The sequence below is a fragment of the Peromyscus leucopus genome, chromosome 5 (assembly GCF_004664715.2).
Source record: "Peromyscus leucopus breed LL Stock chromosome 5, UCI_PerLeu_2.1, whole genome shotgun sequence".
Taxonomy (NCBI): Eukaryota; Metazoa; Chordata; class Mammalia; order Rodentia; family Cricetidae; genus Peromyscus; species Peromyscus leucopus.
In genome coordinates this window covers 43,791,329-44,079,686 of record NC_051067.1, presented here as the reverse complement: position 1 = coordinate 44,079,686, position 288,358 = coordinate 43,791,329, and the positions used below count along the sequence as shown (strand labels likewise).

At 39.3% G+C, this 288,358-nt stretch overlaps 1 protein-coding gene, 1 non-coding gene and 1 pseudogene across 2 annotated transcripts; all 3 read right to left on the bottom strand.

The window, feature by feature from the left end:
• Nucleotides 1-11,774: 11,774 nt before the first annotated feature.
• Nucleotides 11,775-11,882, bottom strand: LOC114685942. Its single transcript, XR_003733511.1, has one exon. It is a non-coding gene; the product is annotated as a U6 spliceosomal RNA (small nuclear RNA).
• A 103,047-nt stretch (nt 11,883-114,929) lies between these two features.
• LOC119088042 (POU domain, class 6, transcription factor 2-like) lies at nt 114,930-242,198 on the bottom strand. The gene is made up of 3 exons (XM_037205922.1): nt 241,773-242,198; nt 120,384-120,475; nt 114,930-117,426 (listed from the first exon to the last, which is right to left on the bottom strand). Exons 1-3 carry the CDS (start codon nt 241,936-241,938, stop codon nt 117,109-117,111), a joined length of 576 nt encoding a protein of 191 aa, XP_037061817.1. The 5' UTR covers nt 241,939-242,198; the 3' UTR covers nt 114,930-117,108.
• Nucleotides 242,199-275,297: 33,099 nt separating this feature from the next.
• Nucleotides 275,298-275,403, bottom strand: LOC114685927 (annotated as a pseudogene).
• Between the last annotated feature and the right edge of the window lie 12,955 nt (nt 275,404-288,358).

Sequence of the window (288,358 nt, the reverse complement as noted above, 5' to 3'; positions counted from 1 at the left end):
CCCCACTCTCATACTTACGAAAACAGGACTTTGAAACACTTTCAATTTGTTGATAGTTCTGAGCATCCAAAATACATGCACTATCTATTTTTGTTTAAAACCACCCAGAAGGTATGGCAGCCTAGCTTTGTGGGGGACTGAAGCTGAGTGGCAACTGTCATCTTGGGTAAATGCTCCTCTTTAACTTTCATAAGAGGACACCAAGTGTATCTTGATTATAATAATTTGTGATTCTCTTATTGCTTGCAGCCTTCTCTGCTCCACCATCTTAATATAGTATATATTCACTAAATAACAGGATACGGTCATTGTTGAAAGCTGCAATGTGATTGGCCACTTGTAAGGTTTAGTTTGTTCTTCTTGCCTAATGTGGATCACATGCTCTCTCTTGTTTTGTTCACAAAAGAGCGATATCATGGGAATGGATTGAAGAGACCCACACTAAAGTTTATAGGAGACCAACATGCCTATCATGCAGAGTGACTACTGACTCTAGAGAATGTTGTAGTCTTGTTTTTACACACAAAGTCAAGTCCTGCATCCATTCTTGAATAACTATGTAGACTAAGGCAGTGACCACTACACATCTGAGGCCATGTCCTACAGGTTCTATAGGAAAATTTTGTTTTTAAGCAGCAATTTATTCAAGGAAGTTTATGGGGATCTAAGGATTTAGGATTTGAAAAACTGGTAAGTTGATTATACTTCAGTGGAAAGCCACACATCCAAGAATATTTGGGCAGTCCTGGTGGGGGTGTGGAAGACATGAAGTTGGGTGGGAAGGAAAGGGAGTTGATCTAGGAGAAGTTGGGGGGAGGAGTGTGATGCTGATTAAAGCATGTTGTGTGAAATTTTCAAAGAACCAGTACAAATATTTTTTAAAGTACATTCAAAGAGGGAATAAAAAACTTAGGAAGTCCTTAAATGTTACCTGGTTAGACTGAAAAGTGTTTCAGATGAATAGAACAAATCACAACTGTATAGAAAAATGAAAATACTACTCTAGCCATCATTACCTAAATTCTACCTAGTCTAGTCTAAGGAGGCATATAATAGAGCATATAGAATAAAGATGTCTGTTTTGAAGGTCAAGTTTTTAGTATGTCCAGGCTTCCAGAATGTGGATGTAAACCAGGCATAACAAACGTGTTGCCCTGGTTTGGGGACAGAGTTACTTGTGGGTGTGCTGTCCCACAGGTCAGTTTCTTCTCCCATTCATAGCCATGTTCTACTCCTTACCATTACCCATGTGTGTTCTGTTCATAAGTGAAACTGGGTGGAGGCATTAGGCAGATAGGTACATATTCACAGACAGTGCTGGTAAAATTACAGAGCTTCTCTTTGTATAAAGAATTAAATCATCAAATAGTAACCCCAAGCTGGTGACTGAACGTTGTTTGGAGGAGGTAAGGACCCGAGTTACTCTATGAAATGTCTCATCCTTGGTTGCCTGGAATGAGGTAATAGCTCCTTGGTTTTTTTTCCTCTCCCACTCTTCACTCCTCACCTCCCTTTCCATTTCTTTTCTTTCTCCACCTCTCCTCCAATGGCATCACTTCTTCCCCTTAAGCCCATATTCACTTCTTGCTATAAAAATAAGTTAGTGCAGCTCTCACCTTGAGTCACAGAAGCGTCCTTTTATAATAGCTGGTGGTAGTTAATAGACTTACATCAGATCAAAGTGTGGTTGGTGAATGGTTGACCATGGAGTACTCAGTTCCAGGAATGAAACATCTGTGTCATTCCCTGTTAAGGCTCAAGGAACACAGTGGAAGAGAGAGTGGGAACAATGTGAGAGACAGAGTTTGGGGAGGAATGCTTTGAAGCGGTGTCTTCTGGGTAGCATACTCATGAATTCGCATTGAAGCGGTGCCTTCTGGGTATCATACTCATGAGTTCGCTTTGAAGTGGTGCCTTCTGGGTAGCATACTCATGAGTTCGCTTTGAAGCGGTGCCTTCTGGGTAGCATACTCATGAATTCGCTGCAACTGTGCCTATCATGCATGGTGGAGGGGCTGATGAGGCTCCCCTCCTCACAGAGGGCTTATGGTTAAGAAGAGAAAAAGACAACAAAGTAGGAGGGGGATGGTTGGGAAGAAAAAGGCTTTCTGTGGAAGAGGGGATGAAAAAAAATGTGATGAAGGGTGAAAAATGCTCCAAACTCAATACGTACATGTATGAAAATGTCAAGTAACACAAGAAATGAATTAGGCCACTTGCTAGGTTTGTAGTGGGTAGCCATTCCAGCTTTGGTCTGGAAGTTCCAACCCCCACGGAGGCTTCGGTAACTGTCACGCCTACAAGGCGGGACCAACTGAGATCCAGATGCGCCTGCTCTCTTGGTTTCTGGACCCTGGTCGCTGGAGGTAGACCAAGCAGAGTTCTCCAGAGAACACCGCTGGACTGCGCTCCTCTGTCTTTCCCAGACCCTGCAACCTACCTATCCCTTCATTTGTAAGTTACACCACTAAATAAACCTCCCCTTTAACTACGTGGAGTGGCCTTAATAATTTAACCAATACAGGTTAAAGTTTGATTCTGCTCTTATGTATTGTGTTCACATTCTACCTGGGAAAACAGACACAAATGGCAGTTATAATACCTTGTGATGCTCTCTTCCTATTTCTTCTTTATAAATGTGTATTTCTAGTCTTCACATTAAAATCCTTCAAAACTCACTCCAATTTCACCTTTCAGTTGAACTACCTGAAATGTAGTTGAACATTTTGAAATGGCTTCATGTTCACATTTTGAAACGGTGTCTTGTTAAGCTCAAGTTAGCCTCCAATTCTGTGCCCTCCTGTCTCTGCCTCCTAAATTTAGGGATTATGGAAATGTACCACCGTGCCTGGATCATGCTTGCCTTGTTCTCGATTCACTTCAGTTTCTGAAATGGTCTCCTGATAGAATAAAGGGTAAATTTATAAATCTACTCTAAAAAGAAAAAAGAGAGGATAGAGATATGATATGATATAGATAAAAAAATTATTGAATCTACTTTTACAGAACAACAACTTGTGTAAAATGTTTTAAATTGCTATAGATTTTAGTTTATTACAAATTTAAGGTTAATTTTGCTACACTGTATGTATACTTCTACTCTTGTTTAAGGTATTATGTTTGTGCAACTCATTTAAAATTATAATGTATAATTAAGAAATACAGATTAGTCATCCATGTTAATCAAACTTGAAGTCATGTTAGTTAAGTTTTCTCGGTATACATAGATATAATTAGGTGGTTAATCTTCAAACACTTCAAAGACCTTGAGAATATGGCATTTAAAATGTTTTAAAAATTTAGACTTTCTAGACAGTGAGACATGTTTGTTCCTGGCAGCATGGATTTACTTCAAAGAGAAAGATGGACATTGAAGACACTGTATATGGAGTTTATCTTCTTCTTGGCAAAAATAGCCATTTGGGCAAGAGACTGCTCTTGCCTTGACTGCTGATAATATGTTGTATAAACTGGACATGCGGGACCCAAAGAAAAGTGACTACTGAACTTCGTAAGGCAAGATGGTCCTTCATGTTCCTGCTTCACAGAAGAAACTGCCAGACATTCTACAGGACACAGAGAGAAGTGATTGAGAGACTCTAGTCCTATGGGCTGAAGATGGATGCCCAAACGTTGCAGAGGAACTCTGGATGACAGTCCAGGCAGTTCTCTCTGTCATTCTAAATTTTTGGATGTTACTTACAATGCACTTTGTATTTACTTAGGTAATATTATATCCTTCTGGAGTCTTTGATATGGTTGAAGACTAAATAGTTATAATTTTCCTTGGTTATGATAAAACATAAATTAGATGTGAAACTTTAGACTCACAAATATAAGATAGATGATAGTATATTTTCTTTAATTTTGCCAAATACAAATAGACTCGATATTGTAACTGTAATTCTTGGTTGATAACTGTTTTTTATATATAATTTTACTATGTTAAAGTTAAAATCTTCCTTTTTGATTAGCCAGAAAAGGGAATGTTATTCTGTATGCTGTGAATATGTGTTGCTCCGATTTGTTGATAAATAAAATGCTGATTGGCCAGTAGTCAGGCAGAAAGTGTAGGTGGGATAAGGAGAGAGACAAGGAGAATTCTGGGAAGAGGAAGCTGAGTTAAAAGTTGCCAGCCAGACACAGAGGAAGCAAGATGACAAGGCAGAACTGAGAAAAGGTACCAAGCCACATGGCTAAATAGAAATAAGAATTATGGGTTAATTTAAGTGTAAGAGCTAGTCACTAATAAGCCTGAGCTACTGGCCAAGCAGTTATAATTAATATAAGCCTCTGTGTGTTTACTTGGGGGATGCAAGTGGGAGAGATTTGTTCCAACTGCCAGCTGGCCGGGACACAGGAAAACTTCCAACTACAGTCTTCACCCAACTCATTCACTCCCCCACTCCCCACTGGTGTCTTCCTCTATTATAACCCTATATAGACACTACTAGATTTATAATGAGGTTCCCAATAAGCCCATTGGAAGTTGAAAGCACCTTGTCAAAAATATATCTGATATACCTAACCTATCTGTTCTACCTTAAATATTCTTAGGACACTTATATGGGCCAATTCTAAGGATCTCATGTAATGGGCTGAAACATTGTTTCTGCTATTATCAGAAGTGTGGCTCCATCTGCCCAGCATGTGAAGGATTGCATTGTATTTTGCTAGCCCAGGACAAAGATTCAAATTCAGAACTTGAAGAATGGTTCCATTGAGTATATATTGCTTCCACATCATTGTCACATTGGAAAATTAAAATGAAGGCAAGTTGGGCCCATCTCTAAGTCTTACAACTAATCTAATGTTTTTATGTAGCTGCTTCTATTCCTCCCACTGAGCACACAGTAAATGCAAGACATGGTTATTGGAACATTGAAGTTTTCGATTTCTACCAGGCCAGGCATGGGCCATGGAGGTGAAACAGCAATAGTGTGGACCATCTCAGAACTTGCACTAGAGAGTTCCATGGAGACAGGAGTGATCTTAGAGGAAGTGTACCAATGGCACCAGGAGATATCCAAGAGGTCATGATTAACAGGTTTCAAAATGTTCCCACAAGAGTATCTTCCAGAAAAAAAAAAAAAGAAGCAAGCAACTATTACATCCTCAAGGCCAGTGAGCATGCAGGCAGCCCACAGTAGTACCACTCAGTTTTCTCTTTCCTCAAAAGGCTGGGTATGATTGATGAGAGAGGAAGAACTGAAATTTAGGTGGGGATCAAGGAAGGGAAGTTGGCAGAATCTTTCCCCTATGGCAGGAGGAAATGGGAGAAGTGGGGTGTGGGATGTAAAGAGAACTGAAACTCTGCATCAAGGTGGAGTATTGATGACTGCATGCGTGCATATGTACATTCCACCTACCCACATGGGATGAGTTTTCCCTTCATTATAAACATCTGTTCAGCATCCAACATGTATTTATTGACTATATATCTCAGTCTATCAAGCCTTTAGGGGCAGAACAATCACCTAGGGTATTTACAAAGAACCTGGTTAAAGGGCTGTCCTCACATAGGCTTTATTACCTAGCTATGCAGTGGAGTGATAAAAGGATTCCTTTAAGCAATATTTTGGTGCAGGGGCCATCAATTCATGCTTAAAGTAGTATCTTAGAGTTCTAGGCACTGGGCTTGGTGCCTAGAATGCCACAAGGAACGGTGCATGCTTCTTACCTTAAAAATACAATTTATGCATGTAGTAAATAAATCACTGACAGATGTGAGCACACATTTCTTTATTTGGTAGTTTTACAAACATAGGGCAGTAATAGAGCTAGTGTGAGGAGGCGGGGTTGGGGAAAAAGGAAGGAAGGGAGAGGCAGAGAACAGTATGCCTAGAAAGAAGAGTTTTTTGAGAAAGATGATCTCTAAAATGCACCCGCCTCCGGCTCAAAGAAGGAGGGTGTCTTTGCTCACATTCTGTGAACCATGTAAGAACCAGACTTGGCACAGTCCTTGGAATGCATCAAACCCCAACCTCACCCTTAGTAAGTAAAGGAAATGAGAACCAGAGACCTTAAATGCTTTGTTCAAAGGGAAAGGTAGGATTGTTTACCTCTATCGTTTAGATATGTCTCAAACCAATAAACTCTTTTTTTTTTTTTTTTTTTTTTTTTGGTTTTTCGAGACAGGGTTTCTCTGTGTAGCTTTGCGCCTTTCCTGGAACTCACTTGGTAGCCCAGGCTGGCCTCGAACTCACAAAGATCCGCCTGCCTCTGCCTCCCGAGTGCTGGGATTAAAGGCGTGCGCCACCACCGCCCGGCCACCAATAAACTCTTATCCCAAGAGGAGGCTCTTATTGGCTTAAAATTCTAGAGACAGTTCTACATCTAATGTTAAAATCCTTGTAAATACAATATATGTTTAAATGAGTAAAATAATTTAAAAGGCTTGTGGAAATTTCTTTCTGAAGAACTAGTTTATTGAACATAATGCACACAAGCAATCCCTATGGTAATTTATTATGTCATAACATTTCACTACAAATTATTAAAACTGAAAAATGTCATTGGTATAGTAATTAAGTTGTATATATATCTTCATTTGTTCAGACAGCATGTATTAGCATGTTATGTTTCAAGCACAGTGATTGTATCCTGAGAATTTGTAGATTCAAAGAGAAGATATTCCCATCTGGAAGGGCTGCTTGTCTCTCTGGTGGGCACAGCTCTTTACAGGTCACCAATAGGCACTAGTCATAGGGACAGCCATTTCTAGTCCTGCCCATTGGGAATCAGTTTCCATGTTGTTGACTCAGGGAGTCCACTAGGAAGTTTTCCTCCCTCCAATGTATTTAAGGCCTGGCAAAATAACTTTTAGCATCTATTTCCTTCTAGGATGAAAGATGACTTGCTTCAGAGGAAGTAGGATATGAGAGAGAGATTTCTGTTCTGGATTAAAGCATGTTGCTTATCTCAAGGAAAGGAAGGAGAGCTCCTGAGCCTCTTCTGGGAAGGGGATCCTCCCTTTCATAGGGAATATTGGGAAGCTTGTGCAGTTTTGAGCCATGCTTGTGCATTGTCTTCTGGTTCATTGCTCACTTTCAAGTGCAAAGATTTAAATAGAATAAGTAGTTTAGAAGACACATGTCCACATCACTCATTTTTTTTCCTCATGTGCTATTAGACAGTTAATAAAATCAAGTTCTATCTAAAGGCATAATTTCAGCAATAGCTCATCTTCCTCCAGCCTCAGCAGTGGCTTATATGTAGTAATGTATTGTATAATGACATTTGGGACAACAATGAACTGAATGCCTGAATGCATGATGGTAGTAGGCTTATAGAACTGTATTGTGGTGGTAGTCGTGTAAGTCTGGACAAGAACACTCTGTTTGCATGACAATGAAGCCTTAAGGATGCATCTTTTAGAATGTATTCTTGTTAAGTGATATGGACTGTACTTTGAGAGTCTGCAGGTCTAAATTTAGGTAACCAGTAAACTTAGTTTTTCATATGAGACAGTATACAGAGAACTGTTGTAGATCAACTAAGGTGTTTCTAAGTCTCAAGTCTTACATGAAAAAGAACACAAGGAATTTCCAAATATATGAAATTCTATGTGTCTCCAGGTACAATTCACCCCACACCTGTGGCTCCTCATTCACCTTTAACAAGTGCTACATGGGAGCTAAAGCTTGTTTATGTTTCTCAGCCATATTGCCTAGATCCTAGCTTTATTGTCCTCTGTCCCTCCTCATTCTAGTGGGGATGTCAAGTGCATGTGTGAGTGAGACCACAGTTATGTTTTATTAGCATTTGCAGCTAAAAAAGAAAAGATATCAAATGCTAAGTCTGTACCAGTGTTCATAGGATCACCAGCAGCTTTATATACTCAAACTTATAAGCACAGTAATGTGAGTGATACTAAGCAGGTATTTGATACAGGAAGATTGAAAGTAAGAAGAATACAGACTGTATAGTGGAACAAAGCATGCTATTTCTAAAATTATTGCCTTGGCCATTCTAAATGCTGTTACTTCTGTTGTTTACATTATCAGGGTAGAATGTAACTGAAGTCTTCCTGGTCCTGCCTGGCCCAAGGTCAGGACAAATCTCTCTCACCCACCAGTCCTGCAGCTCCTCAGACCCAAGTAAACACACAGAGACTTATATTACTTATAAACTGTATGGCCATGGCAGGCTTCTTGCTGTCTAGTTCTTATATCTTAAATTAATCCATTTCTATTAATCTATACCATGCCATGTGGCTCATGGCTTAGTGGTATCTTTACATGTTGCTTCTCATGACAGCTAGCAATGTCTCCTAACTCAGCCTTCCACTTCTCAGAATTCTCCTCTCTCCTTAGCCCACCTATACTATACTTCCTGCCTGGCTACTGGCCAACCAGCATTTTATTTATTAATCAATCAGAGCAACAGTAGAATATTGCATAGAACTTGAATTCTTGGCTCTTGACTCTATCTCAGCCAGCTACTATCACTTTGACTGGAAGGAATTTTCACAAGATATCAAAAGGTTGAAATAAGACTGTCTAAATTATTTTGTCAAATTGCTTATGTTTTGTCTATAACATTAGAAAGATTAATGGCTGCACATGGGTGTTACAGAGTTAATGAGAGCAAGAGTATGTGAACCCTTAGGTCACTCAAACTTGAGTGAGGCACACTAGAAGGTTTTCCTTTTCTCCCTTTGGTTCTCCTAACCTGTCACTATTCTTGCTGCTTGACTGGGCTGGTGGGGCATGTGTGGGACAGGTTTAAGAGGAAGGAAGGAAGGAGAACGGCAAGAGAAATAAAGGAGGCAGTCCTTTGGATCACCCAGCTTCGGAGTCATGATGCGTGACCTTGAGCACAGCCACAAACTGCCAATAAACACTGTCCCAAACTCCCTAGCTCAGATTCCAGACTACTGTCTGTGATGAATTGCAGTGTTTCAACTCTATACTTGATTCTTCCTGCTCTTATAGACTGCCTGGGTTACACAGTGGATTAAAGGCCAGTGTGAGGGAAACTGAGGAAGATTCTATGTCTTCTGTATTCTAGAGGACTTATGTTTAATCCCTGGAATCTCAAAGCCAATCCAAGACAAAAACAAGCAACCAAAACCCCCACCAATTGCTAGTAGTCTTTCTTATAAGTTACAAGAAAAACTGTAACCTCCCACCAAAATGTACAGGGCAAAACAACTTTAGAAACTTTGCTCATTCTCAAAGGTTTTCAAACTTTCCTCTGAGGAAAGACGACATCTTGCTTCAACCAGGGACTGTGTATAGATGGGAGAAATTCCATGGTGAACATGTTAATAATTAATATGATTTTCAAAAGACATAGAGATGATATGCTTGGTCACTTATAGTCAGTGGATGACTCCTGTTGGGATTGCTGTAAAACTCTTCAAACCCTGTCAACCAGCTGTGCAGGTTCCTGTCACTAAGAATGCTGCCATTCATAAACTGAGTAAAGTAGCTAGGTACCTGTTGGCAAGGGCTTAGTTCAACCCTCAAGCGGAAATGTCCAAAGCTCTCATGTTGCAGATATGAATAGCATTGTGGAATATCTTATCTGGCGATCATCTAGTGTAGACTCTCACAAACGGTGAGAATTTCTTCTGTAGGGTTTCTGTCAGAAAACATCCAGTATCTTTTCAGTTCCTATAGGCAGGGACCCTGGCCCTCTGTTCTTGAGGATGCTGATTTCAACATTGACTCTGAATGTGAGATTATTTTCTTGGAAAACTATTCTCTATAAATACCCCAGTTCTGTGTCTACCACACCACTGGAGAAGCCCTTTATTTTCTTTTTAATAAAAGTTAGGGTCAGTTCACATAAAGGCAGAGGATACATCAGCTTGTCATAATGAGATCTGGTGTTCAGACTCATGATGAAACAGCCCTTCATCTGGGCTTCATTCCCAGTCAACGGTGTCAAAGAGCTGACTGGAAGGGACAGTGATGAACTCTAACTTATTTATCCACTCAGTAAATGTTCCAATGCTAGCTATGTTCCTGCTACTGTTACAGGAATAAAAAAAAAATTAAACTGAGACAACATAGATAGCAATTTGTATCCTTAAGAGCCTTACAGTCTAAATGATGAGGACAGATGAAAAAAACAAACAAAAAAAAAAAAACAAAAAAAAAAGACACATGAAGATAGAATAGATTAGATGGTGACAATTGTCAAGAGAAATCAGGTAGAGAGGCGGGAGTGGAGGAGGAGCCCTTGGGAGATTGTGGAATTGTAGGTAGGGCAGCAAAGGACTGAACTGTCAAACAGGTGAGAGGTCAGGGTATTCAGATGTGGGGAAAGAATCCTAGAGGCCGAAGCATCATACTAGGTCAACGATATGGTGGAGATGTCGGTATCAAGCACCAGGTAGCCAGGTTGGAGAACCTGGGACAGAAGGAAGGCAGTGTATGGAATGGGAGGAAAGAGTGGGGAAAACGGAGGGTGCAGGGTCTTAGCTGTTGTAGCCCAATAGGTTCCTAGTGACTGTACCCACCAGAACTGCATAAGAGGTCAATTGGACCAAAGGCCTGAGTATCAAGTGTTTGTAAGGGTCTACACTTGACTGTAACTAGCAAGGGGGAGGTCTTTTGCCCCACCGCTTGGCATTGTTATAAATAGACCCTTGGAATAAAGTTCTGGGCTGGTGGATAAGGATCCAGGCCCACCCAAGTCTATTCTGTGTTTTCTCTCTCCTCTATTTCTAACTAAGTCTCTTATTCCTCATTCCTCAAGAGTCCTTGGGGTAAATAATGGTGGGGGCTGGTGCCCCACACTTAGACATCATTGAAAGAGGACTGGGTTTCCTCTGTGTAAGGTGCATTCTTTGCCTATCATGCGGTTGACTTTTCCCTAGTGATAGGTTCTCTGGATTTTTACGTAGTGGTGACTTAAGTGCCTGAGTGACAGCTTAGCTAGTGTAGAATCTAGTGCTCTATCGTTCAGAACCTGGTTGAGTTCTGGAACTGTTTCTGTGGAGAAGCTAGAGACAAACTCATCATCTGTCCTTTCTAAATGACTTGTTTCTGATGCCTATCTGCCTGGATAGATAACACTCAAGTTCAAGGAACTGCCTTGTAGCAAGCATTCAGCATTTCCCCCCAGAACATAAGTTTTAAAGCTGATTCAGTCCTCTCTTCACTGCCAGACATTTTTATACATCTTCTTCTGAAAATCAATTATATTTATGCAGGATCTGTACATTCCAAGTTGTTTTCTAGTTCTTGGGATCTATGGGGTTTGCTCTGCTCTCCTTGCAGTGAGATATGTGGTGGTATTAATTCTGTTTCTGGCAGTGTGTATTCTGTTATTGATGCTTGTAATTCATTAATTATTTATTTTTTCCTGTTAATCTCTTCTTTAATGTTATCATAATTACTTATAATGTATTTTTGTAGGTCCTAGAGTATTTTAAAAATGCCATTTAGGGCTCTTCTTCTAGATATTTTTTACTGATTTCATGTCCTCTTTCTTTTTTTTCTTTTTTTGGTTTTTGAGACAGGGTTTCTCTGTGTAGCTTTGTGCCTTTCCTGGAACTCACTTGGTAGCCCAGGCTGGCCTCGAACTCACAGAGATCCGCCTGCCTCTGCCTCCCGAGTGCTGGGATTAAAGGCGTGCGCCGCCACCACCCGGCTTCATGTCCTCTTTCAATTCCCTTTATAAAGGAAATTTCTTCCTTAGATTTTCTTTGTCTCAGAATAGATTTTTTTTTTTAAAATCAACACATTGCTTTTATTACTAAGCTACAAAAAAACAAAGTATGCTTGAACCCTTAAATTTTTGTGGCTTGTCCATCATTCAAAAATATGGAATGCTTCATGAATTTGCATGCCTTCCTATCACAGGGGCCATGCTAATCTTCTCTATATCATTTCAATTTTTAGGATATGTGCTGCTGAAGTGAGCACTAGAATAGATTCTTTTTTTTTTTTTTTTTTTTTTTTGGTTTTTCGACACAGGGTTTCTCTTTGTAGCTTTGCGTCTTTCCTGGAACTCACTTGGTAGCCCAGGCTGGCCTCGAACTCACAGAGATCTGCCTGCCTCTGCCTCCCGAGTGCTGGGATTAAAGGCATGCGCCACCACCGCCCGGCTTAGAATAGATTCTTAATTGTACTTTTCATCCTTTGTTCCTTCATTTGATGACTAGACCTATACAGCTTTACTTATCCTTACTGTGATTGTATCTGTATGTATATATGATTGCTATACTTACAGATACAGATATGTGACTGTATCTGTAAGTATAGCAATTTTGTCTCTGTCCTCACCTTTAACTACACAGGTGTAGACATGTCACTGTATTACCTCTAATGCTCTAGTAGTAGTCATCCATCATTAATCATCAAAATAGTTCAACAGCTAGTTATTAGACATCAAGTAAGTACAAGATACTATTTTGTATACTCAGGGTAAAACAGGTTAAAATCTTTGTCACTGTGGAGTTTCCACTGTAATGGAGGGAGACAAAAAATAAATGATAAGCCTATGTAGACTCACTATGTAAGATGGCAAAATACGTGGTAAGGCCAGGTTACCATTGGGCATTTTGAGAAGGTGATGGGGGGGTTGTTTTTTCTTTTCTTTCTTTTTTTTTTTTTGTATAGGAGAACCATGACTACTTTTCACATCTATAACACATGTTAGGTCGCCACTCTTCTCTGTCAGTTCTCCAGGACTCTTTTCTTTCCTTATCAAGATTATGTGGCCCTCAGAGGTTCAGATTAAGGCTGGGGTACTTTGTAGATTGAGTAGGGAGACAGAGAAAGGGGTCAGCTGTGACCTTGGGCAGGCAAGCCTTTATTGCTCTGCATTTCTTCACCCTACCTGTTATGCTTTAGATATGGTTTGAGTAGGTCTTCCCAAACTTCATGTGTGATAAGCTTGGTCCTTAGTGTCACTGCGTTGATAGACAGTAGAATTTGGAGGGAATGTGTAGGGCTTAGTGTGAGGTGCTTATATCTTCAGGTGCTACCTTGAAAGGGATTGAATTTTTGTGAGATCTTAGCAAGTTCCCTTTGAGAAAGAGTTATTACAAACTCCTTTGTATCTTACCTGCCTTACATGCAATTTCTACCATACACCTAGCTATCATTGTAGCATCATCTTCATGAAGCCTTCATCAGAGGCCAAACTGATCAGGCCACTGGATATTGTCTTTTTACCCTACAACAATGTGAATTAAATCATCTTTCCTTTTATAGGTATTTTCTTGTGGCAACAACAACAAAGAAAATGGATTAGATTAGTTTGCAAGGAGGTCTGCACACTCTTAGCAGGATGCTGGCAGAAGAGTCTGTTCTGAGGGAAAGGGGTTTCTGATATGGCTGTCTCCTTTGGTCACTCCAGACTCATGTTTGAATTTGTTTGGCTTTGTGGGATGGCAACAGTCCTGCCTTCCTTCTGAGTGGGAGGGCAGAACTCAGATGCTATGCACATGGCATTTAGCATTGCACTTCATAAAGAACAAACTGATAGACAATAGTTTCCTCATTTTGAAAACAGTCCAGTTCAAGAGGGCTGATCTTCATTTTGGTGTGTAAGGAAATGAAATATGAGTCTTATTATTAAGTTTGTGCTTATGGGTGACCTTCATGCCTTTTACACAGTAGGTACTTTCCTGAGTGTGTGCAATGTTTAAAAATTTATTCTGACTACTTTTCAACCTTAGAACATGGGATTTTTTTCTTCATATTTTGACCCAATGCACAGATCTGAAAGGCTTTCCATCCATTACAAATGTTTTTCTTTTTCTTTTTCTGCTCACAGTAGAACACTGTGAAGTATTGCATGGTGGGGCTACAGACTCTGGATTGCCCTAGATTCTGCCAATTCAGAATGAAGGTGCAACAGCAACCTTAATTTTGCCTTCTCGAAGGGTTACAGCAGTCTTTTGTTATGTGATCATTCACCCCAAAGAGCTAAATTCTGCACCGCTTGGCTCTCACTCCATCTGCAAAACCCTCTTTGAAATCAATGGGACTCCGGGCACCATGAGGCTAGACATAACGTGGGAGAATTAGGCTCCATGCATTCACAACTACAAAATCACACAGATATATGCATTTCTTACCTGCTAAGAAAGGCTTAAAAGGGCACAGCTTAGCTACCTGATGGTGTCTTCTGAAGGAGCTATACAGAAGAAAAGAGTGTGGGCTCTCCCATTTATGTAAGTCACATCCTGTGTCATGTCACTAACTCATATATAGTTGTTGGATAAAAGCCTACATTGTACAGGAAAGGTAACCTTGTGAAAATGACAAGCGTAGGCTTTCTCTGTGTTTTATGCAATTAAAATGTTAACCTTGACATTATACTAGCCCTTCAGTTTTCTTTATACGTCCTTCAGTTTGCAAACCTGAGGAACTTTTTTTTTTTTCCTGGTGTGTGTGAAGTATCTACAACGAGGCACTATTTTTTCCTGTCTGTGACATCTTTATGAGTAGTCATGGGAGTGGCTGTCCCAGGTGAGAGCACTGACTTTTATTTGAGATTTCCTTCAGTGTCTCTATTCCTCCCTCGTTCCATAAACTTTTCCCCAATCCTAGCCCATCTCCCATGCTACTGAGTGATTTTTTTTGGTGAAGAGGAGAATGATAGTGAAGACTGGCCCTTCTAGCACCAAACTGGCAAGTGGGATCTCTCGTGATATCTCTTCATTCATGGAGGGTTCCCTATTTCTCCTTGGAGAAAATTGATTGCACTACCTGAGACTCCCAATTTTCCTCAAATGTAGCAGAGTCTTCTTATTCCTTTCCATACTCTGTGCCCCGATGTTTCTCCTTTGCTCTTATCTTTAAACAGGACTTCCTTATTCTTGTCTACACAAGAGAAACACCCAACAGGAGGGTAGGTGATGTAGAAAGCACCTTTTAATGAGTGGTGGTGATCAATAATATCCCTCAGAATGCATCCTCCAACAGCTAGACGCAGAGCCCTTCAATGCCCATGTGAGATGTGCCCCCCATCCCAATATCCATCTGATGGCATGTTTACTGAGATTCTGTAAGTACAGTTGTCTGGATCTGTTCCGGTTCATATTTCTGTCTCTACCTCCAACTCTTCTCTTTGGTAAGGCAATAGTGACATTGGCTATGGGCATTTGTGAGGACACTTGTTGGAGATGTATTTGGTACTGGTTTAGTGGTAAGTTAGTGCTGGATATCTTGGTAAAGGAAAGCATTGAGCACTATTCCCACCACACATCTTTATGATGTAGACAGGCATTCCTAAGGTGGCACCTGTCACTGGAGGATGGTGGGTAGTGGAGACAGCACGTGAAATGTGCAAACCCAGAAACTCATGTGTAAAAAATTATTCCATCTATTATAACTCTGTCAGTGCCTATGATAGTAGGGATTAAAAAGAAGATTAATCACTATAGAATGATGCTTCAGAAATTTCTATAAACACTGATATTACATAATTTTTGTTACCTGAAGAGACATTTGAAAGGTAGCAACCAAAATACAGGCAATGTTGAAGAGTATGAATGATTGTGTTGGTGGATTTTGTGATGTTGCTTTTTCAACTTTTAAATTTCTGTTTTGCTAAAATCTTCCTTAGCTCAACAAATACCTAGTACCTGATCTTGACAGATCTCCAAATTATATAAACTTTCATTTCTATAACTCTAACCTGCCCATACAGAAAGAATATTATTTACTTAAATAAATAAATAATATCTTTTTATATATAAACTAGTAACAGGCAAGGCTTACCCACTTAATTCTCCTTGAGTACCCCCACCATACAGTCAATGTGGCCAATGGTCTTGCTGTGTTAGCCTTAGCACAAGGGCCATGGAGATGGCAAACCCAATTTGGACTCTAGTCTTCTTCAGTTATTCCAGGTCTTCATGGAGCTTGTTGTTCAGATAATTATTCCAGAACTTGATTTTATTTTCCATCATTTTAATCCTTCTGTTTTTCTCAGAAAATGATGTGGGATCTTGTACCAGCATGGATTCACCATAATGGCAATCACATGTTCCACTTTGTCCTCAATGAGCTTTCCAGCCCTTTTAGTGAGGTCAGTGTTCCCTTCTCTTGACACCACACAAGTGCACCTTTTGCCCATCCCCACAATGGCACCAATGACAATGGCTACTGTACGCTGCCTATGGATGTTGCTGCTATTCTCAGGGATCACTAGTGACATGGTGGCAGCATCATGGTGACACACAGTCCTCCTGCAGAAGAGCTTTCAATTACCTTAAGTGCATTTTAAAAATTGCAGAAGTTAATTCTTCTGAGACCATTTTGGAACTCAGATCCGTATCTGTGAAGCCATCTTATGATGGATCTGTTGGACATCTGAATATCCTCACATAACACATTAATGAATTATTCTTGCTAAATTACTTCTAACAGATCCCTTCAAAATGCCTCAAAACAATAACCAAAATGCTATAAGACAACTGAAAGCAATAAAGGAACAAGCTTAATTCAACTTGAATGGAAATAGCAAATAAAAAAGGACCTTGTGGCATGGTGACTGGAAGCCATTAACTCCAGTTTGACACAAGTTCCCCTGTTCCAGGATCAACATGAAAATGAAACTGCATACATGCTAATAGCATGAACAAATAGTATCCCTTTCTGTTGTGATTTAAGATGTGAGCTCTCAGCTGTTCCTGTTGCTCTGTCTGTTATCTGTGGTCACAACTCCTTGCTGTGATAGACTCTTAGCTCTCTGTAAATATAATGCCAAATGAACTTTTTATTTTGTAAGATGCCATGGTCATGGTGTTTTATCACAGCTGTAGAAAAGTAACTAATACAAAAGTTTGTACCAGGGAGTGATCTATTGCTGTGGTGGTATTATGTTCCCTGAAATATTGTGCACCCTAATAAAACTTATCTGGGGTCAGAGACAGAACAGCCACAATATTAAACATAGAGGATAGGCAGTGGTAGCACAAGCCTTTAATCCTAGCATTCCAGAGGCAGAAATCCATATGTTCAAGATACAGCCAAGCATGGTGACTCACACCTTTAATCCCAGAAAGCGAGCCTTTAATACCAGGGTGATAGCAGATAGCAGAAAGGTATATAAGGCGTGAAGACCAGGAACTAGAAGCATTCTGACTGGTTAAGCTTTTAGGCTTCTAGTAGCAGTTCAGCTGAGATCCATTCGATATGAGGACTCAGAGGTTTCCAGTCTGAGGAAACAGGATCAGCTGAAGAACTGGTGAGGTGAGGTAGCTGTGGCTTGTTCTGGCTCTCTGATCTTCCAGCATTCACCTCAATAACTAGCCTCAGGTTTGATTTTATTAATAAGAACTTTTAAGATTGCTGCTACATATTGCTGTGACAGACATGACCATGCTGTTGTTTGGAGGAATGTGGAAGACTTTGGGAGTTTGGACTAGAAATGCAATTGAATACTGTACCTTAACAATTCCTTTTAGTAGGATCCAGGAAGACAATGCTGAGAGCAATTTGTACTGTGGGGCCTCAGTTCAAGAGATTTCAGATAGTAGCAGCTGGGCTAGGGACCTTTCTTGTGATATTTTGGCAAAGAATGTGGCAGCTTTCTTTCTTTGTCCTAAGAACTTGCCTGAGCCTAATTTAAAGTAATTAGACTAATTTCTATGGTAGAGAAGATTGCAAGACAACATAATATTGACTCTGTTGTATGATTATTAGCAATCACTCTTATACAGGTCTAAAATGAAAAAAAAAAGCAAATGAAACAGAAAGAAATACAAAATGTACAGTTTGAAAAGAAAAAGAATACCAGGACATTTAATGTTACAGCCAAGACTTATGCTTACAGAGATGAGATTCAGGAGAAGCTTAATATGCATTGAAACAAAGGAAAGAATACCCTCAGAGAAAGACCTCACTCAGCTAAGCTTCCAAATTGTGAAAGAGAGCCTAAGGGTTAATCTGTTCCTGTAAAGCAAAAAAAAAAAAAAAAAAAAAAAAAGCTGATGCTATTGTAACGTAGTTGAAGGGGGCCGAGGTCAACCCTATGCTGGCACCTTGGCAATATTGTCCATGTGATAAAGATTCAAAAGTAAAGGGGTCATGAAATCTTCTTCCACTGTTTCAGAAAGCCTCTTGGAATCAGACATCATATATAGGGGAATGCCGGCATCAAGGTTCTGAGAAGCTATTGTGTGAAGCTGTGGGTGTGAAGCCTGGGTTGTGATGGAGAATTTAAGATGTTGGAGATTCCAAATCCATGGGATATCTGTTGAGGAGAGCTGGATATAGGGAGTGGAACCATTAGGAATTATGTTTTGAGCCAGAAAAGTACGTTATGGCCAGCAAAGACGGAAGGAGTGAGCCTTCTAAACCCATGGATATCAGACATGGAACTACAGGATTTGGTGTTTTCCCTGCTGTGTTGAAGCCTTGTGTTGGTCCAGTGTTTCTTTACTATGTCCCCCATTCCTTTTTTTTGGAATGATAATGTGTATTCTGTATTATTGTATGTTGGAGGTATAAAACTTTCTTTCTTTCTTTCTTTCTTTCTTTCTTTCTTTCTTTCTTTCTTTCTTTCTTTCTTTCTTTCTTTCTTTCTTTCTTTCCTTCCTTCCTTCCTTCCTTCCTTCCTTCCTTCCTTCCTTCCTTCCTTCTCTCTCTCTCTCTCTCTCTCTCTCTCTCTCTCTCTCTCTCTTTCTTTCTTTCTTGCCTTTTTGGTTGTAAGCCTAGCCTTTAATGGCTGAACCCGCTCTCCAGCCTGTAATTTGATTTTTGATTTCACAGTGGGCTGCCATTAAGAAATTGCCTTGAGTCTCAGAAGACTTTTTGATTTTAAATAGTGTTAAGACTGAAAGACTATGGAGACTTTTGGAATTGGACTAAATTTTGCATAATTATGTGGCCACAAGTCCACAGGGTTTGGGCTAGGGAATGGAAATGTGGTAATTCAAATAAGATGTCCCCTACAGGCTCACATGTTTAAATATTTGGTCTCCAGTTGGTGGCACTGTTTGGGTGGGTTTAAAAAATGTGGCCTTGTGATTGAATTATGCTACTTGGGGAAGGCTTTAAGATTTCAAAGCTTGGGGTGTTTCCAGTTCACTTTCTCTGTGCCTGTGGTTCAACATGTGGGCTTTTAACTGTTCCTGTCACCATGCCTGTTAGCCAAAAACATGAGTAGAGTAAAAAAGCCAAGGACATTTGTTATAGCATTCACCCAAATATAATGATGAATTCCAGAAAGTAGAATCAGAGACTTTCCACTAATACCTTAATAGTGTTGATAATAGTGGTAGGATGATATAGGGGGAGGGAATGTGGGTTTTGAAGACCTGGGCTTAAGTCTTTTGATAACTACTAAGTATGGAGTTTCCTTATTCATAAACAAGTTTAATGGCATCTAGCTGTAAAGATATTAGGAAGAATAGGCATGAGGCTCTGGGGAAAGTTGTTAAATAGTGGTAGATTCTCAAGGAATGATAGTTGTCATCTCTTTTATGGGCCTATGCTACTACTGCTGTTCTAAGCATTGCCTTAGACTCATCAGTAACAGGTGTTTTTATAAGCAGGCATAACTGGTTACTTACAGGCTGGCAGTTTTGGTTGACTTAATGCGTTTGGTCCTCTTGATTTGTGAACCTGGTTTCTATTTGTTAGAAGCCTGGGGATTTCAAATATCCTTCACATACATAAGATTTCATGGACTGAATTTACAAGTATAACATTTTTACTCTGATATTAAGTAGCTATTGAGAAAAAAGAAAAAAGTGAAAAATAGCAATGACGGTTATTTGCTATAGAAAGGAAATTGAGTCCTTCTATGGTGGTTAAAGAATTGACTCTTCTATTCCAATAAGGAAAAGTATCCTTTGAAGATTTCTAAGAGAAAGCTTAGCTCATTTCTCTTTTCTTTTATAAATATTCAGTGGAAATCATGTACACGAGAGCTTTAGGCATCAGGCTTCAAGTGTTCTTAGCATACTGGAGAATGTTAGTGAAGACCTGTTTACAACTGCACATCTTCAGAGAAGTGTCACACCGACAGTTTAAGTCGTCCATTTCCCTCCATATTGCACTTGTGTGTCCTCACGGCAATTGCACAGCAAGGAGAGGGCTATCATTGGTATCTCCACATGTAAATATGACACTTGAAAATCTCAAAAATTCAATCTTGAGCACTGTAGCTATTGATAGAAATGCAAAGCATCAAGACATACCCAGACACTTGCTGTCCAGCAGTCAAAGCACCACAGCTGTGGCACAGACACTTTTGAGCAAACTGATTTGTCCTGGCCTCATGTTAATTAAGCCCAGTACAGAGTGCTGTTCTGACTTTCTTCTCAGACATTCTGAGCTACACATAACAAAATCACTTTTTAATTAAATGCATTTTGATTTAGACAGCATCTTTAAAACAGTAATATAGGAATTCTCAATGATTAAAGTATAAGAAGTGACTTTTTGGAATTTTATCATTATTAACTACAGACCCTTCAACAAGCTTGTCTTCTCCAAGAATAAAATGAGAAAGAATTTTTTCTCAATAAAGTTACTATGAAGATTAAGTGAAATAACCTACCTAATGAGAATATCTCAGCTCTAAGTGTGCAACAACAGTAATTATTATATTCTGGTATGTAGACACAATTGGTGTTTTACATCAAGCATATTAACATGTGAATTTATGTATCTACACAGTTAAGAAAAAGGTTCCTTTGTAAAATTGCAAACATAGATTATGAATTTGGCTGGGTAAGGATTAATCTGTGTGATTCCACTTTGTAGAATTTATTATTATATTCTAGAGCCCTATAATCATTTCCATGGAGATTTTTAGCCTCAAGTTCACTTTTTTTGGGGGGTCACTATCAAACCTAAGTGTCTGACTGAATTCCCTATGACTTCCTAGTAAGTTGGAAATGCTTGTAGAATATCAAAACTAGGGTCATCTTTTCTAAATACAGTGGTGTGTTAACTGTGTATTCCTGTTTTACACAGCGTCGCTTTTATGCTTCTCTTTGCATGAGGGTTTTCTGTCTACACCAAGGATGATGATTTTTACTCACTATGCCCAAGGCCCTGTTTCCAATCCAAGTTGGTTGAAGATTGTTTCTTGGTTTCTTTTCTCTTGTTTTTAATTCACTTTGTTTTGAAAAACTTCTAGTTCTGAACCTTGGAGAGATCCTTGGATGCGCACATTTAAGATGCAGGTCCTTCTAGTGTGCCAAAGCTTGGAGGGAATGGGTCCTGTGAAGCAGCTGAGGATTCTTGATGGTTCAGATGTCCAAGACACTCAACAAATGTTAACTCAAAAGATGTTGGTTTAAGTAAGCTCTCAGAAGACTGTTCCTGTGGGTTGGATTTTTGTTGTTGTTGCTGCTGCTATTTATTTTTTGAGGCAGAAACTTATGTGGCCCTGGCTGGCCTTGAACTCACTATGTAACTAAGGTTGGCCTTGAACTCCTTTCTTTTTCTGCCTCACCACCCACATGCTGGGATTACAGGCATATGCCAATATACCCAGCCCTATTTCTGTAGTTGTAAGTTCTTCTTTTTCCTGTGAGCTGATCTCTTTTATTACTGATTTGTAAGATTTATCTGTATGTTAAAGGTATATCCTAGTCTGTCATGTATGTTAAAACTATTTTCCTCTATTATTTATTCTTTTATTTTTTTGGATATGAAGATATTTTTATGTTCCATCTCTTTGAAGATTTTGGGTTTGGGCTCATTTACATTTGAGATGAGATAAATATCACTGGAGTGATTTGTGTAGGGATGTGGCATCCAGAGCAAGTTATACAAATAGCTGGGATCTGTTCAAATGAAGACAAAAATCCTCTTCAGCTTTAAAGGGTTGCTGACAGGGGACAGATTTCCATACAGACATCTTGTGGGGAGCTGGGTCTGCCAGAGGGAACAATTTTCTGGAATTTAACAATACCTTGCAAGGTCAGAGAAACACTCAGGGAACCAGCTTGCCTTTCTACCTAGACACCCCAGTGGACTTAACAAAATATATGCCTGTTTTAATTTCCATCAGTTTCCAACCTTTGTCCTGTGTCAATCCCACTCACCCTCCAAGCTGCTGCTGCCTGCACCCAACTGTGATAAATGCCCAGCCACCTTGTGGGCAGAATGCTCCTTCAGCCTGCAGGTGAACATACGCTTTCCTGATTTGCAGATACATTTTGTACCTGAGTAAAACTGCTTTTGCTTTTACCTCAGCCTTGTTTATGATTTTCTTGGTTCACAGAAATAACAAAGACCTAAACCAGGTGCTATGTGAATTACATTTCTTAACTTCTTTTTTTTTTTTTTTCTGGGAAGTATTGGAGAGGCACTTCCTTAGGATTTATTTGGCTTTTCTCTTCCTCTCCTACAAATGTATAGATCACATGCCAATTCCTAGACCTATAGTGTGAAGAGACCAAGTCATGCTATATGTGTTTTATGACATCATGCACGTCACAGGGGATTTGCTTACATGCTGACTGAGGAAGGAGAGTCAACCTAACCTCCAAGGCATCATTCCTCATTATCTCAACCCATAAGACCAATTCCCTTTGCACCTTCCAACAGCTGCAGGAATGGAGTGTTGTGAAAAGATAGGGGACAAGAACAATAGCAATCTGAGAATGATGGGTGTTTCTATGAACCCTCACACAATAGCTAGGTAGAGGAATGGCAATGGAAAGCTGATTGTTGGAGCCATGTCACTGTGCCAACCACTACCCTTTCGAGCAGGGATGCAAGAGCAGTGGTTCTATAATGCGACCAACCCAGCAACCACAGCTTCATTTAGGAACTTGTTAGACAGGCTTCATCTTGGACCAGCTGCTAGACAACTCTAAATGGGCCTCAGAAATCCACACAGCTAGACAGAGCACATAGCCAGATAGAACTCACATCTACTTCTCCAAGTTTCAGTTATTCATTACCTAGTAGTGATTGCATGCTTCCTAGGTATTCAGTTCTGCAATTACTTAAGGCACTCTGGATGAAAAGGCTCTGACAAATGCTTAAGCTACAAAAGGAGAAAGAACACAGGAACTCATGTCTTTTATAAGAAATGTGATTCTGATTTTACTCTAGGATCTTGATCCTGATTATTTCTTTCACATTAAGACAGTTGATACTTATGGGAAGTCTATGTGTCTTGCACCATACCAATCACTTTTGTACTTCCAAAGAGTGATACGACATACTCATTATTGCCACGGAGCTTAAAATTTCACTGAGAATCAGAAAAAATCATAGAAGAAGCAGTGTCAACATGAGATACATACAGATATAGATAGATGATAGGTAGATAGATAGATAGACAGACAGACAGATGGATAGATAGACTGACCAACAGATATGGAGCTAAGTGAAGATACCAGTTATTATGAAGTTACACTTGGATAAACCCTCTGTTAAATAGAAAAGGCTACAAACCCAACCTACTGAACAGTACAACTCAGCCCAGTCTAGCTCACACAATCTCTGAAGATATACATTAACTTATCATTGGCAAGAACACTGAACACACAACCTATTTACTAATGAGTCATTGAGTAGCTCAGATAATTTATTGAAAACCCTCCATCCTCCATGATCTCTGGCTGGCTGGTGTTGCAACTTCCTGCTGCTACCCAGCACTGAGAGAGGGTATGATATTATTGATATTGTGAGGAAAATGTTAAGATTCAAAATCTGAAGCCTGGCTTCTGGACATGTGCTACTTTTACACCATTATAACATCAAATGTCCTAAGTCAAACCATTGTAAATCAGAGATGGCATGTATTAAATTCAATGAACAAATATGGGTTACTCAGAGTGTCTTCTTTCTAGTCTTCTAATATTCCAATGACAGTTTGCCCAAGCATTTTGGCATTGGGACAAAATCCACGAAGACACAAAGGTGGGGAAAATAAATGTCATCCCAAGAGCCTATATTCTAGTATTGGGTCTACCTGTTTTGGTCTTTGCTGTTGGCCCTGGAAATACCTATGCTGTGGGCCTCTACCCACTTTTGTGACAGTCTTTGGGTTACTCCAGAGTGTCATAACTTTTGAATTTGCACAGGGGAATGGAGTCTATAATTAAGAAAATGCGAATTTTTTTTTTTTTTTGAGCAGAGAAGAAGATAGTTTCTAAAAATTCTGGGGAAATTACCTTCACTCTCATGTAAAATTTATAGTTTATATATAAAACAAGTGGTTCTAAGTGCTTAGAAATGGATAAAGGTTGTGACCTTGTTCAGTAGGAACAAATCCATAGAATGAATTCCTTAATTTCTTCCATGAGGACTTTAATTAGCTTTGTAAGTTTAGGGAAAGATAAAAACAAATTACAATTCTTCTTTGGATTTGAGGAGAATCACTGACAACATCTCTCACATATCTCTTTGGATGGGGTTGAAAAATGTGGGCTCTGGTGACCTCATAAAATCCTGAAATCTGGGGAACAAATCCAGAGGACATCTAATCCAGAGGAGCAGCTGTGTGGAGAGCAGAGTGAACTTTCCTGGGCACTGCCTCAAAGGTCTGTCCTTGTCCCTTTCTTATTTAATATTTTCATTGGTGACTGGAGGAAGGGCAGCGAGGGAGGGAATGATGACCAGGACAATGATGGACAGATTGAGGGTTCCACAAGTTCATGAGGAGCTACGAGTGGAGAAATAAGCCTGACAAGATAAGATATAATGAAGACTAGTTAGCAATCTGTTTTAAAACACACACACATGCACCCACACTCAGAGGCACAAGCACACACACACATTTACACATGCCTCTGTGGAACTCTTAGAGTAAGGATCCATGGGTAACAGCAGGACACACAGTACAGTGTCTTATAGATTCTGATGACAGAGACCAACACTGGACTCCACAAAGTTAATGGGGTTAGCATAACTTGATGCAATCAGTAAAAGAATAGAACCTCACACAAAGGTAGTAGGAATCCCTGGATGCAGGGCAAGCAGATCCTATGGGGAATATTGTATTCAGTTCTGGATGGCATGATTTACTAGAGAAAGTGCACAGAATTCCATCATTTCTTCATGATGCCAGACAACCCTGAAATGACTGAAACTAAAATCTCTACAACTGTGTCAATCCTAATTTCACAGGATAGCTAGAGAATGAGTTCTCAAATTATTAAATGGACACTGAAAATCTCATTGAACATTGGGCTGGGATGACTGCCATCACAGAAGAGAAAATTGTGAAGCCCAGGAATAAGAAAAGCAAAACTGTTCTCTGCAGTATTTTGTCAAAATACAAATGGGGCACAATTTTCCCTGTGAAATTAAAAGCAGGACTCCAGATGGGTGTGGTACTGAACACCTTCAATTTCAGCACTTGGGAGGCAGAGGTAGGTGTATCTCTGGTAGTTCAAGGCCAGCCTGGTTCATGTATCCAGTTCCAGAACAATGAGGGCTACATAGTGAGATTTTTGTCTCAAACAAAACAAAACAAAACAAGAACAACAGCAAACCAATAAGACAGCAAACCTCCAACAAACACCCCCCCTCCCGAGAACAAAACAAAATAAAACAAAAAACCTCAAACCAAACCAAAATATAAGACAATCAACTAATCATACAGAAACAGTACAAGAAAAATGACCTTTCAAAGGTGGCATAAGCCTTCTAATAAAAATTTTTGTCATTATGACTTTCCCCACATATACTGATGCTGTTGGAGGTGGGGTCGTTAAGGAAGACAGTGAATAAATATGAAGTCATTAGGTGGCCTCAATCCAACAAGCCTGATGGTCTCATAAGAAGGTAAAATTTGGGCAGACACAGACAGAAAGTGGCTGCCCAGAACTTGGAGAGAGGTCCAGGACACATTCTTCCCTTACAGTCCCTCAGAACCAACTCTGCTGACACCCAACTCTTGGACTGCCTTCCACTGTGGGAAGATAAATTTTGTAGTGTTGGACACCGGGTCTGTAGTACTTCCGTACAGCTGTCCTAGCAAACTAATACAGAAGTGAGGTAAAGGCTGGGGATGATGGCTGTCCCCAGCCCTAGCATTCTGCCATGGGTACAGGGCCTTGGTCATTAGTCTCTCTTCCAACATAGCAATTTCTTTATGAGACTCAACATTTGGAAAGACCTATCAAGTGTCTGGTTCTCCTCTTCAGCATTCCATTACCTCCCCAATCCTCAGGCATCTTGGTACATCCCTTATTAGTGTTTCCTCTGCACATTTAACTGAATTCTGGTCTCTGCTTTATTTGTAGACTCACTATTCACTTGAGCCACAGAGACATTTTAAAGTTTTATAGTTTATGTTTCTGTGACATTTTGATGAAGGATAGCATTCTACACTGGCCTTGAAGAATATTATTAGTGGCTGAACCCCTCACTCCTGAGCAGTCACAGGTCTGGTTCTCACCAGTGTTGCTGGCCTTTGGGAGAGGATGCTAGACTTGGCTACCTAGTCAGAATGAGGACAGCTTTGAAGGACTGCTGCAAAGCCAGGCCATGAATGCTGGGGAGGCTTTGTCTCCTGGCTGGCAGGATAAAAGGCCCCAGATGTCTGGCAGGGAAAAGCATGCCCGGAAGAAAGCTGCCTCCAGCAAGTGCAATCCCACTAAGTTAATCAAGCTGTGCTGCCCTATCTCCCTTGCTGAGAATTTTCTAAGCCTTTCCTGCCACAGTGGCCTGGAGAAGAGTGGAGGAGCTGAGTGAGGACTTGCAGACAGGTATTGCGCAAACCCGAGGACAATACAACCCCTGTAGCATGGTTTGGCTTTATGCAGCTGCCCACTTGTATAGTCAATTCCCAGGACTTTCAGAGTTCATCTTTCAATGATGCATGAAGCCCATACTGAATTTGAAAAATTCCAGCCTCTCATTATCTATTTAGTGCTCATTCTCTGCTCGGCTCCAGCTGGGAAACTTACATATCACTCCTACTTTTTGTTGTGTATATTTCAGAATCTTCATGTGGTATCAACTGCTGTGGGCACAAATGAGGGATTGGTGTTTATTAATTTTTTTTTTATTTCTCTCTTGGTGGATCCAATGGATCTTTATTAGGTGGATGAAGCATGAAGCAGAAGTCAAAGGATTCGTTGATAAGGTAGACTAGTTATGTAAGAAGATGGAGAAATATGTGAGATAAATGATGAAAATAAAAGCACAAACTCTCGTTCAGCCCAGGAAAGTGGGTGAGGAGACCCTGCTGGATCTCACCCACACAGCTAAAATGATTCACAGGCAGGCCTGCTTCAGACCTGAAGTGCTTACTAGAAATCTCTGTTAGGGTGTACACTTTTATGTAGGGTTGGACTTAACAAGGGAGACATGAATGCCATCCTGGCCTTCTAGATTAGTCTGTGACTATGTGTTTCCAAGCAATGACTTCCTACTTTCTGATTTGAGTAGTGGTGGGATTAGTAGAACAGTTTAAAGCAAAGCCGTCCAGGTATTTCTTGACTACATAGGGTCAGTCCCCCAAATCCACTGTGCATTGAAAACAATTAAAAACTCCATTTCATCTACTTAACTTACTCAACATCACAACTTGGTTATGCAGTAGCTACAAAGAGTGGGATGGTCATTGTTGTGAGCGCATAGCAACCAGGGGGATGCAGCTACCTCCACCTGCCTAGTATGTCTGGAGATGATTAAATTGCCCATTACTAACTAGGGTCATATCCAAACTTGGAAGTCAAAGTATTAGTTCTAGTTAGTGATTTCACCTGAATAGCTTTGAAAACCACTGTGGGTCAAGCAACACTTGAATGTAGTTAAAATAAAATTGTATATTATAGATATGTGGCTTATAGCATCATTTACTGAAGGTAATTTTCAAGTCATTTTTGTCTGATGACAGTGAAATGCAAAAGGAAACTAGTAATGGTCATGTTTCACCAATGGTGGCTGTGGTTTCATCTACTGATGGCTGTGGTCTTATCTAGTAATGGCTATGGTTCCACTGGTGATGGTTGTGGTCTCATCTAGTGATGACTGTGGTCTCACTGGTGATGGCTATGGTCTTACTTGACAAAGTGCCTGCCTTCCTTCAAGTAGGCTACAGTCTGACTGAAAAATGTTTTTTATGTCTTTGAGTGTGTGTGTGTGTGTGTGTGTGTGTGTGTGTGTGTGTGAGAGAGAGCAAGAGAGAGAGAGAGAGAGAGAGAGAGAGAGAGAGAGAGAGAGAGAGGATCCACTATGAAAATAATTTAGCACCAATACTGAATAATACAGTTTTAATATGATTTCTATTATAGATTTTATGCTAATTACTAAATCTTCTTAATTTATACCCAAATTTAACTCTTTCATAGGCAAAACCAGAGCTAGGCTTTCTTTCAAATATATTTTAGAATCAAAGCTTCTCAGGTTGTAATTATTGTTCTGATACTCTTAGACTTCAGAACATGTTAGAGTTAAATTCCCTGTGGCCTTCAATAAGGTCAATCAAGTGAGCTTTTATTAAGTGGTTAAGTTAATTAATTCAGTAGTTTGTTGATTCAGTCAGTTATTAATTAACCCATTCATTCTTTGGCAGAGATAGAGCAGACTCTGAAGAAATAACAGTGAACAAAACAGGCATAGAACATCTTAGCCTAGAGCTTGGAGTGGAGTGGGAGGAAAAAAAATATGAGCTTCATATTCACACATGTAGACATGAAGTATCTGCAGTGCTCTTCTGGAGTGGCCCAGGCACTGCAGTGAGACTCTGGGACGAGGAGGATGTAGGCTCCAGACAGGAGGAACAGGGTTTGCAAACATCCTGCAGTGGGGAATTCTGGGAAGCTGGAAAGGAGCTCTAGAGGCTGTTTATGGACTTGAGGTTTTATCCAAAGAGCTAGAGGGATAGAACATTCATTTTGAGATAATAACTATGTTTGTATTTTAGAGACTAGATTGGATTGGGGGAAGGAAAGAGGAGTGAGGATGGTGGCTTATTTAAATGCTACACATGGAAAATATGTGCATTATGAATACATTTATGACTAAGACATGGTATCCTGCTCTCAAGAGAGAGGCAAACATTACACTTCAAAAACTATTTGTTAGGGAAAACAAAGGAGACGTTGATTAGCTTTAGAGTTCTCATAATTAAGGAAGATCAAAGAACTCAAATGTTTTCTTGTGCTCCATGAATATTAAAGATGAAATGAACAGCCTCAATTTATGTGATAAAGCTGATCTCCATTCTGAAATTACTAAACTGAAAATCATAAGCTTAATTTTCAACTTTCTTAAACCTAGGTTGTCTTGTTTTCATTAAGCTGTATCAGTAAACATTTGTATAAGAAATGAACTTACACTGAAATATGAAAGGCTACCAGTGTTGCCAACTAGTTAATTCCCAATAAAATGTGAAAGGCTAATGACAGTAAGATGCAGTTCTACAGAGACAGGGACCAGTGTACCTTTTTATTCCCTTCAATCTATTCTAGTACCTGAAACATACTGTTGATATGGAGTGAAATTTGGTTAAATCACACTGGTTTCTTTGTTCTGGAAAAATATGCTCTATAATGTGTTAAGAAGAAATACTGAGTGGATAGATTTTAGATAACCTAGCATGAAGGTTTTAGAGACTATTGTAAGTACAACTCAGTTTTTCTCATACAAGTCATGAGACAAGGGAGTTTCATTCAGTAATACAGAAAAAAGAAATAATGCTACTTGCAGTAAAATGGATGGAACCAGAAATCATACTGTTAAGTGAAACAAGCCAGACTCACAAAACTCCGCATTTCCACCCTGTTTTATTGCAAGTGGCTCACAAAGACATGGAGGCCTAATTTTCTCCCATATGTGGAATGAGTCTATGTGGAGAGAGTGAAAAGCAGTGTAGTTTCACTTTCCTTTGCTTATTTGAATTAATTCTTCTCAATTTTATTTTTAATGTGATTTCTTTTTGTTTCAGGTTTGCAAAGTACATTTATCCCTCATATCCACGGACTTGGCATTTGGAGATTCAACGGAGCTGAAGCACACATTTCTTCATGTATCTGTCCTGTTCCCAGATTCTTTTCTCTTGTCACTGTTCCTTAAATAACACAGTGCAGTAACTTCTCACACGAGTTAGACAGCAGCAGTCACCCAGAGATAGCTTAAATTTGTGTGTGTGTGTGTGTGTGTGTGTGTGTATGAAGAAATGTGCAAATATTAATCATTTTACATGGAGGCATCAAGGACCCATGGGTTTTGCTTGTCAGTAAGGGATGATTGTACTATTATTGGGAGAAATTATATTTGATGAGTCTTGTTAACATTTTGGATTGGAAAGTCTACTTTTAATTCATCAATTTGACCAGCAATATTGGTTCAGGATAAAAACTGAGTTAGCTTTTGCCATTGAGATTGCGGCTTTCTGAAGGGACATTTGGTTCTTCTAACATGATCCCTGGTTCCTATCTAACCACACGCACCATTTTAGTTCCTGTTACCCATCCACTTAGCCTGTGCTAGATTTCAGATCCAATAGATGATTTTAGCAAATGCTTCCTAGTTCTAACATCCATATTTAGCTTATCATTTTCCATTTATTTCTCCCCTTTTTCTTTTCAAATCCTCTGCTCCATTCGTGTGTAGGCCAAGCTGTCCATTCCTATCACATTATTCCTTACTACCCAGGCCACAGTGCCTTCCTGCTTCTCAGTTTTCCCAGGGGCAGTGTATCTCCTCCTATTTCATAGAACTGTGGTGAAAGGGTCATCGCCATTCGTTATGGTGAAAAGGAATCAAGATTTAAGAAGAAACTGTAGCAAATTTCTGGCTTTCAGTTGGAAATTTTAATTTGTTCTTGAGATGCTGCAGACATAACATCACATTCTGATATTATAAATAATTAACCTAAGAACTTAGTCTATTCAACTCTCCCTTGTTACCATGGTCCACACCTACTGGGCCTTAAAAGGAAGAGGGCCCATTTACCTCACTTAAGGGAAGTGGGCAGGATCCTGAAACCCAGAAACAGAAGCAGAGGAAAGAGCGGAAGCTGAAGAAAGTGCTGGGTAACAAAAAGAGTGAAGAAAGAAAAACAAATTCAAGAGACGTAACCAACGGGCCCCAGGTGGCCTTATTATATGAATAGGCTGCAGATAACTACATCTTTGTACCCCAGTGCTTCATAAATTCCGTCATCTTGTTAGGCTTGTCAGAAGCACGCTGACCTCACTTCCTCCATTAACAAGCTTGCCCTGTTTGGAGGGGACATCCTTTATGGACACAGGGCCCAGGAACGTAAACAGCTTGCCAGCCTGGTGATTCTGGAAGGAATGAACTTCATGCCAGGCAGAGGGAGGGCAACATCTTAGAAGCTGGTTGACCAATGAAGGCTGAGCCAGAGAGGCCCTGGCACAGTAACTAGTGGGCAGAGGCAGTCACAACTCCTGGGCTTCTGAAATTGTTCAAGGCAAAGTGTAAGAAAGGCATCAGAGGGAGATTGCTTTGCCTATGATGGTCAGGGTTCTGTTTATTTGTCTGGTTGCTTTTTGCCATAGGAAGACAGAGGCCACCAGATATATGACCAAGTTGGCAAATATTCTACAAAAACGGTTAATTTGTGTAGATTCCACTTTGAGGTTTTGCTTTTATTTTATATTTTATATATATATATATTTTTGAGAGCTACTGCAAAATTCCATAATCTTGCTCTTTGAACCCACCTCTCTTAGTTCAGGATAGATGAAGAAAATGGCTTTACAGTCCCAGTGTTCTGGGGTGGATTGAATGGTCAGAAATTGCCTTCCATTTCTACGACACTGAGTTTTTGCTGCAGTCTCCAGTATAGCCGTGAAAAGGAATCTTGACTCTATAAAGCAGAGAAAAACTCCCCACGGTCAACTTATGCACAAGGCGAGCTCCATAAAGCTGCTCTTGCTGACTAGCTTGGGTTTTAGTGTCTCAAGACAAACTGCATCAAATTACATATGGAAACAAAGCATCCAGAATGCCAACAAGACCTTATCTCTTATTCCTAAGGTGTTTCCCCTTGCTCCCGAGACGACTGCTTTTCGCTCCTGCTGATTTACGCTTTCTCAGTGGACACAAAGGTGGACCAAGCACGAGCTGTTTAGTGCATTCCTTGGTGCCTTGAACAGATAATGAAAACGGCTCATGGCCTGCACTCCCTTTCTCGTTGTAATGATGGCCTGGATACCTTTTCACGGTGCACGCTGTAATCAGAGCTCATGGACAGGCAATGGATTCATCAAAATTCATTGGATGCGTTTTGGGGTATGTGGAGGTGGGGAGCAGAGAGGAAGACAGGAAGGTGGGCTCAGCCCTCACCTTCGCTCTTCTGGGTTTCACTGAGCCCAGCGCCAGTAGAAAGTGTGTAGAGGGTCATCAGTTATTTCCAGTTGCTATTTTGGTCGGCCACATAAAAAATATCCCTGACAATCCTGAATTGCATGTATAAACCATTTTATGACTGCTGGTCCTCTTGTTGCTCTTTCCACTTTCAGCTTTTTTCCCCTTCTGAGTACCCCATATTTCCTCCTCTCTGCTATATCCAACATAAACATTTATCTTCTTGGACCATGTATTCAAAAAAAAAAAAAAAGTATAGGGAATAGTAAAAATACAGAGTCAAATGTGAGTGGCAGCCCCATAATTCTTTATGAAGTAGCAGGTAAGATTGATTGTCAAGGGTCAAAAGGCTAGGTCAAACTCCGCTCATTCGTCAGCTGAATGTCATTTTTGTTTTCCCTGTCACCAGATAGCTTTAAAAAAATTGCAACTCCTTCCTCATTATCTGGGACTTGGCTCCTTTTCTGCCATCCAGTATTAATGAAACCGTGCTTCAAGCCTGGCCCTCATCTTCTGAGGTTCTCCTTCATGTACTGCCTTTTTTCCTGAACACCACAGAGAAAGCACCATTTCAAAGGCCATTTTCTCTCACAGCCACACTGGAAAATTGCCACCAGAGTGAGAATGATTTGAAAACGCACGAGAGGTATAAACGTTTGGATGAACAAAAATGCAATTAAATCACAGCAGGTGTAAAGCTCGCTTCCCAGTGTAATTGGATAGTGGCAATGTCTTTGCATCTCATAAAGGGGAAACAAAACGAGGTATGTAATAATATCTGGGAGCCATCAACAATAGTGTGTCATAAAGAAAAAAATTCCCCTCTGTAATTACACAGGATCTCAACGACATAAAGCAAAACTTAATGTGTTGGTCTTGTTGGGTATCTAACATGACACTCATGGCAGGTCATATGTAGGTCAACACTATCAAATAATTTCACCTCCAAAAGCATCACTTAATTAGCTCATTCTTCATTATTTTAACCTTGTTTTTTTTTTCTTATTTGCTTGTTTGTTTATTTGAGATGGAGATCTCTTTATGTAGCTTTGGGTTTCTTGAATCTCACTATGTAGACCAGGTTGACCTCAAACTCATAGGGATCTGCTTGCTTCTGCATCTTGAACACTGCAATTAAAGACATACACCACTAGGCCTGACTTATGTTTAATTATTATATGGTGAAAGATAATGATTATTAGCTATGTGCTAATTAATTTGTGACTTTTTAGAGCATAGGTCTTCCACATGTTCTAAGTTAACAGGACAACACATAAAATAAAGATTTGTGTCTTCAGCTAGAAAATACCAAGATTTTAAATAAGAACAATGAGTTTCTTATTTTATAAACCCTGTGCTGTTTTTTCCTCTAGCTTATTTCTTTTTTAAACATTTATTTTATTTTATTTTTATTTTATGTGCATTAGTGTTTTGCCATGGGTGTTAGGTCCCCTAGAATTAGAATTACAAACAGTTGTGACCTGTCATGTGGGTGCTGGAAATTGAACCTGGGTCCTCTGGAAGAGCGATTGGTGCTTTTAACCTCTGAGCCATCTCTCTAGCCCCTCTATTCTATTTCTTTAAATATTGTTAGTACAGAGACATGGCCCATAATAGATGTATAAGTCTAGATTAGTGGTGGTGTTATATGAATTAATCATGTAATCCTCATATGTATTTGGGATTTTCATTAGACCTTCTGTTCTTATTAGTTGGCGACTACATGGTGTGCTGAAGTATGTAAAGGGCAGTGAGCTTCTCTTACAGAACTGCAGACTATAGTCCTTAAAGGAAGGTATATCTGAGGATTGCAGAGAATCCTGCCTGCACTGATTTGTAAAATCAACTCATAATTTCCTTCTAAGCAAGAAATAATCTTGAGATAATAATCAAAATCCTTTTATGAAATTCTAGGCTCATTTCAACTTACCAAGAATCAGTAATTAGAAAACATCATATATTCAAACATCCACCAGGTTCACCTTAAGGCTCTTGAGTATAGAAGACATGATACAGCCATACTGAGAATGTGGAATACAAGAGTCAAAAGCTCAGGGAACTATTCCCCACCGAGGATGGCATGGTGTACAGACTCACCCCAGAAACCTGAAGCTTTTAACTTTGTCAGGGAGCTACGGCAGGTGAGAGTAGAAAGTGGGCTACATGAATCTGAGGGAAGAGATTTGGATTCTGTGTGTAGAAGGGTCACCCTGGGGACAATCATTGTAAAGAAAGAGCAATATAGTGGGGAGACAGACACTTATGAAAAAGACATTGACACAGCTAACATGAAGGGGATTTGAGATGCTCAAAACCTGTGGAAGGCAAGGAAAAGCTGTGTTGAACTTTTTGAAGCATTACATTAAAAATACTTTCCTAATTGTGAATGCTCAGCTGTGGATGAATGGTTTTTATCAGCCTTTCTCTATCCAAGACTCAGGGAAGATCTTGGAAGAGGGGTTGGAAAGAGTGTAAGAGCTGACAGATGTCACAGAGAGCTGTGAAATGCTGATTTCTAGACATGACATGGCTATTGCACACGTCAACTCACACCAGCTGTGGTTCCATGCATGGGATTAGGCCAGTCAACACTCCAGCATGGATGGAAGGATGCTCAAGCTCCCACCCCTAGTGGAGGAGCTATTGATAGCTGTTGAGGGGGTAAGTTACTCTCCTTTTGGGATGTGGATGCTTTCTGGTCTTGCCCCAGTGGTTGGCCACACACTCATGCACATACGTGTGGCACTGATTGGACTCAAGATTATTAGCAACTACAAAAAAGGAGGACATGAAGTTTTGAGATATGGTGGGGGTACTAGGGAGAGTAGGAATGATGTAGTGGTGGATGTGAACAAAATTCGTTGTATAAATGTATAAAGCTTCCAAAGAATAAATAAAAGATTAAAACTATTTTAAAAGATGTACTTTTCTAGTTGTACTTTTTTCTGACTTGCAGTTTTGTTTTATTTCTGAGAAGAAGTGGTAGCCTTCCATGCTGTTACTCTGAGTTTTATTCTTAGTCTTTGTAAGCATCACTGGGACATCTTGGGGCTGGGTCCTGAGTCCAAGTCCAAACTGTACAGTGACCAGCACCACTGCTCACACTGCTGTCAGTAAATGGAAAAGAAGTGTCCAGACAGATGACTAAATAAAGCCTCCTGGGGATTGTCTCAACCACAGATAACAGTGGAAAGGACCATCTATCACTCCAGATGATAGAGCTGGATTTCATTCTGTGAGGCTAAGGTATTTGCTCCAATGGACCATGACAACTAGGTTTGAAATGCAAATTCATATTCCTAACAAGAGCTGTTAAGTACTGACTGTACATTCTCTTTTAAAAGCCATCTTTAGCTGCCACCCCGAAAAGTAGACCAGAAGAGCTGTTGTACTCTTGATGCAGACTCTTTTCTAGCCAGAAACCATCTGCTCTGTTACCATCTTGTCCCCAAGTCAATTTGTCAGGTTATAATCAGATGACATTTTTTTCTTGTGGCATATGTACTGGCATTAATCCAAGTTTTCCAGATGTGATAAATGTATAATCCTGTTTGTCATATTTTGTTTTACCTATAACTATAGTTTATTTTCTGTAAATTTTTAGCTGCCATCTTTTACCTATATATTAATCAATGATTCATCTCCTTGCAGTTGGCAATTTGGAACCTGAAGCCCACCTTTCTCCAGTCTCCAAAACTTAAATTCTAGTATGGCTGTCAATCATTTCACAACATCAAGCTGGTCTCTACGGCTCACAGACTCCTTCCCCCCCACTGTGTCTGCTCCTTTCAGCTGGCTCCCTCATAGGCACTGGAAGTTCAGCTTTGCCACAGATGTTGCTACACCTGAAATCCAAAGACTGTCCACAGATATACCTGTGGCTGTCTGGAAAGTAGCAATGCTGATGGCTTTGAATATCTGAAGATTATCCTAGGATAGCTTGAACTTATCGTAGTATCTGGAACAGTATTGGGGAGTTGGATGAAGGTAGGTCTGGGGCTTTAAAAGGATAAAGAGGGAAAGTGCTGTTCTAAGAATCTCCAAGCATCTCTACAGGGATGTACAGGTAGGGACTGAGTCAGCACCTAGGACAGAAGGAGTCAGATCAGATGGGGGCTTGTACAACACGGCCTCTTAGACTACCATAACTTGAGCTTGTTGACTAATAGTTGGAGAAAAGTGATTTTCTCTGACTATGGGTATCACAAGACCATCATAGTCATGGAGCAGAGGTTCTGTGGTGACCTAGAGAATGATTGGCAACAATAATAAGCAGAACAGTAAAGTGGTGGCTACATCTATGTAATGGAGCTGTTAACACTCCCAAGAATGAGGATGAGCCTGGGTTTTGGACTCCCAATTGAAATTCTAGCCACTACCTCCTCCTGCCTCCCAGCTATATGTAGTCTTGTTGGGAATGGCTAGAACATATAAAAAGGAGATGGTTAACTGAAAGTGGGGCTTCAATAATGCAGCTTTTGTGGATTGTTATGAATGCTGGGGTAGTACTTTTCCTTGATGAGTTGCATTTGGGTCACACATGTCTTTATAAGCAAGTCCAATAAACTCATTTATTCATGATGTTTGACTCAGATAGAATAGTTTCTTTCACCAGAAGCTGGTACTTTATGTGGCATGAATAGACATTTCCCCCACATATCTTTAAGAAACACCAGCATTGATGGAGCATCTTCCTGTATCAATAATCATCATTTAAAGTATCTGCTGTTGACTGCATGATCAGGATACACTGATTCCATTGCCTTTTCATCATCTTGGTAATTAGAGAATGGGCTGAAAACTTGTCAATTTGCTAATGACAGTCATTGCAGGAAGTATAGAGTAGATAATTTCTGGCCTCTGCTTCAATGGTGGGCTTGCACAGCACTGAACCATGTGAAAAAACAGCTGATACAGTTTGTATATGGTTTGAGCATGTCCTTTAGGAGTTCACAAGCTGAAAGCCTAGTCACTGTACTAGCCTCCCAAGTACTGGGATTATAGGCATGTGCACCTGTGTGGATCTGCATCTTGGTTTTTTAAGCCAGTAAATAGTAAAGAAGTTACAAACCAATATTTGCCTGCTACCTGTGAGTCACTAAGTTCCATATTTATCATCATCATCATCATCATCATCATCGTTGTTGTTTTTGTTGTTATGTGAGGAATTCAAAGCTCAGAGAGGTGAAATGATTTGCCTGACATCATACAGTTGGTTAGAGGCAGGGCTGAACTCAAGTCTGTCTATTGGAATACAAAAGTGAAGGTCATGAAATTATATCTTATTGCCTCTGAGGATAAATTCTCTGGTGAATTGTTAATATTTTCTCTCACAACTTAAAGCTTTGATTGCAGCTGAAAGATTAAATAATTAAAATAGTTAAAGAGAAGAGATAATTTGAAGCTAATGTAGATCTTTAATCACTGTTTAACCTGTGTCTGATTTTCTCTTACTTAGGCAAATTGTGGTAGCTGCTCTTAGTAAGCCCTGTTTCTTCTAGTCTTTGCTGGACACTGATTCTAGGATTTTCTAGTTGGCAGTCTCCATGCTAACAGGTTTACACAGGTTCAACTAATACTCAACGATGCAGAAGAGCTCTAATGCTCCCCTGTTATATACGGAGCCCAGGACAATTCATGTCTCAGTCCTTGTGCTCACAATTCACCTAGAGATCTTGAGAAAAGAAAGGTTCAAAATGAACAGATCTGAGCTTTGAGATTCTCCATCTCCAGTCTACTCTCTCTCTCTCTCTCTCTCTCTCTCTCTCTCTCTCTCTCTCTCTCTCTCTCTCTCTCTCTCTCATCTGTCTGTATCTCTCTTTCTCTTTCTCTGTCTCTTTTGTGAGCATGTGAGTGTGTGTTCTGGTCTCTGAGTGTGAATGGTAAGGCCTGATAAAAGAGCCCAAGTGGAAAATAAGAGAGAAAAATAGCATACAGTCAAGAACACTTGCATAGTGCTTTAAATATATTACATTTGATTTTCAAAATGACAGTGAGATTGGTAAACGGTGACTTTCCCTATCTTTAGCGTGCAGACTATAAGACACAGGGAAGGGACACAGCCAATGGAAACTACAAATCTGAATCTCAGCTGTAGAGGAAAAGCATTGAGACAGCCATGGGGAAAGGAACTAGGATTCTGTTGAAACCTCAAGATGCACCATGAGCATAAGCCCCAAGCAAACTATAGGCTATTTAGCCTGTATTTGGAACCTTTCTTCCTTATCAATTTTTTTCAATTATTTGAAGAGCTGTTCTAGGATGAAAAGTAGATTTATTTTGTGTCTATTTCTATGACTTCTATAAGCATTGCCTGTTGGATGGGCTATTAATATTTAGAAATAATTTTTAGGAAAACAGTGATGAGGCAGGCACAAGAATGCATTGGGTTATCCTACTTGAAGATTCAAAGAGCATCCAGTAGACACCTAAAGGCTTAGAGAAGTATCTGGGCTAGCAGGCTGACTTGACAATGTTTAAGGATTCCATTCCATTTGATCATCAGTTCCCTATCTCCCTTTAAAAGTTACCTCTTAACATCCATGGAACCAACTACAACTCTCAGGGCACGGTTTGGAAAATGATGATAGAGGCAGATGAATTACAACCAGTGAGTGAAAGTTTCAGAGAAGCAGGTTTCAAAGTATTCTAAGTCTGTGACCTGTTCAGAATAATAACCTTGCCATCATTAGGGCTGTTTAAGGAGATGCTAAGATGTACATTTCCAGGAAGACATGTCATTTTACAGGATATGAAACTGGTATATAATACCATTTGAATTTTGCATGGTCTTACTAATTTTTCCTTAATTTGACAGTAGATTAAATTATGCCATTGAACTAAAACAGTGGTATAAGAAATGGAGTTACACAACGGTTGTAGTTGTCTGCCCAAGACCTGCACAGGTTTAAGCCAGTCAACAGTCTTGCAATGGAGGGGATAGTGCTTCACATGGCCTCCCCTCCCCTCAGCTGAGGAGCTTTTGGCACTTGGTGACCTTTTGGTGAGAGAGAGACATCTTTCTTTATGAGTGTAGTCTCTGATAGGTCATCCATGCTCCTGTGAATGGCCCTATATCCAGGAATATATGTGTAGCACAAATTATACTCAATGACTTATTTAAAACACAAGCAGAGTTGGGGAGGTTTGGGTAGATCTGAGAGGTACAGGGAAGGTTGGGAGTGCATGTGATCAAAATACATTGCATGGGGGCTGGAGAGATGGCTCAGTGGTTAAGAGCACTGACTACTCTTCTGGAGGGCCCAGGTTCAATTCCCAGCACCCACATGGCAGCTAACAACTGTCTGTAACTCCAAGATCTGACACCCTCACACAGACACACATGCAGGCAAAACAAGTAAATATAAAAATAAATAAATTATTTAAAAAATACATTGCATGAAATTCTCAAAGAATAATAAAAATGTTTTTAAAGAAATGGTATTATTTAAAATGTTGTCAGTGAGTACTGTAGAGTCACTGTTGAGTCAGGAGGGGAGGTTTTCTCTTTATGAACCATATGTGCCACCAGCTATCTTGCTACAGAAATACTTTTGTGACCTTTGGCCTTGACATGATGTTTCTAGAGTATTCATAACAGCTGTGTATTCTATAAACCATGATTCCAGTTCTCCTGGCCCCCATCTCCTCACATGCAACTTTTTTAATAACTCTCTGGGGCTGACAGTCCTTTACCAAGGAAAATGCTGTACAACCAACAGGAGAAATGACTTCAAGTATAAATGCCGGTAGGAAGGGAAATCATTGGTGCCTACTCACTCCATCAGCCAACACTCATGTGGAATCAGCATGAGGCCTGGGGAGCAAATAGAGATTCAAACTTAATCCTCCCAGGGCTCAGTCCTAAAATCATTTGCCTTCTTGGAAATGGTTTCAGGTCTGACTATAGAGAGAAAGGCACTGTGGAGGGGAAGGTTGCTGAAAAGATAACATGGAGGGGAGAACATGGAGGTGCTGGAGTGTGATATAGAACTTCAGCATAGGAGGCAAGGCCAGTTCTAGCATGGTATTTTATATAATTTCAGATTTCTTTCCCTTATGACTGGTTGGGTTTTTTTTTTTTCTGTCAATGTTTATCTTGTGTGAGTCCATGCATGTGTACATGTATGCGCGCGGGCGTGTGTGTGTGTGTGTGTGTGTGTGTGTGTGTGTGTATGTGTGTGTGTGTGTCTGTGTATGTATGTGTGTGTTGTTTTGGATCCAAATATCCAGGTGTGAATGACAGGCTTGTCTCTTTTGTATGAACTAGATAAGCCACCCTAACAGCCTCCATTTCCTTCTCCGTGAGGCAGCTGTTATCCCCCAGTAAGGACTGAATACAACAGGCTTGGGAGTTATGTGGAAATTTCTATGGCTAAAGTCAGCAGAAAAGTGAATCTTTTAGATGTCTAGTGGACCCCAAAAGCCTAACCTCTGAGATACAATGGCTGCCTCTCTAGTCCCAGTCACTGCTGGTGTTGGGGGTCATATACATCTAGAGTAGGAGAAGACAGTTTCTAAAACTGTTAATATCATATCTTTATCATCTTGTTTTAATTTGACTTAGAAAAATAAAAGCCATTCATTATTTCTTAAATGGCACGAAGAAACCCAAACCTATTATGATATTAATGTCAAATATTAAAATCGAAACTAGGAGGTATTTGCAAGCCAAAATTCAGGGAAAAAAAATGTTTCTCCAAAAGATATGGTACCTCACTCTCATTCTTAAGGTGACATCACTGTTTTTAAAGAACAAAGATCAAATTAAATGTTCAGTGCTGCTACACGCTGTCACCAAGTATGAGAGTATATTTACGAACAATTCATAATTTGAACCGTTTTCCAGACAGCTGGTCATACGTACGTTAAGGCAGTCGTAATAACCTGTCAGGAGAAATTTCCTACAGCACATTCATTGGGGAAAATACAGGTGAGCCCGGCAGCCTTTGCAAACCCCGCCAGATTCCTTTATCTTGTGAGCAGCTGCCACCGTGCCTGTAAAACCCACAGAAAGCCTAAAGATCACAGGAGTTTATTGTGTCCCTTCCTTGTAAATTTACTTCCTACTGTGAAGACTTTGGGCTACAACTCTGTATTTATACCTACAGTTACACCAGCCCAGTCTAGGATGCGTTCAATGAAATCTACCGGATCTGTAGCACATGTACCAAAGCATCTCTTGTGCACAGCGAGAGTATTTATCTCACTGTGAAGTTTCCTTAGCAAAGGAGTCTCTTGCTTTTTGAAATTGTAGACTCTTGTTTATCTAGTGAAGGCTTGGGTGCTAGTGTCAGGGACAGACTCAGACTGGAAGGCAGGCAGATGGTGTTTTCAGTACTGTTTCCTCATTTACTAGATGTGTGCTTAGGCAAGTCACTTCTATAGTTTCAACTTTGGTGTCTTCTTTTGAAATAATAGTGCATGGGTCACATTTTCAGAGTGTTTAGGTAATGACTTTTTAAGTTAGGAAGAGACATGAATTTTGTGTCGTTGGTCTGAGTTATGCAGAGACAACATTGTTTTACCATGTTCTGTTGACAAAAATCTGTGGGTCTTGGAAATGAGTAACAACCACGATTTACTCAATAAGTCAAAGATGGAAATAACCCAGTATCTAATACATGGATGGTTAAGAGAAGGAAGTGTATAATCCAGTGTAATTATACTATATTATACATACATCATATATTATTAACATATAATTGTGTTATATATGCATATATTAAATAATAGCTATCAATAAGATTGTGTCTGATATTATAGCATGGATAAAACTTGAAGACACTAGGCTAATAAAGTAATCCAGTTACAGAAGGACACGTGGTAGAAGTCCATTTATATCAAGCATCTCTAGTAGTCAGAGTCAGATTGAGAGAGCAAAATGTTAGTTGCCAGTCGCTGGGCATGTGCAGACTAGGGAGTTCTTGTTTAATTAATAGAGTTCAGTTGGGGATGATGGGAAAGTTCTGCAAAGACTAGAAGTGGGGATTACGTGCCAATGTGAATGCGCTTACTTCTGAAATGGGTAGTTGAGTATGCTTAAAATGGCAGCACTTATGCATATGTTACCACAATAGAAAGCTCTATAGATAAAAACTCATGATTTTTAAGTAGACCTGCTTTCACGTGACTTGTCTTCTCTGCTTATTTCTCCATATTTTCTGTTAGAAAATAAACAAATGCTTAAAATGCATTTATCTTGCCAAGTGTCCTTTAGTGCCCTCTCAGGAAATTTTGTGCCAAGAGATCAGGATTCTAGAAAGATCATGAATGTTTGGAAATTCACTAGTGTCTGCCAACTCATGAGAATCTCCACACTGTAGGTTCTTGAAGAGATGGTGCTGGGTGGTCACTTTGTAACCACACATGGTCACTCAAGTCTTTCATGTGGGTTCAGCTGAAAGAGTCTGGTGAAGTTCTAAAGCATTCATATGTTAACTTACTCTCTCTTGGTTGCATTGCTATATGTATTGTCTTAGCTGTGCTCATTTTCTTTCTCCATTATCCTATCTAATCATGTGTTGTGAGTGTTCAGTAGAAGAAATGCACACTCCAATTCACTGCTCCCTTAAATTACCTCTAATGAGTATATCACATACACACTTTCAGAAATAGTCACAATTACTTCCCTCACCAACACACAGCTGCAGGTGCTTCATCAGCAATTTCCATACATAGCTGAAAGGAAAGTTCCAGAAACGTGGTCTGTAGGGATCCCTGTGATCTGTCTGTCCAGGTCACTTTCGCTTTGTCGGGACACTGCATATACTGAATAGGAGCGCTGCATTTTAACTTGATTACCCAAGTAAAGACACCCTTTTAAAAGTAAGGTCTTATTTTGAGTCTTTCTGATTCTGGGCCTCCTCTGAGGTTAAATGTGAACACTCAGGGACCTGGTTGGAAAAGCAAATAGCCCCACTGGGTTAACACATGCTCTGATTGTTGGATCCTTAGTTGTATCTGAGGATTGGGTGGACAAACCATCAGTACATTCTGATGGGTAATATCATTCTGTATGCTGTGAAAATGTATTGCTCTGATTGGTGGATAAATAAAGCTGTTTGGCCAATGGTGAGGCAGAATAAGGTTAGGTGGGACATCCTAAAAAGAGAGGTGGGGTCTCTATTGTGGTCATTCACAGGATTGGAAGTGGCTGGTGATGAGGCGGAACACAGATGTGGGTTTCAGCTCTCTAGTCTAAGAGACCTGCAGGTAGTGACAACTTGATTGTGAAAGGTAAATATGCACGATGAAGTGCACAGAAATTCTCTAAACAGAGATGCATGTACATATGACAACAGGCACATTTCAATGCTGGGTAGCTCCTGGATACTGACATGAAGAACACAGACATAGAATCACTATGAATGGATTTCTTACAGTGATAAAGAACAACCACTGATCATGAAAAAAAGGCCCAGCTATGGTTTGAGTGTGTTCTCCAAGTTCTTGTGTTGGTTTAATCCCTGACTCACCAGCCTTGGGAGATGGGGCCTAATGGCTGGTATTTGAGCCATAAGGGGGGCTAGTCTTATGAATGGACTAAGCTGATTGTAGAGACCCCGAGATTGGGAGCTCAATTTGTTGCCCACTTTTTTTTTTTTTTTTTACCTCTTGCCTTCTGCTGTGGATGATGCAGCAAGAAGGCTCACCAGAGACTTGATCTTCGATGTTAGGTTTCCTGTTCTCAAGAACCACCAGGAAGACATTTGTTGTAATAGCAAACAAAGACAGACCTTAGGGCAATGATGCAATAACTAGGGCAAGCATACTTGCATACATGCATGCCCAGGATGACCTGACCGTAATCTATGAGAAGGCCCTGGAAGTCAAATCAGCACCCATTGAGCACCCTTCATTCACTGTGCCCTTCTGTGTACAGCATAAGAGTATGGCTTCTTCATGAAGTAAGAAGTGGGTGAAGTGCACACTGTAACCTGGGCCATGAAGCCTGTCTGACCACTGTGGACATAAGCACAACCAGGTAGGTAAGTTTCCCTCATCCCTGACCGACCATGCACAAAGTGACCATAGTCAGGGCTAATGCCATTGCTCTGTGCCTCCAGGACCTAGATCTCTCAGGGCAGCTTATTTATAGTTTCTGGTCATAGTCTAAAGATGACATGTCCTTTCTTTCTTATGTCAGGGACATTTCTGAAATGCACTTCTGTGCTTCTCAGAGTTTCTCTTACCGAGTGAGCCCTCAGGGGCTTCTGCTTATCCAGAGTTACCACTTTGCCTTGTGAGATAGCCTGGCTTCCACAGAATCCCAGAAGAATATCTCACTGGCCATGAGGGTAACAGAACTTGTGAAAGTCTGTCCCCACTCAATTGTTGATGACAAACCTTTGAGATCCTATATGCTCTATCCTGCCTTGAAGATTCCATAATATATGCTTTTCTGGATATGCAGACATGTTAGCTGGGAGACTGAAAAGCCCTTCCTATCTACCCAGGTTTATTTAAAATTCAGCTGTTTCATAAATTTTGTTGTTTATACAGTTCAAAGACAATTTATCTAGAAGCACAATACTGCCAGCTATATGTTGAAAGAGAATTTTATATGTGGGTAGCTCAAATTAAATACTGGTAGGCAGAAAGAAATCTTATGGAGAGACATTTGAAATAAAAAAATGAGGAATTCACCAAATCCTTGAATATGGCTATTTAAGTAAGTCAAATTTGTTAGTGGTAAACATACAGTTGCCATTCCTTTTACTCTTTATAGTTTATGTTCCAATAATATTTTAAGTATATAAACTCTTACTTCCTTTCATTATAATGCTATTGTCACCACTGACTTCTATAAAGTGGATTCTGTACCTAAATAATTTCATTGAGAAAGTTAACAAGTTGCTGGGAACTGTAACATATCTTTCACTGCCCTACCAACCAGCTCCTAAATAACAACATGGAAACTTCTTATTAATTATGAAAGCTCTACCTCAGCTTAGGCTTGTTTCTAACTAGCTCTTATACTTAAATTAACCCATTTCTATTAATCTACATTTTGCCTTGTGGCTTTTTACCTCTCTTCCATCTTGCACCTTCTGTTTCCTCTGGTGTTTCTTCTGTACCTCAATTCATCTTCTCTCCCTCCCTCTCTGCCTGGAAGTCCCACTTAACCTCTTCCTGCCTAGCTATTGACCATTCAGCTCTTTATTAAACTAATCAGAAGGCACCTTGGCAAAGACACATCTCCACAGTGTACAAAAGGATTATTCTACAACGGGGAACTATTTTGTATTTACTTCTCTGATGATGTTCTTTCTTTTCTTTTTCAGTTTTTTTTTTTATGAGTACCCTCTTGTCTGAGGATCAGATGTAGACTTCCATCTTAGTGTTACTTGTCTACTCTCCCAAATCTGGACTAGTTTCTTAATTCTTCCATGTTGTGTATGACCTTAAAGTTCAAAGGAACATTGTCCAGGAATACTGTAGAACGTCCCCCAATTTAAGTTTAACTCATCTATTTGTCTTGATTCAATAAGGTTAAGGGAAGGGAAACTATATAGAAATAAAACTTTCATCCTGTCACCACAGGGACTATGAGCTCAAACACTGACCATGGTACTAACCTTCCTGACTTGATCATTATTCTGTATTTTCTCTCCTCATGCTCTGTCTTTTGGCAACAAATCACAAACTGTAACCCATCCCAGAGGTATGAGTAATAGAGAGGAATTGGAGTCTACTCCTTAGGGCTGGGACTGGTATTTTGAATTGCTTAAGGAAGACCTGGGACTTTTTATCTTCTTGTCTCTGACTTGTTCAAGTTGATACTGGGGTTCATAGGTTAATAGCCTATAAAATATATTTCCATACATTCTGCCACTGTTTCCCTATGTTTTCATTCACCAAGATGTTTACAGTCTGTTTAGGGTCTTAGTGCATCCTTAGGGTCGGGGAGTCCCAGATGATCAGGCTCTGATTCGTCATTACTTACTGTTTGACCAGACCCATGTTATTCTATAAAGACAAGACTGGTGGTATGAGGCGGGAGGAGGAGTATGTGAAAGACACTGTTGCTGAATAATTTGCCTTAACGTTAGGATTGTCTTTTCTTCACAAAAGGGGTCTTTTCGAAAAGCATATAACTACTGATGCCAAAGTCCAGCTCAGTAAATCCATTTACTTCATTGATACCGATTTAATAAAAGTTGGAGAAGCTTAACTTGAGGCTTCAGTTACAAAGACGTCTACCTACAGCTAGATGTTGCTTAACATGTTTATCTCCAGAGAGTTCCATACTCAGTGGGAAGTGCCTCTTTACTTCCAAAGCAGAGCTAACTAGGTATTTGCTTTTCTTCAGTAAACATGTAGTTATTAGAGAGCTATCAGAGCTTTGGCTTTAGTGCTTGAATTTACTATGAATAAAATATGACCTTATTTTCCAAGGGCTTCCAGTCTGATAGGGAAAGAAGAGGAGCTCCTGGCACAAGAGGAAGACAGGCTGAAGCTGACAGGCATGCTTCCTCCAGCGGCACCGAATGGTTGGGAAGGTGGGGCCAGCCTAGACGTCACACCTCTCTAACTGTACAGATCATGAAATGACTCTGTTTTAGTAAATTTCTGTTGGTATTTATGGCTCATCTCTCTGTCATTCTAAGTATTACATTTTTCCTTATAAACATCATGAAAACAACAACAAAAGTACAGAAAAGCTTCTTCCTTGTCACTTTGGGGTATCTAGACCTACCCCTCACTTTTCTATGTAGTCATCACATATTTAAATGTACCTTCAAATCTAGGTATTTTTCAGAAGCACTTTTTTTGTAATACAATCTAACAATCTCTCTCTCCCCCCCCCTCTCTCTCTCTCTCTCTCACACACACACACACACACACACACACACACACACACACACACACACTATCCTGGTTCCTCATCCTCTTCATAACCTTATGGATCTGGTGAACCCAGCCCCTGACTTGGTCAGAAATAATAAAATCTTCTGTTTATTCCTTTTCTTTGCAAATTGATTTTGCTGAAAACATTTCCATTTCCAGGATTTTTTACTTAAAAAGAGAATAAAAATATGTCAAGGGTCAGTTGAACTGCTCCCGGATGCCCCACCCCCAGCTTCCAAAAAAATTATCCTCCAGGTAGAGCTAATGTTTGAAAATGAGCATCTGGGCATGTTACCGATGGGCAATGGTGGCCCATGGATTGGATTTCCTGAGCCACGAGCGGGAAATTTTGTGAAGCCCATGCTGCTGTGATAATCTGCTGCTCCCCACAGCTCACACAGTTGCTGAGCTACTTTTGCAGACACAATCCCAGGCCTTGGGCCTCCTGTAATTTCTTGACTGTGGGGACTACTTCCTGGCCATGAAGGGTATTTGCTTCACTGATTAAACACTGGACAGTATCTGAATTTCTTTGTAAAGCATACTGAAAACCCGAATATTTTTTCTCTTGCTACATAATAAATCCAGGGACAGCAAACACTTGTAAAATACCACAAAGAGTCTCTGTTGAGCGGGCTCACCTCAGCTAGGGGTGCAGGAGCAGCCACCGACGGAGTACAAACGAATGGCCAAGGCACACTTCCAGTGATGCCACCTGTGTGCACTGCAGTCTAATTACTGTCATTCCGTGTATCATGAAAGACTCCTTTCCTTTTGATTTCTTTCAAGTTTCAAAAATGTAATAAAAGAAAAACATCTTAGCTTGCAGGTATACATATCAGGTGGAGGGCCGGGTCTACTCTACTAGTCCTGATTGGCTAACACTTGATTTAGGCAAATACAAAGGATGCTTCGCCATTTGGCCTTGGGCTTTCCTGGCTCCCAGCTGGAGACTGAGGCTGTTTTATGTTCTCTGGAGTGTACTATGGTAAATTAACTAACTTGGAATTCTGAAAAGGAACCTCAGAATCATCGAGGAAGAAGGAGTCTCAGAGAATATTAAAACATATAAAACCTTGAGGAACCTATAGAAGAAATGCCATTTAACCTGCTAACTTGAATTTAAGTTAGCAGTTAGGATTTAAAAAAAGCTAGTTTTATATATGAGATTGAATAGCTTCTATTATTCCATATTTAGGAAATAAGTAAGATAATCAACAAGAAAATAAAGTGTAGCAGAGATTTCTGTCACTCTCCGAGCCTCATGGTGGCCATGAAGGAAGAATGTTACTTCCTACCCTAATTCATTGGTAGGACAAGATTCAGGAAGAGCTTGTGTGTGGTGTGAAAGCCCCACTTTAACTTTACTATTGCAGAAGCTGTGTCCCTTCCTTTTCCTTCCACTCAGTTGGAGACAGAAAGAGAACGAGCAACAGTGGCAATAATAGCTACCATTTCCTAAGTGGAGTGCCACAAAATGATAATAGATTAAAAAAAAAAAAAACTCCACTTTCTTGTATTCTGCCCACAGGGTTTTGACAGGTTCTCTAAACTGTACATGCCTCTGTTTGCTCACCTATAAAATAGGACTGTTTTAAGGATGCTAAATTTATATATGCAGGGAGCTTACAATAGTGCTTTGTGGGTCCAATGTGGTGGCCCAGGTGTGCAGTTCCAGCACTGGGAAGGTGGAGACCAGCCTAGGCTATATATCAAGATCCTGTCTCAAGCCGGTAAACAAACAAACAGACAAAGCCTGGTCTGGTGACACAAGCCTGGAATCCAAAATGCTGGGGGTGAGGGGGAGGCCTGAACTAAGAGCATCTCAAGTCCATGCCATACAGGGTAATTTAGTGTTTTAAAATGAAAATAAGTTAAAAGGGGGAGCTAAGGTTAGATCAGTGGTAGTGTGCCTTCCTAGCATGTATAGAGCCCCACATTCAATCCCTGTGCCTCCCCCATCAAAAGGGGTACTTGGCACATCATTTTTCACTCACTCATCAACCTCTGAAGGAGTTTTACAGGTAGACAGATTATTGATCAGGTGTCACATATGAGGACATCAAGCCTTGGAGAAGTGACCTGTCATGATACCACCCCTGGAATTTGAGGCAAGCTCTTTTCCATACAAAGAAATAAAAAGGGTTGATAGTGGGCTAGGGCACATGCTCTCTCCCACACTGAACTCTTCTCTTAGTGCTTATTGTCTTAGTTCCTATGATGATAAAGCTTCTTCCCCCTTGAAAGATACTGAGTGTTTATATTCAGTTCTTCTTGACACTGAAATTTTGGTTTTGGTGAATTGAGAACAGGGTCATGTGATTTTACCTTTCCTATTTTGTCTCTAATAGACTTCGTAGTAGCAACAAAAATGAAGACAGTGTGGCCAGGATGAGGATTCTCACCCTCTGCTGCTGTATCTATCTCCTACAAAGGATACATAATAGCACACTATAAGTTCCAGCTTTGTGCCAGACAATTAAAGCTGAAGAAGGCTTTCTTCAGGCACAAGGGTGGCCAGGACTATAGGAAAAGGGTGTGCTAAGCATCCAAGCCTTAAGTTTAAGATGAGGCCCGGTTGGAGGGCCTGAGATAGAAGAGTCCACAAAGAAAGGAGGACCACTTCCAGGGCAAGGGAGTCCCTTGTACATACCCACCTGACTTATTGATGCCAAGATAGGCCTACTGACCAGAAGTCCTTATGTATCTGCCGGGGGAGGGGGGGAAAGGGACTCTGCTGTGGGATAACCCCTCTGTGTACTGTGAATATGTTTTTTTTTTTCCATTGGTTAATAAAGAAGCTGCTTTGGCCTATAGCAAGGCAGGATAGAGCCAGGTGGGAAATCCAAGCAGAGAGATGGGAGAAGTCAAGGGAGACATCAGTCAGCCACTGGAGGAGCAAGATGTATTAGAGGACAGGTAAAGCCATGAGACATGGTAAAACATAGATTAATAGAAATAGGTTAAGTTGTAAGAGCTAAGTACTAAGCCTTAGCAATAGGCCAAACCATTTGTAATTAATATTAAGCCTCTGAGTGATTATTTTAAAAGTGGCTACAGCACCAGGTGGGACAGAAAAGCCTCCATTTACAGGACCCTATCACAGAAACTGGCAGAATCAAAGCCTTCCTCACAACCCCAGAAAACAGCACCTTCCTGAATCAGGAGCTATCCAAGGAAAGTCAGTATCCCAATGAAATGGGATAGCCCTTATGCTACGGGTAGCTGGTACTGGGCCTGGCTCAATATGAATCGTGCCTACTGACTGTTTGGGCCTTTGTTCTATTTTCTTGAGAAAGTCTCAACCACATCACATCAACTACAACTTCTTTATAACATTTTATAACACTCTCTTTTCAACCTGAATTCAAAGAGTATATCCTACCTACCTCCATACTTCCTAAAAATTAAAAAGAAAAACAATATATTCATAAAGGAAATGAAAGAAAGATGAATCTTTAAATAAAACAACACATTTCCATCTGTGAAAGGTTAGCTATGACTATAGTGGAAGTCCTAGTCACGCGATACTCTAGCAGAACCATGTGAGAATGAGAAGGACCGAGGAGCATGGAGATGGCAGTTCAAACACCCCAGCAACACAGGAATCGACATCTGAATGCCACGGAAAACACGAACCAAACAAAGATCAGCTCCCCCTTGATGCCGGGAGGAGTTGCATTCCTGGAAAACGCAGTGTGTAACTCTGTATAGAACATTATTTGGATTTCCATGTAAAGTAGATTTAAGGTTTACAGCTAAGATCATCATCAAAAGAGTTTTCATGAACGCAGAACATCTGAGAGTCACCGTGGGTCAGGGCAGTGCTTCACTGTGCCAGGCTGGCCCCGGGTTGGCTTTTCTGCCCCCCACGTATTCTATGGGAACACAAAGTGACAAAGGAGCCTTTTAAACACTGCCATTTGGAGTGCCCTATACACCCTTCTGCTTGAGCAACTTAACAACTGTTCTATTTCTCTGCTTGAAAAAAATTCCCTGAAAGTCATCGAGCTCCTCTCGCCTGGGTACTTCCTAGACTGCCGTCCTTTCGCTCGCCTCCGCCATCGCCTGTCATGTTTTGTATGATCGCTTCCGAAGTCTGAGTACTCATAAAGATAACACCAGGCACATATGAACCGGCTCCAATTAGTGCCTGTGCATTGCCATTCCAGCTCAGGTGAGTGTGGAATGGGCAATGTGATTTTATTTTATCTACTTTCCATTATCTTTGATGGACTTTACAGCAGCAACAAAAGCAGCCACTCCAGCACGTGACACCATGACTTTCACACTCTGCTGCCACATCTTCCTATGCAGAAGACACATAAAAACACAGCATGTTATTGCAGAGTCTGAAATTGAGGGAGTCTCCAAGAGATAGCTCATTCTGGAATTCATGAAAAGAAGTTCATCTTTACAATGGGATGCACCTTGTGGATCACTACCTAATGTCCGTACGGATCCCACTTACAAGTCAGCTGTGCATGACTCACCCTATTTATTTAAAACTCACTAAGAGACAAGGTCTAGAGACAAGGAAAACCTTGCATTGGGAATAATATGTTGAAAAAAATCAGACATGGGAATTATAGTGTTATCATGCTGGCTAATTATGATTAACAGTATGCTCTCAATTAAAGTAGAGTTTAATAAAAAAAAAACTATTGCTTATCAGTTAGGTATATTGCTATACAAATTCAGGATGTTATGAGGACTAGGCACAAAATGAACCTTTGCTGTTATGTAATGACAAGCAACAGGTCTGGGGTACTTGCTGCCTTCCCAGGGTCGAATATGTGGCTTATTGGTGCATATGTACCAAACACACATGTATTAACTCATTCCCTGGACACAAGGGATCTCTAGTGTACATTATATTCATAAACTTTCATGTGCTTTTTGAGCTGTCTGGGAAGCTGGCTCTGAAAGGAGGATCATACACCCCACATTTCAGACTCAAGCACGTTTGTTTCAAAGTGTCCTGTAATGCTGCTTACCTGGGGATGGGCCGTCCCTAACTCTGTGACAGGAAGGGATGAGAACAGCCCAACAGTGAAAACATTCTTGAAAATAGCTAGAGTTTAATAACCCATTTCTCACAAAGGTTACCATTATTTACTCCATGATATAAAAGTGTCTGCAGTGGGAAGCTGGAAGTTCAGTCACAGGAAGCTTCTCTCTGGAGGTAAAACTCAACCAGGGGATCTAGCTGGCTGCCTCAACTTCCCCAGTCCATTTCTGCTGGGTGTTGTGAGAGTCTAATTCAATGACATTATCTATCTGATGCTATTTGTTCTTTTATTTGAAATTGTCTTCTGAGACTTTCTCCTCCAGCAGCTCCCTCTAGCTCCCTCAGTGATTCTCCAGTCTGTCTGTCTGTCTACTTATCTAACTCTTGCTATTTATTCACTCATTTTGGCTTGCTATGTTCTTAATAAACTCACACATTCAAAATCAAAAGCATGGATATCAAAGATCATTCTATAAATGGTCAAGAACAGGTGCTCAAAGACAGGAAAACTTTAGAAAATGACACTGCTGTATTTGAAGAGTTGAGAGTCCAGGAGCAAAATTCCCTTTATTTCTGCCACAATATGATTTTGTGTATGTCTGTGTATGCAGGTTCTGTCTTATCCACACATTGCAATTTACCTCTTATTTCCAATTTGATTTTCTTTAAATTTTTCCATTTTGGCCTTCTACTTCTATTATGCTATTCAGCAAGCTTACCACCATTGGTAACAACTATTTTTTTCAGCATCATGATAATAAAAATAAAGACAGAGAATCATAAAACTTGGAGTCTTCATATAAAAAAATCACCACTGGGAAGTGTAGAGGGCCAAAGTCAGGGCTGGGATAAGGGTAATTCTTGCCGAACCTGATGGATGGAGCAGAAAGCTTGAGTTGGCCTTTCTGCGGTTGGCTGGGCCAGCTGGCTTCTTTAGCAGCTTTTGTAATGAATCTCATCTTGTACATCTCCTACCCTATATGTACAAGGCAAACCGGTTTCACTGTTCATGTCTCTGTGTTATAATGAGATATTTGGGAGGGAATGGGACCCTTGTTTAAAAATGAAATTTAGTAGTTTTACATCACACTTAACCAGAAGGTAAATTTTTGTGCTGTGGTTTTAATATGCTTATGTTGTGATTGTGACCCATCATGTGAAGTCAGTTGTGGAATTTTCTGCTTAAATAGTTATGTTAGTAATCAGATTTTGAAGCATTTTGGATTTTGGAGTATTAGATTAGGGATGTTCAACCTTTATTACATCCTCATGGGATTCAGTCATGTTGATCATGGCTTTGAACCCCTTATCCTGGTCAGTAGAAACTCATATCTGACCCTGTTCATATGGCTATCCTCCAACCCCAATTAAAGTTCTTTCTTGGATACATTTTAACCATAAAACCGTCATTAAAATCTCCTGTGGATCCTTGCCAAGGGAATTCAGATGGTGGGTCAAACACAAACTCAGCTGGATTCCAGTCTCTGAAAAGGGCCTGGTGAATCAGTCTTCACAAGAATTCTTCCTCCCAGTGGGGAGGGATGCTTTGATACATCTGAAACCTACACTTCCAAGGAGAAGGCAGACACCTTTTTATTCCTGTTATTATTTGATATGCTAGCAATTAGAAAATGTATGGGCTTTTGAACATGAAGGGTTAAATGGACTTCCACTGATAAGGGAGAATTCCTCCAGGAAATTCCTTGGAGACACTTGTAATTAATTTGATCTTCTCCAGTCATTAACTCAGAGTCATAGCCACTCGTCTGCACACTGCTCTATTAATTCACTGGAGATCACTTCCTGGGATTCATTTAGTTAAGCAGCACTGTTGGATTACATTTTAAACCCCTTAAAAATAGTTGTAATTGATGTCTGTTTACAGAAGCTTAGTTTAATGGAGTCCACGCTGGATGGAAGGTGTGCTTGTCAGCCTTGAAGGTTGGCTTACATACAGCCCAGCTGCAAAAGTACCAAGCTGAATTAAAAACACGGCTGATGAAATAATTACTATTAGAAACACTCCCTGTTTTAATGTTAAAAACAGCATCTAAACTTTGGAGCATTTCTCTTGCAACAGTGGGGATGACTGACTGGAAGCCACCTGCCGCTCTAGAAATGTTCATGTAAACCTTGTAAATACATGTACTCTACTTTCAATACGCCAAACACAAGTAATAATCATGTGTGTGATATGTGAGAAGCTGTGGATATAAGATGTAAAATTCCTGTTTATCCTCTAAAGGAAGTAGGGATAGGAGGGCAATTATGCCTCCTAAGTTTCTCCCAAGTGTCCTTGTTCCAAACTCACAACAGAGCTGGCTCAGGGAGTCACTGGATGTGGTCAGTGGATTAAATACCTTGGCCTCAGGTCTGGGAGCGCCATAGGTTTGAACTTTGGGGATTTCAAAGGTTATTAGAATGAGAGTTCCCCTAATTTACAATAAGCTTGTACTTGGGGTGGGAAAAGGAGTCCCCCCCTCCCTCATTCCTCCCTCCTTGTAAACAGCAATCAAGAGCTGCCTGAGGTATGCATTTGACCTTTTCTGTTTATTTCACCAGGCCTGCTTTTCTCTGCCTGGCCAAACTTTACCTTTCCTCCAAAGTTCAGCCTTTGGCCCAACAGTCTCCTCTAATAATCCTTCTCTGACAATAGAGCAAATACTGTTTTGTTGCAGAGACATTTAGAGTTTTTCCAATCAATTTAGGATGCCTTCTTGGGTTCATTCCTTGGAACAATTCTTTGTGATATTTAAGGATATACATGTGAGTTACCAGTATATTCACAGACATGCATACAACTGGCCTTTTGTGTCCCACATGTGCAGATTCAAGTGTACTTTAAAGATACATGTTTTTAAAACATTTATACCTGTGCTGAAAATATACAGACATTTTTATTTGCCACAACTCCCTAAGCATTGGAGTATAATAACTATTCACACAACATTTGTATTGTATTGGGAATTTTAATGAATCTAGATATGATCTTAAGAATACAGAAATACATAGTATGTTATGTAGAAATGCTGTGCTGTTTTATTTAAGGGATTGAGCATCTGCAGATTTTAATATTTTCAAGGGGATTCAGGACCCATTCCCTTATGGATATCAAAAGATGACTGTTGTCACACAGGTATGCACATATATGGTCACTCTAGTCTCTGTTACTGTGGTAAAACATATAACACTGACCAAATCAATTTAGGGTTTAGTTGTCTTACACTTTCAGGTCATAGTCCATCATTGAGGAGTGTCAGGGAAGGAACTCAGGAATCCTGAAGCAGAAACCATGGAGGAATACTGCTTGCTGCCTTATTAAAGGCTCATGCTTAGCTGGCTTTCTTATATATTCCAGAATCACCTGCTTAGGGATGGTGTTGCTCATAGTGGTCTGAACCATCCTTAACTAATTAAGACAATAAAAAAAATCCCTTAAAGACATACCTACAATATGATAGACAATTACTCAACTGAGATTTTTCTTTTTTGATGTGGTTCTAGGCTATGTTAATTTAACAGTTAATGCTAACTTGGAGGATGGCCAAAATTCTCCTCACACAAACCTTTGTTATATATCAGACATAACTCTAGGTTCTGTGGATAAAAAGAAGGTGTTAAAGTGCTCTCATGGAGTATCTCCCCTTGGGATTGGGGGTGGTGATAAGACTTCAAGGGGAAATAGATGATTTTCAGTATTCTGTAACATGTATTCATTATTTAAGCACAATTAGAAAATGCAAAGTAGATGCAAATGATAGTGCATGTTTGTATGTGTGTATGAAAATGTTTGTACATATATAAATCCTTTCCCATTTACAGTGGATGTCAACCCCAACATGTAGTGGGTAGCCAATCCAGCTTTGGTCTGGAAGTTTCAACCCCTATTGAGGCTTCGGTAACTATCACTCCTACAAGGGGCCAAGAAAGGGCCCTGAAGACCCGGGATCTGGATGCGCCGCCCTCTCTTGTTTCCTGGACCCTGGACGCTAGAGGTAGACCTAGGAGAGTTCTCTAGAGAACACCTCCGGACTGTGCTGCATCTTTCCCAGAATTCGCAACCTACCTATTCCTTCATTTGTAAGTTACGCCACTAAATAAATCTCCCTTTTAATACCCCAACTCAGCAAACATTCTGCTTAGTGACACAGCACACTGTAGTGTGGTTGATATAGTGTGTATCCCAATTAACTTATCTGGGGTCAGAGAACAGAACAGCCACTAGACAGACATAGAAGCCAGGCATGGTGGCACACACCTTTAATCCCAGGACTTGAGGTCTCATGTCTTGCTTGGGAAAGACACACACCTCTAACCTCAGGAAGTGATGGCAGGAAGCAGAAAAATATATAAGGCGTGAAGAATAGGAACTTAGGCTTTTGAAGCTTTTAGGCCTTTGAGCAGCAGTTCAGCTGAGATCCATTCCGATGAGATTCAGAGGCTTCCAGTTTGAGGAAACAGAATTGGCTGAGGAGTTGGCAAGGTGAGGTTGGCAGTGGCTTGTTCTGCTTCTCTGATCTTTCAGAATTCACCCCAATACTTGGTTCCTGAGTTTTTATTAATAAGACCTTTTAAGATTCGTGCTACACTGTAGGGGATCCACTGGTTTTCCTTGGTGATCATGTGGCTGGCTATGAGTTGTTGCTTGGTGTTGAACCCAGCACCCAAAAAGGGTTATATTGTACATTGTTAGTCTGGGTAAAGATCCCAATTCAAAGGTCACAAATAGTTTCTGCTGGATACTTATTGCTTTTACCCCACAGCAAATGTGAAAAATCTTAAGTCTAACTACAGTAAGTTGGGGATCATCTGTAAGAGGTTGCAGAAGTAAAAAAAAAAAATGTAAATTTTATCAGAATCTTTCCCCTCATCTGTTCTATTTTCTTCATTGAATAATTTGTATTCAAGCAATAGCCAAGGTATGCAATGATGTGTGCCTTAAATAAACAATTATATAATCCTCAGGTCTTTAAAAGTCTACTTTAGCTCAAAATTAAAGGGACAATTCAAGCAATACATGAACCTATTGTTCATGTATTAAAGTGCTTAAAAGACAATACTCTGCTATACAGCGTGTGGATGAAGCATTAAAACAAGGCACAGTGTATGATCAGGAACAACATTGAACATTATCAGTAGTTAATTTTGAGTTTTAAGCTCATGGGCAATTTCAAACCACATTTTCTTATTTTTATAACACTGAAAAGAGAAAGAAGGAATCATTTTTCCTTAATTTCTTGATAAATCAGGTCTGATTTTAGTTTTCTTTCTCATGTTTTCTGTATTTTTAAATTTTAAAATGGGGTTTCTCTTTACAATAATAAAAGGCACATAAAAGACATCTCGAAAAATGTGGCCTGAATTTCTGGGGACAGCATGTGGTTTCACAACACTAGGAAAACAAATTGCCACAATCATCTCTAAGGTGATATCATGTTGGAGGAGCTGAACACCGTACCTTAGGAAACCTAACACACTTGTCTGTCTTCAGTCAAATAAAAGTGAAGGGAAACGATGATTTTCTGAGCCACAGCACTCTTGTTGTCAGACAGAAGAGAAAGGGAGTTGGATACCATTCACAGAAAATGCACCGGGTAATTTTGTTAAGTATATGTTATAGGTTCCGGTGCATTTTACATTAAAAAAAAATCTAATGCTATGATTCATGCAGTCTTGAAAAAACCATAAAACAACTACAACTATGCTATAAATAAAGTGCATAGCATGGGAGTCTAAAGTAGCTTACCGTTTGTATGAGAATTCTGTATATTTCTAGGCTGATTACTTCAAAATTTTCTGAGTGTCATATTGGCCAGTGTATTACTGTGCTTTCTTAAGTATTGAAACTGAAAAAAAAAACCCTCCAAACTTCATTGTTTATAAAAAGGAGCACAAGTCTGTCCCTCATAAGCACATAGCAGCTGCTGGGTAATTGGTCTGCTCAGAATGAGAGCTGAACAGCAGTCAGTTGTGGATTCTACCAGTGAACTTAATGTATGGAGGCCCACAGGGAAAAAGAGGAAACAAATTAATCCAGTGCCAAAGCCTCTGATGGGACATGAACTCACTGGGAGTATCATGTGCTGCGACCACGAAGATGGGATATGAACACCAGCAGTTCTGGTTCACTCATTCCTGTCCAGGAAAACCATCCTTTCCTGAAGTGCGGCTGTTGGAATTAGAACTCTTTCTGTACTGTGCCTGAAGCCTCAGATAAAACCTGTTACTACCATAAAGACAGGTCGTGACTCACTTTGTCAGCTTACTTCTAACACATGAAGTTCAGGTTGGGCTATAATCTGGTTGTGGGCAAAAGATTTTGACCCTTGAGGATCTGCTCAGACTGGCACCCTCTCCAGCCTCTTCTTATTCCAGACTTGTTTCCAGCTGTCCTCCACCCCAGTATTGCTTCCTACAGCATCCAACTCAGAGAGCGCAGCTCAACCCTGAGAGCCTGGAGTCCCAGGAGACCTAGGATCTAGACAAGAAAAAATAATGAGTGTACTTTAGGTTTGCAGGCTCATTTCCTTTGCAGCCTTTCTTAAAGACACAAGTCCTGGTAAATTTTCTGGTTAAGTCAATATACATAAACCTGATACAAAGTAAAAACTCATTTATATGACTAACATAAAAAGAGACAAATCACAGAGCTAGAGAAATGAGAGGGGTCTTAGGGGTTAGGAATTCCATTTTGCCACTTCTTATTGCAAAATGGCAGCATGGAATAGCGTGGTAAGGCTCAAGGTCAAACCCCGAGTCTGTTATAGGGGTGGTGGTGGTGGTGGTGGTGGTGGTGTGTGGTGTGTATTGTGCATAAGATATATCATGTCTGTGATGTGTGGTGTGCATGCATGTAGCATGTACTGTGTGTACTTAATGTGTATGGTATATGTTAATGGGATATATGTATTTGTTGCATGTTTGATACATGTGGTATGTGTGTAAGATGTATGCCTGCAGTATATGTTGAGTGTGCTATTTGTATAATATGTAATTGTGTGTGTGTGTGTGTGTGTGTGTAGAGTGCAATTTGTGTGGTGTAGTGTGTGGTGAATGTGGTGCATGAGGCATGAGTACAGTGTATCTGTTGGAGTCTGTGGATGTGCTCCCATGCTCAGGCAGCCCTGGGCATCTGGGCACTGTGTACCTTATAAGACAGTCAGGAGCTGAGTGGGATATTGGGCTCAATGAACTGTACTCAAGTTTCCTAAAGGAACAGAGGAGGTTTTAAATGAGAATAAAGAAAACCAATAGGGAGAGGGGTATACATATGGGACACATAGGCAGAAACTCCACGAGCAGTGTTGTGGGGAGGCGGCATGGGGGGGTAGGGTTAGAGAGAGGCTCCATTTGCAGACTCCAGAGCAAGTGTAACTTCTTGCACGGACTTCTCCAGTCTCCACAGGCTGCTCTCAAGGTCTAGGCAATTCAGTTTTACACAGGCCAGGCACCTGCTTTCCCAGACCCGTTACCATCATACGACTCCAGAAGAGGGAAGCTACGCTTGGGAAGTCTTCAAGGAGAAAGTAGGTCCAAGTGTTCAGACTGGTTGAGCCACTATCTACTGACCTGCTTTCTGTCCGGCCTCCGCTCTCCTGCTTTGCCTTTTGACCTCGTATCCCTGCCCTTCCACTACGCTGTCTCCTCCCTTTCCCAACATCGGCATCCAAGGTGCCATTTTGTTTCTCTCTCTCAGGTAAAAGTTGTGATTCATGCCTGTTTGAGAAGGATCATCTCTTCTTATGGCCAGACACACTTCTCTAAACAGGCTGAGAACCTTATCCATATTTTTTTCAAACATCTGTTAGCTTAACAGCTGCTGCTTTTTGTCCCCTCTGTTAATACTGAGACTAGAGAACAAAATTCACCACTGCTGAAATTCAAGACCATTTTATTATGGAGACAGTGTTAGATTTTGTCAATCTATAGTCTTCAAAGGTCTTTGTTTAGCATGGCTTCTGGATAATCATCCAACTTTTGATAGTGTGATTACCAAGTTATGCCATCAAATAACAATCACGATTAAACAAGTTACATGAGCCCTCAGGCCCTGAAGCAATTTCTTTGAAGAATGAGTTTGTCCTTCAAATAACATAATAAGAAAAAAATTAAGTATAAGTCCCCCAGAACAGTGTGTTATAGATCAAGAAGCATAATATGTTTGTCCATTCCTTAGAATTACAAATGGCCTGCAGTTAGAATACCTTTCCAGTGCCACTAGCCCTGCTTCCTCTCTTTGTCCTGTGGATTGTCACTGTCCCTGTGGTCTTTCCATTTCCCTGGACCACTTTTCAACATTGGAAATTGGACTGTTCCTTGACTATTTATTTGTTTGTTTGTTTATTTGTTTATTATTTACCAATGAGAGTAAAGACCCACAATGCAACCACAAACAGATTGTAACTATTGGTTAAAAATATGCTAAAAACATAATTTATGACAAGAAAAAAACACAGCAGTTACGTTACTATTTTTCAGATTGTCTTTAAAAGGCTTCTGTAAAATTAAACAATCAGAACCAAGATGGACTGATTTGCTTGTATACAATGTCTAGGCATAAGATTCATAATATATAAAATTGGGGGCTGTCGCCAGCCAGGTACTGGGAGGGCCAAGTGACATGAAGAACAGTATCAAAGCATGTAAAATACAGAATATACTCCAAGGCTCTGGGACAAAGAAAATGTTAAGAGTCTGGTTTTTCACATTTATGTTCAAAAAGCAAAATTTCCCATAATGCAGGACAATGTTGTTACTTCTGAGTATAGGGGTGGGGGGTGGGGGGTGGGGCAGGATGAGCAAATGGAGAAGTAGAAACCTTTAACTTCTGTTTCTCCTGGGCTACAGCTGTGTAGTGGCAGCAAGCATCTCAGAGCTCATTCTACTGCCCAAGAGCACGGGAGGGAAGAAGTCTGTGATGTCCTCACTAGCCTCAGTTTGTCTGAAAGTCTGTCTGTTTGTCAACTTTGGCATCACTGTGAAGTGAGGGGGACACAGTGACCACCTAATTATTTCATTTCACAATGGTAAATATAAGTAGCATTAAACACGGGTATTTTATTTTTAAAATACCAGTTGCCTTGGTATAAAAGTTACAATTTTCTGAAAGCTTTCATGCATATGACAATATATCTCTGAGAGAGAATTAAAAAGAGTAGGTGTGGATTCTATGCATTTCCCTGTATGCACAGTCTGTAAGAGAGCGGGCCTTTCTCAGCAGAATGTGTGATGCTTTAGCTCATGCAAAAACACTCTCTGTTTATTTTAAGGCTTCAGGTTACAGGGAAGAGAGTTATCCTGAGGCTGTTCCCTCCCTGGCCTTCTGAATTTGTCTTTATTTGTAAGCAGGCATCATCTCTGAGCTGGAAAGGGACATGAAACACGAGGCTATGGCTTCACAGGGCTGCTTGGGAAGGGGCAGGTAGCCACCTAGAAACACTATGAAAGGAGTTTCAGGGAGGCTGATTATGGATTTTATTACCAGATAATAATGATTTTCAGAAAAAGCAAAATCAATAAGAATAGGAACTTAAAATTTCACTGTGTTGGAAAGACATTTTTCTTCCCAAAGAATTGAAAATTCTAATCTTAGGTGTATTACATTGTTTGAATTGTAACCAGCTCTTATAATGGCTAAAGAACATTTTGCTTTTCAGAACTTATATTAATTCTGACTCCAGATACGTGTATTTTCTCCAAAGTATTAGGAAGCATGTAAATGACAACTCTCCAAAGCAGGGGGTCACACAGTCTTCTCTCCCCATGTTTCTTCATTATCAAGGCTTTTGCCCCAAATACCAAAGTGTGAATGTGTATGCAGCTAGTAAACTTAGCTTGTGCTTACGGAAATGAGTAGATGTGAACAGTCTTTGCCTGAGAGGGCTGTGGTGATTCATTCTGAGTGAGGCAGCAAGTTCTGAGTTGCATACATGCTAAGTGACCCTAGCATACAAGCTGTACAAACAACACAAATGTGTTATTCTACAGTTTTGGAGAATAACGGTCTAATGTGGGTTTTATTGAACTAAATAAAATCAAGGTTTCACCTGTGTTGCATTCCCTGTAGGACGTTCTAAAGGAAATACCCCCTTTCAGCTTCTAGAGAGGACCTGTAGTTCTGGGCTGACTCATGGCTCTGCCTTGCTTTGGCTTCTATCATCATTCCTCTTTTTTTGTTTGTTTGTTTGTTTTTTTGTTTTTTGAGACAGGGTTTCTCTGTGTAGCTTTGAGCTTTTCCTAGAACTCACTCTGTAGCCCAGGCAGGCCTTGAATTCACAGAGATCTGCCTGCCTCTGCCTCCCGAGTGCTGGGATTAAAGGCGTGTGCCACCATTGCCTTTAATCCCAGCACTCAGGAGGCAGAGGCAGGCAGATCTCTGTGAGTTCGAGGCCCACCTGCTCTACAGAGCGAGATCCAGAACAGGCACCAAAACAACACGGAGAAACCCTGTCTCTTTTGATTTATTTCTTGCTGCCTCTTTGACCCTTAAGGACTCTGTGGATATATTGGATTCATCCAGTATTCCTAAATACTCCCTCTTTAGGCCAGCAGATGCTGGTATGGGCCTTAGTTCCATATACAAACTTTGTGCCATGTAACACATCACATTCTGTACATTAGGATATCCTTTTTTTTTTTTTAGGGTAGGAACTATTCTTCTTACAGAGGAGGGAAGAGTGGATTGGATAGATAGATAGATAGATAGATAGATAGATAGATAGATAGATAGACTGACAGATAATAAATAGATAGATAGATACATAGATGATACATAGATACATAGACAGATGATACTGACAGATGATACATAGATACATAGATTGATAGAAAGACAGATACATAGATAGATGAAAGACAGGCAGGCAGACAGACAGACAGACAGACAGATAGATAAATAGATATAGATAAATAGATGATAGATATCAATGTGGAATGTGCTCTATTTTATCTTTCAGACTCTTCTCCTTCTCTCTAATGATTAGTAACTTCCTTTGTACTTCCTCCCCTTAGCCTCATGACACCTACTCTTGGGAGTTTTGATGCTGAGGTCTTTTGAGCATGCTGTTCTTTTGTTCCATCAGATTCCATTCTTTTTGTGATGAGTATAGCTATGTGCTATACAATGGTTTCCTTCTGGGAAATAGATCCTTAGGTAATTTAGTCACTGTGCAAACATCATAGAGTATATTTACACAAATTAATGTAGCTACAACAAGGTATCTATGATGTCTCTAGGCAACATAATCTTGTGGGGTTACCAAGGTATGTACATCTAATTTTTACTGAAATGTCATGCATGGCATGACCTCACTTATTGAGACTTGACTCATGTGCTTTATTAAATGTATGTAGATTTATACAAACAACACGGTGAGACTGATGACAGGTAAGAAAGAGCAATAAGAACAAAATGCCAATCATCTCACAGTGGATGAAGAAACATCAAAGGGGAAGTCAAGGGACCTAGTGGCAGTGATCAGCAGAAGTCGCTCTTGTACCCGCTTGAAGCGATCAAACACTATTACATGGGCACCAAGACCTTCTTCTATATTCCTATGTAGTTTTTAAAGTAAACTTTTTATTGAAGAGTGACATAACCATGTCCTATATGTCCAGTGTATTGTCACAAAGTGACACATATATGCAACTCCCTAGATCAAATAGTAGATCATTGTCAGAAACCCAGAAAGCCCTCTGGGTTTGTTTTGTTGAAGATTTTGTTTTGTTTTCCTGTGTGTGTGTGTGTGTGTGTGTGTGTGTGTGTGTGTGTGTGTGTGTGTGTACACTTAGAGGCCAGAGGTAAGATTGATGCCTTCTCTTATTGAGTTGCACTTTATGTTTTGAGACACAGTCTCTCAATGAACCCGGAACTCACTGGTTCTCATTTAGCAAGACCGACTGTAATGCCCTCAGGTCTCACCCTCCACTACCTGCAAAACTGAGGTTTATAACAGGTGTATAACACTACACCAGTCTTTTTCCATGGGTGCTGGGGATCTGAAACCAGGTCCTCAGGACTGCACAACAGGCTTTGATCTGAGCCATCTCCCCACTCCCCAACCCTACAGTAGCCTCTTTGGTGTCCCTTCCAGATAATGCCTTCCTCTTCTCCTAGGTGATTTTAATTTTGTAGGTGTTTGAAGCAATGTGTTTAAGGCATGTGGAGTCTGGAAAGACAGAAAGATTAAGTTGCCTCTTGCTGCAGCACTCAGTTCAAATCTGTGTGGGTGGTGATGGATGCTACAGCCAGTGGAAGGAAAGACAACCCCTCCACTAAAGAAGCTCTTTTGAATCCTCTAGAATGCCCTTGGCTTTAGAAACATGGGACTGACTCCTTTTCCTTACCTGGGACTGCCACTTCTGAAGTAGTTTACCAGCTAACAGTGAACTTATTTGTCTCTCAGTTGATCTGAACCAGGTATTTAGCTGATTTAATTTTTAAGTAAGTAGAGTTAAAACTTTCATACTCCCCAACATAGTGTACATTCTGCTCCATTTCTCCAGATATTAAGACCAGAGTCATTTATTATTAATTCTTCAAGTATTTATTGACCACTAAATGTGAGTCTTCACTCAATCTTCTTTCCCTGGCACATTCCCATCCACTCTCTGAAGGTGGCTTTTATAATTCAGCTTTTTTTTGTGCTTGGGTCTTTTATTACTTTAATCATTATGTTTTTTTTTTATTCCCAATGTATGAGACCCAGTTAATTTTACAGCAGTGAGAAAACCATTTGTATTTCAATTTAAAGCAACCTAAATTCATTTCTAAAAGTTTCAATTACTTCTTTAAAATTAAAGGTTCATTTTTAGGTGTGTTTCTAATTAATGTTTCTATTTGTACACTCAATTATATACAATTTAATTAATATGATTATATATATTCACTCTTTCAAAATTCTTCAGACATTTTATAAATTTATCATACTTAGCTTTTTTATAGATTAATCTGTGTATGTGTTTGGGTGTGAAATGATAGATGTCTTGGGTAGAATATATATACAGTTGAAACACTTTTTGTTAGGACCTTTTGCCTTAGCCTAGGCTCTGAAATGATTCTACGTTCTTCATGAAGCCTTGCTGGTATTTCATTCCTGTCTTATTATGTGTGTGAGGTGGCTCAAACAAATGAGCAGGGCTAATGATATTCTCAGTAAACATAGGTACTGAGAGACTGTAAGCAATAGACATGGAGGCTAAAGAGACGATAAGGGACTAGAAAACAGACAGGATGAGGAAAACTGGCCATTGAAGCTGACATTGTAGGAGATATTGTGAGTACTTGTAGTGTGATGGCTTGATATGGGAGAGAAAGATTAGAGAGAAACAGAGATACTAGCTAAAGAGTATCAGGCCACTGGAGACACATGGGGTCCTGATGCTTCTCAAGGCCGATTCCCCAAGACTCCACTGTCTGCTGTGCCTTTCTCTGGTTTTTAGGCAGTCCTTACTAAGGGCTTTAGTGGGTGTTCTTTTGCTGGAGTGGGTGTCTTCTCACCCAGAAAGTGGAAGATTAGCATGTAAAAGGATTGGGGCCACTTGAAGCGATTTGTATACGGACCTTGATTCTCTTACGTGGCAACCCTTGTGACTGTGAGATCTGCCCGCTTTGCTGATGGAGTGGTGGCTTGATGGATGCTAGGCTCTCAGGAATGCTCAAGCCAAAATAAGAAAGAGGCATATCTCAGGACCATTGGCCTCCACATTACTTAGTCTTCTGTGTTTTCAGCAAATGTTTGTACAACCTTATTGTACGCATAAACCTATGCTGGGATACACTCTCCTGTGAGTCAGTCAATGGCTGCCCAAGAGATGCCCAGTTCCTGGAGAAGGAAGGGCAGGGAGATTGGATAAAGAGAGAAAATCATACCATGAAGAGGTCAGTCCAATGATGGAGGCCCAGAGCAGTGAGCACTACTCTTGTTCTGAGTTCTGACCCAGCCCACAGCATATTCTGACTTTCACATGGGCTCAGGACCACTCCTCAAGGTCTACTGCCAGGTATTTGAAAAATACATTCTAGAATAGAGAAAGGTTAACAGCTAAATGGAGATGGACCCGGATATAGAGAGTTGGAATGGAGATAACGACTAATGTTCCACACGAAAATGATGACGGTTTCGTTGTGATAACAGAGCTACAGCATAAGAAACAGTTTGAAAACCTCATTGTGAGTTTGAGAAAGAAAAGAGAAAAATTTCCTTGTGGTGCCCTATTTTTAGGGGTTCTTGTTAGCATCCCTTCCCCTGTCCTGTGCCTTCTTTATCCATTCTTCACGTTGCATGACACTGGGGTCCCTGCCTCTCAATACAGTGACCTATATTACATGTTTTCCATTTATGTGCAATAGTGATCTCGGCTGTTGTTCTGGGGTTGGTAGTGATTCTGTAGTTTCATTCGCTCATTAGAAGCTGTGTGTTTATTTATTAAAGCTGCACACTGCCCAAAGGCAACGTACAAAAAGTATAGAAATACCAAAATTAAATAAAGGTTATTATTGCTGCTATTTTATAAAGCTTGTCGATCACAAGCCTCTGCGTACACGCATAGGGTGGAGGCTCTGTTAACCAGGTGCTATCCAGTGCCTTAATTAGCAGACCTGTGCTTGCTTTCTGTTACTGTCAGTAGGTCATAGGCCAAGGCTCCAGCACGCTGCAAGAAGGCAAAGATCCACTAGAATCTTCCAGAAAAAAAACTTTAGTTTCCAAACTACCCATTCAAGTAGCTCCCTGGAGTCATTCTGCTGAATTCAAATACTCTAAGAACACCATCCCAGGGACTGAATGAACATTTCTGTACCTATTTGGGATCATTCCTTTATGGTCAGTGAGGAAGCAGACATGTGACATGACTTCTTGCATACAATAGTCACAGAATGTCTACTATGACTGGATGATTTGGGGGTGGGGAAGCCAGCAAAAACCACACAGCCATTTTTTTCTCTGATGGAGTTTACATTCCACAGGAAAGGCAACAGATGAATAAGTTGTAAATGATGTCCTGTTGCACGGTGTTCAGAGTTCTGAGTGAAAATAAGGCAGGGAGAAAGCATAATATGTCCACCGGAATGGGAGTTTGGGGTTCTGATTTCTGTATAATGCTTTAAGTTCTCACTGATAAGATGCTGTAAGCAGACCCCTGGCAGATAAACATGTGGAACTGAGGGAAAAAGCATTCCAATGGAAGGAACAGCCAGCTCCGAACTCTGAGTACACATGAACAGAAGCAGAGGCTGTGTATTTCCCCAAACAACTGTCCAATCTCTGTAACAGGAAGTTCGTTAATGACCCGATGTAAGGACCATACCTATGGAAGACACCATACCTATGTGACTTATGGCATCTTTGGGTGACTGCTTCTTACATCCTATTCTCAGTGACATCATCATTCCAAGCTCTCAGCTATTTTTCCAGAGTCTCCAGTATTTACAACAGTGCCAGGGGCACCACTACCACCCAAGCCTCAGCCAAGGCTGCTCGGAAAGTTTTCTCTCCTCATTTTTTTTTCTTTTCTTAAGCTAGTGTCAACACTGCTATCAGGAGAGAACTGGAGCTGCTTCTTCAGTAGTTAACAGAGCATGAGTCTGAGGTTGGAGAGACTCAGATGTAGAGATTTAGACACTAATGTCACTTATTAACTGACAACTTAGCCAAGTCACTTCCTTCTTCCAAACCTCAGACCTTCATTTGTAAGTAAAGATCTGCTTATGTTGTATTTGTAAATACTCAGCTCTCCCACCCTGGCAATTAAGAAATAATAGTGTCCTCTTCCCCCCCACACACACCTCCTCTTCTCTTCTCTTCTCTTCTCTTCTCTTCTCTTCTCTTCTCTTCTCTTCTCTTCTCTTCTCTTCTCTTCTCTCTCTCTCCTCTCTCTCTCTCTCTCTCTCTCTCTCTCTCTCTCTCTCTCTCTCTCTCACACACACACACATACACACACACACACACCCATTACTACCACTATCTTTTAGCTAGGTCTGAGATCAAAGATGCTGGGAAACTATTGTGGTAGCATTCAATAATTCTTACTCTTAAATGCCTTGAAGGGCTAGGGAAGTTCTTTGGCTTTACATAATTCATTCTCTACCTCTCTCTCTCTCTCTCTCTCTCTCTCTCTCTCTCTCTCTCTGCATCTCTGTCTCTTTGTCTGTCTGTCTGTCTCTGTCTCTGTCTCTCTCTGTCCGTGTGTGTGTGTGTGTGTGTGTGTGTGTGTGTGTGTGTGTGTGTCTGGGGACTGAAGAGATCTAACCACGGCAACTGGCCTATAGCTCAGAGTCCCTTCTGACTCATCTGGAACAGGACCCATATTTGGTCTGGACAGTAGTAAATGGAAGTAGGTTGGTGTATTTGCTGGGTGATAAGACCTGTAAGAGCTAGTAACCAATCTTTGCCTGTTAACCTCTTTAGTGCCAGATGCTTATTTCTCCACAGAGACAGGAGGACAATGAGAGAAATGACTGGACAGGCCTCACCAGGAAGGTTGTAAGGCTGACCATCACTTAAGGGAGGCCATATGTTAGGAATGATTTCAGGGTACTGGGCATTTGGGGGACACTGCAGATTCTGCGACAGACCCTCTCACATCTTTGCAGCTTCTTATTGTTCTCCCTTGGCTAGAATCTAACTTTAGGGGGGTGATTGGGATGGTAAATGAGAAAAAACAAAACCCCAAACTAAAAGTTCTCTTTCCACATGCCCTTCACCGTGTGCTGGTGGTCGGTCTGGCAGGTTCTGGTCTCTGGAGTGTCCTACCTAAATGTGTGCCAGAGGGATGTGGTTTCTTTGTGCAAGATGTCTCAGGACCCTTCAGTTGACTCTGCCTATGAGGAAAGGAGTCTGGAATGGAAGATCACCAGGGCCGGGGAGTCATTGTTTTCTTTAGTTTCAGTTCACAGTATACACTTTTGCAATCTTCTCTTGATCGGCTGGCATTTGAGCCAGTTTCAGTGAGAGGAGGGCAAAATCACTAACAAGGAAGCTCATTGCATTTTCACCACAAATTGTTAGCTACCTGCGAAGTGAGAGCAAGCCAGGTGTTCTTCCTGCACGCTTCAGCGAGGGTCCCAAGCTTTTCTAAACTGAGGCTTACAAGTGCTATTTTGCCCATTCTCCTTGTCTGAAATTCATTTCAGAGAACACTGCTCACCACAATAACTTGGGTTTTAAGGAGAAATGTCTCCTCTGATGCCATCAAATGGAAATAAAAACAATAATCTCCGAAACCCTTTGCACACATAAAGCTGATGACAAAGGAGCAGGTGGCGCCCCTGAAACAAGACACGAAAGGGAAGGAGAGTGCCAAGTCCAGAGCCCGCCCGCCCGTTGCTGATGCTGAGCCATGAGACCACTCCAGACAAAGCAGCCCTGCTTCTCTGTAAAAATAAACCAAACCCCGGCTGGATGAACATAAACAAGTGATACTTCAAGTGTGAAGTTCATGTCCTTAATTAGAAACTGCAGAAATCTGGAGTGCTTTATGTTGGGTCTAACACCTCTTTCCCCAGGTTAGCAAGCTTCAAGGTGAATGTTATTATTGTTATTCCAAATGGTTACACAGAGACAAAAACTGAGTGCATTTGCAGTTATTCAATAGAACAAGGTCCTGCTGGGCTCCATGATTTTTATTTGAAAGAAAACAGTGTTCTTCTGGTTGGTCTTATCCGTGTGTCAGGGCTAACACACACACACACACACACACACACACACACACACACACACACACACCCCACATGAGATAAAGTGGGGATGGGGGAAAAAGAGAGAAAAAGCAGTTCGGAGAGATAACCCTTCCCAGGTCAACTCAACTTCCTCTTGAGAATGCCTTGTGCCATTTATGATGTCATTACAGAAAGTGGCTGAAGTTACTGGGCTAGGGCAGAGCGATAAGGACACCACCTGAACTTGAGGTGGGGCCAGGCCTGGGAGTTCTCTTCTCCTTCATCCCCCTTTCCAGAACCTCCTAGCAGAATTACTGCACTCCAAACAGAACATTCCCATCATCAAGAGCTAAAGAGCTGCTCACGAATAAGGAGATCTCAAGGGGCCACAGTGGGCTAGATGGAATGTGGATATAAAAGGCAGCTGGTTTTCCTCATACCTGTGTACCAATGAGCCACATCTTTAGATAAGGCTTTCTCAGCAGGACACCAGATCTTATCAAATGTTGTTACATACTATTTAGTCTCTCGGGTGACACAAAAGAAATGACATCAACCAGCAAGGGTAACAAAACAACACGAAGAAAATCAGGGGCTGTGCAGGAAAGGGGCTCAGTGGGCTGTGCAGCCATCATTGCTGGATGCTGTTCCAAAAAGCTGAGTTCAGACATGGAGAGAGAGAGAGAGAGAGAGAGAGAGAGAGAGAGAGAGAGAGAGAGAGAGAGAGAGAGGCACTGTCAGGGTTTTCTGAAGAGGAGATGTGAACATACAGGAGAGAAGTAGAAAATAAAATTGCACCCTGGCTGCTGAGATGGGAATGATATTTGTTTTCCTGGGAGCTGGCAAGGCGCCACGCTCTGTATCCTGCTTTTGTCCTTCAGAGTCGCGAGAGCCCATGCTTTAATGCCTGCAGGTTGACCATGCATTGTTATTATACAGTCTTCATGTTCACATCATGTGTCATCTGACCAAAGGAGAGTCTACAAAGTGAAAGGGCTCATGCAAAATTTATGCTTATATGGCTGTTTCAGTCAGTGGAAAAATCAATACTGCAGGCTTGATGCGCAGAAATGACTGAGTACTCTCTGACTGACACTAAAAGCACCCGGAGATTGAGAGTTGCATTTGCTGTTCAAGGGATCGAGTGTATTAGGGCTCTTGTAATAGTCTGCTCACCTTATATTAGCCTTTCCTTGGGATTATTTTTTGATAACAATTATGATTGCGGGGTTTAAGGCAATTACACTATTACAAAGAAAAAGCTGCTCTTTATGTCCTGTAAAGCTGTCATATATTTCACACTGCAACCGCCTTCCAATTATTTTGCTACAATGCACTTTGGAAGCAAAATGTCCTAACTGATATATATTAGTCCTTTATGTTTTATAAATAAAAATCAAAGCCATAATGTAATCCTTCAAAAGGAGCTTCTCAGTTTCCCCAGACGTGATTTTAGAAAGAGCGGAGCTGTAATGGGCTTCACACGCTTTGAAAGAGACGCATTGAAACGTTTGTGGTTCTGTGGGAAGAACACTATTCTGGGTGCTGCTTAGGAAGGGAGAGAGAGCAGGTGTCTAGGAGCTAATAGTTCTGTTAAGTGGAGGGGCAAGGGAGCTTTGATGAAGCAAAAAACAATCCTTGAAATTAATTCATTCAGAAAAGAACTCGACACGTTGTGACAGTACATTAAACAGCCAGCAACAACACACAGAAAAGGATTTCTTCTTAGCCTTCAAGCCCCGTTGCAAGAAAGATTTTACAGCTGTGCTGGGTGGGCCCCAGATGTCAAAGGAAGGAGCGGGGGTGGATACAGAGACTGGTGCAGGGAAAAAATACGTATCAGTAGAAATGGATATTTATAGGCTAAGATGAACCCTTGTAGTAGGAACCTAGAGGCTAAAGAGAGCTGGGAGGAAGCTCATTGAGATTGGGTGGGAAGAGGATGGGCGATGCTATTGTCTCCAACCATCAAAACCAGGAAGCAAGTCAGACAGTCAGTCCAGTGGGTCTGGAAGTGTGGCTGCTAATATAGCCAGCCAACTGAACTACCCCAATGAAAGGGAGCTACAGGGAGTACCCAAGTGAGTGAGCCCAGCCCCCTCAGTTTATTATGGTTACTCTGGGTTTGTATTCCCAAAGTCAACAACAGCATTGCCTTAAATGGTTAGAAGCACAGTGACCACTGTGACAAGGACTAACTGGGTATGTCATGCACCGTGTGTGCATTTCACAAAAATTACCTATCAGGAGATTCATCTCTGTACGCATCAAGAAAAGATGATATGAATCTGTAATTCTACTTGCTCACAAGGCCAAGGGTGGAGAGCTGTTTGAAGCCAGGAGTTTGAGGCCAAGCATAGCAAGAACTTATTTCCTAAAATTAGTAAATAATATAAATAAATATTCAAAGAAAATTAGTTATAAGAAATAAAGGTCTTGGGGGTTTAAAAAACTCAGTGCCGAGATTTCCATGTTCACTGGGCTGCCCCATTGTTGCACAGAGGTACAGACAGGTGGATACTAGGAGTGTCCTCATGCCAGGATGAGATAAACATGGAAAGCCCAGGACGCAGCAGGGACCATCCTTTGTCTATGGGGTCCTTTGATTCGCTGACTGTAACTCATCATTTGGAAATACCCTTCTCTTTTCACCTCCCTGGTGAGAATTCTTTCCTCAGTTTTTCTTGTTTGTCCTTTGGTTTTTAATTGGGAATGTCCTTCTTTAGAAATCTTTCCTGGGTGGATGTTTATTCTGGGACTAAGATCATTGGTCAGAGATATTAGTGCACTCTTATTCTTCTTCTGTATCTTTCTGGCATTCGAGATGCCAACAATATTAATAAGTCAACGGGTCTACTTCTCCTGAAGTGGTAATGTCAATATGCCTTTCTATGAATATAGTTGCTGTGAGCTTTACGGAAACCACCCCACCAAGTCCCATATGTAGTAGTGAAATTCCAGGTGAGATACGTCCTAAGGAATGAAGTGTATCTGCAGTGTCTTAGCTAAAGGATCCGTTCAGATCAGCAGGAACGAAAGACCCAGAGATAGCAGAGGAAGATTAAAAAAATATTCTAGAGGTCTTCAGAAAACAGCAGATACATAAGCTCTGAAGGTCTATGACCTAGCAGCTGTCCTGGAATATTTCGACACAGGTGACCATTAACTTAAAAGCCTGGAAGCACTGGATCTTGGCTGAAGAAAAGTGCTAGCCTAGGAAAGAGTGTGTATTATGGAATTCCTCTGAGGAGAGTGAGATCACTCATTAAACATTTGCTGAGGAATACCTGATATATTGCTAGCTAGGGCGATGCCTCAAAGTGACTGGATTGTAGGAGAAAAGGCACTGGATTTGAAGCCCATGGTCCTCCGTGTGAACCTTTCTGTGAAGCTTATTAGCTGTGTGACACCAAGACATCTTTCTAAGCATCTTTGAGCCTCTGCCTTTTCATCTGTACAGTGGAAATAATCATCCCTCACTAGCAATGGTCATGAATTAAAAGGTGGCTTTTCATGGGAATGCACCTAAAACAGGCCTTGAACTGTGAGATGGGCAGGAGAGACACATTGCCCTTTCTCCAGTTCCTTAGTTAGAGTGTTGAGAGGCTAAACATCTCATAGGGAGTTGATCTGGAATAGGTCTCAGGACTGAGTATAGAAGAAATCGTCCATCTCTTTCTTTGGGGGCTAGAAACATCCATACGACAATTGACCAAGGAAACATAGTGAAGGAAAAAAACCAAAACCCAATCTGGATTCATGAGATTCAGCGGGTCAACCTTGGCACTTTGGTTTCCACCTACTTGTCCATGAGGAGCCATGATGGTAGCTTGTAGCTAGAGTTTTCCTGCCTTGCCCACAGTCAGGACAAATCTTTTTCACCCGCCAGTCCCACAGCCACTCAGACCCAACCAAGTAAACACAGAGACTTATATTGCTTACAAACTGTATGGCCATGGCAGGCTTTTTGCTAACTGTTCTTATATCTTAAATTAACCCATTTCTACAAATCTATACCCTGCCACTTGGCTCGTGGCTTACCGGCATCTTTACATGCTGCTTGTCCTGGTGGTGGCTGGCAGTGTCTCCTTCCACCTTCCTGTTCTTTCTTTTCTCCACTCTGTTAGTCCTGCCTATACTTCCTGCCTAGCCACTGGCCAATCAGTGTTTTATTTATTGACCAATCAGAGCAATTTGACATACAGACCATCCCTCAGCAGTAGCTGCTGTTGATTCAGCATTTTCAGGAATCAGCTCACTCTCAGAAAGTCACCTAAACAATACCTTGAGATAAACAAGTTCTTTTGTTACCCCAAATTTCTGTAAGAGAACTAAGGCTCAAGAAGTAAAGAAATTTGCCCAAGGTAAAATGTATAGACTGGAATTGAAATATGATACCAAGAACCCTGGTTTAATTGATCTCCCAATAATATTTAATTGTCACTTTCAAGAAGGGGTCGACCTAAATTATCTCTGCCTAAATTATATGTCTTCTATTTTCTCTGCCCTGACATTGGGTTTTTCTCCTTCCTGCTTATCACGATGTATAAATGACATGCCATTTGGGCACACTTTTGGCTAAGTAAGTTGCCTTGCCAGTAGAAAAGCTTTTGGCTTCCTTGCTGATGTTCCCAGTGACCATGACAGGGCCTGGTACACAAGAGGAACTTAGAACATAATTGTTGAGGAATGAGTTCACTGATGATGTACCTAAAGGTTGGCCACTTAGGATTTGAAGGATGGGGACAGGTGGAGAGAAGCCTTGGGTTTGGTTTCTATCAGGCTGAAATCTTGATTGTTTGTTAGAAGTTACCCTAAGCCTCAGGGGTTCTCTGTAGTTCATAGAGAAGAAAGGAAATAAAATGAGTCATGAATGATATTTCAGGTTCGCTCTGGGTTTGGTCCCCGAATATCATGTGTTCTCTGTCCCATCTACCATGTTTGTAGAAGGGTTAGAAACAGTGGTAAAGGCAACAACAATGGCACAGCATGGCTTACATGGCTAATTTCTTGGCAGTTGTACTTTTCAAAGATTATTTCCTTCTCTACTGGAGCATTCTACTGAAAATCTAAATGCAACTCTGTGCAGTCTGGAGTAATAGGGAAAGCTGTTACTGTGGATGATAATGAGATTTTCTGTAAAAATTGAGTTATTCCTCAACAGAGTGAGTGCTCAGTTCTAATCCAGCCTGGCAGACAAACAAGCACACAGAGAGACAGTGGTGTCTTTGCTAATAAGTGTGAGGGAAAGGTGAGCACTCAATAAAAAAAATACAAGTCATAAGGGAAGGCTTGATATGAGAATAAGATATATTGCTATTGGGATAGCCTCTTGGGACAATGGCTTGGCAGATATTCTTCCACAGAGTCTACAAAATAAACACAACAGGAGGGGGGAAAAGCAGTTTCTATGCTTTACAGAAACAAAGCAGACTTAGTTTTGCTTGATGGCAGCTCATTTAACTCTGGTATCTCAATTCCTAAGTCTCACATTAGTTCTATGAATTACCTACCATGCTAGAAGACACTACATTGTAGCAGGAATCTTAAATGTAGAAGTAACCGTCTTATTCAATACTACATCTCCAGGACACTACCCGCTTTAAAAAACTGGCCATTCTTATATTCAGAAAATTAAAGTCTGCTTGGAGACTATGTGGCTGCTACTGACTGCCTTTGCCTCATTAGGATCGAGATCTATAACGCAAATCCTTTGTAATGAAAGAATCATTTTGAGCAAAGGGTTGCTGTACACAGATGCTAAGAAAGACATGTGGCCGTTTAGATCCTCTCAGAAGGAGATGATGGTGCTGTCAATAGGAAATATGAATGATAAAGTCAGGTGTGGTGGCTCACACCTATAACTGCAGCACTTAGGGACCCGAGGAGGACTCCTAAGAGTTCAAGGCTATCCTAGACTATCTAGTGAGTTCTAGGCTACCTTTGGCTGCACTGTAAAACTGTTCTACATATATACATACATACATATACATACATATACATTCATATATATATGAAAGTGTAACTATGATCTAGACTTTGAATTTGGGTCTTCCCAGAGCAGGTAACTTTAGGCTGTGAGTTATCATATATTAACAGTATCCAGCACATCCCCTTCCCCTTCTCTCTCTCTCTCTCTCTCTCTCTCTCTCTCTCTCTCTCTCTCTCTCTCTCGTGTGTGTGTGTGTGTGTGTGTGTGTGTGTGTGTGTGTGAGAAATGATAGAAGTGAATGATTAGCGCATATGTGATTTCCTAATGTAATTCTAGGAAAAGGGAACTATCGGTGAATAAGTAGTAACTTTCTTATTGGTATTTTTCATATATTAAGATATTTAATCTGCAGAATGACTAAATATAAATATTCTCATGTCTACTTTATAAATGAGGAAGGCCAATTATAGAGAAGAAAGTTGAACTTGATCACAGGGCAGAGAGTGAAACCAAGGTTCAGGCTTACAAACAGGATCAAATTGCTTCCCACAGATAAACAAAACCTCTGAGCAGGAGATTTTTCTGCAGTACTAACTCCTCTCCAGGAGCCATTTAGAATTTGAAAATGCCTAAAAAAGACATATCACAGTCTAAAGTGAATGAACTTGAGAATTGTTGTGATATCCCAAAATTGGGGTTTTATAGCATTTTAAGTGGATTTCTATTTTTTTTATTTATGGTTGTATTTCATCTAGAAATAAACCATAATTTTCTGTTCAATAAAGTTTACTTCTAATTTTATCATTATTATTAGAAAAAATGTCATGAGTAGAAATTTATCAGTCGTTAATACCTTTTTGATAGAAATGTCCTCAAGTCTCTCTTGTTTTGTATTTTGTTTCAAGAAGTTGAAGACTAGTGTAGGTCAGTGGTCTGTCAATTTTCTGACTCCAAAAATCAACATGACACTTGTGCATCACTTCTCCCCAACCCCTTTCCACATGCAGGTCTGTTAGAGCACAGTACATCAAATTCCTGCTTCAAAGAAGGTGGTAGTTAAGAAAGAAAAGCAAATTCTCAGTTCCCTGTATGTCTTTAAGACAAGTCAAATGGATTTGGGGCACTTCATTTCTGGGGATTAGCGTACAATCCTGACAAAACTGGGCTTTTCACACTGTTACAATATAAAATCTCTGAAAATATGTCCATCTTGATCTAGTGGCACAGATTTCCCTTGTTCCTAGACTAAATTATTGATGGTGCAGTTATCACTTCTTATCTCTTCTTGGGGGACTCAACAAAATGACTTTCCTGTAGCCGGGCCGATAATTGAGAAAGGAGAGAGGGTTCTTTGTTATTTTTGTTTGTTCTCTCTCCTCCTTCTTGCTCTGCAGAAGTGGCTTTAAAGGTGGGTCCTGCCATGCTCTTAAGGGGTATCAACGTGACTCTGGATGTGTTAGTTACTTGTCTCACTGTTCTAACAAAATACCTGGCTATACCACCTCAAGGAAGGAAGGGTTCATTTTGTTAGCACTTCAAAAAGGAGCCCACCACAGCAGGGAGAGCATGGTCACAGGAGCATGGGGTGGCAGGTCACTTGTGATCACAGTCAAGAAGCAGAGAGAAAGAGAGACAGAGACAGAGACAGAGAGACAGAGAGAGATGCATGATGCATGCTTACTTAGCTGGCTTTCACCGTTGTATGCAGTTCAGGACTAAAGTCTATGAAATGGTACTGCTAACATTCAAGGTGGTTCTTCCCACATCAGCCTAGAAGATGATCCCTCACAGACATGCCCAGGGGTTCATCTCTGTAGTAATTTTCTATCCCATCAAGTTTACAGTCAGATTTGCAATTACTATAGGAGATGGAAGAGAGTCTCTGCAAGCTGTCCATGGTAGTTCTCTTCCATCAACTGGAGGACAGACTTGTGAAGGAGCCACAGAAAACACAAAAGGAATCCTACAGTCAGCCAAATCTGGGAACTATTACTCTTTATTCAGCTGGGTAAATAAGGAAACACATTTCATTTGCTCTTGTCCAAATAATATGGCAGCTGTGCTACACTTCACTGAGAAGATGAGCTATGCCTGATGTATCTGTTAAGTCAATTTTCATTGAAGAACCAGAACTAGGAAACAGGTATAGTTAATGATTTCATTTTTAAGGAATCCTTTTTAATTTTTATTGGTGCATAATAATTGTACATATTTTTGTGTCATGAGTTCTTGCTGTTTATTATTTCAATTAATTTGATAAACACAAACAGACATGCTTCTATGGGGGCGGTATCATTTGGTGGTTTATGGGAATATTACCAGATTATCAGGTTCCTCAGCCAGCACTTTGTAGTTCTATGATCTAAATCAAGTGATTTAGTTCACTTATACAACAAACAAAGCTAGTCCTCAGTGTTAGTGGTGTGAAGATTACCCGGGTCTACATGTGGCAGCCATGCCAAGAAAACTTATGTTCCTGCATGCATTTTGGGCAGTGTAAATAAATGATTTTCATGATCCTGGCAGGCACTGTACATGGTGCTTTGTGCACCAGCATCTGTCACTGCAAGGATGCTGCTCTGTAGCTGTAGACTTGGTACCCACTCTGTTGCTTCATGCTTGCTTTATGTAGTCATCTCTCATCTGGTTTTAATTTCACACATATTCCTATTCCTAGATATGTCTTTCTACAGCTTTGATTCTAGCATCTGCCAATCCAAGGCGAAGAAAACTTATAAAATTTCTCTTTAGACAAAGAGGGTATAAAGAAGAAAATGAGAGGCCCATTAGTAGTCATCAGAGAAGTGCAGGCTGAAGTCTCAGAGAACTGTTACTCCACATGCATTAGAATGACTCAGCTAAAAATAATAAATAAGAAGAAAGGGAGAGCAAATCCAAAACTGATACAGCAAGTGCTGACAAGGATGTGAAGGGACAGGATCAGTTAGACACTGTTAATGAAATTACAAAACCATACATCCACTTTAGAAAGCTGTTGGCATTTAATATACATCTAACAGCAATCTTGTTCTCAGTATTACCTAATGAAATGAAAATGTATCTTCACAGAAGACCAAGTGTTTATGATGCTTTCATTCATAGTTGCTAAAGATGGAAAACTATTCAGATATTCTTAAGCTGGTGGATGGATTGATACACTGCAATAAAGTCAAGCAATGAAGTTAAATGCAAAGGAAGTTATCCACCATTATAAATCAGGGATGCTTCAAATGTATATGCTGCATGAAGGAAGGCAGACTCAAAGGATGGATATGGTTATGACATTCAGGAAAAGCAGACTATTGAGACAGAAAGTAGATTGATAGGAGCTGAGGGCTATGGATGGCTAATTAAAAAGAAATTTGATAGGATGTTTGGAGACAATTCTCAATTTTATTGTGATGGTAGTTACAATGGATTATTGTGTCTGCCATATCTCATGGAACTATATACTAAAAAGATAGATATAATGTTATGTACTGTGTAGGTCAATAAATCAAAGAAAATCCTTCCCATTATCAGACATACAAGGTTTAGTCAATTAACTAAGTGATAAAACATATCCTCTCAAATGGGTCCTTAAATACTGTCCCCTAATGACCTTCCTTGTCTTCAGTCAATGTCCCTCTGTCAATAAGAGATGCTGTATGCCATTTTACTTCTTTCTATTTGTCCAAGATATCTCACATATGGAATACCTTCACCAGTTGATGATGCATGTCCAAGTCACTCAGATCTGAGTCAGATGTCACTGTCTCAGTGATGTCTTTCTACCAGTCCAGTTATATCTTTAGAAAATCTTTGGTGACTTCATTGGATCACTCATGTGGCATTTTAACATTTGTATTTTAGTCTAGATGCTATTTCTTTGCAGATTGATTCACTCACTTATTCTTATATTTGTTGGACTGACACATATCTACATAAGTACCAGAGGACATAGATTAGTACTGGAACATCACGATTACAGGGAAGCCCTTCAGTGGTATGTTCAAAAATGTCTAGTTCAGTTCAAATGCATGAAGTGTTGGATTTTCTAAACTCAAGCAGAATCCACACTGAATAAAACTCCCCTCCTAGACCACCAGGGAACTTTCAAGAAACCCTGTCCAAGAACACTTAGCAGTTTTCTGGTCTAAGGTCACTTGAAGATGCAATCTAAAAGCTGGAGAGACCCTGTGGTGAAGTTCTTCCAGGTGTTGATTTAGTGCATGCCCCCCAGGGGCCACAGTCTTCACAATTTTCTACTCCTTTCTTTGAAAGTTTGTTTAAAGAAAAATGAATAGGTCATGATGCTTAAAGACTTGACAAGGGAGGGTTTTCATATTGATGCCAAGTGGCCTTAAGAAAAATGACAACCACAGCTTTCCTTGGAGAACAGAGAGCACACTAATAATAAGGTGAATCCTTGTTAAGTGCATGTATGGGACAAGCACTGCTCTAGTACCCTCAGGCATAGCATCAATTTCTGCAGACTCTGTGAGAAGGGTAAAAATACACAGCCCTTACTTGAAGTCCAGATGTAAGTGCAAGCATACACAACATGTGGTAGTTATACATGTCATTTATCACATCACACCTTAGTATGGTCTAGATAGCATTCCACAGTCAAGCGTATTAATATTCTGACAATTAATCCTCTTTCTTGTGGCTGCAGAAATGGCTCAGTGGTTAAGAGCACTTGCTGCTCTTCCAGAGGACCACAGTTTGATTCTCAACACCCATTTCAGGTGGCTCCTGACCATCTATAATGCCTGCTCCAGGGGAACCCAAGCACTCTCTGGCTTCTGGGTGTATTTTCATGAATATGCATAAACTTTCTTGCATGTATGCATTCTCTCTCTCTCTCTCTCTCTCTCTCTCTCTCTCTCTCTCTCTCACACACACACACACACACAGAGAGAGAGAGAGAGAGAGAGAGAGAGAAATAAAAATAAAATGTTAAAAACTCCACCACTTTCTTTTCCCATGAAGCAGGAAAAATAAAAATTATAAATATGATGATACAGATTAAGAATAATTTTGCTACTAAATAGATTACTGAAAACATCTTTGCTTTGTAGAGAATTTAGAATTGTAGATAAAGATACTTATAGGCCTATAGTGCTTAGCTCTTTTGCAGTATGAAAAACAGGTATTGTTAGGACAGTTGTACTAATTATCTCATTAATTGGTGGTAGAATCAGGAGGCATACTTTGATAGCTCAGAGTATTCTCTCTAGCTCTTCCTGTCTCTCTCTCTCTCTCTCTCTCTCTCTCTCTCTCTCTCTCTCTCTCTCTCGTACACACACACACACACACACACACACACACACAGAATTTCAAATTATATAGACTCACTATATGTAGAAAGTACACTTAATTTAAACCAACTAATCAGTAGGTTTCCCCACCATCTTGACCTACCTGATGAAGGTATAAGATATCCGAATAGCCCGGGAGCTTTCCCTTGTCCCCTTCCCCAGGCACCACCTTTCCCACATTACTTTAACTTGTATCACAATTACTTAGTTTGATATGTACTAGCACTTTATTCAGGTGACTACACAGGATGTACCCTTCTATATCCACCTTTCCTGGCTTCGTCTATGCTTCTGAAAACAGACGTAGTTTGTTCTTTTTATTGTTGTGTGCTTGTTTGCATTACAAGCATATCATTCACACTCAACCATTTTTCTCTTGGTGGACATGTGAGGTAGTTCCAGTTTAGAGGAGGGTCTTCCTATCATCAGCTGTCAGTCCTAGCCCAGGTTTAACCTCCCTAGGCTATCACAGTAGGGCAAACCAGTTCCTTCTATCAGAATGAAGGCAGCTGGCCCACAAATGACCTTGCCTTGTATTTATAGCTCAAATGTAGGGGTCTTACAAGACAAGCCTTTTTTGTAAAGGGTCACATAGTAAATAGTTTTGGTATTGTAAGCCATGTGATCTTCATGGCAAATATGTACTCTGCCACAGTGGTGCAAAAGCATTACAAGCAATATATAAACAGGTAATTGTACACCCCAACACATCTTCAGTTGGGGAAATAGGAGGTGGTACAATCTGATAAGTAAGTTACAGTATGGCAACATGAGAACATCCTTTCTCATGAATGTCTGAGAAATCATCGAATCATTGGGGACTTGTTCCTTACTGTGGGACCCTAACCCTCTCTTCCTTATCTTTTCTTTCAAGTTTATGATGTAGAAGGTTTGATTTGTCACACATTCTGCCATGATGTGCTCTTCACCATCATCCCAAAGTAATGGAACTAAGTGATCATGGCTTAGAACCTCTGAAACTGTGAACAACAACAGCAAAACCTTTTAACTTTACAAGGAACTTATCTTGGATGTTTTGTTGTAGCAATGAAAAGATGGCTACATGGCACTTGAGCAAGTACTATTTTTGCTCTTATTTTATGGATGTCAAAAGTGAGTTTGGAGACACTTAACAACCTGCACATTGGTGGCGACTGTGCAGTGCTCTCTGGCACATCCATGTGTGAACCTCAGAGTATTTGTACCTCCTGAAACCATATGTGGAAATTTGTATGTCTTGGAGCATATGTATTTTTATGTAGAGCAGATCTATAGCTTTAATGAGCATTTCAAATAGATTTTTAATCCACAGATCAGGAAGAACTAATGTTGAGAGGGAGAGGGATAGAGGGAGAGAGAGAGAGAGAGAGAGAGAGAGAGAGAGAGAGAGAGAGAGAGAGAGAGAGAGAGAGAGAGATGAGAAATGGAAAGAGCCAAACAGTTTGTTGCCATATATGTAGCTGAGGCATTTTTTTTCCTAACGAGTTAAAGCAATGCACCAAAATTCTGCATTCGAATGCAAACTTCAGGAAGGGTTATCCTCCCTTAGAAAAAATAGTGATTTATTATCTGAAAGGCATCTCCCCTTTTATATGAGCCATGCCTACAAGGTGTGGTCCAGCAGTGTCAAACTTACAGGTAAGTAAGTTTGATGCTGAAACACTTGGTACCACTGCTGTTTCTGAGGGTCAATAATCCCACATGTATAAAAATATCTGTAGCTCTAAATTTGTACCTTCATAAAGGTGCTGACGGCCCCCATCCTGTATGGGTTCTATATCTCCAAAGTACTTCCCACATCAAAAGGAACAGCAAGACAGTGAACACATAATTGTTAGCTGTATTTCATGTTCACAATTCCTTTGAGAAAGGTCCTAATTAGTCTAAGCAGTGTTTAATGTAAATCAAGTTTCACTTTCAAAATTTCAATGGCCCCATTCTGACAGAATGTAGATTCTTTAATGCTATACATAAAACATGGGTGCTAGTAAAACACTGTAATGACAGGCAGGGAAGAGCAGAAATCAATACATGGAAAGGTACTGAAATTAGGTAGGCATGACCTCCTGCAGCAGCCTTGGAAAATAACCCTGAACACCCAGACTTTCTAGATAGTCACTGAGAGCTGGGACTTCTGCCTTTGTACTCACCACTGTGCACTGTATCCAAACTTCTGCAAGTGATTTCTCTGACTCCCCGGGGAGGAAAATGCTGAAGGGCTTCCCTGCGTGAGAAGCATGGTACTAGACAACCCTTGGGACACTGCTGAGATTCTCAATGCCCTGATTTATTTTACAATGTAATTCAATTATGGAAAATAGAGCATGTTTTTATATTTTCCAATCCTCTTATACACCAAATCACAAAGGCAGATACCTTCTATTAGTGTTTGATAACATGTGGTTAGCAGGGTTATAAAGAAAAAAAAAGGAGTACTTACAGACTTAGTATAAGCTATGATTAATTTTTATTAAGAGGATACATTTATAAATCATGAGCTGACAATTTTTTCAAAGATCTTTTTTTCCATGAGTTGGGTAGTCCTTTGCTATGCAGAATGCAGAATTGTATATGAGATATTTGAGTGTCTAAAACGATGTATGATAAATGAAGTAGCATGCTACTTATATGCTTATCATGCTCCCTGACTAGCAACAGGTTCAGCAAAGGGCACAGCCAGTAAATGAAATTTTCCACCAGGACAATATATCATCACAAGAAATGTATTCGCTGGAAACTTAGAAGCTTGCTCAAGATGCAGACAAGGTGTGAAATGGTAAAAAATGAAAAGCAGCACATCGTACAGCAAATTTCAAATTCAAGTGAATATTGGTTGGGGCTGATGCCTTAGCTGTTTCAAACCACACGAGTAAGGGAGAAGATGCAAACACTAACTGAAGGCAGGAATAAGTTTCTGTTATTACCAATGCCACGGAAACAAAGCAAAGGGCATAGGAGTGTGTGTGGCTGCTGTGATATTAATTGAGAAAGAGGTTCCAGTTATATTTTCTGAGGAATCTTCATTATATTTAACCTTGAACAAGTTCCTCAATACTCCCACATTTTAATTTTTCTGGTTGCTAAATGCAAGGGAGGACAAATAATCTCTGAAGCATCCTCTTTAGGAAGAGAATTTTGTGGTTCTGATTTTTATTTTGAAACCACCAAAAGAAATGGTCAGAGTAGCGGGCTCCCACCACATATTCTATTAACAATTTCTCAGGAGCACATTGCAATTGCATTTTGCTACTTAACCCAACAATAAAAGCATCTACTCAAGGGCTATGCCAGAAAACACAAATGTGCTTGGTTAGTATTTTCTTTCAATAATTATCACACCTTGTAGTTTATTCTTGTCAACTTTGATTTCCTTCAAAGCCAATGAACAATGATCCTGTCAAAGAAGTCTCTGCACAATCCAGGAGGTGCAAGCTAAATCCCCCCCCCCCATGTTCACATCGGGGAAACACCAAGGTCCTCTGTTGATAGGCACCATGCATCCCATTTCCTTTGCTGGCTACTCCTGATGACAGTGTAAAGTGACAGCTGCAGGGGTGAATCACCTGCAGGTAGTGTCAATAGGTATAAATTACAATAGACCTCAGTGACAGCTCTTCTGAAGAAGGGCTTCCTGTATGTTAAAAAGCTCAGTAGAGACAATGCCCAGGAAGTAAAGGAATAAATGCAATCTGATGTAGACCATCTCTTGTCAACACCAAGGACCTTAGAGGAGAAACAGGCTGAGACTCGGTGACATGGAAGGAAAAGGGCAGTGTGCTGGGCAGCGTGGGCAGGTTCAGCACCACAGCTGACCAGCTTGCGACCCTGAATGACTGAAATGGAGTTGGTAACAACTGCCTCACCTAGTCACCATGTGGATGAATGGAAACTAGCTGGAGTGTCCTGAGCATCTGGTAGTCATTCTCTTTATGATGTGCATGAGACTGCTTTTGTTTCTTCTTCCTTTTCTAGAAATCAATGACTGTGAGTCTGCGCCAGTAAAGATGGGCTTCTAAAAAGAATCAGGCGAGTGAGAAGCATGTTTGTAGTAAGGAAAGGAAAATGATGAGATGATATTAATTAGGATAGGAAAAGTGGCTGGTCCCAAACTGTAAGAAATGGTTTGTATCATCACCCTAGTGGTACAGACTTTAGCTAAATAACCCAGCAGGTTGGGATGTGCAACGTGTTAGAAATGCGTGAACCAAAAGTAGGAAGGCAAAACAAACAGCAAAGAAAACACAGCGAGAAAACTAAGCCTGAAAAGAATTATAGAAGACAGCTTATATTCAGTTAGGTCTGGCAACAAAGTTATTTTGTTAGATGGTGCCCTGATCTGGATCGTTTTACTTCTAGAAAGATGTTACATGTCATAGAAATAGACAGAAACAATGGCATTAATGATGCATGGAAAATTCAATGTGCTAGCAAGAAGATTGACATTAGAAGAAAGTAAATTTTTTTTTGAGAAGTCTCTATTAAATAGCAATTTTGCTCATATGAAGAACAGATAAGAAGCATGATTAGAACAAAAAATGCATTGACACCTGGAGGGGTGGGTTGCTGAGAAGCAGGATAGCTGGAGACACTAAGGAAGGCATTCTCTGGGAGCACCCCTGGCAGATCCTCCTCTCCTCCCACCCTGCCTCCTCCCTAGAGGTGAATACATGGCTACATTTTGTCTCCACCTGAAAAAGAAATCACCGAATCCAATAATTGATGGAAACTAATCTTCACAGCAAAATTCACAGCAGCTAAGACTCAGGAGCACCTAGGACCCCAGTCCTGTGTGATATCAGAGGGTGCCATCCACAATATATTCTCTCTTAGCATCCCACAAAGACTTCCCAGTAGGCAGGGTTGAAAGCACCCATGTGCTTATCAGAGACTAGGGAATATTTCCATTCAGGTTCACAATCTAATTTTAATTATAATAATTTCTGAGACTGCCATCTTATTTAATATTTGAGTGAACCAATTCATCATTAAAATGGAAACACACATTTTTCCTAATGAGAAATTGTCCACAGGATGGGGCTCATATGGTACTGTGTGCTTAGCTTACGCTTAACAGAGGAGTTTCCATACAATTTATGTTAAAACAAACGGGACAGGCGGTCCACGTATCTACGGGTAGCAGAACATTAAAGATTCAGCAATGCTCTTCTCTTGTGCTGAATACCATTTAATGAAACATCTCAGAGGAAATAACCACATGCTCTGATTTCACAACTGGGAGCCTGGAAAACACGAGTGGGGGGCAATTGAGCAGATGGATTGATATAATTAAAGTCATAAGGTTTTATGTTTTTTTAAAGACTCTGCTGTGCAGGAAAATGAGTCACAAGGAGATACAGCAGTGTAACCATGCGGTGGGGGTGACACTCCTAAGCTTATATTCCTCACAGAACACTGACTGCCAGCAGGGGTGGCACGAACATGTGGAGATGTCCCAAGATCAAAGTCTCACTTGCAGCATTCTATACCATTGGCCCTCTGAACAGGATGGCTCCTCTGTGTAGTAAGAGGAAAAGGCATGTTCCTCTGCAAACCCTTCCTTCCCATTGCAGATAACAAGAATATAGCAATGCAAGAAGCTTCACACTGATTCATGTCTATAAGTTACAAATTATTGACAACTTAAGTGACTTGAAAGACAGCTAATTTGGTCAAATAACAAATTGCTGAACTCGGGGTGAATACCACATTATTGAAACACTTGAAAAATAATAAGAGCCCATTTCTTTTCCAAATAACCTATTTTTATGTTCTATCTTTCTCACTATACTATGAACTCTCTATTGCTTATGTTGGAATATTGCAATATTGAGAATGTGGGTCAAAGAGTCTCATAACTGGTGTTCTGGGGACAGCAATGAAGTCACTAGCTAGTAAAACATCTAAGGAATGATGAATTAACTAGTGATTTGTACACACTTTGTAAGAAAACACAATAAATGTTGAAGTTACAATGTTATCTACAAGAAACTAAAATATTATTAATAATAAGCTTAAAAGCCAAGAAAAGTAGTTCCAGGAAGAATAGAAATATTACAGGCAGAGTCAAGAAATTTTGTAGATGTCCTCAAGAGAGCACAAAACTTCATTTCATGGGCCAGTTTCAAATTTAATGCCATGGAAATTGATCCCACACCAGCAGACTCTGCCGTTAGCATGTGCATTATTTCAGACCAATGACATGGGCCATAACTACTCCTGAACTTAGCATGTCATAGAAACAGGAAACAATTGCTACAGCAATAATATTTGCTCCATATGTTGAGTTCAATGAAATCCCTGGTACCAAGAAACTAAAGAAGAATTCTAACAACTTCAGCTCCTGTTCATTCTATCCTGTTTTCATCACTCTGTAGTGGCATACTACTACTATTAAGATTCATTCTTTAAATATTAGAAACCTACTCTAGCTGGACGGACTGACATAAATTCTTATAAAATTGAATGCATTTTTTTTTAAATTAAAGAATTCTCAATCTAGTGTCCATAAGCCACACTCTTCCTAGAGGGATTCCCCTTTGTTCCACAGCTTACAAATGCAGTTGTTATCACTCTGGTTGACCTTGGCTACTTGTCAAGAGTCAGCAGTTTATTTTGATCTAGAAGACGAACAGCATTGATTATGTTCTTCCCTTTTTATTACTGAAATCTTTGTAGCCAATTTGTTTGGTGTTTGTGTTTGGAAAGATGAGCAATGAATGAACATCTAGGTAATATCTGAAAAACATGTCAACAATGGTATATATTCAGATGGTAATCACAAAATAATAATTTTATCTGCTTCCAACATTTTAAACTACTGATGTGTTTCAGGAATATATTTATAGCAGCTTTTATCATCATAATGAGAAAATCCAATGATTATTGTATACTTTGACTCTTCTACCCTAAACATAGAGAGGAATCAGAGGAATCATAGACATCATTTTACATTTGTGTCTTAAAAGTAAACTGTACTTGTTTCAGAATAGTTGATAATCATTTATAAAATAATGCAGTAGAAGTTTCAGTCCAAACCAAGGGGCTGTGACCCACAGGTTGAGAACCACTGCTCTAGGTGCATCTGATCCTCTGCATCTGAGAGATGGGGTGGGGACTTCACAGCACAGTTTTAAGGGATAGTTCTGGAAGAAGATACCTGAGTTCATCCACATTATTTTGGCCAGAGCTGTGTCACAGGGTCCTACCTAGCTGCAAGACAGACCAGAAGATTCTCTGTGTACCCAGGTGAAAAAGAGAATAAAGAATTTGATTGCTCCCAGAGACACTTCTACATCACCCAATCATTTTCAGTAAAAATTCCATTTTGTTTAAAATGGTCCAACTTTATAAATTCCATAAAGTTTGTGATGATTAAATATGATGTTTATAAAGCATTAACTGCCTGGTATCTAATAAACAGTCAAAATGCTGTATTTTTGGAATTTAATTTCTGAAGTCAAGTCCATGAAACTGTGAAGGATGAAAAAAAATGTTTCAGTCTAGCTAACAACATTAAAATCCTTTGGTCCTTTGCTCATCACAATTTCTGGCCAGAAAACCTTTTATTCTGTGATTATAAATCCAATCAGGCCTTCTTCCGCCCTCTTCCCTTCCATCCTCTAACATCTCTAAGCTCAGTGTACTTGGCATTTTGAACTGGATAGCCTTGGTTGCAGGGCTGTCCTATGCCTCACACTCAGAATTGCCCCTGGGTCTCTACAATGTAGATGCTAGGAGCATTGCCTCCTCCATAAGGAAAACCAAAAAAATGCTTCCAGACATTGTCAGGTATTCCCTGGGAGTTGGGGGATGAATCATCACTAGCTGAGAACTGCTGTGCTATATATTATTTTCCTGTATTGGAGATTGAACTGAGGGCCTTGTGCATGCCAGGCAATCTCTCTACCACTTAGCTACATTCTCCAATCCTCTTTCTCCCTCTAGCATTTCTGTACACTATTAACACATATCTATTTCGGGTGGTGGCTGTGTTGTAACAAATTTGGTCAGCTTAGAGTTCATCTGACAAATACAAACCACATTAAATATACTGACAAATAATGACCCACACCCCCTTTTGCTTATTATTTATTTCAAGAATGGTAGCAGCTATTAAAGTCAGTTCTGATGCTTCTGTGAGAGGGAGCCATTGTGCTGTTCTGACTTTGCTTGCTGTGGGAAAGAAACACACCGCAGTCAGAGACTGGAGGCTGCTCTCACCAATCACTCAGCTCCGTAGGCCTTGCTGGGACCTGTTACGATCTCTGCACACCAGGGTTGTGCCATCCAGTCATGCTGCCTTGAGTTTAATACAAAGCTTATGGGAATCATTTCATTTCCCCCCAGTGTGAGAAATAAGTAGGATGAATTTTGTGAGTGCTCAGTATTTAATATATTTTCAGCAGATGTGAACTAGGTTTAAGGCAGTATATAACTGCATTAAAAGTCTCAACATTTCTATTAGAAACCCCCCACTACTTTACAGTGTCCAAGACCACACATGTTGTTCAGGGGCAAAGATGGTAAGAGAAATGGAAAAGCACCTGTTATAAAATCCTTATTGGACATGTACCTTTTCCGTGTGACCAGCATCTTTTGTGTAAATAATATTTACACAAAATAATTTCTGAGAAAACTTTAATCAGTAGTAATTCTTTTTCTTTTTTTAAAATTTATTTATTTATATTATTTTATGTGCATTGGTATTTTGTCTACATGTATGTCTGTGTGAGGATGTCAGATCTTGGGTTTACAGACTGTCGTGAGCTTCCATGTGGGCGCTGAGGTTTGAACCTGGGTCCTCTGGAAGAGCAGTTAGTGCTCTTTAATGGCTGAGCCATCCCTCCAGCCCCAAGTAGTAGTTCTTAATATATGAGCTTAAATACTGAGAAAGCCAATTAGTTGAATACCTTATTAGCAAAGCATTAGGAAATCAGGCCTCAGGGTGAGGAAAGGAGGTGGAGGACGCATTTCTTCTTTCTAAAATAATCCCCGATCTAGTTAACAGCTGCTTGGCTTGAGTCTTCACTTTCTAGGTTTCTGGAAAGATTAATGAGAAATGACACTTCTCTGAGAACAAGGCCATTGGAACCATTGCAGAGAAGTAGCTTGGACTGAGAAGAGTCAGCACAGTTTGCTTAGCAGTTGATACCAAGGGAAGAAGGGAGAATCTTTGGAAAGTTGAGGAAATATTAGGATTGGAACTTGTTCAGTTTTCTCTGTGGCTGACCTTTTGGATAGTGTTTTGCCAGCTCTTCAAGACTGCCTCCTGAAGTACAGGTGAAAGACACACAAACAAAAGCCATCATATTTCTTTCTCTCTCTCCAGCCCTTTATGTATTCCCAAGTAAATGTCAAGAGAGTTGCTGTCTTCTAACCGACTATCAATCTACCAGAAGCAGTATATCTCAAGAGAGGCTCCCTTTACTAAACAGTAACCTGATGCTGAAAAGGATCCCTGCATCCCATTCTGTAACCACAGCTCACCACTCTGTGGTCCATGGCAGTCTCTGATGGATTAGCAGGGATGTACTTGTGGTTGCAAAGAGATGGAGATCAGAAAGCTTTCAGTGTCTAACTCTGGTCCCCAAGGTCTGTTTACTCCACTGGTATGTTCTGTGCAGTCCACAGGCACTCCCAGTACAGCTATTGTGGACCCATCCATGAGCCAGGGAGCAAGGGTCCCAGGCTCAGCAGCTATTAATTAAGGTAATTGTTCCCAGGACTGCAATTACAACCCGAAAGATCCCACTTAGCATCTCTTCAGGAATCTCTTGTTTCTGTAATGCAGATGTCTCTAAAAGATTCATTTGCGGCCACTTACTGAATACATTTACTTCAGTATATTGTTTCAGATGGACAGGACGGGAAGCCAATACTGGATATTGACTTGGGCAGCATCCTGTGATTACACGGGCTGCCCCAGCTATCATTAACCACCCTGTTTTATTTTCCGAGTGCCACAAACACTACTGGTGACAGACCCATGACCTTTTCCCTAGAAATGTTACAAACTGCATGCATGGCAGAAATGACTTGAGGGATGGATGTCAGTTGGTTCTTTCGATGCTCTGACAGCACCCGCAGCGAGTCTCTGGCTCTGAAATTGAAGGAGATTTTGGTGGGAGAACTAATTGCCTTCCATTTGTATAGAGTAACAAAGATGGAAAGATGAAAGCAATGGTCCTCCTTTCTCTATAATATATTCCAGCCAGCCCTCAGAAGCAAAATTAATGTTTTGGTTTAAATTTTGAAAAACACATAATTTAAAGTCACTACCATTAAGGAAAAAAAAGTGGGTGAGCTAAGCAAAGTGCTTTTTGAGAAACATAAAGACCTGAGTTGAGATCCATAGCACCCATGTAAAAGCTGATGGAGCAGCATGCATCTGTAACCCCAGTGCTAGGGTAGGGGGAAGATAGGCAGATCTTGGGGACTTGTGTCCCATTTAATTGAAGTGACAAGTTCCTGGTGAAGTGAAAAATCTTGTCTCAAACCCTGAGGAGGGACAAGGGAGGTCAGTACTGAAGTGGAGGGAGAGAGGAGGCAAAAATAGCAAAAAGAATGCTTAAAAAAGTCATAAGGAATTATTTTTTATTTACCCCAAATTACATACAGTACATAAAAGTAAATGTGCTTACCTAACATATATATTTAAATAAACTTAAATGCTCCTTCCAAGAGTCATAGGTTAGCTAACAAAATACCTAATACCAGGCATGAGAAACAGCCTTTCAAGCTGTTGGTCAAGGGAGTCCAAGAGACTCCCAAAGCAACATAGACTATTTATTGTCTTTGGCCTTGGTTGCCCACCAAAGATGGAAAGTGTGTGCCTACTGCTGAAGTTACCATACACTTCAGACTCAAGAGTTGGAGAACCTGAGCTGCATCTGATCTGAAAACTTCCTCTCTAAGGATTAACATTCATGGTACTGGTAGGTGACATGCAAGCTTCCAAGGGAGAGAAGTAACCAACACTCCTACCCAGCTGTGAAGTCTATGTACCACAAAAAAAGACCAGCATGGCAAGATAATCCTAAGGGTGCAATAGTGGCACTTATATATTAGTGGTAACCAATAGCTGTCTAACTTGACTTAAAGCCTACTCTACAGAAGAAAGATTGTACTAGCCAATTACACAGGGCTAATGAGGTCATGGATCTTAGAGGAGAACCTACTACCACTACTTTACTAAATCAATATAATTCTTAACTGCTTTCTAAATATTTATTCTTTTTTTTTTTTAAAAAAAAAAAGTTTTGTAGTGTTCTGCCTGCATGTATCCCTACAGGCCAGAAGAGGGCACCTGATCTCATTATAGATGGTTGTGAGCTACCATGTGGTTGCTGGGAATTGAACTCAGGACCTCTGGAAGAGCAGCCAGTGCTCTTAATCTCTGAGCCATCTCTCCAGCCCCTAAATATTTATTCTTATACCCACAGATAAGTGTAGCTCCCAGCTTTCCCTAAAACCAAAGAATCTTCTCTTTCTAACAAACAGAGACCATTATAGAAAAACCACAACTGCCCAAAATTCACAACTTGGGCACAAGGTGGGGTGCCCTACCCCAGTGGATATATTTCCAGCACAATGTACATAAGGCTCGGGGAATATTGAAGAAGATAGGCCAGAAAGATTATAAACATCAGAGGACCAGGAAATTTGCTATGAAATTGTGTCTCCTAGAAATGAAAGGGAAGCCTCATCCATGTTACCTCAAGAATGTGGTTACCCAAACAAGACCTGAAACTGGACAAAACCAATAGACCAATGCTAAGTGGTCAGCTCTGACATCATGTACTTGTAAGCAACACTACATGGACTCAGAAGGTTTTATTTTACACACACACACACACACACACACACACACACACACACACACACACAAACTCACATACACATACTTGAAAATAGCTAATGTGTAGTATATTTTGAGTTTATGATTTGCTAACATTATTAAGTATAGCATATTATTCCTGTGTATCTTGGTTGTATATATGTCTATTTGTGTTTTTTTTAAACCCACAAATATAAATGCTGTGGGTCAAAAGCCTCAGATCATAAAATCAGATGGAAAGAAAAGAAGTGTGGCCTGTGTAAGGCAGGTGAATTCATCTCCACCTTTCTAACTTTCTCTCCTCACCTCCTCTACCTACAGCAGCTTAATTTCACCAAGTGTTCCTAAAGCTACAGTCTCAACACTAGCTGCATGCTGACTTCCAGCAGGATGGTACCAGAGTCAGGAAGTATGCTGGATCCATCAAGTTAGAGCCCTGTATCGGGTGGAGTGGGGATTGGGGGTGGGAAGATAGTCAACATGCCTCTGAGGCTTCCACTTGGTGACTTTGAGCCCCACCACTGCAGGAGATAAATAGCCCCAACTTCAATGCACTAAAAAGAACTTGCAGTTTTCTTATTAGGGAAAAATGGACAAACCGAAAGTAGCAAACTTCACAAATGAAGTGTAGTTGATGAGAACAATGGCAGAAAAAGAAGCAGTCCAACCAGCCAGTCTGAAGGGAACTGTTTCCAATATTGAGTGGATCTACTGCAATATAGTACACATGTCAATTTAGCCAACGGCCTTAGTTTTTAGATTTTTTTTTTTTTTTTTTTTTTTTTTTTTTTAAGAAATCCTACCTATAGTCAGCTCTGCTTCATGGAGAAAGATACAAAGAGAAAAGAAAAGAGGCAGATAACAGATTTTGAAATTCTAAGGCAAATAATTTCATGGCTTATGCTTTGACATGGGGGTCAGAGTATTTAAATTATATCAGATTTAAGGTACAGTAACTTAGAAATTAAAGATTTAAAACAGTCACAAGCAGCTGTCAGTGTAGTAAGTGGAAAGAGGGGAGAAAGAGCCCACCCCGGCTCCCTTCCAAGACCCCTCCCCCACCAAACAGAAAGGGACAGGTTTAGTCTATCCTTCTCTGGTCACAGAAACAATTGCAATTATTTCACAAAATTGGAACACAAAGAGAGAAAAATGGACTTTTGAGCGATCCATTTGTAGGAAGATACACATTTACCATTTTGCTAACACATTCTAGGTTTTGATGAGGTGACAATCATACTTTCGAGACCAAAAAGAAAGTGGTTTAAAATAAAACCTTTACATTCAGTGGGCTTGCTTCTCTTGTGTGCAGTTGAGGGTTTTCCTGGACATTACCTAAACAATGCAGAACTAAGGAGCAGGCGCGGCGTGCCTCTAAAATGTGCAGTTGGATTGTGTTTGTGAGCCTTTGATGTTCTTCTCTAATAACCTCAAGTAAAAGGCTGAATGCATTCAACAACAGTAGCTGAAAAAAGTGCAATGAGTCATATTATAGGAAAATGGAGAAAAGGATACAGGCCTCTCCACTGAGCACAATCCTATATTGTAGGCAATCTGCGATAACACCCTTTTCATTTCAGTTCAGTCCCATAAAATTACCACTAACATTACAACTCATGCAGAACACAGATAAATGTAAAAATGTCACAGAATTCTTCCAGATGGGACTTTTAGTTCCACTAGATCACCATCTACTTTTTACTTGTCTAATATTTCATTACAACCTTCCATAAGTTAATTTTCTTCCCACTGACCATGTAAATCACAAATCAATTTTCATTTAAAATGCCTGACTACAGATTGCTCCTGAAAGCTCGGAGCATATGCTTCAGTGAACTCTCCAATGTCCTTAATGTACATTAGAAAAATGTTGTTTTTCTAAAAAAAAAAATTCTTAAAAAAAAAGAATTAGTTCTACCTTAAAATCTGGCATGAGACCTGAGGCTTCCTATGTCCTCCCTAAAAGGCGGGTGTATCTTTAGGCATGAAATCACTTGTGGCCAAACATTTACCATGAAAATAGCAATGTTTTACACTAGCATAAAGCACAAACTACTTACCAAAGAAAATGTCTGGCACATCCTACACACATCTATTATACACACAGTCTAGTTTTTAAAGGGTAAAATATAGGTAAAATTTGAGGTAATATCTCTTTTATAATTGATAATTCTGTGAATACTATAAATATAGAAATGTTTCCTTAGTAGTTAGCCACTTGAAATCCAGGTTTCTTTTCAGTGACAGGGTGGGAGTTCAACTACAATTCTCAGAAATATTCAGGCACTAAAGATACCTTCAGCTTTTGTCAGGAAAATGTGAAGCATGTCAATTGGGGGTGAATTGGGCAGTTATGAAGCAACGAAGTTTCTATGATAGGCCTCAAATTTTTGCTCCTTAATTAAAGTATATAATTTGATAGTATTCTGCATTGGGCAGATATTTATGTCTGGTAATATTTTAGGTTCTTTTCCAGGTCTGGTGGAATTCGAAGAGTTTTAAGGTTTTGTTCTTTAAATTCGTAAGTAGTATTCACCTGTGAACACAATGTTGACATATCCCAGATGAGAAGTGGCTGTTTCATTTCTCTAATGTAGTTGGCAAATGATTGTAATCAGAAAATTGTCCCAATATGGAATCCTGTCCCACATTCCATACAGAAATTTGGGCTTGCAAGAATCAGATTTCCTGAGCATGTCAGGGGCATGGTAAGGCAAGATAAGTCAGCCATCTGTGGCTCTGAGGTGCTCCCTCGGCTGCTGTATGGGAATCAAGTATGCTCACAAGCACTCTACCCAGGTGACTTGCCTTCAATCCCAAAGAATTGTGGGTTGTTTAGGAAAGTGTCTGGGCAGAAACACTGGGTGTGCTGGCAATGGTGGTAGCTACTTTTCTTCTTTTGATTTTTTTTTTTCCTTTTCAAGTAAAGAAGTGTAATGTTCTTTGCATTTTGAACAGCAAATAGTTTCAGAGCAAGGTTTCATGGGTTGGAAAAGCATTACCTAGGAAACACACAACTTTCTTGCTGGAAGTTGGCCAAAAATTAATGCAATTTTATGGTCCACCTATTAATCTCCTGAGAAAGGTGCAATATTATTTTACGAGCACCAATGACTTTATGATCTTGAGGGGCCTCTGCCCACCAGCTCTCTACTTTTGAGGTGACTTGGCTACTTTGCCTCCTACTCTGCTATCTGCCAGAGCACGGGCAGGTAGCTAAAATCAAGTAAAGCCAAGGTGAGTCCGTTTTTGTTGTTTTTGTGTGAATGGTTTTGGGGCTGATTACTTTGTATTGGGTAATGAATGAGGGGGCTCATCCCTGGGAGAGGCCAGTTCTGTGTCTCTGCCTGTAGTTCTTTGTCTAGGGGTGGGACTCCTGAGATTGTCCCCTTCCATGTTAGCATGTCTATTGGTATTGTCATCGTACTGGTCTTTGTTAGGCAGCCTTTTATAGGAGATGCTCTTTCACAGCAAACTTCCTGGTATGCAGATATTCGTGCATAATCAAACATACACATACGTATGATAGTTATACAGCATATGTGTAAATAATTATAGAAAAAGAGGTGTCAGTTTGAGAGTAGGGGTGCACCCTGAAAGGAGTTGGAGGGAGGGGATTTGGGAGGAGCTGGTGAGAGGAGAGGGGAGGAAGAAAGTGATGTAATGATAATTTAATTAAAATGTATAAGAATAATAAAAACATTTAGCTTCACACACAAAAGAAAATCAAGGTAACTTGCTAGTGAACTGTAGTCTACTAGTTGCACATTACATTTTTCTTGAACAATACCAACTCATTGCATGTGAAAATTATTAAAAATACACCAGAAATGCCTAGATTATATTACACAATACTGGATGAAATGCTAATGTAGAGAATCAATGCGATTTTGTTATTACTTGAAGCCCCTGTGACAGAAATTTAGGTCAGAGTAAAATAACAATTGTAACATAGAATTTACTAGAACAGTTAATACTATATTCCGAATTGACCAGAAAGTACTCCCCTGTAGACTGAAGCATGACTACCATAGAAACACTCCAGGTAGTCAAAGAAGGAAATGAGGCAATGGTTGTAGGCATATGAATATTTTACTATGATACTTAGTTTTAACTGTCAACTTGACACAGGCTGGAATCACATAGGAAGGGAGTTTCCATGAGGAACTGCATGGACTGGGATGGCCTGTGAGCATGTCTGTGAGGGATTTTCTTAATTGAGGTGGGAAGATCCACCCTGAATGTGGGCAGCACTATTTCATGGACCAGGCCCTAGACTGAGTGAAAAGGAGAGAGCCAGCTGAGCACTGGCAAGCATACGTCAATCTCTCTTTGTTCTTGACTGTGATGTGACTAGCTGCCTCAAGTTCCTGCTGCCTTGATGCCCTACAATGATGGACTGGTGAATTGTAAGCTAAAATAAATACTCTCTACATAAGTTGTTTTTGTCAAGATATTTTGTTATAGCAACTGGAAAGGAAGCTAATACACAATTCTTAGGGTTCAGAAAAGAAATGAGATACTTCTCAAAAGGCAAGTATGGCTTTGAGGTTGGAAACAAATGATTCTGTGAGGAATAAGAGAACAATTGCAACCCACTGAGCAAGACATGATGTCAAACTCCTCAAGCAAACTTCTCTTTTATTGGTATGTACTTTTTGTCCAGCTAAATTTATAAGTATATTGGAAGTCAATAAAGAAATAGAATTAACATAGCAATAATTTCTTTCAAGGCAAAAATTGCTAATTTTGGCCAGCATGTCTCATGTGCTTGTATAGACCTACAAATGTAAGTCTAACAGCAATTAACAAATACTGTAATGACAATATCTGACATTGGAAGGGCATGGAGTATGAAGTAACTTCCCCAGTGTGCATTCCCTTGTGGTTATTTTAAAATTCATAGTCATATAGTCTGATGAAGTTCTATCAGCATGAATCTCTAGGAAAATGTTCTCTCCAAATGAGACTCATACACACTAAATGACAACTTTATATTCACTACAATGGCTATCACCAACAAGTCAATAAACCAACCAACCAAACTCACCAACTAAACAAACAATAGAATCCAAGACAAAAATCCAGAAAAATAATAAAATGTTATACAGACTATTAATTTTGCTATTAGTTAACTTGGATGACAACATGAATAGAGTAAAGGATACCTAGATGGTTCATAAAGAATTATTTTGGGGTATGCATGTGTAGGTATTTATAGAAGTTGAATTTTTGAATCCCTGTGCTAAGGATCTGCCATCATCTAATGAAGGCACTATCCAATTCTTTAAGAGCTCAGATAGAAGAAAGAGGCAAAGGAAAGGTGGATTATTCTTCCATATCTCCTGAGCTGGGATGCTTTTGATCTCTTGCCCTTGGACAGCAGACCCCTAGGTGCCACAGTCTGTACAATGTCTTGCTCACTCCTCCAATTCTCAGGCCCTCAAGTGGGCTGTGACTTGTACCATAGCAGCTTTCCTACTGTTTCCAGACTCGGGCTGAGCCACAATATTAGTTTCCTAGGTTACAGAGAGACCATCATGATCTTTTTTGATCTTTTTAAACTCTTAGTTTCTCTAGAAAACACTTATTAATACATTGATGTACCATGGACAACTTCCCTGTTTCCATGACAGGGAATCAAGCTCAGTTCTCTTAACACTGAAACTTGTACACCAACTCACAGGTCTGGGGTCTTGTGCTCAAGTCAGCAAAGGCATTAGAATTGAGGCCCATCTGAAAAATCCAGAGTGCTCAAAGTGTTGTTGCAATAGTGAAAACGATTCCACTATTCCTTATCAGAGGGAACTGAGGAAGATGTCTGTCTCTGTCAAGAGCTCTGGTAGGGAAAATATACCAAGGGAAACAGGAATCCAGATGGAAATACTACATGGCAGAAATATATCTAAGTGGTGATATAACTAATTCACTGAAATCTGTTGGCATTCCACAGAAATAAACCTTATTATTAGCAATACTCACACAGCGCAAAAGGTTGAAAGTTTGCATAGGAAAAAAACAATCTCTGCTTAAAGTGAGTTCAAAATAGAAAATTACTTGCCTCCAAAGAAACTCATCACTTTGACAACTAGGATAGTATTTTAGTCAGCTGCTCAGACCCTTAAGCTGAAGGAGAGTTGGAAGCATGTTTAAAATTATTAAATAGAACTAAGAAAAAGTGAAAGAAGAGCCAAGTAAAAATTCTAAAAATGGAGTATATTTTTTAAATAAGAAATTTAAGGCTAAATAAACAGTAAACATAGCTGCAGAAAGAATAAGTAAACTGGATGTAGATCTAAGGAAATCACAAAATGGGCATCGTGCCATAAAGAATAGGGAATATTTGAGAGCAATTAAAGATGTAAATGCAGGTCCTATTGTATGTATAATAAGAGAATCACAAATGCCAAGCAAGAGAAATAGAAATAAATTCATCCAAAGGTCTTTTACAATAAAATTATAGAATCTAAGATAAAGAGAACATTTTAAAATTAAAAACAATCAAAACTGCATTTTAGCTATGAAGGAATGACAAAACAACATGATGCTTATTATCAGCAAAATATTGAGGCTGGATAATAATTTTCTCATTTTCTAAAAGTAATAACCTGGAATTCTAAGCCCAGTTAAGTAACTAAAAAGAAAAGTAAGCTGGCAGTGGTGGTGCATACCTTTAATTCCAGCACTCAAGAGGCAGAGGCAGACAGACCTCTGTGTTCAAGACTAGTCTAGTCTACAGAGCAAGAAGATCCAGAACAGCTAAGGCTACACAGAGAAACTTTGTCTCAAAAAACCAAAAGCAGTTGGGGGGGGGGGAGTGGAATGGAAAATTTGTCATTGAAGACTGAGAAGGAAGGAATGCACTACACACAGTAAAGACTTTTGCATGCATGACCAAGGTTGATGAAGCTTCTGATTATAACAATATTCAAAATGATTGACATGGGGAGTATTGACATAGAACATAAGAAGGGAAGACAAAGTGTACTTATCATTTGGGAGGAAAGGCTGCTTTAGATGCCTAAAGGCAGTCATAACTGAAGACTAAAGACAGACTTTTATACCAGTAGATGAGAGCAAAGAAAACACAATAATGCAATTAGAATGGACAAAAAGAGAAAAAAGGTAGAAAAAAGTAAGGTCAAAAGAAAACCCCAAATAAGATGATTGAAATAAATAAAAAGACACCTTTCTCTATCTGTATCAACACAGCTAAACCTCAAACACAAAACAGTGAGCAAAACAGGCATAATATAAAAGTACATACATAGTACAGTGTCATTATGCAACCCTTTAGCACACCTAGAAAATGAAAATTCTGTATTTTGTGTGTGCATATCATGATATTATCAGCACCAGAGGGGTGGGACTTACTTCTAAGAGGCAAGGGATGCTGTGGGGTGACTCTGGGTAGAGGTGGAGGAGGCTTTAGCAATATTTTCAAAAATCTCTTTAATTTCTTAAGATAAAATATTGCAAGCAGGATGAGTAATAACAACTGTAATGACATATGTCACATAGAGCAGCACAAAACCCACTCTCACTGCCTTTTACAATAACCTGAAGATTAATAAGCAAATGAAGCTAATGTTGACATCTGTTAATTTAATATCACTGTATATTATGTATATATGTATATAATGTATATATATAATATATAATATATGTAAAGATATGCATACATATCTGTGTATTTTTCTCTACTTCAAATATGACAATTCTCTAAATTTTGGAGAATTTCCTTTTAGAGTCTAAAAAGATAGGTCACTTTAGATTATGATGAAAGGTAGTTCCTTAGAGTACTGTTTCTTTTCTCTACATACCCAAAGCACAGCAATTCCCAAACCACAGCGGGAGCCTGTAAGATGTGCTACCTAATGGTTGTTGTATACGTGGGTCCTTGTAAGTTTCTGCTTAAGTTTTCAAGATTGAAATGTATGTGTATTATTATTTTTAGTCAACACAGCTTGTAACTAGTGCTGTTACATGGCATCCATCCTTCAGGCCAGCATGGACCAAGACAAACAATGTGAGACACACATGTGATTTAGAACTCTGGCATCCTTGCTTTAAAAAGTGAAAAATTAGCAGGAGAAATTAATTTAATAATGTATCGTATCTAACTCTCTGATCTTTTTGCCTGCTCTTAGGACTCTTTTCCTCCTGATGGGTTGCCTTGTATAGTCTCAATATGAAAGGGCTTTTGTCTTGTTTGACTATGTCTTGATTTGTCCTGTTTGACCATGGAGGCCTGCTCTTTTCTGAAGAGGAAATGGAGGGGGAGTGGGGCTAGGGGGTGAGGAGAGGTGGGGGGAAGCAGGGAGGATTGGAGAGAGAGGAAGCTGTTGTCAGGATGTATTGTATAAGAGAAGAATCTATTTTCAATTTTAAAAGGTATCATATCTAAATAAATCAACAAATCTGGAATAGATTTTCAACATCTTGAGTTGATAAGCTTGCATCTGTGTAGGTTTTCATTCATAGCATATTTCATCTTCCAACAGCCACCTTACAACTGCCAAAAGGTCGCATGTGGCTTATGGCTATCATGTTCTTTCAGTCATGGAAGTAACCTAACATCATTGTACACTTAGGCCTTGTACAAAGCATGTTCCATATAGTATCCCACGTAGTGTTTAAAACAACCTTTAAAAATAGCCATGAAAAACCAGACAGTGAATGGTTGGCTGGAATTAAAGGTGGTCAGTATGATTCACATATTACTCCATTAACTTGCTCTTGATGTTTGCCTAAGGGCAGAGGATCTGCCCTAACTAAGTCTCTCCTGACCATTTAGCTTTTATATTAACTGAGCACCTCTTACCAGGTGCTTGGGGTTTCAGTTAAGTATCATGGTGCAGAGACCTCGTCAGGCACACCCCCTTCTCTGCTGGCTCTTGTCAAGGAGCCAGGAGATGGGATCTAATATTTGCTCTGACTCCAAATCACTTTAAAACGAGACAAAATGCACTGGAGCAGCAACTTGCAAAAGAAAGGAAGCAATTGATGTCATGTAGCTTGGTGCACCATTGCTGTCTCAGAACCTTCATCTGTCCCCATTCTTCAGCTGCGTGACAAACTTCCAAATATACCTGTGCTCCTGGAAATCCTCATAGCTGGTGAAGTTGTGTCCCTCCTATGGCTCCCTAATAAATTGGAAGTCAAGAAGAACACAAAATCAAAAGAAATAAAACTGCAGTGGCTGTTGCTGCTGGGGCTGCCTTCTGAATGTGGCTTACCCAGTATCTCATCTGTGCTGACACCTTTCACTCTCAATTATTTGGTCGCTGTCAAAACAAATCAATCACATTACAGCACTGTGTCTTCGTGTTACCATTCCATTGTAAGTTAGCGACATTAGCTTTGAAATATATAGAAGTATAAATTTTATCTCTATTATTTATTTAATATAACTTTCTCCCATGTGAGTTATTTTCCAAACACAGCAAACTCAAATTATCTTTTGTCAAATGCTGAGTACATATATATGTTCTGCTAAGAATTTCAAACATAATGGCACTCAGGGAAATGGATGCATAAAGATGTGCTAATGGACCCCGGCATATGCTAATCTTACCCCAGTGAGAAACAGCAAATGTACCATGTGGGCTTTTTCTCCTCCCAAATTTCGGTTGAAATCTTAGTGAGCAGAGCTGATAGATCTATTTTGGGAAAAGATGAAACTAAACTGAAGTAAAAGGCTAGCATTAGATCAGTATTTTTAGAAAACTACTATTGCTTACGTTACTTAATTTTACTATGTAAGTCACCTAAGAAAATATGTTTCCTAAATTACGGTTTTTACAGACCACAGAAATCTTCTGTACTTCTCTACAGACAGCATCATTTCCACCAATTGACAAAACCATGATCCAGATGACCCAGAGGTGCTTTCAAGAGAAAAAAGAGGGAAAAAGATTCAAACATTTTCATTTTGAGATTTTAGAGCTACAACTGCATTTTTAAATAATAGATCTAAATCAGTGGAGTTACTTTTCAGCAAAAGAGAAAACACTGTCAAAGCTTTCATGTACAAGCTCTTAAAATAACTTTTTTATATTTGGAAACTTGGCATGTCCTTAGAAGATTAAAAAGCCACTGACAGATGGAGAGCTTTTTTTTTTTTTTTTTTTTTTTTTCTTCTTGCTTCGTTCTGGCTACATAAGGGGTAAGCAGCAAAATCTCCAATATGAATGTGTCCATTATGCCCTAGAAAAAGAATCCAATGCTGACATAATTGCAGGAGCACGTAAGAGCTCAGAAGAGAGTGAGCAAACCTGTTTGGGGGGAGGGTGTCTTCCTGGGTCTCCCCCAGCCCTGGAATTGTGGCTTTCCTTTTCAAATCTCTTCTTGCCCACAAACCTCTACTCTCTCTGGCTTCAGTCACATTAGGTTTCTGTAACAGGATCTCCAGCACAGATCCCATTCTACATTCCAGATCCAAGGATTCCTACTAGCTCAGGTGTCTCTCCATTTAAGTAGTTGGATTCTTATTGCTGAACTAATCAAGAAATCCACTCTCCCTTTCCTTTCTTCTTACCACTCTACAGCAGACGTTGGGTCTTTGCCACCCCATATCCTCAAGGCTTCTAAGGCAGCCCTCTGCTCTCTGTGGGTGTCACCAATGTGCTCTCCCTGAATTATTGCAATAGCCTCTTGATTAGACTGGTGCCTACCACAGAATCTGGCAAACAGCAGAGGCTAAGGAAATGGTTGTGAAATAGATCCATCAATGCTTGGGCACAGTTTATGGGAGGAAATGGGGTTTAGCTTTTCCCTAGAGGGAGCTCAGATACCATAGTGTGACCTCGCACTAGGAATATGTCCTATGGAAATCATATGCATAAGACATGAGTTTCCTGGGGGAAATGGTAGCTCTCCACTCTAAACTGCAGGGAGAAAGGAACTGGAAAACATCTCCCCTTCCTGTATTTTTCAATACCTCTCCATTCTCCATACCTCATTCTTCTCCCAGATACAGGAATCCTCATTTAGGAAAAGGGAAACTGGTAATCCCAGCTGTCTTTCATCTTTCACAATGGTGAAAGACTGAGAAGAATTTTTAAAACAGCCTGGTCTTTTTCCAGGCAGGCATTTGTGTCATTCTGGAAGCAGCCATCTTGGGAAGGGGTTTCTCTCTCTTGCCAGCTCTGATGGCTAGCTTGGAATCTGATCCAGTTTTCATGTCCTAGTGTAGACAGAGATTGTGGGATGCTGTAGAAATTCCTGATGGATTTACAGCCTTATTATGTGCAAACTGGGGATCACATTACTTTCCTGCCTTTTGCTTTGGAAGTAAATGCTTTGGCTCTGCTTTGACATTTATGTGGCAGCTAGAAACCATTATCCTTTGACAATGCTTTATTCCATTGACAGTATCTCTTAAATACGCAGTATACTAGTCAAACTCCTCATTCATGTGCTTCTAGTTTAATCCATGCCCCAGTGCCTCAGCAATGCCTGTTTCAAGGATAATGTACTGCAGTACAGGCTCTCCAGGTATTTTAAATAAAATGTTTGAAGCCTTGGAGATACAGAGGTATGAAAACTGCCAAAGTAAGACACACTATAACTACCTTTCACAACTTCTTCAAGGTGGATTTGGCATTATTGTATGATATGTCATGTGGGACTCTTCTGAATCACTGCAAATATGAATTTATGCACTAGGCATTTTTAATATTGTGCTTGGTAACAACAAGCCACATATCACTGAAAACTAAAAGCCAGAATCTGTCTCATCTCTGCTCTCATGTTCTTGGTGTCACGGGTGGAGGACAGCTTCCTGAGTGTGCTTATCAGCAGGATAGCACAAAGGGAACTCCCAGGAACAAGCAGCTGTTAGTAACTCCTTGTCTTTAAGACGAACACGGTTGTATTCAGTGCATGTGCATTGGACCATCCTCCATCCAAATTCCAACAATGCCGACTTCAGCCAATATGACCAACCCCCTCACAGACATTGTGACTGACCTGAAATCCTGCTCATAAATAATGAATGCACATGTTTTTATGTTTGTTCTGCTTTCACTTTGAGAATTAATGCACTTTGAGTTAAAAGATGGTTTTTGAAAAACAAGATAGAAAGTTAACATACCTAAACTTGGTGATGCTGGCAATAACATTTTGGGCATGATCTCTCACCTTAATCAATACAAAGTATTCTTATTTTAAGATAATAATTATTAATGTAGACAATTTGGACTGTTCAGCTAATGAGCAGAAGAAATTCAATCATTTATAATCTCTTGCTCTGTAGACTCTATTAATAAGACTGTTATATATAAGTGGCCCTGTGGTGATATATTTTTGCACCCCAATAAAACTTATCTGGGGATCAGAGGACAGAGTCAGCCACTAGATTAGACATAGAGGCCAGACAGTGATGGCACACACCCTTAATCCTATCACTCAGGAGGATCTCTGTGAGTTCAAGGCCGCACTGGGAACAGAGCCAGGCATGGTGGCACACACCTTTAATCCCAACACTTGAGATCTTTTGCTTTTGCTTGAGATGTGAAGTAAGAAAGCAGGGCAAAAAGAGGAAGGCGTGAGGAAACAGGAACTCACTGTCTTGAGACTGAGGATTTTCTAGAGGTAAGAGCTTGTGGCTGGCTTGTTCTGTTTCTCTGATCTTTCAGCTTTCACCCCAGTATTTGTTTGGCTCTGAGTTTTTTATTACTAAGACCATTTAAGATTTGTGTTACATGGCCCTTCATCTCTACAGATTATTTATCCTCAGGTTCACCTAACCATTGGGAAAACCATGTTTGTACAAATATAGTATTTCTGGTCATTGCTGCCTAAACAATATAGTACAACCACCCTTTATATACAGGTGTTATAACTCACCAGGAGATGGCTTTAAAATGCAGGAGGATGTGCCTAGGAATTTTTTTATTTCTTTTTTTTTTGTTGTTATTGTTGTTTTGGTTTTTTGTTTTTTGAGACAGGGCTTCTCTGTGTAATAGTACTGGCTGTCCTGGAACTCACTTTGTAGACCAGGCTGGCCTCAAGCTTACAGAGCTCCACCAGCCTTTGCCTCTCAAGTTTTAGGATTAAAGGCATGTGCCACCACTGCCCAAAGTGCCTAGGAATTTGTAAATACTGCATCAGTTTACAAATGGCACTTGACCATCTGTCGATGCCCTGTAGGGGAGCATTCTTAGAGGTCTCAGAATCCCAGAAATAGTGCCCCAGGGATTCTGAGAGGGAACTGGATTATAGTGTTTATCTTTTTCTCTTCCTGGTGTGTATATGTTGAGTTTCTTTTACAGAACTGGGATAAAGTTATATGCATTTGAAACTTCTATTACTTTAGTGTCATCATCTGTATCCACTAAATGGAACCAACAACACTTTCACAAAATTGATTGCCTTTTTTAAACTATTTATTTTTATTTTGTGTGCATTAATGTTTTGCCTCCATGTACATCTGTGTGAGAGTGTCAGATCTCTTGGAACTGGAGTTACAGTAAGCTGCCCTCTGGGTGCTGGGAATTGAACCCAGGTCTTCTGGAAGAGCAGCCAATGCCCTTAGCCACTGAACCATCTCTCCAGCCTCCAGCAACACTTTTAATGAAGCTTTCCATGAAGCTTTTTCAGGCTTTAACCCCATTAGCAACTATTTACATAGATATCTTTCTTTAGTGTTCCCAAATTAGTTCACTACTAAAGCATACACTTATTTTTCCTTTATTTGAACAATTAAAGAAAAAAATTATGTAAAAAGCCAACACATTTGTGTGACCACTTTATGGGGAGAAGAGAGCAGTATGTCAGCCTCTGCGTTCCCTTGTCCCCTGTATTGTCATCTGCCACAGTCACCAATCTGCTTCTGGTCCCTGCAATTTTCATTTTCTTGAATGTCAAATAATGAAGGCAAAAATAAGAAAAAATGAGAGGGAGCTTTATTTGGGGAGAGGGGAGGGAAGACAATAAAGGAGAGGGATGGAAGAGATAAAAATAATATTAAGGATGTTTGGAAAAAAGCCACAGAAAATTATTTTACATTTATCTAAAATTATATATGATACATATAATTATACATGTATCTATAGAGACAATTTAAATGAAGTTATACCATCTGTGGTGATAATGCCCCCCAAGAGCCATAGAATATTTAATAAAATCTCCAGTACAAGGAAAAAGAAATCTCCTTTTGCGTTGTTGCTTAGCAGGGCCCAGGAGGCTCCCAAACAGTGTAGGCCATTGCTGTTGCCTTTGATTGCTTCCCAGAAGCTGAAGGTAAGTCCCTATTGCTGAGAAACCATACACTTCAGACTCAGAGGACTCAAGCTGGATCTGACCAGAAAGCTTTCTCCTTGAGGACTTGGCTTCCATACTACCAGAAGGTACTATGTTGACAAGGGAGTAAAGCAAACAACACTTCCATCCAGGTGTGACTTGAGCACTGCTCAACACAGGAGAAATCATAGTACTGGAAATATTGCCAACTACCAAGGGCCAATGAGGCCATGGGTCTTAGACGAGAACCTACTACTGCCACCTTCCTAAATGAGCACAATTCTTAACTACATTTAAAAAATTGATCTTTATACCCTCAGGTAAGTGTCACTCTCACCCCTCACCAAAGACATTTCTTTTTGTAGCAGAAAGAAACCATTACAGAAAACCAAGACTAGTCAGGATGCAGGGACCATCACAGAAGAGGAGACAGGAAGATTGTAAGAGCCAAAGGACCAGGAAGTCTGCTCTGAGATTGTGTCCTCTGTACATGAAAGTAGGGCTACATCCACAAAATCTCAACAACATGACTGCCTAACCGAGACACAGTTGAACAATAACAACATCAGTTGGCATGTCATTGTGGATGGGGATATCTCCTAGGGCACCACCCATAGATGAAGAGCGACAGGCAGTTAAGGACAACTGAGAGAGGGAGATTAGTCTTCCCCAGGGATGAACTCCCTAATTTTTTAAATACTGTACAAAGAGATCAGCCATAAAATATTTACATATAAGCAACACTAAACAGTCCCAGCAGGTTGAATTTATACATAGTCATTAAAGAAAAAGAGGCCACAAATTTGAGATAAAGCTGGAATGGTGGGGTCATGGAAGGGTTGGAGTCAGGAGAGGGAGAGAAGAAACAATGTAGTCATATTTTAATTAATAAAATAAATATTTAAAGAGGGAATTATAATTTAATAAGTGATAACTTGCTATTTTAAGTAGTTCCTAATTATTTTATGTGGTTGTTATCTAATTTTATATTCATTGTTTGAATTCTATAACTTTAAGTAGTTATTGATGTAAGTGTTCCACGGAGTCATATGGTACGTGCAACTTTGTATGTTTATCTAATGAGATTTTGGAGTCTCAGTGTTGCAAGAATTTTAAAGATTGTGCAAGTCAAATGCTTTTCAGCTTGTCTTCAGTGGTGTGACTGATGGAATGATGGAGCATTCTGTAATGCAGCTTTCAATTACAGGCTCCTCCTTCTTTTATTTTAGGCTTTTCTTTTCCATCCCCCCATGCTACTGGTAGCATGTTTGAGCAGATGCCTTCTATGGTCAAGAGGAGGTCAGTGGAAGCAATGCTCAGGACATCACTGGCAAAGCTTGGTGAGCAGTGAGGTCCTGTCATTCCCCATTCCTTCTCAATGAGAATCGCACTTCCGGGATAAAGGCTCCCTTTTTTTTTTGTTTTTTTTTTGTTTTTTGTTTTTTTGGTTTTTTTTTTGGTTTTTTTTTTCGGTTTTTTCGAGACAGGGTTTCTCTGTGTAGCTTTGCGCCTTTCCTGGAGCTCACTTGGTAGCCCAGGCTGGCCTCGAACTCACAGAGATCCGCCTGGCTCTGCCTCCCGAGTGCTGGGATTAAAGGCGTGCGCCACCACGCCCGGCTTAAAGGCTCCCTTTTCAACCTGAACCCTGGAGTTGGAAGGCTGTATAACAGAGTTCCTGCTCACCTGCAGACAACATGTAATCAGAAATGAACAAAGAAACGCATCTGGGGTGTGGGATGGCACTAGGAGTCGCTTGTTGGTTGATTTAACACAGCCTGGAGAAAGCTAAAAGATACTGACATCCTGTTCTTCAGATTGTTCAGTGTTTTTGTATTCCAAATCCACAGGATTGTTCTTATTACTTAGAACTTCTTCTGGAGACACTCTTTCTCCCCAAATTGTACATCTCTTCAGGCCGTCTGTAGGATGTAGAGGTCATGACTTATTACCCTGTACAATATTCAGCACACTTGTATCATTGCATCATTTCACCTGCTTTCTTCCCCAGCTACACAGTATGTGCCTTCCTGTGCCTTACCAGATTGTTCCTGGTGATCACTACATCCCAAGTTTAGATCAAAATCTAGTACATATGAGTTCGGGTTTGAATGTGAAATATCCTCCCTCCTTCCCCCACCCCGCCATGAGACCATGTGTTTGAACATTTGGACTCCAGCTGGTGGCACTATTGTGGGGGAGGTTACAAAACCTTTAGGAGGCATGGTCTATCTAAAGCAGCAGTTCTCAATCTGTGGGTCATGACCCCTTTGGGCATCGAATGACCTTTTCACAGGGGTCTTTTAAGACCATCAGAAAATACAGATGTTTACACGATGATTCATAAGAGTAGCAAAATTACAGTTCTGAAGCACCAATGAAATAATTTTATGGTTGGGGGACACCACAGCATGAGGAACTGTATTAGAGGGTCGCAGCATTAGGAAGGTTGAGAACAAATGATATAGAGAAAGTGGTTTGCTAGGAGGCAGGCAGAAAGGCTTTAGGGTTAGAGTCTGGCCACACAAATTCTTCTGTTTCCTGACTGTCTGATGTAACCAGCTGCCTCGTGCTCTAGCTGTTGCCCTGCCTAGAATTGTTCCTGCCCCTGCCTTCCTCGCTGTAATGGACTACAGCTCCTCAAATTATGAGCCAGAACATATATTTACTCCTGTAGATTGCTTCTTGTGGGGCATTTAGTCACAGCAATTGTCTCACTTTTCTCTTAATATGACAAAACACTGTGAACATGGAAACTTATAAAAGAAAGTGTTCGATTGGGCTTCCAGTTTCAGATTGTTTGAGTCTATGATGGCAAAGCAAAGACATAATGGTAGGTATAGCTAAGAGCTCACAACTTGATCCCCAAATAGGAGACAGAGAGGATACACTGTCAAGAAGCTTTTAATTTTCAAAGCCCACCCCTGTGACACAACTCCTCCAATAAGTCCACACCTGCTCCAATGAAGCCACACCTTGTCCAATGTGGCCACACCTCCTAATCCTTCCCAACAGTTCCACCAACTGGGCATCAAGTATTCAAACATAGAAGCCTATGGGGGGCCATCTTCATTCAAACCACCAAAGCCAAATAAGAGGATGAAATTTCAAAAAACATTTCATAAGTTAAAGAATAGACTTTGTATTAGTGAAAAACAAAAATAGATATTTTAATGTCTGTTTCTCATCAAACTAGTATGGTTCTCTTCACTATATGATTCGAAATATATAACCAAATGTGGTGTTTGTTTTGGCCTCTAGAGCCACTTCTGAGTCTGGATTTCTCTTTTTTCTAAGGTTTTTTATCTGCCATGATTATTATGTTATTACTAGAAACTTTCAGTACTTGGAATTACTACTACTTCTACTACTACTACTACTACTAATAATAATAATAAATGCAAACACATATCTTTGAAAATATAATACAATGGCATTGATGTTAAATATATCCATATATAATATATCAGAGCTATGATTGCCATTCTTTCTTATGTACAAGAGAAGCACACCAAGTCCTCCACTACTGCCCTTTTCTTTTCTCTTTATTCAGATTCTTTGACAACTGGGACTCCTAATTTCTACTTGGACAAGAGAAACCCTCATAGACCTGACACATTCTGTTCTTCATGTACCTTCTCCAATCTAAGGGATTTCTGCTTCTTTCCACTTGACAAACTCCTATTAAATCTGACCCATTCGCCGGGCGGTGGTGGTGCACGCCTTTAGTCCCAGCACTCGGGAGGCAGAGCCAGGTGGATCTCTGTGAGTTCGAGGCCAGCCTGGACTACCAAGTGAGTCCCAGGAAAGGTGCAAAGCTACACAGAGAAACCCTGTCTTGAAAAATAACAAAAAAAAAGACTGACCCATTCATCAGTCCTCCATTTATCCACCCACTCACTCGTCCACCCTTGAGCACTTTTTACAGGCAATTCAGCACAGTACTCCATTCTTGGGTAACATCATTGAACTAAATATTGGTGATATTCATAGAGATTCATTCTGGGGACAGAGTCACATGCACACAAGGCATATTCACATTTTCCAAAGGCATGTATCCCAGTGCTGCTGCCACTGTTCCTGGTGGCTGTAAGCATGACTTAGCATGCCTGAAGAAGAAGAAAGGAAAACCACTTAGCAGGGTTGTAGAAAGCCAGTTTGGGGGTAAAGGAATAAAGAAAGCAGAAATGGGAACAGCAGCATTGAGAATGGGTGAAAGGACAGAGCTTTTTAGGCAAAGACATAGTCTGTTCGGAGTCTTAGGAGATAAGTTTATTCAAAAATGTCAAAGAACCAAGTATTTCCTCACCCCAAGGTTAGAGAAATTGAAAGAGAAGGATGCAATGGTGAAGAAATACAATTTGTTAGACTTGAGACTTATGTATTGGAAAAACTGGCACACGGAGCTGTCTGGAAACAAAAGGATCAGGATATTGTCTCTTCTCAGAGAACTGTTTTAACCTGTGGAATCTTCAGGTTACCCGTCAGCCCCAAAGCCCCTGGGAGGCATACAAAAATAGCTTCTAAATCCTCTTAGGTGAAGAAGGTCTTTGTCAGATGTTGTCAAGATGGATGACATGCAAGAAGGGACCCTAGAGTTTGAGCTGTGAACTGAGGAGAATAGTGGACAAGCATGTGTTCCTGGATAGCTTTATGATGCTTGGTCAACTTGAGTGGATTTAGCGTAACCTAGGAAAAATACCTCTTGGTATTCCATTAGAATACTTATAGAGATGATTAGCTGCTGGGGAAGACCTGTGCTCCATTTGGATGGTTCCTTACAAGGGGGTTCAAGGTAAAAAGCAGCATTAATTGCTGCCTTTGTGGCCTCTTTCTGAAGGGTATAGCCTCTTGGACTGATAAGCTACCAAGATCTCTTCCTCTCCAGAGAGAAGGTTACAGTGGAGGGGACTTGGAGGGTATGTGCATACTAGGATGTTGGAATGGCTATGGAAAAACAGATGTGGTATACCATAATGATGGGAAACTGCTTTGTAATTAAACAAAAGGATATATATATATATATATATATATATATATATATATATATATATATATACACACATATATGTGTTTTTGTATTCTCATAGATGAATCTCAGAGAGATTATTCTGAGTTTAAAAACAATACACGATAGGAATCTATTTACATGTAGTTCTAGAACAGACAACAGCAATGCATACCAGAGCTGGAGCTGGCAGACTAAACAGAGAGGATTAACTGAAAAGGGGCACAGGAGGTTTTTGGTGGACCCCCATGACCTGACAAAATGTTTTATTTATTGATTGTGGTGGATGTATGATGTAAGGTTGTATACTATCATCAGAGCTCAATGAGCTAAGCATTAAGGGTCATGTATTTTATTGCATTCAATAGCTCAGTGAAGACAAGCCACCACAAACAAAAAGGAAATGAAATGTAACTCATACAAAGCATCTCTGAATACTTACCATGTACAGGCATTAATTTGGGGAATGTTATAGGTGGGTATAAGTTGTTCATCAAAGGTTCTTAGATGGGAATTTGATCCCTATGTGGTTGGTGGTTTTTGGAGTGGTCTAAATATTGATAGATCAGAAGGTAATGTTAAAAGGCAATCAGATAATGGGGGCCTCATCCTCAGAAGGAATTCATGCTTCTCTTGCAGTGTAATTCTCACTAGAATGGGTTGTTGATGGGGTTACCCCATGTACTAGGCCTTTTTTATACACAGTTGATTCCTTTCCTAGTTCTCCATATTGTGGAGAACCAAAAGGCCTTTGCCCAAGACCAAACCTACAGAAGCATCCAATTTCAATCTTTGAATCTCCCAAACTGTGAAGTAAGGAAACCTGTTCATCTCGGACCCGGCATCAATGATTCTATTAAGGCAACAGGAAGCAGACTAATCCAGAGAGTCAGAGAAAAGCAGGGGAGGATTCCTGTCAGAGCCAAGGACAGGAAAACCATCTTTGACCTGATTTCTTTTTGAACTTGCCTTGAACCTAATTGCTTTTCCATGTTCAGGTTAAGCTGCGATCTCTAATGTATTTTTGGTCATTAATTTAAATGTTTTGCCCGTCTTAACTGGAATGTTCACACTTCGACATAAATCTCCCTCACGGCACATTTATATTCTCCATTTGTGTTGCCCACAGTGATTAGTGGGTCACTCTGGTCTGTGCTGTGAGAACAGGTCACTAACCCTACTCATCTGTCCTGAAGTAGTCCCCCTTTGCTGCAGTAGTCACTGACATCCACACTGTCTAAGCTTATGTTCTCAATTTCTGTCTGAGCTTAGGCAAAAGAAAAGACTCAACACATTTGTCTGAGTTCCTAGAAGGAGATTTCATTTTACCATTACAACTAATTGATACTTTCCTGAGCAACTCTGCACTATTTTTAGCACAGGATCTGTTTCACAAAAGAGTCAGTAAGATGATGACTTTTAAAGAGTTTTAAAATAATGTGGTGCAGAACACACTTAGCAATTTTTCTTTCTTAGAGGTTTATTGTCATTGCTGGTCTCATTTTACAGTTGTGGAGTTGATTATAGCCACATGGAATGTAAGTCCTATGACCGTGACACAAAAGGTCTAGCATGTTCCCTCAGCAAGCTTGCTCAGGTTCCATATAGTCTAATACACATTGAATAAGAATGAACACCTCAACACAGGGCTTGTTAATCTCCCACATTTCAGAATATTTATTTGACTATGCAGAGATATGTTGCATTTGTTTATGTTGCAAAATATTTGTTTAACTATGCAAAGTTGTGTTGCATTTGTTTAATTATGTAAAGATGTGTTGCTGTTTTACCTTGCTTGCCTATGGCACCTGATTGGTCTAATAAAAATTTAAACAGTCAATAGCAAGGGATGAGGTATAGGTGGAACTTCCAGGCAGGGAGTGTAAGTAGGAGGAGGAATTTAGGCTTGAGGAAGAAAGAAAAGGAGACAACAAGGAAATGCTAGGGGCCAGACAGACAGACACGAATGAAGAAGGGAAGTAGGACATACAGAATGAAATAAAGGTAAAAAGCCACAAGGCAAAATATAGGTATAAAGAAACAGGTTAAATTAAGTTAAAAGAGCTAGTGGGACAAGCCTAAGCTAAGGCCAAGTATTCATAATCAATAATAAGTTTCCCTGTCATGATTTGTGGGCTGGTGGTTTGAGAAAGCCTGCTACAGATGAATGGACTTATTAGTCATTTTAAAAGACTGAAAACCAGCCACGCAGTGGTTGGGCATGCCTTTAATCTTAGTACTCAGGAGACAGAGGCAGGAGGATCTCTGTGAGTTCAAGGCCAGCCTGGTCTACAGCGCTAGTTCTGGGACAGTCAAGGCTACAGAAAGAAACCCTGTTTCTTTTACAAACAAATTCTATTACAAAACAAATAAACAAAATAAACAGTATCCCCACCCCAAAGTGAAAACTTTGGGCTGCAGTTACAACGTTTAGTGTGTGAGGAGTGGGTTCTGCAAGGAGACCAGCCTACTATCCTTTATGCTAACTTTTGACTAAACAAATGTGTATACAGATTCACTCTAATGTGTTCATTGGCAAACCCACCACTTTTGAGAAAAGTTATGTGTTGAGGACATCTAGAACTGTCATCTCCATCTCAAAGTAGACCAAACCCTTAAAGATGATTTTCCCCCTGCCAGCCATCTGTTCACACTCCCACATGACACTACCTTCTCCGGTTCAATATAATTCAGGCAGCTTCACCACCCATAAGTATTGCCTAGGGATCATCACAGACTGCAGAGAAGTGGTTCTCAACCTTCCTAATGCTGCAATCTTTTAATACAACTCCTCATGTTGTGGTGACCCCAACCATAAAATTATTTTTGTTGCTACTTCATAACTGCAATTTTGCTGCTGTTATGAATTGTAATTCAATATTTTTTGAGATAGAGGTTTGCCAAAGGGGTTGTGACCCACAGGTTGAGAACCACTGCTATAGGTCACCGAAAGGTGTTAAGATCAGCCTTGGGCTGAGTGCTGGTGGACTGATTTCCAGGTGATATCTGACATTGCTCTTCAAGTCGTGTACATTGATCTTGGTCACCTTAGAGATAAACTTTCTGCTTATCATCCTTATCATCCTTGGACTTTTCACTGGGCAACAAAATCTTTCTAATTTTCCTGGAAATTTCCTGATTTTAACCCTGAAGATACTATATCCTTGGAAATATCCCAGTTGCCAGTAAACCAGGAGGCTTATGTCTTTGGTTAGTGAGGTCTGGGTGTTGAGACATCATGTGAGAGGATAGGGAAGGATCAGGAAAGCCTAAGGAAACCATAAGTCGAACTTCCATATCTGGTGTTGATTTGGACCTTAAAAGAGAGGATGTTAGAGGAGGGGCTTGATGTTAAGATCAATGAGGGAAACTTCCCCCTAGTCAGCTGACTTACTGATAGGCATTTCACATTAGTGAGCTCATCACCTCCCTTCTAGAAACACTGAAATTTTAAAGATGACTTCAAAGGGAGAAATATTTGTTCACAATTCTGTGGCTGACATGAGCTTGGTTGAGAACACAAATACACTTCTGAAGTCAATGCTGATGGGAACATTTGCCAAGGGGACCAAAGAATAAAAAGAACAAATGCTTCTGCTGCCCTCACACAGGGCACAAACACAGGTTTGACATGAAAGCGCCAGAGTCCAGAGGTCTAAATGGTAAGCTCATACTTAAACTTGACATCAAAAACAAAATGGAGAAGGCTGTGCTGCACACTAGGCCAGCACTGATCTTGAAACCCTAGAATAGCAGGCACTAAAAATCCCAACAACACTGAGCTACAATGAAAGTATAAAAAGACTTCCTTTTTTTCACTTGGACTTTGGTGTCCATCTTAACCAAGCAGAATTAATTCACAGCCTAGGAGCTCTGCAAGCTGATGTTTATTTATAATATTCAATATTCCCATAAGCACACATGTTCCAAATGGAAGGTTGCATTTTGATAATGCCTGTTTCTTCATTAAGATTTCATCATCCACCTACATTAAGAAGCCTGGCCCTACACTTTGTTGCTTCTGCTTTCACCTTGTGGATTCCTGCTTTATTTGCTTAATCTCAAGTTCCTGGCTTCCCAGGCACTCAAATTTGAAACAAGCAAAGTTCATGCATTAGTGTATCCTGAGCATACATGATTTATGAATGGCAAGGTTCTTGGCACAATTTAATGGTATAAGAGAGACTTTTGTTTTAAACATTAAACTGAAAGTTAAGAAGTAGCAACAATGGATGGGATATCAGAACACACAGACTGCAAAGAGGTCCAAGATTCACTGGTTCTTAGTTGTTCTTCAGTGTGTGAATGGATGTTCTCACCAATTTAATAAACTATATAAACATCTAACATCTAGACAATTTAAAAAGTGCTTTAAATTGTTATTCTGAGAACTTACCTAGACAAACCTTCATTCTGCAAACAAAAAAGCTTATATTTATGTAAATTAAGATGTCAACTGCTTTAAGTATCCCAAAGTAAATAGTTGGATTTTTTTTTGTACCAGACATTATATTATATTCAGAATGTTTTTCACCATAGTTATTATTTCTCTGATGAATAATTTAGAAATCAACCAGTGTTGGTGTTATCAAAATTTCTAAGAAAAGTTGAAAATTTTGAACTATAGAAAAAAACTTCTCCCTTCTACCAAGTCCTCCTTCTACCAAAAAAGCCCAAATAATACAATCTGTGATTAACACTTATATCTAAAGCCTATTTAGTAGCAAAATAATCATTAAATTAATCATTTCAAATGACACTTTGTATTTGTGGTGTCCCAACCACTTAACAGATATAAGGAACATCCAAACTTTCCTTGCATGTGGTCAAACTGAATGCCTTGTCAGATTATGACTGTGTCTTCAAATAACAATGCAATAATTTTACATTTAAATGATGTTGTACCCTGCAATAGTTGCTCATGAGTACTTCCAGAGGACCTGAAAAGCTTTGCTGTCCATGTGAGGAAATGAGGGTTGATAAAACCATGGCTTGAACAAGCTCAGGATTCATAAACAACTGAAAAGATTGCTTTCTGTAGAGGCCCTTTATGCCGTTTATGATAGAAGACCCCCTAAGCTACCGTCCCCATTCAGGGGGCTTTTTGTCCATTTCAGAGAAGTCGGCCAGTGAGTGGAGCACTGCACCGCACCTGGGCATGATGTTACCTTGTAGATTTTGCAATGGCAGAGTCATGATGCCTCCAGCTGCAGCTGCTGCTACCAGCCCTTGGATGTTTGTGAGATTCGCTGTGGGCAGTGTGAGAACCAGGCCTTGCTGACCACCCAGCTGTCCCGCCATGTTGAAGGGGATGAGGATGGGCTGGTTGAGGGCTGGGGGGCCTCCCGGCATCACCCCGGCCACAGCAGAGGCTAACTGCTGTGCTGTCAGAAGTGGCTGCAAAACAAGAGAAACCTGGCTCACTTTCCAGCAGAATAAGACATGGCCTTTCAAAGCACAGTCCCTCCATTCTATCCAGTCAGATGTTTCTGAAGCAGTAAAGCATACCCTATCCCAGAAAAAAAAAAAAAAAAAAAAAAAGACTGTAAGGAAGAAATTATATTTTGACATGATGTTTCACTTATTTCTTGGATAATTTTCAATTTTTTTAAGAATCTCTGTGGAACTTAAATACTTTTAAGAGAAACACCATACCTTTACACATTGCAAATTCAATTGAAGTTTCATTTGATCCCGATTCTCATATATTTAAAGTGCTCAGCTAATTTATTATATGTAGTTAGAGAAAATTCATTGATGTTGGTAGGTTTTTTAAATTCTAATTTTGGTTCAAAAATAGTAATGACATACTGTTTTCAAGTATTACATCAACAAAAATTGTGTCAAAGATTATCTGAATGCTAGAAGGTCTTTAGTGATGCTGTTATGCACATCCATAGCTGGAGGGCCTGATTGCTGGCATAATCCTTTTGGAAAGCAATCTGGAAATACATAAATATCAAGAATGGCAAGTACATTCATCCCCATTTGACTCAGAATATACTCCTAGGATATAGCTTCAAGATAGAATTCAAAGGGAAAAGAGATAAATGCACAAAATTATGCAATACACTTCAAATTACATAAACGTTGAAGCAGTTCATGTTATAGCATTAAACTTGGTGAGATGCTGTGTACTTATTAAAATGGATCATTTTGGTGTCTAGGAAAGCTAAAAAAATGTTTCTGATATGAAAATAAACTAGATAGTTATTAAGTAAACAAGTGGTTACTATTGAAATGGTTTTATATGTGTGTGTGAAGATATAAAATGTAATAGAAAACAAAATACTTATACTTAAAGATAAAATACTAAAAAAATATTTTCTGTTAATTTTTTCATACTCTTCCCCCAATTAAGATGTTATTATAAAAACACATGTTTATGTCCACTCTTGATTGAACTGTCACGGTTTGTGTAAAAGGCAGCAATAGAGCACAAAACTTGTTTGAGTGCTGGGGTAGGGTCCTGGAGTGATATACTAAGATTATGGTTCTGGCCAGGCTGCATGGCAGCACAAGCCACTTGACCTTAGAATCCTTAAGCCAGGACTTTCTATACAGCCTTGTGGGAGCTGTGGAATAAAACATAACCACACATTTTTTTCTTCTACAGAATTCAAAATGAAACTCTTATCTAGGATTAAGGTTTTTTTGGGTGAAAAATAGAAAAGATATTGAAATATGGACATGATATAAAGTCAGATTATCATCACCAGACCCTACATTCCAATTATCCTACCAATGAGACTCAGTTTCATAACTTCCTGGAAGTTCTATGTCTCTTGCATGGAGAGGTCAAGTAAAGACCAGGTAGACTGTTCCAGAGTCTATCTTATTTACCCTTCTCCTTAATACAAGGAACAGATTCAGAGACAGAGGGCTGCTGCATTTGAAGGATGGGGGCAAGGGTAGGCACATTCTCTGGTTCTCCCTCTAGAGTAACCTCTAGATCCTTTGAAAGGAAGCCCTGAAGAGGTACTGGGCTCCCAATGTATTTGTTCACTTTACTGAATTCACATCAGTAACTTTGTTCTTCCCTTTAAAAAACACGAAGTTACTCTAAAGAACAAATAATCAGACTTGGGGAATAATAATGCTATTGTAACTTGGCCTTAAGGTTCCTGATAAGATATTATGGCCAATCAATACAATGCTAAAAGGGAAACATGTAGCTCTCATGAGGATTGTACACAGGTTTGGAGGCTCGACATGCAGAATTTTAAGACTGGATTTCAGGCTTAAGGTAGGGTATGCCTTCTTCTGGTTGTCACAGAGCCACGCTTCTTCCTTGTCTTGAGTCTGTCATTCTAATTATGTGACTTAGAGATATTAGATAGACCATATTAGGACTCATGCACCTCCAGGCACATCTGTGGACACACATATACAGAAGCACATAAACATATGAACACATGAGGTAAGAAGGATGACTTTATGAGGTTATGACACATGGAAGCCAGTGACTCATGTTCTAAGAACTCTATCTAGGCTTTGGTCTCCCAAATAGACACTGTCCAGTCTTCATGTCTATCAACCTGGAATTGTGTGGCCTCCGAGATGGGTGATAGGGTCTGAGGCTATTGGACAATTTCATGGTGATTAGAAAAAGAGTGTCTAAATTGATTCAAGCTTTATACTTGGGCAATCCCTCCTTGTACTGAAAATGATTAATTTCCAGGAACAGCAATGGCAGCAGCAGAGAGAGAAAGGCCCAGATATTTCTCTCCCTAAAAGCAAGATGAACTCAGAAAGTTTCACAGTCAGTGGCAGAGGTTAAAGAAAGCCCAGCCTTTTATAATTGTGTTCTACATCTCCATATAACCCATGCCAGGCTGCAAAAAACAAATATTGGACTTTAAAAAATAATGAATGTATTTCTTTATTAATGCAAGAGCTATGTGTGATGTACAGTATTGTCAAACCCAATAAGCTGAACTTGCATTAAAATTGCATTAACTTTTTTATATTAAATCACATCTTGTATTTCAAAAATGGCTATAGTAAGGTTGAAATAACTTAATTTTCTTCACACTCCAGTCATTAAAGTTTTACTTTAGAAAAAAAACTGCATGGTAACCACCAGCCTAGATGGAGTAGGTTTTAAAGGGGGCAGAAAACATTTCCACATGATTAAAACCAACCTTTCCTTTAAGAAGAGACTTTTGCAAACACATATTTTCTTGAGAGTATTTAATAAATAATGTAGTCATATAGCTTCCCATACAAAAATTTATCACCATCTTTGCTCTGTTGGAGTTAATTGGATTTAACTCATTATTATTTATTTGGTTATTTATATGGTAAAACCATCTTAAATGCAGCCTAATGGAAAGCAGTTGAGAGATACTGACCTGTGGCCCAACGGGAAATGGGGGGTGGGTCTGACTGGCCTGGTGCTGGTCAGGAGTTCCTGGCTCTGATAGGACTGTGTTTCCTCTGGCCCCTGGAATTCAAAAGAGAAAAGCTCCCTTAGTATCAAGACCAGCATGGAAACAGCACATTTCTGTGATATCACAGGACACTGAGGATTAGATGCCAATGAAAGAGTGGTTTTTCAATAGCTCCAGTTATGGGGAAAAAATGATGCTAAGGTACATGCAGGGTGGCCAAAGTCATTAGGACATAGAAAGGGAAGACAATAGGAAAAGGTATACTTCCATATATATACCAAAAGACTTTCATTAGACATCAGTTTGGATAGCACACTCTAGCTTAGTGTGTGCATGTGCACATGTGTTCGTGCATGTGTGTGAAACTGTGTCTGTTATGCTCAGGTGAATAATAGATAAACTGATTTTCCAGTCTCAGACATGACCAGGTCTGTTCATATTATTCCCTGATAGTGATTTTTTCCTTTTTCTATACCCTTAAGCTATCTCTTCATGCTGGCTTTGGATGGACTCTTATGAATGCCCTTTCCTAAGACCATAGTCCTTTTCAGTGCCCCCTTCTACAGTGTCCTAAAAGGAATATGGGTCTCCTTAGGCAAGTTTTCTGAATAGAGAGCGAAAGAGAAATGTCTCACCAGCAATTCACAGAGACCCACTACTGTAGGCACTGAACTCACTGTATTCCCATGCTGAGATCCTGTTGCATTTCAAGCACCCTGGCAGCAAATCCCTAAAGCCTTTGGGCATTGTCTGCATGCTTATGTGCTTCATTTCAGGACAATCCATAGTGGTTAAGATAATGGTAGAAACAATAAATACTTGAATAAAAAAATAAACAAAACTGCCAGCCATGTCTGAAGTGTCCCTGTTGGGGGCTTTTGTTTTCTTGGAGTTTTCTAATGGGGTGGTTGAAATCCAGTTCTAAGCAAACCTTAACAAGATCCACTTTCCTGGTGTTTGTCCTATGAATAGCAAGTGGAAGACATTTCAAACTCTGTTTACTGGCATGCTGAGGCCAACCAATGAAAAAAGATATGATTCTGTCATGCTTATAAATTTTAAAGAAGGTATTATTGGCTCATTTAAAACAAATTCTTCTATATAGTCTCCAAAGGGACAGACTTATAAATAATGGAAATGTGGAAAAAATACTTCAGCACATTAAGCTACAAATAAAATTGACTGCTACATATTATTCAATTGACTTCTATCTCCACAGCGATGTGTCAATCATAACAGCATTTTATAATAGGATTAAGCAATAAACGTGCAAAGCCATTATACAGAAATCTGAAAATCTGATTAATTTGTAATATTTTTTTCATGCAGAAAGTCAGGAATGGACATTGCTTTGGGAATACTTACAAGCATTCTATTGAAATTTCTAAATTGATTTGGAGCAAACTAATAAAAACACAGACTTGCTGACATTTTATAAACTGAATTCTGTCAGGATATGTTTGGCATTTTAATCATCACTGTCATTTAATAACAAGGGTAAGATGACCCATAAGGAGATACCAACAATCCCCATATATGCAAAAGAGCTGTCCCCTGAATTTTTTATATGTGGTTTATTTATTATGCTTGAAAACCAGGGCATGTTAAGCTAGGCAGTGCTTTATGTAGTATAATCTCATGGTCTCCATTCAGCCCCCAAACAATGCTTTTGATCAAATATTAAGAATAGGCTAATTTGCAAGTAACTAAAAATTCACTGCTTAGAAAAATGTGGCTGCTTCCTTCAGCTTGTTAGGTCTGGATTTTTATACCAGAAAGTATAAAAAGTTTTACAATGTACAGAAAAACAAAAAATTCCTTTTTTTAAACAAATAAATATACATTTTGATATTAAAATTTTCCATAGCAAAACAGGTCCCTTTGTATCCGATTTTCATCATGTGTTCAGAGTCTATTTTGGACTCTGTTCTTAACACATCCCACGGTAATGCTGAGGACTGATTCCATCCAGGAACTGTACCAACACTTGTGTATGTTTGCTCTCTACAATTCCATACAGATTCCATTTGCTTATATTTATCTTTTGGTGTTCTGAGGCCCTGACTGGTGCTCAGCAGCTTGTTCTGAGAATGACTATTCTCAAAAACCATGTTCAACGCAGTCTGGGGCAATTCCACACAATTTCATGTGTAAAATGAAGTCTTTCACAGACTCTAGAGGAGATTATGTATGCTTTCCCACCTGGATCAAAAGTAATGTTTCTTCTTAATGCGCATCTCCATTTTCCCCAAACACATGTATCACTCTTAACCTTGTAGGACCATAAACTAATCTGTTTGCTTGGAAGGCAGTTCCTGTAGAGGGGCCTTCCTGGAGCCAGAGGGGAATCCAGCAGTCAGAATGAATAAAAGACATTGGCTAAAGGTTTTAGAGATTTGAAGCAACACTTAGTGTATGGTTGCAAAGAATTTGAGGTTAGGCATTTCCATGGCAAAGACAAGAAAACATAAACATTATCAGCTGACCAGGAGCCTAGAAAACACAGTACACCACCGGAGACCAAGGGTCCCAAGACAGTCCTCTGATGTTAGCTCTGTAATGAATGACCTGTGCTTTGAAATACTATGTCTTTGTAAGCAACTAGTAAACATAAAAAAGTAATGTTGTGTGATGTTTTCCTAAAAAAGTGGTGTGGTTTGATCATATTCACCCTAACTCACTTCCTTTTCTTCTATCCCACCCTCTTAGGCCTTCATTCTCTATACTGGTGGTAACTCCTCCTGACTGGGAGCTCTCAGGCCAGGATATTTCATTCACACTTAGGGACTATTCAGTGATACAAATAAAGGTTTGGCTTAAGATACACGTTGACATTCATTTGATTACTTATTACTCTTTAGCATAAATCTTGGGAATATCTTTAAATTATTAATGTATTGACAAATTCTATCTCAGTTCCAATTGACAGACTGATACAGCATGGATCTAGAATGTCCCTGCAGCCTGTGTGTTAAAAGCCTTACTGCCAGCCTGTAATAAGATGAAGTGATAGAACCTTAGGTAGAATGGACTAGCAGAAGGAAGCTGAACCATTGTGGGCATGTTCTTGAAAAGGATCCTGGGATGTTGGTCCCTTCCTCAGGCTCTCTTTGCTTTCTGTCCACCATAATTTTGGTACCTATGGGGGTCCTGTCCATCATATGCTGTCTTGCTGAGACCTCCAAATAAAGGGGCAAACAGGCCATTGACTGAAACTTCTGAAAAAATAAGCCAAAATGAATCATCCCCATCAGGAACTTTGCCACAGTAACAGAAAGCTGACTTAAGCTTATAGAGGAAGCAACTTGGTATAAAGATTAAAGGTAAGGTTTCTTACATTTGAAACTTGGTCAGGGTTATATTTAGATCTACCAACTCACTAGGAATGTGGACTTGGAATTGTTTTCTAATTACTTACTCACCAGCTTTCTCTTAGGAAAGTCAGGGAAGATGACAGGGCTTCCTTCACAGGTTGCTGCTGTTAAGTGCCATATGAGATAATATGTAAATTCACTGAACACTGCATGCTTGCTATATAAATGCTACATCTGTTGGTTATTATACTTTAACAAAGTTTGCATTTAAAGTAGTATTTCATGTCATTTAATTTGTTTATAATATTTACCCATTGAAGCCAACTAATACAAATTATAATCTCCATGTGTGCTTATCTTGGAAATATCTTATACACAAGCTAAGGATATGCACTGACTTTAACTATGTACTGTGCACGGTAAGATCAATGTTTGGAATGGAGCTTAGTAACTGGGTCTCTCAGAGCTTACAAAATGTGATGTTCACAAACAGTCTTCCCTCAGTATGCAGAGAGTTGTTTCTCAGACCCTGTGAATACCAAAATCTGAGGGTATTAGTCTCTTACCTAAATATGCATAATATTTACATATAACCTATAGATACTCTCTCATTCACTTAAATCACCTCTAAATTACTCATAATGCCAAATGCAATGAGCATGTTATGTAATTGTTATACTGTATTGTTTAAGCAGTTATGACAAGAAAAAAGTCTATACATGTTTAAATGAAATTCTTTCCCAAATAATTCAATCTATGATCTACAATTTTAAATCTATAAATAAGATGCTGATGATATGGGAGGTCTCACTATAGGCTGCTAGTTTATGGTAACACACTCAGAAAACATAGAGTCAAGAGTCTAACAAGTAGCTTCTAAATTCTCTCACAGACCACAGCTTAGACTATCACTCCCCCTCCCCGCCCAACTTAAGTCTTATTGGAGCCTCTTGAAGCATTTCACAGCCCATAGTGACCTAGGGACAGAGAGTGGAAGACAGTATCTGTAGGGGCATTTCTCAACTCCACCAGGATTAAAGACAGCCGGGAGTGAATAATGGTGGCTTCACTGCTATGTGTGAGAGTTTAAGCTTCCTTTCCTTTGGGGACAACACACCCAGCTTGCACCACTGCATGCCACTTGTGTGACATCAAACATGAACCAAACATCACCACACACCACTGGAGTCATCACACAACACTGGTTTTGTGGGTAGCTGTTGAGTCATGATCAGCATGACTCCTCTTGCCTTCCCAGTTTCCTCACCCTGAACATACTCTTATCATGCCCAGATTGAGATTGCCGGCTTGGAAAGAGGAAGAATCAGCCTCAGACATACATTCTGTAGTTGTAGTCTATTCACAGATAATTCATGGAGTGGAAACCAAGTGGGAAAGGGTCACAGTGTGCAATGTAAAATCAAGGATCTTTGTCAGAAGGCCTCCTTCTATCAGTTCCACCTTTCCTGCCAGATCTCCAATCTGTGACTCACACTGCTGTCTGCCTGTCCCCGTTTGGAAGGAAAAGGAGGAGGAGAAAACAGAGAGAGAAAGAGAGAGAGAGAGAGAGAGAGAGAGAGAGAGAGAGAGAGAGAGAGAGAGAGAGAGCTCGTGTGTGAGTGTGTGAGTGTGTGAGTGTGTGTGTGTGTGTGTGTGTGTGTGTGTGTTATCGAGACTGGCCCAACCCTGCTTCCTTCAGTGTTCCCTGAGGACTGAGCCTCCCACACTCTGCCCTCTCTGTCCAGCCAAGCTCACACACAGTCCTGGGTGCCACTGATGATTCTAACTGGATTCCTCACAGTGAGGTTGGTTTTTAAATTCCTTTTTATTTGTTGCTGGAGGGCTTCTCTCGAGGTTCCACCAAGCCCCGCAGTCCCACAATCCACGTATAAAATAATCACTCAGACATTTATATTATTTATAAACTGTATGGCTGTGGCAGGCTTCTTGCTAACTGTTCTTATATCTTAAATTAATCCATTTCTATAAATCTATACCTTGCCACGTGGCTGGTGGCTTACCGGCGTCTTTACATGCTGCTTGTCAGGCAGTGTCTCTCCTCCTTCTTCCTGTTTCCCCAATTCTCCTCTCTCTTTGTCCCGCCTATACTTCCTGTCTGGTCACTGGCCATCAGTGTTTATTTATATAGAACGGTATCCACAGCACTTCCCCTTTTCTTCTTTTTTTTAAAAAGGAAGGTTTTAACTTTAACATGGTAAAATTACATATAACAAAACAATTATCGAGCAAGAATTACAGTTACAATATTAAAGAAGATGTCCTATCTATCTTATATTTGTGAGTTTAAGGTTTTATATCTAACTTATCTTTTATCATAACTGAGGAAATTACAACTATCTAGTCTTCAACCAATATTTACTTTTTTTCATTGTGACAGCTTTTGGTTAACACAGACAGCCAGGCTTAGCATCTCTTAGTTACTGCAATAGAGCAGAATCATGCAGCAGAATAGATTTGAATTTGCCTCCCTTTGTGGAGTAGACTCTTCCTCACAAGTCCCTTTAAGATTCAAATAGAGCGGCTTTGATCCTATGATGGGGAACTCCGTTCTGGAGCCTCTCCACGCTGTTTTTGTAAAGAGGACACTGTGGCGGCTGCAGGCTGAGAAGGAAAGGACTTAAATCAGACTGCTCACCTCAGTGTGCTCCCCCATGTCTGCCGTCATCCAACAGACAGCACAGGAAGCCCCCTTGTTAAGGACCAATGCATTTTTAATGAATCAGGCTCTTCAGAAGTCTGAATGGGGGATTCTCTCCTCCATGCATTAGCACAAACATAATCACATGAAGGTCAACGGGGCCTTGCCAGCTCCTTCTGGTATTTCATACCGATCTCACCGACTGTCTGCAGTTCTCACCGGTGGCTGAGGGATGCACAGGTTCCTGGCGGTTGAGGGCATTACTATTTCATGTTGAGCAGGTGAACTCAAGCTACGCAGGGCAGAAGGCCCATCTAAATTAAACTTCCCTTTCTTTCAATTTCTTCACTATTACTCAGTGCCAGAAAGGGAGTGGGAAGTGTTGGAAATGTCTATAAAATCCCTTTGCAGAGCCGCTGCCGCTGTTAGCCACTTTTTATTATCTGATGGGATCTCTTTACGACACTGGACACACACATGCTTATGGACAGAACTCTGCACACTGTTGGTGGAATTTGGGACTCTAGAGTAATAAGGCTAGCTCTATAAAGACACCTTAAATCCCACATTTGTTAATCCACATGGATTTGTGTGCTATTGCAGGAAGCCCAGAGAAGAGAGAATATCTGAGGATGTTAATGTGAAAATGTATTTCTTTTTACTGGCAGTGACTCATATGACCTTTGGAAAGAGAATATCAGCTTTCCTTGAGTAAAGGGCCTAGGTTCACAGTGGTGCTAAATGATGACCATTTAAGGCTGCATATATACATGAAGGTCAAAGGGAGATTTGGGGTATTGAGGCAAAGCACAAAATACACAGATCCCTTCCTTGGACTTGGTTACCCGCTAATGACTTTGTTCAGTGGCTCATTCAGTTTTACATGTGGATTAGTTTTTGTACTCTATAGAGATTTTAAAGATTTTTTTTCCTCAGAATTTATCAAATCTCCCTTAAGTCTTTCTCCAACCTTTTTTTTTATCATTTGTTTTCACATCTATCTAATAAAAGCAGAGACCAACTCCTTTGATATCCAGACCAATGTCTACAAATACTTGGTGGAGAGAAGTGAAAAGAGAGACATCAAACACGAACAGAATCCCATGGCATGCTATTGGTTGATAAAGAGCTTTGGCATAGGCAAGGTCCCTGGGTGCTCTTGTCTCTTGGCGAGTGTCAGACCTCCCAGGTGAAGACTGTCATCTCCTGATATCCTGCAGGCCAGCTCTGGGCTGCATTGTGGCTGCATGAGCTACATATGTGAATATCTGTATACATGTTGTTATTAGAAACTCTGGAGTGAGTTGATATTCTTAAAAGGATGGAACAATTTAATCACAGATTTTAAGCCACGTGGAAATGGTGTAATTTTAAATCCAGAAAGCCTTGCTCAGATAACATGTATGAGGAAATGGCAAGGTCACTCATTGTTCAGAGCTACCCTCAACACACTGGCACTGCATGTAGTGTTTCTTCTTGATGGTGGCACTCTGGTTCTGTATGGATGAGGCAGATTCTGTGCATCCAGCAGCTTCATGTTCATCTGTGGAGATTTGTAACATGATTCATCTATGCCCAGCTCTATGAAAGTGTCAGCTACACAAGCTGGGGTGCTCAGTGCAAATAAAAATGCAGGTCACCGAGCAGGGCAGTGGTGGTGCATGCCTTTAATCCCAGCACTCGGGAGGCAGAGGCAGGCAGATCTCCGTGAGTTCGAGGTCAGCCTGGGCTACCAACGGAGTTCCAGGAAAGGCGCAAAGCTACACAGAGAAACCCTGTCTCAAAAAACCAAAAAAAAAAAAAAAAAAAAAAATGCAGGTCCCTGACCTGACCTGGCACTGAGTAATCAATTGCCTTTTCTCTGAGCCACAACCTCAACCTTCCACAGAGGGACATATCAGAGCCCGCAGTCTCCTCAGGGTACCCAAAGGCTATTTGGACCAGTGGTGGCTGGGAGCACTCCAATGAGGAATGTTCAACTTGGCCACTTGAGCCCATGTCCCTTAAGAAGAGCAGAAGGAAGGATTAAAAAAGCCACTATGGATGGGTGGCGGCGGCGGCGGCGGCGGTGGTGGCGGCGGCGGCGGCGGTGGTGGCGGCGGTGGCGCATGCCTTTAATCCCAGCACTTGGGAGGCAGGGCCAGGCAGATCTCTGTGAGTTCAAGGCCAGTCTGGGCTACAGAGCAAGATCCAGGACAGGCACCAAAACTACACAGAGAAACCCTGTTTCAAAAAAAAAGCCTCGCCGGGCGGTGGTGGCGCACGCCTTTAATCCAAGCACTCGGGAGGCAGAGCCAGGCGGATCTCTGTGAGTTCGAGGCCAGCCTGGGCTACCAAGTGAGTCCCAGGAAAGGCGCAAAGCTACACAGAGAAACCCTGTCTCGAAAAAAACAAAACAAAAAAAAAAACAAAAAACAAAAAACAAAAAAAAAACAAAACAAAAAAAAGCCTCTATGGAAGAGAGCAGGGAGAGGTCTGGGGACCACAGGTTTCCCGATCTCTCCATACCCGCTCTACTGAGTTTACCAATAAAACACAAATCAAAAGGTAAATTATTATGACTTTTAAACTAAAGCCTAACAAGATTTGACCCAAACTGCAAGACTGTATGGGTCAGCTGCCCTCAGCACCTCTACTCACTCAGTTTCTAAAATGTTCGGAGTTATTTATTTTTAATCAGAAGTCTTCCTAATAAAGCACCCTCAGTTTTTAATCACACCCAAGCTTATACCTGCTTCAGAGGTACTTCTTTTTATCTATGTTTAAATCTGAAGCATATTTTTATCTCCATAAAGAATCCAAACTATACAAATTGTTAACCTGTCTCTTACAGGCTGTTACCACAGGTTACCTTTGGTAGAAAATTAAGCTAAAGATAAAACATTGTTTTGTTTTCTATTGGCTAACACTATGAATGTTAATAATGAATTGACTGGATGTAAATCTTTCTGAAGATAATATATGGCAAATGTCACATGGCCTTGTCACATCTACCTTTCTCTCTATAAGTAAGAGATGAGACAGCTTTCTTTCTTTTCTTTTTTCGCTTCAGCCCCCCCCCCCTCAAATGCTGCTTTGCAAGGTGCTTTACCAGGCTTGACTTTTCCATAGACTCACCTTTCTAAACTGTTAGGCTTTGGTTAGCACAGATCATCAAATCACCACTAAGCTTGATAGCAAGGGACACAACTAACTCCTTCAAGGCAATGTGGTTAGTTCAGTTTAAAATTTTTTTTCAAAATTCCTTCTTACAGAACAATGGACAAAAAGCACTAGGGGCCACTTTAATTGTGCTTAGAAAATAGAGCATTAAATAACCCCTGAAATGGAGGGGTGGTGGACAGAGAGAAGGGGAGCAGGGGAAAGGGGTACTCTCTCTTACCTCACATGTACACTATAGTACTATGGTGTTCAAGTGGGAGGGTCAGAGACTGTCTTGGCGGTTTTCAATGTGTTATCCTCCTGCCTCTGTCAGGAACATTCTGCTTGGTCCTGACATCTTCAGGGTTCTCTTTATATCCTTTTTGTTTTACAGGGCTAACCCAATAAAGTTCCCACCATGAGATTTTCATCCATGTTCAGTTTGTTGAGTTTTAACCTAATCTCACCTGGATACCTGGGAACCAAAGCCTGGAAAAGACATGAGGTCAAATAGTGCTAGTTCTATGATGATGACAAGACTAAGCTCCTGACCCAGGCTGATGTTTCTATGGATACTAGGATGTGCCAGTCACTTCTTTCTTCTCAAAGACCTCTAGACACAGCCTAAGGTCTGATGCATAGCCCTTTCATGGCAAGAAAGCACTGATCCGACATGAAGAATATGATTTAAGCACGACCTATATAACAGAATGCATCATTATTCCAATTGAGAATGTTGGCCCCTGGGTGCAGTCACTTCTGATAATAAACATAGCATAAGATCTCAGAGACCACCAACAAAGAACTTGTGGTTCTTACTCCAGTGTCTGCATTTGTGACTTCCATGAGCAGGTAGCCCAGCAGTCACAGACCAGTCACTTTCCTAGATTTGGGGATTTCACAGGATAGTCAAATTAAAGGAGAATATTAATAATTGGGTAACACTCTGTGTCCTGTTTTTTTCCCCTCATATTTGGCTGCATACCTAAGGAGTAAGCATCCAGTCATCTTTAATCTAAAGGAAAGCTTTATTCTTGGGCTTTGTGGTCAAGGCCTGACCCCACAGCCAGCAATATTTGGTGCTAGCTGAGACTCGTGAGAAAGATTCACTCATGTTTCCCAAATCCCAGGCTTCAGAACCCCGCCCCCCATTTGTCAGATACACATTTGGCAAAATCCTCTGACAATTTTTACACACAGCACAAAAAAAGAGAAAGTACTGGTTTTGAGTATATAACTCTGGCCTTGCCTCACTTCACCCATTCAGATCTCCCTTCTTTTTCTAGATTTGTTTGTTTGTTTAAATTGAGGGGTATTTAAGGCATAAATGTACTTAAGGTTCCTAACATTGGTCAGACATGTTTGACAGATTTTCAAATCTTATCCCACAGGAGTCAGCAGGGTGAGAGGCAGAGAAGAATGGTGAGGAGGAGGATTCCACAGGATTGTCCAAATCAGAAATGATCTGGCTCTGAGCCCAGTGCAACCCACACGAAGACACCCAGCCAAGAGTTTTCCAGCAGGAGGCGCTGCCCCGAGTTCTTAAAAAAGAAGCATATTTACCCTTCACAAATCACAAGAGAACTGATGCCAAACCTAGCCCAATATCATAGCTCTGGGATTTGTGAGAAATTTCCTAACCACTCTCTCCTCTATCTCTGTATCCATGTCTTTATCTTGCCATTTGTGATGGTTTTTGAAGAGTCCGGCCTATCCATTTCAGTTATTTTCTCTCAGAATGCCACATTCCCTACAAAAGTAGCCAGAGTGCCACTTAAAAAAGAAAAGGAAGAAGAAAAATTTAAAAACCCTTAAAGAGGAAATAAAACTGCATTTCTGCTCAGATGCTCCTAAAGGGTAGCATTTGCAGCCAGTCTTGCATGTGGCTCGGAACTGGTGAAAGCAGGGTCATTTAGGACGCAAGGACAGGAAGAAACACCCCTGAGGAATCACATTGCATGAAATTGTAGCATCACACCTAGTTAGCAGCCCCTTACCGTAATGGAGCCTCTCTAACAGCGCAGCAGAACACAGCTGGAAGAGAAGGATGCTGCACAACACACTAGGAATGAATCGCTAAGACCTCCAGAGATGGGGTAATAAAACACTGCACTCCCAATAATACTAGGCATTTCTCAAATCCGAAAATGTCAATCCGTGCCCTATCAGTAAACTGTTCTTAGAGTCCTTTTTATCCAAGAGTTGGTTACTCTAAAACAAAACAAAACAAAAAAATCAGCCAAAGAACTAGTCCAATTCAGGTGTCTTCTGACCATTTTTCTCTCCCTTAGTCTATTTATTTCTTAGCATCATTGTAATTGAAAAAGTAGTGATTGCTAAAAGATGCTATTAACTGGAGTGCATTCATAGTGCGTGTCACTAATAGAGTGGGGTCGTATTCTTTATCCTTTTAGCAAAGCATCATTTTATCGTCCTCTTCTTCTGTAGCTTTTGTTCCACTTAAATGAAACAGAGGCTCCGTAGAATTTGTTCAGATTATTTTTTACCATTGTACTTCCTCCATTACAGGAAAACATCTGATGTGTAGTAATTTCCATTCTCTAAGTTGCCATATTGAGGTATATGTTACTGCTTATCTTATATAAAGACACCAAAAAAAACCATCATTGATTCAGCTCATAACTTACACACTCTAAATTAAAATATTTTAAAAATCCATTTACTGAGTTCACATTTCTGTTTAGAACTTTAGTATTAGAACTAGAGTAAGAAATAGACCTAACTCCTAAATATGAGGAGGCAATAATAGAAGTACACACTAATTAAATTATGTATGATACTTAAGATGCTATTCATGTTAAGTTAATGAATATTGTGTGATGCAATAAGAAAAGCTTCTGTGAATCCCTACATATACCTAACTCTAAGACATATATCAGTTCATCCTCAACTGTTCCCTGTAAGTCGTCACTTTAAAATGAGTGTGAGGAAGAAAATCTGCAGATATAAGTGTAAATAAAATATTTTAGTACTCATTACTCACTGACTTGCACATATCAATAAATGATGACACAGAGAGTAGGTGATAGAATAAACTGGAAATTTACATGTAATCTTGGTGGAAGATGGAGATTGGATAGGATAGTTCATGTAGAAGAAATGAGTTGACATCAAGGGTCAGGGAAAGGCAGAATGGCTGAGAGTCTGGTATATGACTGAAAATTCCATGTCTGGGATGTCATTCACTCTCCAGTCTAACACAGAGCATGAGAATTAAAGCCCAGAAAATTTAATTAACTCAGATCCACTGCTTACAGTTATTGTCATTGTTTCATTTTTCTTTTGTTTTGTGCAAAAGGAGGGAGAAAAGAGGAGGAGCTGTGGTTCAAGTCAGAATCAAGTCAACTTTCTAGGCATGTTCCACCCAAAATGTGCAAGATACCGGGAAGAACTATCATCATGGTGGCGCAGGGCGGGGGCTGTCAAAGCTTCTCGGGAGGAACTTACGATTGAATATTTTAGTGACACCTTAGAAGGTAAGAAAGACTAAGCAAAGTTGGAGCCCTTATTGGTGAGATCACAGCACTCTCCTTCAAGCCATTTTGGTGAGCATTCAGCCATTCTGTGATTCAGACAGTGGCCTTGTTTTTATGGTTACTGAGTGTTCCGGCTTTGCCCTGATCCACCACAATCAGCGTGGCCATGTCTACAGAAAATTCCATGAAGTCATTCCGGATCACTAGGAGGGCATCAGTGCCTGCCGTGGGCTCTAGTCTCCAGCCTGGTTGTCAAGGGTCATCTTCCCTTTCTCAGCTGAAGAAAACAAGTTGTATTTTGAGGGCCCCAAAATGGGACAAAAGAAATGGATGATACTCATATAAATGTTGTCCAGCTAGAGACATTGGTGGCAAAGATCGTCTCCTGGAAGGTCACCTGTCAGTCAGGTGCAGAGTGGAACTCTGTGGTCTAGACAATACTCGGGCCAACAGGCCATGCTGTTGTAACAGGATCTTTAGATGACTTTCCAGATGTTTAGAAATAAAGTCAGTGTGGGGCAGCCTGGTGCACTAAGGCTTCAGAAAAGCAGGTTCTGCAAGATTGTGAAATCATCCACATGGCCCAAAAATAGAACCACCCCAAGAGAACAGGTGTCTTTAAAACCCAGTCTTGAGCAAGACATGAGAGCACATGTAATGCTAGCACTTGGGAAGCTAAGAAGGAGGGCCATGAGATTTTGGGCACCCTAGGTTGCCTAGTAAGACACTGTTTAAAAGAAACACACACACACACACACACACACACACACACACACACACACACACACACACACGCGCGGTCTCAGGAAGTCCAAATATCTAGACACCGACTATAAATAAAAACCAGCATTCCTCAGGAATTTTTTGCAACAGGTTCCCAACAGCCTAAAGGGGCATATGGCTCCCCGTGATGCCTGTCAGCATATCAAAGTCCCTGCTGGCCTCCGGGCTCCCTCAGGATCACAAGTACCTGTTATACATTCCAGAGTCCATACTAGCCTCCCAGCTCTTTCCTCCCCCAGCTCCTCATCCTCCTTATAACACACATGATTTGTCCACCTGCCTCCCTCTTGCTACCCCTCTCGTTATTGCTCTGTTTTCTATCTCTTGCCCTCACTGTCCTCCCTGCTATGCTCTCTTTCTTGTCTCACAGGTAGCCCTGACCATGTCCAGTCTGCTTTTCTTTTTCTCTGCTCTGGACCCTTGAAAGTGCCTCTTCATAGCTTCTCTTTCTTATTCACAATAAAAACCTTCCCCCCAATATCATGTGAGCAGTTTTTTTAATGCACCCCCTTGCACACACACACACACACACACACACACACACACACACACACATATAAAAAGAGTCCTGTGTGATGGCTCAGCAGGCAAAGCCGCTTACCGCAGACCTTGACCCACAAAGTGGAAGGAGAGACCCAACTCCTTCAAGTTGTCCTCTGACCCCTACATGAGCACCACAGCATGTGCCTGCCCCCCAGATAAATAAACAATATAGGGTAGAGTTGGATTTGTTTATGTTTTTTATCTTTGTTTTACACTGTAACTAGCCTGGCAGAAATTAAGGTAGTATAAATAGACCCGTAAGTCCATAGATCTATCAGATTAATAAAACAATGGGCCCCAAAGAAATGGGTGTTTCTCCAACAATTTCATGATGGAGAAGGAACAGGCACCGGCCAAAGGGGAAACTTGTCTCCCAGAAAGAGATGTCATACAGTTCTAACAACTTGCCAGAGCACGGTGAGGAAGAGACTGAAGCCAGATAGTGATGGATCAGTGATGAGTGGGGCTGCTCTTCCACCAGGACTGCTCAGATGTACACATCCCTGACCACCGTCTATCTACACTTCAGTCTGACACAAACCTCAAAGATGAAGTTGGGGGATCTGCTGCATTTCTCTGTCCCTATTCCCAATGTGGTCACACTGAATAATCTCTTTTTCTGCTTTCTATGTTTTATTGGCCTATTGAGGACAGATGGCCACTCTGGGCTTGGGGCACAGGATGTGAGTCCCAAGTTAAAAAACAGAGTGAGTGGCCTGCAGAACTTTCGGTAGGTTAACTAACCCTACATTAAGTTTCTTCAGCAGTAAAGTGGGGCAACAACAGTATCCACAGTGTAGTTGTGAGATTTAAATAGATTTCAGCACTGTGCCTTGCACTGATGTGGTAAATGCTCCATAAGTGTTACTGGAGTGCTGTTGTAACAGCTTGACGCATTGTCCGGTCATACAGGATTTTGGTAAAGAGACAGGCGCTGGAGAACACTGTGGTCACAGGGGATTCTCTAATGAGGAACGGAACCCTTTAGAGGAACCTGTGAAGTCCAACAAGTATCCGGCCAATACCCAGGAACGAAGGTGGATGTATGGAAAGAAACTCGAGAAGCCTGAACAAAAGAGAGATCTCTGATGTTCAGCTCAGTGTCTGCAGTCTTTGGAGCTCCTGATCAGCATTTTCACCAGAGGATTTCCCACAGGGCTCTCCTGAAGAGTCACTGTTCTTCCTCGCTTTACTGAATCTGGTCATCAGCTCATCCGGGCATGCTCTGTTAGTATTTGTCTAAATCACCTCTGCCCTGCCCCTGCTCCCTCTCTGGGTAGCTGATCGCCATTCTCCCACTCCACCGTGCCTCAGAAGCCCTCACGGGTACCCACACATATCACAGACAGGTCTTTGCTCTGTCCTGTCTCCCGCCCATCCAGCACGTTGGTGACAAGACGGCCTGTCAACACTGCCACAGAGTGAGGTGCCCCTGAAGCCTCACCTTCAGCCCCTATCTCCAGAGATAAAAGCCGTGAGGGTTTGGGAGGAGCAGACCAGCAAAGACGCAGCTCTTTGAGTCTGCTGTGGTGACAAAAGCCAGCCCAGGCAAGGGTCTGCAAGAGCATTAGTGCCTCCGGAGGAGGAGGAGGAGACCACTCTGAAGTGGGATTGCCCCTCTCAGCGATTTACCAGGTGTGTGAGTTCAAGCAAGTTGCTTAATCTTTCTAGCTCAGTTTTGTCATCTGTGAAACTGAAATAAAAACAGTACCTGCCTTCTGGGTCGAGGATTAAATCCACTAAGCCACATGAATAAATAGCGTGATCTCAGACTCTGGCACAAATGAAACCCTCAGCAAATGTGAGCTTTAAGGTGATCTGTGAAGGAAGATAGTGACCACTTTGCCCAGCACACAGGAGGAGTTCCAGGCACCCAGCCTCCAGAACAGAGTAGGTCCAGTAAACCTGGTAGTAGCTGAGGCTCTTGAACCTCAAGCATTGTCAAGACCTGGGAGTGAATAGGACCAGAGCTTGCATCAGAGTCCTGTGAAGACAGCAGTGGATGGAGCCAACCCACAAGTGCCTGCCCAGCACCTCAGGTGGTCTCTGTGGATGGGAGACAGCTGGATGGCTCAAAGCTTCAACACAGGGTAAATGGAGCCCAGGACAGACAGACCTGCTCCTATGTGAGCTATGGTGAGAACAGAATGAGAGAACCCGTGGTGGTGGTTTTTTTTTTTTTTTTTTTTTTTTTTTTTTTTTTTTTTTTTTTTTTTTTGCTTTTTGAGACAGAGTTTCTCTGTGTAGCTTTGCACCTTTCCTGGAACTCGCTTTGTAGACCAGGCTGGCCTCGAACTCACAGAGATCCACCTGACTCTGCCTCCTGGGTGCTTCGATTAAAGGTGTGTGCCACCACAGCCCGGAGAACCTGTGTTTTTAACATGGAAGAGAGAATTTGCATGAAAATGACTAGCAGTGGTGACTGTGGTGAAAAATTGTTCACCTGGTACAGAGGAATCTACACGGGCTGAGGTGGAGCTCCTGTGAGTCCACAGAACTCAGGTCTGTGTACAACATAAGCCCAGATGGATGATGGATGTGCAGGTGGAGTCTAAAGCAAGGACCACATTCATGAACAAGAGCCATGTAGGGCAGCACTAGGGTACCTAAGCTGCAGGAGAGTCTCAGAACCTGAGCTGAGCCTGGGTTCTGTTTCTGGTTTCTTGCCACTGTCAATAACCTGAACATGCTTCCTTGGTCCTGCAGGGGGCTAGTCTTGGAGCTTCTGAGTCCCAAACCTACTACCAACTGCAAACTTCCTCATCTGAAAATTGTTCATTCATTTGTTCACCCCGGCTACATTTTTTTTTTTTTTTTTTTTTTAGTTTTCACTAGGTGAAGGGTGTTATACAAGATATTAGGGACACACACACTTCACATATCACACTCCTCAACTGCTTGATGAATTCATCCATTCTCAACAAATATTTTCTGAATGAATACCAAATGTGACTGCTGAGTGTATGGAGTGTACAGCCTAGCAAGGAAGTTACGCATTGAACTAGCAGTCAAGCACAGAACAGAAATCACAGAATTGATCCCCAGTAATCTCTAGGGAACACATAAAACAAGGCAGGGCCAAGATGTCCCTCTCCATTTCTGAAAACCTTGCATGCACTCCTCTGAATAAGGATAAACTTTAACAGGGGTTGGTGCTATCTATTTAAAAAGGCTATCCCAGTCCCCCTTCTCATAAGTTATCTTTTAAAGCAGTTTGCTTAATTGATTCATCCTATGAAAAGACAGTTTGGGAAATACTTGATCCTACTCTTAAAACTTCTGTTTAAACAAACAAAGATGCTGAGAGATGGATGGGTTAGTCACTAGAGTGCTAGCAGTGAGGCTTGAGGACCTGAGTTTCATCCCCAGCACACATATAAAAAACCAGGTGTGGTGGTCCATGCTTGCAAACCCAGCTCTGGAGAGGTGGGTCCAGGTGGATACCTAGAGCTGCTGGCCAGCCAGCCTAGGCTAATTGCCATGTTCCAGGACCTAGTGAGAAGCCCTGTCTCAAAAAACAAGGTGGATGGCTGCGAAGGAACAACACCAAAGGTTGTGATTTAGCCGCGACACACATGCACCAACACTTGCATGTGTACTTGCACACACATGATTCCCCTTACACACACACAAACACACACACACAAACACACACACACACACACACACACACAGAGAGAGAGAGAGAGAGAGATACAGAGATACAGAGATACAGAGATACAGAGACAGAGACAGACAGAGAATCTGAAATGCAGTCCTGTAGGAATGGACAATCCAAGTGGAACTGAGAGACTGGGGCTTTTGCCCCTTGTGCTGCTGGCTGCTTGCTGGCTGTCATGCTATGGCAGGAGAGAGAGCAGTTCCTCAGCTCCTGCCTGGGTGTGATTAGGCCGGGATTGTTTGCAGGGCAACCCCCATCCATGCCATTGTGGTGCTTCCTAATGACTCTGCACAGAGCTGCCCCAGAGCCATCACTTCCTTAGGTAACAATGGATAAACATCAGCTTGAGAAATTCCAGGTCTGTATTATTTATGAAGCTGCAATTCTCCTGTAAATAACCCAGTTGTTAAAATGATATGTATCTATGTAATTGAGTCTTCTGTATACAAATAAATAAGACTTTATTGCAATGTCAGAAGTTAACAGACCAGTCAATAAAATCAATAACTCACTTTTTCTTGCTTATATATCTAACTTTTCTCCACCTTTCCTGTGTCCTCTGTTTGCTCTGGTTACACATTACAGCTCAGAAGAAAATGCAGCTCTTGTACTCGTGTTTATTAAGTGCTAGGTGAGAGGAGGTGGGAACAAAGGGGGAAACGAAGCCACTGAAGTTTCCATTTGTCTGCTGTTTCCAATTTAAGACCATAAAGAGGAGGGAGAAATGCCTCTTCAAAGTCCAGCACACAGTTCTCACAATGTCCCATCCACGATAGGAGAGCTGGATGAGAGCCATGCCTTTGGTGAGTGTCTGGGGTCACACTGTACCATCACCTCTGTGCTGTCACAGCAGGCCTGTTGGAGCAGAGTGGCACCATTTCTCAGCCATGACTGGGGTATTGTCAGCATCTCCCTGGTCGGTCCTTAGTGCTGAGATGTTGCTAACTAATCTGGGAAGATCTGCTCTGCACAAGCCTGGCATACATTATTCCTGAGGTGTGTGTGGGGGGGCAGGGGTTGTGGTTAGCTAGACATGCTAGGCATTTTTTAAAGCAATCTGTTTAATTGATGTGGGCCCTTGTTGAGCTTACTATAAAAGCTTGAAAGGGGCTTTTTAAAAATGTTTTTCCACTTACTCAAAAAATCCAATTAAACAAATTGGCGTCATTCCAAATGTTTTTGCACCTGAAAAGGGGGTGGGGGGAGATAATCCAAAACATAGAAAATGAAAAATTAAGAAATTAGATCACTCTAATGTTCATGTTTCTAATTCTGTGCAAATAATGTATCAGTCTATTTGCATAGAAGGCTTGTCCTCTCCCATGGACTACATACACTGATTTGGTCCTCTTCATCATCTATCCAAACAGAAAGAATATTCCCAAGCAAAGACCCCAAGTTCCAAGACTTGGAACACTGGTGTAATCCTGGACAGATAGAGTCTTTAATCAGAGAGTTGTAATGTTGTATTCTGTGTAGTTTTATGGTTTGTCAGAGTATGATAATATTTGTTCTGTGACTTAGAGCATGACACCATAATTCAGATTTGAATAGCACATTCTGTATTATAATAATAAATAATTACAAGAGTGTTACAATTGTGAGGCATGAATAGTAATGTGAACTGAAAATCCACTCTTTGGCAAGTGGAAGTGACAGCAGATGTGTTCAGCAAGGAGTCATGGCACCGTAAAACCTGAGAGATCATGGCAAGTTTTGGTCTGGAGGACATATTGACTTATGCCAACTTAATGATTTTCATTTCCTTGGCTTGAATAAAAGGTTCAGGCTTAGACATAATCAGTACAAACTATCTCAGAGACTCTGAAGGAGGTGTTGATACCACCATATCCTCAAGGAAGAAGGAATAAATGGATATGTAGACTCAAAGACAATTAATAAACAGGTTGCATTTAAAATCATAGAATGGACAAGGCTGGAAAGATGGCTCAGTGGTTAAGAGCAATGGCTCCTCTTGCAGAGGGCCTCAGTTCAGTTCCCAGTATCCACATGTCGCCTCACAACCATCTCTAATTCCAGTTCCAGAGGATCTAATCCCCTCTTCTGGCTTTCACAGGCACCAAGCATATACATGGTATACATGCATACATGCAGGCAAACACCCATGCACATCAAATAAAAACAAACAAATCTTTCAAAACATCATAGAGTGAGTAAATCCTGGGAACATTTATCAGGACAATGACTTACAGATGTAATTCTGGAAAATGGCCACCATTTACAGTAGACCCAGGAAGTTACAACTCAGAGTTCACAATCATCTGGCAGCCTTGGAAGGGGAGGTTTTGTAGGACAGTAGAGTTGGTTGTTTTGGTAGTTTTACAAGGGTCAAGTAAGGGAAGGAGAGAAATATACCCATTAGTTGTGTTGATTTGCTAACATAATTAGGTACTTACACTATTATTTGGTTGGAAAAACTTTTGCAGGAGCACATGTGGTCACTAAAGACTGTCTCAAATATGCTTTCATATATCTTAGGATTAGTTTATGTTTGTATCAGACTTGATGCCAGAATTGTACTGAAAACTCAGGCCTTATATTCTTGCTATTCTTTTGAGTTTGTCTTCTTGGATTAAGCCTAGATAATAGAGGTGATCAAATGCAAGTAGAGGGTTTCAAGCTCAGAAGAATCTAGCATGAATCGTTTCCCTGGCAAATGGGTCACTATTCAATTTACTGAGTGGTGGAATACACAGTGTATTTAAACCAGCAGAACAGTTTGGATGAGTGGTTTTCAAATTGCAGTTGGGAGGTTATTATTTGGATATAAAATAAATTTTGTGAGTATATATATATATATATATATATATATATATATATATATATACAGAATACAAGGTTACAATAGAATGAAGTAAGATCACATAGGAAATAAGAAAGTACTTCATATCATATTAAAGATAACTTATTATTTCAAGCCATTTTAGCTCTGTTATGTCAGTGGGTGTGATGAGCTCTAAGGTGTACCATGTTATAATGTAAGTTGAGGTCAGAAAGTTTGAAATCTTCTGGATTATAAAGCAGGAAATGGTCATGGTTAAGTAAAGTTTGTTGTTTTTAAGGAGTTATAATCTGGGTAAACGAAAGTAATTTAGGAAAGAAAAGTTAAACACATCAGTAAGAAAGCAGCTACTCCTACTGAAGTGAGATTCTCCAAGGAGGTGTGAGGCAGGAACTCACAGAGAGTACTGGCTTTGTAGAAGAGAAAGGGAATACACATGGTGACTGGAAGTAAAGAGAATGAATGTACATGGAGGCAGCTGACAGAGAAGAAACCTAATGACTTCAGTTTTCTAAAGGAAGATGATACTAGCTCATCTACTGTGACAGACATAAAAATGACCTGAATTTGAGAGGAGGGATTGCTGTTGTCTGAGACAGCTACTGAAATGAGTAGAACCAGAGCTCTTAGTGACCAAATAATTTGTTAAAGAGGCTAAAACCACGGAGTTTCTGAGGCCCCAAACTGCGAAGTTTAAAGAGCTTGTGTAGTGAGGTGAGTGTTGTCTCCTTAAGCAGTATTTTCATGTCTCAATCTACAAAACAATTGAATATGATGTAGCAGAATAAGTATGATAGGAATAGCTGAGGGATGACACAGGATGAGGCTTCCAAAGTGGAAGAGTTTGGGATAGTCACAGAGCAAGCTAGACATGTCCATAGAAATAAGATGAGGGTCACTGAGTCAAGCTGGCTGAAAAACGTTACACTCAGTATAGAAATTGACAAGCAATGTCATAATGCACAGGAGATCAAGGTTCTCATGGGAACATGATGGAGAAGTGATAATGGGGTACAACATTGCTGAGCACCTTCTGGTGTTCTAGCACCTAGGTTGGGCAAGAATAAGCAAACTCTACTTAAAAGGACTACAATGAAAGCCAGGATCCATCAGGTTTGGTGGCACAGACACATGATCTCAGCTAATTAGAGGGTTGAAATAAGAGGATCAAGATTTCAAGCCAGCCTCAGTTCCATAGCAGCTCAGCAAGTCCCTGTCCTTGTCTCAAAAAAAAAAAAAAAAAAAAAAAAAAAAAAAAAAAAAAAAAAGGTCTGGGGCTGTGATTCAGTGGTACATCACTTGCCTGGTAGGCATGAGACCCAAGGTTCCATTTCTTACTACTGAAGAAAAAAGATCTTAAAGAGAAAAACCAAGGTTGTGTGAAAGCAAGGAGCTAGAAGATGCTTTCAACAAAGAAGGAAGCTATTTTGAACCCTAGGATGAGTGTGAACCAGACTCATACATGCACCATTGCATATATATTTATACCTGGGACCCACTTCTAATAATTCTGATTTCATTGTTTGTACTGGGCCTTAGATAGTAATATTTTTTAAACTGCCTCAGGTCACAAATGTGCAATCAGCTGAAAACAGTGCATGACACCCTTTCTCATGAAAGGGTGTTCTAGAAGACAATAAGTAAAGAAAGGCTGGTAGGAGGGTCAGCAGTGGGTCATTGCTAAAGAAAGAAGAAAATCACAGATAGCATCCTCAACAAATGGTGCTGGTCTAACTGGATGTCTGTGTGTAGAAGAATGAAAATAGATCCATACCTATCACCCTGCACAAGACTCAAGTCCAAGTGGATCAAGGACCTCAACATAAAACCAGATACACTGAATCTGATAGAAGAGAAAGTGGAGAGTAGCCTTGAATGCACTGGCAGAAGAGACAACTTTTGGAAATGGAACACAGATAGCTCAGGCACTAAGATCAGAAATAAATGGGACCTCATGAAACTAAAAGCTTTGGTAAGGTAGGGCAAAGGACACTATCAATTGGACAAAGCAGCAGCCTACAGAAAGGGAAGTTTTTTTGTTTGTTTTAACTCCACATCTGATAGAGGACTAATATCCAAAATATATTTTAAAAAACTCAAGAAACTAGATATCAAAAACCCAAATAATGAAATTTTAAAAATGGGGAACAGATCTAAACAGAAAATTCCCAAAAGAGAAATCTTAAGTGACTGAGAAATACTTAAATAAATGTTCAACATCCTTAGACATCAGGGAAATGCAAACCAAAACTACTTTGAGATTCCATCTTACACTTGTCAGAATGACCAAGATCAAACACACAAGTGACTGCTTATGCTGGTGAGGATGTGGAGCAAGGGGGACACTCTTCCATTGCTGGTGGAAGTGCAAACTCGTACAGCCACTATGGAAATCAATATGGTAGTTCCTCAGAAAATTTGGAATTGATCTATATCAAGACCCAATTATACCCAAAAGACTCTCCACCCTACCACAAAGACACTTGCTTAACCATATTCATTGCAGCTTTCTTCATAATAGTCAGAAACTAGAAACAAACTAGATGTCCCTCAACAGAAGAATGGGTCAACAATGGAGTAATACTCAACTGTTAAAAAATGACATCATAGCCGGGCGGTGGTGGCGCATGCCTTTAATCCCAGCACTTGGGAGGCAGAGCCAGGTGGATCTCTGTGAGTTCGAGGCCAGCCTGGACTACCAAGTGAGTTCCAGGAAAGGCGCAAAGCTACACAGAGAAACCCTGTCTCGAAAAACAAAAACAAAAACAAACAAACAAACAAAAAATGACATCATGAAATTTGCATGCCAATGGATGGAACTAGAACAAATTATCCTGAGTGAGGTAACCCAGAACCAGAAAGATAAATATGGAATATATTCACCTACTTATGGATATTAGCCATTAAATAAATGATAACCAACCTACAATTCATAGATTCAGAGAGGTTAGGTATAGATGAAGGAACTATGGAGGACATATAGATCTCCCTGGAAGTGGGGAATATAATAGATTTTATGTGTGGAATGGGAGCTGGTGGGGATGGGAATGGGAGGATCAAGCTGAAGGGGGAAGGAAGATAGAGTTGAGGGAGGTGATGTGGGAGAGAGAGTGGAAATTGTGAAGCACTGGGGGAGTGATGTGGAAATCTAGTGCAGGGGAAAGTTCCTGGAATATATGGAGGTGACCCTAGTGCAAACTCCTAGCAATGGGCAATATGGAGTCTCAACTGGCTATCTCCTGTAGTCAGGCAAGGCTTCCAGTGGAGGGATTAGGTTGTATTCAATTGAGTTATTGGCCAAGAAGTTCCTGTGGAGATCTCCTAACAACCAAGGTTGATACTATGACAGAAGGTTGCTCTCTGCAAAGTGACAGCTGTGCCCCATTTCCGAGGACAACATCCTCATAGCTCATTGACTGTGAAGAGGTTGAGCTGGTGCCTACATGATTCCTTCACCCCAATGTTTGAGTCTCTTTGGTACAGGAAGGTGCTTTGCAGGCTATTGAAAGAAAAACGTGGACACCAACCCAGCCATAGAATCTTTGACTTACAATCTGTCCTGCCTGCAAGATGTATTGGGGTAATGGTGGTACAGTGGTCTGTTTTGACTTGAGATCCACTCAACAAGAGGCAGTCCATGCCTAACACTGCTTGGGTGGCCAGGAATCATAGACTAGATAGTCCAAAGACCTAAGGTAGAATCAAATAAGACTGGTCAAAAAAATCAATGAAATGATTCCTAATGGTACTCTGCTTTACTCATAGATCAGTGCCTTGTCCAGTCATCATCAGAGAGGCCTCCTCTGGTAGCAGATGGAAGTAGATGTAGAGACCCACAGATATTGGAAAACCCTGCAGAAGAGGGAGAGGAAGGACTGTAGGAGTCAGAGGAGATGGAGGATACCAGAAGAACATGGCCCACTAAATCAACTAAGCAGGTCTTGCATGGACTCATAGGGACTTATGTGACAAACAGAAGGCCTGCATGGGTCTGCACAAGGTCCTCTGTGTATATGCTGTGGCTGCTAGCTTGGTTTTTTGGGAGGACTCCTAACAGTGGGAGTGGGTAAGTCTCTGACTCTCTTTGCCTGATCTTGGGTCTCCTTTCCTCCTATTAGGTCACCATGTCCACCTTACCACTTCAACGTGAGGTCTTTTGCCTTGTCTTATTATATCTTGTGTTTTGTTGTGTTTGGTTGTTATCATTTGGAGACCTGTTCTTTTCTGATGGGAGAAGGTGGGAGAGTAGATCCTGGGGAGAGGGGAGAAGGGGTAAGCTGGGAGGAGTAAAAGAAAAGGCATTTAAAATGAATTTTAATATAAAAATAAAGAATTTTGAAAAATAATCCCTCAAAAGTCTCAGTAGAGACTTAAGAAAGGAAAGATGCCCCCTTTCTCTTTTATGCCCCTATGCATTTCAGAGATTGGATATTGCATAAATTCTCCTGGACAGACACTCCATGAAGAAAGCTTGTGTTGGCTTTTCCTATATAGACATGCATACCTGGACTGGTTCCTTCTGGTTTTGTGCTGTGTCCCCTGGTGGTAGTGACTTCCCTATTGGGATAAAACGCAACATGCCTTTGCAATCTCCTTCAGACCTCTGCACAGAATTTACCCTCCTGGCAAGCTCTCCATTACCAGCAAACAGCTCTGATTCACCCCTCCTTCTACTACTATTGATCCTTTTACAATTGGGCAGCACTTTTAATTTTTCAAAGAGCTTTCACATACATTTTCTCATTTGACCCTTCCAACAATCCTGTGAAGTAGGTAGAGCAAGTACTATTATCCCCATTTGGAAGATGGGAGAAATGAAATACAATGCACTTAAGTGGTGGGCCCTAAGTGATGTTTCACACAGCCAATTGGGGCCAGGGCTGAATCTGGGCAGTCCCATGGCCCTCCATGGAGAAAGCTTGTGTTGAATTTTTGTGTATAGACACATGTACCTTGTGCTGATTCTTTTTGTCTTTTGGTTGAGAACTTTCCAGTAGATGAGGAGTGACTATCACCAAGGCCACCTCATTTTCTATTCTTAATAGTGATTCCTATAAACAATATTCTTTGTTTCCTAAGCTCACCAAGTGTTTTCTGTACTCAGCAGTAAACACAGGATCTCAGATCATCCTGGACCTATCAAAGAAAAATTTGAATGTTAAGAGCAGACTCTAGAATTGAGGAAAACACCACATTCATTTAAACACACACACATACATACACACACACACACACACACACACACACACACACACACACACACACACACATCTCAATGGGCTCAAGTTGAAATATCTGGAAAAGGGCTAGCCAAGGGAAGAATGATAGTAGTAGTAGATAGTTCTCATTGTCCAGAAGGACCTTCTCTGTAGAAACCAGGTTACTGGAAACAAGGCAGGCTGCCCCTCTGTCAAACAACCCTATTAGAGACCCTATCTTTGAGGAGGCCCAAGGCCTGCTTTCCAGATTTTCTGTCTCCAAACACAATTTACTATGATTCTGTTCATCCACAGGATAGAGCTTTTTCCATGGGCAGGGTCAAGGCACATTTACCATAATCACAAAGTCTGTGCCCATCAAAATGACAAATTTTTGCCCCTTGCTCATAGACTCTCTCTTCTCTTCAACTGGAGTCCTGGAGCTCGGCCTGGTACTTGGCTATGGATCTCTGTATCTGCTTTTATCAGTTACTGGATGAAGGCTCTATGATGACAGTTAGGGTATTCACTGATCTGATTACTGGGGTAGGCCACTTCAGGCACCTTCTCTACTATTGCTAGTAGTCTAAGCTGGGGTCATCCTTGTGGATTCTTGGGAACCTCCCCAGCACCCGGCCTCTCTCCATCTCCATGACTTCTCCCTCCATCATGATATCTCCCTCACTGCTTTCCCACTCAGTCCTTGCTCCAGCTCGACCATCCTGTTCTCTCATGTTCTCAACCCCCACCCGCACCCTCATTCCCCCCGCCCATCCCCAGTTTACTGATGGAGATCTCTATTTCCCCTTCCTAGGGCAATCCATGCATCCCTCTTAGGATCCTCCTAGTTAGCTAGCTTCTCTGGAGCTGTGGGTTGTAGTCTGGTTGTAGTCTATGCTTTACATCAGGATCATCATGGGGAAAACCTCAGGGACAACCAAACTAAACTATTGGAAACTCATGAACTTTAGACCAACAGCTGTGGAGCCTCCATGGAACTGGACTAGGCCCTCTGAGTAAGCAAGACAGTTGTGTAATTTGATCTGCTTAAGGGGCCCCCTGGCAATAGGATCAGGATCCATCCCTGGTAAATGAGCTGGCTTTTTGGAGCCCACTAACTTTGATGAGACACCTTGCATAGCCTTGATGCAGGAGGAGGGCCTTGGACCTGCCTCTACTAAATGTACCAGGCTCTGCAGACTCTCTTGCCTTGTTGGAGGAGGGAATTGGGGGTGAGTTGGCAGGGAGGCAGGAGGGGCGGGAGGAAGGAGGAGAGGGGGATCTGTGATTGATATGTAAAATGAATAAAAAAATCCTTAATAAAAAAATGAAAATGACAAGTTATTAAATTTCTGGGTCACCTATGTTTTTTAAAATTAAGAGAGTAGTTATATGGGTAGTTATAAAAGTATATTTAACCATTTAATGCTATAATTCAATATAAATATAATTTTATTATACTTGTAAAATATACTATTTATAAAATAAAGGCCAGTTTTATAATCAAACTATACAATGTGAAACTTGATACTTACTCGATAGGGATATACGAAAGACTTTTTCACAAGATGCAGTTATACAGTGGAGCGAGCAAAAGTCAGGTGGTGTGGACGCTATCATATTTAGGAAGGACTGAGTTCTCAGAAAAAAAGTGGATACACGGGAGGCCCTTGACAACCATAAGTCATGTGTGTAAATGTGCAGAAAATATGCTACATATTAGCCTTCTTATATTAAGAAAAATTAATTTTAAAATGTAGCATCATAGATAAAAAAATGCTACATCAAAAGTATCAGTTCTGGGGCACTTCCTAATTTGAAAATGTTAAAGTTCTTAGAAGAATTAAAAACTGAAAATGTTATGGTTGGTGACATCAGACTATTTGATCATAAGCTTATGGATTAACTAATGGTCCCTTCAATCAGTCTTGGGCCACACCTACCAGCCAATAAAGAGTTCTTACAAGTACACTGCCAACTTTTGATCAAGCTAAAGGGAAGTATGTTGGAGGTCATGCTGCCTCTGTTTAATCAAACAGATGAAATACAACACAGTGTTTGGCAAAATTTAGACTGTTCAACAATAGGAAAAAAGCCAAGCACTACACTAGTTTCTTAGGGAGGTTTAGGGTGTTAATCATAAGAATGGTAGTATTTTGTTTTGTTTTGTTTTTTTGTTTTTGTTTTGTTGTTGTTCTTGGGTTTTGTTTTGAGTTTTTGGAAGTCTCTTCTGCATGGTTTAAGAGGTTTTCCACATAAGATACAGATCAGTACCCAGTTTATTCCTGGAGACTTCTTGGCATTGTCTTGTGTCTGGTGGATTCTTGCCTGGTAATAACATGAAAGGATAAAGATCAGGCACTGTCCATATATTATTATTAACAAAGAGGAAAAACATGAATGGGTAACAGCTTTTAGGGCATGAGGGTGTGAAAACCTATGTGTCTAGTCTTCAGAAATAACTCTACTAATTTTTTTCTCCCCTTCAGGGTTTCTTCCTCCTTCATTCTAAGGTGTTGTATGCGATCTACCTTCTAGGACGGCTTTATGGCTGATTTGGAGCAACTAGTTTCATCTACTAGAGATATCAAAATCCTTGCAAACTTGATCTTATTAACAAGACTGTGGCATGGACTCTTCTTTTGGAATGGGTTGATAACTGCAGTCAACACCAGCTTGAACTGGAATTGATGGAATCTAAGAGACACAAATTGTGCAAAGCATTTTGGACAAGCATGGCCAGAAATTAAGACCAGAGTACTGGTGACCCCTAGCCCACACAGTGGTAGAGGCCACTGAGAGTGCTGGTGAGCCATGGTTGTGCTTCTACTATACTGTAACTTCCCACGGCGGATATCACAAGTTAGATCCAACACGTTTCCTCTGAACTCAGCTTGGTCTTGTTTTGTATGTAGGATGAAACAAACTTTCCATCCCTGTTCTGAGCTGTGTTTAAAAGTGGGACTTGAGTTCCAGGGACATTTTTTTTGCAGCTTATAGATCATCTGAATTTGAAGTGCAGAGCAGGAGAGAAGAGAATCCAGTGTCTGAGGGATAAACTCAATTTGTCATGACCATCCAGTTAAGCATGTATCCCTCTATATGCACACATGTTTGCTCTGTCACCATGCTATTTGAAGGATGGCAAAAGTGCTGAGATTGGGTACACTTACAAGGCTTTGTCTCATTATATTTCCTGAACATGCTCTATTCCTTTTTTTTTTTCTTTTTGTTTTTTTGAGACAGGGTTTCTCTGTGTAGCTTTGTGACTTTCCTGGAACTTGCTTTGCAGACCAGGCTGGCCTCGAACTCACAGAGATCCACCTGGTTCTGCCTTCCGAGTGCTGGGATTAAAGGCATGCGCTACCACCACCTGGCCTATTCCTTTTATTATACATGAAATCAGTATGTTCTGATCATGCCTTTGGCTTTCATTTTGCTAGGCTCCAGTATCTTCAAGACTAAGAACATTGATTTATTTTCTATGCTTTAATTATTATGGTTGTGTGGTATTTGGAAAGCTTATGACCATCTAGAATTTGAAAATGTGTTATTTCTTGTTTTGTGGGATGTGGAGTGTGTGTGTGTGTGTGTGTGTGTGTGTGTGTTTCCTTTTAAACTTCTATTTGTTTCATGCTCATTTATGAATGAAAGAGAATATTGAAACCAGGATATCAAAGTTATTTCCAGTCAGATATCTATATAGCAGGGATGATCAAAGGACTATGCTTTGAGAAGGGAAAGGCTCACCTATATTCCTCCCAAGTATGATCTTATTGGCCCACTCTATAGAGCAGGTGGCAATTTACCCAATAAATCCCACAGTGTAGGGTGCTTTACGAAGCTGTGGAGTAGCTCCTTACACAGGCAGTGCCTGCATGCTGTAGAACATTCTTGATACCATTATTTATAACATTAAAGGTGAAATTACCTATCCTTAAGCATAAGATTTTTCTTAAAATCAAATGTTAGGCACATAAAGACAAGTATGCAGCTGTTTGGGCAGAAGAGTCAGTCTCGGTCTCTTTGACACCATTCTCAAATCCTGTACCGGGAAGGAAAGTCTCCCTTTGCCTGCCATAAACAAGCACATTGCAAGTTAGGACCAAACCTTGCCTGGGGAAGGATCTGCAGGCCAACGGTAGTTCTGTGACATAAACACTTTACAACTGGCTAGCCACAGGATCCTGGAAATTCTGAAGGCGGAAGAGGAGAACAGGCTCGAGGAAGAGAACAGTGAACGATAAACGTGAGAACATGTGGAGACACACTACACCTTAGACTTGCTAACTGATCAGAAATTAATTTCATGGGCCTCTAAAAATGCCACAGTCTATCAGCACTTCACTGTCTGTGCCTAAAGGAGAAGCCACTGAACATTCCTGGAAAAGCTTTTGTTTATGTCTGTAACTGTAGCTTACCTATAAGCAATGAAAACCACTTTTTTTTTTTCAAATTAAAAATGACACAGTAGAGCAAGTAAAATCTATGTTCACCCTATACTGTTGCAATGAATTTGGAGTATGCTTAATTGGAGGACATCTGTGTTTGCACATCAGAATGAGAACTGTCTAGTAGGAAACAGCAAGTTTGGGTTGAAGTCAGAGCTTTGGGTTGAAGTTACATGTGGAGTGTCATTATCAACATTTAAATACTGTGGGAAAGAACACATGAGAAAAAAGCAGGGCTTCAGTATGGTGATATATTTTGTACCCAATGAAGCTTACCTGGGGATCAGAGGACAGAACCAGCCACTAGATTAGACAGAGGTCAGGCAGTGGTAGCATATTCCTTTAACCTTATCACTCAGGAGGCAAGAGATCCATCTGGATCTCTGTGAGTTATAGGCCACACTGGGCTACATGAGAGAAACAGAACCAGGCAGTGGTGTCACATGCCTTTAATCCCAGGAAGTAATATGGTAGGCCACAGGAAGGTATATAAGGTGTGAGGAAACAGGAATTCACTCTCTTGAGAATGAGGATTTCATAGATGTAAGTTAGTGGCTGGCTGTTTTGTTTCTCTGATCTTCCAGCTTTCACCCCAATATCTGGCTCTGGATTTTCTATTAATAAGACTGTTTAGCAATTCATGCAACACATCAGAGACAACACCTTCTGAACTGAAGAGGCATGAGGGGGATGTAAATACATAAAAGTCAGTGCAACATCTCAAACAATGGAAAGTTGATTTGACAAGGGAGAGAAAAGAATAGATAAGCATCAAACACTGAAGATGGAATCATGTAACAAAGAGATGGACAGTGTTGTGGGGCTTTAGTTCCAGGAAACACATTTGAACCTGGATGAGAGCAGTGGATGAAACAGGATGCATGGTCCAGATCTCTGAAGCTGGAGAAATATGTGAAGTGGAAAAGAGATATCACAGGTAACAGCAGCCCTTCCAAATATTGGAGCTAAGGTAGCAAAGAGAGAGAGACTAGAAAGTAAGTGGAGGGACACAGAGGCCAGGAACAAGTGATTATCTTGAGAAGAGGCAGAAAAGCCAGTGAAGAGTGATGGTTTTGAGCACAGAGTAGAGAAGCTAATGAGTAGAGTGCTGGAGGGAGGCAGAGAGAGGACATAGGGATTAGAGGGGATTTCAGCAGAAGGGGATACAGGTTTGAGCACCAGAAACAGACAGGTGTGACTACAGGTTAACTTTCTAATGGGTTCTGAACTAAGCACAATAAAGTAAAGAGATCGCTGCAGTACAGGGATGTAATAAAGGTCAAGTGTAGCTTGTCATGGTTTCCTAAATTTAGTTGTCCCCCAACTTACAACTCCTTGACTTAGGGACTTTTCAAATTTATGGTTGTATAAAAGAGATATTTATTCAGTAGAAACCACACTGGATTTTTGTCTTTTCCTGGGATTTTTGTCTTTTCCTTTCCTGTGATCCTGGAAAGTAGCAGTGAGATAATTAAGAGATCCACCTTATACTGGGATATACCATGTGAGAATTAAGAGATCCACCTTATACTGCACAGTATACTGTGTTGCTAGGCTATACTGTTTGGAAAGCTTACATTTTTAATATTGGCACAGAGAAGTCACTTAAAATAATCCATACAAGGTGCCCTGGCTGTAATTTTCACCTGCAGTGTCCCATAGTAGTGTTGGCTTTTAACATAACATCTCCCATAAATCTCGATTACTTCTCTATGTATGAAGGATTTGTGGCTGTAGTCAGGGTCCTTCCACTGGAAGGAATCCAATCTATGTCTAGGGTCAGCTGAAGGATCCTTCTCCATTCACATCTCCTACATGGATTGTGCCAGGGCTGGTCTACCCTTTCACAGGGCAGAAGCACAGAGGTACGTACACCTGAAGCTCAAAAACCTGTCAAGCATTTCCTGTTGTCTCTGCCTCCACTTCAGGCTTAGAGTAGGATATTAGAAATTGGAGCGAGATAGAGTAGACCAAGTTCTCCACTAAGTATACAGCTACCCAACAGAGAATAAGGTGTGCAAAGAAGCCATGGCTCCCTTTGCATCCTTTCTTTTTGATTCAGAATATACTATCCAGAATGCCATGGGGGAAATAGTGTTAACTGCTGTTGGGAAAGATCAATGCAAGTCACAGAGGACAGTCCCCAATACAGAAAAAGCAATCAAGCGGCACATACATCCATGGTGCATGGTAACCTGGGCTGTGATGGAATACTAGTCTTTTCTCTGAAATATGAGAGCATGTGGTGGTTTTGTGAGAGGAGTATGAGACCATGTGGTGGTTTTATGGGAAATGTCCCCCATAGTCTTGGCATCTGAACATTGGGACTCCAGGTGGTGGCACTGTTTGGGGAAGTTTCGGTGGTGCTTGGAAAGTGAAAATACTCCCATCAATTCCAGTTTGCTTACTCCACTTCATTCTCCAGGTAAAAGATAGGAGCTTTCAGTTTCCTGTTCCTGTCACAGGCCTCCCCACCATGATGAACACTTATACTCCTGGAACTGAAAGCCTACGCAAACTCTTTCTTTTACAAGATGTCTTGATCATGTCATTTTATCATAACAGCAGAAAAATAACAAATATGAGCTGTAATGATTATTTTCTAAATAATTTATACATAAAGAAATAGTAACAAGATCACAAAAGAAGGGCTTGGGATACTAAAATTAATCACTTAAAATGAAGTTGGATTGCTATCTGTGCTTTCAAAAGTCTCTTGTAAAGATTTGTTGAATATCACTTTTAAAGTTACCCCATAGATTTCCTACCTCAAATGCACAGTTTTATTGCTATGATTCCCATTTTACTTACAAACTAAAACACAGAGGTATTAAGTAATTTGTCTGTGGTTTGCTAGTAACAGGAGTAGTTCACACTCCAATGGGAACCACCATCTAATACTCCAACTACTTTAACTCTATATCTTGGTTGTCCAGTGGGACTGCAGCCAGACATATGTAGTATTGAGCATTTGAAACATAGTTGTACTGGATACAGACGTTTTTTAAATTTTTAATATTTTTATTAAATATATTTATTTTCCGTGTGTGGGTGCTTTGTGTACATGTACGTCTGTGCACCACATGTGTTCAGTGCCCACAGAAGACATAAAAGGGCATTGGATCCTTTAGAACTGGAGTTAAAGATAGTTGTGAGCTGCCATGTGGGTGCTTGAACTGTAGTCCTCTAGAAGGGCAGCCAGTGCTCTTAACCATTGAGTCATTTCTCCATTCCATTTTTACTGTTTTATGTATGGTATGTGTGCATGGTATGTGTACATGCTCATATGTGTGTGCACATATGTATGTTCTCTCTCTCTCTCTTTCTCTCTCCCTCTCCCTCCCCCCCTCTCTCTCTGTGTGTGTGTGTGTGTGTGTGTGTGTGAAGGACAGATATCAACATATCAACGTTGGGTTTCTTTCTTACCTGCTTTTTGCCTCAAGTTTTGAAATAGGGTTTTCCACTGACTAGGACCTCACCAATTCATATAGACTGGCTGGTGAGTAAACTCTAGGGTTCCCTGTCTCAGCCTTCACAGGTGTGCATCATTAATTCTGGCAGTTTATATGGGTCCTGGGCACTAGAACTCGGGTTCTGATTCTTGCACAGTATTCTTTGTACAGACTGATCCATGTCTCCAGGCCCCAGATATGTTTTAGAGACAACACACACACACACACACACACACACACACACACACACACACACACACACACACACACACACAGAATTTCTAACAGTACAAAAGTATATATAAGATATCTCACTTGGATTTTTTTTTACTGATTTCAAACTTGATATAGTAATACTTTAGGCTCTTTAGATCATGTATATTTATTAATATTGATTTCTTTTTTTTATTTTTTAAATGTGGCTACTAGAAGGCTCAGTAATTATGCATGTGACTGCTTTTGGGGCTCATGTTTCTACTGGACAGCACAGGACTTGGGTAATTCCTAGCTCCAATTTTCTGGGACATGGAGATGGGCAAGTGAATAGTAACTGATCCTTGAATATCATTTTCTTATGCTTCCTATGTTACAAATGCCTTGTAAATAGTGATATCCTAGTTAAGAATCATCTTCAGTGTATTAAATTCTATAGAGTAGTCAAGTAGGTGTTATAAGCTAACCAGCTAATATAACCAATGAATTAAATTATGGAGAAGTTCAGCTCTAAAACAAGGTTTAATGACAAACTGTTCCAAGCTAAATGTTCAGTGATGGGAAATGGATATGTAAATTGTGGGGGTACACAGGAAATGCCATTACGTCTAAAATACTAAGCATGGTACTAAAATACCCTTGCACTGATATTGGAGAAGGTTTATGACCCTATGTCTAACACATAGTATTGACTGCAAGTGCACATCCACAGTGAACAATGGGGAGATAGTGCACTAATCTGTTGACAGCAGTCTCTTGGGTAAACATGAAGTTGGGTGATTAAAACAAACAACAAACACCCCCAAACCATCTCCTTACATTTTCCTGATGTTTCCAAAAAGGAGCAAAAGTTTCTTTTATAAAAATGATGCTTTAGCAAAGATAACATCCTCTTCCTTTCTAGAAGCTCTGTGTTCTTCTAAAAATCAAACAAATCATCAAGCAAACAATAAGGCAATTTCAGAAATTGCCTGATGGCCTTGCTGTTGAGGATGTAAGCTAGGCATAAGGTAGTTGCTTTTGACTTTAAAAGTTTTTATCACTTAAATGTGCTAAGAAGTAAGTGACTTGCAGAGAGAAGATTGCTTCCAACCCAGCAAAGGACAGGGTGACATCCCTTCCCATATGAGATGGCATGGGAACAGCAACCAGGTGTCCTACAGCTAAGCACTCTGAAATGTGGATTCCTTGCTGGGTTTTAGTAAGATGGCCATTAGCCAATTGAAGGATTATCTTTGTTTTAAAGTTGAGCGTCTTTTTTTTTTTTTTTTTTAACCCAAAAGCCTCTTTTTCTCCTTTTAAGACTCCTGATTTTTTTCTAACCCAGAACACATTGAGGGATATTTGCTAAAATGCCCAAGAAAAAGTTAGATCTAAATAGTATACCCATTTTTATGTACAGTGTACTTCCTAAATTAGAATATGCCTTGTGTTTTAATGATCTGACATCTTGTCTGATTATGAGATGGCTGTGTTAAGAGCCCCAGACATTTTGTCTTTAAACACAAATTCTAAAAGATTGTAACAGGAAATTTAACTTTTACTTCATAACTTTACAGTATCACTTATAGTAATAGTTTATAGTAGAACTTGGAATAAATGTATTATTAAAATATACTTCAGATACATAGAAAGTCCATTTAAATTCTGGTTTTTGGTTTAAATTTGCTGAAGTTACTTAAAATATTAATGATTTATAGAAAGATATAGTTTCTTTAATCAATTTAATGAGGAATCGGTAAGTATTATCTATTATGCTAGATTTATGATTAAATATACATAATAAATTACATTACAATATTGAGATTACATGCTTATGCTCTTCAAACTTAGGAATCTGGAGAATTTTTTGAGGCTTAACATTGCTCTCACTCACAGTCAAGGAGGTTACTGCAGTTTATATGCAGCATGTAGTTGTAAAGGACTCTGGTGTTTTCTGTGTTCTTACTTTACCTTTCTTCATGAAGAGTAGGGGACAGAGTAGATGAATGCACAGTTTTATCACTCTAACTCCAAGGTGAAGAGCAGGGCTGACGAGCTGGCTCAGTGGGAAAGGCTCTTGCCTCTGAGCATGACAGCCTGGCAACCATCCTGGGAGCCACGTGGTGGAAGGAGAGAACTGATTCCCACAAGCTGTCCTCTGACCCCACATGCACACAACAATAAGCATAACTTAATTTTTAAAGTAGTAAGCAATAAAAAAAATGCAGAGTCTGAGCAGAAACATGACAAAGAATAGAATCTTTAACCTTGAGCTCCACTCTAAGCTGACAAAAATGTGATAGAACATTTTATGAAAGACAATTTTGTTGGAAAACACGGTTACTTTATTCCTGGTGTGTGCTTTCATTTCATCCATCTAATCATTCAATAAGTGCTATATCATGAACTGCTACATATGACTAGAGGTCAAATTCTAAGTGACTGTGGCAGAAGGTCCAGGCATATTTGTTCATAACTTGACCATGTGTTTGTGTGGGGCTCGAGAAAAAGAAGTTATATTTTCATCACTGAAAAAAAAATTTAAATTATATGATGTGGGGAAGTTTTACTCACTGTAATGGATGCATGTGTGAGTGTCCCATGTGTGCTGGTCAGGAACTGCTTTCACACCAGTGTTTGTTATTTTATTGTTGGTAGATCTAGGGGTGTGGACTGACACTGAGTAAACTTGTCTGATCTTATACACACACTTAAAAAGTGCGACAATTCTCCCCAAGACTCATTCTCAAAGCATAATGGCTTTAAAATGTTGAGATGATAAATGAGAGAGATAAGAAAGTTTTAAGCCTACTCTTTTAAGACTAGGCATTTTCTCTTTGACTATCATCAAGCATTTTTAAAAATGGCATAAAAATTAGATGTTGTGTCTAATCAGATCTAAAACACAGTCATTTGACCAAGATAAAACCATTTCCTAAGATTCAAACCTCCCCTCCATAATTTGCATTCTTTTCATAGTCCCCAGTAATCTTTCAGATACTACTGAAATGTGCAACTCAGTTAATTCCACGACACAGGATTGTTAAACATAAAATAATTTACTGAGGTAGGGCAGCCTGCCATCCATCACCACAGACACCTCGGGAAACAGAAAAGCGCTGCATTTTTCGGAGTAAAACGCAATGTAATGACCATTGCTTGGAAATGGATCAATCTGGCCACACTGGCGCTCCTGCCCCGCATTCAAAGCAGCAATCATGCAGCTCTGGTGTGATAGTTTTCTTCCCAATGTCATCTCATTTTATCCCCTCAGAAAATGGCAGTGGGGACAAAAAAGATGTGGGAGAGACACATCAGGTTTTCCTTCAGCGTCCTTTCTATTGTGCTAACAACTCTCAATTGGGCTAGCAATTTTCCACTGTCTTGTATTAGGAATTACACGGCCACAATTTGCACCTCTCCAGTTAAGCTTGCTCCCGGCACCCACCCCAGACCCATTTCCAGCAGGTTTGCAACTCAGTCACGACCATGTGTGTTAGACCAGAATGAGGAGAAAGTGTTTGTGACCAGCCTTTAACAAATCTACATTGCTTCACTTTTTTTGTTTAACGTCTTCACTTATTTTATAGGTAAAATGTTCTGCCTTGGGATTTTTCCACATGCAAAATAATGCTTCATAGGAAGTTTACGAGTAGAAAGAATACTTGAAAGATGAAAAACAAAGAGATCTGGTGTGTTGAATCAATACAGCTATTAGTTGTCTTAGAGACCTTAGACTAGTCATTTAAAACAGGTATCACTGCCTGCTGTAAACTTATAAGGTTGTAATCATGTAGGAAAGGAGAATGCAGGTGCTAGAAGATTTGGCAACTTAAGGTGCCACACAAATATGATGTGTTTTGCTATGAGATGCCTCCTGAGAAAATAAGGAGGTCAGAATTGATGCATGGTGAACAATTCTATTTTTATAATTTTTGCAGACTTTAAAGAATAACATATAATGAATTGTGTTTCCATTGCAGTCATGATTTTTGTGTTATTCTTCTCAACTTGAAAAGTCCTACACCATGCCATCCACAGAGGAATATGTTCTATATAGACTAAATATTTATTTTTTAAAAATGGTAAATTTTACAGAGTATCAAAAGAAAATATAGTAATCATTTTATAGATCTGTTAGAAAAGATCTTTCTTAGCATGACACAAAAACCTAAAAGTTAAAAAAGAAAAGTGAAACGCCATGAGTCCCATAAACACACACAAATTTTCAGAGGCACAGGTGAATTTGGAAGACAATGAAAGACTTGTTATAATCCGTTACAATCCACATAAAATTCAGAACATTAAAATTCACAAACTACACCTCTGCCTACATATCCAAAAATGAACTTAACAGGAAAGCAAGCAAAGTACAGGAATGGACACAAGAGAAATACAAAGAGCTAACAAAGAAAGAGAAGGGTGCTTGAGACCATTAGCCATTGAAGAACAGTATGAAATGGCCAGTCATTGTAAGGGGAAAGCTTGCAGAACTGAGTTAAGTAAATGGTACATGGGGGCTAAGAAGCATTATTTCTAGGTGTTTTTCCTTTAACAGATGTCACACTCACCAAAGAGGATAGAAGGGTTTTCGTGGAGAGCGGTCGATTCCTTACAAATGATCTGAAGGTGATCCCATCAGCAGGTTGCTATAAAATCCTAATTATCTAAAAAGTCACACATCAGGACACTATGGAGTTGATGAAAGTGAGCAACAATGTGAATATTTGGGCATGACATTTTGTGTGGAAAAATGGGGAAGATTCTAAATTATATGCATAGGATTAGCACAGTTTGTAACAAAATAAGACTGTATTTGTGTACACTATAAATACTATATCTTTATATGTACACACATTATAGTTTTATACATGCCATATATTATTCATCTTCATATAAGTCAAATGTAGAAAGTTGTGAAGCATAAACCAAATTTAAAAAATGTTTACTGGCAATAGATCCTATGGGAGGCCTGGAGGAATGAACCTGTCTGTCATTTTTTTTTTTTTATTTTGGTGTATGTTCTATCATTTGTGTATAGCATGCATATTTAATAGTGTAGGTGTGTTTACTTGTGTCTCTGTGTGTGTGTGTGTGTGTGTGTATGTGTGTGTGTGTGTGTGTGTTCCCATGTGTGTGCATCTAGAGGCCAAGATAGACTTTGGTTATCTTTCCTTGATCATGCTTCACCTTTATTTTTTGAGACCTGATCTATCACTGAACCTGAACTTATTTATTTGGCTAGCCTGACCAGCCAATGAGCTTCCGGGATCTGCCTATCTCTGCTCCCCTCTTTACTCCAGAGCAGGAGATCTAGGAACATACCACCATGCCCAATGTTTTACATGGGTTCCAGAGATTCCAACTCACACTTGCACACCTCTTAGCTCCATCTATACTGTCTTAATATGGTGCAAATGTATTTTGTAATATAATAACAGCAAAGCCCATTTAAATTTCCAAAGACCTTATGCTTCTTTACCTTTGTATGTAAGACTTACTGGCTTAGCATTGTGTACAGAAATCCCATTCATGTCTGGGACATTACTAAAAAGAAGTGTCTCCTTTATTCTCTAGAAAGGGGACCTTCATATAGCAAGGCCTTTTGCCTTTCTAGGGGAAGATGAGCATTCAGAGCTACTTACCATCAGTATATTTGAGAGTTCCACGGCCACAGGCAAAGATTAGAGTAAACAGGGATCAAAAGGAGCCAGAGGAGAAGGCACCAGCTACTGAGCACCCTGGGGTGAGGACAGATGGAACAGGTTCCCACTTCCCACGGTGTTAGATTCCTTTAATAACAGTGATATGAACTGGCTTTCATAGGTAGTAGTTAGAGGTCAGGCTGACACTTGGGCTCTGTCAAAAATGATGCACACTCATTTCCTGTTACACCCATTCATCCTTACCAAAGAACCAATTCCCAGTCAGTGCCTTGGAAACAACTGTTTACTGGGAGAACATTTTCCACTATCAAGTAAGTTTGGGAGATACTAGACGAAACTAAACTGAACTTGGTAAGATAGTCTAACTGCTCTCACAGGAACATCTATAAAAGACGACAATATGAGCATTTCCCAACATTGTGTTTAGTTGTGCAGCTAATCAAGCTTTCCACAGTAGAACACTAGTTTGGAAAATAAGATGTGGCATGATAAAATGTCTCCAGTATTGGCAGCAAGGCTGATTCAGTAATAGTTATTAATTAGACCATTGCTAATGTACATATTCATTTTGTGTTGAACATTGTACTGGGCGCTGAAATTATCAGAAAGTTCGACACAATTCAGTGGATGGGATGAATACAAACCGTAGGTTGTCTAGATGTGGTGACGGGGCATGGCAGGAACATAGGAAGGTGACACAACCAAGTGGTCCTACCGAGAGAGGAGAGAGGTGTTCTGCAGAGGAAGGGCGCTCCTCACAAAGTGGGAGTTGTCATTAGGAGCTGCACTGTTTGGCATGGATTTGGTGGAGCTGGGACTGAGAAAGAGTTTTTCTCATTTATGGTTGGTCAAATCTGATTTTTGTTATATTTATTAACTAGCTACTGCTTTCTCTGCCTGGATTCTCTAATCAGAGTGCTATCCTCTCCTCTCACCTCTTTACCCTCATAGGCTCCCATCATTTTCTACATTATGAACATAACTGCTTATCTTTCATAGACATCCACATCTTGGGAAACTTTTACGTCAAATAAACTGTACTTATTTAAAATGAACATATTTTCATCTCATTTTCCTTCATTGAAACATTTGTGATGGTTCATCCACTCCAGATACTCATGGATGCTTGCCAGGAATGCCCCAGCCTTCCTTTGGAGCTTGTTAGATTACAGACTTCTTCATACCAGGGACATTTCATCCAGCCCATGTGGCCTGGAGACATAGGTAAACTACCTGTGTTGTTTTACAGAACCTCCTATTTCTGGCTACTAGTTGGCTGCTTGCCAGATACTAAAACTGTCTCCTGACCCCTCACCTTCCCTTTGGGATGCACTAGTTCTCAGGCTTCTCCCCACAGGGGACTCTCTAGCCAGCTTACAAGGTAGGGAAACCCATGCTATTGACTCCATTCAAGACTCACCAGGGCCTGCCAACTGCTTGATTGGGATCTTCCAGTTGCCCTACCAAGCTGTGAGACCCACACTGCCAGAGGAAATTGTTCCAAGTTTCTTAATCAAGCCACTGAAGGCAACAGACTAACAAGCAGAAGACTTGGGATAGAGGCCTTAGCCCCAAACACTAGACAAACAGAGGAAATCAACATCTCAACCTTTCTTTGAATTATTCCCTCTGCTGAACATTTTAAACACCCATGCAGAAAGAAGGAAACTGATCTGAACGACAACAACAAAACACACACACACACACACACACACACACACACACACACAACCTCAATCAACAAACTAGTTCCAGATGCACAAATCCTAACGAAGAAATAAAAGATCACAGACACCAAAATAACATGTCTCTGTTACTGAAAACAATCTGCAAGAATTCTCAAAGAACTTAAAATAATGATTATAATTATGATCTAACAACTAAAAGAAGATAAACATAAATAGGTAAAAGAAAAAGGAAGTTAATTCAAGATATGAAAATAGAATTTGATTTGCATTTCCCTGCTGATTAGGGATGTTGAGCAATTCCTGTCAGCCATTTGAGCTGCTTCTGTTGAGAATTCTCTGTTTAGCTCTATAGCCCATTTCTTAATTGAACTGTTGGGCATTTTGATGTCTAATTTCTTGAGTTCTTTATATATTCTGGATATCAGCCCTCTGTCAGATGTGGGGTTGGTTAAGATCTTTTCCCATTCTGTAGTCTGTCATTTTATCTTGTTGACTGTGTCCTTTGCTCTACAAAAGCTTCTCAGTTTCAAGAGGTCCTATTGATTAATTGTTTCTCTTAGTGTCTGTGCTACTGGTGTTATATTTAGGAAGTGATCTCCAGCGCCAATGCGTTCAAGATTACTTCCTACTTTCTCTTCTATCAGGTTCACAGTAACTGGATTTATGTTGAGGTCTTTCATCCATTTGGTACTCACTCATAGGTGCATACTAGATGCAAAACAAAGGATGACTAGACTGCTACTCACAACTCCAGGGAGGCTACCTAGTAAAAAGGACCCTAAGAAAGACACAGGGATCGCCCAACGACAGAGAGATGGATGAGATCTACATGAGCAAACTGGACGTAAGAGGGTGGGGTAATGAAGGGCAAAGGTCAAGGGAGAGAGAGCTTAGGGGAGCAGGAGATCCCAGCTGGAACAGAGAGGGAGAACAAGGAAAAAGAGACCATGATAAATGAAGACCCCATGGGAATAGGAAGAAGCAAAGTGCTAGAGAGGTTCCCAGAAATACACAAAGATACCTCCACAATACACTACTGGCAATGGTTGAGAGAAAGCCCAAACTGACCTACTCTGGTGATCAGATGGCCAAACACCCTAACTGTCATGGTAGAACTCTCATCTAGTGACTAATGGAAGCAGATGCAGAGATCCACAGCCAGGCCCCATGTGGAGCTCTGGGAGTCGAATCGGCGAGAAAGAGGAGGGATTGTATGAGCGAGAGATGTTGAGATCATGATTGGAAAAAGCACAGGGACAAATACCCAAACTAGTAGAAACACATGAACTATGAACCAATAGCTGAGGAACCCCCAAGTGGATCAGGCCCTCTGGATAAGTGAGACAGTCGATTAGCTTGAACTGTTTGGGAGGCCCCCAAACAGTGGGACCAGACCAGGACCTGTCCTTAGTGCATGAACTGGCTGTTTGGAGCCTGGGGCCTATGCAGGGACACTTTGCTCAGCCTAGGTGAAGGGAGGAGGGGACTGGACCTGTCTCAACTGAATCTACCAGGCTGAGCTGAATCCCCAGGGGAGTCCTTGCCCTGGAGGAGATAGGAATAGAGGTTGGGCTGGGGGAGGGGGGGAAGGAGGAGGGAGGACAGGGAAAATCTGTGGCTGATATGTAAAATTAAATTAAATTATATTAAAAAATAGAATTTGAAGTTTTTAAGAAAACAGAAACTGAAATACCTTGGAAATGAAAAATTAATAAGCTGATTAAAAATCCCAAATGTAAAGCCTCACCAAATAATGAAAGTCAAAAACAGAGTGAGGAATGAAAGGAATTAGATCATTCAAAAGTCAATGAGAAGTTTAATAATATATAACTAGAACATGGGAGAGTTTGAGGGTACCACAAAAAGACTCAATCCCCAAATTATGACCATAAAAGAAGGATACCATAGCAAAGGCATACAGAATATATTTAGTAAAATCAGAGAAGACTATTTTCCAAATTTAAAAAAAAATTACCTGTTTATGTACAAGAGGCTTGCAGAACACCTCAGAGACATGACCATAAGATAAATTCTCCACAACGTATTATAGCTGAAACATTAAAAACACAGAATGAATAAAATGTATTGGAAGTTTCAAGAGAGAAAGCTCAAGTCACTTACAAAGCCAGAACCATTAGAATGGTAATCTAGAGAAACTTTTAAACCTAGAAGGGCCTGGAATATGGATGCCAAGTTCTGAAAGACTCCAAGAGGCAACCCAGATCATTTTACCCAGAAAAACTGTCTGCTAAAATGGAAGGAGAAATAAAAACCTTTCCATGATAAAAAAAAAAAACAGATTAAAGAAATTAATGAATATTAATCCATCTCTTCAGAGTATACTAGGAGGACCAATTCAATTCAAAGAGAAGAATAAATATAGCCAAGAGGTTACAGGGGATAAAGAAGTAATATTAGGAAAGGCAGTCAAAAGTAATCTGAGAAAACACAACCAAATGGCAGCAATGAATACACATCTTTCAATAACAGTGAGTATTAATGGTCTGAATTCCACCCAAAAAGAGACAGATTATATTAGAAAACAAGGTCCAGATGGGTGGTAGAGGCACACCCCTTTAATCCCAGCACTTGGGAGGCCGACGCAGGTAGATCTCTGTGAATTCAAAGACAGCCTGGTCTATAGAGTGAGTTCCAGACAGCTAGGGCTACACAGAGAAACCCTGTCTCAAGAAAACAAATGAATAAATAAATAAAATAAAAAAAGAGAGAAAAAGAAAAACAAAAAACAAAAACACAGTCGATCTTTGTACTACCTCCAAGAAATATACCTCACTGTCAAGAATAGATACTATCTTCATGTAAAAGGATGGGAAAGGGTATTGTAAGAAAATGGATCTAAGGAATAAGCAAACATAACTCTTCTAATATGTAACAAACTAGACTTTAGATCAAAACCAGTGGGTAATATCAACTCCCCAGTCTTGCAAATGGACATGTCATCTGCAAGAAAATCCAACAGAACCTGGATGTGCCGGCCCATACTTTAATCCCAGCACTCTGGAATCAGAGGCAGGTGGATCTTTGTGAGTTTGAGGTCAGCCTGATCTGCACAGTGATTTCCAGAATAGTCAGAACTATACAGAGAGACCCTGTCTCAAAATCAACAAAATGAAACAAAACAAAATATAAAAGAAAATCAGGGAAACACTAGAGTTAAATGACATTATAAATCAAATGAACTTAACAGGAAACTAGAAAATTTCACTCAAATGCTATTTTCTCCAAAACTGACCACAGGTTAGAACACAAAACAAGTTTCAACAAACATAAGAAAGTTGAAATAATGTTTTTCTTGCCAACGTGATTAAAGCTGGATAGCAACAGCAATGGAAACTACAGAAAGTATGCAAATTGGAGGAAAATAAACAACACACTACTGGGTAATAAATGTGTCAAGCAAAAAATAAAGAAGTAAATTTAAAATGTTTCTAGAATTGAATGAAAATGAAAACACAACATACCAAAATCTACAGGACACAATGTAGGCAGCTCTAAATGGAACATTTACCTACATCAAAAATGTATAAGAAGTCAAATTGATAACTTAATGATGTACCTGAAAGTAAATGGGAAGAGATAATCAAAATCAGGGCTGAAATTAATGACACAAAAAATGAAAAAAAAATACAGTGAATCAATAAAACAGCAAGTTGGTTCTTTGAAAAGATTAACAACATTGACAAACCTTTAGCCAACTGAATCAAAAGAATGAGAGAAATTCCTAACTAATAAAGTTAGAAATGAAAAGGGAGGCATTACAGCACTGTAGAAATTCAGAATATAAGTACATACTTTAAAAAAATCTATATTCCACCAAACTGGAAGATCTAAAGTAAATGGATGAGTTTTTAAATTTATATGGCCCACCAAAGCTAAATCAAAGCTAAAAATTTGGGCTATTCTGTGTCTTCTGTGTTTCCATATAAAATTTAACATTAGTTTCTCAATTCCTATGAAAGACTACATTGGAATGTTATTGGGTATTGTGTTAAATCCATAGATAGCTATTGGTAGGATGGTCAATCCATGAGTAAGTAGTAATTTATGTAAACCAATAACATACAACGAGATAGAAGCAATAATATAAAAATCCCCTAACAAAAGAAGTTCAGGGGAAGGGGATTCATCCCAGAATTCTATGAGACTGTCTAGGAAAAACTAACACCAATACTTCTTAAATTATTCCATAAAATACAAAATGAAGAAACTTTTTCAAGTTGTTATTTGAAAGCCAATATTATTCTGGTAACCAAAACCTGACAAAGACCCAATAAAAAAGAACATTATAAACCAACATCTCTGTTGAATATGGATGCAAACATTCTCAATAAAATACTTACAAACTGAATTTGAGAACACATTTTAAAAGCAGATAACTTACCACAGTCAAGTTTGCTTAATACCAGAGATGCAGTAATGATTTAACATACATAAATCAATAAATGTAACCTACCAAATAAATAGAATCAAAGACAGAAACCACACGATCATCTCATTAGATGCAGAAAAGGCCTTTGCCAAAATCTGATAGCCCTTAATGATAAAATTACTAGTATGAAATTACAAGGGACATATCCCAAAATAATAAAGATGAGATACAGGAACCCCAGCATCAACATCAGAACAGAGATGAACACTTTCCTCCAAATCAGGAACAATACAAGGATATACACTCTCCTCACTCCTTTACAGACAACTGAAGGAGATCAAGGGATATACACAGGAAAGAAAGAAGTCAAACTACCATTATTTGGAGATGATATAAATCTATACAAAAGACCCCAAAGACTCCTTAAGAAAACTCCTACAGCTTATATACATTCAGCAAAAATAATGTACAAAAATCAGTAGTCTTCCTATATACAAATGGCAAATACACTGAAAAAAGAAACCAGGGAACCTCATATTATTGACAAAATCCCAACAATATCTTGAAAGGAATCTCAATGAAATGAAAGTCTTATGCTATGAAAACTTTAAAACATTAAAAAAAAAGAAAATGAAGAAGACAACAGCAGCAAAGTGAATGATATTCCATGTTCATGGATTGACCACCCTACCAATAGCTATCTATGGATTTAACACAATACCCAATAACATTCCAATGTAGTCTTTCATAGGAATTGAGAAACTAATGTTAAAATTTATATGGAAACACAGAAGACCCAGCACAGCAGAACTAATCCTGAATAATAAAAATTGCAGGAGGTAACACATACTAGACTTCAAGTTACATTACAGAGCTTAGTAATAAATACAGCAAGATGATGGCATAACAACAAATTTGTTAATACATGGAATACAGTTGAGGTCCCACATTACTACAGCCACCTGGTTTTTGACAAAGGGCCAACAATACATGTTAGAGAAAACACAGCATTTTCAATAAAAGTGCTAGGTGAAATAGATAACTATACATAGAATAATGAAACTCAATCCTGTTTCTCATTTTTCACAAGATTCAATTCCAAATGGATCAAGGATCTTCTCCTAAGACCTGTGTGGGAGGCCAGCTCTCACCTTTTAAAGGGGTTCCTATGAGGAGTAGAGAGGGATTAGAAACTTTTAGATAGAAAGATGGCCTAGAGTAGAAAGACAGAAACACAGGACCGCTTCGAGAGGACCTGGATCAAAACTCAATGGCCCCTTCTGCCTCTTCAAAGGGGCTTTTTATAACAATGCCAAGGGGTGGAGCAAAAGACCTCCCCCTTGCTAGATCAAAGCACATCACACAGTCAAGTGTAGGCCCTTCCAAACACCTGGTAACTATGCCTATGGTCAAATCATCCCCTTATGCAGTCCTGCTGGGTAAAGCAAGCTCAGATTCTCAGACTCTGAGTAAGTTCTCACTAGGAAACCTCTGTGAGTCTCTACAGACCTGATACCCCAAATCTGATATAGGGGAAAGCAGATAATAGATTTGTATTCGTTGGTATAGGAAAGGACTTTCACAGGACCCTAGTGGCACAGGCATAACAATAACAATTAATAGATAAGACTTCCTGAAGCTGAAAAGCTTCTGTACAACAAAGGACACTCCTTCCAGGGAAGAGGCAGCCTACAATGGGGAAAGAGATCTTCAATAGTCACACTGGTTAGTATCTAAAATGCACAAAAACTAAAAAAAAAAAAAAAAAAAAAAAAAAAAAAAAAAAAAAAAAAAAAAAAAAAAAAAAAAAAAAAAAAAAAAGAAAGAAAATCAAGAAAACTAGCATCACAATTTTAAAAATGGAACATGGCATCTGGAAATTATTGGGGAGAATATTAAAAAAGCTAAGAGGTATACCATTCTTCTCCATATATCCAAGAACTTGATATTCTACTCTACAGATACTTGCTCAGGCATGTTCATTGCCACTCTATTCACAATAACTAGAAAATGGAAACCATTGTCCTTCAACTGCTGAATGGATCATGAAAATGTGGTATATATACAGTAGGCATCACTATTCAGCTATAGAGAAAAAAGTAAAATTACTGAATTTGCAGGTAAATGGATGGAACTGGAAAAGATTATACTGAGTGAGGCAGCCTAGACACGAAAAGACCAGCATAGCATATTCTCTCTCATCTGAGGTGCCCATCTCCAAGTTGTCAGATGTGAATAAATCATGTGGAGTGAAAACCAGGAAAGTAAAAATAGACCTTTGTGAGGGTGAGGGAGAAGGAGAGCAACAGAGAGGGAAATAAATGATCTGAAGGAGAAAATGGGGAAAAAAGAGAGATCTTTAATAAAGGGGAGAGGGATGAGTACAGGAGTGAAGAGGCTAAAATAATAGTAAAGATGTCTGAAAAATCCTATTAACTATTAACTATCTATAGAAAATACCTACAATACATGATATATATATATATATATAGTTTAAATGAAAATTTACCATCTGAACTGACAACCCCCAAGACTCAGACCATCAAACAAAAACACCAATACTAGGCATGAGAAGCCCCCTTTGGAGTTGTTGGTCAGAGTTGCTCAAGACACTTCCCAAACATTATAGGTTGTTGCTGTTGCCTTTGGTTCCCCCTACCCCCAGGAGGAAGATAAGTCTTTGTTGCTGAAGATACCAACCACTTTAGGCACAGAACCCAGAGGACCTGATCTGGATCTGACCTGAAAGCCTCCTCCCTGAGACCTAGCTTTTGTACTACCATAAAGGGCCATGTCAGCTTCCAAAGGAGGGAAACAAGCAACAGTTATTACCAAGCTGTGATGCCTATGAACCACAATAATGACAAGCTTGGAAGGATAACCCCAGGGTGCAGTAGTGGCACACATACCATGGTGGTAACCAATAGCTCTCTAATTGGACTTAAGACCCACTCAACAAGAGGGAAATTATGCCTGGAACTAGAAACATGAATCTTGGAGGAGAACCTACAACCACAGCTTTACTAAACCAGCATAATCCCTAGCTACATTCTAAATATTTGTTCTCATACCCACAGAGAAGTGTAATCCTCACATTCTCTCAAGGAAATTTCTCTTTGCAACAGATGGAAACCATTATAGAAAATCAAACTGATCAAAAGGCAGAGTTGTGGAGCCCAGTTTCAACTGATACATCTATAACACAACTTCTGGACCAAGGCTCAGGGATCACTGTAAAAGATTTGTAAGAGCCAAAGGAATAGGAAGTTTGCTGTGAAACTGTGTCTCATAGAATTATCAGAGAAGCTACACCCACGGAATTTCACGATATGATTGCCTAATGAGGATGATATGAATAGGCATGTTAATATGGACAGTGAATAATTACAAGGCCTCAATATTAGACAAAGAACTATAGCCAACTAATGAATATTTGAGCAAGAGGGTATAGTCTCTCCTAGGGAATTCACCAATTGGTTATCTAATACAAAATGGTAAATCCTGAAATACATACATGAAACATCGGGCTGAACAGGTTGTATTTATGTGTGTGTGTGTGTGTGTGTGTGTGTGTGTGTGTGTGTGTGTGTATTTATACATTAAATATATATAAACAGTTAAAGAAAAGGAGGCCATGAATTTGAAAGAGAGCAAAGGGGGAGACATAGGAGGAGTTAGGTGGAGGAAAGGAACAAGGGGAGATGATATCCTTATATTATAACCTCAAAAATTATCATTAAAAAAATCGGGCAAGGAACAAAACCAATTTCTCAAAAGATGAATATAAATAGCTGAGAAGTAAATACTTAAAGCAATATTCAACATCCTTAGCCATTAAGGAAATGCAAATTAAAGCTACTTTGGGATTTCATCCACTCAGCATGACTAAAATTAAAAAGCAACACAAAACAAATAATGACAAATGTCAGGGAGGATGCAAGGAAAGGGGAGCACTTGTTCGCTGCTGGTGGGTATGCTAACTGGTGTAGCCCCTGTGGAAACTAGTGTGGAAATTCCTCATAAAGTCTTTTAAAAATCTACCATATTATCCAGATAACATTTTTGTTTATAAACCCAAAGGACTCTGTTGTAGACGAATTTCAAAATGGTCTTATTAAATAAAAAACATGGAGCCAAATATAGGGGGTCAAAGCCTTAGAGATCAGGGAAATAGTGAGAGCCACCAGCCAGCCTTACCTCACCAGCTCTGCAGCTTCCAAATGTGAGCTACTTCTTGTCCTACCTGTGCCTTTATTGCCTTGCTGTTCTGCCCTCTCTTTGGCTTTCTTAGCCCAGCTACCTCACTTTCTTGTCACTGTCTGCCTGTACAGACCTCCAGGTCTCTATGATTGGTACTGGGATTAAAGGCATGTGTCACCATGCTTGGTTCTGTTCCCTATTGTGGGCTTGAACACAGAGAGACCCTACCTGCTAAGTGATAGGATTAAGGGTGTGTGCTACCACCAACTGACTTCTATGTTTACTTAAAATGGCTTGCTATTTCCTCTGATCTCCAGGCAAAGCTTATTAGAGCACAAATAAAATATCACTACATCCAGTATCCTACCATGAAGACAACTGCTCTCTACATTCATTGCTTTTCTATACACAATGAGAAGTAAATGGAAAAATCATAGATTTCATTTACTGATGAATGGATTATTAAAATGTGTTACATTTATACAATAGAATATTTCTTAGCTATTAAAAGAAAATAAAATTATGAAATTTGCTGTTAAATGGATAATACTATAAACTATCATTCTAAGTGTGATAACCCGGGCTCAGAAAAACAAATATCACATACTTTGTCTCATTCATGAATGTTAGCTTTGGGTTTTCACATACGTGTGTTTCATTTGTAATATGCATAGAGGTCAAGAAATTAGTAAGTGTTCATCAGGGTGGTTCAAGGGAGGGAAGTTATAATGTAGTGGTATAAAGGCTGAAAGATGAATAATGGAACAGAAAGGGTTAAGTTGAAGTGGGGGGATTGGAGTGCATGATAGGGAAGCGATAAATAACACTAAAGACCTTTTTAAAAAGTTATGTGGAAACTTATGTTGTAGAAACTTCCTAAAATGTACACATACACATATACATACACATATACATATACAAGAAGAGTTAAAATGTAGTTGATCTATAATGGGACAATAGGAAATAGAGGCCAACAAGAAGCCCAGTGCCAGGAATGTGTTATCTCTTTGAGAGTTGTTGGCTAATGAAGTCCCATAGACCCTCAAACATCACAGTTTATTTTCATTGTTCTTGGCTAGCCTCCAGAGCTTGATGGTAAGACTCTATTGCTGAAGATACCATAGAACATGATGAAATCAATCTGGTACTGACATGGAAGCTTCATCCCTAGTGGGTAGCTTTCATAGTGCTTGAAGGTATAATTCATGCTACAAAAAAAAGAAAAGTAATAATCAGTCTTATCCAGCTGTGAATCCTGGGATTTACAATAACAACTGCCTTGGCAAGGGATGGCCAATGTTGCAATGTGGCACAGATATCATGGGAGTAACAAACACTTTATGGTTGGATTTAAATTCCACTCCATAAGATAAAATCTATAAATAGCAACCTTATCAGGTCAAGAGCCTATGGCTGGACAAGGCATAGGCCTTAGAGGAGATCCTACTACTATTATACTGCTAAATGGTTATCTTATCATTATACACATATCACCCAACCTTCATCAGGGAAGCTTCTATTTACAGTAAATGATGATTGATACAGAGTCTCACAACTGGTCAAAGTGCATAGAATAAAATACTGCAAAATGTTCAGCCCTAAATGGTCCATCTGTATCATACTTCTCCTTCCGCAGCTCCAGGATCACAGCAGAAGAGGGAGTAGAAGGATTGTAAAAGCCAAACATGGAAAAGAGTGTCTTCCAGACACAGCAGCAAAGCTGCTCATATGGATTTACAGCAGTTGTGATGGTATGCATAAGACCTGTGTAAACTCATTCAGACCACATCCCAGCATAGAGAGAGGGGTGTGGCCCTGAAGTTCCACTCCGAGCCAAGGAACTGTTAATAGATGCTGGGAGGGAGAGTTAGTTCAGTGCAGCCCTTGGTATGTCCAGGGGAGGCCATACATCCAAGAATATATGAGAAGCAGAAGTTAGACTTGAAGTGTCTAAGACATTTTTTTTTTTTGTAAAAAAGGAAGACACTGTATTTGATTGGTGGGGAGTTAGGGATGGATCTGGGAAGAATTGGGGGAGGGATGAAGATGATCAAAATACATTATACAAAATTCTCAAAGAACTAGTAATTTTTTAAATGACTTTTTTCCAGGGTCACAAGTAAACATATTAACCTATAAAAGAATTTCAGCCTAAAATGAATTTGACAGTTCAGTTGCTTATTAATACATTCCTTTTTGGCTTTTGAAACAATGATTGACATTAATGAAATGCCGTGATTACCCTTAATATTCTACAGCCAGGGACTGGCATGCGACATCACTCTCACACACATGTAACCTATAACTGCCTTACTTCAATCTGTAATATAGTAGAAACATTCTCTCATAAGGTCTTCAGTTGAGACAAAGGGCAAAACAGTAGGATTTGAGATCTTACACATGTTTACATTATAAGGCTTCCCTTTGGTAACTTGTTTTTTAACTCTCTCTCTTCTATATCCCATAATGTTTGGGAGGGCACTGAAGTTTTCATAGACTGTGAAGAACAAATTTATATACCATAGCCACCAGCATCATTGAGAACTTGTTTTTGCAATGGGGAAAGCTATTAGTATTTATTTGCTATGTATTTAGTTGTTGAATTACTAAATTATTTTGGTACTACACACTTTTTTTCCTCTGATTAAGTAAGACATAAACTCATAGTTAAGTAAACACAAAAGAATTAAACTCAAGCATAGACAAGTTTGAAGGAGGAACATTTACCAAACATGATCATTTATACCAAAAAGGATCATTATATTTAATAATCTCAAAATCCTGTCATCTCAGGTGAGGTAACCCCATGCTATGGTGGTTTTATGTTCCTTATATATCTGGTTCTTTCTTCTTTTTAATATGTGAAAGGTAAATCAGGCTTATTAAGACCTTTTAATTTAACAATGCTTTTGTCTGTAGTTGAATTGTGGTTGGAGTATGGACTTTACCTCTTCATATTCTAGAGGTTATATAAAAAGACTTAGGAAGATACATGGTAGACATCCCTCATTTATTAAATGAACATTTTTCTTAAACTTGTAATCCTTCTAGAGCACTAGTGTACTAAAATTTACCAAGGTCATTGCAAAAAGTTTTAAGCTCCATGTGTACTAAACTTTACCAAGGTCATTGCAAAAAGTTTTAAGCTCCATGGCTTTCAGTGATAGAATGGAAAGTAAGATGTGATGTCTGTTAAACACTATTATGTATACAATAATGCTTGGTATACTGCAGAGATTTATAAATGCTGGGATACTTAGTTGTCTCATATCTACTTTGTCAAATCATCAATTTTTTATTTTTATTTATTTTTTCTCTTCCATTTATTAACACCTATTATATTTAAATGAGGCTTGTTAATTTTATTCATTTGGAAGGGGCACAATAATAACCTGAATTCTGAGAAATCCATTTTGATGCCTATTATTTTTAGTTGGAAATCTCATTCCTGTTAGCATGGTTGTTGTTTACCATTTTTAAAACTGCCACCTCTAACTTTTACCATACTCCATTGCTCTCCCAAATATTGGGAGTAAAGGTGCGGGCCACCACCACCCAGCCTGATAAAAACATTTTATTCATGTTTCTAATTTTTATTTTTTCATACAAAATGGGGTTGGATAGGTAGGTTATGTGATGACTCAGATCTCCTCAGACACTAATGTTCAGTGAGTTTTCATCTTGCTAAACATATCAAGTACAGCCAGATAGGCTTAAGAGGGGAACCAGGTAATGAGAGGTTAGCCCCATCTGGGGCACCACTTTATGAGGGGCTCTGAGAGTGGGGGGATACCATTTAATGAAGCAGATGATTACAGTCAGGATGGAAAAGCCTTATGAGAACATGGAATGTGACTGCCAGTCATGGTCAGCTGCTATCCCCAGGGAGCCAGGAAATAATCAGTGGCCCTGGTAAAGTTGTAATTTCAAAAAATGCATACTTGGCAGAATTTAAGTAAACAGTCAAAGGTTGGGCTTGAAATAATGAATGGCACAGTGGTTAATATTAATGAGAAGAGCAAGACCACATTATTGTCCCTAACTTGGAATTGTCACTTGAGTTAATGAGGGTGAAAATCAGATGTCAGTTTGTAAATTTTCCATTAAAAAAAAAAAAACTAGACAAAATGTTCCCAACAGATAATATATGGATCCCAGGAGTAAATTTTTGACTTTCCTTCTCATTTCCACCAATGGGGTAGAATATATATGTCCTTAATATATAGGTTCGTGGCTAACACCCCCTTTCCCTTGGTTCCCAATATTAGATTACAATATGAGGTTATTATACTTGGGAACAGATTTCCAATATTAGGTTATTGCACTTATGTAATAATCCTGACTATGTAGGTCAGGCTTTCTTCACTGATGAGCATAAATCAGTAGCTTTGGGTAGTGGATGTCTACACAGGCTTCCTTCCTCCTGATACTGCCCAGCAAGGCTTGACAAACTTAGTTCCTCATTGTTTTAGGAACCTTAGGTAACAGTGGTTTCAAACACATTGTTGAGTAGGTAGAACTCTGAGCCCCACATCTATTCTAGCAAGTATGCATTTATTTACTTATATAAAAATGGTTCAGTTGCTGCTTTTCAATATTATTATTAAATTATTTTTATCTTTTCAAAAATGATCTTTGGAAATGTAGATATACTGAGAAATGACTAAAGCTACTTAACAAATTCATTAGCTCACATACTTTTTGTGGTGAGTTCTTAAATTTACTCTCAGCATTTTCAACTACACAGTACATTGCTTTACCCATGCTCACCGGCATAATAAGCCATCTATCTACCTAAAATCTTCTACACTGTGACAGTATGTACCTAACCTGATTCTCCAAACCACTCCACATCTGCCCTATCATCTGGAAACTAGAGCCTGATTTATTCACTTAACATTCTTCTGGTTCATCCATGTTGTCACAAATGACAAGAGTTTCTTTTAACGGCCAAATAGCATTCCATCATAGTTTATTCATTCAAGGTGTAATGCATGTCTTAGCTATTGTAAGGAGTCTCTGTGATGAACATGTACTTGAGTGGATATGTCTCTTTAGCATGGTGATTACATTTCCTTTGGGTATATATAATCAGTAGTCAGATTGCTTTAGCCTCTGTATTTTAAACATGAACCTGAGATCAAGTATGATTTTAAGGTATTTGATAGCACATAAGTATCTAAGCAGGGATCAGACTCCAGGTCTGAGTCTCCATTCAGAGCTCCCCATTACCACCTGAAGGTCTGCTCTCACTTCTACCTTCTCCTACAAGGCCTCCACAGCTCCACACAACTGCAATGGGAACCTCTTGTCACTCCTGGAGATTCAGATAGGAGAATCACAGCTCTGTGAAGTCTTACTAATAGTTTAGACCCAGTTCTTGGGTCAGGGCTTGGAAATGTGATCAGAAACCATATAACACATTGTCCAGTTAGTTTCCTGAAATAGATCAGACCTTGATAACTACTTCATCTCACATTCTCTTCGATTGCTCTCTCTGACATATTGCATTCATGATTGTCTTTGATTAATTAAGAAAAGGGGATTAAACTCATACTGGCATAAGGTTAAATCTAAACACCCAAAATCCAAACAGTGTCCTGATTCTCCCTGCAGAGTGAGGGGAGTTTACAGCCAAGTGTGAATATCAGGCTTTGTTTTATCCTAGCCCGAATGATGCCGCAGATTCCTGGAAAGCCCAGGCATCCCCATTTACCCAATTTTACCAAGTTTTATAAAGCAATATTAAGGTATATTTTGAGAAAAATTATTCACTAAAAATATTAAAAATGCATCAGCAAGATAGTATATCAATTTTTGCCAGGAGAATACTATTATTGCTGAGAAAGCCAGATTGTTTAACCTTGTTTACAGTGAGCTTCTTTGACCTCAGAATTTTAGGTGTATATGTTATGTTTTTAAGTATCTTGTTCAAGTGTTTGTGTTTGGGTAACATGGCTCCAAAGGAGTGATATCAAGCATGTAAATACAATTATTTGATCATATAAGAAAACAAAATTCAAGTCTGACAAAAATCTCATTGTGAACAATATTTGAGTTAAGACTTATGCACCTTGAAGCTATAGATTATTTGATAAAGAAACATTTTCATTATGCATTAATAGAAAAAAACATGGCTACCATTAAATGAACCCTTCTCAAGTTGGGGTACAATCGGGGCTGCTTAGTGAGCACTTATTACTCTTCTACATAGCACCTATTCTATAGCTACCTGTTAAAATGCAAAAGTCATAGCTAGATCAACCTTAACATAGCTAATTGTCTTATTTTTGTACTTTTCCCATAGAACTCTTTGAACAATATCATTTCATTTATCAAGTTACTCTCTTACTCTATGCACTTAGTCTATCTGTGTTCTGTAGCCACTATTTTACCAACATACTTCATTTGTTCCACGGTGTTCTGCTTGTGTCTTATAAAAGATGACTTCTTGTCACCATGGAAACCCCATGAGAGGATGGAGCTAGATTAGGAGAAAAACATGCCCACAAATAGAAAAACCTATCCAACATATGTATTGTGATCAACAATAGTTCAGATGCATTTTTTTTTGGTCAAAGCCTAGCATTGTAACACCATGCAGATTACATGAGTATTGAAAATAATCAGTACACCAACTTTCCTAGATGATGAACCATCAGAAGATGCCTGACTCTTAGTGCCAAAAATGACATCAGAATAGACACAAGCATGTACAAAGTATTTCTAGCATCATTTATTATTTTTGTTGTCTATTATTTTCCCAATATACTTTAATTTCCATGATACTACTGAAATATAATGAAATTGTAGCTAAAAGGGCACCTGTCACTGACGAATGTCTTACCATGAGCCAATAAATACTCATATAGCTTTGTTCTAAAGACTTGAAAAATACCTCAACAGTCTACTCAAGTAATTCTGAAGCTATGTTGAGCAGCTTGATCTCTCTGAGCTACTATTTTCTCATCTAGAAACCAAAGATGAGAGTGTGTATCTGCCTAAAAATGGTGATACCTTTAACAGTGTGTTTACTATGAAGCTGTCTTTAACTGACTAAAGACCATGGAAGCACTAAATCTTAGCACAGCCTTTACTGACCATCACATAAATAAGACCAAGTTAGAACAAACATTCTCAAAGCAAACTTCAATGACTCAAGCCACACATCAGACTCAATGAGATGTATGTGCAAATTCCATTGAAATAATGAAATATTACACAAAACATAAGATATTAAAGTAACTTGGTAAAAAATGGACAAGTATAGATTTCTACAGAGTTAAGGCAAGAAAAAAAGAGGAAAAATAGAGTGGGGTGGATGACAGCGAGGCTAGGCAGAAGAGAACACAGAGCTGGTGTGTTGCAACTCTTGCCTCTTCTTTTCTGTTTGCGTCTATTATCCTCCCACAGTCTGCTGTGGATACCCAGAACACCTATCCTATGTATGAATGTCATACAAACAATTGTGAAGACAGGAATAGAATGTCAATGAATCCGCAGGTGTTTAAAAAGTAACCATTATGTGTACTGTGTGTGCAACACTGTATTGGTCACTAAAGGAGACACAGCGTAAAAGAGAATTCTTAGCAATTGTCTAAAAAAATTAACCTCTGGGTGCTTGCAGAACTCCAAACATCCCCTCCAGAGTCTTAAGTCTGACAGGAAGAATTTTTCAGACTCACCAGTATCACACAAGGTAGAATAGTGTATGTGCTTTGAGAACACTGAGACGGGTTAGAAGAAATGAATTGTGAAGAATTAGTCAGCAAAGTCCTCTGGAAACATAATGATTTTTAAGTAGGATCCATAGACTTTGACTAAGGCGATGGGGGGAAAGTCCAGAAACAGGGAATATCACATACTGTAAACGATGTGTTGTGCCAAGAGACAACACGTGGTCATCCCTCTCCTGTAGATAACTGAGGAATCTACCACCAATCTGTGGTAACGAGGGAACTGCTGAAGAATTCTAATGTAGGCGGAGGAGACACTCCTCTACCCCAAAGATCAGTTAGTGGTGGATACATAGAATAAACTCAAGAGTGACAATGTTATTGAAAAATAAAGAAGAAATTAAAGGACTTTTCCTCTCTGGACCACCTAGGCCTCTGAAGCAAACTTTCAATCAACAGCGTCCTAAAATTAGAAAATCTACTTGCCTCTTCTCAGTTTCCGTCCTGACTATGAAATAACATCCAGATACTGTGCATGACTCGAACTGGTAACATTTGATTAACCTGGGCTACTGCATACTACCTATTCCACATCAGCCATACCTTTTCAGAGTGACTGTGTCTTTCCATTCCACGTTGTTTTTTCATGCATTTACTGATACTGTTTTGACACGTGTCTCCCAGTCTTCCTTACTCACTCCACATCAGTGGGAGTCCGGCTATTTAAACTGTCTAAGCCAGCCGGAGTCTAAAAGTAGACAACTACTGATTGTCCTCTCCTTTTGACAAGTAGTTTCCTTCCTTTCTCTTTCCTCCCTTATCCCTTCCCCACCCCATACATTCCTTCCTTTCCTTCTCCCTCCCCTCTCCTCCCCATCCCTTCTTTCTCTTCCTCCTCTCCCCTTCTCTTTTTTCTTTCTTTCTCCAAATACTGTTCCTCCTAGTCCTTTTCATCCACACTGCTGTACTCCCAGGTTCAACTCTCCATGCCTGCCTCACTTTCCTTGCATGCTCCTTCCTTTCATCTCTCCTTCCATGTCTTCCTTCGCTACACCACCCCCCCTTCCTTCTTTTATTCTGGTGGCCATCTATCCATCTATCATTTACTGATCATTATCACTTATTTTTTAAAATATCTTCCCAGCACAGTGCCTGGTATAACAATAATTTTAATATGTATCTTGTACTTCTTCACAGCAGGTATCAAATAATTACCCATACTGGGCTAAATTTTGTTTACTAAATAGGAAGGAGTGTTTCTATACTTAACAAAACCCATGTAGACATTAAGATGGTGGTCATGAATATACAATTTAAGTCTTTGGTTAGGAAATTCTGAGTCAGTTAATTATTTTCAGGCATCCACAGTGCTTATATATTGATGTGAGATTTTAGAATAATACATCACTTTGATAAATGTTGAAAAATGGATTGGGCAACAGAAGTAGCAGTTAGTGCTTGGGATAGTAACTATAATGAGTAGATGAAGATTATTAGAGTGACTACAAGGATAATCTGGCACCGGAGGAGGGCATCTTTGAGGGTCAATTCCAAGTGTCAACCTGAATGGATTAAAGGATTCCTAGACAGCTGGGAAAGCATTATTCCTTGGTATGTCTGTGGGGTGTTTCTAGAAGAGATTGATACTTGAATCTGTGAACTAAAGGAGATCCACTCTCATTCATTGTATCCAGAATAGAACAAAACTATAAGGCTAATTTCTCCATCTCACTCTCAGGTCTGGAAGTGGGACACTCTTCTCTCATGACTATGTGGACTCCTGGTTCTCTGGTTTGGGCCTATAGGACTTAACCAGGGCAACATTTAAAATTTTCAGATCTTCTGCTGTTAAACTGAGTTATACCAACAAGATCTCAGGTCCTGAGGCCTTTGAAGTTGGACTGAACTATGCTACCAGCTTTCTTGGTTTTCCAGCTTGTAGGAAGCCTAAGATGGGATATCTCAGCTGCTAAAATTCATGGGACTGTTTCCCTAGTAAATCCCCCTTCATCCATCTGTTGTTTCATTATGCTGTTGGTTCTGGCTCTGGAAAACAGTTATACCATATCTAAGTAGGTACTATCTTATTGAGTAATATAGTATTTAAACTTTCATGGTTTCCAGTCATAGCCAGGCTTGATGGTGCATGCCTGTGGTCCCAATATTCCAAAGAATGAGTGAAGACAATTCAGAGTTTGAAGCTAGCCTGTATTATTGTAGCTCAATTTGGTCTTAAACAATTAAATTTCATAGTCCCTAATTATGTCTAGATATTAGACAAAATGCTTGAAACTTGAGAATTGCTATTTACTATTGTGTCCTCTGTCCAACCAAACATGATGCTTATTAATTCATTCTTGAATTATGAGTGGATAAAGAATGCTGTTGTAAATTGCTAAGTAATCTTTGAGCACTGTGAGCAATTACCTTGTCTGTGTTTAGTGTGTACTATGTCTTTTATCTCTGTAACATCCTGGGAAGAATATATCATTCTATTTTCACAGAGACGAGCACTCAGAGAAATGATGCAAGTTGCTAATGCTAGGAAGAATGAAATCCAGATAATCTGCTCCTTACCCTGCATGGATCCTGAATGAATGGCTGGCATCGTGAATTTTTGCCAACATGTTGATGTTTTACAGGTGCCTGAACAAATCACAGTTAACTATTTAGAGGTTCCTCAGAACATTGTCATCTTGGTGCAATGACCTTCTAACAACTAGTTGCCATTTGGAGGAGTGTTATGTATAACCCAGCAGAAGCTCCTGCAGTTGTGGCTGATTTTAGCAGTCAGAGACTCACATGTGATTCTCTAAATCATTTGCTAAAGGGACAGATGTAAAACATGCCTTGTGTACCACAAAAGGTCAAAATCTTGAAAACATTTTATTTGCCAAGTAAATGTAGCTGTAGATTAATTTCTTGCAATCATTGTTTATAAATATTTAATATATTTATATGAAGGATTCCACTTCACAATTCCCTATACATTTTGCATTTAATAACCTAGAAATAGCCTATCTTCTTTAACTCACGGAGACAGGATTTGCAATAACTAGTAATGTTAAATGTATTTTTTAAAAAATCAATAATAAATAAATGCATAAGCACTTCCCTCTAGAATGCTTCTGATGTTATTTACAAAATTAAAAAAAGATGGCAGACCCACTGGAGACTTTATAACCATTTCATTACCACCTCCCTAATTGCATATGGTGGAACTGTGTAATCTGTTTATTGAAATTGAAATCTTTGGAACGGATCCTCCCCACAGACATTAACAATAAGCATCTCATGCAATAACATAGTACTTAATGTAATATTAACATTATATGCACCAGGCCTTAACCGTTCTCTGGTTCCCCCACTGGAATTGAACACTTTCACACTCTGTGCTCTGCCTCAGTATTCAATTCTATATCTAATTTACAAGCTGTAAAACACAATATTCACAGATTATAGTAAATAGAAAGAAGTTCTAAGGATATACCTGCTGGTACCACAATGAGAAAGCCAATTTTATCCAAGGTAGACACAAAAGAAAGCTTTGAAAATGTTAAAGTGTTGAGGAAGCTTGGATGATGAAGAAAGCTGTTATGCTGATCCTGCCCAGCCAGGTAACATAAAAGTACTACTTGGGCATCTGGTTGAGTTGCCTGCATCTCCATAGCTTTTCAAAGCTTCCCTTTCTTTAGGAGGTAATCAAAGAAGATGAGTGAACATTGGGTGAGGATCATGAAAATCCAGATTTGGTCCTGGATCTTCCAGGATGATCTTGCACCATCTTAAGTGTGGCTGTATAGCTTTTCTGTACAGACTGCTCATCTTTCAACATCTTTTAAACAGGTGCATTAGGTTGCCTTGAAGATATCTTCTAGCTATACAAGTATAAAACTTCAGGGGTATTCTTCCATGTATAAACAACTAGTTTGTAAAACCCACTTGGAAGTTGCCCATTATTTTTTTAAGCAGCACCTCTTAAACTCTTCTCTCCATTCTGAGTAATTGAGCAACTATAAAGCATTGCATTTTATAACATACAGTTTGGCAATATCCTTTTTTTTATACTTTTTCAGTTCATCTAAAACACAGTGCCAGTCATTGACTATATAGATGTAACAAAGACTACATACAGGTGGAGCTAAAAGCATAAAATCACATGACATTGCAAGATACCTAGTGGGCAGTAGGACGTATCAGAAGTCAATGAACTTTCACTATTTTATGATCATTCAGCATACTAAAAGATGCAGTGGAGATCTGTCATTAGGATTGTGTTTTACAAACTATATATCATATATATCATAATTCACTAATCACAGAATTTGCCTATTTATTCCTTCATTAATTGCCTTACATGCCTGTGCTGGTCAAGAAACACACAGCCTGGGTTTTATTTGATAATTTGAGGCCACTGTAGATATTTTCTTAGATCATTGTCCTCATTGACCACAATATCTGTTGATTTGCAGTTTTAAACGATATATAATAGCAATTTGATATGACAATTAATGTGACCTATCAAATCAGGAAGGACAAGGCATTTTGAACAGAAGGAGGAGGATTTATTCAAATAAATCCTGAGGTCTTGAAGGACTTATATTTGTAGGATCATGCTGCTCAATCATGCTGACTCAAGTCAGTCACATTGTTGTTTTCTTATGAAAAATGAAATCATAGTTTTGCTTTTAGAATTTTCCTATCAAAACCATCTTCTTTTCAGAAGCTTTAAGGGACAAATAACTAAAATCACTGAATTATAATACTAATGTTAGTTGGGGACTTACACTTAATTTATCTTCTGATAGAACACAAAGCTGTATTAAATCCTTTGAGTCAGTAATCAGGAAAGCACTGATAACAAATACTAGAAAATGTATTTGATGTATATTTACTAGCAAAGGCTGTCTAAAGTATTCACAACTTCCAAGCTTACAGTTCGCAGATTAAACTTTTGTAAGTGGGAGGTATACTCTTCCAGAATGACCTTGAAAAAACCATCTTCTCATTTTCCTCTGCCTTGTCCTCAAAATGAAATTTTTTTCATATTTTCATAGAACTTTAGAAGGTAAGACATTATGGCTATAGAAAAAAAAAGATTATTAAAGTCCCTTCAATCTCACTTCTCAGCTCTTACTACCACAAAAAGTGCCCTTAACACTGAACAAAAAAATTTAGTGTTGGACTAAAAATTAATCAATAAGAACAACAAGAGAAATGTTGGTTTGGAATTATCATTTCTTTCCAAAAGTTGCTCAGCTTCCTATAGTGAAGCCTAAAGACACTTTTCTTCAGTCTGGCCTTCCTCTGCCTACAGGGTAGGGGCTGCGTCATCTCACTGCACAGCATTGCCCCCTCAGGACTGTCGGCATCTAGCTCTTGTCTTCAGATGCAGTTCTTCTTTGGGGAAGATGGGAGAACCTGTGTTTTCAGGTCATTTATCCCACAGGTACCTCTCTCTTACTCACATTCCAACTGTCCTACAATCTAAAAGCATGGATGAGCATAGAGGCAACGTTTGTACAGAGCAAGTGTGATTATTTTCCTATTTCTGAGTTCTGTGGTCTCTCTAGAACACACTCAGCACTCCTCACTCCTTTCTTCCCTAGTTTCACAGCAAGCCAATCACACCATCACAGCAGAAGCATTCTCTTGCCAGCTGTCATCTTTTCCACTTGGCCAGGAGGTCCCGCCCTCATTCGCAGGGCCTTCACACAAAGAAAAGCATCAGCTCATCAATTCATATTTCACTCAGGGTCATCGACTCTTGAAGACAACTCTAACCATGGTTGTAACTTCAATAAAATGCATCGGCTCTTAGCAATGTGAGAGCACTTTAGAGAAGACATGACATCGTCATAGCCTGTCCTTAGGGCCTCACAAAGCACACGACAGTGACAAAGCTGGTAGCTGAGGACTTCCTGTGCCGACAGCAAAGTAAAAAACTTTGTGCATTTTGGCTTACTTGATTTTCTGAGAACTTTATGCAGACATTATTATCCTGGATTCAAGAGCATTAATGTGCCAATGCTTTAAAACAAAGTAGAATCAGGAAAAGCCAGGCTCACCTTCCTTCAAAGCCCATGCTGTAATCACTGTCTCAAGCCATCATAACCACCAGGCCAAGAGCTGGTCACACTGGGGCGACTTGGAACAGTAGAAAACACAGGCTAGATTTTAACAACCTCCTAGGATTATTGTGTATGTTTTGGAGATAATTGATTAGAAAGTTCACAAATAGTGCTTGGAATTCATTGTGTGCTCGGAAGCTATAATCAACATGGAATACCCAGATTTATAATAGACAGTAATCATGCTTATATGTGCTTCCCACATTCTTGTGAACATTATATATCACAGAGTATATTACATTTGTTTCTATTTATCAGTGCAAGGATTCTTGTCTGGTCTTCTGGCTTCCCAGCAAACTGACTAAAGTAATAAGGTGAGAATCTCCATGACTTTTCATGGTACTGCAAGCTCTTGTGAGGATAAGGGATTTAACCGTAGACTGCTTTCAGTCCTACTCTCTAGGAAAACAAGCTTCACACAGGAGTGGAGGAGAAATAGCTGTATAAATGGTATTGCAAGTAGCACTATTTAACTTATTCATATCTAAACACTTATTGGATTAATCACTGTACTCATCCTTTTAACTAATCCTCTGATTCTACTGTCAAGTACAGGCATAATTTGAGGCTACATTGATTTGTTTTTACTGATTTACCCTAAAAGAGAAATTCATCAAAGCTATTTTATTAATATTCAGAAACTTGGATATAAAGCACACATTTTGGAATGAATCCGTATTTTCTTTATGCTCTTGACCACTGTATTGTCTCTAAACAATGTGATGTAACCACATTGTAGAAAAATCAGTGAGGTTGAGGTGTCTGTGAGCTTTGATTGACATGAGGAAGGTACTAATTCTGTCACATCAACCTCAGCTTGGTGTCATGAAAAGAAAAAAGCTACATCAGATCAAATACAGATCAATCTATTTTTTTAAAGCAACATAAACTGCTATCGTTGGTGTTGAATGCTCAGAATTGCTCTTCAACCCTCTAACTTTCATCATAATATATAATATATATGAATTCTCTTCTCCATCAACCTTATATTGGCCTCTGGTTTTGACACTAAGTCTTCCCAAACCGCCCTTGTCCAATGCACATCACTGAAGAAACTATTTCTTATTGGCTAAAAGCAGATAAACCTGCCGAAAGCCAATGCTTATTTCTTTCCCAAGAGACCACACTTCAGTGAGCACACACAAGCATAACTGTGTGTTTTCTTACCCACAGTGACAGACAGCCACAGAAAGAACTTCTTAGTTTCTTAGTTCAGCACCCTGGATTTGGATGATTTAGCTATATATAAAGGCAGCACAGGGTTGATTTGAAAGATACATTTTATCAAGTTGTCAGATTTCCAAGGACCAACTGTTTCAGAATCACTTATAAGTAAACTAGAAAATGATTTGGATTGTAGGAAATTTAAACCATACTTCCCCAGAATGTTGCAGCAAATAGCTGAAAAATAGACATAGAATCACAAGCTGAAATTAAAGTGCTCTGAGCATATCTCTTCAGGAGTGAGCAGCTACAGGATCCAAAGGACAGAGAGTGGGAGTATAGCTTAGGGGCCTCACAAGTAATTTGACCTTGGGATCAGAGTGAACCCAGCCAAGGAAAGAATTCCAGAATTCTTGGACTCACAGCCCTGTATTTTGCTCACCTAATCTATGGGGGTGGAGGGTCCTAACAACATCCCTGGGAAACATCATTACTGCATGATTAGAAAGGAGAGGATTTGAGAGGACTTCAATGCCACACCCCTCATATCTCTCTCCAGTGACAGGAGGAGAGGCAATGACTTAAGATCCAGGTGCTTCTGACAGCTTGGTGACACAAGCTCCTTCTGTATTCAGTCTTACAAAGCCAGCCCGGGGCCACTTACTCACCCAGACGCACAGGTGCTCATGATGTCCTTGAATGAATCAGGAAGTCACCCAGGAAAATTAATCAGATATGGATGATTAGATTTTTAAATGATTCTAAGCATCCGGCAATAGGCAAATTTCTGGTGTTTTGGACTTCAATTTCAGATCTAACCTTACCCAACTAAAATTCACAGTAGCATCAAGTATAGCATGAAAAAAAGCAGCATAGACCACAGGCCACCTCTCTATCATGCATTCTGGCTATCAAAAGAAGCGTTCCACTTATTTTCCTTCCTGATGATCTTACCAGCAAAAAGGCATAGGGAGAATAATGGCTTACATAAATGTTTCTATTCTATCTCGAGAGGGTTATCCATAGTCCTATACCATAGTCCTTCATTTATTAATTTCTGTCATAATATGGGAGCCGTAACTCTCAGATGTTTTCTATCCAAAGCTCTTACAGCAGCCATGTAGTTAAGTGTGTGGGACTTTCAGAAGAGGCCATCACTGCCATGGCATAATGCTGGAAGAAATTAAATGAACCAGCTATTTCAGAAGGTGTCTCTCCATCTTACTTGAGAGTATGTAAAAACAGAAGCCCCAAGATAGTATCAGGCATTTTCTTCTTTTCTTTATTAAAGGGAGTAGGTGTCACAGATGCCACTCTGCCACTGGGTAGCTGATGATATGTCATAGAAATCTCTGTACTACAAACTCTGAAGCTCCATCTATCTACCTTGGGAGGGAGAAGGGGTACACCAGTTCAATAATGGTTTGAAATAGAAGGCCCTGGGACTTCTTGTCTAAGGAAGCTGATGAGAGAAGACTAAGTCATCATCACCAGCTAATGGGTCCCCAGAGGAGATGCATGTAATCAGAATGATTTATTGATCAGTGCTGACCTCCATAACTACTTTAGGACAGTCATTGGAAACATAAACCCACTTCTCTGTGCAGAGGCTCCAGCTTGTTAAAACACTGTTTTAAATGGGATCAATCACTGCTGGATCTTCCAGATAGAAAAATCCCTATAGGAAAGAACCTTCTAGAAGATGCAGAAGCCTATATTTATAGCAGGGAATGCTCTATTACTTTAGTAGTGTATTTGGAATAATGATGAGAAGGGCAGTTTTTCGTGTCCCAGAGAGTAGATTTGTATGGAATTATGAGGTAGAATTAACCAATTCCACATAGTCCCCTCAGAACAAGTCATAGTATTTAAGAAATATGTTCTTTTTTCCTAAAGGATGAATTTTAGTTCAGTTATACATATTACTTCACATAATTTTCAAAGGGTGTTATGATAATTGTTCTATGAAATTTTCTGTAACTATAGCATTGTATAAAGATTCAGACTTTAAAGGATTAACAGAGGTTCCATGGCCAATAATATATGGCAAAGCCTATATCTTGTCCAGGGATGGGATGGCTTGCCTTAAGCTCTAAGAGGAACAGTAGGGATAGAGTCAGGCAAACATGCCATGCTATGGGGAATACAAGTCAAAAATGCCTCAGGAAGGGTCTGAGTCCTCCTATATCCATCTCTGCTTTCTTGGAGCCCTCTGTTATCAGCATCCCAGCTGTCTCCTGTATTCTCCACCACTTCTCTACTTATGCTTTCTCCTCAGAAAACAAACATATTCAAGACTCCACAATTCAAAAACTGACCCTTCATTTTTCCCAAGACTTCACCAACTTCTTCCATTCTTAACTGAAACAGTTTTTAGATGTTAGCAGCTTCAATGTATTAATTGTGTCTCATGATATCTAAATCCCACCACCACATGAAGTCTCCCATAACCATTTTGATGGAGCAAGGTCTTTGGAGGCTGACCCAGTTGGAATGACAGATCTGCATCTCCCTGGCTGTGTTAATTTAGTGAGCTTCCGAATCTTCTCTTTCACAAGCAGGTTGTTAATGGTGTTCCTTAGTTTACCAGGAAGATCCTATGAATAGCTACATATCCATAGAAGCCCTTAAAAAGTGATGATTACCACCCACATCTTTTTAGTCAGATCCATTCCTGGAGAGGGTATCTAAGACCAGTGTTGATCCAGGGAAGAAATACTTGGACCAGAAATGGCCATGTCAGAGAAAACCGAGAAGTTATCATATCAAAACCAACAAGGAAAAGATGTGACCCTCAGGCCAGGAGTAGAAAGAAAACAAGGGACATCTAGCAATCAGAATGTAGTTAGGAGCTAAGCTAGCTTCCTTGATGCTTAGCTTGTCTCTGGATTCATCCTGTTGATTCTCAAGAAGGTAACTTGATCTTATCAAAATTTCTATCTATTAGGAAGTGTCTAGTGACAGAGAGGTCAGCTAAACATTAAGGAAGATAAAAGTCCCTTCCCGTCCTCTATCAACCTTTCTGGTGATAGAGCAGTACTCGCCCCAGTTATGAAGCGGTATTTTGTGTTTTCATGAGAGTGTCTGCCGTATTCACACAGTAAAAGTTATTCTAAAAATGTATTGTCACAAGTGGTCTAGATGTGGGAAGAAGTGACACTTCCTTTTGAAAACATCTGAACAGTTAAAAATTCATTTTGAAATTATAAGGTGCTTGTGCGTGTGTGCACATGTGTGTCTGTGTGGATAATGCTTCATGTGTAGAGATCAGAAGGCCACGTGCAGGAGTCAGTTTTCTCCTTCGACCATGTGGGTCCCCGTGATTGAATTCAGGTCTTTGGACTTGAATGTAAGTGCCTGCATCATTTCACTGGCACTTTTTAAAAATTATTCTTTAGTAAGTTGTAGGGAATAGCAACTTCCAAACTGGCTAAGTTTACAGCTTTCCTGAATATTTGTATGTATTCTTACATACAACTAGTTCATACATTGTTTCCTATAATTAAACATAAATGTACATTCGGCTTGCAGAAATATTTCCTTTATTATACCATAGTCATTTCCCCCATTTGACTTTTCAGGATTTCATTACTACTAATCTTCATGTCTAAAAATATTAAATGGAAAATTCTAGACTTAAACCATCTGCTAGATTGAAATCATGATGAAATTTCACATCATCTTTCCCCATCATTCCCTTCTCTCGGCCAATGTGAATCACAGTTCATTTAGAGTATTCACAGTGTATATGGTAATCACACATTAGTTGCTGAGAAACCAGTCAGAAAAATCCACTGTGAGTGACCAAATGTGTTAGTATGTAAGAGAATCATATTCTTCATGACCATTGATGTCTTGTTAGTATATTGTAAATTACTTTAAAGAAAAAGGGCTGTGACAGACCAAGTACTCCAGAGGAGAAGTAAAGGGGTGATTCAAAATCTGCAGAGGTCTGTCCCTGCAGTGCATGTGAGCCCCAAGACAGTGTGAACTTGGGAGACTGTAAAGAATTTGTTATGATAATCATACTAAATGACAGTTTTGTCCAAGATCATTTCTATGTGGACGTGAGATAGCAATAGGCATCATCTCAACCATGAGACATTCACTATGGTGGTCTGGGCCACAGACACAATTCAGAGTAATTACTCAATGGTAATTTACATGCATAGACACACATACCTATACACACACACACACACACACACACACACACACACAGCTGTTTTCTTTGAACAGTGATATGCCAAATACTCTATATTTGCTTACTTGGGATTGACAGAGCATAGAAAATTGCAATACAATCAACTAAAAAAAAAAAAAAAAAAAAAAAAAACTGAAAAATGCCAGGGCTGGTGCAAAAGCACAGGGAATTAAAGAGAACTCTGATGAATTTACTATGACAATCAAAAGAAACATGGTTTTCTCAGAATCAGACACACCCACAGTTTTCAGGATGAATTGTGCTGTACAGCATGTGTGGCATAATTTTGTTTCTAATTTATTAATAGTAAGATCTAGATCAAAATGAGCTTTTCCATATATTTTTCATATAATTTGATTTAAAGGTCAAGAGAAACAGTAATGTTGTTTTTAACAAGGCACCTTTCAAGACAGAGTCCTGCTTATGTTCAGTTTTCCTCCTGGTGTCTGCTGGTAAGGACTGGGTAAATACTTGAAGAAGGGAGACCAAAGAGGAGGAAGGAAGAAGAAAGGCAGAAGGGTAAGAAACAAGGACTCCATTGGTGCTGTGAGCTGTTTGACTACTGCTGATCTCGGTATTAGTCCTCCTAAGAGTCTTTTGCTAGTTTTCCCACAGCCTCCAGTTCAACTTTTGAATTTCAAATTTCTCAGGAACCCATTATCCACCTGCCAATGAACCTTTGAGAAATATTTGATAATCTGTCCACAAAGAATGCAACAATTTGCACGAGGAAGTTCAGACTCCTCACTCTTGCAGGCCAGACCCCTAGTAAAGTTCCTCTTCTATCCCCACATTTAGTCCCTTCTCTCTATTTTAACGATTGTTTCAGTACTCACATTGTGCTCAGATCTGCTCAGTTCAAGCCTTGGGATTAAGAGGCTAATTAATACAGTTTGCAGTCTTCTATATTCCATGTGTCTCTTTATTCTACAAATGTCCACTTGGAGTCTGCCAAGACATCTTTCTTAGAAAGTAGATACAGTTCAAAGTAACACTGGTCTTCTTTTCATAGAATACTTTTCATTTTTTAAAAAATGCTCTCTTCTTTAAGTCTATAATTCACATGGAGCTTTCCATAAACTTCACTGATGAACCAAATCTGGTTTCAGCCTGTCCTGGCTGCATGCTTCTTTAGTGATGCTCAGGAAGTTCAACATCAGCATTTTGTATTAGTTAGCCCATTGTTACTATAGCAAAATACCTGCAGTAGGCCACATTTATTTTTTAAAGATATTTATTTGTTTAGCAGTTCTGAGTCTCAAGGATCGTTGCCAGGGCTTGTACAGATCTGGTAGGGCTAATGGCTGACAGTATCGCAGTGGGCAAAGTGTATGCAGGATCATATCTAACAAGCAGGCAGAGAGACTCTAGACACATCCCTAATTGACCTAAGGACCCCAGCTAGGTGTGACTTCTTAAAGATCCCACTACTTCACGCTGCCCCATGGAGACCTTGTTGACAGACTGTATCTAAATCATAGCACCTGTCATCTCCTCCATTAGACTACCTGGGTTAAGAATGAGTGAATTGTGACCAACAATTAGAGGTATTCATCTCATTCTTATGCTATTTCCTTTGCAACTTTTCCAGATTCTAGCCTTCATCACTATGAGGATCCATTTGGAGACCATTGAGGCAAGAGGGCTTCTTAAAGTGGTTTCTGTGTGAAATATTTTCTTCTCATGTATTTGTCAAGCCAAAGTTTTTTTCTGATCCTGAGACTTTCTTTTGAAAATATCCCTTGGTATGTGAGAGCTGTGGTTTATGTTTCTTTTTCTTTTATTTCTCAGCATCCAGACAATTATATTCTGATAAATCTTGTTTGATTAAAAAATGATTATTTTGAATTAAATACACTGTGTTCTTTTAAGTTACGTGTGTGTATGTAAACACATAGTCATGTTTTCAATATTTACAAAAATATAATATGTGGGAAATTGTTTCAAACTGTTCACATCTCTTAACTGACTAGGAGGATTAGAGAAAAGAAGGCTCATGGGCTATAATACTTTTACCTTGTATGAGGAAACACTGATCAAATAAAGAAAACCATAACTAGAAATGCGAAGTTCTTCTAGGTTCATGAGCATTGCCTTATTGTATTTCTTATAGCCAAGAGTTTTATAGTTCAACAAAACATCAATAAGGAAACAAAATCAGGAGTGTATGAGGTTTCACAGACAGCCTAATTTCATTGTGTGATGAACTTTATTAAGTAATACTTTTGTTTGTTTTTAAAAGCAGTTATCTTTCTTCTTTGCATTAGTCAGCAGAGTAAATTTATTTTCTTCCTTTAAAATAGACTTGCAGCTAAATGCATCAACAATCTTAAGTGAATACAACCAGCATCTGCCCACCCTCTCTCTTGCCAACAGAATACAATGTAATACAAGAGAGCACTGGAGCAGTCCTCCCTGCTGACCATCACAAAACTTTCTACAGGTGACAAGCAGACCCAAAGCTCTCTGCAAAGGCAAGCCCAAGCTGCCAGGCAAAAGCCAGGCCTAGACACTTCAGCACACACCATCTGCTTTATACAAAAGAGGCGGGAGCCACTCCATACCTTAGGAGATGCACTGACATGTGAAGAGACCAGGGTTTTGTTTTTTGTGTGAAATGGTTTGATACTTTGCTTAGTCTTCTTCCACAATATTCCTAAGGTCCCATATATACTTTTTAAAATAAAATATTTATTACAAAGATCAATAATTTATTGTGGGACTGAGAAAAGGAAATTTAAGACTAAGTATTCATATTACTTAAAGTAGTAATATATATCCATTCATATATACATATATATTCTTAATATATATCCATTGTGTCAAATGACACAAACATTTAAGTTTTAAAAAAAAACACAGAAAAATCTCCACCATTGTTCTCCAGATGTAAAGAAATATAAGAACTTAGTGAAAAGAGGCCACTGGGATCCGGAAGAACATACAAATTCTAAACCTTTCTGTTTCATATTCTCTGCCAATCCTCATCTGGCATACTAGACCCCAAGGATTTCAGATGTCTGCGTGTATGCTAGATATGAAAAGACCCTAGAGACTTGGGTTTGTCCATAGTGGGAGAGGAAATTCCTCCAGACTTCCACTGACTGTCCCCTAAAACCTGGATTCCCAAACAAATTGCTTTAATGAAACCCCATTGCTGATTAGATGAGATATTTCTGACATCAATGAGCTATTGTATCTGTGAACTTCAAGCTTTTCACTGTGAATGGATGAGCACAGGGTAACAGACACTAGGGTTCTGAGGCTCTGGTGAGAGCCCAGCAGTCCAGGAACCCTCAGAATGATTTCTGACTTTCTGGTTATCCATAACCCATAGACCCCACTGTCCAATAAGGAGGAATGTGTTGCCTCCAAACTCAGCCAAGTGCCCTGACCTGTAGTGGTTCTCTATCCAGTTTTCTGTCAATCAACACAGACTCTTAGGAGACCATAAGAACTCCCTACTCCCCTAAGCAATCTTTAAAGACCATTGCAACTTCTCTGAAACAGGCAGGATAATTATCCCTTTCAAAGTTGTCTACTTTCTAATGCCTGACCAGTGGATGCTGTGGGGGCATACATCTTTGCAGATGTCGTAAAGTTAAAAGTTTTAAGATGGGAGAAATAATCTTGTGTTATCTCTATGGGTTATGAAAACAAGCAGCTACTGTTGGACTTGACTACACATAGAGGAGGGGAAAACATGTCATGGAATAGAGAGTAGAAGGACGAAGGATGGGGCCACTGCCCAGTAGAAGCTGAATGAAGTCAGGGCAAACTCACACCTAGGCCTCCAGAGGGCATGTAGCATCTTGACTTCAGACTTTGGTACGTAAGCCAGGAATTGTAGTAGTATTTGCTCTGCCCATGACCTTGGACTGTACGACCCAAAGGAGGCAGTATTTCATGCCATTGTATGTGACCTCTTATAAGGAGTTGGAGAAGGGTCATATGCTTCTTCTTCCTGCTCCTGCCTGTGAGGTAGATTCACTCCTGGTCAGATCAGAGGACAACTTCAGCTGTCTACTCCATTCTGTATTCGTGAGTGTATTTCCTCAATTTATATCTTAATGAATTCTATTACCCACTTAATAGACTCACATGGATTGATCATAATAAGGAATAAATATATTTATATCTTCAGCTAAATAGTTTGTGACAGTATCTTAGGAGAAACTAGTACAATACCTTCTTATCTTCTATGCCCCAGCCATTCTAGAAGTATTTGTAGTTACTCAGACAAATAGAACCACTTAGCTTCTACCACTTAGCATATTCTATTTCTCCTGTCCAAGATATTCCTGTTTACCCAATATTGAAAAACAGAAGGATACCAGAGTAGAACTAGAAATAAACATAAATCCTGTGCCTATGCTGGTAAAGTGGGAGTTACAGGGTAATGCCCCATGCTAGTCCATTTCCTATTGCTATAATCAAATGCCACAAACTAGGGAAGTTATGAAGTTAAGAGGTTTATTTAGTTCATGGTTCTGGAAGTCCAAGATCATGGCATAGCATGGCATGGGGTGGCATCTGCTTGTTTTTTGAGGAGGACCATCATGCTGGGTCATGACAAGGCCAGGGCACCACATGGCAAAAAGAGCATGCTGCCTGCTCTGAAGTTTCCCCCTCACTTTATAAGGCCACTGATTGTAGCATGAGGTACCTCAGCCACCCACTACAGACCTACCTTCCTGACTGCTTCTAATCTTAATTGCCTCTGTATTAGTTACTTTTTGTTGCTGTGACAAAATACCATGAACAAAAACAACTTATAAAAGGAGGACTTTGCTTTAGATTATGGTTCAAGACAGAGATAGTCCAGAAGAACACAGCAACATGCAGAGCAGAAAGCTGAGAAAGTACAACTCAACCATGCACAGGAAGTAGGAGCAGGGGGTGGAGAGAGAGAGAACAGGAACTGCAAAAAGGCTATGAACTCTCAAAGCTTGCTCCTAATAACATACTTCCAACCTTTGTACTTCCCAAAGGTTGCATAACCTCTCCTAACAGTGTCAGCATCTAGAACAAAGCGCTCAAATATGCCAGCCTTGCAGGGGGGTGGAGGGCGTGGGAAGGGAGAGGGAGAGGGCGTCAGGAAACTTTTCATTCAAACCACAACCAATCAAGATTTGAGGAAATAAGCTCCAAATATAAAATTTCAGAGGCACATTTCACAGCAAACTTTTAAGCTGGTAGAGGGAAAACTGTAATCCACATATATTGTATGAAAAACATCTATTTTCAATAAAAGAATAATAGAAAATAAAGGAAAGATTTAAAAAAAAAAAAAACCTAAGATAAAGCACAAGGCTTTCATGGCAAAGACTGAGGCCAGTGCTTACAAATACTTCAGGTAGTAGATTGCACAAAGAAAGCAGAAGAGATATAGACCAGATCGTAGCTACAAAGCAGAAGAGATCTAGACCAGCTCACAGCTGCACAATGCCAACCTGTAGGTGCTGGAATGATCTGCTTGCTAAGATGCGACATTCCCCAGGCAAAGGCAACTTCTCACGCAGAAGCAAATCTTCACAAAGCAAACTAACTCCTAATACCTAAACAGCCAAGGCCTATGTGTCCATGGAATGGCCACATGTTCAGAAAGATAGGTTATTATCTACAGAGCTGACAATGTTTCCTCAGTGTCAGTGCAAAATGAAAACACCTGGCCCTTGCTCAAAAGCTGTAAAAAGGCTCCAGACAGTGAGAACAGAATATTAAAATGCATACCAGGTCCTTCTGTGCATAAGTCTGTGCAACTGCCCAAGTCTTACGCTCATGGAGCTGACCCTGCAGTGAATGATACCTTCTTCTCCGGACAGGGAGAGAGGACACTTGGACTATAGCCCCATGATGGGCAAGTAAAAATGGGATGTTCCAGTCAGATTATAGTAAGCAATAGAATTCTCCTGAGACAATATAATAGGCCCATCATGGGTCAGGTATTTTTCCTGTAAACTTTAATTATCTCATTTAATTCTCAGAGTGTAAACATGGTCTAATGTTAGACATCTTGTATTACAATACAAACAATATTGTATTTTCCTAAATACAAAATTATGCTGTTCCTCTATAGGATATAAGTATGCAGAAAAGTGGCATCATCTATGTTAACAGCAAAATACTATTAAAAGGAACATCCTTATAATACCTTTGATGACATCCAGTGTTCATATCATTATAACAAATTTTAATATATAGTAGGCAAGTCTACTCTGGGTCCATGTCTTCCAACTAACTTCTCAAACTTTTCATACTAGTTTAATATTTTACTTATTCAGACTTGGGTTTTGTGACCCCACCCAAGTAATCCAATGTGGATTTTGATTGAAATTATGTGAAAATTATTAATTTGGATAAATGGAATACCATTTTTGTTGTATAGTTGTCATATCCAGAAAAGGAATGAGCATTTCCTCCAAATAGTTCTGGGGAAGCTGGATGCCCCCATGCAGAAGAATATTAGGCTTGTATTGATTCCCTGTATAAATCAAATCCAAATGGGCCAAATACTTCCATGTTAAATCTAAAATGCTGAACCTACTAGAAGAAACCATAGGCAGTGATCTTTGAGACATACATGCAGGAAAGGACCTTCTGAATAGGAATCCATTCACCCAAAATAAAGGCCAACATTTGGCAAGTAGAACCTCACAAAACTAAAAGGAGCTAAGGATATAATCAATCAAGTGAAGAGAAAGCCCCAGAGTGGGAGGGACCCTTTCGTAGCTATGCAGCTGACAGAATTAATTTCCAGAATATCAAAGAACTAAAGAAAAAGCCGAGTCAAGAAAATAAACAACCCAACTATTCAAATACCCTTTACGGTTCTCAATAAAACCTCACTGTTTTTTCCGTGAAGATTTTACATGTTGATAATTCATAGCTTTGTCTCTTCTAATGTTATTACTATCTTGTGGAAAACTACTGCCCCTGTGTATTTATCCTGAAGCCATCCACTTGTGACGGACTTGCTTATTAATTCAAAACATTATTTAGGTGCTGCTTTGCATTTCCAGGGTTTGATTAATCATGGTGTCGTCACAGAACCACAATTTTCTCTCCTCTTTCACTGGTCTTATTTTTATTGTTCATTGTGTTTACCTGAACTTTCAAACAATGCCAAATCACAATGGCAACAGGGAGAATTAATCTGTTTCTGGTTTACACGGGATTGCCCCCCATGCCTCACAGTGAAGTACAATGTTTGATCCTCCTTTCACAGTGACTTCATCAGATTAAGTATACAATCTGTCATTCTTAGTATTTCAGGGCATTTTCCTTCTTCATCAAATACTGTCTCTTATACTGAGAGCAAAGTAATAGGCTTACTGATTTAACACATTATATTAATGAAGTTACTAATATGAATAATTATCTTGCAATGAGTATAGTTGAGTAGTTCTTCTGATGTGGTGTTAAATACAGATTCGCAGTCTGTACTTGGATTTTTCTATTTTTATTGATTTATTGATTCTATTTTTATTAATTTAGCTTATTGCCATCTTCATGTGGAATATCATTTTAATATTCTCATTTTTAGCAAATAAACTTACAGATGTTACAAATTTTGACATGTTGCTTAATGCTAGATCCTGGAATAGGGCAACACTTGATATACAGTGAACACTTGAATTGGTGAGTTTAAAAATATCTATTAAGTATTTTTCAAAGTTTCTATCAATGAGCATAACTTTTTCCTTATAAATGTAGTCAAATTTCTTGGTATGCATTTCATATACTTATCACAAAATGTCTTTTTCCTTTTCCTTTTCATTTAAAAATTTTCATACACTATATTTTGATCATGTTTTTCCTCTCCCTAACACATCCCAACCCCTTTCTACCCACCCAACTTCATGTTCTTTCTTTCTCTCATAGGGTGTATCTTACCAGTTCTTTACGATCTATGTATTGAACTTAATTTTCCTTTCTGTATCTATCATGGTCTATAGATTCTGTTAGCAATGGTTTTGTGGTGGGCGTCTCACCCATGACTGAGTGTTTGAAGGCCTATGATTGACATTGGTTGCCTTCCTTAATTTAGTTGCTCCCTTATTTTTAGAAGTTTCTTACTGAACCTGTGGTTCAGCACTTTGGCTAGATCCCTGGACAGCAAGCCCCTGGGATCCTCCTGTCTTTACATGTGCTGTGGTTACAAACACACACCACTGTGGCAGCTTTTTTGTGGGTGCTGAGGATTCAAACTCCTCGGGACTTCACACTTGTGCAGAAAGAACTTTAGACTAACAATGGTTCCTAAAGTAGAAGCAGCAATGTCTGGGAATTTATTGAATGAAAATTATTGGGCCTTACACAGTCACATTGAATCAGAGTCTCTGGGTTCCTATGTTCAACAATTTGTTTTAAAAATCTAAAACAGGTGATTATCTCAAATGCTTAAAGAACCACTGTTTTATGCAGCAATACAGTAAGTGTTATTTCTGTCCATGGTCACATAACAAAAACGCATTCCTTTTAAAACCATTTCTGGATCATCTAGTCCCTTTCTATGCGCTAGTCCCTTGGGTCTGCAGGTAGAACTAATACAGAGTTTGCTCTGTGGTCTCTGTGAATATGACCCTTTATAGTTGTGCAGGATAACATCAACCATGCCATATTTATGGTTGATATATGAAAAGCAACAGATAATGTTATAGTAATGAAATATTCATTCTATTTAGGGGGATTCATTAAACTGGTCAACAATGGCATATATAACTCCAAGTGGGAGTGCTTTGAAGAAACTAAACAGGCTGTAATATAGAGAAAAATATTTCCTAGTTAAACCTTTTAAGTACATTCACCATTGCACCCATGACCATTTTGAAACCCGATAAGCAAGGAGAGACAATCTCTTGTCTCTCGACGTTCCATATAAGACACTGGGCTATCTCTGCTCTTTCTTATTCAGAAAGCAAAACTATTCATGTGTGTGCTCCAGACTCAAGCCACAGCACATAGGCTACACACAGCAGCTGCCTTGCTCTGATGAGGACACACTCCTTTTAGTGACATGTGTGCTTGAGAAACTGTGACTACATTGCTCAGAGGCATCATGAGGAATGATATGGGCAGGCTCTCCTGGCCTCAGTAGTTTGCAATATCATGTGATTGCATGCAAATGGTGTAAGACACATTCAAAGTGTATATTTGACAAGCAGCAGGTTCCTGCTTGTCAGTAGCTAAGGACAAAGCAGAACATGATATTTCATGATCTGGATTGACTTGTTTCATTGTCCCCAGGAATTCATAACACTCACGTCAAGGAGATAACCTCACACACCACTGAGCAGGGAAGATGTTCCTAGCGTAGAAGGATGTCAGCATAGCATTGTATCTAAACTCTAAAAGAAAAAGGTCAGAGTCCTGAAACTATGTTCCAGATAAAAGGATCTCATCTCCTTTCTACTTCCCAATTTGTATCCCACAGAACACCCCTGAAGCAGAATTTCGGGACTTCCGGCTACTTTTACCCTGAACTCTTTTCAGTCAGATCAATGACAAGTCACATGAACAGTGACATTTAAGTCCATCAATACGTGACCAGTTGTGCTGTGTTGTTTGGTTGTTGGTTTCACTTAGTGGTACAGTTGAGTCTGATAGGCACTGAGTTTCCTTGTGGCACTGTGCAGCGATGGTGCCGGGAGCCGACTTCTGAGCTCTGCACACTGTGCTGTTACAAAGATGTCGGGCTCATACTCCAAAGTCCAGCAAATGACCCAAAGATGTCTAAAGTCACAGGCTTGTCATTTACCCCTCTTATTCTTCTTGGAAGAGAACATAGCCCTAAATTAAAAGCAAGGAGACTAGCAATCAGGAAGTATTCAAATTAAGAAAGTGAAAGTGAGAAAAAAATATTCCACAGACCAGCTGGCCACACGAAAAAGTTAGTTATCAACTTACATCAACGAATTTGAATTTAGACAGTTAGATGTGATGGTTTCCTGCTTTGTTGGGTGTACAGCCTGGCTAGTTCAACTCTTTGATTTGGAAATGTAAGGACCTTATTTTTCTGCCCCCACATTTTTCTGTCTCTCTTTTTCCTTTGCTTCTAAAATGACTGCTGTAGGCAGGAAGGGCATTGCTTCCCACTGCTCAAGCAGACAGTCCAAAGACAAAAACAAAACGTTGTTGGTAATTTACTGAGTATCAGCTTACATCCTCCTGAATTAGTGCATTTCCAAAAACGGACTTACAGCATTTAAATGCCCATGACACACTTAGGTTACCAACAAGAAGGCTAGCCCTTTAAGAAGAAGATACCAGCTGCTCAATGTGACCTTAGATTTAGGGTCTTTGCTCCCCTTTCCCAACTGAGCAGCGCTTCTTAAAAGTGGCAGTCTTGGTCAGTGTGGTGGTCAGAAAGAAGACTGCCCAGAGCCAGCCCTAGCAGCAGCCATCTACTCCCAAGGTCCTCAGCCTCCGTGAGCCGTTACAGCACTCAGCTTATCAATTTACTTGCAAATGGCTCCCTGAAGTATTAACCCAGGTTAATTATTCGTCAAATATGATTATGCAATGGTAATGTAAAAAATCGGAAATGCAGGATGGAATTTTTCACTCCAGCGGTTTGGCAATTGTGGCAGCTGGTGGAGGAGCTGGAGTAATTACCAGGCCATTCCAGCTGGTGGATCAGCGCTCCAGTTCAGGAGGGGAAGGGGGAGAAAGGCAATAAAGGGCTGGAGGAGCGGAGTAGGAGCCATGCCAATCGACGTGGGGGAAATTTTCACAGCTGCTGGTGGTGATAAATGAGAAACGGTGGCCCTACTTCTAATCAATACATGTAAATGCTACTCATTACAGCCTTTATACACACTTCTCAATTAGCCTTTCCTCCCACTGGTAACAAGGAATGTCATGCTTTCTGGACTGTGAAAGTGGTTCAGCTCTGGGTTCACCTGCAGCAGAGCGACGCTGCTGGCTCTGGGCAGCAGGTGGGAACCAGAGCGCGGATTCCTGCTCAACATCAGGCGAATCCCAAGTGGCCCCTATGGTTGAACATGGCTGTTTCGGATGCCACTTGTTCACTAGGGAAGACTTGCGCCACACCCACATTCTGTGTAGCATCTGAAAATTCAAAAGCGTTTTAAAACACTGTCTCTTCTAGAGTTGTAACCAAATATTCCCTTCCTGCTTAAAAATAACAAACTTATTTCTAAGTTGATTTTCTAAGGAATAAACCCATGTACACACGTGGACCTGATTATTGGTATGTCTGTGAAGGATTTCCTGACTTGGTCTATGCAGCTTCTTTTAGTTTTTGTGTAGGGAGCTAAGAAACACTTTAAACAGAAAAACTCCGAGCCATCCTGAGCTTAATGCAGTCGGTTGGTTGCTCCATAAGAGAATCTTTGCAGCAGTGGCTCAGCTCCTTCCTTCTCCACTAAGAGGATCTCCATCGGGCATAAGGTTACCTGATGGCTACATCAAAAAACTAACTTAAAAAAAAGTGTCCAGTTTCACTGGCACAGAGTCCCCTGCCTCCCAAGTGGAGGGAAGTGATTTGAATTGATAGCCTCCGTTTGTTTTGATTCATTTCATAGGAAATATATCTTTACCCCAGTTAAGGAAATACTTTTGAATAATTGTAACAATATCTTTGAAAGTTTGAATTGTTGTATAATGAAAAATAAATCCCCCAAATTTCTGTTAAAAAGTAATATCCAAAGGTCCATAAGTTTGAGTATTTATTGATCTGTCTGTCTTTAGCTATCATCAATCTTAGACACGTGGATTTATGTCATTAGTTTGGGAATAAATAATATTTTGATTGCCAAACAAAATTGGGGTTAAATACCACAGAATGACCATTACTTCAGAACCAAATTATGTAAGTCCACTGTGTGTTAAAGAAAGAGTACAAGTTTGCTATGGGAGTTAAGTGGGTGGTCATCTATACTTATAAAGCCTTCTTTAAAGAATAATTTATATTGAAATCTAAATTGACTTCCGCTGAGGGAAATTTTGCTTATTTGCTGTTTACAGACCATCACTGCAGTCTAAGGATGCTTTTACACAAGCTAGAATGCAAGCAACATATGCTCAGTTTCTACTCTCATGGTTTCCTTGGGATCAACTCAGCATCTTTCTCAATGTGAAAATGAGTCTCTCTCCCAAGAAACTGAGAAAATATTACCAAAGACAACTCAGCCAGTTTTTCTCACCATGCTAAGAAATGCCCCAGCAGCAAGATAAGGGAATTTACCCTTGAATGTTCAGCCAGCTTTTGGTCACCTTGAACACCAGAAAGGCAAGCATGTCTTTTCAGATATGTTTATTTTTACTCTGGTATTCCAAAAGTAATATCCACTCTTATCCTGATCCTGGATTTCTAACTGAATTTAGACAGTCTTTTACTAAGTAAGGATGTGTGAGAGAGATTTGTTCTTGGAGTCTAATCTACTCATACAGAATTTCAGTTGAATTTCCTTTCTAAGGTAAATGTACTTGGTTCACTCTAAAGAAACCTTAAATCAGAGAGCAGGAATAACTTGTGATTCTAATAGGAGATAAGAAATGGCTTATATCTAGCTTCTGGGCTGCCTGAGAGTGCATGGCAATCACAGATTTAAGCATCGGGATATCTTTGGTTTTCTTTGTTGTTTCCTAGCAAGACACATTTAGAATGAGAATAAAATACCACCAATTTCATCCTATGTACATTTGGCACTGATAAGAATCAGGGTCTTGTATAAAGACAGACAGTGGACTCGAATTGTGTATATCCATGAACCCTAAACATTCAGTCTGTATGTGAGAATATTTCCCAATGCTTACCATTAAACTAAGATATACATCTAATGTAGCCCATTATACATAATAATCTAGGTGTCCTAATACAGTGTATGTTCAGATTTGCTGCAGCATAGGCTCCACATCAGTCCTACATGCAACTCATGTCTGGGGTTCAGCTCCTTGTAAGTGAAGAGACAGAGCTGTTCATGAGTTCTCTGGCTAACACAGAATTGTTAGAACGGGATTCATAAATGTCATTTTGCCTCATGTTTTACTTCTAGAGAGACAATATGGTTAAAAAGGAAATTAATCCACAAAAGTCATTAAAATATAAATTCATATAAATGACCTAAACTGATTCTTCTGTGTAGGACACCCAGACATCCACACTGCCTTACATGTTTTGGTGTCTTGCTAGCCTGGCTGTAGTCAGTTCCAACAAGAGGAATTAAAGTCATGTTAGTGGCCTACAAGATATAGGAATTTACTTTCCTGTCCTGGAGATTTGGGGGGTGCTACCTGAAATAAATTCCCCCCAGGTGTTCATATGGCTTAATGTCTCCCTTCAGTCACATCTCAATTCGGTTGTCCTCATATAAAGTAACTTTACATAACACAACAGAGTACACCCATCACTCTTCAAATCTTTATTGTTTTCAAGCCCTGTGTCTGTCCTACCTTCTTCACTGAAGGTTGGCCCCATCATTTGCCTTTCACTTCTGTATACTGTCCCCATTCCTCACTGTAGTTTCTTGTACACAACACATCCTGAAGAGTGCTTCAGTGAATGAATGAATGTTGCTTACCTAAGACAAAGCACTATTAAGAGTCTTTTTTTAAGGATGGGCATGGGCTACATGCCTGTAATTCCAGTACTTGGGAAATAGAGGCCAGAGGATCAGGAGTTCAAAGTCATCCTTGCCTGCGTAGCTAGTTCCAAGTCAGCCTGGAATACATAAGGCTGTCTCAACGAATAAAATAAAATACTAAAACTATATAAAGAAACCATCTTTTTAGGAAGGAATCCAGACTTCCAATGAGTCTTTGTGCCTTGCAGTGCTGCACTGTCTCCTACGGTGGTCACTGGTCACTGGAAGTGGACAGGTGCAGTGGAGATGTGCTATCAGTGTGAGCTACATGCAGGCTGAAAATACCTCATAGGAGCAAAAAGAGAAATGTATAAAATATTTCATAAAATGTTTAACATTTGGAGAGATGGCTCCTTGCAGAGGACCTGGGTTTGATTCCCAGCACCTTCATGGTTTCTCACAGCTCTCTAACTCCACTTCCAGGGGGATCTGATGCCAGCTTCTGATTCCATAGGAGCCAGGAATGCATGTGGGACACAGACTCAGATCCAGACAAAACACTCGTGCATATAGAATAAAGTAAATAAATCTAAAATATTTTTAAAGAAGTTTACATTTTAATCTCAGTCATTTAATTTGTATGTTGAAATAATATTTTATTTGTGAGTTTAAATAAAATTTGAATTTAATTTTTCCAATTTCTTTTTACTTTTATTATGTTGTCACTAGAAAACTTAAAGTTACTCAATGTAGCTTGATTGGGCCAGTGACAGGTGATGACCTGAAGCACATCACACCTATTCTCCAGTCCGCGAGGCTAATGTATTATCCTATTTACACAATATCAATATATACCTTGTAGATAAGCATACATTGGTATAGATTGTAATTATCTAGGGATACCTTTGCATGTATTTAATAGAGACCATACATACATTTGGTTCTGGCTTTCCTGTGTGCAGCACTAGAGAGTATTAGCTGTCAGGCCAAGAGCTCTAAATCAACAAAAGGAGGAAAACCCAGGCTATCACTGAACTGTTGACTAGAATATGATCAGAAAAATCTTGAGCCAGATATGATCATTTTTACTTCAAAATCTACATTTAGTGTGGAAAAATCCCAATGTAGCTCATACAGTCTTTTCTAGAAATAGAAAACATCACAGTACACAATTTACTCATACAGTCTTTTCTAGAAATAGAAAACATCACAGTACACAATTTACTAGCATAGACTGACTATCTTTCTCAGTGAGGGGAGTGCTCATGAACAAACACAACCAACAGCAGATTGTGAGCAAACTAATGCAATACCCATCCATCCATTTCCAGATTCATAGCTTAAATATAATGTCACCTTCTCACAGTTGGACCTTCCTAGAAGTCTGCCTGTCCATTACCTGATGGCTTTTGTAAAAATCCAAGTTCTCCAGTTTGTGAATCCCAAGGGATACAGGATGTGCCTCTGGTTTGCTTTGCTTTCCCCTGATTTCTTTGGATGTGATATGTGCACAGATGCCCACATTACTGGGAGACCTTATACCTTAGCCAGTGAATTGTCATCACAATAAAGGCTAGTCTCCACACTCAGATAAAGATGTGTGTCTTTGCTGCCTCATGTAAGAGCTGATAATGAGCCAGACTGGAATGGGAGCTGTCACTCTGCATTGAATCAGAGCAACCTGAACAATGTAAAGAAATTAAAAGCTCCTGGTGGCAGAGGATCTCATCTCAGTCATCAGCGGTGGCAGGGACAGGCACCATTCGGGAGGCTAGAACCAGGGGAGGCTTTGGCCCTCAGGGGATTTCTTGCTAGTACTGCTTTATGCCCCACTTCTTTTTAATGTACACCAAGAACAAATGAATTGCTACTTTTTTGGTTTTGTTCTTATTTAGGCCCAGCTACTGTGGATAGATAGGGATTAAAGCAGGAGTTGAAGGAGGAGAAATATCACAAAGTAGAAAGACCTAATGCATTAATCTAGCCACCAAGAGAAAGCAATAAAAATGTATATGCAAAAGCATATTTGTGTCTTAATGTGATAAAAATTATAGTGAATACAAAATGTAATTCCTTTATCTTCTCTTTCTCTCTCCCTCCCTTCTTTCTCTTCCCTTCCTCCCTCTTTTCCTCTCACCCTCCCCCTCTCTCAGGCCTGCTGAAAATGAATGAGACTAGCAAACCCAAGACTGATTCTTATTTCTTATTTCAGGCTCAGAAATATGAAAAAATGTAATATATTTTTTAACAGAAAGTCTCAGAATATATGCTTCAATCTTGGAGATTCAAAAAAAAAAGGCAGCGAATCAGACAGAAGGACAGAAGGTTACAGATTAGTGCTGGTCATTGCTCAAAGAGTATGGGTTATAAATAATAAAGGAGGAAGGGTGAAGGACACTAAAATATAACTGGGACCCACAATGGAATAATCAAAGCAGAGAATCTAATTTCAGCTTGAAAATACCAGCCAGCATTGACTTCCCACGTTGGGAATCTTCCTGCTAACGCTGCCAATGATACAAGCATGCCTTCTTCACATAAACATGGTTTCAAGTTTCAAGATAGGTACAGGATCGTGTGTGACTCCATGCCTAATGCTGTGGTAGTTTGTTCCATTTGTAGAGAAATATAATGTTTCCATCATCAGTTAATAAGAAGGATGGATAAGATTACAGTAGGCATTTTCATATCAATGCTCAGGATCTATAATCTTGTATAGAACATAATACATAAACACATTAGGAGACATCTAACATTAAAAATCCCATATGTGCTTGTATTGTGTTGGCCCAGTTTTTCAGATTTTCTATAGGGGACATGAACTTTGCATTCTGTTATCCACAAACAGCACACACAAAGACAACAAGAAGAAAAGGAAACATGTAACCTAATGGGAAGTCTAAAGATCATTCCTTCACTGTCTCAAGCAATCATTAGCAAATTCAGCCTCAGAAGTTCACTCTTCGTTATAGAGACAGGAACACACGCAAGATGCACCTCTTCCGAAATGTCTGAGTCACACAGTGTGTGTCTGCCAAACACTTGTGGTTGTTCTCCCTATGCCAGTGGGTTCTACTTTTGTGATTGTGGCTGTCACTTATGTTTAACCTGCTTCTATGAAATAGCACTCAGTATGAGATGTAGGCAGTGTAAGAGCCCCAGAAGGAAGAGCATATCTGAGGAATTAAACTCTCTAATATGTCTAAGATGCCATGATTGTCATCTCAGTGACAATAGCTATAAGGACAATAGCAAGAATGCTCATTGTCTTGAAAGCTGTGCTTGTTCATTTCAAAATACAACTGGTTTTGTTTCATAAGAGAGCAGTTGCTGATCTCTTCTGTATGGTACAATTTAACTTTAGAAAATGCACAAAGACAAGTAGAAGTTTTGTAGGGGGTTAAATTTTGTAACGAATAATTAGGAATCGAAGTGGTCATTTCTACTGCCCTTGTCCTCCAAAGTGGTCCTCCCAGACCTCCTTCTGGACATGTTAAGTTATTCATATGGACCTGGCCTACTATGAGTAAGCAGAGAGGAGCGCATACTCTCTGTGAGGGCATTAAAACAGAGAGGAATGTAGGCTGGAGCAATGTGGGTGTGCATGCATGCATTTATACCCCTTATAGAGAAATAGGTTTCAAAACTAGTTACTTGATTTTTCTTCTTGACATATGTGTGGCTACTGAAATGTCAGTGTGTAGAACTGTAAATAAAAGAATAAAAAACACAACAAAGGTCATGACGATCAAGGAAAGCTAAAAATTCCTTCTCCAGGAACCTGAGGCACCATTGCTCTAAAGTAGTATAGTGAGAACAGACAGATGCTGAGAATGAGCAAGAGGCAATAGAAGTGGCCTTAAGGTTTTGGAAATCTTGGCTGAGCCATAAAGGACAGTGGCTCCTGGAGCTCCACACTCATTCTGAACACACCCTGAATTAGTAGACAGTTGATTGTCTAAAATCTAAAAAGAGAACCGTTCATACAGGAAAGAGTAATCCCAAGGACTAGTGAAAACATTGCTTGTACAAGGATCCAATAAAACAAATGCTCCATTTTTTACTGCCCTTCTGTACCCATGATGCTGTGGTTAGCTTATGTCTAGGCTTACATTCTCGTAGCTCTCTGAGGAAACAACTAACTCCCCTAAAGGATGAACATGTATTCATTCCATACAAAGAAAAATGATAAATAGAAAAATGACTAAGTCAGAGACAAACCTGTCAGATATTACAGCCCAATGAAGAAGTGGCTTCGGTGGCCAATGTAATTCCTTTTCATCACTTAAACACTGATTGAGGAACTACTATTTTTGTTAGTTATCATGACAGCTAATTTGTGCATCAGCTTTAATGTCCTCAATATATGTGGGCCAATATCTATATACAGGGAACTGAAGCTCAGAGAGGTCAAAAGTTTTGCTTAAATCACACAGCTCCAGATGATGAAATGAACATATATAGGGCGTATTAGTTTGGCTTTTAGTTGACCCATAATCAGCAGGCAGGGTGGGATAAAAGCAGTCTCCTGAGCACTATAGAAAGGAAATATTCCTGCTTGCTAAGGTCCCTCCTCCTTGAAATTACATATATCTTCAAGCTCTCTTTAAAGGTAGTTTTGTATATTTCTCAGTGATGAGGTTGGCTCTTGTGAGGTGCCCTGGCTGAGCCAGAGTGTGTGCTATGTCTACTCAGACACAGTGTTCTCTGCACTGTGGGCCAATCCTCATGTGTGTATCATGGGAACTTCAAAGATCTACCACAAGGCAAACAGTCTAGGATTATGCCTTGAAGGTTGGTTGCAGCACAGCTCTAAGATATGCTGAATATTTATGGGAAATATGAAGACACATTTCACAAAGCAGCTATTTATCAAAAGGCTTCAATGAGAAGGTTAAGATTACATTACAATTAGTTATGAAAATGAAAATGAATCAGATCCCTCTTCTGGGCACATCACCATTGATCACCACATTAGCTGTTTGTTACACATCCAAATATCTGCTTTCACTAATCTTTCCTCCTAGCTGGACATGAACACTTCTCAGCAAAGATGGGCCAGTCAAATGCATACATTACATGAGAAAACAGCAAATATATCACGTGCCTATTGTAAGGTAATGAATGGGGAAGAATAAGAAGTATGCATTTTTTGTGAAAAAACTATTGATGGAGCTTTTCTAGCCAGACGGGAAAATCATTTGTAAACTGCTAGTCTTAAATGTACCACTTAGCAAAGAGTTCTGGTTACAGAAAACCTTGGATGCCAGAAAGCTGAAAGTAAAAGCCAACGTGGGAGCTTTGCCTTTGCTGTGACCTGGGGAAAGGGTGTGGACACAGACGGCTGGAAGACATGTAACCGATGAGAAGATTGTGGTTCCTGCGGTACTGGCAGCTTGTCGGGGGTGCAGCTTGCCAGTGGTGTGACTGGGTGCAAAGCTGGGCCTAGGGCGTGCCTAGGTCATGGTCTAGATCAACAGGCTTTGACTTTTTAACCTTTCTACTAACAGCCATCCCCCCTTCCTCCTCTCCACCCTCCCACCCCCTTGCTCCCTGGCTCCCTTCCTCTCTTTCAACAATATATAGCTAAAACAACAGTTTTACACAACAGTAGCTGCCCTTACATATTATACATGCTGACATTTCCTCACTGTGGGTCATAATAAAAAGTAATGTTGAAAGATCAAAGTTCTAGCTAGGTGGCAGAGCAGACTCTTGTAAACTACCTAGAAAGTCTGTCATAGCCCCAACCCTGCTGGTTCAATCATTTCTCAAACCCTTGCCATTTCACCAGTCCTGGCCTTCCTGTAAGGCCTTTTGGAAACAAAAGTTTGAAAGGGTAGAGTTTCAAGTAAGAAAACATTGAAAAATAGTGTAGTATTATTTTTCAAATTAAAGGATGCAGTACTCCATTCCACAGTATTCTGAAATGCTCTACTTTTTTTCCAATTAAAAAAAATAAATGTTATTAACCTACAATATTGATTTTGTAACTCTAGGTGGAAATTAACATTTAAAAATGAAATAGAGAAGAAATGAATATAAATATTTTCAATATGAAGATGGCCTTGCTGAGTTGTCAATGAATTATGGACTTTAGGTTTTCTTTGAATCTGTTTCTATCATGCAAAGATGTGAAGAAGCAGTGGATTTCATCACTCAACAATTAATATTCCCAGAAATATAATCTGAATAATATTGTATTGATTCTGATTTAAAATATGAATTTTCATGAAAGGTTGAGTCTATTGCACTGGTATGTCCTATCTCAGGGTATGTCTATTTTAACGAGATCAGGTAGTACACTAGGATGCATTAGATTTGGTACAGTACTGAATTTGTTTGATAAAGTAATATTATGCTCATGGGGCTGAAGAGTTCTGGTCAGTAGATATCTAAGGCAACTGCCAAACTGGTCCCATGAAATGCTAACTAGTTTCTTTCTGCCCTGGGGCACCTTAGGCTGTTTGGGTTTTATTCCATGCCATTTCAAACAGTATCAACTGACAGCCTGTCCTCTACCTTTAAGAACTTCAGTGCACCGTGCATGCCTGTCTCCTTTTTGGAAGTGCAAGCCCTTGCTTGGGACACAGTACTTTATATCTGAATGGCTCACAAAATATATTTTTTAACTTGTAAAAACTGTGGCATGAACAAAATCCTCACTGGTTTATTTTGATTATTATATAAAAAAATTTTAGGTCAAGTTTTTTTTTTAAAAAAAAAAAACTTTATTTATATTGTTTAGTAACAGCACAATCACACATTGCTTAAAGACAGCTTGCACTAAGACTCATGGAGAAATGGTGTATTTCTCTATTTTCCTTCATTTCTTAGTTTACCACAAGCCTATATTTCTATGATGCTTACATAGTTACCATGCACATATGCCTTAAAATTGAAACTGTTACATGTAATGGTTATTTTGAATTATTTTTAAACTTTAGTAATTAATAATTATCTGGTCAGTTTGGTGGGTGGGTTCTGTCTTATTGAGTTCTCCAGCCTGCAACAAGGACTTACTTTCTATACTTGGCTAAGTCAATGACTTTCCCCCTCTTCCCAAAGGTTGGCGACTGTGTTCAAGGTCATCCTTTCTGTTCAGTTTGTCTTTGAAGGGTTGTGTTTTTCACATTCCTGTATGGGTACGTTCACCAGGGTTCAGGAGGAAGTAGAAAGAAACACTTCATCACCTGGTTTATCTGTGCAGTGTTTTTAGTTTTCAATTATCAGTCCTCCCTCTCTCTCTCCTTCCCTTCTGCCCTACCTTCCTTCCTTTCTCTAACTGTGAATGGGATCAACATGGGAACTGGGTTTCTGGAGGTAGATGATGCTGTAACTCAAGCCTCTCACCTTTCTAGTTCTTTCTGTTCACCCTCCTTTGCTCCATACCTCAAGTCCAAGCTTTTATTTTTTTGCAGCCACATGGAAGATTTATTATCATAATGATTTACTATATAACAAGCAAAGCAATAATTCATTTGCTATTAGGTAATTTTCTGGGTATAATACTGATGAATTCTCTTGAAACACACCTATCTTTCAAAATGTACAAAATTGATATGCACCTGAATGCATGGACCTCTTGGCTATAATTCACTTACAAATAAGAACTCTCTTAGGCTCACCATACAAAGAAGGTGTCCATTACACAATGTCACTTCAGAAAAATTGGGATGGGTTTTTAATTTCTTCCTGTACTTTCTCAATAACTGTATGTTATACTGTTTGAGGTTCTATTTCTAGTTTTGTATTTCCTTTCCTTAAGAGTTTCTAACCTTGATGTGCAATCATGCTTGGGAGATGCTTACAGAAAAATCTCAACATGATTAAGAAAATTTGAAAGCTTCTGTCCAAGGGAGGGAAATCATCAGGATAGATGACACTGGGCAGAAGAGAACAATGTCACAGAGAAGGGGAAGGAGTCTGGCAGAAGAGTGAAAGTCAACAACCAAGGAGAAAGGCTATGTGACCAGCAGATTGGCCCCCAAGATAAAGCCTTTGGGGACAAAGGCGCCTGATTGCAAATCCCACTCTCCTCTGTTGTTGCAGTATTACTTTAAACAGCATCTTCACTTCCTCACCTGAAGAGCAGGGACTGGAAAATGTTTAAACAACATTACACATGAGAAGTTCTTAGCTAGGTGGGAACACATACTGAGGAAATGGCAGTTAACAATGACAGGGCACATGACGAGGTAACTAACTTCCTAATTCTCCTCAGAGCTGGCCTGAGTGCGCAAGTCTACATGGTAGTAGATGGGACAGTGAAAGACTTGTCTCTGAGCCGATAGAGAACGAGCACACGAAGTTGAAGCTGATAGATAATTGAATGGATAGTTCCACAATCCAGGTATAAACAGCTATTCTCAGAGCTACATAGCTATGTAGGTAAGGAGAAAACATGTTTTGTTTTAAATCTTGTTTCATTTTTTTCCAGCGTTATGATTCTACTAAAAATGGCAGCATCCAACCAGGCATGGTGGAGGATGCCTATAACCTATAACCCATATAGATAGGAGGCTGAAGCAGGAGGATCACAAATTTGAGGTCAGCCTGGACTTCACATTGAGATTCTGTATAAAATAACAAACAAACAAACAAACAAATAAATAAATAAATAAATAAATAAATAAATAAATAAGTCTAAATCAAATACAAAATACCAGGCCTTTATTATCAGCCTTGAGTTGATCAATAATTTCTTCCTCTGCACTAAACAGCAGACCAGCCCAAGTCTGAGGTTTTCTTTTCAGGAGATGAAGAGAAGTTTCTTCAGTCGTTTGTAAGTTTCCATGGAACCCAAGAATACTTGGCAATTGCTATCTTTTAAAGCTGTGAGGTCATTCTCTGTGGAAGGCAAACAAGTAACAGGGACAGGAAGACACACTGAATGGAAGCCATCTTGTTTGAAGTAATCAAAGCCCATGGGGCAGAGAGCTTAGGGGAAGGGTCAGTGGCAGGTGCTCATAAAACAAGCACTAAGGGTTTGGGGTGGGCTGAACTTATGAGGAGGGGGAAATATGTCAGTCTGTTGAGAAGATGAGGTGGTCAGCTCACTCCCTGACACTCACATGCAGAACTTGAGAGAGCAGAGGGACACTGGGGACACTGGCCCAGGAGGCTCGGGCCAGGCCTGGCTCCCTCTGCAGTGGCTTAGCTGCCTTCATAGGGACCAGTTATACCTTATAGTTCTGGACTGCCAAATGAAGACCAGTAGTCATCTCCAAGACTTGTTCTCCATCCTGGTGTGACAAGTATCTTTCTGCCTTTCACAACTGGGAGCTCACTTGTGTATTACACATAACTGTTAATCTCTATGTTAGCTACCTAAACCACTACAGTTTTCATTTGTCTAAATCAAAGGTCAATAATGCAAACACACATATATCCCCCAGCCTGGCTCTCCATCTGCATGGGTGCTCTCATTGTGTATGTGGGTAGACTGACTTTATAATCAACTTTTATGAAATATACAATTCTTATTTGGCAAAGGCACATTTAATAGTTTCTTTAATTAATTTAGCACAAAAATGTAATTCAGAATGGGCAGACCCTAGTGTTTGTGTGTGTGTGTGTGTGTGTGTGTGTGTGTGTGTGTGTGTGTGTGTGTAAAATGAAACTTAAAAGGAGACTGTGACAGGGCCAAAAGGGGCTTAAGGCATTGATGGGGAGGGTAATAGAGTAAATGTGACATGACATTGGAATGAGGGGCATTGGAAGGTGATAAACAGGGTCAAGGGAAGGGAATGAGGAGGGACCAACAAAACAAAGTGTGTATGAAAACATAATGAAACACATTATTTTGTACGTTAATTCTTCAAATACAAATGATCAGATAAGATACTATTAAACATTAAAAGATAATATTCATTTGAAATAAGGTTTAACCACCTCACTTTTATGGCATAAATATTATAATTCATCACCTTACCGGTAACAACAACGGAAATAAAAATCCCTTCTCTTTAATCCCATCAAAAGTCAGTTCCATTTCTTTTTCCAAGAGAGAAAAAAATCTCCATTTTTTTATATTAACTTGAGGTGATGATTTCCATGTGAATGATATTGTTTATCTGTTCTTTTCCCACATTTGACCTTATTTCTTTAAGAAATGTGGAATATTGCTTGGGGCTTTTCAAATGCAGGAGGCTAGAAGAATAATCTCCACCTAAAGAGGTTTTAAGACTCACCTATCCATTGACCCATGAAGGGTAAACGCTAAATTCCTAGAGCCAAATATGCATTGTAACCCCGCAGAAGAGACAAACGGGCTGGCCTCCTATTTACATTATTGTAAGTGGGTAAGATTTTTACCATTTTGAAAGGTGATAATCATGACCACTGTCACCATCACCTGACCGTTAACACTGACAGAAATGACAAAGCAGCTTGTATTTACCCATAAGCCTCCTTGGTAGAATTTATTTTATGTGTGCACTCTAGTTCCCTTTTCCACAATGCTCCATGTTTATAGTCAACACATGTATACCAGTGCATTCATGGCTTTCTCTTTTCTCTCCCTCTTTTCTTTTTCCTTTCTTACTTTTCTTCATTTCTTTTCGTTTCCTTTGTAAACTTTATAGCCTAGCACCCTGATAGACTTCCTTGTTTTCATTCCTTACTGAGGGTCATCTCACTACCATGGTCAGACTGTCCTGCAAATGGTTACATAACTCAGGTTGTCCCCAAACTCATAATCTTCCTGTCTGTGCCTCCCTAGTGCTAGGATTACAATGATGCTCCACCAAACCTAGATAGGCTACTTTTAAAGAGACATATCATGAATTTATATCTTAAAAATATTCTTGGTTTGTTGGTTGTGGTGGCACTGACAGGTACAGCCACAAAGTTTAAGAGTTTGAGGCCAGTGTGTGTGTCTACCAGGGAGTTCAAGGTCAGCTAGGCAAAACAGTGAGGTGTAGTTTCATTAAACAAAAACATAGAAGCAGAAATATCCAAAAAAAAAGAGAGAGAGAGAGAGAGAGAGAGAGAGAGAGAGAGAGAGAGAGAGAGAGAGAGAGAGAGAGCTTGGATCTAGCCAGAGGGATTTCCTGGATTTTTCTCTCAGTAATGGCAGTGCTCTTTTCTCCATCGATGCTTACCTTCAGCTAGCACTTGTGACCAACTGCAATACAGCATTCAGGAAACAAGTGTGTTCTGGTAAGGCTGTAGGATAAGCAATCCCTCATGGTTCACACATTATTTGGGTCTAGGCTAGATTTTGTGGAAATGAGGCACTTTCCTGGTTTACATACACCAGAGATGAGCTATTTCTGAGGCACAGTCCCTGAAGAGCCAATTTGTGGTAAAAAAGAAAGAAAGGAGTCTAGGAAGAAAATGCAGTAACAAAGCATCCAGACCTTCAGCTTTCTAGATCTTCTGTAAGTGTCCTGGGTTCGTGGCTGGATCTGTAGGAGCCCCAATTTTCACCTCCACTTACTTCAGTTCATTTCCTCCTGCTCAATTTTACAAAAAAAAAAAAAAAAAAAAAAAAAAAAAAAATTCTATTTCCTTAAATATTCCCTCTCCTCACATACCTCCTGCACTTTTTATTTTGATTTGATGAGAAAACACAAAGCTTTATTTTTCCATGGCAGACTGTCCCAAGTAATGTCCCAATCTACTGTAGCTGTGAACCTCTGGGCCTGGCCTCACCCTAGGTAAGACAGTTCAGTGCTGGTATTTTACCTTTCTTCCAAATTTTAGAAAAGTTCTTTTTTCTATTCCTGCTACTACACACACACACACACACACACACACACACACACACACACACACACACCTAAGTATCAAAACAAAACAAGACTAGAATACTTTCTCCCTGGTCTTTTGCAAACCCTGATGATATATTTCTACAAAGTTGGTACTAAGAGACCTTACTTTGAATTTAAATTTGAGAGAGAGAGAGAGAGAGAGAGAGAGAGAGAGAGAGAGAGAGAGAGAGAACTAAGAATTTTTCTCTAAGTTTCTTTTTATATCACGTTTCTTTGTCTTATGTATCAGAGGTGATTCAAGTTTGAAACCACGATATCGATGTAAGTTGCCTGATTCTTAGAATAACTTTTTCTCCTGTAAGAATAAAATTATAATTCAAAAAATTTAACTGTCTTATAAAAACCCTGAGTAGTTAATTAGAGGGTTAAAAATATAAACATCTAATCCATAATGGCTTCAGATAGCCGTGTCTTTTCTCAGGGGGCGGAACAGTAGCAATCTGATTAGCATTGCTAATGAGCACAAATCCTTTTAACACACAGAGATTCCATAGCCACACAGCCACATCTAATTCATATTCCAGGTTGCCAGTCAAGTTTCATTTTTGTTCATTTGATCTATGAACTTTTTCAAGTAAAATACTGATTTGGGGGGATATAATTGGTCTCTGGAGGGGATAATGTATTTTTAAAAGTAATACAAAAAAAATCCACTCAATACTAAGCTCCGATAATTTCATGAGGATATTGAAAAAGCTTGCCAAAGTAACTCAGTTTAAATATCGTTGAGATTTTTTAATGTTTCCTTTCTATCCTGTGGCTTATTTTTGCCTATATATTAACTATACTAAAAAGTGAATGGACAAAAAAGTCTTTATGATCAAGTATAGGACCTATATAATCATGTAATCTGCTGTTAACAGGACCATTGTGCTATGTGCTACCTGAAGAATACAGAAGTATTACTGTTATAAGAAACATTTTAGGGGTGGTGAATGTATGTGTGTTATATGTTTGAGTGTGCATATATACATGTGGGGTCTGTGTGCAGGTGGGTACTTAAGCAGAGGCCAAGAGTTGACATTGGTGTCTCCTATTACTTTCCACATTATTTTCTAAGACAGGATTTCTCACTAAGCCTGGAACACATCTTTTTGCTAGACTAACTGATAAGAGATTCCTGGATTCTGCAGTCTCCACCTCATATTTGCTGGGAGTATAGGCAAACTGCCACACACAGGCTTTACCTGGGCACTAAGGATTCTAACTTGGATCCTCATGTCACACAGCAGGCACTTTAGCACCGAGTCATCTCTCTGGCCCCCAAGAGTACTTTTACTTAGGGATTTTTTTTTTTTCTAGCAGAATTTTATCTGCATTTATTCAGTTAAAAATAGCACACAAGCTTGTTTATTTCAAAATTATGGCTAACTACAGTTCTTAAGATTGTGAACCAACATATTTAACCAGTTTTCCAAAGGGCTAGGAGTTCACAGACTTACACACTCGGAAGGGTAACTTCATGGTCATCTGCATCCCATCTACCAGATCTTTCAGCTCTTCCCAAAGACTTCTGATGATAAGGGTGCTGCCCTCTCCTCAGCAGGCTACCTTTCCATCTTGACAGCTCTACTTGCTAATCTTCCTGCATTGTGCCAAAGCCAGCTACCCATGACTTTCTGAGGCTTGTTTAGTTCCTAGAAGTTATTCAGATTAAGACTGGTATTTCCCTATACTTACAAACCCTTCCTAGTGTTTGAGGACCTCTTCTGTGGCTTCTAAGTTTCCAGTTCTGGAGTTTGGCTGTCGTGTCTCATTACTGAACCCTTGTGTTGATGTGACTGTGCATCCCTTTCTCTTTCAGGGAAGTTTCCACAATCTGATTGGTTTCTTTCATTTCAAAAGTAAAGACAGCTCATTTTTAGGAGCATCCATGTCACTTGGTCATTTGCATATACCTCTACATCTACATCTCATCTAACCTATAGCTACAATATTTTTTTATGATTGTAATGTAGCTACTGGGTGCAATGGGTAACGTCTATGATTTTAATATTTGTTGTATTACTTATGCAAAGAAATGGGAACTTAAATAATGAACAGCTGAGCAGAGGGCCTGTAATTATCTTAATATGAAAAAACAAACCTTTTCACTATCCACATAAATTTAAATACTAAGAATAATTCATAAATATCTTTTTTCTTGAAAAAAATTACTGGTTGTAGAGTAAAAAATGCTATCACAATAGTCCAAATGTCTTCACCATGTTCCTTGGTTTAATAACTCTTAGTAAGACCTATTAATCTTTTGGGGTCCTCATAAACTTGAAGTTAATATGTCAAGACAAATAGAACAAGGAGTCCGAGGATTAATACCCTCTAATCAATTGCATAGCAATAATTATTTAAAAATAAACTACTCTGGAGAAAAGTATGAATGTATACATGCATACAAATATTAGTATCAATCAACACAATAAATGTAACATTCAATTACTAAATAACATGAATATATACAATATATTTAGCCATATTCTATATATTTATAATTCTATAGCTTTTTATTTCATATAAAACCCAGTGTGAGTTTTTGTAATTATACTACTAACAGCAGTCTTACAAAAATGAGACTGAAAATGTACTTATTATTTGACTCATCAAAAAGCCATTCATGCCATTGACATTCTAACTAGATGTCAGAGCATATTTCCATGTATTTGATCAAGTAAAGAAAAAGATAAATAAGAAAGGTGTGTATTGAATCTTCATTTACCAACAACATACACAAACTCCTTGCAGAATCATAGTGTTTTTGAGTAACAAAAAGATTATTTTCTCATTTATTTATGCTACTAACTGTACAAAACTTTTAGAAAGTATACTTTCAGTAGATTTATATTATTAACATGTTTACTATCACTTTCTCATTTTTACACATTCAACAAAATAGTAGACCAAACACCGGCCAATTTCCAATATGTAAATACTTTCTCAGTGTCCATTTAAGCTACCAACATGGTATCATTAAACACAGAGCTGAGAATGGACTCACAGTACCATGTCATGTCTGTTAAGCTTGAATCTGAACTTTCTGCCAAAGGCCATTCATTAAAGGTTTGGTAGCCAGCCTATGCTGCAAAGGAACCCTTAGGAGGTGGGTTTTAGAGGGAGGAAGAAGGTCACTGTGAGAACATGCCCTGAGGAACACATTAGGTCTTGCTTCACCACAATACTCTCTCTCAACAATGAGACAATGAGGTCACAGTGAGGGAAGTGTACTACCCTGCCACATTTGATTTTAGTATACTTTATATAATTGTAGGACTAAGTAGTTGAATTCATAATAGGTAATTGTTAAATGGCTGCATCATGAAATTCTTGAAAATATAGAGACTATTCCTTCCCCACAGGCATGAGTCAGCTCCAGGCATCTGGTGGTGGAGCTAGATGAGTAGTGGTTCTTAAGTTGTTCCTTGACTACTAGACTTCTTGCTGAGCCTTCTGGAATCATTAATTCAAACTAGAAATATCACTCAGAATAACTTCATCAGCAATTCTACTTGTACTTTAGATATTTTATACTCTACAATGCATGTAACAGCTTCATCTCCAATAATTATTTCAAGCCTTTAAAATACAATATAAAGCACCCGATTAAAAACAATATTTTAGCAATCCTATAAATACATTATAATTACATACGGAAGTTATGTCGCTGAATAAGCTAAACCCTCATCATGCAGGTGGAAGGAACCCCTCATAGGATAAGCTATCTTGTCACCTCGTCATGCAGGGGGAAGGAACCCCTCATAGAATAAGCTATATTGTCACTGTCGTGCCGGTGGAAGCAATGCCTTTTGGCACGCACAGCCATGCTGTGCTAATATGCACCAGAAAGGATTTATTCCTTTTCAAACACAATCTCAGGCTAAATAACAACAGCTTGGAACAATACCAACAAACACAATGAGGCAATTTCATGTCTGCCGGTTATGGTTAAGATGGAGAGCATTTTATGATTAACAGCCAACTCGGACTGATGGAGAAACAATTAAAGACATCTAGTAAATGCCTCTGCTTACAATTATCTGAAGTTTTCTTCTTGTTTTGAATGAGAAACTTTTAAATTCATGCTCTGAATAAAGGCATATTTTGGTTGTAAATTACTATCTAAAAATCTGAAGGCTGTGGATAAATCTGCTCTTGTGGTCTATGTACACAAATCTCTCTGATTTATTTTGTGGGATTTATCTAGAGAGGAAAAGTTGAAACAAAAGACAGTAAGCCAATGCTAAAAATCTATTTCATACGGTTATTACAGTACAAACAAAAGTGCTATTGAGCATGTATCCATTTTATTTCATAAGTTTTCTGACAAACTTCCCTGAATGTAAGTAAGGACCACAGCTGGGAGTGTCTGTGCAGGAGAAAGATGATGAAGCTCTTGGGACAGCACACAAGGACCCCGGTGTTCCCCTGCCCCGTGGTCAGAGGTGACTAACACACATGGACAGTGCTTCTGTCTGACTGAAGCTGAGCAGGCACCACTGCAGGGAATGCTCCAGATGAGGCCTGAGTAAAGGAAGAGTCTTGGCCTCTGGCAACTTACACTGCAGATGCTGAGCTGAATTTCAACCAGCAACCATGGCTGAAGCTGCGATTAAAGGAATGAAGAAAGGGGGAGAAAAAGAAAGCATCCCAGTTTCCTTAGGTCCTCTCCTGCCTCCTGCAACAGCACACACCCTATGTACACTGTATGCCAAGATGATCGCAGGTGCTTCAGCTCTTCAATTATCATCAGAGAAGTGATATGAAGAGGGAACTACAGTGATCCTCATGATCCAGATGATGATCATAGACATTAAACAGCAGTTAAGTGGCAAAGTGGGACTTGAGATGGATACTAGAATTACACTCTGTTCCATTGGCTAACACCATCCATCTTTACAGGCTGCACTTGCCCTTTACCTCTCAGCCTTGCTCTGTGTTCCTGGAGGTTCATCTATATAAACTGTTTCAAAGCCAGTTCTTGCCCTCCCCTTCCCATTTGGTTTTGTTATTGGAGGGACATTAGAGAATTCAGTTTGGAAACTTATTTCTTTGTTCTTCCTTGTGGAGTCTTAGGATACTTGCATCCCTCCACAGAAATGGTACTTTCCCTATGACTCTGGTGATGTAAAAGATTATCAGAGAGGTTTCATCCAGCAATTGATGGGAGCAGATGTAGAGAGCCACAGCCAAACATCAGAATGAGCTTGGGGAGTCGTGTGGAAGGAGTCAGAGGGGTCAGGGACACCAAGAGAAAATGGCCCACAGAATCAACTAACCATGGCTCATAGGGGCTCACAGAGACTGAAGCAGCAATCAGGGAGCCTGTATGGATCTGGCCTAGATCCCTCTGAATATATATATGTTATGGTTGTGTACCTTGATGTTCTTATAGGACCCCTAAAGGTGGAAGCGAGGTCTGTCTCTGACTTTTTGCCTGGTCTTGGGACCTTAACTGGGTTGCCTCATCCAGCCTTAATATGAGGGGATGTGCCTAGTCTCATTGCAACTTGATATGCCATATTTGGTTGATATTCCTAGGAGGGCTGCCTCAGAGGAGGAGTGGATCTGAGAGAGAAGGGAGGTGTGTTGGGGGAAATAGGAGGAGAGGAGGGAGGTGAAACTGTGGTCAGGATGTAATATATTAGGAGCCAAAGGATAATAAGAATGCTGTGCTTTTAAATGCAGGGTTCTTCTATACTCTGTTTTTTTTTTAATATCTTAGCTAAGCTTTGTAGGAAGTGCTATTGTTAAACTTTCCTCAATTTGTCCAATTTGAATATACCATACCCTATCTGACTGTATTCAAGCAACTATTAGGCTGTATGTGGCTCTGAGTTAGAACACATGTTCTGGGATCAGTGCCTAGTGTTAATATGATAATACCCTGCCATACATAAGCCAGTAGTTGGTTTTAGGGACTTATTTATTTATCTAGATACTTATTTATCAAAAGAAAAATTTCAGCATCACACTTTTGGCAATGTTTTTTGTTAGCTCCTACTGGTTAGTAGTTCACTGGTGTTCATAAAATATTGGAAAAATAGTAATAAGTATCTTTTTAGATTGGAAGTTTGTATAAAACAGTGACGAAGATTGCCCAATAAAAGAAATGTTTAAAAATTGTCTAATGTCACATAAAATTATTCAATCTAATTAGTAATCAAAGACAAAATGAAAGAGTTACTACATTTTATAAACCCAAACATTTAAGATAAAAATTGGATTTAGTGGCCTGTAGAGATGGCTCAGCAGTTTAGATCACTTTCTGCTCTTTTAGACAACCTGGGTTTGATTCCCATGGTTCCCCAGTTCCAAGAAATCCAGGGATGTGATGCCCTCTTCTGACCTCCTTGGACACCAAGCATGCACCTGTTGCACTTACATACATGAATACAAGATATTCATATATACATATAAAATGAAATAAAATCTAAAGTAAAACTTTTCATAATAATTGCTGAAGGAATTAGAAGAACACTCTCCAACACCATTCACAGATTTACAAATTTGCATGTCCTCTGGGGAATGTTGAAATGGACATGGCTATGGCTTCCCAACTCCACTTCTATCACGTAATCCTAAGGAAATGTCTGAGTACGTAAACAAAGTTTTAGCTATAGAAGTGTTTTCCTTTTTTAATTTTTGAAACAATTTGACAAGAAACGAGAATGTCTAAGTACACAAACCAAGTTTTAGCTACAGAAATGTTTTATTAAAATTTTGGAAGCAATCTATCTGATAAGAAAGGGTAGATTAAATAATGATTTGCCTATATGAAGAAATACTTCATCTTCATTCAAGCCACTGATAAAATATTAGGGGGATTTGAATAGAAAATTCTTTAACACATGTAATTTCTATAAAACTGTAAAAACATGGAAAAGCATGTTACAAATTACACCATAGCATATCACTATAGTTTGATTGCTGTTGCTGTGGTCATGGCAGGAACTTGAAGCAGAAGCCATGGAAGAATGCAACTTGCTCCTAGCTTAGGCTCATGCTCACCTAACTTTCTAGTAAGCCCAAGACCATTTTCACATGGAATGGTATCCATAATGGTCTTAACCCTCCTACAGAAATCAACTAAGACAGTCCCTCACAGACACATCCACAGACCAACCCGATAAAGAAAATTGGTCAACTGAGTCTCCTGTTTCAGACAGTTGTCGGCTATGTCATATTAATGGTGAATGCTTACAAGGACACATAGGTCTAGATTAATATAATATAAATATATAGAGAGTATAGCATGAAGCTATATGTATCATGGAAACAACATTGTGGGAGTTTGCAATTTATTCTGAGATCACTAAGAAAGCTACTGTAAGGTTTGAGTTGGTGGAGGAAAGAATGATTATAATTCTGTAAACTGTATTAGCTGAGGTTTAACAGCCAAGTCCTGGTAAATATCTGCTTTATGAAGTTTCTCAGAGTAACAATATGTTGAAGTTGTTACAGAGTCGGAATCACAACTTCTACCACCGAAGGCTGCAGACAGTAAAACTTAGCTTGTGGATACACTAGCATGGCTACTTTATCATGAAGCTCTTCTCAGTGGATTTAAGGAAAGAGCTCTGCAGAGTAGAATTTCATATTGCATATTTTGGCACATGCTGTCTGTGGTGGTATTGTGTTCCTCAAAATACTGTGCACCCTAATAAACTTATCTGGAGTCAGAGAACAGAACAGCCACTAGATACAGAGGCTAGAAAATGGTGGCACTCACGCCTTTAATCCTAGCATTCCAGAGACAGAAAGCCCTCTGGATCTCTGTGAGTTCAAGGCCACATTGGAAACAACCAGGCATGATGACTCACACCTTTAATCCCAGAAAGTGAGCCTTTAATCCCAGGGAGTGATGGCAGAAAGCAAAAAGGTATATAAGGCATGAGGACCAGGAACTAGGCTGGTTAAGCATTCAGGCTTTCGAGAAACAGTTCAGCTGAGATTCATTTGGATAAGGACTCAGTTGAGGAAACAGGATCAGCTGAGGAACTGGTGAGGTGAGGTAGCTGTGGCTTGTTCTGCTTCTCTGATCTTCCAGCATTCACCCCAAAACCTAGCTTCAGGTTTGATCTTATTAATAAGACCTTCTAAGATTTGTGCTACAGCTGTGTAAGGGATCAGATGTCTTATGGACCAGTTTATGTCTAGGTAACATAGTGCTAATATGGATATCTGACATAAGGCAAGATGGCTAATGGTAGGCATCTGGGGATGTTATAAGTCAGAAAAAGATGGTTGATACCAAATGTCTGGGGATCCCCAAAGTAATAATTGATATAATCTGTTATGTAACTGTTTTTTAAGGGGAAGGCAGAGTACTTAAACATATACACACATATGTATTTACATATATTATATATGTATGTATGTATGTATGTATATCCTTGAGGTCAGAGGACCTTATCTTCTCCTTTGCCATCCTGCCGGTATATATGTCTATCTATAGGCCTGTGTGGCTTAGGTGCTAGTCCGTGTGCATATGTTTATTCCCACCTGTGTGTAGACTATCTGTGTTGCTGTGTGTCTGGGTGCCTACCAGCAGCTGCCTGCCTAACAGCCTGTGTGCCAGTGAATAAAATATGTCTTATCTGCCTAAGATTCCTCACACCTCCCTATTCTCCCAGCCTGGGCTGTCCCTCCTCCATTCCTGGCATTGGAATGGTACCTCACCACCGAGAACAATACCGACCTCAGCATGCTTTCCTGGTGAGCTATTGCCTTTCTGTTTTGGGCACCTACCCTGTCCATCCTGGGTATGAGGCACCAAGAGAGGAGCTGCAGGCCTTGAGGGAAATGGAACAAAGCACGCTTGTGAGTTATATCTTTCACAGTAGCAAAGTAATTCAGTGTTTAGGACTTGATGTTTTCAGTTAGTAAAACCTGTTGCAATTGATGCAATAATAATGCATAACAATTGAGCAAAGTTACCATTTGTTGACTCCATAACTAAGCACTGCTCATTCTAAATTTCTCATGCAAACCTTTGCTCACTTTCTTCAACAGAGCTGGAAAGCACTTTACACTCCTCTGGCTAACATCTAAGACTCTCCATTTTTCCTGCAATGGCCATTCCTCCAAAAATTACGATACATTAAGAAACAACCCAGCACATAACCTTTGACCTACAATTTGCCCTGCCTACAAATTGAGCTGGAGTAAAGGTGGTGCAGAAATTTTGGGAGTAGCCAACCAATGACTGGTCCAGCTTTAGACCCATACCCTGAGAGAGAGAGAGAGCCCACTTCTGACACTGCCTAGAGAGCCAGGACCCAGAGGATAGATAGCCCAGAGACTTAGGATAGAACACACACACACACACACACACACACACACACACACACACACACACACCAAAATACAATGAAATGATTCCTAATGGTATTCTGCTATATTCATAGATTGTTACCTAGCCCAATTGATATCAGGGAGGCTTCACCCAGCAACTGTTGCAGAGACCCACGGCCAAACATTAGGCAGAGCTCAGGGAATCCTGTGAAAGAGGGGAAGAAAAGGTTGCAGGAACCAGAGTGGTCAAGGACACCACAAGAAAAAACCACAGAATCAACTAACCTGGGCATGTAGGGGGTCATAGCAACCGAACTGCCAACCAGGGAGTTTTCATGAGACTGACTTAGGCCCTGCACGTATGATACATTTGTGTGGCTTGGTCTTCTTGTGGGACTCTTAAGAGTGGGATCAGGGGCTGTTTCCAACTATGCTACCTGCTTTCAGGACTCTTCCCTCCCACTGGGTTTCCTTGCCCAGCCTTAATAGGAGAGGAGGTGCCTAGACTTACTGTAACTTGTTATGTCATGGTTGGCAGATACATGGGAGGCCCGCCCTTTTCTCAAGAGAAAGGAGGAGGAGTGGATTGGGGTTGGGAGAGAAGAAAGGTTGAGGGGAGGGACTGAGAGGAGAGGAGACAGAGAAGGGAAACTATGATTGGGCTGGAAAGAATAAATTAATTTTTTAATAAATAAAATTGACTTTTGTAAAGATTCAGTATGCTTGAAGCATGAATCTCCTTGGTATAACCAGTAGAAAAATTTGAAACAGAACAATCTTCAAATGCAGAATCTAATTCAATTTAAGAAAATTGTGGAACAGATAATTTTCTTAGAAACAATGATGACATGAAACACCATCAAGCACATCAACTTTCTCTCTTACTGACCCATTCTTCTTTAGACTGTCCAGTGGCGGATATAAAGGCTCAGAGATGGTATATTATAACTTAAATTTCTGTCAGTTATTACTGAAGAGAAATGTATTGAACTTAATATGTTAGGTTTGGGAAATCTATTTTCATTTGCTATAACCAATGGTCTGTCATAAGTGTGGCCATAGTGGGCTCCCAGAATCTATCTTCCATCTGCCCCTGACTCTTAACACCACACTGCTTTTATTTTTTCATGTTTATAGAGTAGAGGCCCAGTTTCCAAAATCTAAAGTATGCTCCTTAATCATTCCAAAGAAAATAAAAGTGGTAAAAAGAAAGTTAACCTTCAGCAGAACTAAACACAACTATTAAAAAAATGTATTAAGCTGTCCTCAGTGAATGATATAGACAGCATCCCCATTAACCTTGTCTCAAACAACATACTCAGACACATTACAATATTTGTTAACTGGTAGTAGGGCATTGCCTCCCAAGTGCATTTATGTAGTTTAGTTTTTCAAAGGGAAAAGAAATGGATGTACAGAAGTGAGAGGAACTTTGTAATGGTTTCAAAATTCATCTATAAATGTGACACCATTCCTGACAAAGTATATAATTCTCATTCTCTCTCTCTCTCTCTCTCTCTCTCTCTCTCTCTCTCTCTCTCTCTCTCTCTCTCTCCATCTGTCTCTATCTCTGCCTCTCTGTGTGTCTCTGTTTTCTGTCTCTGTGTCCCTGTCTCTCTCTGTGTGTCGTGTGTCTCTCTGTGTATGTGTATATGTGTGTCTTCACCCTAATCTGCCTTAATGACTTGATTCAAATGAATAGAAAGTAATAGTGCAAGTGATGCTGTTGGCTTCCAAGGCCAGGTTAGAAAACTGGAGCTAGCTCAGGAATGTTAGATTCCACCTGCCGATTCCTCTTAGTTCCGGCTTCTCTTTCCCTGTCCTCTCTTAATCAGTGCTTTCTCTGGGAACCCAGCCACAACACTATAAGGAAGCCCAGCTCACAGGGAGAAGCCCAGGAGGCACTCTGGCTAATGATTCCAGCTAAAGTTCCAGCCAGGCTCCAGCCACAACCATCAGGAATTGAGAAAATCAGCCTTCAGATTGTTCTACCCACACCTGCCCATTGGATTCCATCAGATAACACTAAGTGAGACAGAAGCCCACTGTCTATTATAAATCCATCCAAGACGAGGGTGTATGAGCACAATAAATGTCCCTATGTGAGCTACTAATTTGGAGAGTCAGCATAGCAATATATAATGTTAACTTCTGATATTCGATTTATATCCCTTGAGGCACTACCATCTAGACCCACGCTAACAGTTTTGTAGCTCTTAGGTTATTCAACTCAAGAATTACCCTCCAACTTTGACTACTTTGGGGGTCATACTTCTCTTCATTTAGGGGAATAAGGACATTGTGTGTGATCATCCTATAAAAGGAGAGAAGTGATTTTCCAAATGGTATCTACATATTGTCCCTTCGAGGCTCTTTAGCAAAGCTGTTCCCACAAATGATTCTATGCCTCTGCTCCCATTATTCATTCCTATAACATACCCCCCTTTCTTTCAGGTCATTTCTTAAAATAGTAAGTTATTAAATTTCTAGACAAGCATTACTTGGTACTTCCATTGTTTATTATCTGTAAAATCTATGAGGACAGGGACAAATTCTGTCTTAGTTACCACTCTTTTATGTAAACCTAGTACAATGCTTTCACAAATGTACTAAATAAATAATTGTTGACATGTGGACACTCATTTCTTTATCTTGGCTTTGTCATTTTCTTTGACCTCCTATCTCTTCCTCGTGTCCCTAGGTAGGATAGTAGACTCCTGTGGGTAGAGTCTATTTTCCCTTAATATTCAGTAAGTATTTACCAAGTGTGGATGATGTCCAGAAACATCCAATTCAGAAGTGGTTCAATTCAAAAAAACATTTATCTGGTACTTAATATATGCAATATCTATTATCTCTCCTCTAGGGGCTTGCTACCCAGCAAGGGAGGCAGACAAATGCACAAGTCATTATAATACCAGGCAAACACTGAGAGTGACTGTAAAAGAAGTGGGAAAAAATGAGAGAGCAGCCGTAACACAAGGGAAGGCAGGATGAGCTGCAGTGTGGAAAAAACCAAGAAGCTTGATCAAAATATTTTGACCATCAGAAAGGAAAGAGAGTAGGCTGGGGAATATTCAATAAATATTACTTTTTGGAAAAAAAATGTTGCAATAAGTTTAACATAGACAACAATTGAAGAATATTAAATGCTTATGTACATCTGGCCCCTTTTACTTCACTGAAGTGGTGTGACATTAGCTAAGAATATCCCACTATAGATTCTATAGATTTTTCTCTTAAATGATGATACCTGATAGGAAAAGATGCATCTCTAAAGGACTGGACAAGTGGGACCATGGTGTTCTTTGAAAAAAAGGTATAAAACTATTGTTTTATCCACAAGAAATATTAAAGAAAGCCCTGCAGTGAACAAACATGTCGTAATGCTTTAAGTGAAGATAAGATACAGTTAAAGGTTTTATTCTCTAAACTATTTTAGATTTATGTGCATGAGTGTTTTCCCTGTATGCATGTATGACTACCACATGCATGCCTGGTGCCCATGGAGGGCAAGAGAGGGTATCAGATTCTATGAAAACAGAGTTGCAAATGGTAGTAAACACCATGTCAGTGCCCAGAACCAAACTCAGGTCCTCTGTTAGAGCAGCCAGCACTCTTAACCACTGAGATAATTCTTCTGCCTCTTAATATCTTCTTTTTAATTGATAAATAATAGTTGTATAAATTTACAAGGTGCATGTGATGTTTGACAAGAGTGTACAATCTGCAAGGATTAATTGGGCTCACTAATACACCTGCCACTTTATTTATGTTTCAATGTGAAGAACATTAAACATCTACTGTTTGGACAACTTTCAAACATATGATACATTATTAACCAGAGCTATCGCTGTGCACAGAAGCATGTCTATCCCAATTGAAACTCTCTACTCTTTAACCAACATCTCCCTACTCCGGCACAACTCTCCCAGTCTGCTCTTCCCGAGGGATGTTAAAGACCATCAGTTTCAAGGATCTTGAAGGAAGGCATTTTAGGAGCCTTCATAGACTATAAAGGCAGAGAAAATTTTTTGTTTGTTTCTTCTTAGGGTTGACATTTAGATTGAAGTAGTTAAGAAAGAAATTTGGGCTGGCAAGATAGCTTAATAGATTGAAACATTTGCTCCTTCTGAAGCCTGATGCCCTGAGTTCTATCACCACATCCCATGGTAGGAGATACCCAACTCTCAAAAGCTGTCCTCTGCCCTCAACAAATATGTTGTGTATAAAAACTCTGCCCTTTCATGCTAACACACACAATAATAATAATACATAAAATTTAAAAATGAAGTTTAATTTGGGATTACTCTTGGCTATTTAGTGAGTTCAAGGCTAGTCTGAAATATGTGAAACTCTGTCTCCAAAGAGAGAGTAAGAGAGAGAGAAAGCTTTGTCTGTTTTACTTGATATTAACATGATTATGTACATTAATTCAATATGAAAGCATGTGTTATCTGTCTCATACACACACACAGAGAGTAGTTCACATATATGCAAATAAATTGATCTGAAAGTTTCAATAATTTTTAAGAAATGTGTATGTGGTATGAATATGTAATTAAAACATGTTGCCATGGAAACAACAACAAGAGAACCTTCTTACCCTGGCCATTTTGTGTTCATAAAGGGAACTAAGTTTTCATCCTCTCAAACTAAATGTTCATTCTCAGAAAGGCAGTGATGCTTCTTCCCTCAAATATGGCTTCCAACAACCATATTCAAGTCTTGCAACAATAGCTCTTATTAAGACTCCATCTTACTTTTGGTTTGTTGTTTTTAAAATAAAATTCCAAAAGTTTGCTCTTGAAGATTTAATGATCTTGTCAGATCATTAAATCTGCTTCAAACTCTTTTAGGAGCTGTCATCGGGGTAAATGTCCATTCTCAGGCTCAGAAAAACACTCTTTTACCAGAGAAAAGGGACTCAAATTAACTAAACATTCCTCTGTATAGGAATAGCTCTTCCTTACATAATCTTCATAATCAGTGTTTAATATTGTCCTAATCTTCCTCACTTACCAGCCTGTTAGTTTAACTTTTGTGTTATAGAAAGAAAAGTTGGCACACTACGAACACAAATTCCTTTGTCTACGAAAGACCTCAGAACACTTCACTAAGGACAAATGCTATATCCCTGATTTGGGCAAAAATGTGTTCAAGACAGAGAAAAATTGGTGCTTGGCTGAAAAGCTTGCAAGTTTGCTTGGAGATAAAGTTACAATTCCATACAAATGCAGACAGCTACTGGGGTATGAGACCAAACCACCAGCTAGAAAAGTGTTATCTCCTTCCATAAGCTTCTCATTACATATTATTTCTCAACACCAACATTATTTTAAAGATTCCAATTATATGAAGGAATTATAGTCTCCCACATTTTAAATTTAGAACAGGATAATTATGTATACATAAAAACTGTCCCTTCCCACCCTTCCACCCTCACCCATATGCTCTACAAGATGCAGGCAGTGGATTATAGTCTTCTATAGAATCTTCTAGCATGCATTTATAGATTTCTTCCTGAATGAGTTTTTGGAAAAAGCAACTGTTAATGTATCTGAATGAGGAAGAGGTATTGTCATCATGAGAAAAAGACCCCTAGAACACCCCTATGGCCCAGAGATCTCTGAGAACTGATGCTTCTTCATGAGGAGGTACAGATCATTCCAACTGTCTCAGAACTGTTGTTGTTGGGTTTTTTTTATCACATCTAAATCTAAAAAATTAATCAATTGCTTTCTGAAAATGGTGAATTCAATTTCAGTTTAACTAATTGTGGTATTTACATGCTGGAAACTCTACAAACCTCTATACATGTCAATCATTTTAACACCAGCACTGCCCTGTGAAGTAAGTGTCATCAGACCTTCTAATTAGAGATGAAAAAGGAGAAATTTAAGTGTGTCATGGATGCTGCTGAGGTCACTACTAAGTGGCAGGGCCAGGTCAAACCTAAACTCAAGTCTGGACTCAACAGCCTTAAGCATTGTGTTAAGTGATAAGTGACAATAATCTAGGAAAGAGAAAAGAGGTAGGGAAAAAAAGTTAGGAAAATGTAATTCTAGTTTTTTCCCCTTTGGACACAACTAAGAAGCTCAGGAAAAAAGCAGAATTTTTTTACATATATGCCCCAAACACTATAGCAAAACATTACCAATGTACTTTGCTGTGAGTCTCATAAAAATGCTTTCTTTTCTTTCCCAATACTTTGGAGATAGTAATTTTTCTCAACATTGAGGCTTCTGACCAATTAATAACTTCTGAAATGTACAAATTTGAAGATCAATACTTCCTAAAGAAATACCAGAAATGTGGACCATTCAACCATGCTTTATTCATTTCTACATACGGATACGTGTCCTGATGTTGAACTGGGTTACTCCTACTACCCGCTGTATTCTCTATATCCTCTCTGGCACTCAGCCACATACCTGCCACAGAGAAGGCACTTGGTGCATGTTTACTGAGGTAAGTAATTCATTGCTGAATGTTTAATGCATAAACTGTACAGTATAGAATGATAGAACAAATATGGCAGCATCAGGTAGCCACTTCTGTCACACGCTGTAACGACACTGTGACATATGTGCGTGCGCGTGCACACACACACACACACACACACACACACACACACACACACACGGAGTGGGGGGGAGAAACTTGCTTTGCGTTGATGTGAGAATATAGTATAGAAGAAGAAAGCCAGTCTCAAAACATTCCACAGTGAGGAAGAGAAATATCAGAAGCAGAGACACAGAGAGATGATGAAAATTCCTAAGAAAAGTAATTTCAAAGACTCAATATAGAAACAATCCCAGGATATCATGGTTTTATTTTCATCAATTGTTTTATTTTGAGAAGAAAATGTGGTTCTTCTAACTTCTGTAAGTGTGTCCTTACCAACACCCAAAACAAAACCAAAGAAACAAAAGGCCTAGAATGTTTCTCTGTGTGGCTATGTGACTCTCAGAGAGCAAAAGAACGAGTGTGATTTATTTTGGTAGAGAATAATCATAATAACTCTGCTATTATTATTAGCAACATCTCTGGAAAGGATGGCATGAAATGACAAATGTAACAGTGTTATCATTTCAGAGTGTAAAACGTTTACAAAGCATTGCTAATCATTCCAAAACAGCCTTGTAATTAAATTTATACTGAAAATGTCATCACCTGTTATCTACATATTAAATATATGGAATCAATTTTTGAAAGTATTTAAAAATAATTTGACAAAAGTATATCTTTGGGCTGGTAAACAGGAGCATGCTATTTTCTGTGTACATTGCATGCAGTATTCCATGAAGAACAAGCTAATTGACAAGATTATGAAGTTAAAGCATTACATTATTTTTATGTTCCTTTGCTAAATGTTCAGACACAGTACATTAAGACAATTTAAGCTTTCAGTTATCTACTTTTAAAATTTTAGTCATCTTTTTTTTTTCCAGATTGCAAAAGTGTTGGACCAAATAACTGCCACAACCTCAGAACCTGGCATGAGCGGGTGATTCTAATGCCTTCTAATCATACAAATCAATATGAGATTTTTGTACTTGTTATGACCTTCCTGGAATTATCCCCCCATTTTGACTGAATCCAAGTGAGTGTGGGCTATTTGATAAAAAAAAATAAAAAAATAAAAACCCTAAGTGTGTGAAATAAGAGCCCTTGCTTCTTCTCCCAGACTCCTCTTGACAGCAAGATGATAGAAGCGCTCCATCCCTCGGAGGGTAAATGCAAACTGACAAGAGATGAGCCTTTAGATGTTGAATATAATCTTGAATTGCGCTTGAAGTGTCTTATTATCTTGTCTTTTGATGTCTGAAGGGGTGGCTCATTGTTAGAAAAAGGAAAGCCCTCGCACAGCTTTGCCATCTTTAAAAATTGTTTGGCCTTTAACAACTGCTTTTCCAACTAATGTCCATTTCTCCTGACAATAAATATGGCAGGCCGACAGCAAGTGACAAACAATTTACTTTACATGCCACACTTTTATGGGTTTTGAGAGCTCATGTGGAAGTGTATTTTAAAAAGCCCATAGAAATTAGCAGTATTACAAATGTTAAGTGGCCTGAGGTCTGTGCTCATCCACTGATGTAAAGTTATTCATCTTGGCTCTTCCCTGCTGTTTCTGGTGTGATATCTCACTGGTGCCAGATTCACAATTCTGGTTCTTTATTTATCATTGACTAAAAATAGCCAGGGAAAATGAAAGAGCAGCAATCAATTCTGACAGAGTCCATGAAGGAAATACACACACACACACACACACACACACACACACACACACACACACACACACAGATACCCAATGTGCTTCCAGTGTTCAGAACACTGCATACACAGAACGCTTTTTTTTTTTTTAAGCAGGACATTGAGGTCGACAGTGGGCTCACTGCATTTCGCCTCTCATCTCAGAACCTTCACTTTCTAATTCCCGTGGTCACTTTGGGCACTCCGTACCCTTCATATCTACCAATTGCTCTGTGGTTTGTTTTACCTTAAAAATTTAATGATGTTCCTGGTCGATGGGATTCCTCAGCAGCTAAATCACCGTCATCGTAGTTCCCTGTCACACAGCCAGATTTCGTGAAAGCTTTCAAGATCTTTTCTCAGAGCTCTCTCACTCTAAGAATCCATAAGAATTCTCAAAAGAACCATAAACCGCTACAGGGTTCGGGTTATTATGTCATTATAGAGCCATATTGATACACTGCCGATCACAAGACTCGTGTCTCCATTTCTAAGCTGTCCCACCCATCTCAAGGCTCTCCACAAGCTCCCAGCTCACTATTTCCTTCTCCTTTTTATTTTTATTTAAAGCAGTCAGTTGCAGACATTAAGCCCTTCAAAGAACGATACATAACTTTTTAAAGAATTTTCTGGTTCCTTGTAGATTCCAGGTGGCTCATTAGGAACTTAACATTTCAAACTAAAGCGTAGACCAGTCTACCTGAGTTTTTGGGTAATTCCTTAAGTTAGTTTAAAATTCAACTAATCTCAAGACTCTGGACAAAATGAGCCATGGAACACTCAAACACAGATGTATATTTTCTCTGTGAAAGTCCTGTCACAGGAACAGAGGACTCTTGCCCTGCCTATCAATCGTTCACTGATTACACTGCAGTCTATTGACAGCATCAGATGGAGTCATTGAAATGTTAGTTTTCTATAAAGTGTCCTTCATTCAGCTTCCTTTGCATATTGTTTCCTTCTTTATACATTTCTATGTATCTGAAATTTTGGCAAATGAAATGGATGTGTTGGGAATAAAAGTTGCCAGCTCTAACAAAGTGAAGTTCACCCCTCCCCTCCTGTTCCATACATTCATAATTAAATACAAGGGTACATGTTTTCCTATTTGATTTTTTATTCTCTTCTACCCTTGGTTGATTTTGGCAATAAGTGACTCTGCAGTAATACTTTCATGCTTTTTAAACAGCTTCAAATGTTTGCATTTTTAAACCAAACTAATCCTTTAGCCTTTCTTCTCCTCTGACAGGGGTGATTCTTGTCTTCAATGCATTACTCAAAACCATTAATGTACAAAAGTAAATCTCGCTATACCAGTACTGAGAGAAAAATCACCACATGTGGCCATCAAAACCTGCAAACGAAGATGAGTTTTACCACATTATCTCAATAGCAAATTATTAAAATGGCAATTATTTCTTGTGTATCACAAATCCACATAGCTCAACACATGCCTACATAAATGTTTATTCAGGCACATGGAATTCTTGCAGAACTGTGTAACCAAACACTTCACTTACTATTGAACAAATTGCCCTTTACTGATTAAAATAATGATAAACAGGTATGTTATGATAGATGTATATCTACAAGTTGATATATGTCTAAGTTTCTATAATTTAAACATAAGCATAATCTGAGCTTAGGTGGGTTGTGTTTTAAAAGCACAGATGTTCTTTATACAGAAAACTATGTAGATCTCTCAAATTGCTTTACTGAATTAAACTGCACAATTTCTGGGGAATCCCATTGTCTCCTCTGCTACTTGACAACCAGGATCAGGAGGAAACTGGAACTGGATTACAGCCCAAGAGGGCCCAAAGCAGTATGCTTAGTAGTCTTTTATTGGAAAACTTAAGTTTGATCCAATTTATGTAAGATCTACTATTTTAACATGCAGAAGTATATTCAAATGGTGCATGAATGATACAAGCTAAAAGAATGATAAGTATTATAAATTAGCTTTTATCGACTTTATGACATAAAATACATAGAACTATAACTTGGTGGACAATGTGAAGCAGTATGTGGATGTATATGAAAATCAAGAGGAAAACACCCAGCATGCTTTAGATGGACACAACTTTAACAAACTTTTGTCACAATTGGATCATTCTCCTTCTTCTTTAGTTGAACAAAATTAAAAGTAGTAAACAAAAATGTCTGGGAAGTATTTCAATAGAGAAAAACACTTTATAGGTAAGTATTTTATAGAAGAGTATAAGAAAATGCTAATACCAAAAGACACATGAGGAGAGACTTATTAAACTGATGAATCCCTCAGTCTAACATTGGAACACAGGTTTCCTGAAAAACACCTTTACAGCTTACCTCATTCTCAGGGCAAACCAATGAGTTTTATCGGAGTTATTTTCTTAACAGGGTTTTAACCATCTTAATAAATGCAGCTTTCATGATAGAGTCTTATTTCTCATAGCACAAAGAACTTTGAAAGTTAATGTATGTGTTCATTATTTTCTCCATTCTTAGTATTGCAATCAGATCACTTCCCCCCTTTAAGCAGTTTTGATGGTAGTACAGTTCTCCAATAAAAGTACTTAAATGGTGTTAGTTTCAGATGGCTCACATTTTAGTGTAAAATACATAGCATATTCTTATTATATGTTCAACAGTAATCACACTGAAACAAAGGACAGAATCTGAGGAAGTTGGAAGGGGATTTTTTCTGAAATAACGCATAGACACGCATATAATATACTAGGAAAAAATAAAATAAGTAAACTAGTCACTGCTTTAGAGATCCTGTGAACCATGCATATCAAGTGGTAGTGTTGGAATTTTGTCTTTGAATACTTATAAAACCAAGTTAATTTCCATTTCTCTGAGGGCAAACTTTCTTTAATGAAAAGAGATTTTAGTGTAATATTTTTCTGACCCCTGAAATCACTAAAAAAAGGCATAATCTCTCTCATCGGTCAGGGCATAACACTGAGTAAATCTCTAAACAAAACTACTCATTTTCTTAGTTTTATGAAACCTAACTCTGGCAATCAGAAGATTGGAGTTTACACTTACAGATTAAGAGTTGATCCACATGTTATTAACCAGACATCACCTCATGCCTGCTTACTACTGAGACCTAAACATTCCTTCATGAATGGATTTTTAATGAAACCATTACTTGAAGGTATTCCCCCAAATAAGTTCAGTCCTGGATGGTTTTAAAACTTCATCTGGATTGAATGGGGCATGATGCCATGTGTGTCCAATTGCAGAAAGCCACATGAAAATTAAAACAAACTCTATTCAGATCTCCAAGAGAAACCCAAAAGAAATCTCCAAGGATAAACATGTTGAAAGTAACAAGTAGCATAAACAGCTGAACAAAAATACCAGCAAAGTACAGAACCCAGGAAAACGACCAACAAGGAAATCCAGAGCCACGGTGCATATTAAAGAGAAAGGAATCCAGGGAGAGTGGCAACGGTTACCATGAGCTTCCCATAGCTACCTCTGCCTTTGGATATTTTTAAAAAATTTATTAACCTGACAGCAGGAAATGTTACACAGATTGCCCCCTGACAGGGCACCAGGTGGGTCTCCACACTCTGCTATCTTTCTCTCTAGCCTAAGAAACTCAGGAAGTGAGTTAAGTGGGCCAGGAGCAGATTCGGTAAACATGCCTTCTCCTAAGGCTGCCTCCCTTTCCTAAGGAAGGTCCGAGTAATCAGGAGCAGCCCAAGAGCAGAGCTGAGCTCCCCCACTTCCTTTTCACAGCTACTTCCTTTTAAATGTGTGATGTCTGATGTATTATTAATCCCAAAACACAGACCAGCAAGGTCGCCAAAGAGATGGCAGTTCTCTCACAAATGATGTGTTTACTGTGTGATAACATACTTAAAGCTCAGCCCTCATGTGGGAGAATATTTTATTTGGTCCATTTTTGAAAATAATTATATCAATTCTATAACTGAACTAGGTGACTAAGAAAGCAGATGATCTACTGAAGGCTGAGCCTTGGAAAGTACCTCTCCATTAATTATGACACAGACAAGGCCAGACAAACTGAAAACCACTACAATGCAGGTAACCTTTAAGGCGGAAACACCAAAGCATTCTAAAGGCTAAGATGGAATCATTTAAAGGAAGGACAGAGTGCAGATAAATCGGATCATATATGCCTTAGTGTATGTTCATCTGTTTACGGAACCGGTTAACAGCAATAACAGAGTGCGTAAGCTATGGCAATCAAAATACAAGAGGGAAGGGGAAGTCAGAGCCACGTTTTGGCTGGCTGATGCATTCCCTCTCAGAATCCTTGGACACTGCAGTGCTGAACTTCTGTAACACTGGCCTGACCAGAGCACCACAGGCATGGTGAGGAGCAGACAGGGAAGGTACATCGAAGTCCCCACTGAATCTTCAGTCACACGTTGTGCACCGTGCTCCAGGACAGTACCGCTTAGCTATGAGCAGATTCCAGCCAAACAATCTGGTGAGAAGTTGGAACACTGCACCTTTCTTACTAGATCGATTTTTATTTCAAAGGCTATATCTTAATACTACCTGAAGTGGATTTGTTTACAGTGCAATGCTGTGATGATAGTGTGGTAGGAAAATTACCACTGAAGTTGTCTAAATACATACAGCCTCTCAATAACTTTTTAAAATAGTTACTTCAGAGAATCAAATTTCCTCAAATGTAAGAAAAATATTTAAGTACGCATTCCCATTCTCTGCTAGTCAGAGAGCAGCAGAGCAAAGGCCTGCTTGACTATTAAACCAGAAACTGTGGCAAACACTTTATCCTGCATCCCATTTACTTACCTAAATGCAGATTTCTAGTGATTTTTGTTTAATGGTTTTTGCATAGAATACATTGTTCAAATTATTTAGTTGACTTACAAATATGATATTTTAATTTTTTAGCAAAACACATTTCCTTTAGTGAAAAAAGAATATGAAATTTCAATTGATACAGCATAACAACTTTTAAAAATGTAGAAGCATGTTCCGTATTTCAAATGACTATATTTCTCTAGAGAAATTTCCTCATCATTTTCCAGCTAACTCCTTCTGGGGCTTAAGCCCTATGTGCTGATTACTGGCTTCAGCATATTTTATCAGAGTATTATAAGCACCTAAGGTATTGAAACCTTGAGAGAGACGTTTAAATAAAGTAATGAAGACAGCGACCCCATAACGAAGGCCTCCACTTGCACACACAGGCAGGAAGCAGCCTTGCCAAAGAACAACCCCCACGATGCCCTGCAGTGACCTCCCTGCTGACCTGCAGAGACCACTGTCTCAAGGGGTGATAGACAATTTAGTCCTTTATCCTTTTGTCATTGAAAATAACTCCATGGCCATAAATTCTAATCAAGTCAAACTGGACGGCAATTTAAAAACAGAAAATTTTCTAGCGCACGCTTTTGGACAAAGCTCAGTGGAAGGAAAAGGAAAACAAACAGACAAGTGTTTTTTCCTAACATGGAGAAATCACTGACCCAGCTTTCAACCCTTTCCTAATAGTTCACAGATAAACGATATTGAAAAGGCTCACTCTTGAGAGTATCATCATGATTTTTGCTAAGCCAGAAAAAAAAAAAAGCCACACAATGTTAAAGGAGACAAACAGGTTTTGTTGTTGTTCTGGTTTTTTTTTTTTTTTTTTTTTTTTTTAATTTCACACACACTGTCCATACAGGGTGTGTTTCTCTTTCAGTTCAAGGCTCTGAGCTGTCCACCCAGCTCATGGTTGTGACATACAACAGGGAAAAAAGCCACTAGTGCTAGCACAGCCACTCGGCCTAGCTGGAACTTCAATACAAGCAATCATGGGGTTTAACTTGAAACAATAAGAATTGTCCCAGGGGAAGCACTGTTCTTAATCACCATCCAAATCTCAAGTATATACAGAGGACGCATCTGGGGCCTGTTCCGGAGGTCTCACTTCTTCCGTTGAGAATGCAGGTATTTGTCCAGGCATATGTATTACTTTTGTCTGTTCTGCAGTCATTTTCCTGATCAAGCGGTGGTTACTACCTTTTGGATTTTAGCAGCCTGCTTGCTGAATGTGGGACAATGAATGCTTGATGGGCATAACTACAAGAGAGGCGCCACATTGACATGAGCAATATAACTGTCACCGGAGACACACAGCAACCCTTTCCCTTGGAGATTGTCTGCCAAAGGCTAGTTTGGGGTGCAGTTTCCAGTACATCACTAGTCCCATATTTGGTGACTGGCCCTGTGTGGCATCACTCATTTGACCGTACAGCTAGAGCACTATATGACCCAGCACCAGTTTCTCTAATAATTCTCCCACGTGCAAGCCTGTACCCCCTCCATCCACACTGTTCCCTGTGGCTCAGAATTTAGGAGAATATGCTCATAAGCTGAAAATGGAGGTAGTTTTCTACAGGCTTTATAAGAATAAATAATGCACACTTAATGATATCACAGAGAACTACTTCACCACATGTTTCTCAATGAAATGTGGATTTATCTCTCTTAAGTGTACTTTAGTTTCCATGGCTGTTCAAGTTAAGCAAAATGTTACCTCTGATGTAATTACTTCATAAAACACAAGGGCCCTTTTCTGAACTTTCTACTTAGGCTGGCATATGGCTTCTTGTTCCTCCTTCTAGCATTCTGAGCGGCTCAGAGCGCCGAAACATTCTGCACAGTATGTTTCCCTTTGGATGATGTTAAGTACAGAGGTGCAATTTAAGGAGAGGCATAAAAAGCGCAATGGTTCCTAGAATTTCCTTTGTTTATCCATAGAGGGCATCAGCATTAGCCTTTCTCCAGCAGTTTTGGGCTGAAGATGCCGTACTGTGAAGGAAACAGGCCTGTCCTCTGGACTACTAATTTGAGTGAGACCCAGATGGGTGAACTAGCTTTGAAGAAATCCATTTATACTGAAATTTCAGGTGCAATAGGAAAAGCAAGCCTTTCCTGTCCCCTGCCGTTGGCTAATGTCTCTCCATGACACTAAACATACCAAAATGCACAGGATTTGCCCTGATCTGTCCCTTTCATAAAAGAAGCACAGGCTCCATCTACAAGATAGAAAGTAGAGGCATGATGGCTTCAGAGAGAAATGGCAGAATGACCCTCCCTGGTTTGGAGAAAAGCTCGACTACCCAGGCACAACACAGTTCTCTGTTATCAAATGAAAACACAATTAGAACTAGGTCTACAAACAAAACATGGAGACCCGAACATTGACATACTATAGAAAACAGCATACACCTGCATCATCAATTTTATCACCAAAGTTGTTGGAAAGACTGCAAGATGATGACTTCAGAAAGTTTTAGACAGTTGTGTAAACTAAAATTTCCAATTCTGAGTCTTAGTACTATTCAAAAGTGAGAGTCCAGTCACCCCAATAACTAGGACGTCCTTACAAGACGAGTGAGTGTGTGCTCTCATCTCTGGGCACATCCTACGGTTTCTGTCTCCTGCTGCCTCCATTTTTTTTTTTCTTAAGTTTTTAAGACTGCTAAATCAATTGATTTCTTTTCTGCCTAATGAAAAAGCTGGAAAGATTCATATTGTGTTTATAAAGTAATCTAGAGGATAAAGATAAGCTAGTGAATATGAAACACCCCAAGCAGAGTGTGGGGGTTTGGCTGGGCTCACTGTCATATACTCAGAAGGTGAGAATCTCAAGATGCAGGGAAAGTGCCCTCCCCAGTCCGCTTTGAGTTTCCAGTTAAACTCTGACTCCTTAGTCTTTGACATCACAGAAAGATTCCACTTAAAATGTTTTGGGGGAACTTTAAATAAAATTTCTTTGGCCCTGTTGGGTCTTCCAAAGTTTTCTTCACTGTACATGCAGAAATAGTACAACGGGATACAGAATGTGAAGCAATTCTCAACACCGAAAAATCTAAACAAATATGATGTCCAATCAATCACCCCCTCATCACTTCAACTGACAGAAAAGAACTTAGAGCCACAGACCAAAGTCTGCAAAATTTTCTTACTTTTAAAAAAAAAAATGCATGAAACATTTGGGGCAGATGATTTAATTTCTGCTGCTTTGCTGGGGTTGAGATCAGTGGCTTTTGAAAAGCTAAAGCATCACTCAGTATATCCAGTATCACAGAACACTGCACATGATTTTGTCTTCCTGTGACTGATAATTTTATGTGACTTCTCTCACTAACCTCTTAAAAGAAAATGTTTCTTTTAAACACTAAAAGAGTGTTTCAGGGCATGCCTTTTCACACAGCTAAAAACTTCGAGTACAACTAAAAACTTCCTCAGAGTGAAACGCTAAAGCCTCCCAAGCTAGATGTGAAGGTTTGATTTCAGAAGCAATAGCCTTTTGAACTAAAAGTAACCATAGGATGTCTGAAAACTGGAATCAGTTGTGTTCTCACCTAAAATTCAGTATGTTACCAAAAGATAAATCCAAAACAAAGTTTCTTTCTGTGATTTCCTTCTGGTGTTTGCCTGAACATTTATAAGTAGAGGGCTATCCTCTGTGGGAGCAGCTGAGCACTATTGACCTACCTGCCAAGGAAGCTCTGTCTGTTCTCTACAAAAAAAAATAATAATAATAATAATTAAATAAATAAATAAAAACTATTCTAAAACTAAATCAGCATTCTTCACCAAGTATTTTATGTATTGATGTTGTTTGACTCCAAACTTCAGTCTTGGAACTGTTTTTTAATCTGGAAACAAGCAGTTCTCTGCCTGTTTATACTAGGTTAGTTGTATACAGGTGTGTAGGCAGACACATTGGAAAATAATTAAGAGCAAGTGTGTCGGAAGACTACTGTTCTGAAACCTAATGTCACTCAGAAGCATAAAGTACTTCTGCAGCAGAGACATCTCACGGCATCCATCACTCCGGCACGTGCCTCAGCAGCCCGCTCCCCTTTCTGATTAGAGATCACAGTTGTTGGAGTTGGCTTACAGACTGTCATCTATTTGAATGACAGATGTCTCTGCTGAAGTGGCACTCTGTTTGTTCTCATTTTGTTTATGAAACAGATTCCTAAAAGGTCCTGGGCTGTCGCCATGGTTAGTGTGAGGCTAAAATACATTAAAGAGAGTGGGGTAGGGAGAAGGGTAGGAGACTGTTCTGTTCCCTCGACCCTTTTTAAAAGAAGAAATACTCAATCAGATGGTGACGAAAAAATGTGTTTCCGAGAGCCATGCCTTCAGCCACCTTTGTTTACCTGGCACAGAGCGATTTGTATTGACATTTTCAGTTCTCTTCTCTCATCTTTTGACTACAGATAATAACTCTTTACTCTCCTTCCCCTTAACAAAAGGCTGCAAAGCAACCCGAAACCGAGTCGATATTTATTCAATAAATGTTAACCAATTCTCGCAATGGAACTGATTTCCTGATTATTATTACCATTTCGTTCTTTCTTTTCAGTCTTTCCTTCTGTTTCGTTCGAATAATTTCCAACCTGGGCACGGCAACACTACTTGACGAGTCAAAATGGACAGTAAGTAAGTTCCTTGTTGGTGAAAAAGTTTGGAGGGCATCCTCCCCGCCAGCTGAATAGACTCGGGTGCCTTAGCCCCTCTAGAATGCGCAGCTCCTCTTTAGCACTTACAAAAACATTGAATGAAAAGCAGGAGGAAAGGGGGGCTGGGGTGGTGGTGGCTGGATTGCTCTTCCGGACAACATGGTAGGACTGAAATGAAATACCTAGACAGACTTACCGAAGAGCTTGCTGGGAGTGTCCTCGCTGTCATTTGATTCCACGGGCGCAAGCAGGGGCTCATTCAGCTCGCTGTCTGAAGTAGCAGCCTTGTCCTCACCTCTCAACTCCGCATTCATTTCACTCCGCACTGACAGCAAGGGCTTACTGACTTGTCCGGCTATCATTGGATCCTAGGATGGGGGGAAAGAGCGAAGGGGAGGAAAAAAGTGGCAGCTTTAGAGAGCGTGTCCTCTCTCCCTCTCCCTCTCTCTCTTCCACACACACACACACACACACACTCTCTCTCTCTCCCTCTCTCTCCTCTCTCTTATCTCTGCCTGCTCCTGCTGTTATTGCTGGCTGCAGTCAAGTGAAGAGCTATTACAGATTCGATGAGTTCTCCATTACTCCCCACCCTATTAACGCTCAACTAGCATGTGAGAGATTCAGGAGGCTTCGGAGGAAAAAGGAAGGAAAAAAAAAAAAACTTCTTTGCAAGCAGCCTAACCAACACAGCTTTAATTGTGGGATGTGCTTTTGTAAGGATGTTTTTACACCTTGTCTGTCTTTAATGCAGTAAGGGGAAAAAAGAAAGCGCTGGTTTGTACTCCAGCAACGCACCTCTTTAGAAGGGGCACCCTATGGAGGGAACGGGGACTATTTTAAGAAGCCTTCTCCCTGGGGGAGAAGCAATTAAACCCTATCCCAAGAGTGGAGAAAAAGAGACAGGGAAGAAAAAAGACGGCTCCAAGCTTTCACTGGAATCACAGATATTTCTTATGTAAATTCTCTGAGCACACTTAGAAGTTTTCTACCCTACATGGGTCCCAGACTGGGGTAGAGGATGACCCCCATCAAATGCACATTTTAAAGCAAACAATACACAACAAGATATACAGAAATTGCTTTACATTTTTAAGGAAGTGGGAAAATACTTACAAACTGTTTTCAATAATTCAGCTACCTAGAGCATCATACACCCAGAGCATTAAAGAAAGAGGAATCAAGAATCACGTCCAGAAAAAAAAAGGCAAAACTTTTCTCCCCAATAATTTAGCCCAGCTTTATCTTCAGCTTGTTTGGAAGGGCATGTTAGGAAGAGAAATACTCCCCAAATCTAGCCTTTAGTCCACTTGCAAACTAAGATTGCTTTGGTACAGATATCAGATGCAGAAGCAAAGCAAAGCAAAAAACTGCCTTTTTCCTTCGTGATCTGGGAGCTATTTATTGTCAAGTTCATGCCTAAATGGTTCCTGAGCAGGAAACAGGTGACGTGCAGGAGCAGGTGGGGCGGCATGCTCCCCTGCCCATCATCACATTGGTTGTAGTATGCCTGTGTTTTTTTTTTTTAATGTATTCATGCCTGAAAAGTGAATTTGATATGACACATGATAATCTATGAAAATGTTAATCAATACAAATAGTTTAAGCTGTCATCAAATGCACTTCTTTAGTCAATACTCATACCACTGAAAACAATGTCACTGTCACCAGGGCTTAATTTGCACAGCACTTAAATATTGGACTCTGTGCATCAATGCACTTCTTCAAATACTGTAGGTAAACACATTTTCTCCCTATTTAAGGCTGAAGCACTCAGCACGCATTTAGCTGAGCCGAATCCTCCCTTTTGAATACCTTGATAGGTCCACTGGAGGGCAAAATTAATACTTAATTGAATCTCACAGTCATCAAAATAATCAATACTTTTTTATTATTTATTCTTTACAGTCTGTTGACTGTTTCAAACCTCTGAGGGAATGGTGGAAAGGATTCATGGCTTTGAAACACTGTCATTTAACAAGGTAATTTTCAGTGGGGCATTAGGGGTTGTGAAACATATAATAAAACAAAAATGGTGGCTTATAATAGGAAGAAAGAAAAGAATTATATTTCTGCCATCTAACAAAACAGGATAAATAAAAAAGCAAGTGCAGAGAGAGCAAGGAAGGAGGGGGATGAGGGAGAGAGAAAGGCTGGCTTTTGAAGGGTTTTATCATATCAAGAGCAGAGCTGAGCTTTCATAATGCTGACATTTCTCATCCTGACAATCCTAAACAAGTGGAAAGGATGCGATCGCAGATATCATCTTTCATCACATTCCCTAGCCTAAGAACCAACATGACAGCTCCTCGGCCCTTTACACTGTTAATTACTAAATAAAATACTACTCTCTGTCAACATCAGATTAGTGTAGATAGCAGCCACAAACATTTCTCCATTGTTACCCCCTCTGAAACTCTGATACCTACCTTGAACTCTTTAGAAAATAGATTAGACTTGTCTCAGTATATTGTAAATATTTGAAATAGAATCAATGTAATCAATGTGGTCGACCCACGGTATTGTCAATCTAAATTTACCGGTGATAGATTAGTATCCTAGAGCATGGGTCTGGTGTCTGGATTCTAGAACACTTGGCGTTGGGGGATGGAGAGAGACGGAAAAAACAGAAAGGAGACAGGCAATTCTCAAAATTTCATCAGAATTTTCCCCTGTACATTTACAGAAGACTCGGGGTGTGTGTGTGTGTGTGTGTGTGTGTGTGTGTGTGTGTGTGTGTGTGTGTGTTTTGTTCTGATTCAGTGAGTAGTCTGGGCAGAGCAGGGAAGGGAACAACACTGGTTATCTCATGGTATTTACACTGCATTTGTCGCAGAATATAAGAACCCAGGTTTAAAATCTAGAACATTTTATTTCCTAAAGAGCTGAATACTCTGTAACCTAAAGGGAGAGATGATTTGTCCCTTTGAAACATCCAATCTCTATGGCTGCCCTGCTTATTTGAATATCTTTTAAGGGGTGCTGGTGGTGAACTTCTGTTTGGAATGCATTCCTTTAAGCTACACAGGATTATTCATGTGTCAATGAATATCTGGGTAGACTTAAAAAGGAATATTGTCCTGCTTTAGCTGTGAAGGGTCAGAATTGAATCCTGAATCCCATGGAAGAGCTGAGATGAAGCTGATAAGTTCACTGGCACTTAAATATGTGTGCAAAGCATGTCCTGTCCGATGGTGTATATTCACCGGCCATTAGCTTTCCTTTCCTAAATTACTTTTATGCATCTCATACATGGTTAGATTGCCAACCCTTGCTTCTCAGTGACCGAAGCTTAGAAAATTCAGCTTGTCATTAAAGTATTCATTTGAGTTTTCATTTTACAAAACACTTTATAATTTCCATGACATAGCTGTGTGTGTGTGTGTGTGTGTGTGTATGTGTGTATGCACATGACATGGTTAAATAGCAAACCCCTAGTGAGTCAGAGAGCAGACAGCTTTTAATCACAGCTGCAGCCACAGGGAGGTCCATTTGAAAATGTGCTATAAGCAGTAACCACTGAGTACAGACTTATGGACGATTGGGGAGTGCCTCTTTCAAGTAACACTGGGCTGGGAAGATGGTCTCTCTGCAAAGTGCTATGGTTCTGTGAAATCTTTTCTGCAAAGAGAAGACAGGACTTCCCAATATAAATACCCACACTGTACCTTGCAGAAATGTAAAAGAGCTATAATTTCAACATGCCCAAGGATTTCCATAGCAGCAAATAGGGAAAAAATGGCTAAAGGGAAAAATTAAATACAAAGTAACAAAATTTTCACACTAACCACTTTCAGTTGTTACCACTGCAGTAGAAGAAATGAAGGCCTCTCTGCCATTTGGTTATAAGCATTTGTAGGAGAAAGTGGTCTTATATTTAAGTGTCAATGGTTCAAGAACAGGACATAGCCTGTGCCACTATAGGGTACTCACAAGGGTCACTAGAACTCAAGAGACCAAGATAGTGAAAATAGAAGAAGAAATAAGAAAATTGTTTTAAAAATGGGAATTTTTCCATTAGCAGAATTTGAAGGAAATTTTCACCACATCCTAAAGTAAACAGAGGGACCACGCCCCAACATCAAAAGAGCACAGAACCTGTTTAGGTCTCCTTCAGGTGTGGTCAAAGAATATCAACCACTCACTCACTCACTGCCTCTGTCAGATAAACTTTTCAGATGTATCTACTGTTAGATACACTAGGCAAGGTACTATCAACATTTTATGAATGAAGAACTTGAGCTTAGAGAGGCTGAGTGACTTGAACCTAACACACATGGCTAAGTTTTGAACTTATATTTCAAGTTCTAATAGATATATCCAGTAACTTATGGTTACCCCAGGGCCTGAAGTAGGAACTGAAGAGTCAGCATGGCCACAGCTGGCACTAAGTCTAGATAACCAATTCCAGAATGGTTTCTTCTTCCCCACAGAATGGAAGACAAAATATGTCTCTGGCTGGCTCTGCTTGGGCAGAACACATGGGACAATGCAGTATAGGAGACAGGACACTGGAGAGTGTTCAATACCCAGACACATTCAGTGTCCTCTCTAGATAATCATAGCAAACTATGCAAACACTATGATCTTTAATGTTCTTATCTCAGAAGTGGAAAAGGCTTAAATGAGAGAGCACTTCCCTAAATACGTGTCACAAAACACTTGTCTCCAAGATATTCCACAGTAAAAGGATAGTCCAAAAAAGTTCAGTTAACATACATCTAATATACATCCTTGTTCAGTTGAGTATATCTTGATTGAATACATTTTCAACATATGCTAATTTCTGTTATCCTTTAATATAATTTTTACTAGAGATGTTCTAATGCACTTCTGTCTAAGTTTTATTTGATGAGTGGCTACAGGACACTGTATTACTGTGGCGAATTCAACATGGACTTTTGCCAGGTTGCTAAAAATAATGCCAGATAAGCAAAGATAGAATAATTCAGCTCAAGACCTTCAGTAAGTTGACAGAATTTTTGGAAGCATAATCACTCTCAATTTCTAGTCAGAGAAGTAAGAAGAGTGAAATTATGAATTCAGCAAAGCACCCGTGCCCAATGGCAGCCAAGCAATGGAAACAGCCACACCCCTCTTAGCAGAACTTGACCTAGGTCCAGCATATTTTGTAAACAAACCAAGTATGAAACTGACAGTTGAAGCTACTTTTGGGGACAATATAAAAAACTTAGCAGCCTACAAAAATCCATGAAAAAATTCCTTTGGTTTTACGATAAAATTACCAGCACCAGAATTTTAAAAAAATAATATCTATGTTATGAAGAAAAAGGTATGTTGATTTTTCCCACTCTTAAAATATATGTCTCCACTTTGGGAAAAGAATATAGAAGCAAATTAACTCTATCCAGTTTAATATGTAAACACAACATTATATTTTGTGTATAATTTTCCCACAGAAAAGAGATAAATATAAAAATAGAAAATAATGAAGAGGAACAGCTCCAACTATATTGGGCTTGGAGAACTGATTCCTTCAAGAGTGAATGCTGTTACTTAAGCCATGGAGAAAACAAATTTTCTCTTTTGTTCATCAATTATCATGTTAAGTAGCTCAATTCTTGCTATATTTAATGTATTGAAGAATATTCTCTCCCTAAGGTTTAACCGTCTCTAATTTTTAAGCATTCAATATTACCTCTTTTTATGAATAACTTTTAAGAGACATAATTAACCTTTGGAAATAGATACTATTTCTTTATTATTTTTATGTTTCCTAATTAATGTATGTATATATTTTTGAAAACTGGAAAATCTTGAATATTAGGAAAATCAGATATGTACACTAAAAATGCCACACATTCACCTGCCACTATTTTATTTCAAATATAAATTTCTTGTATTTATGAAAGGATCATTTTTTGAGAAAAAGCAGCAAATTCCACATTTCTAGGCAATGTTCATCAGAAATCTGTATCATAACAAACTTCACGAAAACGCCACACATGCTCCTGAAAGTCCCTCAGTGATTCGCACAGAAAATGTTGACCTGAATCTGGAATTCTTTTCTCAAATCAGCAATCACAACTCTCATCTTTACCTCTATTCCACTACAGTTAGAATGGTGAAATTTTACCTACATAAAATATATGTGAGTATTCTGTGAAAAATCTAGCAAGGCACTCAAAATTCAAAAAGAATGTTGCATTCATATAGTTGCTTTCTAAAAACACTAAAGGGAGTATCATGGATATTCCTTACTTTTATACTAATTATCCATAGGACCAGGAGTGAAACTCTTGTCTCTTTAATCTTAGTTTGCTTTTCAAATGATGTTCTATATCCCCTGGGAAATATTGTGAGACTTAAATATATAATACATATGAATACGTTTGAAGAATAGAGTGTATTGTACAGGTAGACTGTTTTCTACAATATTGCTGTCCCATATAAAGCTATTGACTTGGATTAATTACCTCTCTGAGCCTTTGGTTTGGAGTAGGAGTCACTATCACTGAAGGGGAAGAAGACTCTACTATTTACCATAGTGGATCCTCTTTTTACTTCCAAGGCCCTCATTTCCTGAGGACTAGCAATATGACCTACTACTTCTCTCAAAGAGGGCCTTCAAAAAACTGATAAAACCTGGTGCCTCTGTTGGGAAGGCACCCTGGTTATGACACTATTTACCACTTCCTCTATATCTTCAACACTTTATCTAGGCACTATTTGCTTAAGATCAATATCCAGAATCATCTGAAAGGGGAAAAAAACAAGACAGCATAATATTTGATTGCCTTTGTGTCTGAGAATGACATCTCACTTACAGGGGTAAGTTTAACATATGACAAGCTTAGGCGTCTCTTTCCTCTAATTGAACCTCAGATATGTGTGTGATTGCCCTTTCTTCCTAGAGTCTCTATCTTTCTCCAAGTGCCATGCCATGGTGTCACATACTCCTAACTGTGCTTACACTCTAGGGGTAACTCAAACTCAGTTCAAGAGGATATCACTAAACATAGCAGTATCTAATCACAAGTGAGACAATAAGCAAAACCCCATCAACCCAAGTGTGTAGGTTGAGATAACAACATAATGATCAAATAAGAGTCCATCAGTTCTGGGCTTCTACAAAGCTTCTATACAAAACTGCAGTTGGACACGCCTCATCTAGAACATCAGCTTGAACTTCTATAGTGTCTTGGCCCATTGGAAGTTAATATGACAATATGGACAATGCTTCATGCCTACTTATCTAAGAAGAGAGGGAGACACTGATATTGACAACCTAATAGCACCATCAATTCGATTTCTGCTGCCTTGTGTAAAAGCATCAATAAGAGTTCAATCTGGCTCATGTGGATTGGGTCTTTAGGTAATGGGGTTATGCAGCAATATCGACATTGCACACACCTACCCTATATTCACATAATCTTCATAATCTCACAGCTTCAAATAAGCATGAGGCCTCAAGCAGAATATAGCTCTGAGAGAAGTGAATTTACATTTAGTAATTTGAGTGGATGGCTGCTAAGGAGTCACAAAAAGAAATCATCCAATCTCTGTTCTAACTAAAAATTTTTTAATGTCTTAAAAGTTCTAGCAGATATGTGTCTGTGTGTGTGGGTGTGTGCACCTGTGTGTGTTCAACATCTGTAACTGTCATGAGAATGACATACTCATCTCTCAGATTTGGAGAATTTGTTCTTGAGTCTGGGATTTCCAAGCCAAGGACTGAGAAGTCTCAAGATTTTCAGAGGTTTACCTTTAGGACCTCAAAGAGTCGGGACAACTGAACTGTCCTGCTTTGTTTTTAGAACTAAATTGGTTCCTCTCATCTGTTTTGTACGAAGTCTTCAGGATACTCAAAGAAATCTTTACTAGGCCTGCCCACATTGCATCTCTAAGATATTTTATTTTTAAGTGTGTGTGTGTGTGCGCGCGCGTGTACGTGTGTGTGTGTGTGTGTGTGTGTGTGTGTCCTCATACACGCATGCACAGGGCTGTACACTGGGCCAAATTTCAAGTATGGATTTGTCTTCTTTGGTGTACACAGACAATAACGTGTGGCACAGGAATGCACATACACACACGCGCGCGCACGCGCGCGCGGGCACTCATGTAAACGTGAGCACAGGTACTCATGGAAGCTAGAAGAAAGTATTGGATTCCCTAAAAGCTGGAGTTAGAAGCAGTTGTAAGTTGCTTAACAGGGGTGCTAGGAACCCGACTAAGATCCTTTGTAAGGACAGTACATGCTCACACTCTTAACTACCGAGCCGTCTCTCTCCAACCTCCCGTGTTGCATCTCAGATGTGACAAAATCGTAACAGATTTTCTATTGGATAATCCTTAGCAGGCAGAATCCTCAATACAGAGCGATGTGTCTGATACAAACGAGGCTCCCAGTCACAATGGATTTTGACTGATGCACTAACAGTGAGGGAAGCAAGGGGGAGGACAAGGAGGGAGCTGCCTTCAAACTGAGCAGCAGATAAACTCAACAATGCAAAGGCTGCGGGGCTCAGAGCAGCCCAGAAGAACAAAGGGCTCCTTCCTTTGGGTCAGACTCTGGACTGTCTACCGGGGTTCTCTCTGGAAAGATCTACCCAGTACCGGAAGCTCACCGGAAGACCAACTGTTCTTCCAGCCTCCTCAGCCACCCAAGGGTTGTCCATAGAAACACACACAGATGTTTGATGGTTGATTTTACTACAAATTTTCTAATTCTGCATTTAAATAAGTATCTTAAATATACGAGTGCCTCTAGGTCCATCCTTCCTTTCTGAATGACAATGATACCTAGTTAAAACTTTTTTAAAAAATTCTGTTTTCCTATTGTTTCCGATTTCCATAAATAAGTAGAAAAATCCATCCTGCCCCCTGCTGACCAATTAATATTCCTGAAAATCCAGTTCAAAACTTCCATGTGCCCATGGTACCTTGTGAGTTGGATCTAAATTTCTGTGTAATACGCTAGATGTTGATCTATCTTTCCTGTTGGACGCCCTGCTGTGTGTTGTAAACTATAGAATATGCTATTTACATTCTGGTGTTTTAAAATTGTGAAGATGATTTTTCTGGCATGTGGCAATAAAGTATCTAGGGGTTACCTGGTCAGACTTGAGCAGAGACACCCACTGGTCTACAGTGAGCTCTCTCTGTAGTCAGCTCTCCTTGGGGGATCTTGTGATGCCCCACTTCCCAGTCCCATGGTGCTAGGGGTGAGTGTCTGGACACTGGGTCCAGCAGCAGTGTGTGTTCAGGCATGAGGTCACCTGCTCTCTGCAGGGCTTGGAGTGAGGGCTTACATCCCTGAGCCTCCAATTCCCTGGGAAGAAAATGGGGGTAATAATAGCATATGCCGCATGGGATGCGTTTACAGATTAAATAAATAATTCAAATAGCGCTTAGACCTCACTGACTGCCTAGTAATAAAAGAGATTTCTCTATTGCTTGCTCCGTGCTCTTTGTTTACTGCCCTCTGACAAGGTGTGAGAGTTTGGGTACCTTAGTAAAGGGAGCTCCTTAGCCTTCATTATATTTTCAAAGAGACTCTGATCTACTCCCTACACATCCACAAAAATAAATCAGCCAGTAACCACTGCTAAAGAGCCAGCCTGCCTTTGGGTCTTCTTACTCCAAACATCAGGAGGGGGTGGGGGCAAACACCAAGCCCCCACTAAATAGGCATTGATTTTATTTGAAAAACAAAAACAAGAATCAATATCTATAAAAAATGAAAGAAAGGTCAAAATCCTGTTAGTTTTTTTTTTTTTTAAAAAAAAAAAAAACTAAATTACTCTGAAGTCCTTTGAGAAGGAATTTACTCCATAAATCCTAAAGGTTTATTATTTTAAGGAATAAGTAACTGTCAGAGGGTTGTAAATTCCATAGAATTTTATCTCCAGATTAAGACCATATCTGGCTTTTAATTTTATCTTATAAGTTTGATGTCTCCACATTCTTTAAAGGAGCCATCCTACTTTGTTCAAAAGGCCATTCATTGCCTAATTGATTTCAATAATGTTCCCCCCACCCCAGCCTGACACAGCCTGCTGGGACTATTCATGGGGCTGCTCCTGGTCACATCCTCCCCTTCTTTCAGCACAGTTAGTGGGCTTCCTCTTTTTTACCTTCAGCCTGCACGTGGCAGGGTCCAGCTCTAGCATTTCTTTGCCCTCCCTCTCTGGGTAATCCACTCTCCTTTAATATTCCAAGGGTGACCCTTGACTGTTCTTTGAATGCTGCCCCAATTCAAAAGGCTTCTGAGCTTTTAAGAGAAGCAGAGATAACATAATTCCAAGGAGATGGGGGTGGGGAAGGAGGGAGAATGATTGGAAAGATTATCTAAATCTCTTCTCCGGGCTCTCACAAGTACATGAGCTGGGTGGTTTGTGTTTTACAGGTTATCCCCACCTCACTGGCTAGCTTTCTAAACCTTTGTCAAAAATTATTTTGCAGATTTCCCCAAAACTCAAACTATAAATAGTCTTATTTAAGTATTTCTTTTAACCTCTAACCTTTGAAATGGGGGTCAATTTAAAAACCAGGGTCTGCTTAAGACAAAAACTGATAAAATTCAACAGATATCTATTAACAGTTCATTATGTACAAGGTATTTGTTCTGTAGCCTGCACTGCAGGGGAAAGGAAAGATCAAGAAAGATTTGCTACCACCACGTATTTGGCTGGCTGGTAAACACCAGAAAAGGAAAGAGGAGAGACACTGGACACTTAGGGTGTGCCTCAGCATACTTGCTGTTGATGTTAACACTTGCTGGCTATTCTGTTAAATGCTAATGTGACACACTCTATGCAAGTGACTGAGCCGTATGCATGCACTGGCTTGACAAACTGCCTTTCTTTGAGGCAATGTTTAGGCATCATTGAGGTTGTTAATGAAGATGTTGCTTCACCCAGAGAACCCTCAGCTTCTATTGACTTAACTCTTGGTTTTATTGAGATCATCAGCAACTGGTGATATAGGATCTCACACTTGGAGGAGCCTTCTGAAGCCAGGTTAACATCCAGCAGTCAAAAGCTGCTCTGATGATGGAGAGGATGGAGTATGGCAGTGACTATGTTTGTGTCCGATATTCAAGCATTGCTGACTGAATGCCCTCAGCACTACTATATCACAGACTAGCTAATGTATTGACAGATGGAAAACAGACACATTACAATCAGTGGGGAAGTCACCCCATAAAAGCATATAAAATCAGCTGTCTTTATAAGGTCTTTATAAAAACTTAGTGTATTAGTTGGGTTTAGAAGGCTCTGTTTGTATGACTCCTGCCTCTTGACTACTAAGTTGCCTGGATGAACACTCAGAGATTGGACAAAGAACTTTAATTCATGGAGGGCTGAATTATCACAAATCCAAGCATGTCAGTGGAGTCTCTGACAATGACGTACCTGTTCCCCACGTTGGTGTCTGTGTACACTAATATACCAGCGCCCCCAAAGAAAGCAAATCAATACCTGACATCTGGCCTAGTGTACAGCCCTGCTTCACTCTGCTCCACCTGGCTTCTGTGCTGGACTCCCACATACACATGTGCTCTGCCTAAAACGTTTCCTGTTTCCAGTGCAGAACAAGTGAGAAATGGACTATCATTTCTACTACTTTCTCACACACTTCAACTACAAGGGCCCATGCACCAACTTACTCTGTGCCCACTAATAGACTTTCATTCTGGAAGGCAGCATGGGGCTGAGCTGTCTAGAAGACTTGCTCTTGGCTTTTGGACCTGTGGGCGCTATTTCCTCATTATGTCATGCAAAACTAATCACACCCGTGCAGTACCTTTCAACAAACCAGCAAGAAAACATTGATTAAAATAAGCTATAAAATAAATTGAAATTAGCATTCAGACAAACTAGAGGATGAATTTCCAAGTTTTTTATAAGTTAAAAGCATCCAGCCAATTACAATAGGTTTTAAAACATTGAATATGTTTCTAAAAATCCAGCAAAGACAGTTTGATTTGTTTTTGTAAAGAGATTATGAAATTTATTTTTTTCTTTAACTTTGATATTGGTAGTGTTTTAATACTAGTATTAAGAATACATATCTATGAATACTACATATCACTTACTTTTCCATATGACAGGAGTATATCACTAAGCAAGACAGAATTTAGAGCCCTTTGCTGTTAAAATCATAGAGAGGAGGACCAATAAAAGCCAAGTAAATAATTAAGGAAATAGCACAATTATGGGTGGTAATGAAAGCTATGAGCAAAACTGAAGTTGTACTGAGCAAGGTCCAGAAACAAATCCTAGGATGTTAAATCTTTGTATAAAATGCCAGTCTTTGAGCTGAGCAATGGTGGTATATGCCTTTAATCCCAGCACACTAGAGGCAGAGGCAGATAGATCTCTGAGTTCAAAGCCAGCTTGGTCTACAGAGCAAGTTCCAGGACAGTCAGGGCTACACAGAGAAACCCTGTCTTGAGGGGGGAAAAAAGCCAGTCTTTAGCTTAAACATATTTTTCTGTGTTCTTAAATCAGCTCTTGCATTCTTAGAATATCTGGTACTGTGTAAATGCTGTGCAAATAGTTATACTGTACTTTTAAGGAATGAGGACAAGGGGAAAATGTACAAATTTGTTACAAATACATCTAATTTTTTTTACATTTATGCTAATTGTGTGCATGTGTGCAAGCATGCTCACACAGAGATACCAGAGAACAAGTTATGAGAGTTGGTTCTCTCCTTCCACTATGTGAGAACCAGAGATGATGGGATCTGGGATTGACCTCAAGTCATTAGGTTTAGCAGCAAGCGCCTTTACACAGTGAGCCATCTTGCTGACCCTATAGACATATTCACAAACTGTTTTGACCTGTATTTGGTTGCATATACTAGTACAAGTCACAGATATGGAAGCCCAAAAGTATCTAGGGAAAGCCATGGATATGGAGGTCTAAATGTACTTAGTGATCACTATTTTCTCACAGGAAGGGACCATTGGACAGAAACCACAGAGACTGGAAGAATTGTCATGTGGGTGTAACAGGAAGAAAGACTATGTCCTGGAAAACTTTGAGTACCCCCTAGGAACCAAAAGTTGCCAATGACCAACAGTAAGCATGGGGCCTCCAGGCTAACATGAGGACTTGGGATGTAAACCAAACCTGAGAATGAGTCCCTTGTCATTGACAATAACTGACATGTGAGTCATGTCAGGATCAAACTCCTCTTTCACAAGGGTATTTTGGAGGAAGGTAAAAGTAGAATGGAGAAATAATGCCCAGTAGTTTGGGCACTAGCTAAAACTTTAATTGAAAACACAAGTTTGGAATAAGGACTATTGAACAGCACAACACAACGTTGTTGTTCTTATGGAACCAGAAAAACATTCAATGACCCAAATCTTATGAAAACTCAAATTTAAGCCACATTTATAAATGCTTTACCCTAATAGTCATGGAAACAATTTAATTTCTCTTAAGAAATCAATGAAATAAATTGCCTCTCTGTTTATCTGTCTTTCCAGAACCCATGTTGGCCATGTCTTTTGGCCCATTTGGGCTAGACTGGATTATTGATGACCAGGAGAGGAAGGGATCCAGGCTCCAATATCCCTGAAAGCCCGTCTTTTAGCACTGGAAAAACTCCCCAGGCAGTCTTTAAAAAGTCACTTTATCATCTGTGTATACTTCTCACAACTAAAATAATGTCTATTTTTGAAACTGGACAGGAGAGTTCTCAAAAGAAAAAGTAAAAATAGCTAAGAAATATTTTTAAAAGTGCTCAACACCCTTAGCAATTAGGGAAATGCAATCAAAACAGCCAACATCAAGGAAACAACTGACAACAAATGCTGACAAGACTGTGGGGAAAGGGGAACCCTCAGTTACTAATACTGGGGTTGCAAATCGGTATAGTCACTCCGGAAATCAGTGCTGAGAATTCTCAAGGTCTGTAAGTACATCTACAACATGACCTAGATGTACAGCTCCATGGCATATACCTAAATGCTTGATAGCCTACTGCAGAGATATGATTAAGATGTGGTTAAAAGCGTGTTTTGCTTTTGTAGAGGACCCTGGCTCAATTACCAGTACCTACATGGTGACCACCACTGTGTGTTTCCTTTTCTGGCCTCCATGGGTACTGGATGCAAATGTTGTACAAATATACATGCAGGTAAGATACTCATGCACATAAAATAAAAATAACTATTTTAATTGCATGTGTGAAGGTCATAAAACTAGAAAGAGGATCAAAAAGGGGAGGAATACATCTTAAGGAAGGGCATAAGGAGAGGAGAACAGAATACATATGACCTGAATGCAAGGTGGGAGACCATGATGTTGGCAGGGAGAAGAATCAGTCAGCAGCTAAACAGGCACAAGAGAGGGCAGTTGTGAAAGGAACCCAACTAGATCAAAGTATAATGACACACATGTAAGAAAATACCATGATGAAACCAACCAGTATACTAACTTTCAAAAAAACAGAAAGAATATATATATATATATATATATATATATATATATATATATATATATATGCCAGAAAGCTCAGTGGATAAAGGTACTTGCTGCCAAGCCTGATGACCTGAGTTCAATTCCAAAGGCCCACATAATAGAATGATAGAACTGATTCCTGCAATTTGTCCTCTGACCTCCACATCTGTGCTCCCAATCAGACACCTATAATAAATAAATAGGTAGGTAGATAGATAGATGGAAAGGATAAACAAACAAAAAATGAATGAATGAATGAATGAATAAATAAATAAATAGTGTCTGTCCCAGTGGAGCTTAATAGCCATATACAACCAAGCTTATCAGAGAAAGAATACTACCTGCAAGACTCCACAGGACTCTCCAGGTCTGACACCTCCTTCCTAGTTAAGTCACCAAACCAGCCTCCTCTGAACTCTCAGTGTTTTATATAAGAGACCTGGCCTCACATGGTAAAAAGTCTCCTTTCAACTGTTTGCAGGGACCTTAGGAACTTTTGTTGGTCTTTGTTTGTTTGTTTGTTTTGTTTTGAGACCATGTCTCAGGATGTAGCCTTGGCTGACCTGAAACTTGCTTTATAGACCAGGCTGGCTTTGAACTCACAGAGATCTGCCTGTCTCTGAAAGCGTGTGCTACATTGCCTGATGGAAGTTTTGCTTTCATCTGTGTTCTTCAAATCCTGTGGGCCATAACCCTGAGTAGGGTGTAGGTTACAGATTCTCAGGCCCTCTCTGTAACTTGTGAAGTGATCTCAGAGGGAGGCTCAGAGATCTAGGCTGATTACAAGGCTGTTGAAAAAGTTTTATGAACACTGACTGTGTGCCTACAGAACAGAATAAGGAGGGGTGGCCAAGCTCCTCAGTATCTAGAAATATCCATAGCAATACACAGGTCTGACTTTAATTTTAAATAAGAGAAAAGTTTTCTACGTTCCTCTTTTCTGTCATCTTGAATTACAAAATTGGGGTTCTTAAACTACTCATTTCTTATAGTCTAGACAGAATTTTATCCTTTCAAGACTGCCATAGTTCATCTTCAACTTTAGCTATATCAGCCTTAAATTTTAATTAAAGATTATAGAACTTGTAGAAATTTCTGAAAATAATATATATATATATACAAAAGTTTATATGCATATATATATATAGAGAGAGAGAGAGACAGAGAGAGACAGAGAGAGAGAAAGAAACACATTGACACATATATTAGATTGTATACAATATTTTTTAGTGCTTTGGGAATCAGATTGTACATATAAGTCAGTGTCATGTTTTTACTTTTTTAATTACTTAATTACTGGATGTATATGTATTTATGTGTGTGTTTGAGGCAGGGTCTCCTTATGCCTTCAAGGCTGGCCAAACTTGGAAATCTCCTGCCTCCAGCTGCTACAACCATTGTATACCATCATAATTAGCTAGGACTTGTTTTTACAATTCAGTTACTTATTTGGTGAATATTTAGTAAGTATTGTGCTCTTTATTAGGTCCTGGAGTTATGAAGGTGAGCTAACCAGGAGGGACTCTATCCATCCTTGCTTACATCATTTATGTTCTCAAAATTAATTATTATCTAAAATTGTGATTCCAAGCAGTTGCACAACACTTACTCTGAATGATGTCACATGATTTATTCCACTCCTTTTAGCTACAGAGTTAGGGCAAAGTTCAGGACAAAGGTCTTAGAAACAAGATATTCACAGATCAGGTGATTTTCTATTGAGGTGCAGGGAGAAAATGTTAGAGTTTATACTCATTTCAGTGTTTCAATTTTGTGTTATATGTTTTAGTGGCAAAATGCATAGCATAAAACAACTATAAATGCATAAGTGTACACATATTAGTAATATAATTTAAGAATTATTTTCATTGATAAATTTGTTATCAGAAACCATAAAGTCTTTTGATTTAAAATATGTCTAATTATTCATACAAAAAATAAAATTTTGACAGCTTAAAATATATTCCTGGGAATAACACTGAAGTTTGAAAGAATGTGGACCATTGCCAAAGTGCCTTCAAGATCAAGCTGCAGAAAATTTATGCTCCCAATTCATGAGAAAGCTTCTCTTTTGTATTATATGTTTAATATTTTTCTAATTTATTAGTTGGAATGTGGAGTTTTATTAATGTTTTAATTTGCATATCATTACCAGGGTTAAAAAATTCAAGTTTATTGGCTAGTGAAAGTTCCTCGTTTATAAATTACTCATGTCCTTTGCTTATCTTTCTGTTGGGAGATCTCAGTGTTTTTCTCATGAAACATGGTACAGCTTTATGGAACCAATGATGGTGTGAAGTGATAGTTGACAGTGTTTTGAACACAGAAGTATGACATCTCTCTCATATATACATATATACATACATATGAATGCATGTATGAGAGAATATATACCTTATTCTGAACTTTTCAATAATCAAGAGTGTCATTTTTCTCATTTCATTGATGTTGAAATTGAGAATAATGGAAAATAGACTATAACTTGGCAAAATTTCTGATTTTAAGTTGTGTACATACCCAATGACTTTCTTTTCTATACTTTTATTCTTAGCATTTTTTTTTTACTAATGTTGGTTCTTTAATTTATCCAGTCATATTTGTCCATTATGTATTATTCTATTTCTTTTATAATTAGAAATTTCTCTATGCACAAAAAGATATATGTACCATTTTTATTTTGTGTGATTTTTTGTTAATATGATTCTTTTTTAAATTTCTCTAGGTGTACACCATTAATTGAAAAATCTTAGTTTCTCAAACAGGATTTTAGAACTAACTGATAGATTAACTTACTGGAATATCATACTTTCATTTGTCAAATAAAAAACTAAGGACTCTCAGATTTGTAATATGGTGCGTGTGTGTGTGTGTGTGTGTGTGTGTGTATGTATGTATCTGTATTGAGTGAGTTACTTTTCTTCTTTTTCCTTTTGGGAGCTTTTAAAACAATTTCATAAATTTATCATGGTATTACCCTTATTACTTAGTTTAAATCATTCATGTTTCCATATAAATTCACCCATTATGTCAAGACTTTTGGGTACATTTGAATGATATTTGAAATATTATTTTTTCATCTCAATCTCCTTCAGATGCTCTGTCTTAGGAATGCTCTGTGGTTTTCTTTTGTTGCCGTTTAGATTCATCCAATGTTTTTTTTACTGATCATTTCCCCCACAATGAACTCTCCCATGTGCCAATATTTGAAACAAATTCATCTATTTATACTTTTATTATGTATTTTCCCCAATTCCTTAAGTATTTTGATTTTTACACTTAGTTAATTTAGATTTCCTTTAAAGGAGTAATGAGAGACTGGAAGGTTATAAATTTGTTATATGAAGGGAATTCTCATAGTCATCACTGAGTTCATTGTTAATTCATGGTATAACCTGTGGGTTTTTTTTCTGTTATCTGACCCAACAAATAATTTTAAATTTATTAAAGTTTAAAATTTTATCGATAATTTAAAATTTAGTTCATTTTTGAGTTCCGTTATTTTTCGATTTTGAAGAATACTTTAAGGTTAGTTTTTGGCAATATCCTATGAATACATAATATTTTAGTATGCTCTAAATTTATACAAATTAAACATTTAAAACTATTGTTTATGTTATTTAATGCCATTATTTACTTTGAGTTTCCTTAGTCTAGCTACAGTTGACTGATTTATGCAAATTGTTTTTCAAATACAGATTTAAATTTATCTACTGAGTTTCTCAGATTTTCTGCTTTATATATTTTTAGATTTTATTTGGTTTGTAGTGTTAAATCAAGATAATAAATTTGTCCTTGTTAGCACTTCTTATCTTGACCTCTGCTTTGCCATGAGTTTCACTGATGATAATTTCTTACATTTTGATTCTACTATCTTTATATTTTAAGTGTATCCCTTTCTTTTAAAGTACCTAAACTTCTTTTAATTCAGTGCAAGATTGCAGTTAACATAATTCATGAAAATTTAAAGCATTTATGTTTAGTGTCATAATTAGTATATTTTATCTGAGTTTGCTATCTAGGGTTTATTCTGTTTTTTATTTGTTTGTTTTATTTTATTATTAGTTTCAGACTTATTTTAATTTTTAATTCCAAGTATTCTTTCTTTCTTTTGAGTTTTTTTGCCTCTGATGTGTGGTTTTCAGCTGGTCTTCATTAGAAGTTGCAAAGTTTTACATCTTCCTTTAGGTTCTTCAATTGGTAAACATTAAAATATATGTGTCTGTACATATGGCTTTTAGTTTTTAATCATTGTAGTCAAGAATATAATGAAATCATTTAAATATTCCTCTCTACAATATTTGATGAGTTTGACATGGTGGCACACACCCATAATCCTAGTATTCAGGGGGTAGGATGAACAAGAGTTTGAGGCTATCCCGGGCATATGTTGAGATTATGGCTAAAAAAAAATAATAATAAAGTGAGTTAATAGTGCTTTCTATAACATGCAACCACCAACACACACTTCATTCTAAGCCTTTAATTTAAAGCTGCATACGAGAGATGGCTCAGTGGTTAAGAACACTGACTGCGGCCAGGAAGTGGTAGCACATGCCTTTAATCCCAGCACTTGGGAGGCAAAGGCAGGAGATTCTCTGTGTATTAGAGGCCCACCTGGGCTACAGAGTGAGTTCCAGGAAAGGCGCAAAACTACACAGAGAAACCCTTTCTCAAAAAACAAAAAAGAACACTCACTGCTCTGCCAGAGGACCCAGGTTCAATTCCCAGCACCCACATGGCAGCTCACAACTGTCTGTAACTCTAGTTACAGGGAATCCAATGCTCTCATACAGTCATACATGCAGGCAAAACTCCAATGCAAATAAAATAAAAATAAATATTTTTAAAAAGAAAATACTTCACACTCTGAAACCTTTTCTTTTAGTGTTTTTATTTGCATACAATTCCTTAACTACATTTAGAATCACTGCTCAGTCCTTGTTTAGTTGGCTTCAAACCCAGAAACAGTGCACCTAGTCAATGATGCCTTCTTTCTTTACCTTTTTAATCTTCATCTATCTTAATGTCTTAATAATTTTTAAAAATCATGTGACAATGATATGCTTCCCAAGCCCTTGTTAATATGATATATTTCTGTTGCCTTCATGCATTAAAGATGTCTTAGCTGACTAAATTTTTTTTTCTATTGTAACTTGTGGCTCAAATTCTTCAGAGGCCACTTAATTGTCTGACTAAATTTGTTTCTCAATGAGGATATTTTGAAACTAAACAGATTGTTGTTCTTTCTAAATAACATTCTTTTGGTTCCAGGAGCATGCTTAAATAATTATCCTCTTTCTCTTTTTTATTAAAACAGAAGTCCAAGGTGTCTCTAGGGTGAGGCTCATCATTGATTTCCTTAGAATAGAGAACCTCCTCGGCCTTCATTTCTCAGGGATGCTCCTGAACTTAATCCTTGCCTTATTTTAAATTCTTTTCATATCTTCAAAAGCCTAGATTGCTGACCATTTTTCTTCATCGAACGTATCTATTTTCATGTAGCTCCTCTAGCCTAGTCACTATTTTCTTAAACATTGATAACAGCCTGTATTTTGATCATCTACTGATATTTTTTCTCATTTTGATTTGTCACTAAAATGCTTTCTTATTTCAGGGACCTCTGGTTGGCATGTCATCCTGTTGTCTTTCCCCTCAGTCTTTTTTCCTATTATAATGACTTCTGATTTCATGGTAGGAAGGCTATGAGTTAAGTCTACAAATGAATTTTCTAAAGCCTTCCTGTGTGTTTAGCACACATTCTATTTACAGGTTTTCTGTTTTATAAAGTTCACAATGGTGCTTATTTTCATTTTTTGTGACATCTTAATATCCATCTAATTTTGTTCTTTTTTATTTTTAATCTACCCATCAGAAAAAACTCATCCAGACTATTATTTCCTTAGCCCAAGGGAATGCTGATATGTTTTTCAGAAGCCCATTTAAATGGATCACCAAATCTTTCTCATATCCTCTGTAAGTGCAGTGTGCTACATTCCTGGCCCCATTTGCAGAGCCTTCCAATATTTTTTATTTGTCTTTACTGTCATTGTTTCAAGAACCATGTTACACTAAGATTTTTTTTCTGTTTGCCTGGGTGGTGATGCTGGACAAGATCTCACTACACAGTCCAGACTGACCTGGAACTCACTATGTAACCTTGGTTGTCTTGATCTCAGTAAAATCCTTTTACCTCAGTCTCTCCTATGCCAGGATTACGACAGGCATGCCCTACCATACTCGGTTATGTACTTTAGTTTCATTGATGTTGCATTAATTCATCATTTCCTGATCAATTTGTCTTGCTGATGCTCTGAAACTGTACCTAACAAATATGGTAACCAATGTATGGGATGCTAATACAGTATCCCCAATCCTGGTTTTCCATGGTAACTAACATCCATGTATCAGGACAGAGTGGGTGGTTGCTACCTTCTACTTATGTTGCTAGTCTTCATAATACCATGATAACGTGGCTGTAAAAAAAAGAATATCAAGTGGTAGGTATATGTTCATGCTGACTCAAAACCTACGTTACTCCATAAGGAAAAGCATGTGTTATATAGTTTCTCATTCAAGCTCTCTCACTCACCAATTCTTCTCAAAGCATGGTTTTGCTAATTCCTAAAGTCTCCAAGATCCTTAAAGGAATCTACAGGATCAGAATTCTTTTCAGCATAATACTACAGTGCTATTATCCTAAGTCCTTAATAATTATACTGTCTGTGTTAACATTTACACTCACGCTGCAAAGGCAACTGTGGATGGAATTGCTGATGTCTTTCTTGGTACAAACCCTTACAATGGCATGGAATGACAACCACATATAGTACCCTTGGAGTCACATTGAAATTTAACAAAAATAAACAGCCAGTGTTCATTTAAAAGTCCCTATTGGAGTGATACAAATATTAATTATACTAAACTGAAACCTTGAGTACATTTTTAAAAATGTTCTGTGCTGTGAACTGGGATGTAAAAAAAAAATACCTTGGTTGCATGCCAAAATAGAAAGATTGTCTTAGGAAAAGCATTTCTGTGATTGTTGAAGCTGTGAACATGAAAAAGAAAAAAACACGACAAGCCGTAGTTCTTCAGTTTTTCATCCTTGTCAAGCACATACTTTGTAGGAAATGAATGAAGTGAGCCTGTCACTGCAGATGAAACAGCTGACAGAATTTGTGGTTAATAATAAAATTTTTGAACGTTCAGAAAATAAAACAAAACTTTGGGCAACTTTACCATCACCAAAAGTTTGATAATGTCAATCCTCAGTGCCTTTCCCTCATTCAGCCAGTGCTGAATATCTAATATGATTTTCATATTATATAATGGGCCAGCATTGGAAAGACATGTCCAGATAATCAGTGCCTTGTGTTGCATAATTATGTATCAACAGAAGAACCATCCAAAGTGCAAAGCATGTGAATGGGTTTTAATGTAGTGAGATCATGCACTTATTATTGTGCATTTTGATTCTATAACGCAACTAAGCTTAACAAAGTCATTGCTTTTCACATTTTATCAGGTTTTCGTGTGGGTCAAGCAATAACCACAACTGTCCTAAAGCACTATGACAGTAGTACTTTTTAACACAACTGCATATCAACGTAGCTCTGAATTTCTTTATAAACCTCTTATAAACATATCAGAACAGAAAAAACAAAGTGGTAGCTTTAAGACTTCAACTGTCTTCTGTGAATACCTATTAAAGAAATTTGTCAAAATTCAAAATAATATCATTCTTCAAAGTTATTCTACTTGAAAAAAAGTAGTTTGGATTTGAAAAGTCATTAGCATACAATGAATTTTCACTACTTTAAAGTTCATTAAAATATGTCAAAATTAATTTCCTCAGTTTGTAAGTCTTGCTTGATGAATATGAATAGGTATTATTCACATAAGTGAAATTTCTTAAGAGTTTTCAGTAATTTTTAAGGATATGATGTGCAGCCAGGGAGATGGTTCAATCAGTACAGCACCCGAGTTCCAGTTCCAGACCAAGGCTGAGCATTAGAGTGTGCACTTGTCATCCTGCTGAGGAGACCGGTACATCTCTTGGGCTTGCTGGCCAGTCAGAACAGCCTCTCCGGTGAGTTCCAGGCTGGAGAGATACCCTGTCTCAAAGAAGAGGTGGATTGCACCGAAAGAACAATGCCTGAGACTGTCCTATGGCTTCCATGTGCATGCACACACATGCACTTGCACACATATGCACCTGCACACACAAATATACACACATTGAAGAAAGAAAGGAAAGGAGGGAAGGAGGGGGAGAAGAAGGAAGGGAGGAATGGAGGGAGAGAAGTAGATACTGTGGATCTGAGATTAAATTCTTCAAGAACTGCTGCTTTATTGTGGTTAAGTTTTTGTTTATTTATTTATTCCTAAGGAAAACAGTAGAGGAAAATGGCACATTCTCCTTCTGTATCCAATTGCAGCACATTGGTGAATACTGAGTCAGACATTTTACTCAACCTTCATCTATCTTGAAGCTAGTTTAGACAATAAATTATAAATACATGAACTATTCATTCTACCTGGGGATTTTGCAAATTTTCATGTTTTAGCTCTTCATTATCATAATGAAACCTTGGAAAATATTTTAGGCATAATTTAAATGTAATAAAATTCAGCATCATAGTATATACTCTAGGATACAAACAGTTTTTAGCTGTTTACAAAGTATGCAACCATCAACCCAGTGTACATTTGGACACTGCAAAGAGAAACTCTTTAGCTAAGAGTTCCTTATCATCCCTGAGAGCTAAGAAGTGCTAATACTTCTGTATGTGTAGACTCGCCTAACTGTACACAGATGGACTCACATAGTGTGTGGCTTCTATTTATGGCTTCCCTAGCTTACATCAAAGTTTGTCCACGTTATGGACACGTAGCATTTTCTCTAGCCATTAACCAATCAATAGTGACTTCAGTTATTTCCCCTTTTGGCTACTATAAATATTGTTGATGATGATTCATAGAGAAATTTTATGTTTTCAATTTTCTAAGAACAAATTCTCCTGGATAATTTCTGGGCCACTGGAAATCATTTATTAAATATTTTTCTGTTCTGAGTTAGAGATTGGGCATAGGGCCTCACATGCTAATATTCAATCATGAAACTATATCCCCAGTCCTCTGTTTGTTCATTTCAAGGTAGAGTTTTATGAAGTTGATCACACTGACCTTGAGTGTGAGCTTGTGAGCTTCCAATGCACATCTCCAGAATAGCTGGAATTCCAAACGACAATACTGTGTGGCCTTGTTGTAGGAGGTGTGTCACTGGGATGGGCTCTGAGGTTTCAAATGCTCAAACTAGGCCCTGTGTCTCTCTTCCTGCTGCCTGTGGATCCAGGTATAGAACTTTCAGCTCACTGTCCAGCATCATGTCTGTCTGCATGTTGCCATGCTTCCTACCATGATGATAATGGACTGAACCTCTGAACTATAAGCCAGCCCCAATTAACTGTTTTCCTTTATAAGGGCTGCCGTAGTCATAGTGTCTCTTCACAGCAATAGAAACTCTAACTAAGACCACGATAAGCCAAAACCTGTAACAAGACAAACCCATTTCCTCCCTAAGGTGCTTTTGGTCATGAAATTTTATGACAGCAATAGAAAAATGAACTAGAATGGAAATTGGTACCAGGAGTCAAATTGTTACTCTCAACTTGACAATGTTCTATTTTAGGGAGAGAGGTATAGAAAAGGTTGGAACTTTGGGGTGGAAAAAAAATAGAGTGCTTATATGTTAATGGGATGTTTTGTGGGATCCTGGAAGATAAGAATATTGGTAGAAATTCAGATGAATGTGAAGCTTAAGAGGAAAGCAAATACTTCATCCCTTGATAATTTTAAAAATGAATATCATTAATATTAGCACAGGAAAGATATAAGGAGACAACTGTAACGAAGGGTCATAGGCACACTCACCAGAAAACATTTGCCATGCTACGGTTGAAAGGACTATGTGTTGTTTTACACATTTAAAAGTAATGAAACACTAGCTTCAGTAATGCAAGAATGCAAACTTGTAGAAGATAAATGTTGTGATATAAAACAGGAGTTGACAGAGCTCAGGGTTAAAGGGAAAAAATCATTAAAAGAAATACAAAACCGAAACAGCACTTGAAAAGACAGACATTGCTGAAAATATAGTCGACTGGATTGAAAAAAATCAAGCAAATTTAAACACAATTAAAACAAAGATTAAGTCACTGTTGATAGGTGAGGCATTTGTAAAAGAAAAAATTTCAAGTGGATACCAGAAGGAGAGATTCCCCCCAAGTAAAGTATGCCTTAATGACATTTTAGAGAAATAAAAGTAAAATTGACTAGAGTTTTAATGTTTCTTTCTCCCCCAAGAAAAACTGACAGAGAAGAGTGATGTTACAGTACAGAACTGGGGAAAGGAAAAAGGGAGGGAGGGAAGAAAGGAAGGAAAAAGGAAGAAAGGAAAAGAGTCGAGGGAGTGGAAGAGGGAGAGAGGAGGGAGGGAAGACGACATTCTTTTATATCAGTGTCTGGAATAGTATTTATTTTTTATTTTGGACAAACATAGAATCTAAACAAAATATTCTGATCAGAAACAGAATTTAACAAGGAAAGGACAGAAAGAAGAGCACGCACTTTGAAGGGATTAAAAAACTCTCATATGCTTCCAACAGACATGCATAAGGAGCAGCATTCTGAACAGGGACAAACCTCACCAGCCTTATTCACTTAATACCTTCGTCCATAAAGATCACTTTGTCTCCTTGATAAACTCTGAGTTTTTTGTTTTTGTTTACATAGTTTTGTATTTAATAACTATTTGGTTTTTAAACTCCATACATAAAACCTGCATCTGCATCACCCCAACCTCTCTCCCTCAATTCCTATATTCTTCATCCCAAATTCATGATATATTCTTAACTATTAGTTACATGTACACACAGACACATATATGGACACATGTATATATAACCTACTAAGTCCATTTAGATTTGATCATATGTACATGTGTCCAATGATGACCACTTGATACTGGACAATTTATGTCAGAGCTCATCTCTTAGTAGCCACTGACCACCTGAAGCTCTTCATCTAGGGGTAGGACCACATGTTTTTTACCCAAGAGGCCTGGAATAAGTTAAGAACTGGCTTTCTAACATGATGCAGCTGCTAGACATTGATCTTCTGGAAGCTCTGAAAGTCTACAGCAAGGACAGAAAATCCTATGAGTGATTATTTAAAAGAGCCATGGCTAGTAGACAAAAATAAATATTTTAAAACATGGTCAACATCCTTAGCCATTAGGGAAATACAAATTAAAACTACTTTGATATTCCATCTCGCCACAGTCAGAATGGCCATCATCAAGAAAATCAGTAACAAATTTTAGCAAGGATGAGGGGAGAGTGAAGCTCTTGCTTCGGTGTAAATGTGAACTAGCACAGTCATTATGGAAATAAGCATGGCATTTCCTCAAAAAGCAAAAAGAGAACTACTGTGTGATAATAGCTTTTCCATACCAGGGAATAGACTCAAAATACTTTATATCCTATCACACAAAAAGATTCACAACTTTGTCTTTCACAAGGCAAGGAAGTAAAATCAACTTAAGTGTCCATCAGACAATGTGGATATTGAAAATGTGGTATATACAAGCAATGGAACTCGATTCATCCATAAAGAAAGCTGAAATTTGCAAGGAAATATTCAGAACTGTAAATATATTAAATGAGGTAACTCAGGTTCAGAGAGACAACAACACATATTCTCTGTCTATGCACATCATAGCTTCTAACTTTTACATAGCATTTTTGGGAGTAAGTGGATATAAAGTCAGGAAAAGTAAAAAGGGGCCCAAAATCTTTAGGGGATGGGGAGAGAGGTAGAAGAGCACATGTAATATTAACGTGGAGAATGTAATACTTGGGGTAGACAGACAGGTTTAAGGGAGGGAACATGAAAATGGAGATGATAAGAATAAACTCAAACTAATAATGTATATAAATAACCCAAATTAATATAGTAATTAATATAATAATAATAATATATACAAGTTTAAATTTATTCTTGATAAGATAATATAAAAGTGAAATAAGAAAATAATTTGGGCATAAGTACCTTCTGAGAGCTAATAAAGCTGCTGCCAGAATGCATAGGTTATCAATGTCCTTTGTGAACTACCTCCCTATGGTTATTGGTTAGAGTGGTAATTGTCATTGGTGTGTGTTGCATGCCAGAATTAGTTGGTAAGATCATATTGCTGAAGGTGCTAATCCTACCCCTTTGGTTGCAGGACATAGAAAAATAAAGTTAGGAATCATCTGGAAGCCTTCATAGTGCCTAGCATACTATGCTGGGTGCTCGTGAAGAATTGTCCTCAACAGTCTTACTCAGCTACAAACCCTGTGTACAACAATATATACTGGCCAGGAAAGAGGAGCCCATTGATGTAACAGTGGTAAATCTGTTATGGGAGTAGCCAACCACTCTGTAATTTTATTTTCCCATTTGAGGGAATTCACATCTGGTACTATAAACCTAGTCAAAGCCCAGGAGGAAGTCACAGGCCCTAGTGGAAAAGCAATTGGTGCTGTTTTGTTAAATGGATATGATGTGCCTGACAATTTGTCTTCTAAAAACTGTATTTGCACCCATGGTGTTTTTGTCAATTTTATTTTATTTATTTTTTTTTTTTTTGGTCTGGCCAGTGGCAACTACAGAGATCCATAATTGGTCAAAGTGCAGATAACAAATGATTATTGAATGCCCAGATGAAAACGGGGCATCAGTATCACCCCTTCTGTGTTCAATGAACATTTGCAGAAGAAGGTGTGGGGAAAATGGAAGAGCCAGAGGAAGGACAGGACAAAGGTGGCATTATGAAGTCCAGACATGACATTGAGTTTGCATTCTTGAACTCCTAGTAGCTGTGATTACCTGACCAATAGCTTGATAAGATCGGGCCTGTTAACACCTGTTCATGGAGAGGGGAAGGTCTCCCCACTCCTGCTTAAAGCTTTATATACAGTTAATGGTCAGTAAGGGAGAGAAAGACATTTTCTTCAGTAGTGTAGACACCGATAAAGTGTCCATATTCCTATAAACAAACTCTTGCATCCCTTTTGTTAAAAAAAAAAAACTTAATAAAATTTATGAAGCCACAAACAAACATGAAATCAGAAGAGTGGATAGTTGGGAAGAACACAAAGATTAGCAGGAGTGGAAGGAGAGCAAGAGAAGGTCATGGAGGGGGAGTGAATGGGATTAGAACACACTATCTTCTTGTGTGAAGATGTCATAATGAAGCTCATTAACATGTCTAATAAATAATAAAATATTTTTAAAGAAGAGGAAGAGAAGCCAAGATTCCACATGACTCTGGCTCACACTGGATAACCTATAAGTATTGAATGGATATAAACATACATCTATAAGTGAGTAATAACATTTTTACTGAAAGTGGCTTTGATGGCCATTCTTGGTTATCAGCTTGACTGCATCTGGAGTCAACTAAAAACCCAAGTGACTTGGCACATATGGGAAGGATTTCTTTGACTGGATGGACTATTTGTAGTGGGACGACCAATCCTAACTCCATATCTTTTGAGGTGAGAAGATCCACTTTACATCTGGGATAGACTTTCTGCTGGCATCCTACATAAAGAGCATAGAAAAAGAGAATACTTGCTCTTTGCCTGCTTGCTCTTGCTCTAGCTGCCAAGTTAATTCCTTCACTGACATTAGAGCCTACTTCTTTGGGATTCTGGCATATACCAAAGACCAGCTGAGACATCCAGCCTCATGGACTGAACTACTGCATTCTTAGACTTTCCACTGATATATATTCATTCCACCAGTTCTGTTTCTGTAGAGAAGCCTAATACACTGGCCTATTGAAGCATGTCACCACATTGGCCCCATCTCTGCTATATGATCAGATACATGAGCTTTGAGACTCTCCTTCCCACTTAACTGGCTCTATAACATTATATTATCAGTTTTTCTGAGTCTAAATTTTTCTCATTCTTTTTACAATTGTGGCTATGATGGTTACCTTGTAGAGTCATTCTAAAGAGTAAGAACAGTGACATTGTGAAAGCCTAGTTCTAGCAGTGTGTCCTAACATTGTACAGATACAAAAATGTACCACTAATTTTCTTCTCTGGTTCCAAAACTTCTGAAAGTTTGTACAGGCAACCTGGTAGGTCACGCAATTCCAATCACTTGATGCTCAAATAATAAACAGTGAGCTGCCCAGCTTCTGCCATGGTTATTCATAGGAATAGGGTCTAGGTAGTGAGAGTTATGTGAAAGGCAAAGAGTAAATATAAAGTATATTGTTAAATGATACACCTGCCTGTCCTGTGCTGCAATGATTTCCCTGGCTTCATCAGAGAATAAATGAGCAATGGAAAACAAGAACACTGCTGGATGCTCTGCTTGAGGACATAGAGTCAAACCCTTTCACCAACTTCCTCTCCATCCCTCCACATGCTAGACCCACAGTGCTTCTGAGAACATGCCCCTCTAGCTGCTGTCACAGACCAAGTCTCCTTTCCCTGGAGTGGGTAAGAAGTGATAACCAGACCTCAATGAGAAAGAAGCCCCTACGACAAGAATCTCTAGGAGTACTACTATTGTGAATCCTACACCAAGAGCTTTGTCTTTTGCACTCAAGAGTCCTATTCTGAGGGATCCCTGAAAAGTGCAAGAACACTGACATGATCATCCCAAGAGTGTTCTGATTTTTTCTTTTTTGACTCCTTGGTGCTATGATATTTTTGTGTGTATACTCACCAGCAAACTAGTGAGGAGTAGCCCTCCTTAAGGCTTTCTGGCTAAGTCCTGTAAACATGTACAGTAGAAAGTGAGACAGTAACAAAACTAGCCATCCCCAGGTCTGAGCTCAAGTAAAGGCTGAGTGGGTTATCTGTGTTCATGACATCATGATATAGATTGAAGCCCACCCCCTACCCATGTCCTCCTTTACCTGTAATACTTTTGCACATTGAAAACCTCATCTAAGTAAGAATCAGAGGCTCATTTGCATTCAAATATAGAATACTAAAAATAGATTAATTCTTATTTCCCCTGTATGTCTGAAGGCTACCTGAGAGCACTAGGCGAGGCTATGATGGTGCCTGTAGCTTTGGCTGGGGCTGAGGTTCAGTCCTCTAAGATGCTACAGGTAACAGAGAAAAAAAAATCCATGGGTTGATAAAATGGATGAGTTTCAAATCTTTCCCCCAAATGGTAACTACGAACTCAGATATATGAATCAAAATAATAATTTCAGTGCTCTGGAAATACTGAATCCTCAGGTCAAACTGATAAGCACTTATTGGGGAGAGAAGAAAATCTACTGAATTTTAGTAAGGTATTTCTCTTCAGGCTGCTCCCACTCATTTCTCACAGCTTTATTTTCATGGTGTTTCTAATCAGCTGGGCAGGTGCTAACTGACAGAGGAGAACTTAATTCAGAACAGCAGTTGTTGATGTAAGCAACAGCCTTAAAGGCAACTGATTTAGGACAACCAGTTCTCATAGTCTGAAGTTGAGCTAACCTAAAATTAACAGAAAGAAATGGTAAAGGAAGAGCCCTAGAGAGACTTCATATTCTTGGCTGAAGGAGGCTGCGCCTAAAAGACCTGAGGAGGTCTAAGCTGCTTACAATCCCTGTCTCAGCAGGAGCCTTTATGGTTTACCAAGGAATTTTCTTAAAGTCTGGTGTGAAGCAAAAGAAGCAGAATTTAAAATGGCCTGACTGGGAATGTGTCCTTGAGTCACACCCAGACACATGGACCAACGCTGTGAGAGCTTTTGGGTTCAGGCGCCACCTGCCTTCTTCTGGCTAACCACTGAGTTATGGAGGAGTGGACTCTTAAGAATTTACCTTCAAGTATTGAATAGGGGTGAGAGAGAAAATGGAAGAGAGTATGGCCATATGTTTTGAAGAAAATGAATCACAGAAAATTAAGAAAAAGGTTAATAAACAAAGATATAAACAATTTTAAAAACAAGCAACAAAATAACCCTCTAGGAGAGAATATAAGAATTCTGAGTTGCTGTAATTTAACACCTAATCTGTCCCATAGTGTACTTGCATCAAAACAGGAAGTATCCACAATGAAGAGAGTGTGAGAAAAGGAATAGACATTTTGCTGAGTGTCCCCATTTCACAGTTAGCAGACAACTTCATCTCAATTATATATTTGTTTCAAGGGACTAAAGGAATTATAATTAGCATCTAAAAGAAAATATCATGACATGATCCAAAATTAAGGACCTCAATAAAACTGTGGACATTATTTTGAAAAACCAAATGAGGTTCTAGTGAGGGCAGATAAAATAAATGAAATAAAATTTTATTTCAAGGGCTCAAAAGCAGAATGGAGAGGCTTGAGAAATGGCTCAGGGGGCTGGAGAGATGGCTCAGAGGTTAAGAGCACTGCTTACTCTTCCAAAAGTCCTGAGTTCAATCCCGGCAACCACATGGTGGCTCACAACCATCTGTAATGAGATCTGGCGCCCTCTTCTGGTCTGCAGGGATATGTGCAGACAGAACACTGTATACATAATAAATAAATAAATCCTTAAAAAGCAGAATGGACACAGCATAATTAAGCCAGTGTTATACTGCGCAGATTGTCACGAGCCACACATGGCCACAGGCTGTTGATCACTGACCATTTTTAGGTCATGAAAACAGCCTCAATAAATTAAAAGAACTAAGACCATATAAAATTTGTACCATGACAGCATAATTTGATTAGAAATCAACAAAGCAAAGAGATTCAACAAGTCTCCAAATCTCCAAAGGGACACTATAAAATGGTAAAACCTAAAAACAGATGACATAAAAATGTATGGCATGCAAATGAAACAGTGCAGTAACAGAGACTCACAGCAATGTCAGAGATGAAAAATGCTCTCAAACAGATGGCTTAAACTTTATCTTTGGTAAAGGATGAAAGTACATGCAGATTAAAGAAAGAAAGAAAAATAGAGGATCAGTGGAAACTAAGGGAATAGAGAGCACAGTGAAACCAACAGGATCAACTGAATGGTTGAATTCTTAACTAGCTCAAGAAACAAAGAAATGATGTACTTAGCCCCCAAAGAAGAAACAATGAAGGGTACATCAGCACCAATCTGAAAAAAGTGCAAATGTCACAGGATGCCATTAATAGCTGTATGCCAATAAACTCAACAAATTAGATGAAATGGACAAATATCAGAAATATAGACATTACCAGACTGGCTGAAGGAAATGCAAAATATATGCAGGTATGCAACTAGAACACTTACCACAAAGGAAATCCAAATCCTATATACTACTCCCTGCCCGCCCCCCAAAAAATGCAGATTCATGTTTATCCAAATATAAGGGCAAAATCTTTTAAAATTTTTATTTTTTATTTTATTTTATTTTTGTTTTGTTTTTTTTTTTGTTTTGTTTTTTTGTGTTTTTTTTTCCCCCGGAGACAGTGTTTCTGTGTGTAGCTTTGCGCATTTCCTGGAACTCACTTGGTAGCCCAGGCTGGCCTCGAACTCACAGAGATCCGCCTGGCTCTGCCTCCCGAGTGCTGGGATTAAAGGCGTGCACCACCACCACTGCCTGGCTTAAAATTTTTAAAACAAACTAATGAATAGACAATAAATAATTAGAACATGACAAAATGTAACTTAGCCTAGGAATGCAAAATTGATTTGATATCTAAATATCAATCTATATGACAATCTTATGGATGATAAGAAACAAAATGTGTTTCACAAAAATGTACATGAATTCATGACTTAAAAAAATTCTTAAAATTTGAATAAAAATAAATGTATCAATTTTTATTTTAAAAATGCCTTCAAATTAGAATTGTTTTTCTCAATGTTTTATTATAGCAATACAAACTTGAACTATGACACATCTCCATCAATAGTGTGCAAGGGTTGTCTTTTTACCAGTATTTATTATCTTTGTTAATAGCCACTATCAAATAGTCAGGGGTTTGGATTTGGATTTCTCCGATAACCAGTGATGTCACCCATTTATTCATAAGCATGCTGACCAATTATATGTCTTCTTTTGAGGACTGTCTAACTAGATGCATGCTTGATTTTAAATTTGGTTATACAGTTTGTACAATTGAGGTGTGTGTGTGTGTGTGTGTGTGTGTGTTTATATACACCTCTCTGTGCACTCATATGCATTTGTGCACATGTGTGCATGTATGTGGAAGCTAGAGGACAATCTTGGGTATAATTTCTCAGGTGTCCTATACAATGTTTTGAGATTGGGTCTTTCATTGGCCTAGAACCTACCAATTAGGTGAAGTTGGTTTGTCAGGAGACTCCAGAGATCCATCTGGTTCTGCCTCCCTAGTCCTGGGATAATCACACACTCCCACACCAACTTTTTTTTTTTTTTTTTTTTTTTTTTTTTTTTTTTGCATAGTTTCTGGGGATTGAACTTGAGCCCTTGTGTTTACAAGACAAGTAATTTACCAGCTGAGCCATCACCCAGCCCTGTTATTTTCCTGCATTTTGTGATATCAGACCCCTGTCAGATGTAGTTTTGAAATAGCAAATATACTCCTGCATTCTGTCGTTTGTCTCTTGATTTCCAATAATCATTTCCTTTTCTGTGTGCATAAGTTTATTGTAACTAAATTTGTCTAGCTTTGCTTTTCTCTCCAGTGTTGTTGAGTCTTATGCTAATGTTGTGAAGTCGCTCACTCCCTTTTCTTTTAGCAGTTCCACAGTTTCAGGTCTCATTTTTGTCTCCAGTCTAGTTTGAGTTGCTTTTTGGGAGGTAAGGATTTAGTTTTCGTTGTTCAGAACGTGGATGGACCCACTTACTCACAACATTTATGAGCCAAATATTACAGTTGGGTAGACAGAGAAATTCTACTGTGTTATACTGCAGGGTGACCTTAGATAACGATTTCATAGTGCATGCTTCAAAGTGTTATCAAAATGAGTTTGAATATTTCCACCAGAAACAAATGATTAATGGCTAGGTATGGTGGCCCATACCTTAATCCCAACACTTTGGTGTGGTCTGGGGGAGGTAGGTGGATTTCTGTAACTTAAAGGCCAACCTGATCTACATAATTTTTTTCAGGACAGCCAGAGCAACATAGAGACCTTATCTCAAAAAACAAAAAATATTAGTGTTTGAGTAGATATTATAACCAGATTTAAGTATTATACAATACATATATGTGTTGATGAATCATGCACAACTCTACTCATATGTACAATTTTTTATGTTTTTAATTCAACAATTAAAATTAGCCTAATTAATTTTTAAAAAACTAATTTTTTTAGAAAGGTAAAACATCAAACTGATAATAACAAGTACTATACTTGATCTTAGCCAAAAGGCCAAGAAACAATATACAGATACTATGAAAGGGAAAATGGGAAAAGTGAGAAGAGGTACTTTAATTAGAGAGGAGGGAGAGAGATCAATACAAAGGAGATGGAGGAAAAGGGACAGACAACACTTAGGATAATTGATAAAACCTCAAGCAATTATTATGTTTTTACATTTGGCTAAAATTATGAATAATACACACTATATATTATCATAATTCTGTGTGTGTGTGTGTGCGTGTTAAATAAAATTATGCAGCTCAGGCTGACACTGTTTCCCACAAGAGCACTAGGCTGTCTAATAAAAAATAAAAATTAAAAAAATTAAAAAAAAAAACAAGACCCAACTTGAGAAACCTCTTTTTGAGTTGTTGGTCAGGAGATACCAAGGGACTCCCAAGACAATATAGACTGTTGCTGTTACCTTTGGTCACCTCTCAGAGGTTGAAGGTAAGTTCCTATTGCTAAATATATACTGCATGACTCAGACACAAGCCCTGGAAAATCCCAGATAGAGCTAAACTGAAAGTCTCTGTACTATTGTCCAACTTTCACAGTACCAGAAAGTGCTTGGCAAACTGCCAAGATAAGGGAGAAATCAATAGTCCTACCCAGCTGTGACACCTATGAAACATAACAATGACTATCATGGCAAGATATCCCTAAAGGTGCAATAGTGGCACTCATATTTTCATGGTAACCAACAGCTGTTTAATTGGACTTACAGCCTGCTCAACAGGAAGAAAATCATGTCTGGTACTAGAAACATAGCCAACTATTATTACTAGTGAGGTCATAGATCTTAGAGGAAAACTTACTACTGACACTTTACTAGACCAATAAAACCCCTAGCTGCATTCTCAAACTTATCCTTGTACCCACAGTAAGTGTAGCTCTTACCTCTCATTAAAGAAGTTTCTCTTTACAGCAAATGGAGAGTCCATTACAGAAGACCATAACTGGCCATAATGCAGCAATGATGGAGAGCCCAGCCTCAGGGGGTTACATCTGCTACACAACTCCTTCACCTAGGGCTCAGAGGACCAGGAAGTCTGCTGTGAGATTGTGTCTCTTAGAAACAACAGGGAAACTACACCCATGATATCTCAACAATATGGCTGCCTAAATAAACATGAACAGGGTCCCTCCCATAGACAAAGAACTACGGACAACCAATGACAGCTGAGAGAGGGAGAATTGGTCTCTCCCAGGAATAAACACTACAACTGATTATCCAGCACAAAGTGGTCAGCCCTGAAGTCACATGCACAAAAGGAACACTAAATGGACTCATCAGGTCTTATTTATATGTATGTACATACATGCATACACACACACACACACACACACACACACACACACACACACATACACATACACACATGCATGTGTGTAAAAAAAATCAAGAAAAAGAAACCAGCAATTTGAGAATGAAAGGAGTATATGGGAGAGGTTGAAAGGAGAGGCAGGGGAGGGGAGGGTGGAAGGAAAGAAAAAGAGGAATTGTTATAAGTAAATTTAAATAAAATAAAATAAACTTTTTAAAACTATTTCTTTTTATATTTGTGATTATAATAACATAATTTCCTCTTTTCTTTTTCTCTTTCCAAACCCTCTCATATATCCCTTCGAGCTCTTTTTCAAATTCATGGCCTCTTTTTCTTTAATTGTTATTTTATATATATATAAAATATTTATATATATATATAAAATATTAGGAATATATTCCTTATATATGTATGTATAATGTATGTATATTAACACACATATATGTATATATATGTACATTCTTAAATACATAAATATAATATTCTCAATCTATATATTACTTTTATGCATGTCTTCAAGACTGATCATTTGGTATTGGATAAACAGTCTGTTCTTCCCTTCAGAAGGCTATTTCCCTGTTCTCAACATTCCTTAGTTGCTAGTAGTTCTTTGGGTAGTTTTGAGGCCTCCTGGACTCCCCCACATCCTCACTCATGTTAGCATATCTATTGTTGTTTCCTTGTTCATCTGTTTAGAGAGTCATGGTGGTGAGACTTTATGGGTGTAGCTTCTGATTTTCCTAGGAGACACATCATATCACAGCAAACTTGCTCTTAGAATATTTCCACTCCCTCTTCTGCAATGATCCTTGAGCCTTAGGTGTGGAAGTTGTATTATAGATGTATCCAGCAGGACTGGCTCCACAATTCTGTATTTTGGTTGATTGTGGGGTTTTTTTTGCAATGATCTCAATTTGCTGCAAAAGTTTTCTTGCTGCAGGGTATCTGTCGGTTTAAGGGCAAATATTAAGAATGTACTTAGGAGTTATGCTGGTTTAGTAAAATAGTGGTTATAGATTCTCCTTCAAGGTCCATGACTTCTCTAGCTCTAGCAGTTGACTAGGTTTCTAGTGATAGACATGATTTCCCTCTTGTTGAGAGGGTCTTAAGTATAAATAGAGCTGTCAGCTACCACTAAAGTATGCATGGCATTATTGCACCCTTAGAGTTATTGTACAATTGTGGTAATTGCTGTGGTTCATAATTATTATTGACATGGTTCACCATAGCTCATAATTATTACCCTTGCTGTAATTATAACTTTTGTATTTCTAATTATGCCATAAAAAAACAAAAGATTAACCACAACTGGAAGGGACATCAAAAATTATAGTTCTGCCATAGCATTTATATCTAAAATATATGTTGAACTCTTCAAATTAATAGGATAATTCAATTTCAAAATGTACAAATGTCTTAAATGTATTTTCATTGAAGATAATATGCAGATATCTAAAACATACAAAAAAGCATTATGATCACCATTAACTAGATGCAAATTAAACCATACTTGACAAATTAAGGTAGCACTATGCAGCAACTCTAATGATTACACATTTTTTAAAGGACAATACTGAGGCCCAGCATGAAGGCTCAGCAGTTAACAGCTCTTCAAGGGGACCCAAGTTCAATTTCCTGCAACCACACTGTGGCTCAAAACTATCTGTAACTCCAGCTCCAAAGGAAGCAACAGCCTCTTCTACCTGTCTGTGGGCATGATACAAAAATACATGCATATACACATAACTAAAAGTAATAAAAAATAAATATTTAAAAAGAACAATACCAATTTCTGGTGTGAATTTCAGAAACCTGGACTCTTTGTCCAATATTGATAATGTAAAATGGTACAGTTACTTTAGAAAACTGTTCGTTTAGCAGTTTCTAAAACTGAAATGTTAACATATAAACATTACCTAAATTCTAATCCCATATATCTATCGAAAGAGTGAAAAGATGTGTCCACATAAGCATGTATGTGAATGGTCAAGTCAATGTTACTGTAGTAGTAAAAAACTGGAAACGATTGAAGAGTCTACCATCTGTGGGTGGATAGATTAAATGTGTTTAAAGTAAAATAGACAAATACAACATCTGGAAAAGGTAGGTTTACACTGACAGAAACATTGCAAACTGACTGGGCTATAGCTAGGAGGGCAACTGTCTGCAAATGGGCTTGAAAAAGCATTGGAATGAGGGCAGTGTTCTAAAACAGATTAGTGGGGGTGTTTGCGTATCTATAAATTCACTAACATTATTAAGTTCTACTTTTAGAATAAGTGAATGTGAACATCAAGTTATGCTATAATAATTAATCTCATTAAAGATATTTTAATAAAAGCAAAATATCTTAGTATCAAGCTGAAAATGTAGGCAGTGATGGAAAGGCAGGCATAAAGAGTGAGAACCCCAAAAAGTAAACAGGCAACGGCAAATTCCAGAATGTCTACTAACAGCAGTGTCCCTAGGAATCTTGTCAGGAAAAGAACACAGAGACTGTCCAACTGTGCCTAGAAACTTCTCCTTCAACATACATAGAATGGACAAGTTCACCATGTGGGACTAAATGCAGTGGTGCATTTGAAGGTAGGATGGGCAGCTCTCCTCTGAAGTCTGCACAGTGGGCTCAGGAGCTGACCAAGGTGCTGAAAATTACCCAACTCAAGCTGAGTTTATGTTATTGCTGTAAGGAACAAACTTACAGGGGAGTATACTAGATATGACTACAGAATTGACAACCTTCAAGAGTCAGGTGATATAATTGCAGTTACAATTAGTCATTAACCACAAGGTCATGTGCTCCTGTGACAACCTATTTTACGTGAAGAAAGCCCATACCTGATGAGGACTCAGAAAGAAACCAAACCACCCCTGGAGTAACCACAGGTAAGAATTCACATTTCATGCCTTCAATATTGATGATAATTTGTTAGTATGCTAATGTTTTCCAATTAAACCAATTACAGTTCCAAAATATAACAACCCTCATAAAATACTATATGCAACACAATACTCTCTTCTTCCTAAATGCTAACCTGAGCATATTTCTCTGCAGAAAACTGTTCATATTTATCAACTTATTCATGAACTCACTCAGCAATTTGTAGCTTGTAAGAAATCATACCCTGTGTTGACCACAACAATTTTTCAGAATATAAATAGATTTCTAATTTAATCACCCCACAGTGCAGGACAACCTGAGAAAACCTTTATTATTTCATGACTCAGGAGACAATATTTTGAAAGAAGGTTTGTAAATTTGTATCAGTTTCTCTAAAGCTAATCTCTTTAAGATTAAATTAAAATGCTAGAATTTGCTTCTTCATTAAAGAAAATTTTCTCAAAATATTTCAAGACATTTCATTGTCAAAAATGGAAGGAGTTAGCTCCAAAGAAAGTTTTAACATAGAATATACTTTAATTCCTATATAAATATATTTGAGTGTAGTCTTATGCACAAAAAACCCACCTTGAATGTAATGCATTTCAAAACAGCATACAACATGTTTAAAAAGCTGGTATAAATATGAACTTCTGCAGTTTTGTAAATTAGAATAAATTATAAATGCATGTTAAAATAACAATGAAAATAAGTCCTAGATGTTCTCTGAATTTTTTATATGGATCATATATTCTTTTACTTTTACATTCCCATATTCCACTGAGCACAAGAATCCACTGGAGTTCTTGTTCAGAATGTACTTTTCCACATTCCACTCCCTGGAGACTTTGTTTCAGCTCTGAAATGGAGCCTACAATCTTGTGGTTCCCAGTGCATGGCAATCACTGCTGAAGACTCTGGTGAGATGTTTAGGGAAAGATGTTTTCTTTTGCCTTCGTACTTGAGTCAGGGCATGTAAAAATGCATGCACTCTGGGCAGCATGATGCCTAGGGTGCCATGCACACCTGGGTAAGGGAGAATGAAGAGAACAGAGTGGCTATGGACTAGTCCAAGTAAGCAAATCTAAGATATTTTCCTTTGGATAATTAAAATACTATGCTTCTTGTTCTCCTATAAAACTATTGTTAAGCTCAAATATAATAAGTCAACAATGTATGTAATACAGCAGACCCAGATCATGGCTTAGCTTAGCCTGCCTTAGATGTGCACAGAATGCTTAGATGTGCCTACAGCTGGGCAAAGTCATCTAACACATAGCCTGCTTATGATAAAGTGTTGAACATCTCATGTAATTTGTTGGATACCTGTATCAAATTGACTGTTAATACAGTATACTGTAGAGTCTCACATGCTTTCCCTCATGATCATTTAACTGAATAGGAATTTTGTCTCACTGCTACTGTCCAGAATTCAGACAGACTAGCTTACTACTATATTGCTACCCCAGGAAAATATGAAAATTAAAAATCAAAGTATGAATCCCAACTGAACAGCACTTACTTCCACATCATTACAAAAAATAATACATTGAACCAGGATTTAATATGTAAGTATGTGTGACACCTGTGCCCTCTGTGAGTATTAAAGCAGGACAACGGCTAATAATAACTCCCTGAGAACAATCCTAAGTGCTATGCAGCCAGAGGGATCTGCGTGGGCATTACCAGGTTCTTTTCTGGTCATAAAATCCAGTTGGTGTGCAATTACTCCAGTGTGACACCTTCCATAAGCTAGAAATCATGTCTTCAGTTTCAACATTGTAAATCAATGAAATTACATTGTAGTCATTGACAACACGTACAATTTTGCCTGTTTGATGCCCCATTACTGCAGCAGCACTTGCCTTCATTTGGAAATCAGTCCTTCACTACTCTACATGGATATTACAGGGCAGTTCCCCCCTCCTCAGCCTCTCTGCACTGAGGACATATTTATAGACAGCAGAATAATGTCACACAGATTGCTCCCACAAACAGTCCTTGCTACTTTGTACTACTAAGCTCCATTTTTACATCAGATGGTGAAATTTCTAAAAGTTCTATTTTTTTCACCCACTTCACTCCCCATTTTTTACACTAAAGGGGGTAAAGTTTGAAGCCATATTCCTGAATTGAATTTGTCATATTAAACACAATAGTGTGAAGGATGTGGTTTGCTCCAACTTTGGCCCTATGAAGCAATTGTGGAATTTCCACAAGAATGGAGACTCAAGGAAGATGACTTTTGTGAGCTACCAAATGCTGTCCCATCATTGCCACTGCACTCCATTTTGCAGAGCATAAACACATATCAGGAAACATTTTCCACAAGAAGTAGTTCACACAGCTATAAAAAGAGAATGAAATTATGCCACTTGCAGGAAAAAAAAATGAATGGAGCTAGAGAACATGTTAAGTGAAATAAAGCAGACCCATGAAGACAAACAGTGTATGTTTTCAGACAAATGGGGCAGAGGGTGGCTTGATTCTGAAAGAATGATAGGAAAAACAAGGGGGACTATTAGGTTGAGGAAGAGGAATGAAGAGTAACAATGTGATTAATATGGTGACAAATAAATAATAATGTGCACTAATAAAAAATTTAAAAAATGAAATGAACCATTTGTTCAGTGAATATCAGGTTTCACTTTTACTCATGTCATGGGTAGTCTTTCCACATCCTCTGATGCTGTGGGATGTTTTCTATGCTGTGAATGTGTTGCTCTGATTGGTTAATAAATAAAATGCTGATTGGCCAGTAGCCAGGCAGGAAGTAGAGGCGGACCAAAAAGAGAGGAGGATGCTGGGAACAGGAAGGCTGAGTGAGGAGACGCTGACAGCTGCCACCATGAGAAGCAAATGTTAAGATACTGGTAAGCCACTAGCCACATGGCAACTTATAGATTAATAGAAATGGGTTAATTTAAGATATAAGAACTAGATAGCAAGAAGCCTGCCATGGCCCTACAGTTTATAAGTAATAAAAGCTTCTGAGTGATTATTTTATAAGTGGGATTGGCAGGACCCAGAGAGAAACTCTCCAGATACACTCTGAAGGTATAGTCTCTGATTGGAGATTGGATGACGAAGTATAACACACAACTTGAGATGACAGAAAGGTTTCTGTTCCCTTTGCTGTAATTGAAAATGGGCCAATATGCACAGCAGACACACCTTAGCCATCTGTATATTACTGAAAAAGCTGAAACAAACAAAAATAATGGGCATCTCACTGGGTCTCCAGAAGCTTCTGATAAGATTCATTTACCACAGCATGCACTGATGAATTTAATGGTCAGCATCAGCAGTAATGAACAACTTCAAACTTATAGGAACTTAACACAGTATTGTTTCCTGTTCATATGACATTAGCAGTGTGGATTGGTGGAGGTCTCTATTCACTGTAGTCACTTAGGGACTCTGATGACAGAGACTCCTTCCCAATACAAGCTTCCATGGTTACTGCATCTTAAGGCAAATTTCTCATTGTCCAAGAAACTGTAAACATGAAGAATGCAGGTCTCAACAGCAAGTAACATTATAGATGCCACCATTTATTTAACTTTCTATGTATATTATAGCTTGACAAATTGTATTTTAATTCCCCATTTATTGTGCTTCCCCTAATGTCTTATTTTATTAATCTTAAAAAACTATTGATAAGGCACCTTCATATAAATGTATGCCAATCGACTGTCTCACCTATTCAGAGGGCCTGATCCAGTTGGGGGCCCCTCAGCCTTTGGTTCATAGTTCATGTGTTTCCATTCATTTGGTTATTTGTCCCTGTGCTTTATCCAACCTTGGTTTCAACAATTCTCGCTCATATAGACCCTCCTCTTTCTCACTAATTAGACTCCCAGCGCTCCACCAGGGGCCTAGCTGTGGATGTCTGCATCCAGATTCATCAGTCCTTGGATGGGGTTTCTGGCACAACTATTAGGGTGTTTGGCCATCCCATCACAGAGTAGGTCAGTCCCGGCTGTCTCTCGACCATTGCCAGCAGTCTTTTGTGGGGGTATCTTTGTGGGTTTCTGTGGGCCTCTTTAGCTCTTTGTTTCTTCCTTTTCTCATGTGGTCTTCATTTACCATGGTCTCCTATTACTTATTCTTCCTCTCTTTTCTTGATCCAGCTAGGATCTCCCACTCTCTTTCCCTCGACCCTCGCCATTCATTGCTGTTTGGGAGGCATCTAGGCAGTGGTACCAGGTCCTGGGCTCATTGCATGAGTTAGCTGTTTGAAACCTGGGACTTATGCAGGGACGCTTACCTCAATCTGGGAGGAGGGGACTGGACCTGCCTGGACTGAGTCTACCAGGTCGGTCCCAGTCCTCGTGGGAGACCTTGATCTGGAGGCGGTGGGAATGGGGAGTGGGATGGGGGGGAAGGGGAGGGGAATCTGTGGCTATTATGTAGAACTGAATAGTATTGTAAAATAAATAAAAAAAAATAAATGTATGCCAATGCAATGTATCTCTGCCCACAGTAAAATCATTTGCAATGTACATCATTTCTGGCCCACTGTACATACTTTAGAGTATGTATCCCAGAAGCCAAGAGGCAATGCCATAGAAAACTGAGCTGAATTAGTCAGAACACATACTTGTAATTTGGACCTATTTATTTCTCAGAATCCTTGTCAAATTAGTTATTCCTCTGGCCCTAGGGCAGTGGTTCTCAATATGGGGTTCACAACCTTTTTGGTCAAATGGCCCTTTCACAGTGGTCACCTAAGACCAATGGAAAACATATATATTTCCATTATGATTCATAACAGTAGTAAAATTACAGCTATGAAATAGCAATGAAAATAATTTTGTGCTTGGGGGTTACCACAACATGAGGAACTGTATCAAAGGGTCACAGCACTAGCAAAGTTGAGAACTATTGCTCTAGGGAAATGTGGAAGTGAGACTAGATCACTTCACTCATTCTATACCTTAGGATGAGAGAGATCTGCTTTTGTAGATCTGCTCTTGCACAGTCTTTGTAGGAAGTCTGATGACATCACCTAAAAAAAATCCATGGACTTAAATCAAAGAAGCTTCTGTGAGTCTAAAAGGAAACCTAGACATTAAAAAGGAAGTTTTTGAGTTTTATAAGGCAAACAAAACCTTCAATAAGATGAAAAAATAATACATTGAGAAAAATTTGTAATATATCAAGTTGCAGTGTCAACAATAATAAAAAAAATTCCTATAAAGGCAAAAGACCAAACAGATATTTAAAAAAATAAACACAATTTCCCTCACTGGTAATTAAATAATATACCAACCAGTTTGTCTCATCTGGTGCTGAACAGAAAATGGATAACTGGCTGATGTGCAAACTAAAATGATTGTTCATAAATCCATTAACCATTGCTCTACAATGATTGTTGAGAGCAAATTGCCTGTATTCATCAAATTAATTTGCATGCTTTATATAAAAACCCTCCACTAGAAATGTTTCGGAGTTACAACAATGCATCAAGGGATACAAATAAGCATTATAGTTCTTACAGTATTGCTTGTGACATCAAAAGTTCAAGGAAATACATACAAATTCATTCACACAAAGAGACACTTATGTCTCTGTAACAGAAGTGCATGTGACCATGATAAGAACCAGAGAAAAGTCATAAACGTGTGGAACAGGGTTTACAGTATGCTGCTGAGTTAAAAATAAGTTGAAGAATGAAAAAAAAAAAAAAACAGTAAGGACCACACCACAAAGAAGGCTGCATTAGTGTCTGAGGATTGCCACAAAGCAAACACTCTTGTGTTTAGTGGCAGTCAAGCTACCAACCTTTAGTAACTGGGCTGAAAAAATGAGAATTGTATAGACAATATTTTTGGTTTTTTTTTTTTTATGTGTGTGTGTGTATTTTGTTGGTTGGTTGGTTTTTTTTGAGACAGGGTTTCTCTGTGTAGCTCTGGCTGTCCTGGAACTCACTTTGTAGACCAGGCTGTCCTGGAACTCAGAAAGATTCTGCTTCCCAAGTGATGGGATTAAAGGCCCATGCCACCACTGCTGGCTCCAGGACAGATTTTTAATAGCAGAACGCTCCCTCCCTCCCTCCCTCCCTCCCTCCCTCCCTCCCTCCCTCCCTCCCTCTCTCTCTCTCTCTCTCTCTCTCTCTCTCTCTCTCTCTCTCTGTGTGTGTGTGTGTGTGTGTGTGTGTGTGTGTGTGTGTGTAGAGAGGATGTGGAAAAGCAGAACAAATGTCAGAAAGGGTACATGGAAACTGGACCACATACACTGCCCAACAACAAAGTATCACTTTGTAGTCCTCATTCCTGATTGGGAGTGGAAATTCTTTAACTAAATATCATTGCTTAAGCAATATTCTTGTATTGAGATTAAAGTATTTGCTGATAAAAGAGCAAGATGTGATTGCTATAGGAAAATAAAATCTAAGAGTATTAAAGAAAAATAAAAGTTACTCAAAATTCCTCTACCTTAGAGTAAAATTATAGGCACTCTAATTTTGGTGAATTTTCTCTGTGAATGTTTTCTGTAAGAAAATATAACTTTGCCTTCTTTAAAATTAAAGTTTATATATTATGAATAATTTTCTAACTCTGCTGAAATTTTACTCTATTTCTGATATTGCCTTAGAAAATAATATTTTTATTTTCTTAGAAATGGCATTCACCATTAATTAGAATGAGATTTTTAATAGGTCTTAAGGGTAAATAAATTTTATTAAATGTCATTGATGGCAATGCTATGATGCTAAAGTTTGTGTTTTAGATTTACTACATTCTAAGGTATTCATTGTATACTTTACTAGGTATTTATTGCTTCAACTACAAGAATACTATTGGCCCTAAGAAGTTCATAACAAAAGACAGAGCTGACTGAGTTAATTCCAGATGAAGGTTTGAGGTGAGTAAGAGGGAGTCACAGGTATGGGTATGTCCAGAAGGAAAGTATAGGGAAAGCAAGGCTATTAACAAAAATGATAAAATTGATGATGAATATACTAGAAATACCAATGCATTCTGCATATATTTATGTGTGTATATGTAATATATCTGATATGTATCAAATTACATATATATAAATAAATTTTATTAAGAAAAATAGAGCAAGCAAGTGCAGACATTTAGGAAGTCATGAAAATCTTGTCACTATAGCTTTTGATAAAAGGTGGCAGATGACGGAATTCACTACAAGGCACTTAAAGCCTGGGATTCCAGACACCTATATTCAACAGGAATTTGAAATCATTGTGTTAGACTTCTGTTATGATCCAGCATCTCACCACATCAAGCCCAAGTCAAATTTCTAATCTAATTTGCAATTGCATTGCCTACCTAATGCTCACCTATTGATCAAAAGGCATAAATACAAGTTTTAGGCATGTGTTTCCTGGGGTTCTATTATCAGAGATATGTCAAGACCCATGCCCAAGATATTCTGTGTCTAAAGATATTTGCTTTACAGAGACTATTAACTCACAAGCTGATGGTTCTTTGACTAACACATGCCTACTTCTAAGTTATATAGGTGATTGATAGAGACCTAGTATCCATTGAACTAATTAGGATTACATGGATCACTATTATATCTTTCTTTTCTTTTTGCAATTATTGAGATTGTTTATATAGACATAATAAAGAAAAAATATAGTCTCTTCTCTTTTTTCCTTAAGCAAATGTAATTAGTTGATGTAGTCATAAAAGGGTTCATCTGTACTTTATAAAATTAAAGTTGTAGACATCAGAAGAATGACTCTTCCCAAATAACATCAGATTTCAATGGAAATTAATAAGGCTTCTAGACTATTGATTCTTTTTCTTTTAATAAAATGTAGAACATGATGCAAACATCCAAGAATCAAGGAAATAGAATATGATGCCAGCATCCTGGAGCTTCTTGTATCTGCCACCCCAAGCAGAACTTTGGTCATAGCAAAATAGAAGGAGAAATGGTGAGAAAATCAGATAGAGAGTAATGGAATCGTGGAACCAATAAACTACAAAGCAGCAGAGCAAGAGACACCCCAGAGGCCCTAATGTCAATACCATGATATAATTGTGTGGCAAAACTTATATGAATTCAAACTGGCCCTTTGCGTGTATGCGTGTTCTTTCAAAGGAATCAAAACTGAATTTAAACAATAGTCCCATCTTCAGTCCTTACAAAATACCCACAGTGCTCACTCTTTGTGTTATATGTAATACTATGCCCTCCTTAATAGTGGGAAGCATAAAAGGAAGCTCTCATTTGCCCCACACAAACTGCAAAAATGTAACTAAGATCAACAAAAGCAGTGTGAGTCCCAGTAAGGTGGACTCTATACCTGGCAAGTTTTCAATAGAGAAGTAAAAGAGTCAATTGCTATAACACAGCAAAGTAAGGGCCAAACGTTAGCTATGGCTTTAAAAAGTCAGCAACATCAGTAAACAGAATTTTAAAGACCTACAAAATAAAATGAAACAAACAAACAAAACCAACAAAAACATAAAAGCTTTACGTATTTCAAGGTTATAATAAAGATAAGCCATATTGGAAAAAATGGGAGGCATTTCTCTAATATTCAAGTTGCTCTGCATATGCCCAGGCATATTTTTTAGAGATGTGAATGTTGTGATGTGTGCATGGAGTGGTATAAAGAATCTTTTCTCATGCGGGGCGGTGGTGGCGCACGCCTTTAATCCCAGCACTCGAGAGGCAGAGCCAGGCGGATCTTTGTGAGTTCAAGGCCAGCCTGGTCTACAGAGCGAGATCCAGGAAAGGCACAAAGCTACACAGAGAAACCCTGTCTCGGAAAAAAAAA

Coding starts and splice junctions, on each gene's coding strand:
- LOC119088042 (XM_037205922.1), bottom strand. CDS start 241,938: ATGATAGCCGGACAAGTCAGTAAGCCCTTGCTGTCAGTGCGGAGTGAA. Junction 120,476..241,772: donor CACTCCCAGCAAGCTCTTCG/GTAAGTCTGTCT, acceptor TTTGAATTCCAG/GGGCCAGAGGAAACACAGTC. Junction 117,427..120,383: donor CATTTCCCGTTGGGCCACAG/GTCAGTATCTCT, acceptor CTTGTTTTGCAG/CCACTTCTGACAGCACAGCA.